Genomic DNA, 228048 nt, shown 5'->3' with positions numbered 1-228048 from the left:
CAAAGAGGCACTGAGTTTGAAGGTATGGCCGTGAAATACATCCACAGGTACACCTCCAATTGACTCAAATTATGTCAATTAGCCTATCATAAGCTTCTAAAGCCATGACATAATTTTCTGGAATTTTCCAAGCTGTTTAAAGGCACAGTCAACTTAGTGTATGTAAACTTCTGACCCACTGGAATTGTGATACAGTGAATTATAAGTGAAATAATCTGTCTGTAAACAATTGTTGGAAAAATGACTTGTGTCATGCACAAAGTAGATGTCCTAACCGACTTGTCAAAACTATAGTTTGTTAACAAGAAATTTGTGGAGTGGTTGAAAAACGAGTTTTAATGACTCCAACCTAAGTGTATGTAAGCTTCTGACTTCAACTGTAAATTCTGTACCTCACAGAGCAGGGGCGACCGGGTGGAAATGACAGAAGTGGAGAATAAAGGCGTAAGAAAGAGGGAATAGTCAAAGGAGAACAGGACTGAGGATGGGAGCCCCGCCTGAGGCATCCTGAGATTTAATCTGTTGTCCCACAGGTTGGTAGACCCATTAATCAACCATAGTTATAAACTGGGTGGTTCGAGCCCTGAATGCTGATTTGCTGACAGCCGTGGTATATCAGACCATATACCACGTATATGACAAAACATGACTTTTTACTGTTCTAACTATGTTGGTGACCACTTTATAATAGCAATAGGGGGGAGGGGGGGGGGGGGGTATATGGCCAATATACCAAGGCTAAGGGCTGTATCCGGGCACTCCGCATTGCGTTGTCCTTAAGAACAGCCCATAGCCGTGATATATTGGCCATGTACCACCACCCCCCACTCGGGCCTTATTGCTTAATTATAAACCATTATGTAAGGCTGCCTCCTTGCGGTCTCTTCTGTCACAATCTCATGGTCGCTCATGCTCAGTCTATCCCCTCATTGGCCTCTTGTTTTTCTACCTCTTATCCTGTCCTGCTGCCTCAAACCCAACAACATACATTTAGATCATCTCAGATCACATCATTAGGTCCTGCTTATGTACTGCACTGGTAAACATGCTCTTAAATGAAATTCCTTTACTCTGCCTTTAGGGATTGTCTTCTTAGTCTGGTACCCCAACCAGCTTAATAATAATAGTCTAACATCCATCCCATTGAGAGTAAGCCCCCCCACCCCCCACACACACACACACACACAAAATACACACTGCATAGGAAAGTATAAATGAAGCCAAGGAGAGGAGCCAATTCAAGCCTCTTTGGATGAGTTGATCTGCTGAGGATAATAAATTAGCCCTGATGTTGACTTTTAGCAGTGGTATTAGTAATCATATTCGATGGAATAGTAATCTCTGCCAAGGCAGAGTCCTCTAGGGGCTGCAGATCACAATACAAATAGCTCAAAGATGATGTGTGAATATAGGGCCAGTTGATGTTTTTCTACAGTAACATTTTGCCATAGATTTGTTTGGATTATTTGGCTTGGCTCTGTATGTGCTCATTGTTAGAGCAGGGCGAGTGGTCACTTTATGGGACTGGTTTCTATCCAAACTCTTAGTGTGGCTTCCCTTGAAATAAAATGAGAAAAAATAAGCTAGGAAGAAAAACATACCAAAGAAATTATACAAAGATAAACTGTGCCAAAACTTGGTAACTACATGCCTTTCAGAATGGTTCAGAATCAGCTACTTCTAAGCCATCAAACAGGTCATGTAAAGTGATTAAATGTTGTTATCTTTGTGTTTGATTACACTTTAGTCATGCACATTGAGTTATTTTGGTTTATCAAAACAGTTTATCAGTTTTAATAAACCACATATTGTAAATCTATCTGATTTGTCTGCTCTGTGCCACCAAACAGACATGATCTTTAAATATAGTGACAAGGATATAGATTCAGTATAGATATCCTGACAGCTGTTTACATAAATATTATTCTGACAGCTGTTGTCATTGGTTTACATAAATATTACCACAAAAAGAACATTGTTTACTTCTGACAAATGATTAATCATATTTCTCTCAGGCTTTGATCAGATGACATGCGTTACATCTCTGGTCTGCGGTCATGAATATGTATCTTTAATGAATTCCATTTGGTTCATGTTTGCATTTTCTCATCTCTCTGTTTTTCTTCCATGATGGTGATGATGATGGGGATGATGATGATGATGATTTATGAATGGGTGGCTCTGGTTTCTGCATCTCCTCAGTGGCTCAGACAGTCAACTCCCGAGGCACCAGAAAGATAAGTATTAGTAAGGAGTTGTTTGTTTGAAGTTTAGTGTCTGTGTCTATTTGTGTTTTGGATCACTGGACCAGAAGGGGAGGAGAGGTGACCTAATCTGGACGTGTGCCCATTCCTTTAACACATCTCGTCATTCACTGACCTACACAGTGGTGCCGTGAGATTCAACTGGGCTGTATGAAACTGGAATCAAACCTCCTGGCCAAAGTGCTCTGTGACATCATTCCAACCAACTAATCCCAGTTTGCGTGAGTATTTCAGAGCGTTTCCAATTGAAAATGTGAGCCTGTGCTGTGTGTGTGAGAAAGTGCGTAATGAAATGCTTGTCTTTATACATTTATACGTGTTTCCACAGTATCTGCAAACATTGGTGCTGTATTTCATTGATTGCCTTTATTGGGCTTCTTGTTGCTGTATACCCACATGAAAAAATACTACAGTTTACTATATAATACGAGAGTACTTACTATAGAATTCTATAGTGAAATGTAGTATACTATACTATACACTGTTGTATCCCTTGATCACGTGTAGTACCTACTATAGCATGTTGTTGTATACTGTAGAATACTACAGTAAATACTACAGTAAATAGTACAGTATTCACTGTAATGTTTGTGCCAAATAAAGTCTGCAAAAACACTACAGTGAATACTATAGTATTTATACCATACTATACTATAGTATTTTTTGATGTGGGTGTGGTTCATTAAGGCATCTAGCAGCACATTGCAGTGCATTACAGTAGGTGGTGAGAGATCATAAGAAGTTCACTGTCAGCTGGTGGTATGATCCGGAGGTCTGCCCATTGCCCAACCCTGCCATTCTACACTAAATTACTGCTCTTATCCCCACTAATGGGCTCTCTTGGTAGGATTCCCAATGGTGATGGGGATTTAAATAGCTGGCCCCTCGCACACCACAGCTCTGCATGGATACAGCTGGGCTGCATGGTCTGCTGTAGGCATTATGATACTATTGATTATGTTGTATCACCGAACTCCAAACTACGATGAGAGTACAGGTGAGCCAAACTCCACCTGTTCGTTTTATATGGGATTCCCATCCAACATACAATGTATGGGGATCGACTTGAGTCCACTGATGAACCCTTATGGATCCACAATGGATTGGTCTGGACCGGATCAGTCCGGTTCCATGAGACCAGCACTGCCAGCAGGTTGTGTGTGATCTGACTTTGCAGTGACTCTGACTGTATTGATTGCATAGGGTTAACACAGAGTGAAGACGTGGGCCGGCCTAACCTTGGCCTAGCTGAATCTGACACCTCAGCACCTCCATCAGAGGGTATCAAATGAGGGAGTGTAGGGAGCCAGAGGGTTAAAGGACAAGGTTAGACGTTACTTAAATCCACCCGCATTCACTAAAGTCCTGTGTTGCATTGTTGGATGTCCTCTGCAGTTTCCTTGTGTTACAGCCAAAGAAAAGGGGGAAAAACACCACTTGGAGAAAAAATAAAGAAAGTGAAAGGGTAGAGGATGGAAAGAGTCCCAAAAGAGAACAGAGTGAGAAAAAGAGAGAGTTGGAGAGGTGAGGATCAGGGGAGGGAAAGTGATAGAGACAGAACAGTGCTGAGAGCATGCTGCATCTCATTGCCGAGTAAAGGGAGACGACACTGTGCAGGATCCCTGAGTGTTTGGTCTCTATTCTTCATCTGTGTGCTATGCTGATTCTCTGTGCCTGGGTCTGGGTTGAAGAAGGATGATTCAGGGACTTGGGTCTCCATGGCTCAGCACGAGGCCCATATGTCTGTCACATGAAGTCTGGGCGACTCATGAATAGAAACAGCAACAACAAAGAATTCAGCCATCCCTCCTTCCAGCACCACAACATAACACTCCCTCTTGCTTGTTGCTTGTCCCATGTACTGTTTACTCCAGAGCTATTTGTTTTTCCGCTTGATGCTCTCTCTCCAACCAGTCTCTTCGTTTACATCCTTCTACTTTGTTTTATTTACGACATCAACAGATGGATTTGATGAAGCATTTTTGTTTGAGTACTTCAATTTGAACTATATTATATTCTGTGAAGCCGTAGCTATTCACCTCCATGTGAACTAGCAGTGAGTGTTCATACCTCTGGTGTCTGTCAGTCTGTCTGAGGGTTCTGTCCAGCTGGGCCTCGGAGACTGGGAAGCCAGCAGTGGCAGCGGGTGCAGGGAATCAGGATCCGGTGGTGCTGAGAGCAGCAGCAAATAAAGGTCACATTGACTCTATTGTTTTGCAGAGCTGTAGAGTCTATTATTTATTGTCAGCAGTTTTATATCGTGTTTTATTTTCTTCCCAGGTCTCAGTTTATGGAGCCTGAGAGAGCGAGGGAGGACTCGGATCCATGACCATTTTGTGTGCTCTCCGAGTGTTTGTTGTGTGTGAGAGGGCATCTGTGAATCCCTGGGGAGTAAAACTCTGAGTTAAACGTTGTCTGAGACATGGTGGAGCTGGTGAACCAACACTATTTAAAGCAGACAGTCACTGTACTTGCTGCCAAGACTCGGGCACATACACTTACATGAAAAAAGTCTGTGGACACCTGCTCGTTGAACATCTCATTCCAAAAGCATTGCCATTAATATGGAGTCGGTCCCCCCTTTGCTGCTTTAACAGCCTCCTCTCTTCTGGGAAGGCTTTCCACCAGATGTTGCAATATTGCTGCGGGGACTTGCTTCCATTCAGCCACAAGAGCATTAGTGAGGTCAGGCACTGATGTTGGGATTAGGCCTGGCTCGCAGTTGGCGTTCCAATTCATCCCAAAGGTGTTCGGTGGAGTTGAGGTCAAGGATTTTTACAGGCCAGTCAAGTTCTTCCACACGGATCTCGACAAACCATTTTTGTATGGACCTCGCTTTGTGCACAGGGGCATTGTAGCCTTCCCCAAACTGTTGCCACAAAGTTGGAAGCACAGAATCGTCTAGAATGTCATTGTATGCTGTAGCGTTAAGATTACCCTTCACTGGAACTAAGGGGCCTAGCCCTAGCTATAAAAGACACTATGCATTGGGACAGGTAGTATACGCTTAGCATCCACCAAATCCAGATTAGTCTGTCGGACTGCCAGATGGTGAAGCGTGATTCATCACTCCAGAGAACGCGTTTCCACTGCTCCAGAGTCCAATGGCGGCGAGCTTTACACCACTCCAGCCAACGCTTGGTAATGCGTATGGTGATCTTAGGTTTATATGCGGCTGCTCAGCCATGGAAACCCATTTCATGAAGCTCCTGACAAACAGTTACTGTGCTGACGTTGATTCCAGAGGCAGTTTGGAACTTAGTAGCGAGTGTTGCAACCGAGGACTGACGTGCTATGCGCTTCAGCACTCGACGGTCCCGTTCAGTGAGCTTGTGTGGCCTACCACATCGCGGCTGAGCCTTTGTTGCTCCTAGACGTTTCCACTTCACAATAACAGCACTTACAGCTGACCGGGGCAGCTCTAGCAGGGCAGACATTTGATGAACTGACTTGTTGGAAAGGTGGCATCCTATGACGGTGCCACTTTGAAAGTCACTGAGCTCTTCAGTAAGGTCATTCTACTGCCAATGTTTGTGTATGGAGATTGCATGGCTGCGTGCTCAATTTTATACACCTGTCAGCAACGGTTGTGGCTGAAATAGCTGAATCCACTAATTTGAAGAAGTGTCCACATACTTTTATATATACAGTGCATTCGGAAAGTATTCAGAGCTCTTGACTTTTTCAACATTTTGTTACGTTACAGCTTTATTCTAAAATGGATTAAATAAAAAAAATCCTCATCAATCTACACACAATATCCCATAATGACAAAGCGAAAACAGGTTTTTAGAAATTGTTGCGAATGTATATATAAAAAATAATAATAATCCGTATTCAGACATTTTGCTATGAGACTCAAAATTTAACTCAGAGGAATCCTGTTTCCATTGATCATCCTTGAGATGTTTCTACAACTTGATTGGAGTTCACCTGTGATAAATTCAATTGATTGAACATGATTTGGAAAGGCACACACCTGTCTATATAAGGTCCCACAGTTGGCAGTGCATGTCAGAGCAAAAACCAAGCCATGAGGTTGAAGCAATTGTCCGTAGAGCTCCGAGACAGGATTGTGTCGAGGCACAGATCTGGGGAAGGATATCAGAACATTTCTGCAGCATTGAAGGTCCCCAAGAACACAGTGGCCTCCATCATTCTTAAATGTAATATGTTTGGAACCACCAAGACTCCCCATAGAGCTGGCCGCCCGGCCAAACTGAGCAATCGGGGGAGAAGGGCCTTGGTCAGGGAAGTGACCAAGAACCCGATGGTCACTGACAGAGCTCCAGAGCTCCTCTGTGGAGATGGGAGAACCCTCTAGAAGGACAACCATCTCTGCAGCACTCCACCTTTATGGTAGAGTGGCCAGACGGAAGCCACTCCTCAGTAAAAGGCACATGACAGCCCGCTTGGAGTTTGCCAAGAGGCATCTAAAGGACTCTGACCATGAGAAACAAGATTCTCAGGTCTGATGAAACCGAGATTGAGCTCTTTGGCCTGAATGTCGTCACGTCTGGAGGAAACCTGCCACCATCCCTACGGTGACGCATGGTGGTGGCAGCATCATGCTGTGGGGATGTTTTTCAGCGGCAGGGACTGGGAGACTAGTCAGGATCGAGGGAAAGATGAACGGAGCAAAGTACAGAGAGATCATTGATGAAAACCTGCTCCAGTGCGCTCAGGGCCTCAGACTAGGGTGAAGGTTCACCTTCCAACAGGACAATGACCCTAAGCACACAGCCAATACAACACAGGAGTGGCTTCGGGACAAGTCTCTGAATGTCCTTGATTGACCCAGCCAGAGCCTGGACTAGAACTTGATCGAACATCTCTGGAGAGACCGGAAAATAGCTGTGCAGCAACGCTCCCCGTCCAACCTGACATTACTTGAGAGAATCTGCAGAGAAGAATGGGAGAAACTCCCCAAATACAAGTGTGCCAAGCTTGTAGCGTCATACCCAAGAAGACTCGAGGCTGTAATCATTGCCAAAGGTACTTCAACAAAGTACTGAGTAAAGGGTCTGAATATGTATGTAAATATGATATTTCAAGTTTTTTTAAGTCAAGTAACTCACTCACACCTCATACCTACATGTGCATAGGAAAATAGCATAGGAAAATAGAAATGATGCACATCTGCATGGAAGCTGGGTTCTCAAGGAAAGTTGAAGAAGTGATTCAGAACTGAATTGATTGTTGTGGGTCACTTATAGGAACTGTTGCATATTATATGGCAGCTGGTTCGGATTTGGCCTCTGGCTGCAGGTTAAGCAGACTGAGTCCTGGAGGAGGTCTGTGGCTGCAGTCTGCAGACCTCTGTCATGCTGCCTGGGACCCTGCAGGCCAATGTGATTCAACGCCTTCTTATACACATGATTTATCCTCTCCATCTGTCCCTAAGGTGCCGGACAGACCCACTCTGTTTCACAAATGCTATTAAAACTCACAAATGCCTCGCTATTAACATTGCGTGAGTGAGAGAGAGAGAGAGCGAGAGCGAGCAATAAAGAGAGAGAGTGTATGCTTAAATTGGCGCGTTTGTTAGTGTGGATAATCCAAGTGAATTCCCATCCAAGTGTCAGTGAGCCCAGATCTCTGTTGAATAAGAGCATATTTGATGTGGAAGAGCCAAGCGAATGGAGGGCTGAATGGAGGTTGAACTTCAACACAGAGACACACAGCTGCAGCCCAGCCCGCCTGTCTTGGTCCTTGGCCTGGCCTTGGGCCTGCAGCTCTGTTCGCCAGTCCCTCTCATAGTAATAATCACAGACGAGTGTTACCTCTCGGATCTTCTGCTCGTCGTCTGTCAAGTGTGTGAATACTTGAATAGCTTCAGGCTCTGTATGGCTCTGAATGTAGCTGTGTGGTGGTCACATCCAGAACACTATCTAACTCCTCTCCCATTATCTTTTCTCTCTCTCATCCGCTCCCTCTCTACTTTCTTCTTCTCCCTCTGTTGGGACTATTTGAAAGGCAGCAGCCTCCGGATGTGAGGGAAATGGGACAGCTGAATTTGGAGAATAAGCTGTCTTTAAATCCATCACATTTAAGTGTATAGAAACCCGAAAGCACAACCCCCCCCCACACACACACACACACACACACACACACACACACACACACACACACACACACACACACACACACACACACACACACACACACACACACACACACACACACACACACACACACACACCCCCCCCCCCACACACACACACACACACACACACACACCAACCCCCCCCACACACACGCACACACACACGCGCGCGCGCACACACACACACACACACACACACACACACACACACACACACACACACACACACACACACACACACACACACACACACACACACACACACACACACACACACACACACACACACACACACACACACACACACACACACACACACACACACACACACACACACACACACACACACACACACACACACACACACACACACACACACACACACACACACACACTGCAATTGTTTCATAGTTACACAGATTGAGACATGTATATGATGTGTTTCTTTTGTTGCTGGTACAGAATCGCTATCACTAACCCCAACAGCCTTTTGATTTTCTAAGCTCCTCCCAAATAGATTCCTGCTGTCGGAGATGAGGCTGATGTTTTTCTACGTTTTCATAAGCACTGTATGTGGTGTTTTTGGTCTTATTATAAACAGACAGGCATTAGCAACGCTTTCGTGATCAGCCCATTCTTGCTGGCGCTGATCCTCTTGGGAGGTCTGTCAGTTGGCTATTGATACCACCAGGTTAGTTTGCAATTAAACAATTGTTGTTGCAGTGTTTTGTCACAGGGATGATGTGTGGCTGATTGAGATATTTGGAACCGTAAATATCCGAGCCACCTCCCATCGGTTGGATTTATAGACCTCAATCCGCGATGGATTAAAATCTGGTCACAACAATAGCTTCAATAAGTTAATGGATCAGAGATAAGGCCTGCTGGAATCCCATTAGGCCTGCTGTTGCCTCATCTCCCTCCAGGGAACAAAAACACAAGTCAAGCCCATGGCGGAGCAGCAGTGAAAGTATTATGCTCCTCTGAAATGAGTTCCATGGCTTTCTCTGCCACACGGTAAGTGGCTTAGATCGGAGGCCTGTTTCTGACACTGGGAGTGAGGGAGTGCTTTGTTTCCATCCGATACGTGGTGTTTAAAGGATTAAGCGTGGGCTTCGGAGAGGCTCGCCTTTCTTTGAGGTCTCTGATTGCTTTAAAGCCCCATCCGTCTACACATCCACTGTTTTAGGGCCCGGGGACCAGAACAGGCTGCCTAGTCCTTCCCAAGTCAAGAGGAAAGAAACTTAATAAAAAAGTCTGCCTGCCAAAACCTCAGTGAATTCCTGATGAGGGAAAGAATGCTGCAGGAAAAGAAGCCACATTCCCATTCTTTCTATTTTTTCCCTCACTCCATCCCTTTTCTGATAAACATGAATACTTCCCTGTGCCATCCCTCCCTCCTCTTCACTCAGCTCCTCATTCACTTGCACAGTTCTGTCAGAGACTAGGAGAACCATGAAATCCCTCAAATCCAGATCTCTGGCAGAGATGTTGAAAAAGAAAGAATTCCACTTGCATTTGAGATCTCAGTAATAGTTAAACACAAGCGTTCATCCACTGATAGTTTGTTCATCCATTGTTGGAAAGTTTAATCTGTCTTACTGACGTCAGAAGAGAAATGTAACAGGGTAAGTAGGATAGGGTGTGTCGAGGGCTTGTGCAGAGTGATTGACTGAAACTGGGCCTGTTATATTTCTTTTTATTCCCCAGCCTAGTGGTTTAGAGTGTTGCAGAGGAAATGTCTTGTTACGGAGCTTCAGAGATGTTACGCTGACTGCTGGTTGTTTTCCCTCGTGTGATTAATGTCAGTTGATTATCTCTGGTTGGGGGCTGCGGAGCAGAGCTGATTAGATCTACAGCTGCAGATAGGACCCAATGGTCTGGCAGCAATCGTCTTATCTCTGTTTGCCAGATTTGGGTTTGGAGTGTCTCCATTGAACACACACACACACAGAGAGAGAGTGTAATATTGTGAGTGTAGTATTTGTGTGAGTGTCACCTTTTATTGTTTATTTCACTTTTGTTTATCCATTTCACTTGCTTTGGCAACATATGTTTTCCATGCCAATAAAGCCCCTTGAGTTGAATTGAAATAGAGGGGGTTTCTGCATGACTTGTATTTCTTCCTAAAGTCTTCCCTCACTGTATTGTGGAACTAATTGGGAGTGAAAGGTGAGTTGAAGTACACACACATATTTCCCCTCTCACCCCACATGAGTTCCAGTGTGTGGTCACTAGATGATCTGCCTGTCATCGAGACTGTTCGGTTACCTGGCAACCTCCATTGTTCAGGTGGGAGTGCCTCCGGAGAGGGGAGAGCGGAGGGGGGGCTGATAACATTCCAGGACATTCCATTGAGGACTCAGGTGCTACCCTCTGCCAGGCTCATAGCTCTGTAGTGTGTATGTGCTGAAAGACAGGTGTGCTGGTACGCTGTGCTCTCCGAGCCTTGAAGGGAAAAACCACACCACATCCATTGAGGCATGTCTGCCTGAACTTCTTACTCATAGGGACATGTGCAGGTTTGAGGATGAAGACAAGGGAGCTAAGCTTCTCAATAACACTCTCTGCAATATACAGTGCCTTCGGAAAGTATTCACACCTCTTGACTTTTTTCACATTTTGTTGTGTCACATCCTGAAATTAAAATGGATTTAATAATGTTCACTGGCTTCCACACAATACCTCATAATGTGAAAGTGGAATTATGTTTTTAGAAATGTTTACAAATTAATTCAAAATGAAACGCTGAGTCAATAAGTATTCAACCACTTTGTTATGGCAAGCCTAAATAAGTTCAGGAGTAAACAAGTCACATATTAAGTTTGCATGGACTCACTCTGTGTTTTTGAATGACTACTTCATCGCTGTACCCCACACATAAAATGACCACAAAGACCAGGGAGGTTTTCCAATGCCTCGCCAAGAAGGGCACCTATTTGTTGATGGGTAAAAATAAAAAAGCAGACATTGAATATCCCTTTGAGCATGGTGAAGTTATTTATTACACTTTGGATGGTGTATCAATACACCCGGTCATTACAAAGATATATGCGTCCTACCTAACTCAGTTGCCGGAGAGGAAGGAAACCGCTCAGGGATTTCAGCATGATGCCAATGGGGACTTTAAAACAGTTATAGAGTGTAATGGCTATAATAGGAGGAAATTGAGGATTGATCAGCAACATTGTAGTTACTCCACAATACTAACCTAAATTACAAAGTGAAAAGAACAAATAAAGAAATTCTCCAAATCATGCCTTTTTATTTGCAATAAGGCACTAAAGTAAAACTGTAAAAAAAATGTGGCAAAGAAATTTACTTGTCTAGCAATGATCAACAACCAACTTGACCTAGCTTGAAGATTTTTTAAAATAATAATGTGCAAATGTTGTACAATCCAGGTGTGCAAAGCTCTTAGAGTCTTACCCAGAAAGACTAACAACTGTAATCACTGCCAAAGGTGATTCTAACATGTATTGATTCAGGTGTGTAAATACTTATGTGAATTAGATATTTCTGTTTGCAAAAAATTCTAAAAACACATTTTCACATTATATTCTTTTCACTTTATATATTTCTAAATAGTTGTATGATGGCTGTATCCATAAATGATTATTTTAATTAGAAAGAGGAAAGGGAAAGCTTTATTTAAAGCCTACTTGTGAGTTCCTAGGTCAAACCATGTGGTAACTAGCATCTTAATTAGCATTGGGAGGAGGGGGGGGGGGGGGGGGGGGCTGTCAAATTGATGTTGGGGTTGCTTGTCACAATCTGTTAACCATCCCCATTGTAACAATATACCCAGTAAGCTAAATGACATCGAAAAGAAGTTTGGATAGCACAGTACAGTCCAGTACAGTTTAATTTAGTAGAGCAAAGCAGAGTACAGTACAGTTGCGTTTAATTCAGTAGAGTAGAGTAGAATACAGTATATTAGAGTGCAGTGCAGTGCAGTGCAGTGCAGTGCAGTGCAGTGCAGCACAGTACCATTGAATTCAGTATAGTACAGTAGAGCAAAGTAGAGAACAGGACAGTAGAGTTTAATTCAGTAGAGTACAGTACAGTTTAGTTTAATTCAGTAGAGTAGAGTACAGTACAGTATAGTACAGTTGAGTTTAATTCAGTAGAGTACAGTAGGATATAATACACTACATTTTTGGTGCATTTCAATATAGGATTCACCCCAGTGTTTTTTCCAAAACAATTTACATAACGATGACTGACTGTAAACCTTAACACCTTCACACAAAGCAATTGTTTTGATTATGCAAAGGTTATTGATTCTGCTCTTCACAAGTCCTCACTGTCTGCCCTAGCTATGGAAACCCTAGTATAACATAAGGGTGTACTGTACACACTAATGTAACATTGGTGTTATAGTTGAAAAGCAGCCTATGTAGGCTTACTCTACCCTACTGTGTTGTATCCTACTGTACTCTACTGTATTCTACTGTACTGAACTCTACTTTACCGTTCTGTACTCTACTGCACTCTACTGTACTGAACTCTACTTTACCGTTCTGTACTCTACTGTACTCTGCTGTGCTCTACTATGCTGTACTCCACTGTGCTGTACTCTACTGTACTCTACTGTACCGTTCTGTACTCTACTGTACTCTACTGTACCGTTCTGTACTCTACTGTACTCTACTGGACCATTCTGTACTCTACTTTACCGTTCTGTACTCTACTGTACTCTGCTGTGCTCTACTATGCTGTACTCCACTGTGCTGTTCTGTACTCTACTGTACTCTACTGTACTGTTCTGTACTCTACTGTACTCTACTGTACCGTTCTGTACTCTACTGTACTCTACTGGACCATTCTGTACTCTACTGTACCGTTCTGTATTGTACTGTACTCTACTGTACCGTTCTGTACTCTACTGTACTCTACTGGACCATTCTGTACTCTACTGTACCGTTCTGTACTCTAATGTACTCTGCTGTCCTCTACTGTACTGTACTGTGTTGTCCAAACTTGTAAAACATTAACATCTATGATTGGTTCTGACCTGCTTGTCAAAACGGTGAATCACGCGACTCAGACTGAGAGTCAACAACATTCACACACACTCACACACACACCTGTTCCTGTTTGGGAAAAGCATTCCTTCTTTTCAACAAAAGAAAAAGTGTTTTTTTCACCCTATCAATACATAAAATGTTCATCCAAATATCAGATGGTTACTGTTGTTGGTTTTTATTAAGCATTGATATGACGATTTGATTTGTTAAATAGCCATCATTAGCCAGCTTCCACCCGGTTACGCATCCCTGCACCTTAGAGGCTGCTGCCCTATTTACATAGACTTGGAATCACTGGCCACTTTAATAATAGAACACTAGTCACTTTAATAATGTTTAAATAATGTTTACATACTGCCTTACTCATCTCATATGTATATACTGTATTCTATTCTGCTGTATTTTAGTCAAAGCCACTCCGACATTGCTCAATCCAATCTGTATATATTTCTTAATTAAATGATTTTACTTTTAAATTTGTGTGTATTGTTGTGAATCCTTTTTAGATACTACTGCAATGTTAGATGCTACTGCACTGTTGGAGTTAGGAACACAAGCATTTCGCTACACCCGCAATAACATCTGCTAAATATGTGTACGTGACCAATACAATTGGATTTGATTTGAGTGGCGGAAGAACTACAATGTCAAATCAAATATTCAACTACGTTAAATGTATTATTTTATTTTTGTATTTATGTTAGATAGAAATGCTTTATTATTATGTTAGATAGCAATATTGTTCAATAAATAAAGGCTTTACTTTTTCTAAAACATTGTAAATTGTTTAAATTGTTGCTGAAAAACAAATTGTGTGACAACCAACCCCAGGATGTGTTTAATAGCTGTGTTTAATGGCTTATAACTCCATGTTGGAATAAGATATGAGGGTAAAAACTATCCCCATTTCAACCCAATATTTCTCCTGATATTGAAAATGTCCATGTACAATATACTGTACTGGTGCTGAGAAATACACTAATTAGTAAGAAGTGTGACAACCAACCCCGGTCTCCTCTACATGTTGTGATTTAATGACAACTTGTTTGATTATTTTCCAATATGCAGCATGACACATTGGGCAGAGGGAAGAGGAGATAGGATAGAAAGGTTAGCACAGGAAATAAAACTGTCTACCTAATCATGATACAGAGGTTTCAAGTGCCTGCAGATGACTAGCATATCTGAAACTACATCTGCATGGCTCAAAAAGCTCTTGAGCTACAGTAGCAGTTCATGTCTAAAAGGCACTTCTGGATTATCCTTGGTATCACTCAGCACTCGCTAAACTCACATTGAAATAGCACTCCACCATGAACAAGCTGGTATATGCTTATTGTCCTCCATGGTGAGAATCTAGACATGCCAACTGTGCTTGAATCTCTGTTTGCTGAATGCTTTGGCAGGATTCCTTGAAGACATACCCCAGAATGATGTCTGTCATTATGAATTCAGATCATTGAAACAAAGGAGGACTTGTACTATTCAAAATCGGATGGCATGGCTTTCTAGGGAGGGACAGTTGCTATACAGAAAGATTCAAAGACCAGTTTTACAGTCTGCAACTGCAGCTCATGCCTAAAGCCTGTTTTTAGGAAGAAAAACTTATGTCACTGAGCAATGCGAGACTGTTGTAGTTAGTTTTTTTTTTATCATGACGCTACTGTGACAGGGAAAATACATATCTGTATGGGGGAAAGTGCTGTGTTATGTACACAGTTGCTAGCACTGTGGAACGAGGTGCATTTTATTGCCAAGCCATGAAAGATGTGGTCATAGTTTGGCTTAGCTTCGTTTAGTTTAATAGATGCAGATTTTAACATAATGGAATAGAAGTTGCATCAAAATAACCGCACTCAAAGTAATTAAGCATCATAGCCCTCCCCTCATCTTTTGAAATGCTGAATGGGAGTCCCATAAACAAAAGATCTTAGTACTTTCCTCCTAATACAAATTCAGGATCTCATCTAGTGACCCTGTGAGGCAAATTGATAACAAACTTCCATCTGGCATTGTAATGAAAACAGTGGAAAACTAGATTGATTCTGTCCATTTAGACGTCCTGCTGGTTATGGTTTGACCTGACCGGGTTGACCCATAGACTTGGGGTTGACCTCACTGGATTAGACCACCAGATCACCCTCTAGTTTCCATGGCTGCAGCCCAAACACAGAGATTAGGCTTGTTAGGGCAAGAGGTTGGTGTGGAGTGATAGGATACAGTTTTAGGACAGTTTCCAAGACTAACAAACTCTCGCCTCCCACACCCTTCACCATGCCTGAGCTGGTTAAGGACTCATCTCCTATCCTTAAAATTGATTCTAGCTTGCATTCTCTATTGCTGTTTTGCTAACTGTGTTTTCCCATTACTTCCTGCTCACTCTGCTTATGCTGCCAAATGGAGGATGACCTCATGCAGAGGGGGAAGTGGGGCTGGAGACGTACCATCTAGGTCCTGCAGGAGGACCGGGGACCAGCGGGAGGAGCTGGTACAGGGACCAGTGGAGGCTGATGAGGGGAGGACGTCTCATAATAATGGATGGAACAGAGCGAATGGAATGGCATAATTCCGCTCCAGCCATTACCACGAGCCTGTCCTCCCCAATTAAGGTGCCACCAACCTCCTGTGAGGGAGAGACAGGGAGAAAGGCACAGAAAGAGAGTGGGGAGAAAGGGAGAAAGGGATCAAGTGATTTATTCGAGGCTGTACATTAAAGCGTCACATGAGAGGTTAATTGTATGATATGGAAAAAACCTTGGCCAACATCACAACGAATGAGAATCCACATAAAAGTTTAGAAAATGTATTTCATTGTGGTCTTCATGATTATGGATGAAACGAAGACCGAGGTAGTGAGGTAGAATTTACAAAGGAAGGGAAACTGAGAAACGAAGAGAGAGTACAACTATATAGACAGATGGGGAGGACTTTGACAAGAAAAGGAGGGAGGGGGAGTAATACATATAACTGAATGATAAAAGACAACTATAAAATACTGGAGTGCTGGAGTGAGGGCAGAAAGGGGACATTGTTTGTGTTCACAGCTCACCACTCTTAAAGAATTACACATTGGAGTCTCTGAATTCCAAGGAGTACATTGAGAATTGTGAGTGACAGCGGGCTCAGGCGGCCATTGTCATGAAAGGTTCATTCTACTGTTGTGAGGCCCAGATCACTGGCTTGAATCTGAACCCAATTATTGGATTAAAGAGTACAGAGAAACCCCTGTGATCCTCTTAATAATCCCTGTTTGCTTGGAGAACTGTCGTGGGGCCGGGCTGAGTGATTACACAAGGTCTGATCCCCTGGGCCTACCACGATGGCACAACATGGGCATAGAGAGTGGGTGTGTGTGTGTGTTTGTCCAGCTGTGCACTGACCATGCCAGAGGTAGCTAATAACCTACCTGTGACAGACATCATGCATAGATTTACAATGCTCTTTGTATGAGAGCTCCACTGTTACTATAAAAGGCTCTTATGATACTGTAATCTCTGTCAAATCCAATAGAACTCACCACTGTTTGCCCATAGGGAAAAGCTTATAAGGTATGAGCAGGGTGTTTATACAGTATGGACGTGCAGGCTTTGTCTTGTGCCTACCACGGCAGACCATTTCCATGGAAATGTGATGTATGCCTACTCACATATACTCAGCGTGAACTCACTCATCTGGAATCTTTACTGTTTCCTCGCGGCTGAATCCGCTTTGCCTCAAACTCTGACTGCCATAAGTAATAAAACATATTAGCGAACCTAAAACACAAAACAGTCAAGCTAGGCAAACATTTACGTATTCGCTTGTCAGCGCTGACTTATAACATAATAGTCAACGCTTTCACAATCTGTGTTTCTAAAATATAATTTACATTTCCCCTCTATCCTGGTTAGAGTTGACAGACTAAACATTCACTCTGAAGAGTGGTCATACGATAAAGACAGCCATGTCCCGCGGGGGAAAGGGGGGGGGCTGCTTTGTTGGTTTAACTGAATCATCTAGAAAAGAGTAACTGGTTCAGGGAGAGAGGGGAAAAGAGAGGAGCCCCAAGGCCACTGACCCCCAGGACCTGTGTGTGGAGACAGGGTTCTTTAAAGGGAGATGTTTTCAACATTTTACAGGACCAAAATGTTTTTACAAAGCGCCCTCCTTTGCGTGAGTCTCTCTCTCCTGGGTGAGGCGTGAATCCCAGGTCAGGGCAGGAACAACCGCTCCACTGTACTTCTGGCGGGAGTCAGTCCTGCAGAAATCCTGACCAGGAGCCTGTTTTTACAACATCTCACTAGGTCCTCCTAATTACACACGCTGAAAGAGAGGTGGAACTGGAGGAAATTTGGAAAATAGACAATGCTGAGAAAAATCCCAAATCTCATTGAAATATGATTAATGGTTCTAATTGGTCTGTTGATGCTCAATGTTGTGTAAATGTATGATTGTAGAGACAATCCCAGAGAGGCATGAGTGTGGGAGAGGGAAAACTGACCTGAGGAACAAAAACAAGGAGCAGAGGGGAACAGAGGAATCTTAGTCGTTTTGATGCCAAACACACACAGAGGAAATCTCTCTCTCTCTCCCTTGCGCTCTCTCCTGCTGTGACACAGTTCATGTTTGCCCAAAGCCAGAGTGATACCATCAGTGGAAACGGCGTGGCTGCAGCCTGACGCACTTACACCTACAGGACTGTTTCTACCAACAAGATATAAGACCCCTTCATCATCCTTCCAAGTTTAATGTGGCTTCTATTACCAGGCAAACTCCTGTAATTGACCATAACTTTGGCCTCAATTCCCTGTTCTCTCAACATATCCCTGGAGCACCTCGGAGAGAAGATGGATGTATCAGAAAACCCATTCATCACCAACACAGACTGCTGGTCGCTTGTTAATGTGAAAAACTCGTGAATCTGTCATCTCACATTCTAGCTCCTGGAGGCGTAAGGCAAGCTGTGACGAGCCATGCCAAAATAGTTCAAGGATGGGTGATAAGAGGCCAAAGTGTAAACCTTTGCTAGGTATGTGTGACATTCACAGTGAGGACGCATACACACCCACTTGGGGACAACAGCAGACACATTGTTTTTGAGAGAGCTTGAGTTCTGTCCTTGCTGGTAGATTCCACAGCTTTCCAGAATGCGCTGTGTCTGTGAGTGGGACTTCTGTTACAGCGTCAGTGGATGGTCACTGGGAGAATGAGCTGGGACGTGCATTAGAAAAATCAAAATGTCCACATAGGGCCTAAGGGTAGTCACCCCCAAACAAACAAAAAATCGGGGTCAGGAGGTAAATCTGACTGGGATGTGGGCAGGGAATGTATGAACACCACCATCACTGCCACAACATGCCCCAACATCTCAGGAATTCCTCAGCCTGCCTGTGGGCTATAATCACACCACTAATAAGGATAAATATGTCTCCGTTCAGGTGAGTTTCATCAAATCCTATATGATGGAAAACAGTCCAGATGGAGAAGTTGGATGTCATCCATTGCAACCCATACCTTAATTACTGTGTTTTTTTGAGACTGGGATAATCCACGTGGACTACTGGAAACTGCTTGCATTAGATATACAATAGCCTACAGTCGTGGCCAAAAGTTTTGAGAATGACACAAATATTAATTTCCACAAAGTTTGCTGCTTCAGTGTCTTCAGATATTTTTATCAGATGTTACTATGGAATACTGAAGTATAATTACAAGCATTTCATAAGAGTCAAAGGCTTTTATTAACAATTCCATGAAGTTGATGCAAAGAGTCAATATTTGCAGTGTTGACCCTTCTTTTTCAAGACCTCTGCAATCCGCCCTGGCATGCTGTCAATTAACTTCTGGGCCACATCCTGACTGATGGCAGCCCATTCTTGCATTATCAATGCTTGGAATTTGTCAGAAATTATGGGGTTTTGTTTGTCCACCTGCCTCTTGAGGATTGACCACAAGTTCTCAATGGGATTAAGGTCTGAGGAGTTTCCTGGCCATGGACCCAAAATATCGATGTTTTGTTCCCCGAGCCACTTAGTTATCACTTTTGCCTTATGGCAAGGTGCTCCAACATGCTGGAAAATGCATTGTTCGTCACCAAACTGTTCCTGGATGGTTGGGAGAAGTTGCTCTCGGAGGATGTGTTGGTACCATTCTTTATTCATGGCTGTGTTCTTAGGCAAAATTGTGAGTGAGCCCACTCCCTTGGCTGAGAAGCAACCCCACACATGGATGGTCTCAGGATGCTTTACTGTTGGCATGACACAGGACTGATGGTAGCGCTCACCTTTTCTTCTCCGGACAAGCTTTTTTCCGGATGCCTCAAACAATCGGAAAGGTGATTCATCAGAGAAAATTACTTTACCCCAGTCCTCAGCAGTCCAATCCCTGTACCCTTTGCAGAATATCAGTCTATCCCTGATGTTTTTCCTGGAGAGAAGTGGCTTCTTTGCTGCCTGCTGCCATTCCTGAGCAAGCTCTCCACGATCCTGCAGCTGAATCAACTTTAAGAGATGGTCCTGGCGCTTGCTGGACTTTCTTGGGCACCCTGAAACCTTCTTCACAACAATTGAACCGCTCTCCTTGAAGTTCTTGATGATCCGATAAATGGTTGATTTAGGTGCAATCTTACTGGCAGCAATATCCTTGCCTGTGAAGCCCTTTTTGTGCAAAGCAATGATGACGGCACATGTTTCCTTGCAGGTAACCATGGTTGACAGAGGAAGAACAATGATTCCAAGCACCACCCTCCTTTTGAAGCTTCCAGTCTGTTATTCAAACTCAATCAGCATGACAGAGTGATCTCCAGCCTTGTCCTCGTCAACGCCTGTGTTAACGAGAGAATCACTGACATGATGTCAGCTGGTCCTTTTGTGGCAGGGCTGAAATGCAGTGGAAATGTTTTTGGGGGATTCAGTTCATTTGCATGGCAAAGAGGGACTTTGCAATTAATTGCAATTCATCTGATCACTCTTCATAACATTCTGGAGTATATGCAAATTGACATCATACAAACTGAGGCAGCAGACTTTGTGAAAATTAATATTTGTGTCATTCTCAAAACTTTTGGCCACGACTGTACATTATAGGCTGCTTAATAAGTCCATGTCTGTATGCTTTTTTTGCAACTGTATTAGGGACTAAGAATTTTAAGAGCCTTTTGCAATTTGCAATTTTCAGCATCTTTTCGGCTCTAAATGACAGATGGCATTTGATATAGCCTCAGTCTATTCACATTTGATTCACTCCCCAACCCCAGTGCCAAGGTCTACTCCTGACAGGAGAAACAAGTTAACAGTTTCACTTGGACTGTTTGCAGCTGGAGGACACAATGATCTTGACTTGAGGGCTTCAGAATGTTTCGTATGTGCTCTGCCAGTACCCATCTTCTCTCACCATCCTAAAAGCACATTTGTCCAGTTGAGACATGTTACGTTTTTTTGTGTACAGCAGGGGCGCTAGGACCGTGAGGGAGAGCGCCTCTAAATGTATTTTCAGTAACATTTTCAGACAGTTATTTGTAAGCGCGTTTGAGCCGGACAGCCGTTGAAGCGACTCGCACTGACGGACAGTCACTTTGAGTAGGAATGAATATAAGCCAATAGTTGACTCTCATCAATAAACTTTGCTTTGACCGAATTGATTAGGACACGTTATCAAAGTGGCGACTCGCTCTCTGCGGGACTGTGAAGAGAAAGACAGATATACCTGTCACACTGAAGCGATGGGAGAAATCTGGAGAATTGATATGTCCGATAGTTTTGAAGGGGGCGAAAACGTGAATTGGATTTAAACACAGACTAACTTTTTAACGAAAAGGTACAGTATGACATTTATTGTCATTCTAAGTAGCCTAATAATTTGATAATCGTTATTTTGAATATAGTTATAGCTGGTTTGTTACCAGGAGGCTACATTGTAACATCACTTTGTTTAGCCTGGGAAATGTGCTGCAAAGTAACTAATATTGTTGCTCCACTACTGTAAGTGAACGTTTCATAGCTAAACATGAACTTTTGCCAAGGTCAACCCCCCCCCCCCGCTTTTTTCAGTGAGTTGAGTATACTGCCTCCCAGCACTATTCCCCTGTATTGGTGCAACTCAATAGTGACAGGGCAAGGTAAACATCATGTGTTGTCTTTGGGGTCTAACAACAACCCAATGAGTGGACATGGCACAGTACCACATTCACTCATGATGAATGAGGTTGGTGAATGACAAAAGACCCAGTGAGGGGGTTTTCAGGACAAAGCTCTGGCCCTGGGAAGCAGGTTGATCTCAGAATTCCAGAGTCTTCACTCAAGGGTCAAAGATGAGATGATGCCGACAACAGCTTTCAGGTGTACATATATCCATTATTCGAATGTTTATGTGCTTAGTAGCTTATATAGGTGCATTGGTGCTTGTTATCCTCTCAGGATCCCTCAGAGGGCTATTTGTATTTATTATGGACCCCCATTAGCTGCTGTCAAGGCAGAGCTACTCTTCCCGTGGTCCAGCAAAACTTTGTGACATCGGCTGATGTAAAATGGGCTTTATAAATACATTTGATTGATTGATTGATTAAGGAAGTTATACAATTTTAAAAATATTACAATACATTCACAAAAGATTTCACAACACATTAAGTGTGTGCCCTCAGACCACTACTCTACTACCACATATCTACAACAAAATCCATGTGTACGTGTGTATAGTGCGTATGTTATCGTGTGTTTGTGCATGTGTTTGTGTCTCTTCACAGTCCCCACTGTTCCGTAAGGTGTATTTTAATCTTGTTTTTTAAATCTAATTTTACTGCTTGTATGAGTTACTTAATGTGGAATAGAGTTCCGTGTAGTAGTGGATTTGTGTAGCACTAGTATAGTACCCTCTGAGAGGGCTATAATCATCAGCTTTGCTTGTCAGAAATGGGATCTATGTGGAAATGGGGAAGATCGTTCCGTTCAAATTGCCAAATGAAATTGACTGGAATTGAAATGTATTTGAAATGACTGATGCAAGGTGCTGACAGAGTTAATGGAGGTCCAGTGCCTTAGAGAGGATTCAAAAAGGCTGTTAGGCTGTTTGGCTCTACAATGTGTTAGAGCCAGAAGATCTTTCTAATGTGGGGATCAGTTTACTGTTGTGTACTTTGGGACTTACAATGGAGGGTCACCCAAACCAAACTCACCCTCCGCAGATTATTGGAAAATGGAATAAAGACTCACCATGATATTTCTTGACGTATATTATCCATTATTTTGGGTCGTCCATCAAATGATTGCTGATTATAGGTTAGTGTGGTTAGATGTGTGATTCTACTTGATATTCTATCCATTTTCCCCAATTAAAGCTAATCTGTCTCAGACCATGGAAACTATAAAGGTTACAGTCTATACAGACTTTAATAGCATTAGAAGTGGATACTCGTGTTAAGTCCTCTCTGACATGTTTGTAAAAATGTCCTCACAAATTGAAAGGAACCCAATAAAAGATGGCTAAATGTAGATGTTTGATGTGTAGGGGATTAGAGACCAGGGGTGTGTGGTGACTGCTGTTTTTGACTGCATAGCAGTGTAGGTCAGTAACACCTAAAATGGAGTCCCTAGGCTGCATCTATTCAAGACATGAGCACCTTTGAGTAACTGTATCTTCTCTGTCGACACTATGATGATACAGTTGTGTGGTGGGAATTGCCTGTTTTCGCCTCCACCTTTCCCCTGCATCTCTTTGTATGCCAATGTCTATTGTTCCACTTTTAAGCTCCACTAATACCTGGCACGAACATGGGAGGGGATCAGAGACCAGGGTGTGGTGACTGCTGTTTTTGACTGCATAGCTGTATAGGTCAGAGTGTGTCCTGATCTTGTCCGTTTACACTTATAAGATCTGATCAAAATCAGTTCGCAATGCGTCTTTTAATCGTTTACGCCTATCTGAAAATGTGGGCATAATACGAATGTGGACATTATCTGGACACAAGATGCATGTTAGCACCAGGTATAAACAGGTCTTGAGACACCTGCTCTCTTCTACGCCACTAGAGCCTGAGGGTCCATAGTTTTCCTACCTATCGAGTTCCCCCTGGACCCTCTGAGCCTGCCTACGACACTCATACATAGAAAGGTAGTTCATGTTTGACGGCAGACACCACCTTGCCCCAGAGCCTTATCATAAATATAAATTGAGACGCCCTTCTCTTTCCGCAGAGCAAGCTGGAATGCACGTCCTCTCCCCTTCGGTCCACCTATCCTCCCACTCATACAAGACACGGTAGCCAAGATTCAAAAAGTTATGATACGAGTTAATTTGCAGACAAATAAGCTGAGCAACCATAAGCAGTGTCCTAACACAACGACCGATATCCAATGTGTGCCCCAACAGCCACTTTCCTTATGTACTCTTATCTTGTGTACATAACCAGATGGCTTGTATAACAAACCTCTCTTTGAGCACTAAGACCACCAGCAGAACTGACATTTTAATGCTTGTCATACCCTTGTAGCGTGGTTTAAAATGACATTTTCTGAATAGCCCACAGTATAGACAGGAACAAGAGCTGCATTGTAACCTATTCAAAGAAATGAAAATTCAGACCTGCATTGCGACATGAGCCTGCATTAGCTGATCCCGCGTGTATGGGCTCTGAGCGAAGGGATTTGGAAGCCATGTGTCAGACTGAGAGTGGACTGGTTTTATGGGGGATTATGGGTTGAGAGTGTTTGTGAATGATGTACTTAAACTGGGGAGACAAGCCAGTAAAGCCGGTGTTCTCCACACCATTGTGTTTCATTAGTGATGATCTGTTTTTAAGCGTCTTTAATCAAACAAGGTTTCTGCAAAGTCCATGACATTCCTAGTTCATCTATACCCTACTGTTCCTCACGGATAAGTATATTCCTTTTTTTTTGTGTCTTTTGTGTATTGTTGTGGAGTGTACATTAAATGTTTTATATGTTTTTCATTTCAGTGTTTTGCTCAATGACCATGTATCCACATCCAAACTCTGGCCTGGCTCATCTCTCCATCTTAGTCCTGCTCCTCTCACTCCTCCTCCCCCTGTCTCTGCCATCTCGAGCCCCCCCCCACCAACACCCCGTCCACCTCCACCTCCCCTCACTGGTACCCCATGCACCCCTGCCCCTCTCCCGCTCTCACTTCAGTTCCCAGACTCAACTGGACTTCACCACTCACTGCAATGCCAGCTGCTACCACAAAGGAGAGCAAGAGAGCAGGCGAGAGCACCTGACTGAGCAGCTGGCCTTCGAGACGCTCTATGCAGACGGTTCTCGTACCCTCACCACTGTGGATGTGACGGATGAGGATGATTATGAGGGCACCATCAGTCCTGCCATTCAACCTCCACCAACAAGAGGACGTAGAGTTACCAGTAGGCACAAGCGTCAGAAAAGACAGATCTACGGGGCTGATGGGCGCTTCAACATACGCGGTGACCACTTCCTGTTGGACTACCCATTCTCCACAGCTGTGAGGATCTCCACCGGCTGCACTGGGGTCCTAGTGTCTCGACGCCATGTCCTGACCGCCGCCCACTGCGTGCATGATGGGAAGGACTACGTCAAGGGAGCCCGTAAACTGAGGGTAGGCTTCCTGACTCCTCCGTACATCAACGGCACCAAGCCCAGCCAGACCCCCACCAAGAAGCCCCTGGTGCGCTGGGTCCGGGTCAAACGCACCCGTGTCCCCAAGGGCTGGATCCAGGGCCCCCAGGAGGTCAGCATGGACTTTGACTACGCCCTCTTGGAGCTGCGCTGGCCCCACCGCCGGCCCTTCATGCGTCTGTCTGTGGCTCCCTCCTCTGACGACCTGGCAGGGAAACGCATCCATTTCTCAGGGTTTGACAGTGACAGGCCTGGGGAGCTGGTCTACCGCTTCTGTCCTGTGGAGGACGAGTCTAACGACCTGATCTACCAGCACTGTGATGCCCGGCCGGGGGCCAGTGGCTCGGGGGTCTACGGCCGCGTGTGGGACACGGCTCTGGAACGCTGGGAGAGGAAAGTCATCGGCATCTTCTCTGGACACCAGTGGCTGGAGATTGATGGGGAGAACCGCGACTACAACGTGGCTGTGAGATTCACCCCGCTGAAGTTTGCCCAGATCTGTTACTGGGTGCATGGGAACCGAGTGGACTGTAGTCAGGACTGAGCGAGAAGGGGAGGGGGGATGGCCTATAAAAAAAAGAGGCTATGAAGTCCATGACAGATAACTATTTAAAGTAAGCACAAAATCCTTTAAAGGAGATGTGGAGAGGAAATTACTCCCCAACTCAGTCTATAAAAGGCTAAGAGTGAAATGGGATTTAATCCTAATAAAAAATCTACAATACTATCGAAGAAAACAGGACTGCTAAACCTTCATGCACCGTAACCGGTTTCCCTTGGAGGTGTTAACCACTGTGACTAGGAGCCTTGCTGTTTTAGAACTATGGTAGCAGCCATTAACTTTATACTTTGGAATAGTATTGAACAGCTTTAGCCAATGGAGCAACTACTGGACTTTTTATTTTTTAGATATCATACTCTCCCATTGTTCTCTGTAATACTGTGGCTGCATGTTTTCAACATTTAGGATCAAATGTGCGGGTGTGGAGTTGATTTTACAAAGAGATGTGGGGAGGGGATGGCTTATTTGTTTAGGTAACGTCGTTTAAGGATGTGAATGATTTTGGAAAGTACAGGGACTTCTCATTCTGGGTTAGAAAGACACCTGTAAAATATATACTCGGCCCCAGAGGCATATCTAGCCACACTGACAAGATACGGCGCCTCAATACACCAAACATGTCAAAAAGGGTCAACGGTATCAATGGTGAAATCAACAAAAGTCAGATTCTGAAAACCTAAGGGAGTTTCTTACTCTGAATGCTGGCAGTATAAACTACTTGCTTTCAAGCGGGTTAGGGGGTGAAAATCTGAATGTTGGTGATATTTTTTGCAAATGCCTATTTTAATAAACTAAAAGATTTATCATTAATGGTTGTGTCAGTTATGGAAACCAACAGGTATACAAAGAATGAGTTGCTACTTGCTACTGTAAAATGGAATCCACTTTTCAGAGGAGTTAGAGTGCCCTCATGTGGTCAGTATTTAAACATATTTAGGATACATGATGCCATTGGTCTTTAAAAACCACTAATTGTTTCAATTTGACAATTTCTGACAAATAACAAAACTCAATCAAGCCGATGTTAAAAGTTATTGCACAGAATACCAAGTTCACCAATTACAAAAAAAAAGCATCACTAACTGCCCAGTGTAAGCAGGTTCCTGGACCAACCAATCGTTTTCAATAGATCAACTAAGTGACAATTTATTCAGATATTACCCAGACACTTGACAGTCATTTACACAGGCAGCCCATTCCGATCTTTTGACCAAGTATTGTCAAAATATTTTCTCTCATTGGCCAAAAGACCAATAATTAGGCAAAAGATCAGAATTGGGCTGCCCGTGTAAAGGCAGCCAATAGGACATCAATATTTTTGCCTAAAACACTCAGACATCCACATCTTCCATTTGGACAGGCTAAATTATCAACCTTATTAGCTTGTCATTCCTCAAATCACAAGCTAGACCAAAAAAAGGCAGAGTACAAAGTTAGTTTAGTGCCTTTATTAGAGATAAGGAGACGATACAAAACATCCACCATTCAATACCAGTCTAAATTCTGAACACTGGCTGTTCAAATACATTGCCCCCATCTTACCTTCACACTTCTAACCCCACCAGATCCTGTTGTATAAGGAATGTGTTCAATTACTACATCAATGCCATGTTTTATTTAACTCAGAACTGGAAATAAAAATAACTGGACTCACTTAAAAAGTGGTGTAATTTGCATGTTCACCCCCCCCCCCAAATAAACCGTGCTCTCCCGGAGAACGTCGATGCGTCACGTGTTATCGATCAAGCATTAATGGTCTTGTACTACACCTAGTCTCAACTACACACACTTAGAAAACTTAACTAGAAGTTTGGCAAAAAAAGGTAGTTGTATAATTAAGAACAGTATCTTGCTGGAGCCAAGTTGGAATTGTAACAGTTGTTGCCCTGTCCCTTTTCTCTGCGATCGTCATTCTAGCGGAATCCAGACAGAACAAAACCCTGTCCTCAAACATTTACATATTTAGTCTTCATAATCATCATCCTTCATCAATTTTATATATTTTTTATTTTATTTATTTTTTTATTGCTTTTTCTTAGTGTACGTTTTGTTCGTGGTCATCATGTCGTGTGAACTGGAATGACAGGCTGCATTTGTGGAATTTGAAAACTGTCACTTTCACCCCCCCAACAGTCCCACAAATGATCCTGGTCCTGCTTTGCCCCTCCTCCCAACCATATTGGAATGAACAGCCAACCCCTTCAGATGTCTGGCTTCAGTTGAAGCCTGGGGCTAAACTTATAGAGGGCTTCCTTCCAGGGTGATTACCGATGAGCCGCCAAGCTTGTCGGCAAGGGTGCGCCGGTCCTTGATGTCTTCCAAACCGTTCACTTGCCACTCATGCTTGATACCTGAAACGGAGGGAAAATTTTGCTTCACATAGGACACAAGGCATATTAACCCCCCCCAAAAAAAATATGTATAATGCAATTACACAGAGTTATAGGGTTGAGCAAGGAGATGCCATTTCATTTGAAGAGAACCCACAGAGCCCAAAAGGTCTATTACTTCTGCAACTGTCAGTGCTTCTCACCTGTGAACTTCTTCTTGATGGCATCCTTTGAGCTGGCGTAGATCATCTTGCTCTTCAGGGGAGCGCCATCTGGGGCCCTATGAGGGAGGGTTAATGGTTTAACCATTGTCCCAATGTAGAAGCCAAGCGATTGAACCGTCAAGTGACACCATAGCAGAAAATGTACAACGCCCCCCTCAGCCTACACCCAAGTCTAGCCGAGCCCCCCTCTCTCATTCCTCACCAGAAGATGAAGACCAGGTCCTCTTTTTTGGTCTCCTTGGTCTCGTAGGTGGCGTCGTAGAGGGCGTAACGGCAGTCATCTGGGGGCAGCATCTTGACGAAGTGCAGGTAGGGGTCCTGGACCGTGACACCCACATCTCCTGTCAGGATCTCTTGGCCCTCCTCCAGGATGATGTGCTTCTTGTCCTCGCTCAGGCAGAACAGCACCGCCTTCTTCCTCTTCTTCTTCTCATCCTCGTTCGCCTGTGCCTTACGCACCTTCATCTCGTTGAAGACTGTGATAACGTCATCTGTCACTGTCACCCCGGAAGCCTGCGCAGAGAGGGATAGAGAGAGGTCAGTGAGAGTAATCATATACATCTGCCTTGGACTTCTCACATTGCAGGAACGCACCCTTCAAGGACTGCCGATAAAGGGAATCAATAGGGAGGTAGAGGCACAATGACTAGCAGTTATGAACAAACGGCCATTAGTCCTATGGGTGGGGGGCACCATAAGCCAGATTTTAATCCTCTGGTTTCTATGACCTCTACCCACATGATCTGTCAAGATAAATGGGGACTGTACAAGTCCCCATCCATGGCATTGACCAGAAAAGCATGATGTACAGCATGGCACGCATGACTCAGCAGGCGTGGCATTCAGAATAAGGCACAGGGTTTAACCCTTTTTTCAAACATGGACACAATCTGGAGAACCCACACCAAAATCTCTGATGAATAAGGGATACCTGTAGCTGTGAGGGGGACAGTTGAATGTTGGTCAGTCTGGTGTACCTCTGTAAATAAAGTAACATGCCAAAGGTGCATTGATAGATTGCCACTGCCTGATAAGGGCCAGTAACATGTGTCTCTGAAAAGGGCAGATAAACCCGGTTACACAAGGAGGGTTTTTCCTCCTACTATAAACGTGCACAGTATGTGCGAGCCAGCCATGCCACGTAAGTAACTGCTTTAAAAATAGCCATGGGAGTGAAGGTGGGGACAGGAATTAAGCCTTAAAATGTGTGGGTCGGTCACAGACAATGGATCCTCTGTGGGGGGGAAATAAATAGGCCACATCCGAGTCACAACAGCCCTATAAACCTTGCTCAGGTATTCTGATTTCCATTAGGGCATTTTACCCAACAGGTATCACATCAACCCATGCAGGAACCGGCCAGAGGATGTTACCAAGTGTCAAAACATCCCTCCGTCTGGCAGGTTTTGGCCAATCCTTTCATCAGCCTTCTGCTAAATCAGGTAGACTAGACACTCTTTTCACCAAGTAAAGCCACATCCATACAACAGAGGCGGCCTTCATTAAAAATGCACTCCTGGCTTGAGTGGCTACATGCCTTCCAGAGCCCTGCCACTGTAGTGACCCACTTTGAAGTAATTTGTGTGTGAAGGGTGTGGGCCTGTTTGCTCTGGGCGTGAGGATGGCCAGGGCCTGTGAGACCACACTAGGCTCAGGACCTAGTCACCTAGTGTTGAGTTTAGATACAAACATCTGGATTAGAGACGTCCTGTTCAGAACGGAAAAGACTTTGCAAGAGTATTAGAAGTGCTGCCGGGGAAAGACTTCCATTTCCAGGGCAACCATTTTTTCTAGGAAGTGCAAGGCACCACTACCAAGGGTGAAGAGGCCAGAGTGTTTGAAGAGCAGCCAACTGCCATGCAGCTCCACTTAATCCTGCTGATCTTCCAAAACAATGAGCACTCCTGTTACTATTCTGAGAGCTCTTCAGACAATGCATGTTTCCTCACACTGCAGCAAGCCAAACCACAGACTAAAGCACTGACTGGGGATAACTGTATGAAAAGACAAATACCCAGAAGCCAGTGGAGATTATACCCTTTTAGTCCCTCCATGCAGAAAGCATATTCTTTTCAGAGCAATAGAGATCCCTTTCTTCCTGCAATAAAATACCACAGAGTGTTGCCAAAAGTTAAGGTTCAACAACAGCACATAAGACAGACAATGTCAGGTTCGTGACTACAAAAGGTAGTTCTCCAGACTGACCGTCAGTTGAGGTGGTGAAAAGGGACAATGCATTTTATTCCAATTCACTTGAAATCAAGTGTAACAAAAACCTAAAATAACCCTTCACCAAGTAGCTGTAATCAAGAAGAAATGATTTAACCCAACAATTTTACTTCGCTTGTCCTGCGTCTGTCCAACTGCACCCATAATAGGGCACTAAAGACTACTGTGGGCTCCTCCGGAATAGCTGGGACAGAACCAGCACTTCCTTCAACCTAGACCTTGGACCCAGCCAGCTCACTACTCGGCAGGAACAGGGGCCAATCGTGTCCAACAGTGACCATTCATTCATTCATTCATCATATACACAATAGAACCAAAGCATTGATGTCATGTTGTAATACATTATTCACATGATCAAGAACGGTACATAAAGGCCTCACAAATGAACAGCAAGTGGGAAAATATAATCTCTAATCGGTCGACTAAATTGAAAGTAATCGAGATCCCCCTCCACAATCAGTCAGATTCACCAAATTAAGAACATAATTTAATATCATGCGGAAAGCATGACAACAGAAACCAGAATTTGCGCTTTTGGACAAACATGTTGATAATTCGACAAGTTTATTCAGCGTTAAGCCTAGGTACGTTGAGTGAGACAGAGGTGCGTGCCACACAAACATTTGACGAATTGTTTATTGCGTATGCTACAGTAGATTGTCGTTCGCAAGCATCCCGGCACTTCGTTCCGACGCACCACTTGCCAAAAGTTGATGCGTAGAAACCAGGAAGAACGTCGTGGGAAACGCTTGCTAACGACAAAAGGACCGCTTGCAAACCCTTTAGCGTTAGCTCGTGGAATAACGGTGACAACCGACAATTTTTCACCTTCGCCTGACTGTTATAACGTTACCCATCACTAAATAAAAGTTACACCGGATAGACATTTAATAGCTAACGTTAGTTGCCTACTGTTCACAATAGAGAAAAGGTTCAAAAATGCTCTTTGCACCAAAAACCAGGGTGGGGCCATGAATGCAGTGATGGCACATGTGCACTATATAAGGCAAAACGATGTCGAGAAAATACCAGACCGCAAACGCGATTATTTTCACACGTTGCAAACAGAAGTCCCATCTATAATTAAAGCTAACGTTAGTCAATTGTCATGGCACCTACGCAAGTTAGTTTGCTAGTTATTAAAAACAAAGGGGCTCGTGCGACTGGCGGAGACAAAGGAGGTGGAAATCAAATTAGCTAGTTAGCTACATGTTAGCAAGCTGTGTAGGCACAGAAATTGCACTCCGTTAGCCATGCTAAACTAGCCTTTAGTACCGGCAAATACAAGGCCAGAGAGTGCTAGATAGCTGGCAAATTCGAGGGGGTGGGTTGTACTGGGCCGTAGGTAGCTAATTAAACTAGATAGCATATTCGGTGATAAGTGACTGCTACTTGCAACTCCGTGCTTACAGTGCTAGACTGGGCATTAGGCCTTAGTGACGGAAGATTGGGTGATGGAGGAAATGGCGCCAGGCAGTTTTTGGGTCGTTTTCTTTCCATACAAAACACGTCCTATGCTAGGCGATTATAACGTCAAGAGACGAGCAAACATCTGCATAAAACATGTGAGTTAGGCACAGTCACCTGAATTATTCAAAAGTATTTTAAAACAAATTTACTACCATCCAAGATTCAATATTCAATTAGGAAACGTTCCAGAACACAGCATAGCAGTCACAGCTGACCCGACAATCTGATGATGCTGTCGGTTTCATCTCAAAATGAACTCGCTGTTCACTAGCTAAAATCAACAAAAAATGCGAAAACACAGTAATGATACTTGTGTATATATATTTTTTTGTTTTCAATGACATATCACATAGCTAGTTGTTAAATGTAAACGTACCATAGCTGTCTGAATTGGTCGGCGTCTGGTTAGAAATTGAATGAGCTGTGATGCAGTGTCGATCTCGCACACACTTGATACAGCACGTGGACGCGCTTAGCTGCGCGTGCTTGATGGCGGGGTGAGAAGCGCGAGCATCTCCAGGAAAGAGTGGTCGTTAGTTTTAACATGGAGCATGGTGGGATTAGAAATTCAACATTTTTGACAAACGTTTAAAATAACATGTTAACAAATAAACAACATTTATATAAAATAGAAGTCTATTTTCATGTTTTATGAAATTAGAATTGCACTGATGCGAGGATGAGTATCCCTTAATTCTCAAAAGATGCTGCATGTTGTTGCTTTTATGCCTGAGGCCGGCCACTGACATTCACTTGAAAAAATATTTGGGGAAACATTCGCCCTGCATCACAGTGATTCTGTGAGTACAATATAAGACTACGGACACGTATGTTATTCAGATACGAGAATAATTATTTATCATGGTATAGGATCCACAATAACTCAGTATTCGGTCTCATTTGCTCTTTCTCGCCTCACCACACCCCCTCTACAAGGATTGTTGAACTCACTTCCAAATATGGAAGCGAATGGTGGCGGCGGCAGTGCACGCGCCTCGGTTCAACAAGGCAGCCCGCGACGCCGATCACCATATAAGGAAACAAGGACATGATTTTCGCTATAGCAAATTTCACTGCGCAGTACATACTGGTGGGAGCAGCATTGTGGAGCATAGAAAGGAGTGACAGCAAGAGGGGGGAAGTAGGAGGGACAAAGACAAAATAAAAAGAGGGAACGGCTCCGCCACTGGAGTATGAATGGATAATAACCCCTTTTCATTCGGTTACAACGAAGCAGTGTACAACACAAAAACCTGTCCGTTGGCACGCCCACCCTATGAATTAATTCAATAACCCTGCTTGATGCCAACTAACAGTAAGAGGTGATTGATTCATCATCATTAAAAGACTGCAATAAGATTGCTATCTTCATAATATCAATAATGTCATCAATCTTCTGTAGGCCTATATCCATTCCATTCTGACCCACTCAGTAAAAGGAACAACAGAATAATTTAATGAAAAACGTTTTTGGCTTGACATAGGTATATATATATATATATATATCCAATTTATAGTGAAATAGGTATATGAACTCGTCAAGAACTCAACCAAACGTACAGGTATTTTGCATTTTATTTGGCTTAAGCAATACTTATTCTAAAAAATGTAAATAAAACATAGTTACCAAGGCCACAAAACAATACTGCAAAAGATGATTAAAAAAAGCAATGAATTTCATGCATCTACTGTAATGTATATTTTTATTTGTTGAATGAGTTAAAACGTAACAGTACAGAGAGGAGGGAGAGTGCAATAGTAAATGCGGAAAACACCTCCAATTGTTTGCCTCAACAATGGAATGGAACATAGACATGGAATGTACAAAAAGAATGTCAGAGACAATACAACTTTTAGAACTATGTATAATTATTTGGATTCTGAGGACAAGTAAGGTCTCTTGCCTTTCATTGTACCCCTATGCTTATGGGTAATTCTTTGGCTGACAGGTGACCAAGGGCCTCATATTACCCATCACTTGTTTACACACAAACCAGTTAACCTCATCCAGATTTTTTTTAAAGTTCTCAAATGATCACAATCTAATTTCAAGTGATCCTCTGTATAGCGAAATCTTACATATAATATGGATAATATATCTTTGGAGCATTCATTCATCAAGTAAGTGCCACTTAACTAACATTTCTCAACCAACCATTCAATGTCAGAAGTAACGCAAGACATTTTTGGTCAAGTTACAAGGGAGAACAGTGGTGCCTCTAAAGTGGGCTTGTAAAAACATAAAATGAGAGATATTACAGTATGATTCCAAGCCTGGAATAAAACACAAAAGCAAAAACAGTACAACATGGAATCCCTGACATGGATAAGGGGAAGCAAATAAGGAGCATGCTGCAAAACTGGGAATGGGATGGAAGGCCACAGAGCGGTACAAAGAGACCAGCATAAAGTCAAGAAGATCTGGCTACATGTATACCCCATTACAGCACAGCATAGCATAGTTCAATTCCATCATGAGGATAAACTGCTCTAGTCTAATTTGACTTAAAAGCCTCCATGCAAGCCTCTTAGTAATAAGCATTGGTCACAAAGGATACATAGATTATGATGCATTGAAATCCATGGCATGTCCAATAACAATGCATTACTTGGGTCTAGGGTGTCTAAGTAAACATCACTGGGTTGTCTTTACAGACAAGGAGGAGTGTGCGAATGGCAGTGTCAGTCAGTGTTAAAAATAGGTCCAGAGGATTAAACAACCCCATGGGTATGAGATAATGCACCTTTGCCCCAGATACTCTGTAAGACTATATGGTCTCATCTTGATGTAGATAGAGTGATGTAGTGTAAAATTGTGCGATTGAAAAAATGCTGGTGTATGTGCATTATGTTGACCTCCCACTGCCATTGTAATCATGTGTTGGTGTTGTAACTGCACCTTGACAGTGCTATATGTCGGTTCCATGTGATAGCATGGTAAGGCTTTAGTGCTGGGATGTGTGCATGTTGTATTGCAATGAGATAAAGAGGCCATCTAGCTGGATTTCTTCATCTTAGCCACCGCTGGCCTCGACTTATTCAACACCACAGTGGCCTGAAAGAAAAGGACATAATTAAATTGCATTGAATGAAACATTTAAATAAGGGTACTTGAATTACTTCTAAGGACATTTTGATTCTTACCAAAAGTTCACAAACAACTATGCCAGCTATTTTTTTTACAGTCCAACTGCATACTCTGTGCACCAACTGTAATGGGCCTTGTCTCATGTCCCACCCACACCTACAATTCAAAATATGTTCTCACCTGCTGCAATATGACACCTGCCGTCTGGTCGATGGCTCCCCCCAGCCCCCGGTATTTTCCCGAATAGCGTATGAAGGCCCAGGTGAGCATGGCGACCATGGCCAGGCCCAAGACACAGTCACATGCAAAAGCAATGGTAGCCAGGCCGATGAAGAGCAATAGCCCTGACAGCACGTACAGGAAGCACACAAGGACAAACAGCACTGCAGGCGTCCGGAATGCAGTGAAGACATTCTTTGACTTTCAAAGAGAAATAAAATTAATTATTAATCAAAATGTTTATCTGTAAACTTAACTTCAATAATTCTACCTTTTATGTATCCACAGTAAATTTAAAATGGAAAATAAAATGTTTACTGACAAAAATGGATCTGGTGCCAAGTGATACCACTGGGTTGTGAGTCAGTCTCTCTTACCTCATTGTGCTTTCTGAAAGACTGCCACAGCTCTACCAACTCGGCCTCAAGCTGGTCTTGGTAGCGGTCACAGAACTCCTGTCCTCCCATCTTCTTGGTGGAGGAGAAGACATGGAGGGACTCCTGGAGGAAGAAGTGGTGCTTCTCCTCCAGAGAGGCAGGAGCCACATAGGGAAGGTCTCCCCCGCAGACCTTTAGGACGATAGATTAATACAGAATGCAAGGCCTTAAGTGTTAAGATTAATTATTCTTTCAGATGAAAAAATGCACATAGCTTTCTTTGCCAAGAACGCAAACCCACCTTCTCCATGTTCTTGTAATACTGGTCTTTGGCTGCCGCCACGGCTGCCAGGTTGTTGGCCTCTGCTGTGGCCTTGTGTGAGAGAGATGCAATGTACATTTACTGGCAGTGGAATAGTGACATTCAACAAAAACTCAAGACTTAAGAACCTCCTCAAATATGAACATGTCTGTTGGAAGAGCAATACAGCATTTACATTACATCTCTCAAAGAGGTGTAATGCTGAAATCTAAGTGATAAATGAGTGTGTACCAGCAGCATGGACTTTGGGTGTGGTAGGTCTTCACCCTGGTAGATCTTGATGTACGCCTGAAATCAAACATTCCACTGTCAAACACAACATAATGATACAAACCTGGCAGTCAGGAACCTCAGAGGGCTAAAAACACAGTCTCACCTTGAAGAACTCCAGCAGGCCCCTGCAGGTGACTTTGTTGCCGTTGATCTCTTTCTCAGCCAGGTTGTCTGGATGCAGCAGTGTGGGGATGAGGTTGCGAAGCCCCTCTTTAAACTCTGGAGCCACATCTGACACACAGGTTTGAAACCGATTAAGTTTCTTCCTCAGACACTCAGGTGGTTATCATTAGATGGATTAACAAGATGGACAAGGAGTAACCATACCACTAAGCTGGCCCTTGAAAGCGGGGCTGGTGGCCACCTTCAACCCAGGATGTGGTAGCAGGAAACAGTTGATGGAGGTGAAGCAGGAATGAATGTGTTCCCTCACTGTCTGTAGTTCCTCATGCTGGGTCTCTTTCACCTGCACAACATCACAAATACTGGTTACTATCACCAATGCACACTTAAACTTGGCAAAATGTACTCTCTCGTCTTACACAGTGCAGCACCAACAATTTCAAATTGTACCATAAAAAGGGTCTAGTACCTGTAGACGTTTATCAAGGAACTCACTGCCTCCCTTCAGACCATATGTATATTCATAGGGAAAGCTCCAATCCCTGATTAGGAACATCAGAGACTGAGAAAATGGGAGAATGGAGCGACCAATATATATTAAAAACAAGGCACATATAATAATGCACTTTTAGTTAGCAAATATTATACCCTAAGCAGCAAGCAAAGTCAAAAGGAACTTAAAGTTGATTGGTCTAGATTCTAAATAACCAATTGCTTTGTATTTATATGACTTTTGGTTCTCATACCTGAAATGGCTTCAGGAAGATTTCATCCATGGCGAGGCGTCCATACTCTGTGAACAGCTGGAAGAAGACAAAACATAAAGGATGTCCTTCATTATGCAGAGGAAATCAAATAATAAATGACAAAAATGTACTTTAGGTACATTCAAATTCTCTAAATTTTGAATGAGCACATTGATATCCAAAACCCGTGACAGATTTTTCAATTCCCTGATATTTCCATGCCCTTGGGGAGCAATGCTCTCAGGCTGTGGAACAGGTAGAACATGTTAGTCTGTCTGACACCAAACCACATGGCACAATGTGAGCTGTGTACACACTGGTCACAGGTCTGAATACCCTGTTTATTTTTTAACCCTCATTGAGTCCAACGTTTACAGTAGTTTTAGAACTCAGATTTGAGCAATCAAGCTGATTGAGTCCTCTTGCTGCTTGGATTTGAAAAACGTATAAGTAGCCACGCAAGGTGGGGGGGCTGGAGGGCTGTGTGTGTGGGTGTTTCAGTGAGAGAGACCCAGAGAACCAACCACTGTAAGAGCACAGCCCCTTTCATTATCGGAACATTACAGTGCCTCCCGAGAATAGAGTCAGCAAGAGTCTGTCGTTTCAGCCAGGCAAACATGTTACTGCTGAGGAAGACGGACCTGCAGCTGCTGCAGATCATCTTCCTGAATGTTCTGTGAGAGGTTGTAGATCTGCAAGAGAGACAAAACAATCACAACCATATTACATAAATGTTTTTAAAAAGTAACACCAATTATAACAAATTACATGAGTGCATAGCAGACCACCTGTATTGAGCTGGTCATGGTACTGAGGGCAAAGATTGTGGCACAATCTTTCACGGTGGACTGGTTGTCAAATGCACCCTGGGTGTCCATCAGTAATACTGCCACCTATAGAGGGCAGAAATCAATCCATCAATCAAATGCATAATACCAACACAAACATAACAATTTGCATACTTTTGTGTTCCAATGCCCATATACATTTTTTGCACAATCATTCCAAGGAGCATAGTTTTGAATGTTGGAGTCAGTACCTCCATCCCATCACTCTTCTCCACCAGGAAGACCTCACTCCACAGCTGGATGCCGGTGGTCTCTGGCTCTGAGCCCCCCCTCCATTTGAACCCAGTCAGGGGCTCATCCTCCTGACCCAGCCACTCCTCACCATGCTTCTGGAGGAATACAGACGTCGCTACACATTACTGACTGGTCAGCAGCCCTGGGATTAAGTCTGATATCAGGAAACAATTCACGTCACAGGGAGAGATGGTATGTGATATAAAACGAATGACATACTGAACTTTGAACCAAGTGTGGCTGTACATGTTCCATTTTCAGAAACACTGACCTTCCTGTACATGTAGCGGAGCATGAAGTCCAGAATGAAGCTCTTGCCTTTCCGGAAGGCCCCGGCCACCGAGAGCACCACCACATGTTTATCCCGAACCTCCGGTGCAAGCAGAACCCGTCCTAAAGCCTCTGTGTCCAAGGCAAAGGAGTGATCCTTCTTGCACACTGTCACAATCTGGACTGGACCTGGCTCACTCCCCATTGCTCCCTGTGGGTGACAGGACAGACATGACATTTTGACTTATATGTAGGTACTTATCTGAGGCGTGAATTGTTTCATGTTAGTGTCGGTTAGATGTAGGCCTGTCTCACATCAAGCTGATATCAACACTGATGATACTGTATAACTACTGGGTGTTACAACTCTGGTAACTTGTTATGCCATTATATTTGGACATGTCATCTCACTCCTTGTAAAAACAATTCAAGCTCAAACTGAGGCCATGAAAGACAGAGTAACATAGAATTTGTATTCTTTTTTTCCCCCATGAGGAAAACCCAATGAGAAATTATTCATACACAGATACTCTTTAAATCATTAGACAATGTTGGTCTATGTGCAGGACTGTGTCTAAGTAATGTGTGATACATCAACCCTGCTGCGAGCTAATGCATGCTCCACATCCACGCGGAGATTCCTTTAGTCCTCTCAATGAGGCTCTTTGTTGCAGTGCTAGTAGCCACCCTTGCTGAAAGGGGGGAAAAGGCAAATAGGGCTATATCGATCAACACAACATTACAATTCCTTACCTGGTTGGAAGCTACATCAATATCCCACCTTACTAGACATTCTTAGATCAGAATAAAATGAATGTGCTCACACACTATTACATTACTCCTGTCATAGACAAGATAGCCAATTAGCAATTATGACCGGTGCTCTGAAGGTGTGGTACCATGACTGTCTGACAGGCAGTGTACAGAGTAACAAAGGCATATGCATGACTGAAACAGGTTTCGCTTATCTGTGTAACTAGCTAACAGTACATAGAAAGGCCCAAACAATTTCACACTCCTTTTATACTACTACCAGAGTCTAGACAACAGTTCATGCCTACTCTAAATCAATAACAATTTGATACATTGAGGGCATTAGTTGGAAAGTGAAATTATTCAACAATCTAGCTAGTTGACACGGCATAGTACAATATTTTAGCTAACGTAACTGACCGCACGCCCCAACTAGCGATGCTTTTTTCCGGCGAGCTAAAAGCAACTAGCTAACAAAAACATTCTCACAATTGTTAACGATAGTTTACTGTTCATGAACAGTCGTGATTTATTAACTGAAACACTGTTTTACCTTTGGTATCCCAAATGAGCGAATTTCACAGGAACAAGCTAGATAGCTATGAGTCAGAAAAATAACAACACTGCAACCATGAAAACTTTCCAACTACGAATTGTCACTTCCGTGTCCGATCGCCTTGTAGTTTTAGTGTTGATCAATGGCGTAATCCCGGGAAGTAGTTAAACTACATTTACCAAGATTCTCCAGGCGATAACAGTTACGCTAATGATGATGGCAAATGTAGTTTTATCGAAGTGCTACGAACGCGGAATATAAAGTGTGGTTATGCCATCAACACCACACCCAAAATCGACTTTCCTACATAGCTATGATTTTTTCAACATGTTAATCTTGCGCTTTGGCTCTTGACATAATACCTAGACGGGCACAAATAAAAATGTGCATTTATTTCGGTTACTTGTTATTTCCAGTCAAATGTCTCCCCACTAATTAGGGTGTCAGTCTGCACATTGAATCCAAGGAATGCAAAGATCTTTAGAAATATAAAATATAGAAATATTTGATTCCTTGATAGATTGCCATAAAGTATTTGAAAAAGATGTACATGATAAAACGTTTGAACACTGCATTCCTGCAGAAAAAATATGAACATTTCCTATAAGATTTTGGTGCTTTATTGTTAATAGAATTATGAAATGAAAAAGAGTTGAATGAATGACACATGTCTAATGTTTCTTTCTAAACATAGACATAGCCTATAAAATAAATTCTGCACAATAGTAAGTGTTCAATAAAAGATGCACCTGGTAAAGAGATTATTATAAAATCAGATTCAGGATTCAGAATTGAACATAACTTCCTTTGTCCCCTGAATCTGAAAGTGGATTAATTGGCAGTAGATTTCTCATGTTATCATTCATCTGTAGTATTCCATCAAAATATAGAGGTATTGATTCTTATCAGTACAGTGTCAGTAGTTTTCCTCAATTTATACCAAAAGCATATGACAATGTCTGGTATATGTCAATGCGTGTGGTGAGTGGCTTAAATGTGTTCACATGCATCAGGTAGGGTGGCTTGGATGTGCAATCATAGTAGCTACAGTATATCACTTTATGACAGCAAATCAAATCTCAGGCAGTGTCAAAATGTCAGCACACAGCAACATATTGCCAATTTATATTACTCAGGTTGCACATAATCTCCTTACATCACAGTGTAGTTCAGTCTATTGGTCAATTTGTTTAGACCACACTTGCTGTCCTTATCTGTAGATTAGTCTAATGTCCACCCCCTGCCAGGTCCAGAAGTGACCCAGCAGCCTCTTGGGCCTCAGCATCCAGCTGCAGGATCTCTACGGTCTCCAGATCCAGTTCAGTGTCCCCGGGCAGGACCAGATACTGGTACTGGTGATACTGGTAGTAGTGTAACTCTATGTAGCCACTGTCTGACAGGGGGTCTTTCTCCATCTCCTCACCAACCTCTTCCTCATATTCCATTGCCTCCATGTTGACCATCTCCTCATGGTCAGGGGTCAGAGGGCAAGGTGGATTTGAGGAGAGAGGTGGGTTGTCTAAGATCAAGGCTGGGGTAGAGGGGGAGGAGAGGAGGAGAGTTTGACAAAGGGAATCTGTGTGAGAGAGACCCAAAATAGTTTTTATACTGTACATTGAAAAATGTGGCACATCAACATCCATGTGGTTGATGTGCAATTGTTTATAATAGTGTCCTATACAGTAGAACAATTGAACAGTTTAAAGAGATTACAGTAGGTCTAGGTATTGCTAGGGACCTCACGATACAATATTATCATGATACTAAGGTAATGATACAATTGCGATTTTCACAATTCTATATGTATTGTGATTCAATCCTGCATTTTATTGCAATTTGATGTTCCAAACATGTTCCTCACAAAACAAAACAGTGCATTCGGATAGTATTCAGACCCCTTGACTTTTTCCACATTAAAGTTACGTTACAGCCTTATTATAAAATGAGATAGCCTTATTCTCCAGAGATGTTCGATCGGGTTCAAGTCAGGGCTCTGGCTCGGCCACTCAAGGACATTCAGAGACTTGTCCCGAAGCCACTCCTGCATTGTTTTGGCTTTGTACTTAGGGTCGTTGTCCGATTGGAAGGTGAAACTTCGCCCCAGTCTGAAGTCCTGAGTGCTCTGGAGCAGGTTTTCATCAAGGATCTCTCTGTACTTTTCTCTGTTCATTGTTCCCTCGATCCTGACTAGTCTCCCAGTCCCTGCCACTGAAAAACATCCCCACAGCATAATGCTGCCACCGCCATGATTCACCGTAGGGATGGTGCCAGGTTTCCTCCAGACGTGACGCTTGGCATTCAGGCCAAGGAGTTCAATCTTGGTTTCATCAGACCAGAGAATCTTATTGCTCATGGTCTAAGAGTCCTTTAGGGGGCTTTTGGCAAAATCCAAGCGTGCTGTCATGTGCCTTTTACTGAGGAGTGGCTTCCGTCTGGCCACTCTACCATAAAGACCTGATTGGTGGAGTGCTGCAGAGATGGTTGTCCTTCTAGAGGGTTCTCCCATCTCCACAGAAGAACTATGGAGCTCTATCCGACTGACCCATGGGTGCTTGTTCACCTCCCTGACCAAGGCCCTTCTCCCCCGATTGCTCAGTTTGGCCGGGCGGCCAGCTCTAGGAAGAGTCTTGGTGGTTCCAAACTTCTTCCATTTAAGAATGGTGGAGGCCACTGTGTTCTTGGGGACCTTCAAATGCTGCAGAAATGTTTGGTTACCCTTCCCCAGATCTGTCTCTTGACACAATCCTGTCTCTGAGCTTTGAGGAGAATTCATTCGACCTCATGGCTTGGTTTTTGCTCTGACATGCACTGCCAACTGTGGGACCTTATATAGAGAGCTGTGTGCCTTTCCAAATCATGTCCAATTAATTGAATTTACCACAAGTGGACTCCAATCAAGTTGTAGAAACATCTCAAGGATGATAAATGGAAACAGGGTGCACCTAAGCTCAATTTCGAGTCTCATAGCAAAGGGTCTGAATACTTATGTAAATAAGATGCTGAGGCCCAAACGGATGCTGGGTCACTTCTGGACCTGGCAGGGGGTGGACATTAGACTGATCTACAGATTTAGAAAGAAACATACCTGTCTATATAAGGTCCCACAGTTGACAGCGTATGTCAGAGCAGAAACTACACCAGGATGTCCAAGGAACTTTCCGTAGATCTCTGAGATAGAATTGTGATGAGGCATCCATCTGGGGAAAGGTATAAAACTATTTCTAGTGTTGAAGGTTTCCAAGAGCTCAGTGGTCTCTATCATTGGGAAATGGAAAACAATATTGAACTACACAGACTCTGCTTAGAGCTGGCCATCCAACCAAGGAACCGGGAAAGAAGAACTACAGAGTTAATTGGCTGAGAAGGGAGAACCCGCAAAAAGGACAACAGTCTCTACAGCTCTTCACCAATCTGGGATTTTTGGGAGAGTTGGCAGACGGAAGCCACTCCTAAGAAAAAGGCACATGACAGCCTGCCTAGAGTTTGCAAAAAGGCAGATGAAAGACTCCCAAGCAAAAACTTATTTGGTCTGATGAGACAAAAATTGAACTCTTTGGCCTGAATGCAAAGCGCTATGTCTGGAGAAAACCAGGCACAGTTCATGACCCATCTAACACCATCCCTACCATGAAGCACGATGGTGGCAGCATCATGCTATGGGAATGCTATTCAGCGGCAGGGACTGTGAGACTGGTAAGGATAGAGGAAACAATGAATAGAGCCTAATACAGGCAAATCCTTGATGAGAACCTGCTTCAGAGTGCAAACGACCTTAGACTGGGGCGAAGATTTAAGTTCCAACAGGACAATGACCCCAAGCATACAGCCAAAGCAATGCTGGAATAGCTTCAGAACAAGAATGTTAAAGTCCTTGAGTGGTCCAGCCAAATCCCAGACTTGAATACTATTGAAAATCTATGGAAAGACGTGAAGATTGCTGTTCACCACCACTCCCCATCTAACTTAAGAGCTTAAGAAACTCTGAAAGGAAGAATGGGATAAAATCCCCAAATCCAGGTGTGCAAAGCTGATACAAACATACCCAAGATGACTCAAAGCTGTAATCGCCTCAAAGTTTGACGCAGGAGTGTGATTACTTATGGAAAAAATATATTTCTGTAATTCATTCTCAATCAATTTGCCCAAATTTTTCACTTTGTCATTATGGGATATTGTGCTTAGATTGGTACTGTATATCTCACCTGTCAAAAGTTTGGACACACCTACTCATTCAAGGGTTTTTCTTTATTTTTTACTATTTTCTACAATGTAGAATAATATTGAAGACACAAAACTATGAAATAACACGTGTAGTAACCAAAAACAAGGTAAAAAAGTAGCCACCCTTTGCCTTGACAGCTTTGCACACTCTTGGCATTCTCTCAACCAGCACCTTGAGGTAGTCACCAGGAATGCTTTTCCAACCGTTTGAAGGAGTTCCCACATATGCTAAGCACTTGTTGGTTGCTTTTCCTTCACTCTGCGGTCCAACTCATCCCAAATCATCTTAATTGGGTTGAGGTTGGGTGATTGTGGAGGCCAGGTCATCTGATGCAGCACTCCATCACTCTCTGACTTGGTCAAATAGCCCTTACACAGCCTGGAGGTGTGTTGGGTCATTGTCCTGTTGGGAAACAAATGATAGTCCTACTAAGCACAAACCAGATGGGATGGCGTAACGCTGCATAATTCTGTGGTAGCCATACTGGTTAAGTGGGACTTAAATTCTAAATAAATCACTGACAGTGTCACCAGCAATGCACCCCCACACCATCACACCTCCTCCTCCTCAATGCTTCACAGCGGGAACCACACATGCGGAGATCATCTGTTCACCTAATCTGCATCTCACATAGACATAGCGGTTGGAAGCAAAAATATCAAATTCGGACTCATCAGACCAAAGGACAGATTTCCACCGGTCTATTGCTCGTGTTTCTTGGCCCAAGCAAGTCTCTTCTTCTTATTGGTGTCCTTTAGTAGTGGTTTCTTTGCAGCAATTCAACCATGAAGGGCTGATTCCTGCAGTCTCCTATGAACAGTTGATGTTGAGATGTGTCTGTTACTTGAAATATGTGAAGCATTTATTTAGGCTGCAATTTCTGAGGCTGGTAACTCTAATGAACTTATCCTCTGCAGCATAGGTAACTCTGGGTTTTCCAATCCTGTGGCGGTCCTCATGAGAGCCAGTTTCATCGTAGCTCTTTATGGTTTTTGTGACTGCACTTGAAGAAACTTTCAAAGTTCTTGAAATTTTCCAGATTGACTGACCTTCATGTCTTAACGTAATGATGGACTGTCGTTTCTCTTTGCTTATTGGAGCTGTTCTTGCCATAATATAAGGTCTTGATCTTTTATCAAATAGAGCTATCTTCTGTATACCACCCCTACCTTGTCACAGCACAACTGATTGGTTCAAATGTTTTTTGTTTTTGTTTTCTTTTTTTCTCTCTAAATTTTCTCCCCTTTTCTCCCCAATTTTCGTGGTATCCAATCGCTAGTAATTACTATCTTGTCTCATCGCTACAACTCCCGTACGGGCTCGGGAGAGACGAAGGTCGAAAGCCATGCGTCCTCCGAAGCACAACCCAACCAAGCCGCACTGCTTCTTAACACAGCGCGCCTCCAACCCGGAAGCCAGCCGCACCAATGTGTCGGAGGAAACACCGTGCACCTTGGCCCCCTTGGTTAGCGCGCACTGCGCCCGGCCCGCCACAGGAGCCGCTGGAGCGCGATGAGACAAGGATATCCCTACCGGCCAAACCCTCCCTAACCCGGACGACGCTAGGCCAATTGTGCGTCGCCCCACGGACCCCCGGTCGCGGCCGGCTGCGACAGAGCCTGGGCGCGAACCCAGAGACTCTGTGGTTCAAATGTTTTAAGGAAAGAAATTCCACAAATTAACAAGGCACACCTGTTAATTGAAATGCATTCCAGGTGAGTACCTCATGAAGCTGGTTGAGAGAATGCCAAGAGTGTGCAAAGCTGTCATCAAGGCAAAGGGTGGCTACTTTGAAGAATCTCAAATATAAAATATATTTTGATTTGTTTAACACTTTTTTGATTACTACATGATTCCATGTGTGTTATTTCATAGTTTTGATGTCTTTACTATTATTCTACAATGTAGACAATTGTAAAAAATAAAGAAAAACCCTGGAATGAGTAGGTGTGTCCAAACTTGACTGGTACTCATATATATATATATATTTTACAAATCAATACTTGGAGTCAAAGTATCGATATAATATCATCCAAAATAACATTGCAATATGTAACTATCAATTTCTTCCACCCATCACTACATTACAGTGTATACCCTGTAGACAATCTAAGTGGAATGTAGGGAATTACTGGCCTTGGCCAAAACCAGTTTTACATAAGCACTGCACTAAAAGAGAGTGACATAAAGAACTGAGCCAGCATGTTGCTATGGCTAAAGGTTGCCAAGGCAATAGAAGGTTGTTGTCAAGACAACAGCACACAAACTCACCAACCATGCAACATGCAGAGAAAGGGTTAGGATTATTTATTTTTTAAATCAGCAGACGAGTTAAGGCGTAATAGATAGATCAATTGTTCCTCAATTGAAAATAAGTATTTAGATTAAACTATGAATGAAAAATTAAGAGGAAACTGACATCTTAAAAAAAACATTTGTAAGAGGCACTACAATACTGTCAGGGGCTGTAGTTTACCCCAAAGTTCAGCATGGTTATCAAGATCTATGAGGCTGACATGCTTAGTGATGGAGGACGGCTAACCTGAGATCTCCACAGTGTCATACACCATAGATACTTCGTAATCAGCTCCCTCCAACCTGCTCCACGGACACACAGGACAGAGAGGGATGACAAATACAGTTAGTTGGACTACTGGTAAGGGTCTGACTGGGTTGTGATAAGTCTACTACTGTAAGACAAATCATTAACTGACATTCATTAACCAACAAGTCTTTGGGCAAATTGGTCATGATATTTAACACTGAACTAAACTGCAAATGTGTTTGTTCATACTCACAACGCAGGGTTGTTTAGTAAGTTACTGTTGGTGCCGTGGTAATAATGCGCTTTCCTGAGCACCTCCAGAAGAGCATGTCGATATTCTGGACACACACACCACAGTGAGCCCTTCCCCACCAACTGAAAAAGAAATCATACACAATCTTCAATATCACTAAACACCATCATTTCAACCCAGAAACTAGACCATGCAAACTGACACATTGAAAACCAGTGAACACATCTCACCTGGCTCTTGTCCCTGTGAATCCGACGGAAGCTCTTACTCAGAGACAGGTTGTGTCGAACAGAGTTTCTCCATCCCCCAGGTGCTGCTCTGTAGTAGGGGAAGCTGTTCACTATCCATTCATAGATGCCCTTTACTGGGAGCCTCTTGTCTGGCGAGTCCTCTATCGCCATGAAGATTAGACTGCTAAAGGAGTAAGGGGGCTTGGATGGGAGGAAGGTTTGGGGTAGGTATGGGATCCTGGGGCTCCAGCTGAGGCAGTGGTGTTGTTTTGGGCAGGGGCTGCAGGGGAAGCAAGTTGCCTCTTTGATGCAGCCAGTTGAGGCAGGTCAAGTCATCTTCTTCAGATGTGGTTAGAGAGTTTAGGCAGTGTAAGTTTTGTCCATCAAGAAACAAAGGTGGGGACAAGGTGTGTAAAAGAGGGGAGAGAGGTTCAGTCTTGAGGTGAATTGAAGCTGGGGCTGTGGGACAAAGTGAAGTAGGGGATGGTGGGATCGATAGAGGAGACAGAGGGAGTGAAACATGAACAGTGGAAGAAGTTTGCAAAAGAGAGGAAGAGAAAGGCAGGCAGTGGTAGAGAGTGGCGGGATAAGGAAGAGATATAGGGAGGAGTGGCAGTGTGTGAGAGTCACTCTCCATCTCTCTACCAGCAGCAGACTTCTTATACACTCATTCAATAGTTGATCTGATGGGCAAAGCAGAGCAGACAAACATTATTTCAATGGCATGGTGAAAAATTCAGCGTAAGTTGATGGCAATGCATTTACACAATTAGAAAAATGTAGACAAACCCAATTTATAATAGCCTTAGCAGATCAGATCAGATGGTAGACCAGATCAGTCTACTGGTTACCCCTGGGGGTACATGTATTGTACCTAGTGGCACAGTGGCACAGTGGTCTAAGGCACAGCATCACAATGCCTTAGACCAGACCAGGGTTCGACCCCAGGCTGTGTCACTGCTGGCCGTGACTGGGAGACCCATGAGGCGGCGCACAATTGGCCCAGCGTCGTCCTGTGGTGGGCCGGGCGCATGCACGCTGTCACGTTCGCCAGGTGTACGGTGTTTCTCCGACACATTGGTGCGGCTGACTTCCAGTTTAAGCGTGTATTGTGTCAAGAAGCTGGGTCGTGTTTCCGAGGAAGCACGGCTCTCCCGAGTCCGTACGGGAGTTGCAGCAATGGGACAAGACCAATTGGATACCACGACATTTTTTTTATGTATTGCGGGCTAGATTGAAGTGCCCGGCGTGGCTTACTTTCCCTCCCCTTGCCATAGGGGGTACTTGGGAAGACTCAAAAGACCATAGGCCTACTGGTAAAATGCACACGAGGAAGTACTTTGTGGGTTCTCCGGACTGAGAAAAATGTGATTCAGTAACCAAAAAAGGTTGGGAATCACCTTTTGAATTAAATTAAATTAAAATAAACAATCGCTCTTCAAAAGCTTCACTGTGCACTCCCTGCACAAATAACCTTCATTTGGTAAGAATAAAAAAATACATTAGCTAACAAGTTAAAGATTATGACATAAGTCTGAACAAAGTCCTTCCCATTTCACTTCTGTAACTGATAAATGATTTAGCTATAACTAAGTTACTCGCATTCAGACAGCTAGCAAATATGCATTAGACAGGTGCATGCATAAAATCCTTTTGATTGGAAAACAACTTATTTTCATAAGGGTAAATGGAACATTCTGCCCATAAAGCCTCATGGTGCTCAACAAAGCTGCTCAATGTGCTCATACTTCGGAAAATGGCGGTAGAATATAAAGTTACATTTAGCACAATCAGTCAAGCAGTCTTTTGTCAAATACCCCTCTGGAGCTGACATAAATACTTGAGAATAAAAAAAGACAATGCATGTCTTACCTCTAAAGCACCGTAAATAGTTGTCAGAGGATATTAGTAAAAGTCTTGAGTCATGATAAATCTCCCATTCGACGGTTTAAAATATTGTCCGAGAACCATACAAAGAATCTAAATCTAATTCCCGACTATCCGCGATCTCTTCGAGGGTTCCCTTGGAAACCAAAAGGACGCTTTGCAGATTGCACGCCGCCTGCGCGTTCTCGCCTTAAAGATATAGTTATTTCTTTATTTTACTAGGCAAGTCAGTTAAGAACAAAATGTTTATTTACAATGGACGGCATACCCCAGCCAAACCCTAACGACGCTGGACCAATTGTGCGCTGCCCTATGGGACTCCCAATCACAGCCGGTTGTGATACAGCCTGGAATCAAACCAGGGTCTGTAGTGACACCTCTAGCACTTTGATTCAGTGCCTTAGACCGCTGCGTCACTCCACTCGTTCAGGATGATCCAACTGAGCGACAGACATGTTTTCCTTTTAAACATTACATTCAGTTAACAAAACGACAGAGGCATGGTTAAAATTCTATTTTATTTTTACAAAAAAAAAAATGTTCATGCTCCACAAAGTTTAGATAAATAATAAAAAGGAGGGACTAACAGAAGGCTAAAATGCAGAAGAGGGCACTGGTAGCACATCCTCCAAGTCCCCCCTCTCCCCTGTAACTATTCCCCAGGTCGTTGCTGTAAATGAGTGTGTTCTCAGTCAACTTACCTGGTAAAATAAAAAAATAAGTATCTCAATCATTTTCCATTTAACCACATTGCAACATTTCTGGTAAGCCCAAACGGACAACATATGCAGGAAACTGTAGAGGAAGAACTGGAGTGTGACATCAAAGGTTTATCATAACCATAACTTCCAATTTCATGAATACAAAGCCCTTCTTTCTTTATAAATAAGGTGGCCAAAAATTACTGTCTGTAAAACACTCAGTGACAAGTGATGTCTTGCATACAAAAGTCTCACCTACAGAAGTAAAAAATAAATGGTCATTTTAAGCTTTAACCCACAAGCTGAGCACAAGACACAGCTCGATATCTATCATCCTGTTTTCCCTGGCAGATGAGCTGGTATGTAGGTAAATGACACTCGCAAGAGCCAAGTTTGTAGAAAGCATCAAAATGTGTTTTTTTTTCAATTCGATACTAATGGCCCTCAGGGTCAGACCCCGTACCAGGTCACCTGACCAGATGCGAGGTGAGCCAGTAGATAATGATTGGCTGAAAGGCTGCGGTGGCCACGGTGATGTACAGGCGGAGTCTTGGTTTGGCTGTCGCCCCAGCCCCCATGGAGTCATGGGAGAGAGACGACAGAATCTTCATTTTGAGAGCGCGGACCTGATGGGGCAATCAAAATGCTGTTTAGTCTTAAACAAAATTTAAAGTAAAATAAACTAATTAAACCATGTCAACTTGCCTACTATCTTGCATTAAGCATGCATTACTAGGTAAGACAATATCTGAAACAGTTCCAGAGTTCTGAAGTACTTACAATGAAAAACATAAGAGCACAAGATGACCAGGTGAGAGCCACGAAGTACCCATCACTGCCAAACAGCAGACCACCCAGCACTGTGAAAATCATCCTAAAACAAAGAATCATCATGCTAAAAAACAGAGGTATCACAGTAATGTGTGAACAAATGTAACAACGTGAGGTTAAAAAATATCTTACAGAATGTAGATCTATTGGAGCCCTTACCCCACATATTTGTATCCACTGTAGGCAAAGAGGTCAAAAATTGACAAGTCAGAGTGAACAGAGAGAATGTAGAGACACAGCAACATGACCAAGACCTCTATGACAACCCACACCAAAGCAGTGCTGGCACACAGACCAAGGACCTCTGGACTGAACCTGCCATTGAAGAAGAGACAATAATAATAATAATGAGGGAAGTGTTTGTTGATTAAATTTACAAATAGAGACAAATACGGTGTTAATGAAATTAATACATTGTATCTGTAACATTACAGAAATCATATATTTGCTTGGCCATGTTTGTACAGTTGTAAAGAAAAAGTAGTTGAAGTAACCTCTTCTGAATGCCAAGGGCCATCCCAGCTAGCAAAATGTAGGTGATGAAAGCCATTGCTGAAAAACAATACAGTAATAATAAACAAAACAATTCAAAGTGTGTATTCCAATTCAAAAGATTCCGTCATGAAGGATGAATGATATTAAACATCTTTCTGATATCATAAAATTAACTTACAAGGTATGTAAAGGTCGGGCGCATTCACATCATGCCTGGGTGTGAGAGGAGTGTCCCTGTGGTAACGAACTTCCCAGTCCTATTGACATTACAATATATTTACACCTCATAGAGAAGCCATATAGTTTTTGCTGAACCTAACATTTAATCAGGTCACAGAATGTCTAACAATTTCTCTAAATCTGAGTATGGAACATGTGTGGAAACTGATCAGGCTTGTTAATATAAAATATTGATGAAACACAAATGCAGCAGTCCTTTTTACATCTGTAATCTTCTGTGTGACATCAACATCAAAACACACAAGTGAGGGCCTCCCGGGTGGCGCAGTGGTCTAGGGCACTGCATCGCAGTGCTAGCTGCGCCACCAGAGTCTCTGGGTTCGCGCCCAGGCTCTGTCGCAGCCGGCCGCGACCGGGAGGTCCGTGGGGCGACGCACAATTGGCATAGCGTCATCCGGGTTAGGGAGGGTTTGGCCGGTAGGGATATCCTTGTCTCATCGCGCTCCAGCGACTCCTGTGGCCGGGCGCAGTGCGCGCTAACCAAGGGGGCCAGGTACACAGTGTTTCCTCCGACACATTGGTGCGGCTGGCTTCCGGGTTGGAGGCGCGCTGTGTTAAAGAAGCAGTGCGGCTTGGTTGGGTTGTGCTTCGGAGGACGCATGGCTTTCGACCTTCGTCTCTCCCGAGCCCGTACGGGAGTTGTAGCGATGAGACAAGATAGTAATTACTAGCGATTGGATACCACGAAAATTGGGGAGAAAATGGGGTAAAAAATAAATAAATAAAAATAAAAATACACACAAGTGCTAGCCGAGTGATTATCTTGTTTGGAGGCCTGACTATTTGCTCGGCGCAAGAGAACATGAGACGAGACGAAGGTGGAACGCCGAGACTATCTCCATGACCTTGATACACCAGTGTCTGCTACAGTGCTGTTGGGAACATCTGTGTTGGGAACATCTGTGGAACATCAAGTGTAAGGACGTGATACTTCATTACCTGATGTGTGTACGGAAACATGAGGAGCAGTAGTTTCTTCATTACATATTTGGAATCGACAGCAAAGAAGTACTTCAGCTTGTTCACAGACACGTACCTGCTGATCTGAAGAGAGAGATTGACAGAGAAATTAATTTGCGCAAAGACGGTTGGCGCAGTCTCATCCAGCATCAAGAGACGGACAGAGACATTTTTCATAATGCTAAGGAACAAACTATGGAAAAGGTCAACAGTGGGATCCATCAGACACAAACTGAGCCAAAGTAACAGATGCAGACCAGCTCTAGAACTCATGTGGCTACCTCATGCACGACTAACCCTAACAATCCTACCTTTATCCATATCTGGCTGAAGCATTTTCATGAAAGGATCCTTCGGAAAGTATTTCAGACCCCTTGACTTATTCCACAATTTGTTAGGTTAAAGCTTTATTCAAATGTTTTTTTTTTTTTTTTTTTAAGTTTCCCCCTCAATCAATCAATCTACACACAATACCCCATAATGACAAAACAAAAACTGGTTTTTAGAAAATTCAGCTAATTTATTAAAAAATAAAAATGGAAATATCACATTTACATAAGTATTCAGACCCTTTACTCAGTACTTTGTCGAAGCACCTTTGGCAGTGATTACAACCTCGAGTCTTCTTGGGTATGACACTACAAGCTTGGCAAACATCTATTTGTGGATTTTCTCTCATTCTTCTTTGCAGATCCTCTCAAGTTCTGTCAGGTTGGATGGGGAGCGTCGGTACACAGCTATTTTCAGGTCTCTCCAGAGATGTTCGATCAGGTTCAAGTCCGGGCTCTGGCTAGGCCACTCAAAGACACTTAGAGACTTGTCCCGAAGCCACTCCTTCGATGTCTTGGCTGTGTGCTTAGGGTCATTGTCCTGTTGGAAGGTGAACCTTAACCTGCTCAGGGCCTCAGACTGGGGTGTTCATCAAGGATCTCTGTACTTTGCTCCGTTCATATTTGCCTCGATCCTGACTAGTCTCCCAGTCCCTGCCACTGAAAAACATTCCCACAGCATGATACTGCCACCACTATGCTTCATCGTATGGATGGTGCCAGGTTTCCTCCCATGTGATGCTTGGCATTCAGGCCAAGGAGTTCAATCTTGGTTTCATCAGACCAGAGAATCTTGTTTCTCATGGCTAGTCCCCTTTAGATGCCTTTTGGCAAACTCCTAGCGGGTGGTCATGTACCTTTTACTTAGGAGTGGCTTCCATCTGGGCCACTCTACCAAAAAGGCCTGATTGGTGGAGTGCATCAGAGATGGTTGTCTTTCTGTAAGGTTCTCCCATCTCCAGAGGAACTCTGGAGCTCTGTCAGAGGGACCATTTGGTTCTTGGTCACCTTCCTGACCAAGGCCCTTCTCCCCCCATTGCTCAGTTTGGACGGGTGGCCAGCTCTAGGAAGAGTCTTGGTGGTTCTAAACTTCCATTTAAAAATGATGGAGGTGAATGTGTTCTTGGGGACCTTCAATGCTGCAGACATTTTTTGCATACTTCCCCAGATCTGTGCCTTGACACAATCCTGTCTCAGAGCTTTAGGGACAATTCCTTCGACCTCAAGGCTTGGTTTTTGCTCTAACATGCACTGTCAACTGTGGGACCTTATATAGACAGATGTATGCCTTTCCAAATCATGTCCAATCAATTGAATTTACCACAGGTGGACACCAATCAAGTTGTAGAAACATCTCAAGGATGATCAATGGAAATAGGATGCACCTGAGCTCAATTTCGAGTCCCATAGAAAGGGTCTGAATACTTACGTAAATAAGGTATATGTTTCGAAAAAATTTGTTTTCACTTTGTCATTATGGGGTGTTATTGTATTGTTTCATTTAATCCATTTTAGAATATGGGTGAAAGGTAACAAAATGTGGAAAAAGTGGTCTGAATACTTTCCGAAGGCACTGTACCTACAGCAACTTTAGTGCATTCAGCTGCTAATTTTTTGGAATGTAGCCATCGTCCTAATGAACATGAGACCAGCCTCTGTGATTCTCTCACCTCCTTGTTAACAATATCCTTTCCCTGGTTGGCCAGGGAAGAGCCATACATCATGGCTGCACTGGCCATTGGGTCAGCAAACAGGTTGTTGACCCCAGCATCCCCTGGTCCTCCAACTGGAGCCCCTCCAATGTTGTATCCAGGAGTGTAATAACTCTGATTGTTCATTGGTGGCGCTGCAGAACTGGTATCTTCAAAGAGGAGAGGGTCCCCTGCACGAGCTCTTGGCTTTGCTACAGAGGGATGAAATGAGATGGAGATTTGTCCCTCTGTAGTATTGTATGACGTCATATTATAAATATTTTGTATTGACAATAAATGTAAAAATGACACTACCTGTCAAAAGTTTGGACACATACTCATTCCAGGGTTTTTCTTTATTTTTAACATGTTCTACATTGTAGAATAATAGTGAAGACATCAAAACTATGAAATAACACATATGGAATCATGTAGTAAGCAAAATAAAAAGAAGTGTTAAACAAATCAAAATACATTTTATATATTTGAGATTCTTCAAAGTAGCCACCCTTTGCCTTGACAGCTTTGCACACTCTTGGCATTCTCTCAACCAGCTTCGTGAGGTAGACACCTGGAATGCATTTCAATTAACAGGTGTGCCTTGTTAATTTGTGGAATTTCTTTCCTTCTTAATGCTTTTGAGCCAATCAGTTGTGTTGTGACAAGGTAGGGGTGGTATACAGAAGATAGCCCTATTTGGTAAAAGATCAAGTCTATATATTATGGCAAGAACAGTTCAAATAAGCAAAGAGAAACGACAGTCCATCATTACTTTAAGACATGAAGGTCAATCCGGAATATTTCAAGAACTTTGAAAGTTTCTTCAAGTGCAGTCACAAAAACAATCAAGCGCTATGATGAAAGTTCATTAGAGTTACCAGGCTCAGAAATTGCAGTCCAAATAAATGTGTCAGAGTTCAAGTACAGACACATCTCAACATCAACTGTTCATAGGAGACTTCGTGAATCAGGCCTTTATGGTAAAATTGCTGCAAATAAACCACTACTACAGGACACCAATAAGAAGAAGAGACTTGCTTTGGCCAGGAAACATGAGCAATGGACATTAGACCAGTGGAAATGTGTCCTTTGGTCTGGAGTCCAAATTGGAGATTTTTGGATCCAACCACCGTGTCTGTGAGACGCGGTGTGGGTGAAGGGATGATCTCTGCATGTGTACTTCCCACCGTAAAGCATGGAGGAGGAGGTGTTATGGTGTGTGGGTGCTTTGCTGGTGACACTGTCTGATTTACTTAGCCATTCTGGTTAAGTGTGCCTTAAATTCTTAAACAGAATTCTGCAGCGATACGCCATACCATCTGGTTTGCGCTCAGTGGGACTATCATTTGTTTTTCAACAGAACAATGACCCAACACACCTCCAGGCTGTGTAAGGGCTATTTGACCAAGGAGAGTGATTGAGTGCTGCATTAGATGACCTGGCCTACACAATCCCCCGACCTCAACCATATTGAGATGGTTTCGGGTGAGTCGGACTGCAGAGTGACGGAAAAGCAGCCAACAAGTGCTCAGCATATGTGGGAACTCCTTTAAGAATGTTGGAAAAGCATTCCTGGTGAAGCTGGTTGAGAGAATGCCAAGAGTGTGCAAAGCTGTCATCAAGGCAAAGGGTGGCTATTTGATTTGTTTAACAATTTTTTGGTTTCTACATGATTCCATGTGTTATTTCATAGTTGATCTATGGTCTTCACTATTATTCCACAATGTATAAACGCTCTCTAATATGGAGGCGGAGTTGAGTTTTGATGACTGGTCTCTGGATCTGTTAGCAACAACATTTTGTCACCATAAATCGATTCTTCTAAAGACCTACATTTTGAAAACGTTTACCTGTACCTATGTTTGTCCTGTACAACTGCGGTCCTTCCGCGAGGTGCTGAAATTCATACTTTTAACTTTTTGCGAATACAACCGACATTTTCCTCGTTGCTCATACTACCTAAACAGAAATTAAATTGTTTCAGTGCAATCTGGGATCATTGGGACGTCAACGGAATTTTTTTAAATCGGTGGTTGTATTCGCTAAAAGTTTTTATTTTAAGTATTAATTTCGGCACCCCGCGTAAGGAACGCACTTGTACGGAACAAAGATACCGTTAAGCGTTTTCAGAATCGACTGATGGTGACTCAATGTTGTTGCTAGCAAATTCCGCGACCAGTCATGAAAACCCAACTCAGCATCCATATAAGAGAATGGATTTGAGCCGGGGTTCCTCAACTATGGTGGAACATGAAAATACTGAGTCCCAAAGCAATTATGAGATTCAAAAAGTGACAATAATGAGTATTCAACCTGTAGCATGATGCAATGACAGCCTTGCTTGCCTAACTAGCTAGCTCCAGAGAACATTTTAGCTGTAACTAACGTTACTTACCACTTGCTCTGTAACCATGATGTGGAAGGTCCATTGTAAACAGCTGTTCAAAAATAGAAACACAATATTCTGGTTTGATAACAGCCTGCAACGCTCCTTCATACGTTGCTGGATCTTCACATCAAGTAACATTAATTAACTAGCTATTTTCAATGCTGTACACTAACGTCACTAGCTAGCCAGCTATAGCTGGTTTCTCTTGCTAGTTCGCTGTGTGCTAGCTAACTGAGAGATGGTTAGTTTTTGCCACCATTTCTGTGAGAACAATTGACAGTTAATTAAAGTAGAATAACATATATCAACGTATATAATCATATAAAAAAATTATAATAACACTATGACTTAGTTACTCATGGAATAAAATATAAACTATTTAAAAAGCCCAAACTTCACCTACCTACGTATGCTGGTGCTTCGTAGAACCCGCCCCTTTTACTTTACCGTAACCTATTATTGGTCTCCTTCTCTGCCTGCGTGGCAGCTTGGATAACCATTTGGCTATCTGGGATCCTTGGGACGTCCCAACTCTGACGTTACCCCTTATTTTTTTCACCTTTATTTAACCAGGTAGGCAAGTTGAGAACAAGTTCTCATTTGCAACTGTGACCTGGCCAAGATAAAGCATAGCAATTCGACACATACAACAACACAGAGTTACACATGGAATAAACAAAACATACAGTCAATAATACAGTAGAAAAATAGGTCTAAATAAAATGTGAGCAAATGAGGTGAGATAAGGGAGGTAAAGGCAAAAAGGGTCATGGTGGCGAGGTAAATACAATATACCAAGTAAAACACTGGAATGGTAGATTTGCAGTGGAAGACTGTGCAAAGTAGAAATAGAAACAATGGGGTGCAAAGGAGCAAAATAAATAAATACAGTAGGGGAAGAGGTAGTTGTTTAGGCTAAATTATAGATGGGCTATGTACAGGTGCAGTCATCTGTGAGCTGCTCTGACAGCTGGTGCTTAAAGCTAGTGAAGGAGATAAGTGTTTCCAGCTTCAGAGATTTTTGCAGTTCGTTCCAGTCATTGGCAGCAGAGAACTGGAAGGAAAGACGACCAAAGGAGGAATTGGCTTTGGGGGTGACCAGTGAGATATACCTGCTGGAGCGCGTGCTACGAGTGGGTGCTGCTATGGTGACCAGTGAGCTGAGATAAGGTGGGGCTTTACCTAGCAGAGACTTGTAGATAACCTGTAGCCAGTGGGTTTGTTGACGTGTATGAAGCGAGGGCTATCCAACGAGAGTGTACAGGTCGCAATGGTGGGTAGTGTATGGGGCTTTGGTGACAAAACGGATGGCACTGTGATAGACTGCATCCAGTTTGTTGAGTAGAGTGTTGGAGGCTATTTTATAGATGACATCACCGAAGTCGAGGATTGGTAGGATGGTCAGTTTTACGAGGGTATGTTTGGCAGCATGAGTGAAGGATGCTTTGTTGCGATATAGGAAGCCGATTCTAGATTTAATTTTGGATTGGAGATGCTTAATGTGAGTCTGGAAAGAGAGTTTACAGTCTAACCAGACACCTAGGTATTTGTAGTTGTCCACGTATTCTAAGTCAGAGCCGTCCAGAGTAGTGATGCTGGACGGGCGAGCAGGTGCGGGCAGTGATCGGTTGAATAGCATGCATTTAGTTTTAATTGCATTTAAGAGCAGTTGGAGGCCACAGAAGGAGAGTTGTATGGCATTGAAGCTCGTCTGGAGGATAGTTAACACAGTGTCTAAAGAGGGGCCAGAAGTATACAGAATGGTGTCGTCTGCGTAGAGGTGTATCAGAGAATCACCAGCAGCAAGAGCAACATCATTGATGTATACAGAGAAGAGAGTCGGCCCGAGGATTGAACCCTGTGGCACCCCCATAGAGACTGCCAGAGGTCCGGACAACAGGCCCTCCGATTTGACACACTGAACTCTATCAGAGAAGTAGTTGGTAGACCAGGCGAGGCAATCATTTGAGAAACCAAGGCTGTCGAGTCTGCCAATAAGAATGTGGTGATTGACAAGAGTCGAAAGCCTTGGCCAGGTCGATGAATACGGCTGCGCAGTAATGTCTCTTATCGATGGCGGTTGTGATGTCATTTAGGACCTTGAGCGTGGCTGAGGTGCACCCATGACCAGCTCTGAAACCAGATTGCATAGCGGAGAAGGTACGGTGGGATTCGAAATGGTCGGTAATCTGTTTGTTAGCTTGGCTTTCGAAGACCTTAGAAAGACAGGGTAGGATAGATATAGGTCTGTAGCAGTTTGGGTCTAGAGTGTCACCCCCTTTGAAGAGGGGGATGACCACTGGAGATTTCCAATCTTTAGGAATCTCAGACGATATGAAAGAGAGATTGAACAGGCTAGTAATAGGGGTTGCAACAATTTTGGCAGATAATTTTAGAAAGAGAGGGTCCAGATTGTCTAGCCCGGCTGATTTGTAGGGGTCCAGATTTTGCAGCTCTTTCAGAACATCAGCTATCTAGATTTGGATGAAGGAGAAATGGTGGGGGCTTTTGCGGGTTGCTGTCGAGGGTGCCGGGCAGTTGACCGGGGTAGGGGTAGCCAGGTGGAAAGCATGGTCAGCCGTAGAGAAATGCTTACTGAAATTCTCAATTATAGTGGATTTATCGGTGGTGACAGTGTTTCCCAGCCTCAGAGCAGTGGGCAGCTGGGAGGAGGTGCTCTTATTCTCCATGGACTTTACAGTGTCCCAGAACTTTTTTGAGTTAGTACTACAGGATGCAAATTTCTGTTTGAAAAAGCTAACCTTAGCTTTCCTAACTGCCTGTGTATATTTGTTCCTAACTTCCCTGAAAAGTTGCATATCACGGGGGCTATTCGATGCTAATGCAGAACGCCACAGGATGTTTTTGTGCTGGTCAAGGGCAGACAGGTCTGGAGTGAACCAAGGACTATATCTATTCCTAGTTCTACATTTTTTGAATGGGGCATGCTTATTTAAGATGGTGAGGAAGGCACTTTTAAAGAATAGCCAGGCATCATCTACTGACGGGATGAGGTCAATGTCATTCCAGGATACCCCGGCCAGGTCGATTAGAAAGGCTTGCTCGCAGAAGTGATTTAGGGAGCGTTTGACAGTGATGAGTTGATTATTGTGATTACAGTGATTATTGAAGTTAACATTTAAAATACTTAAGGTAAAATATAATTATTTATTTCAGAAATTCGGACATTGATAAAGTTTAAGTATATTTAATTAAACTGCTAATAATGACCCTCATGGAGTCTGTTTCTGACCGTTTGAGCAGACACATGCACATTTGTGGCCTGCTGGAGGTCATTTTGCAGGGCTCTGGCAGTGCTCCTCCTTGCATAAAGGCGGAGGTAGCGGTCCTGCTGCTGGGTTGTTGCCCTCCTACGGCCTCCTCCACGTCTCCTGATGTACTGGCCTGTCTCCTGGTAGCGCCTCCATGCTCTGGACACTACGCTGACAGACACAGCAAACCTTCTTGCCACAGCTCGCATTGATGTGCCATCCTGGATGAGCTGCACTACCTGAGCCACTTGTGTGGGTTGTAGACTCCGTCTCACGCTACCACTAGAGTGAAAGCACCGCCAGCATTCAAAAGTGACCAAAACATCAGCCAGGAAGCATAGGAACTGAGAAGTGGTCTGTGGTCACCACCTGCAGAACCACTCCTTTATTGGGGGTGTCTTGCTAATTGCCTATAATTTCCACCTTTTGTCTATTCCATTTGCACAACAGCATGTGAAATTTATTGTCAATCAGTGTTGCTTCCTAAGTGGACAGTTTGATTTCACAGAAGTGTGATTGACTTGGAGTTACATTGTGTTGTTTAAGTGTTCCCTTTATTTTTTTGAGCAGTGTATATACATTATACAGCCATATAGATATTTATAAAACTATGGCCAAGATCAAGCAGAATCAGCTACTTCCTGATTGTCTATGGTACTAGCAGTACCCTATCTCCTTGAAGAGGTGGATTGTAATCTAGAGCTTGGATATAGAAACAATTTATGTTCAAAGAATGCACTCAAACTACACATTTATCAAGAATTGTTGGCAGCTTGTGCCAAAAGTCAAAACTGTTGAACTGAGGAACATTACTTCAGTTTGACACTGCTTGCTTCAATTAGTTGGCTATTTTCTGCTTCTATGCTTATTTGTCACCTAAGAAAAGTAACAAATATATATAACAAAAAGCCATTGTAAACACAGTGTTGCTTTACATAAAACCAAATTACAGTGCACTATTCATCTGGCTAACTTCTGTTTTATAGAAGGTAGGCCATGTTGTCTTCTGAAAGAAACAGTGACTCATGGTGACTAATTAAATACACTTGGTAACTGTGAAGGTTATTACTTGTAATCTGATACATAATTCAAATAAACAACATATCAACAAAACATTATTTATCAAAGGTACAACAAAAAGACAGGGAAATTACTGATCCATATTAGATGTTAGTGTGTATGGTAGGAGATTGCATGTGTGTGTGTTATGGGGGATTGGATGAGTAGGTGTATGTGATGTGGCATACGAAAAAAACATGAAGACTTAGAAAATGCATCTGGGTGTGTAATGTGCATGGTTGTACGATGTGTACCACTGTAGCTACCTCTGCATGTATATGTAGTCTACGTCTGTGATGCATCAATGATGCATGTCTGAGTCAATTGGTGTGAAAAAAAATCCCGGGCCGGCCAGCATGTTGTGGCATGTCATATAGAGACAGAAACGGTGTGTCATCACGGCATTCCAGAGGCCTTAAGTCATCTTCACCTTCCCCTATATTCTCATTCAACATGAGGTGATGAGGTGTCATTCATATAGTATGCCACAGAGAGAGAAGTGCACGTGTCCCCACAAAAATAAATAATACAGGAAAAGTAAACCTGAAAAGAAGGAAGTGAACGTAATATTAGGTCACTGTGATGCATAAGACAAAAATGCGATGCTTTAGAAATCTGTCGTTCTGCCCCTGAACAAGGCAGTTAACCCACTGTTGCTAGGCCGTCATTGTAAATAAGAATTTGTTCTTAACTGACTTGCCTAGGTAAAGGTTAAATAAAAATAAAATAAATCAAATGTTGTGAAAATCTTTCACTTTCACGCATTGTGATGTTGGTGAGTGCCAAAAACAACAGTAAGAGCAAAATGGCTCAAATGATAAAGACGATGATAAAACAGTCATGATTCACTGTATCTTCAATACATATCAATTTATCACAATGCATGCTGCTAAGTTTTAGCCTTATTCTATATCCTAAGAGACAAGCTGGTATAAATTGCAACTGAATCCTACAGTAGGCTATGTATTGGCTTCGATAATACTCGGTAGTTATTCACAAAAGATGAGTCAACCATGGCGGGAACTCAACCACAATAGAGCCATAAGGGAGAGCAGGGACTGCAGCTGTTCAGTGATATCGCCACTACTAGAGAAACGGTGGCAGTCGCTGCACATTTAGGATTTAAGTATTTTTATGGAAGCTTTTGACAGTAGGCTACATAGAAAACCGCCAGCTACTGACACTGCCAAAGACAGTTGAAACAGATGGAGAAATAATTCACATTCTGCGTTCACACAGGCAAACCAAATTCTGATATTTTTGCCATTAATTGGTATTTTGACCAATCACATCACAGCTTTTCCAGAGCTGATCTGATTGGTCAAAAGACCAATTAGTGAAAACGCCTGTCTAAACGCAGCCAAAGTGTCATTCGGCTGACTGACCTCCTTCAGGCACCGTTCCCTAGATTTATGTGGTCAAGAAAAAGAAAGTGGATGCAAAGTATGGGGCAGAAACTTGTAGATTTCAAAGAGGGCGTGGTTTCCGCTTCTGTTATGGGTTAGCTGACAACATCACCAAAACGATACGCACAGTTTCAATTGGGCAGATGTCCGTGAGTTGTTGTGATTCTGGATTGCCAGATAGCTACCAACAATGACAAGAAACTACCATGTGGGGAATCGTACGTGAGGCATTTAAACCGGTTTAAGCTTGTTCTTGATACCACGTTTTGATTTTAGGTGTTTTGACTGATTTAATGTCTGCTAATATGGCTAAAATTCGCACGCTAGCTAACCAACAACTAACAATGTATTTGAGACAAGTGGTCATTGTGCAAACGTCTTTTTATGTTTTCATTAAACATTGGAGACGAAATCTATAGTTTACATGTTGTCACATCTAAGCCAACCCCATCTGTTTTGCTCCATAGTTTTGTAGGTTCAGGAGCTGAAGAAATTCGTATTGGCCCCTAAGACCTTCACAAACTTTTACAGATGCACAATTTAGAGCGTCCTGTCCATAGTAAGGCAACTGCACCGCCCGCAACCGCAGGGCTCTCCAGTGGGTGGCGCGGTCAGCCCAACGCATCACCGGGGGACACATACAGCACCCGATGTCACAGGAAGGCGAAAAATATCATGAAGGACATCAACCAACCGAGTCACGGCCTGTTCACCCCTCTATCATCCAGAAGGCGAGGTCAGTACAGGTGCGTGAAAGCTGGGACCGAGACTGGAAAACAGCTTCTACTGTATTTTAGTCAATGTCACAACGACATTGCTCATCCTAATATTTCTTAATTCCATTATTTTACTTTTAGATTTGTGTGTATTGTTGTGAATTGTTAGATACTACTGCACTCTTGGAGCTAGGAACACAAGCCTTTCGCTACACCCGCAATAACATCTGCTAAATATGTGTATGTGACCAATACAATTTGATTTGATTTAAACAACCAAACTGTCAATGAGGATTCCCGGGAACACTTGCTGGAGGAAACTCACCATATATGGCCAAATACGTCATTAGCACGTGGTCAGTTACACGCCGAAAACCAGACAACACCATTTCCAGTAATTTGGGAGGGGCGTGGAGAAACTATAGTATTGGTTTGGGCTTTTATAATTCTACGATCACTCTATACTTTTCAGTCCAACTGGAATGATCAATGTAAGTAAGGAGTAATTTACATTTATTTGAGCGAATTTAGTCATATACAAGAACAAGCTTTTCATTAGCAGTTTCCTTCTTCCCCTTTTCAGGTTACATATTTTCGGATCCTACCAACTTCCCGCAATAAGGAGGGTTTCCCCAAGGTTTGAATACTGAACGTGACACTACTCGAACGCTTCATTCACTTCACCGCTTGCTCTTCATAAAACTCCTCTGGATTACTTTGCACTCATCGGGATAGCAGTTCACCATCAAAGATGTACCGGAACTTTGGGGACATGGGCCGCGGAGGCAGCTCTACGTACCCCAACAGCGACTCTGGGCCCCCACACACCGCATCGAGCGCTGTATCCCAGGACACCAGCACTTCAACCACTCAACAACATCAGGTAGGGGGCACACATGGGCTATGTTGATAAACTTTAATAAGAGTAATACATTATAAAATGTTTAAAGTTTCCCCCCGATATTTATATTGCTTAATAGTATTAATTGCAGAATATATTAATAATAGAGTAGTAATGGAATAATAATGACATAATGTAGTAGGCTAATAATTGTATTATAGCCATGGTGTAAGTCTGATTACCATTGTCTGATTGTGGGCTTATGTTGAATTGATACACGTGATGGATGTATTTAACCATTAATTCTCAGTCTATCAAAACTGTTGCCTTTATGTCCTGATACATCCATGTCAAATATCTGGTTCAAAATAATAGTTTTGCTTTAAATCCTTCTGCTTGTCAATCTCTTTACGCTAATCTCGCTCTCTTTTGCTCTCATTCTTTTTTTTTGCTCTCGCTCTCTTCAGAAGTTCACTGTGGCAGGAGGCAGTCAGTTTGTTCCCAGTCTCAACGACATCACTTCCAACCAAGACCTCCAGTGGTTGGTCCAGCCCTCCCTCATCGGTCCAGCTGGCCCCTCATGGCCTCCACGTCCTCCTTGCCCACCTGTAGCAGGAATGAGGTCCTTCAACCCCTCAGCTTCCCAACCACACCTTTACAGACCAGGGGTTATAAGGGCTGCGGCAAGTTCCGGAAGCACGACCAGACGCAGGAACGATGAACATGTAAGAATATGTTTTATCTTTAGCCAGCAGAGTGTAAAACTCTTAATTCAAAAGGTAGGTAGGCATTGTGCCAGAATGTCGGTGGATATTTGACCAAAATGCAGATGAATCGTAAGGTCACTTATCACAACATGCATTTCGAAGAGGTGGTTGTCTTTGAAGAGGTATAGTTTAGTAGGCCCAAGTGCTGAGTGATTAGTACTTTTTGAAGTTGGTTCGGATTCAGTTCGATTATAAAACAAAATCTCATGTTTTGTGTGGGCTGAATGCTTTAACACTGAATAAACCAGTTAATAAAAGTCCCATGATGGTTGTGACTGCCCATTACGGCTTATCACTTATTAATCATCATTTATTCACATAACTTTACTTTAATATACTTTAATAAAATATTTGTTTTATTTGAAGACTTGATTATTTCATTCTGAGTCATCTCATCTCTAGAGCTGCTGCCTATGCTGTGACAAAATCACTATTTTAATAGTTCTTCGAAATAAATAAGGCATACTTTGACTGCTGAATACCAACTATCAATCACTTAGATCAAGGTTTCCCAAACTCGGGCCCTGACTTAAATCATGTATTTTCAAGCTCGCAAAGCAACTGCTTTCTAGCCCCCTCGATCGCGCATTCTCTCTTCTGTCTCCATGTCTGCTCCACTCAGACCAGACAAGTTTAAGCAGGAGCACAATGGATTATGGTCATTCTAGTTAATTACAACATTTTCTGAGCTAAACTGTAGAATATTGGCCTGGTGGAAACGACACCTCCCTACATCGGACAGTTAAGGCTTCATCTGATTTATCTCTACAGAAACCGCACATCCAGCTCACAGAAAAAAAACGAACAAAATGGAATTCAAATAATTGAACTGACTTCCGTCAATTAGTTCTTTAAAAAAAATATACTTTTTGGTTAATCGCTCTGCACTAGTAGACCCTTTTCCGTGTAGTTGTCTTATTAATAATGCTACACTGGATACAGAGAGGCTTAGAATTCCAGTGCTTCGTTGGGACTGAGAGGGGCATGGAAAATGGCAACTAGAGACTTCACAGAGGTGTAGAGACGGATGGCTGAGTCGGTGTCAGTAGTGAGTAATATCCTGTAGTGTCTGTGACTGACTTATACTTCTGACATGGCAGTGAGACATTACCACACACCCATTCTGTCTGATAGGATGAAAAATGAAATTACAGAAACAAATATTCCTGAAAATTTGGAAATTCCAGATGATGCCGAGGTTGACCACATCTGTTTTGGTTGACACCTAGGCCTATGTACTTTGGAACAGCTATGTACACTGACCTGCTTTATAATTGTTTGAGAAATGCCGCTCATTTGACGTTAGTGACTTAATAGGCTAAGTGCTAGAAAATATGAGAGTTTTTATCAGCCTGTTTTGATTTTGAGACAAAATATATCTGACGTGCGGGTTCACAAAATGTAAGACGGCAACACATCAAGTAATTATCAAATTGCTTAACTACTACTAGTAGTATGTTTTTGTTTTCCTTGAGGGTATATGCTTTTTATACCCGTTGGCTATCATTTACACTTCCAGAATGTGTGGTTGATTGAGCATGATGGGATGGGAAATGGGCTATCATGTGACTCAGTGGGGCAAGTCATATGACTCATACCTGAGTCACAACGGGGGTCTGAGTGAATCATCATAATACAGGGGCGGGAAAAATTGGATGAACAGAAACAAATAACTGGACAAAATGTTAAATTAAATTGGAGGAAGGGCGTGACAAAAGGCTCAGATGTTACAAAATGCCGTTGTGAAAGTTTGAATGTAGTGACTCAGTTTATACACAAGGTGGTAGTATTTCACAACTAAACACATTTTAGTGATCTGCTATTTAGTGCAGTCCCCTTCAATTGAGTTGAGCTAGATGTCTTTCAAGTTCTAGTACATTTTTGTCAAACTTATTGGTACTTTTTTCATAGTCATCAAATGTCTTTCTCTCACTTTAGTTGTCCCCAGAGGAGTTGGCAAGACGCAGAATAAGGAGGGAGCGTAACAAACAGGCAGCTGCCAAGTGTCGTAACCGCCGACGTGAGCTGACAGACACGCTGCAAAGCGTAAGTTTAATTTGAAGAGGCTTATTAACATATTTCTTAACGTTTTGTAAATCATATCACCCGTTTATAAGACACTCACATTTAATGTTTTAACTACTGGGTTTTTGTGCCAATTGGAAAAATAAATAGATTGACAATACAACCCTAACCTTTTCTCTTTCTTAGGAGACAGACGAGTTGGAAGTTAAAAAGTCCCATCTGCAGAAGGAGATTGCTCAACTACAGAAGGACAAAGAAAAGCTAGAGTTGGTCATAGAGGCCCACCGTCCCATTTGCAAGATCCAGGACTCTGACTCGGATTCTGACCCGAGCTCAGGGCTTCCCTCATTAGGAATTAAAATCGAGCCTGTGGACCTACCACGGTCCTCAGTAAAGAGCCAATCAAAGATTAAGAAGCCCAAACCCCAAATTATTATCCCTGCTCGTCCTGTGACATCCTTTACCGTCCCCATAGAATCTGAGTCCCTTCACACCCCAATTCTTATTTCTACTCCATCTCTTACTCCTTTCATGGCTAGTCTGGTCTTCAGTTATCCCTCTGGCTCTCTAGACTCCAGTTCCACTAGTTCATCCCAGGCTCTACCGCCTCTGCCATCTTCCTCTCAACAGGATGTGGCCCAGCAGTCTCGAAACCCCCAGCCCTGTAGTATTGCCCATCGCCGTAGCAGCAGCAGTGGGGACCAATCAGATCACTCCCTAAACTCCCCTACCATCTTCACACTGTGATTTAACGGGCCTCCATGTTGGGAAAGACTGAGTGACAACACTGACGGTTATGAAGATGACGACGATTATGACAACGACATGGGTGACCTACAAAAGCTAACACACTGACACTCACAAGGCATTATGGTGACGCAAACGACTCATATTTAAAGGATTGTATTGTTACACTATTTTTTTTGTTTTCCCTGATGCATTTAACTTCTGACTAACTACGGTATATGTGTTATGCTCAAAACCCAAGAGGTAGAATTGTGCAAATGTTCAAACAAAAATGCATCAACTTTGTGCACTTTGTCAATAATGGTGATATTTTTGCATTTGAAATGTAGCAACCACATCAATTTACTGAAGCCTTACATGTTCTGTATGAACACTGGCCTTTATTACCTGTAACAACATGCTAATAAACACGTTGGTTTTGTTTTAGGATAATCATACGTGCATGCCAAGTGGTAATCTTTCTCATGTATGCTATCTTTTATGTAAAAAATGTATACATATTGTATCTTTAATACAATCGAATTTATTTCATTTATGCAAAACCGCATTATTCTGGGAACATTTTCAAGACAACTAAGGCAGGACCATGGGAGTAAATATAGAATATATATATATAGACATGTATTTGATCGTGTAGTGTATATTTTTGATAATGTGTCTCTTTTGACTGTGGGTTTAGTGGGCAGTTTGATGTGATCTTACAAAGCTGTACAATAAAAGAGACTATAAAGACAAAGTTATGGATGTTGATTTGGTGGTGATCAAGTATGTTTGATAACATACTGACACAAATATCACATTGTCAAGTCCAAGCAAATTCTATGCTTTAAAATAGTACAAAAGGGTTAAAGAATATTCCTTAATGTTAAACCAATTAGTTAGTTGTTCCATTTTGAATAGGTCCTGTTTCCTGCTTGATGTTGCTGCCTAGCAACCTTACAGAAGGGAGTAATGGATGCTGGGGAGGAAAGGGAGTGGAAAACTGTCCATCCTCTCTGGTTGTCCTTGTAAAAGGCAAAGAACTGTATCACTGGCACATACAAACAGATGAAAAGAACACAAATTAACATTTCAGATGTGCCAAGTATAAAAGATAACGAGCAAGAAGAAAATGAGGTCACAATGACACATCTTGGTTTGATTGAATGGGAAAACATGTTTACAGTAAGAGGGAGTCCAGGAAAGTAGAGGAGTAGATCATAATGAGTCTAGTAAATGGAGATCTGTTTACCATGACCCTGATTCCTGAACACAAGAGTTCTCTTGTTACTGTACTTCTCGCAAATGAAGTGAGTCACTCACTCACATGGGGCCCAGAGAGCATATGATAAATATAGGGGTTAGAAGAGAGAGTGCAGTGCCTATGTGTGTTCCTCACTGTCAAAGGAGCTCTCTGTGTTTCACTAAGTTGATGAAAGTGTTAGTGTCCACTCCAGATCTCCTTGCTGTGCAAACAGGTTCAACAAGAAAACTGATGAATATCCACAATGTCAGGCTGTATGACATGGACAGAAACATCAATCAACTGCAGTCTGGGACAAACAGATCACGAGATCAATCAATCACTCACGTTACACCATGTAAAATTGTCTTCCTGCACACACAAAGGTCACAATACGATTGAGTGTCTCAGCCAGTGTATTTAAAGGTCTTCAATGCAATACGAGCAGCCCACCAATTAAAGCCAAAAAAGCAAATGTTATCCAATCCAGGACCATGTTCTAGATGCACAAAACAGAAATGTGTATTCACTAATGAAGTAATACTAATAGGTCAAGTTAATGAAGACAATGAGAGAGTAGCTCTACAGAATTACCACAAAACATGAGTTATATTGGAATCCTGACTACTGGCAACTTATACAGAAAATGTGAAGCAGTTATAATAATCATAACAATAATAAAGAAATAAAAAGTGTCTTGCCTAGTCGCCAGCATCTATAAATCCATCATCTTGTAAACTCCAGTCTAGACCTACCAGTTTGATACAAAAGTGGCTGGTTGAGAACTGCCTGGGCAGTTCAGTTCTGAGTGAGTTCAGTTCATAGGTGCAGGTGTAAGACTCAAACCAGCGGTGCCATATTTAGTGTATTGTACAGCCTAAATGACTGTAGCACACTATGTCTCTCGTGCAATTTCAGTGTAAAACTGAAGGGCAGCCAAGACAGCGCTGATAATACATAATTTCATTGTTAGTTTGAGATTTCATACACACAGCACTCCAATCCTGACCTGAGGGACTGAATGCATAATCTACATGATTTAAATGTTATTTAAAGGTCTCTCACAAAAAAACTCATCCTTCAAATTTTCAATGGTTTTGGATATCATGTACTAGTATGGCTCAAATCTGTGTTGAGATATGAATCTACAGGGATCCATGCTTTGTCCAGTGCAATACGGTGAAAAGTAGTCCACTGCCAGTGCATGAGATAACATCCTAACTCATCCTCCCTTCCAACAACACCTCTAATGTTAACCATATACAGTCTCAATCACTGAAAAGAGAAAAACCGACAAGATTGGTCGAAAAGTGTCTAATGTCTCTGTAGGGCTGTCAATCTTTCCAGGAAAAAGCATTTTTATTTTCTCTTCAGGATTCTTTTTCAAGTTTTCGTGACGACAGCAGCAGGTGCTGAAGGCACACCTGACCGGCTGCCATTCTGGAGATGTTGCTGTATTTCGTGTAATATGCTATCTTCTTAAAAGAATCCCAACAAAGTGTGTGTTCTAGCAAAGAATGCTGTAAACAATTATATTCCTACAATGTCAACATATTTCCTCGACCCATATTTCGCTGTATCGTGCTTTTTCACTAATCAGTGAACGTATCCAGCTCTGTTCCATCTTCAGTCATCAGGTGAGCAAACCAGGTGGAGCTGGTCCGGACTACCAACGCTCCCAGTGCTTGAACTTCCATCCCCCAGGTCTCGGGACACCATGCACGGCAGGTTGAGCTCAGTGGATCCACCGGGACTGGAGTCACTCCTGCTGACACACTCCTCCTCCAGGACCAGACAGAGCTCTTTCAGGTCCAGATTCTCCTTCACTAATCCGTCTTGCATGCGCTCTAGGTCGGACAGTTTTTTCAAGTAGCCGCCCAGATCCTCACGCATCACTTTGGCTGCGTGGTGACCGAACAGCTGCCATTCCCGGGCCAGTTTATTCACCTTTAGTCGGTCATCGTCAAGAAAACAGCACAAGTCGCGCAGTTCTGTGTTTTCTTCCTGGAGACGCTGGTTGATGGTTTTCAGCTCCCTGATCTCAACCAGGTGGCCTTGTAATTGTTTGTTGACTTCTTTTATCAGCCGACCACGCTGGATAAGAGCAGAGATCTTTTCAGACTCCTCTTTACGCAGTCGCCTCACCAGCTCTTCTTTAGAGCAGGCGAGTAAATCCTCGTCAGACATCTTTGACAACTCTCTGTTGTAAATCTCACTGTCACTCCCCATATTGTTTTAGCTGATTGTAATACAATAACCTGAGGAAAAAATGCCTTTCCTGATTACAGGCAGTTGAGGGTAAAATAACTGTAGCCTTTAATTCCTGGGATGCTCTACAATGGGGCATGTATAGCAAGCTTTTTAGTCTGCCCTGAATTGTGACTATCAACTGTCTCTTTCCCACCGTTGAAGCAAATGTAGGCCAACAGCAATTCTTGGCTTTGCCTATGGATAAAGGGAACAGTGCACATGCTTCACATGATCAAATTGACGTTTTTCTATGAGCTATAAAATGCCCCGAACAAGGTCGCTATTGCTATAAAAAAAAAAAAAAAGCAACAATGGCAATATTTGTTCTATCAAATGTCAATCAATCACTCTCAAATCTCACATGATAATCTGTGATTAGAGGCCTTTATGAAACAAGTATGCATTACTGTCTGTCCCGTTTCCCCTTTCTTTTCCTTGGTTACCGTCGGCAGGGTGAGCTTTTCATGCTGCTTCAATCCGTTATTTCGTTTTTATTGTAGCTGGCTCGTAATCCTATATCGCAAAACCTTGGACAAAGATATGACAATGTTCTTTCACTGAGATCTTCAAGTCTTATCAGAAAAGACTTGCGGAAGAGCATCTGCGTTCGTTGTCCGAGTAAATGTTGTATTCCCTCTGTTCGGAGGATTTGTTAATGGCATAACATTCATTCCTTTTGATTATGAAACTATGAGAGGCAGTCATTTGAAATTCACCATAGAAAAACAAACAAACCATAAGGCTTTGAAGTCACTCAAAAAAATATGAATCCAGACTCATGCTTGTCCTATTGCGCGGTGTGTGGAGGATAACAATGTCCGCCTTCTTCACTGTCACTTATCAAACGGATGTCTCCTCTCTCTCAAACTCGGTTTTTCTCTCCACTCTGTGAATTTCAGAAAATGACGCCCATTTAAAAATAATGTGATTGTCCTTTTTACTCTCCCCTCACATAAAAAGTAATAGAAGTGTCAAATCATCATCCATAGGCGAGGCTTATCAAAACAACATGGATAAACACAATAAAAATGTACGAAATCGATACAGACCACTTCTTTGGAAGAGATGCTCGGCTTAACATTGAAGATAAAAATATACAGTACATTGAAGTAAAAAAACGCTGACTATTATCCTACAGTATGTATATGAGCATTCAAATCTGGTTGTCTGATTGCGGTTGTGAAGGAGGCGCTGTAGGAATGCCCCCTCTTCTGAAGCCGTCTCCCCCTTTCCCTTTCCGTTTGGTTTTCCTTTACGGTAAAAGAATAGCTTACGTATTGTGTCCAGTGGAAAGAAATTACATCACACATGCAATTTGAGTGCATGTGTTTATAGGCATACTCATTTTCTTTAGTCTGTAGCCTATCACATTTCTGTTCAAATCTATGTATAGACCTAATCTATAAAATACACACAAAAAATAGGCTATATATCATTGTATCTTTTTAGTCTATCGTTTTGTTAATATACATTTTTTAAAGACTTCCTGCACTCTGCACCCCCCAAGCTTTGGCCCTCACACACACACACACACACACACACACACACACACACACACACACACACACACACACACACACACACACACACACACACACACACACACACACACACACACACACACACACACCAGCATCACACTTTGACGCATAACAAGAAGTGTAGCACAGTTACAGTGTACACAGTTTCATATACACAGACTGAAAGTGTGACAAATGGCTTTTCTATGGTTTAAGCTGCGGCATTCGGCTATATCCTTCCGCCCTCCACTTCCTACTCTATTGTTTCAGTGAGGCCTTAACAATATAGGGTGTTAGCCAGGACTGGGGATCGCTTGGGACAGAATCAGGGCACTGCGAGGTTAGCTAACAGAAGGGCTGGAACTGAGAGAGGGAGGGGTTTGGCTGGTTTGCAGTGAGTGGTGTAAAACAAAAAGACAGTTGACTATGTAGTTTTTCTCTTTTGTAATTTTGAAAGGACACAGACAGATACAGCAAAAGGAGGATGGGAGGGGTGAGGAGAGGGATTTGGTGAGATTTAGTCAGATTAATCTCTGTGGGGGAAGTGCGTAATGCGCGCACACACACACACACACACCACAATTCCTCATAGTAGCTCTCTACTCTTTACTATTTTATTTGTGTTTATTATTGGAAAATAATCGTTCTGATTTTCCTTTTTAAATAATTTGATTGAGTAATGCGGCATTCCTAACCAATTGGGAAGTGGGAATTTACCTCCATCGAATTAGATGGAAGACTCTAAATGGATAAAACCCATTTTGGCATGGACATTGCCATTGAGGGCTACCCCCATTTTAAAGTAGTCAACTGAGTGTGCCGTTCTGTGGGTGAAGGAAGGATTACATGATTCCATCCGGGTCATCAGGAGGAATCAGTCAATTAATTATTCTTGTGAGCAAACATTCCATAACTGTAGGTGGCAGTAAATCACCAACCGTGGCTTTATACCCATTCAAACAACACACTCTAGATGGTAGTATGCACCCTTTCAGTTTGTTTGCCAACTCATAAAGTAGTAGTAAAAAGAAAAATGTACTACTTCAAAATGGAGATGGCCTCAATGGCACTGCCCGTGCACCCACAGACATCATAATGGGACATATATAAAGATGATATCTCTATGTTTACCACATACAACTGGGAAAAATCTATTTGAACGGCCCTCCAACTGGTAGTTACTAGTGGGAAACTCGTCTGTCATCCTTGAGCTTCTCCCACACATCTCCCACATGGTGACCGCTGACAGAGATAACAGCATAACAACATTTTCAGCAGTTAAATGCAAGTACAAAACATTTTTGTTTAAAAGCAATCTATTAATATGGTTTTTGAACAATATTATTTGTTTAAAAGCCCGATAGCTGGACTTTTAGTTTATGGTTGACACAACTTGTTGGCCATTAGCCAATCGGGCGTTTCTCAACGAGTTCAAAGCATGTGAATACATCCAACTGGTATTTACAACTTCACAATTCCCACCTCCTACTTGGAGCTCAAGGATGATAGATGAGTTTCCCACTAGTACTTACCAGTTGGAGGGCCGTTGGTATGAGGTTCTTACCTTGGAATGCAGTGTTTGGTTTTTGCCAGACATAATGGGAACCATCTCAACCAAAAAGTTGATTGAAGTTTGCCAAAAAACACCTGGAAGCACCTGGATGATCATCAAGACTCTTGGAAGAATGTTCTATGGACAGATGACACTGCATTCCACAGTAGGGACCTCATACCAACGATAAAGCATGGTGGTGGTAGTGTGATGATTTGGGGATGCTTTGCTGCCTCAGGACCATGGACGATTTGCCTTAAAAAAAGGAACCATGAATTCTGCTCTGTATCAGATAATTCTACAGAAGAATGTTAGGCCATCCGTCTGTGAGCTGAAGCTGAAGCACAGCTGGGTCATGCAGCAAGACAATGATCCAAAACACACAATCAAGCCTAAGTGAAAATAGTTAAAAAAGCACATATTTGACATTATGGAATGGCCTTGTCAAAGTCCAGACCTAATCCCAATTGAGATGTTGCGGCAGGACTTGAAATGAGCAGTTCATTCTTGAAAACACACAAATATCGCTGAGATAAAGCAGTTCTGCATGCAAGATTGGGACAAAATTACGACAGGAAGCATTTGGTTGCAGTCATTGCAACTAAAGGTGGCACAACCAGTTATTGAGTGTAAGGGGTGAATTACTTTGGGTGTTGCATAACTTTGTTAATTAAACAAATAAAATAAGTATACATTTTTTTTGTTATTTGTAAACTCAGGTTCTCTTTATCTAATATTAGGTTTTGGTTGAAGATCTGATAATGTTCAGTATCAAAAATATGCACAAATAGAGAAAATCAGAAAGGGGGCAAATACTTTCTCACGGCACTGTATATACATATATATATATATCTCCCTCTCTCTCTCTCTCTATATATATATATATATATATATATATATATATATATATATATATATACACTGCTCAAAAAAATAAAGGGAACACTTAAACAACACAATGTAACTCCAAGTCAATCACACTTCTATGAAATCAAACTGTCCACTTAGGAAGCAACACTGATTGACAATAAATTTCACATGCTGTTGTGCAAATGGAATAGACAAAAGGTGGAAATTATAGGCAATTAGCAAGACACCCCCAAAAAAGAAGTGATTCTGCAGGTGGTGACCACAGACCACTTCTCAGTTCCTATGCTTCCTGGCTGATGTTTTGGTCACTTTTGAATGCTGGCGGTGCTCTCACTCTAGTGGTAGCATGAGACGGAGTCTACAACCGACACAAGTGGCTCAGGTAGTGCAGTTCATCCAGGATGGCTCATCAATGCGAGCTGTGGCAAAAAGGTTTGCTGTGTCTGTCAGCGTAGTGTCCAGAGCATGGAGGCGCTACCAGGAGACAGGCCAGTACATCAGGAGACGTGGAGGAGGCCGTAGGAGGGCAACAACTCAGCAGCAGGACCGCTACCTCCGCCTTTGTGCAAGGAGGTGCACTGCCAGAGCCCTGCAAAATGACCTCCAGCAGGCCACAAATGTGCATGTGTCAGCATATGGTCTCACAAGGGGTCTGAGGATCTCATCTCGGTACCTAATGGCAGTCAGGCTACCTCTGGCGAGCACATGGAGGGCTGTGCGGCCCCACAAAGAAATGCCACCCCACACCATGACTGACCCACCGCAAAACCGGTCATGCTGAAGGATGTTGCAGGCAGCAGAACGTTCTCCACGGCTTCTCCAGACTCTGTCACGTCTGTCACATGTGCTCATGTGCTCAGTGTGAACCTGCTTTCATCTGTGAAGAGCACAGGGCGCCAGTGGCGAATTTGCCAATCTTGGTGTTCTCTGGCAAATGCCAAACGTCCTGCACGGTGCTGGGCTGTAAGCACAACCCCCACCTGTGGACGTCGGGCCCTCATACCACCCTCATGGAGTCTGTTTCTGACCGTTTGAGCAGACACATGCACATTTGTGGCCTGCTGGAGGTCATTTTGCAGGGCTCTGGCAGTGCACCTCCTTGCACAAAGGCGGAGGTAGCGGTCCTGCTGCTGGGTTGTTGCCCTCCTACGGCCTCCTCCACGTCTCCTGGTGTACTGGCCTGTCTCCTGGTAGCGCCTCCATGCTCTGGACACTACGCTGACAGACACAGCAAACCTTTTTGCCACAGCTCGCATTGATGTGCCATCCTGGATGAACTGCACTACCTGAGCCACTTGTGTGGGTTGTAGACTCCGTCTCATGCTACCACTAGAGTGAGAGCACCGCCAGCATTCAAAAGTGACCAAAACATCAGCCAGGAAGCATAGGAACTGAGAAGTTGTCTGTGGTCACCACCTGCAGAATCACTCCTTTTTTGGGGGTGTCTTGCTAATTGCCTATAATTTCCACCTTTTGTCTATTCCATTTGCACAACAGCATGTGAAATTTATTGTCAATCAGTGTTGCTTCCTAAGTGGACAGTTTGATTTCACAGAAGTGTGATTGACTTGGAGTTACATTGTGTTGTTTAAGTGTTCCCTTTATTTTTTTGAGCAGTGTATATAGAGAGAGAGAGAGAGAGAGAGAGAGAGAGAGAGAGAGAGAGAGAGAGAGAGAGAGAGAGAGAGAGAGAGAGAGAGAGAGAGAGAGAGAGAGAGAGAGAGAGAGAGAGAGAGAGAGAGAGAGAGAGAGAGAGAGAGAGAGAGAGAGAGAGAGAGAGAGAGAGAGAGAGAGGGAGAGGGAGAGGGAGAGGGAGAGTACCAGTCAAAAGTTTGGACACACCTATTCATTCAAGGGTTTTTCTTTATTTTTTACTATTTTCTACATTGTAGAATAATAGTGAATACATCAAAACTATGAAATAACACATATGGAATCATGTAGTAACCAAAAAAGGGTTAAACAAATCAAAACATATTATATATATTATTATCAAAATATTAGATTTTAGATTTTTCAAAGTAGCCACCCTTTGCCTTGATGACAGCTTTGCACACTCTTGCCATTCTCTCAACCAGCTTCATGAGGAATACTTTTCCAACAGTCTTGAAGGAGTTCCCACATTGTATGCTCAGCAGTTGTTGGCTGCTTTTCCTTCACTCTGCGGTCCAACTCATCCCAAACCATCTCAATTGGGTTGAAGTCTGCAGTACTCCATCACTCTCCTTCTTGGTCAAATAGCCCTTACACAACCTGGAGGTGGGATTTAGGTCATTGTCCTGTTGAAAAACAAATGATAGTCCCACTAAACGCAAACCAGATGGGATGGCGTATCGCTGCAGAACGCTGTGGCAGCCATGCTGGTTAAGTGTGCCTTGAATTCTAAATAAATCTCTGACAATGTCACCAGCAAAGCAACCCCACACCATCACACCTCCTCCTACATGCTTCACGGTGGGAACCACACATGCGGAGATCATCCGTTCAACTACTCTGCGTTTCACAAAGACAGCGGTTGGAACCAAAAATCTCAAATTTGGACTCATCAGACCAAAGGACAGATTTCCACCGGTCTAATGTCAATTGCTCGTGTTTCTTGGACCAAGCAAGTCTCTTCTTCTTATCGGTGTCCTTTAGTAGTGGTTTCTTTACAGCAATTCGACCATGAAGGCCTGATTCACGCAGTCTCCTCTGAACAGTTGATTCTTGAGATGTGTCTGTTACTTGAACTCCGGGAAGCATTTATTTTGTCTGCAATCTGAGGTGCAGTTAATTGCTGATTTCTGAGGCTGGTAACTCTAATGAACTTATCCTCTGCAGCATAGGTAACTCTGGGTCTTCCTTTCCTGTGGCGGTCCTCATGAGAGCCAGTTTCATCATTGTTCTTGATGATTTTTTTGTAAAAGATGGGCCTTGTTGTGTTTGTGTCTGTGTATATTCCCTCTGAATTTAAAGGATATTAAAGAACAAAAGAACAGTGAGAACAGTCTTCTTCAAACAGTATTTGTAACAGCCAGACGTCTAGAGCTCCACGAGGGCTCGGATATCATCTACGCATGAAGTCTTCCTCTCTCTGGGGAAGCCAAAAGCCTTCTCCACCAGATCCTGCTTCTGACTCTTGATGCTGTTCTCCTCACTGTGCAGTCTGAGCAGGCTAGACATTACAGCCTCCACCTTGGAGCTGCTCCTCCAGTTCTCTGAGAGGTTGCTCTCCTCCTCCTCTTCTTCTTCTTCCTGAGGAAACTCCACCAGCTCATTGGCATTGATCTGGCCTCTGCACAGAGGGCACCGCGTCTGCTCCTGCTCGGTACGTATGACCTCTGCGCTGCAGAGTCTGCAGTAGACCTGTGTGCACAGTGTGTGGTGAAGGGCAAAAGGACAGTCCAGACACACAGCACACTCCTCATCAGAGCCACTGCCCAGCACCAGCCTCAGCATCTCTATCAGATGCCCTCTCAACTCTGCAAGAGTCACAGTTACCACACCTGTGTGTTTAGTGGTCTTGCCCAGTAGGGGTAGCAGCATAACTGTCTCAGCATGACCAGAATAACCAAAACATCCGCGTAGTTCCTGAGGAAGGACCCCTCCACAACGTGCCTGCGGATGGTGGTGCGTCCCTCTGTGCGTGCCATCACCACCTCTTCTATACTGATGCTCCTTTCCGACAGAGAGAACAAAGGCTGCCCACACACATGGCTGGTCTTTGTACGACGCAGCGTGATACACTTCACCAGAGCCTGCAGGTTCTGAAGGCCGGTCTTGTCCCCCTATTGTGACAGGTTTCTATATGACTCTGTTTTACCATTCTCTCACGTCGAATGGTTTCAGACGCAGAGACGCCACCAGCATCCACAGATCCCTCTGAAATGACAAAAACTTAAACACTAAGTGGGGATGCAAATAGCCTGGCTAGTCTATATTAAACAAGGTTGTCATGCGATGACAGGGGATGCCCTAGTCCAATTAATGGTAGGCTTTATGTGGCTAGAAGGCCTATGTGTAGCTATCTGCAATATTATTACCCCCCCTTTTTTTACTCTGCTCCCCTACTGGGAAATCATAATTTTCCGATTAGATTTAAAAAAATATTTTGGCGCAATTACTGTAGCTACATGTGCTTACCTCTATGCGGCACAGACTTCAATCTGTGAGACTCAATGTGTGCTCACAGTCTCGGGGCATGATATGGGAGGGGGCAGACGGGACAACGATACAATTGGCATTCTGGCACTGGGATAAAATAATAAAACTATGCAGCTATCAGCAGCTTTAAAAACTGTGATATGCTGTCAAACACAAGCATAAATTACAAATAGTTTAGTAGATGAGTTGATAACGTTAGCTAACAGTCGCTCACAGCAAACAGGACTCTCAGTGATGATAGCTACTTTAACAGGCTAGGTTAGTTAATGTTAGCTTGGTAGATTATAGCCACGTTAATGTTTGATAGCAATAACAAGCTAGTATACATCTACAAAGAACTTAGGTAGCTACACCAAAGACATAGCTCAAAGTGAAAGGCAAAATGATAGCCTAACTGAAATTCCTTACCATCATTTCTGCCGACCAAGACCACACACATGGAAAGTTTGAAATCACAGCAGCCAAACAAAATCAAATAAAATTGTATTTGTCACATGCGCCGAATACAACAGGCGTAGACTGTGAAATGCTTACTTACCAGCTCTTAACCAACAATGCAGTTTTAAGAAAAATAATAGTTAACAAAACATTTGACTAAATAAACTAAAGTAAAAGAAAGTTACACAATAAAACAACAATAACGAGGCTATATATACAGGGGGTACCGGTACCAAGTCAATGTGCGGAGGTACAGGATACTCAAGGTAATTGAGCTAATATGTTCATGTAGGTATGGGTAAAGTGACTATGCATAGATAATGAACAGCGAGTAGCAGCAGCGTAAAAAAAAAGGGGGGGGGGGGGGGGGTCAATGCAAATAGTCCAGGTAGCCATTTGATCAGCTGTTCAGCAGTCTTATGGCTTCGGGGTAGAAGCTGTTAAGGAGCCTTTTTGACCTAGACTGGCGCCCCGCAACCGCTTGCTGTGCGGTAGCAGAGAGAACAGTCTATGAATAGGGTGGCTGGAGTCTTTGGACATTTTTAAGGCCTTCCTCTGACACAGGAATCAGGAGGATATAATTATGGTCAGATTTGCCAAATGGCGGGCGAGGGAGAGCTTTGTATGCATCTCTGTGTGTGGAAAAAAGGTGGTCCCTCTGGTTGCACATGTGACATGCTGGTAGAAATTAGGTAAAGCGAATTTAAGTTTCCCTGCATTAAAGTCCCTGGCCACTAGCAGCACCGCCTCTGGATGAGCATTTTCATGTTTGCTTATGGCCTTATACAGCTCGTTGACTGCCGTCTTAGTGCCAGCATTGGTTTGTGGTGGTAAATAGACAGCTACGAAAAATCTAGATGAAAACTCTTGGTAAATAGTTTGGTCTAAAGCTTACTCTACCTCAGGCGAGCAAAACCTTAAAACTTCTTTAATATTAGATTTTGCCCACCAGCTGTTATTGACAAATAGACACAGACCACCACCCCTTGTCTTACCGGAGGTAGCTGTTCTGTCTTGCCGATGCAAGGAAAACCCAGCCAACTGTATATTATCTACGTCGTTGTTCAGCCACAGCTCAGTGAAACACAAGATATTACTGTTTTTAATGTCCTGTTGGTAGGATAGTCTCGAACGGAGCTCATCCAGTTTATTGATCAGAAGATCAGAAGTGTCCAGTGCGAGAGAGGCAGGTTGAGGTGGCTAGAGTAGTGCAGAAGATGTCATATGCTGAAACAGTGAAGAAAGTAGAGGAGGGTGGGTCAAGGGTGAGGTATCCTGAGAGGATTCCTGTGAGTAGTAGATCTGTGCTAGCACAGAGGGATAGGCCAACGAGTGATATACAGTATGCTTCAGTAAGGTTGGCTTCTTAGCGTTCATAGCAATGGTTGTCAATTGTACCACAAAAATGGAACGTGAATCACAGAGAATAGATGTTGTGGTGGCAGCTGCAGAGAAGTATTTGGGTATACCAGATTTGACTTCAGAAAAGTTACAGGGTGTGTTGACTGGTGGTGTCCTGTTCTCCCAGGCCTTTGGCATGGTGCAGTGGCAGATAGGGTCAAAGTAGTGAAATGTGTAAGGTAATTAAAAATATATTTTTTATTTTATTTTTCCCGTTTCCCCTTTTGTATCACAAAGTGTAATAGATGCAATGTTCCCTCTAAGCTGTGCGTGTGCATTCAGGACTGCCGTGCAGAGCACAGAAGCCCACAGAGAGAAGCATAAGATTGAACTTCACTCAACTTCCTAGAGTTTTCCCTGTTAGGTAGTTAACACTATCACCGTTTCCCTTTACTGTGGCAATTGTGATCGATTAAATGCAATATTAGCTACTTCAATTCAACATCCCGAAAACAAAACAAACTGTGCAATAGATTTTCTTGTAGGCAGAACGCATCAGAGTAGGATTCTACTGCTCATGACAGCATGTAGTCTAGACAGACCGGTGCTGCATAACCAATCAGAGCTGCAGTAGGCCTATATGCAAATAGACCATTGCCATAAATGAATCTGTGCCATTTACTTAGGACTGGACTGTGTTTACAGCTGTGGTCTTTAGTAATGTGCTTGTTTTGAGATCAAAGCAAGAGCTGCATGTAGCCACCTGTGCACATTTTGTTCATATCCTTTGCTAGTTAGTGACTTACCAGCCCAGTTATAGATAATTTGTAGTCAGCAATAGGGGAGTGATTGCTTCCTACATGAGCACAAAACATGTACATTTCTGTCTTAAAGGGGCAGTGTTGTATTTTGAGACGGGCTTGAATAAGCCAATAGGCAGAGGGTAGAATAATTTGTCTGATTCTCTGTAATAATGGTATGGGAATAATGTATTTTAGTTTGTAAAGTGGTTTCTTGCATCAAACAACACAAACATTTTCAGTCACCTCCTTGTCTGAAGGACAAGTGGATAAAGGTTAATGTCAAGCCCTGCATGTTTTTTCTCTCTCAAAAGTCTCATGGAATGTAGTCCTACATTGAACGACACACATTGGCTGCTACTGTAGGCTGAATGATAGAACAGCTATTTCTATGTTAAAATGTTATGGGATGCATTTTCTCCATTGTTTATTATTTTAGGCCACTCTGTTAGGCCTACATTGTGATCAAATAGCCACAGTAGCCTACTTGGCCACTGTTAAAACTGTAATTTAAAGTGGGTACAGCCGCATGGTTCACAGTAAACGTGCGCTGGAAGTTGCACAGAATTTTCACAACGTTCAAGTTTGCTCTCAGCAGACCTAACATTTGCTCAGTGACGTTTTTTTAGGGAACATTGAAGGATGTAGACTATAGTTCCTTTGGGGGCGGCAATGTACATATTGGATGCCAACCGACGTTAAACTCCACCGAAGAAGAAGAATTTACGACTCCATCTGCGTGACAAAACACGGAAGTGCTCAGCTGCATGGAAGCGAGTCTGTTGTTGACAGGTCTTTTCTGTCGTGTATTTTTTTTTTTAAAGGGCATCACTACAGCATTAGCAACGGATGGAAATGTCTCCTGTAGTAAATATATATTTTATATGAAGTTATTATTCGATATGTTTTTAGATACTAATTCATATTTCACCTGTTTTATCTTGGGTGATAATCGCTGGTCAACTCACTAGCCACCTTAACCAACGTTCATTTACCAATTTTGGACAGCCTATGGATTATTACTCTTAGTTTAATAAAACGTGCAGTATAACAATATAGAATATTGGAACTATAATTTAAAAGGGTAAGTATCTTCTTGTTTAGTCAGATAATGTATGTAACTTTGGTTAATATAATAAGTAGCTAGCTACCTTGACTAGATAACTTAGTATAGTAGTTATGGTTAATGATATTCCACAGGTATTGTGACAAGTTAAATGAAAACTTTGAAGCTTATTAAAACAATTTTTCTTGTTTCTGCATAGATGTCAGTTGAACTTGATGTGTTTGTGGTTAACACCACCATTATGGATGAGGAAGTCTATCAGTTATGGCTGGATGGCTACACAGGTTTGGGCCACAACATTAACCAACTCACACACATAGATATACTAGACACAGTCATCCATCAAAGTTATTTAATCAAATTCTCTATGACGTAAACCGTGAATCCTGTTACTTTTCTGCCCCATCCTCAGTGAATGGTGCAGTGAAGGTTCGTATGGAGGGAGGGGTATGGGAGGGGTGTGAGGCCAGTGCTGAGGTTCTGCACAGTGACACCATGGACCAGTACAGAACCTTCCAGATGTGTGAGCGCCTCCTACACAGCCCTGTCAAGCTGGCCAATCAGTTGTTGTTCCAGATCCCACCTCATCGCCAGGCCATGCTCATAGAGAGGTGCTCTACCAACTCCTGATACACATTTTTATATCGTATCTTCCTCTGCATTAAACGTCACCTAATCTGTCTCTCCTCTGTGTAAAGGTACTATGCGTTCGATAGCGTGTTTGTGCGAGAGGTCCTTGGGAAGAAGCTCTCAAAGGGGACCAAGAAGGACCTTGATGACGTCAGTGCAAAGACTGGTGTCACACTGAAGAGCTGCAGGCGGCAGGTAGCAAAAACCTAAGACGGACTCTCCCAATAACAATGACTATATCTCTGACCTGTAACATTAGTGAAACTGTCCTGCCTGTACAGATTCTATGAGCTACAGAGCTCTAGACACTGCAATTTTAAGGCCAAATGTAACTGTTTTTCTACATGTGGACTTTTCTGAATGATCACCTTTTTCTCCTAGTTTGATAACTTCAAGCGTGTATTCAAAGTTGTGGAGGAACTGAAGGGACCCCTGGTGGAGAACATTCGTCAGCACTTCTTTCTCTCTGACAAGCTGGCCAGGTAAGTGTAGAAAATAGTGGAATTTCAATCTTGTATCTATTTATTTTTATTTTTATAAAACTCCCCTGTGTCTCCTCTTCTCAGGGATTACGCTGCCATCGTTTTCTTTGCCAATAATCGCTTTGAGACAGGGAAGAAGAAGCTGCACTATCTTACATTCCAGGACTTTGCCTTCTGTGCAGGGCAGCTCATCAGCAACTGGACTGTGGGAGCATTGGGTGAGTCCCTGGTCTATCAGATCTGCAGTTGTGCAGTGCAATCAGTCCTGATTCCTTATGAAACCCGCATTATAATTGAAGTTCTGCAAACAATTATACGATCCCAGCACTGTAATATAATATGGCAACATCAGAGGTCTGAAGTAGTTTTGTGTTCTCAGATAACATGGTGGAAGACATGGACGTGGATCTTGAGAAGGAGTTCTTACAAGATCTAAAAGAACTGAAGATTTTAATCACTGACAGGGATCTGCTGGACCAGCACAAGAGGCATGAGAGTGTGGTTGATTTGTTATTGATCGCCTGATGTGTCTTATTGATTGGTTTTCTTTAAGTTCCTGTTAAGAATTCACAAAGATTTTTTATTTCTCTCCATATCATGTGTGTTCTATTATTACGAATGATAATATTTGGTAAGATCCCTCATGCCCTTTCTCCCGTCCCCTCTGCTCCACTCAGTTTGGTGTGCACGGCTCTCCGGGGGAAGACCAAAGCATTTAATGAGATGGAAGCCAACTTCAAGGTGAGTGACAACACATGCTTGTATTTATCCAACATGGCTGCTAGAGCTAAAACAGTCCACCCAGTTTCATAGGTGATGTCCAGCCTACCACAACAATCTGTAAATCAGTCAATAGTAAGTGTGGTAACCATGGTTATATGGGGTCAAATGTGCACGTACATTGTCTAATTCAATCAGTTCACTTGAGTTGAATTATTTCTAAACTGCAGTATAAAAAAGCTTTTAATTATTTGATAAATATTTGAAACAAACTCTTCTCTCTATTTTCGCCAAAGAATCTCTCCAGAGGCCTTGTCAACATTGCTGCCAAACTAACCAACACAAAAGAAGTCAGAGACTTCTTCATTGATCTGGTGGAAAAGGTACATTTATAAATCATTAGTAGTGTAGTAGTACATCTTTCGTCTCTATATTCAACACTGGCTCTGGGTTATGAGGCCAATAAGGTCTACAGACATTTCTGCTACCCATGAGACTGTGATGTCATCTTTCCACCTCCCTCCCTGCCAGTTTATTGAGCCGTGTCGGTCAGACAAATGGACAGCAGGAGACATGAGGCTCTACCTCACTCACTACACTAACTCTGCACACGTACTCGACACATTCAAGTGAGTATAATATAATTGTTATACATATTGTGCTGTCTGGCACTCATCAAGGTCACATAGGCTGTTTTATGTTTTTCTTCATATTCACATCCCAGTTGTCACCAGTGGGTGTCACTGCATCTTCCTCCACGTTTCTTTAAACTATAGTTACCTTGTTTCTCGAGCAGCCACTCTGGAATGTAGTTAACGGTTTACACAACCCTGCACCACGACACACTCAGCAAAGACATATTCATCGGACAACCATATTAAAACATAGGCCTCTCCTTAAAGTGAATTAACAAAGATCGCTCCATATTATGAACCTTGGCCAGTTCTCATAATGAGAATTTGTCTTGAGCCTTCTCTCTTCCTCCTCTCTCTCAGACACCAGGTGGTGTGGGACAGGTACATGGGAGTGATAAAAAGCTGCATCCTCAAAATGTACCATGACTGAGACGTAGACCTCGCTCAACTATCTACTCGGAGCTTTCTGTCCTCTTTTATATCGGAGTCATGTCTTCTTTCCCTCTTTCTGTCTGCAGTCATCATGTAAATCCTCCGCTCTCTCTGTCAGATGTCTTCCTCCTCTAATGCCAGTGCCCACATTTCTCCGTCCTTCGTGCCGTTATGCAGTTTTTTCCCCCCTCTGTCTCTTCGGACGACCTACTTTGCGACGTCATCATGTATATCACCTCATTTTTATTGTAAATAAAGTCAACTCATTTTATACTGACGGTGTCTCTGTGCTGATTGTATTGCAGATCTGTGAAGGAGATAAGGTGTGTATTTGGGCATATGTTGTGAGTGCTTGTTTGTGTTACAATGTCAGATGCAAAGTACTACGATTTAAAAACCGACGGCAGCTGCAGGTGTTGGGACCCTTTTGGTTTAATATAACGCTTAGATCTTTCACAGTTTTAACATGCCAAGAAAGTGGTTAGAATCTCATACACCCCAGTATGGATGAATGAATATTGGTAATGACTATATTGGGAATGCATCTGCATAGTAAAATGAAGCCTAAGTGAATTAGAGTGGATTATGAAATGAGAAGACCGTAGTGAATTGTGTCTGTGTGTGGCCGCTGGGGGTTGGGTAGCAGCAACGGGAGGGGGCGCAATTTGTCAGCTGGGGGAGGGTTGGGGATTTCTGACAGTGATGTCTCCTGCGACGACAGCTCTCACCCCCCACACACAAGCAACCCATGATTAGGTGTGTGTAATGACAATAATGACACTGCTCATTTCCATGTCAACTAGGAATTTGAAATTATAACTAACAATTTAGACACTTAGATAATAATATTGTAAAAAGGATTAACATATTTCTCTGTCTGTATACAGTAGTAGAGCTGTCCTGGAGTACACAGCTTTCATGTAATTGTTAGAAGGGATAATGTGTTGCCAAAGTAGTAGTACTGTAGTTACAACAAAACTGCTTGAAGAAATGGATGATTACTTCAGAGTCACTCTTTCCATGCTTTTACATATAAACATGTCTGTCTCTGTATGTCATCCAGAAAGGACCTCTAGTTTAAATATTTATTGGTAGTTAGAAAAGCTAACCACTTTTCCAAGAGGGCTTGTCTCTTTCCCTCTCTCCTTCGCAATTTTTTTTGTCCACATTCCACCAACTTCTCTCCCAAGCTATAAATATCTGTCTGTGTCAGATTGGACGGGAGTGAAGGAAACTAAGTGGCTGTACAGAAAGAGAGAAAAAGATGGGGGAGGTAAGGATAGATAGGTGGGGGAGTGAGTTGTGGAGCTGTGAAGGGTGATTTGAAATGAAACCAGGTGCGTTGCGTGACCAGTGAGTGGGGGAACAGGGGGGGAGGTGGGAGTATGTGTGTGAATCTATGTAAGTTGTTGTTCCGCCTGTGATTTGGACAGATTTGGAATTTGGGAATTTGGGCCGCAGACCAGGAATTTGCATCCTGGGGGGTCAGGGAGGGGGGTCGGGTGGAGGATGGCAGTGCAGGGGGCCAGAGTGGGGGTAGAAATGGGCTGTCCTCTCCTCTCTCCCACTCTCTTTTTCTCTCTCCCTCCCCTGCATGCATTCAGCTGCTCCAGCTGTCGATCTCCCCACTCACTCTCTCAGGGCCATAGAGGCAGGAGCAGGACAGACAGAAGGACCACTTCAGCTCTCCACGCTCACAACACACCAGGGACTAACACCACCAGCGGACTAGAACAGCACATCGAGCACAGAGCAACAGGGACACAAACTAGGGACCTGAAGATAGCAAGAAGAAGAAGATTTCACACAGGAAAGAAGACTTGTCTGTGAGTTCACCATGTTTGACAATGACAGTGTGTGCAGGTTTGAAAGAGCGAGGGGGGTTGTGTGTGTCTACGAGAGTGTTTGCGAGTGAGTAACCAAGTGTGTGTGTCACAAAGAAAAGGAAAAAAAGTGTGTAATGCCTCTTACCCTCTGTTTGCTCCTGGAGGGGGTGGACACGTCACAGTTATACGATTCTCTCCTCTCAACCTCCACAGCTGCAGTTGAATCCTTACAAGAGCTGAGGTGGCAAGGCCCTGCGCTTGTGTATGTGTGTGTGTTAGAGAGGGAGAGAGGGAGTGGGAGGGAGGGACAGAGAGCATGTGTAAGATAGTAGATGTATTTGTAAATGGAAATGTATTACAAAACTCTCTTACAGATCCAACTACTATTTCACAACTATTTAATGTCACAATCGCAAGTCTATTAATATCCCCTGCGAACCTTTTGCATGACAAATCCTGCCAGACACATGGTCAGTTAAGAGAGAACCTTAAGTTCAGGATTTGTTTGTCGGGAAAGTCTTGCTTTAGTGTGAGGAAGAGCAGCCAGGCCTTCTTTACCATATGGTCACACTAAGACATCCACATCAAACTAGAGAGACAGGTGCACTAAACACACCCTGAATACACCCTCACTCCTATATACACACACCATCACAGTGCAGGACACTGCCTTCCCTTTCCGTTACATACGTACCACTTTTGTGCAGAGCAGGGCCCCATTTTATAGCTGTGTTTATATACTCTTAATAACTAACATTTGACAGAAAGAATAGTCCATTCATAGGCCTGCATAAGGCTGGAATGACTACAGTGATTCAGGGGAAAGCGCAGAAGCATGCCAAGGAGGGTCAGAGAGTTGCACCCCAGAGGACCAAACTCCCCCCTCTGACCCACCCTGTGTCCATTATCTCCTGCCTTCGGCACGCCTCACCTCATCCGTTTACTACAGCAGTGTACTCACCAGCAGAAAGCAGCCCTGTGCTAATGGGACAAAAGGCTAACTCCATGGGGAACTGTTATGTGTTTTTCTGCAGAGCTACTGTCCGGCAATGTGAGAGAAATCTCCCGTCACAGGAGTTCAGTGGTATCACATGTAAGAAGTTCTGGCCTCTGGGTGGCAGGTTCAGTGCAGCGAGGGGAGCAGAGCACAACTTGAGCCCACCGGGCCACCATGTTAGAGAGAGAGCAGATCCATGCGCTACTGAGCAGAACGGAACAAAGCTGGCTACGTACAGTATGCACATCTCAAGACAGGACCATCTCTGGTTGGCTCTCCCACCGGTGTGTGTGTGTGTGTGTGTGTGTGTAGATGTATGTGTGTATAACTGTGTGTGTGGTCTCGCTGTGTGTTTTGCCTAGTCCCCAAGAGGTCATTTCTTTTTGACCCTGCGGATATTTTGCTTAGTCATTCTGCTGATGGTGTGGATTCAGGGAGAGTGATGCCTCCTGTTGCACGTGTTAACATACTACTGATGCCAGTAAGTAAGTAAGCACCTGGGCCAATTAAAGACATCACATTGTCCCCCAAGAGTAGTTGGATTCCTTGTTCAAACCAAGTAAAGACAAGGCCATATACAGTGCCTTCGGAAAGTTTCCAGACCCCTTGACTTTTTCCACACATTTTTTACATTACTGCCTTACTCTAAAATGTATTAAATACAAAAAGATCCTCAGCAAGCTACACACAATAACTCATAATGACAAAGCGAAAACAGGTTTAAACAGAAACATCTTATTTACATAAGAATTCAGACCCTTTGCTATGAGACCTCGAAATTGAGCTCCAGTGCATCCTGTTTCCATTGATCATCATTGAGTTGTTTCTACAACTTGATTGTAGTCCACCTGTGGTAAATTCAATTGATTGGACATGATTTGGAAAGGCACACACCTGTCTATATCAGGTCCCACAGTTGACAGTGCATGTCAGAGCAAAAACCAAGCCTTGAGGTCGAAGGAATTGTTCGTAGAGCTCCGAAACAGGATTGTGTCGAGGCACAGATCTGGTGAAGGGTACCAAGAAATGTCTGCAGTGTTGAAGGTCCCCAAGAACACAGTGGCCTCCGTCATTCTTAAATGGAAGAAGTTTGGAACCACCAAGACTCTTCCTAGAGCTGAACACCCGGCCAAACAGGAATCGGGGGAGAAGGGTCTTGGTCAGGGAGGTGACCAAGAACCCGATGGTCACTCTGACAGAGCTCTAGAGTTCCTCTGTGGAGATGGGATAACCTTCCAGAAGGACAACCATCTTTGCAGCACTGAACTAATTAGGCCTTTATGATAGAGTGGCCAGACGGAAGCAACTCCTAGTAAAAGGCACATGACAGCCCGCTTGGAGTTTGCCAAAAGGCAAATAAAGACTCCCAGACTATGAGAAACAACATTCTCTGGTCTGATGAAACCAAGATTGAACTCTTTGGCCTGAATGCCAAGCGTTACGTCTGGAGGAACCTGGCACCATCCCTACAGTGGAGCATGGTGGTTGAAGAATCATGCTGTGGGGATGTTTTTCAGTGGCAGGCGCAATGGACAGTGGAAGGCGCAAAGTACAGAGAGATCCTTGATGAAAACCTGCTCCAGAGCGCTCAGGACCTCAGACTGGGGCGAAGGTTCACCTACAACAGGACAACGACCCTAAGCACACAGCCAAGACAACGCAGGAGTGGCTTCGGGACAAGTCTCTGAATGTCCTTGAGTGGCCAAGCCAGAGCCCGGAGTTAAACCTGATTGAACATCTCTGGAGAGACCTGAAAATAGCTGTGCAGCAATGCTCCCCATCCAACCTGACAGAGCTTGAGAGGATCTGTAGAGAAGAATGGGAGAAACTCCCCAAATACAGGTGTGCCAAGCTTGTAGCGTCATACCCAAGAAGACTCGAGGCTGTAATTACTGCCAAAGATGCTTCAACAAAGTACTGACTAAAGGGTCCGAATACTTATGTAAATGTAATATTAAAGTTTTTATATTTATAATAAATTAGCCAACATTTCTAAAAACCTGTTTTTGCTTTGTCATTATGGGGTATTTTGTGTAGATTGATGAGGGAAAATAAACCAGTTAATCAATTTTAGAATAAGGCTGTAACCTAACAAAATGTGGAAAAAGTAAAGGAGTCTGAATACTTTCCGAGGGCACTGTATATATATGTACAGTACCAGTCAAAGGTTTGGACACACCTATTCATTCAATGTTTTATTTTTATTTTTATTTTTTTACTATTTTCTACATTGTAGAATAATAGTGAAGACATCAAAACTATGAAATAACACACATGGAATCATGTAGTAACCAAAAAAGTGTTAAGCAAATCAAATATATTTTTTATATTTGAGATTCTTAAAAGTAGCCACCCTTTGCCTTGATGACAGCTTTGCACACTCTTGGCATTTTCTCAACCAGCTTCATGCATTTCAATTAACAGGTGTGCCCTGTGAAAAGTTAAGTTGTGGAATTTCTTTCTTTCCTTTTCGCTTAAAATTACATACCCAAATCTAACTGCCTGTAGCTCAGGACCTGAAGCAAGGATATGCATATTCTTGATACCATTTGAAAGGGAACACTTTGAAGTTTGTGGAAATGTGAAACTAATGTTGGATAATGTAACACATTAGATCTGGTAAAAGATAAAACAAAGAAAAAAACGTGTTTCTTTGTTAATTTTTTGTTCCATTATCTTTGAAATGAAAGAGAAAGGTCACAATGTACTATTTCAGGTTAGGCGCAATGTCGATTTTGGACACTAGATGGGAGCAGTGTATGTGCAACGTTTTAGACTGGTTCGATGAACCATTGCATTTCTGTTCAAAATGTTGTATCAAGTCTGCCCAAATGTGCCTAACTGGTTTATTGATACATTTTGAAGTTCATAACTGTGCACTCTTCTCAAACAATAGCATGGTATAGCTACTGTAATTTGGACAGTGCAGTTAGATTAACAAGAATTTAAGCTTTCTGCCCATATCAGATTTGTCTATGTCCTGGGAAATGTTATTGTTACTTACAACCTCATGCTAATCACATTAGCCTACGTTAGCTCAACCATCCCGCGGGGGGACACCGATCCTGTAGAGGTTAATGCTTCTACACCTGCATTGCTTGCTGTTTGGGGTTTCAGGCTGGGTTTCTGTACAGCACTTTGTGACATCAGCTCATGTAATAAGGGCTTTATAATTTAATTTGATTGATTGATTGATTTGAGCCAATCAGTTGTGTTGTGACAAGTTAGGGGTGGTATACATTTTATGGCTCAAATAAGCAAAGAGAAACGATTTTAAGACATGAAGGTCAGTCAATGCAGAAAATTTCAAGAACTTTGAAAGTTTCTTCAAGTGCAAGTCGCAAAAACCATCAAGCGCTATGATGAAACGGTTTCTCATGAGGACCACCACAGGAAAGGAAGACCCAGTTACTTCTGCTGCAGAGGACAAGTTCATTAGAGTTACCAGTCTCAGAAATTGCAGCCAAAATAAATGCTTCGCAGAGTTCAAGTAACAGACACATCGCAACATCAACTGTTTAGAGGAGACTGCGTGAATCAGGCCTTCATGTTCGAATTGCTGCAAAGAAACCAATACTAAAGGACACCAATAAGAAGAAGAGACTTGCTTGGGCCAAGAAACGTGAGCATTGGACATTAGACCAGTGGAAATCTGTCTTTTGGTTCCAACCGCCGTGTCTTTGTGAGACGCATAGTAGGTGAACGGATGATCTCCGCATGTGTGGTTCCCGCCGTGAAGCATGGAGGATGAGGTGTGATGGTGTTGGGGTGTTTTGCTGGTGACACTGTCTGTGATTTATTTAGAATGCAAGGCACACTTAACCTGCATAGCTACCGCATCATTATGCAGCGATGCGCCATCCCATCTGGTTTGCGCTTAGTGGGACTATCATTTGTTTTTCAACAGGACAATGACCCAACACACCTCCAGGCTGTGTACAGGCTATTTGACCAAGAAGGAGAGTGTTGGAGTGCTGCGTCAGATGACCTGGCCTCCACAATCACCCGATTGGCTAGGCCAATCTGCAAATCCCGCAAAACACCAGTCTCTACTTCAAAAGTGAAGAGGCGACTCCTCCGGGATGCTAGCCTTCTAGGCAGAGTTCCTCTGTCCAGTGTCTGTGTTCTTTGGCCAATAAAAATAAAATATTAAGATGGGCAAGTCTGAGATTTGGCTTTTTCTTTGCTACTCTACCTAGAAGGCCAGCATCCCGGAGTCGCCTCTTCAATGTTGACGTTGAGACTGGTGTTTTGCGTGTACTATTTAATGAAGCTGCCAGTTGAGGTCTTGTGAGGCGTCTGTTTCTCAAATTAAACACTATAATGTACTTGTCCTCTTGCTCAGTTGTGCACCGGGGCCTCCAACTCCTCTTTCTATTCTGGTTCGAGCCAGTTTGCGCTGTTCTGTGAAGGGAATAGTACACAGCGTTGTACGAGATCTTCAGTTTCTTGGCAATTTCTCGCATGGAATAGCCTTCATTTCTCAGAACAAGAATAGACTGATGAGTTTCAGAAGAAAGGTCTTTGTTTCTGGCCATTTTGAGCCTGTAATCAAACCCACAAATGCTGATGCTCCAGATACTCAACTAGTCTAAAGAAGGACCGTTTTATTGCTTCTTTAATCAGAACAGTTTCCAGCTGTGCTAACATAATTACAAAATGGTTTTCTAATGATCAATTAGCCTTTTAAAATGGTAAACTTGGATTAGCTAACACAACGTGCCATTGGAACACAAGAGTGATGGTTGGTGATAATGGGCCTCTGTACGCCTATGTAGATATTTCATAAACAATCTGCCAGTTCCAGCTACAATAGTCATTTACAACATTAACAATGTCGACACTGTATTTTTGATCAATTTGATGTTATTTTAATGGACAAAAAATGTGCTCTTCATTCAATAACAAGGACATTTCTAAGTGACCCCAAACTTTTGAACGGTAATGTATACACAGTACCAGTCAAAAGTTTGGACACACCTACTCATTCAAGGGTTTTTCTTTATTTTTACTATTTTCTACATTGTGGATAATAGTGAAGACATTAAAACTATGAAATAGCACATATGGAATCATGTAGTAACCAAAAAAGTGTTATATTTTTAATATGTTTTATATTTTGATTAATCAAAGTAGCCATCCTTTGCCTTGATGACAGCTTTGCACACTCTTGGCATTTTCTCAACCAGGTTCACTTGGAATGCTTTTCCAACAGTCTTGAAGGAGTTCGCACATATGCTGAGCACTTGTTGGCTGCTTTTTCTTCACTCTGCGGTCCAACTCATCCTTAACCATCTCAATTGGGTTGAGGTCGGATGATTGTGGAGGCCAGGTCATCTGATGCAGCAATCCATCACTCTCCTTCTTGGCCAAATAGCCCTTACACAGCCTGGAGGTGTGTTGGGTCATTGTCCTGTTGAAAAACAAAAGATAGTCCCACTAAGCGCAAACCAGATTGGATGGTGTATTGCTAGCCATGCTGGTTAATTATGCCTTGAATTCTAAATTAATCAATGACAGTGTGACCAGCAAAGCCCATCACACCGCCTCCTCCATGCTTCACGGTGGGAACTACACACGTGGAGATCATCCGTTCACCCAATCTGCTTCTCACAAAAACCCGGCGGTTGGACCCAAAATTCTCAAATTTAGACCCATCAGACCAAAGGACATATTTCCACCGGTCTAATGTCCATTGTTCGTGTTTCTTGGCCCTAAGCAAGTCTCTTCTTAGCATCTATTTGGGCTGCAATTTCTGAGGCTGGTAACTCTAATGAACTTGTCCTCTGCAGCAGAGGTAACTGGGTCTTCCTTTCCTGTGGCGGTCCTCATGAGAGCCAGTTTCATCATAGCGCTTGATGATTTTTGCGACTTGCACTTCGAAGTTCTTTAATTTTTCCGCATTGACTGACCTTCATGTCTTAAAGTAATGATGGACTGTCGTTTCTCTTTGCTTATTTGGACTGTTTTTGCCATAATATGGACTTGGTCTTTTACCAAATAGGTTTATCTTCTGTATTCCACCTCTAACTTGTCACAACACAACTGATTGGCTCAAACGCATTAAAAAGCAAAGAAATTGTATCACATTCCCAGTGGATCAGAAGTTTACAAACACTAAGTTGACTGTGCATATAAACAGCTTGGAAATGTCCAGAAAATTATGTCATGGCTTTAGAAGCTTCTGATAGGCTAATTGACATAATTTGAGTTAATTGTAGGTGTAACAGGGGATGTATTTCAAGGCCTGCCTTCAAACTCAGTGCCTCTTTGCTTGACATCATGGGAAAATCAAAAATAAATCAGCCAAGACCTTAGAAAAAAAATTGTAGACCTCCACAAGTCTGGTTCATCCTTGGCAACAATTTCCAAATGCCTGAAGGTACCACGTTCATCTTTACAAACAATAGTACGCAAGTATAAACACCATGGGACCACGCAACCGTCATACCGCTCAGGAAGGAGACGCGTTCTGTCTCCTAGAGATGAATGTACTGTGGTGCGAAAAGTGCAAATCAATCCCATAACAACAGTAAAGGACCATGTGAAGATGCTGGAGGAAACAGGTACAAAAGTATCTATATCCACAGTAAAACGAGTCCTATATGACAGCAAGGAAGAAGCCACCGCTCCAAAACCGCCATAAAAAAGCCAGACTACGATTTGCAACTGCTCATGGGAACAAAGATTGTACTTTTTGGAGAAATGTACTCTGGTCTGATGAAACAAAAATAGAACTGTTTGGCCATAATGACCATTGTTGTTTGGAGGACGGCGAGTGGAGTTTAGACCAAAAAGCTCTATTTTTGAATCATCAGACCACATGACCTTCTCCCATTCCTCCTCTGGATCATCCAGATGGTCATTGGCAAACTTCAGACGGGCCTGGACATGCGCCTGCTTGAGCAGGGGGACCTTGTGTGCGCTGCAGGATTTTAATCCATGACGGCGTAGTGTGTTACTAATGGTTTTCTTTGAGACTGTGGTCCCAGCTCTCTTCAGGTCATTGACCAGGTCCTGCCGTGTAGTTCTGGGCTTATCCCTCACCTTCCTCATGATCATTGATGCCCCACGAGGTGAGATCTTGCATGGAGCCCCAGACCGAGGGTGATTGACCATCATCTTGAACTTCTTCTATTTTCTTCTATTTTCTAATAATTGCGCCAACAGTTGTTGCCTTCTCACCAAGCTGCTTGCCTATTGTCCTGTAGCCCATCCCAGCCTTGTGCAGGTCTACAATTTTATCCCTGATGTCCTTACACAGCTCTCTGGTCTTGGCCATTGTGGAGAGGTTGGAGTCTGTTTGATTGAGTGTGTGGACAGGTGTTTTTTATACAGGTAGCGAGTTCAAACAGGTGCAGTTAATACAGGTAATGAGTGGAGAACAGGAGGGCTTCTTAAAGAAAAACTAACAGGTCTGTGAGAGCCGGAATTCTTACTGGTTGGTAGGTGATCAAATACTTATGTCATGCAGTAAAATGCAAATTAATTACTTAAAAATCATACAATGTGATTTTCTGGATTTTTGTTTTAGATTCCGTCTCTCACAGTTGAAGTGTACCTATGATAAAAATTACAGACCTCTACATGCTTTGTAAGTAGGAAAACCTGCAAAATCGGCAGTGTATCAAATACTTGTTCTCCCCACTGTATATATATTTCAGTGAAAAATGGTAAACTACGTGGTTCTACACTTCTGTTAATTAAATGGCAAGTTTGTCACGCTACCCATTTTCCTTTAATTCCATTTCAATGACAGTCAAGGAAATCATATATTTCTTCAACAACGCTTGTCTTTACCAGAACCACAAACAATGAACAGACCAGTGGTTGACCTGTGGAGGGCTGTCAGAGTGACGAACCATCCGCCCACTCAGAGACCAGAGGCTGTAGGGTTGGCAGCAGCTGTCCTACATGAACCATGGGGGGCTTTCCCAGAACCTGATACTCTGGGAAACACTGATGGTAGGGTATCCCTACTGGGAACTGCAGCCCACATCCTTGCCACGGGCATTCCAGAGGTCCAAACACCACTTGGTGCTCACTGGTCAGCGGTGGCGGGGCAGTACCTACCCACATCTCCCTGCTGCCCACAGTCCTGGGTGACTGAGTGGACTCTGGCGGACAGTTTTCGTTTTTTGGTGGTTTTACGTCAGATCCCCCCCCGCCCTGGCTGTAAAAGTACCACAGTGTCTACACAAGGATCCTGACGTGTCTTCCTATCAGGGCTGTATATAAGTGTCCTCCTGCTTATGATGCAGACCTATTGAAGATGATATGACGCAAGGCCCACTATAAGACTTTTGTGAGTGTATGAAAGATTGTGAAGTTGTGTGACAAGTGCATTGTGTGTACTGTGTGGGTACTTGTCCTGGGAACTTAGTGGAACATTTGCTGTTGGTTTTGGTGCTTCAGAGCGAAGGTAAGGCTACATGTGGAGTGTGATGTAAGACAGTATTTATGTGTGTCACGCACGTCACTCTGTGGCTTCTTTTTTGTTAATTAGCATAATACCCAACACACTCGGCATGAGGTTTGTATGTGTGTGTGTAGGTGTGTGCATGTACAGTAGATGTAGCTAGGTACTTCTCTGTTTCGGCAGTTATGGTCCGCCTGGCTGTGTGGAGGAGAAGCTCTTTTTGTTCACGTGAGTGACTCTTGAAATGGTTGAGTCCTTTGTGATGTAATGTGATTGGTGGATTCAATAAAGTATTTAAAGTGTGTGTGTGTGCGTGCGTGCATGTGCACGTGTGTGTGTGTGTGTGTGTGTGTGTGTGTGTGTACACGTATAAAGAAAGCAGTGATTATAACTTTCCTCTTCATCTATTCTGTCTGGAGCCTCTGCTGACGGTTTTGCACGAACAACGGTTACTCAGAAATGGGGAGCTGGAATTGAGGATTTATTTGTCTAGGTACATGTTCTACTTAAACAGCTGTGCTTCCTCGTGCCAAGAACATTACACGGAGGATGGTTGGGTTCTCCTGAAATGGGCAGCAAAGCCCTGTCTGTATACTTCTCCACCTCCATATGCAGTACTTCAGTGATTAACACACTAGCCATGATGATGAATGATGCCAGGCTCAGATAAAGACAACAATGGATTATGTGGTACTAGTAACAGTGATGTAGGTGGATGAACAGAGCAGAAACCCTTCTGGGAAAACGGAAAGTAATGTTTTGAAATTGACAGATAATACCCTGAGATGTAGGACCTCTTACAGAGTTACTGTGTTTAGTGACCCACTCTGTTATACTGCAGGTTCAGCCTCCACAAGTTTTCAATGTGAAGTCCCAGCGGGCTTGTGTGTGTGTGGTGTGTGTATGGGTGTGTGGTGTGTGTATGGGTGTGTGTGTGTGTGTGTGTGTGTGTGTGTGTGTGTGTGTGTGTGTGTGTGTGTGTGTGTGTGTGTGTGTGTGTGTGTGTGTGTGTGTGTGTGTGTGTGTGTGTGTGTGTGTGTGTGTGTGTGTGTGTGTGTGTGTGTGTGTGTGTGTGTGTGTGTGTGTATTCCTAGTCCCAGTTACAGTGGGGCTGTCTGGGGAAATAGATGGCTGTGTGTGGAGAGCTATAATGAAAGCATTTCCTTGCTGTTGACTTTTCTTTATTTTTAGCTGATGGATGGAGTACATCCTTATATTTATCTTTCACCAGCAGGGGGAGACGTACTTCCTCTCCATAATACTGGTGGGGATTCAGGGGGAAAGATGTTCGATTAGCAAATAATGTCACATGTCTCTTGTTTGACTTGACTTCTGCTCTGTGTCTGAGCCTGGCTTTAGAAAAGATGTCAACACACAGCTCAGTGTTATGAGAAGTTTACGAGGTGGATGATTTACCACTCAGGTTGTTGAGTCTATCACTCTCTCTCTCTTTCTGAAGTGTTCTCAACCCAGGTTAATGAGTCTCCAGAGTATCTAACTATCCAACTATCCCCCCTCTCTCTCTCTCTCTCTCTCTCTCTCTCGCTCTCTCTCTTTCTCTCTTTCTCTTTCTCCCTTTCTCTCTCTCCCTTTCTCTCTCTCCCTCTTTCTCCCTTTCTCTCTCTCCCTCTTTCTCCCTTTTATGTCTCGCTTTCTCTCCCCTTTCCCTCTCTACAGATACCACTGAGCTGCTCTGAGCACCACAACAAGTCGGAAGCTTCTTTCATCCTGACCTGAGGCGCCGTTACCTGTGTGACCCGCCGGCTGTGCCAGTGTGTGTTGCGTGTTAACGCGTGTGATCCTGTTCTATCTGCCAGTCAGTACGTGAGCATGCGGGGCGTGTGTGTGTCCATCCTGTGTGTGTCTGTGATCCTCCGCAGTGCTATTTCACAGCCACCTACAGAAAGTGACACCTACACGGTAAGGATGGGTATTTCGGCGTGCAAACCAGGACTCTCGTTCTCTCACTCTCTCAACCCCTCTCTCCTACCTTTCTATCTTTTCGTCCCCCTCCCACCATGTACCAGACTGATGATTTGACCCCTTTTTGTACTGCAGCTGCTCTTCTCTTTTCTGTTGACCTCCGCTGACCTGTTCTCTGTGCTCATGACTATGTATCATCATCTCCTCCTCCCTCTCATCCTATTGGTGTGACAGTGGACAGCCATGATTTAAAGTGCATATAATAGCTATACATGAAAGGTTATTTGGATGATACAGTACATGAGACTCTCTTTCCTGCTATCTGTAGGAATGCACAGATGGGTATCAATGGGACTCCCAGACTCAGCACTGCAAAGGTAGAGGATCTCGCTTATCCTCATGTCCCCATGTCCGTGTCCTGAGTGAGAGCATTACAACTTGAAACCACTCCTGTCTTTCAGTCCTTTTCCTTCAGCCTCTCGCTGTCTCTCCCTCTCTCCCGTCAGACATAAATGAGTGTGAGACCATTCCGGAGGCCTGTAAGGGTGAGATGAAGTGCTTCAACCACTACGGGGGCTACCTGTGCCTCCCCCGCTCTGCCTCAGTCATCCCAGCCCAGGACCCCCCCAGCCAGCCTGGGACCAACCTGGAGAGCACTGCCAGAGAGCCCTTCAACCCCTGTCCTCTGGGCTACGAACCCCAGGGAGACAGCTGTGTGGGTGAGTACCGGCTGGAGGGTGAGACAGGGGAGGGATAATGTGCGTGTGTGTGTACGTGGATAGCTGGTACTGGAATGTGGAGATTTCACGAGGACAGCTGCTCTTAGTTTTATGGGACGGAGAGTGGTGAAAGAGCTGCTTTTCCTGTTGTCCTTGGGGTCGGGGTGGTAGGTGTTGTTGTTGATGGGGAATGCATGAGACAGGAATAACGATTCAGCAATGTGGGGAATTCTCAGCTGTTGGTGCATCAAATGTATTAACTTACCATGTTACTTAAAACAGTGTGTTTCATTGCCATATCACACACACACAGACGTGAATGAGTGTGAGAGAGATGAACACGACTGCCAGCCCAGCCAGCAGTGCATCAACACACCTGGAGCCTTTACCTGCCAGTGTCCTGATGGTTACCGCAAGGTTGGCACCGAGTGCATTGGTAAGTCACACTATACTCTTAAAAAGGGTTCTAAAAGGGTTTTTCGGCTGTCCCCGTAGGAACTCTTTTGGGTTCCGTGTAGAACTCTCTGAGGAAATGGTTCTACCTGGAACCAGAAAGGGTTCTTCAAAGGGTTCTCCTATGGGGACAGCCGAATAACCCTTTTAGGTTCTAGATAGCACCATTATTTCTAAGAATGTATAGTACTCTCCATAGGACTCTCTCTAACCAGCCTACCCCCTGGCCTGAGTCACACCCAACTCACTGTTTGTGGTCTCACTGCATTGTTGTGGTTCAGCTTAGTCATTGTAGCATGTTATTTGACCTCTATTTAACCAGGCAAGTCCTTGGATCAAATTCTCCTTTAACATAACAACCTGGTTGGTCAAAGCAATCTCCTCTTTCTCTCTGGAACTGTTTCTGAATGCTCTCCTTCCATCTGTGTTGTTAGATATTGATGAGTGCAGGTACAGGTACTGTCAGCATCGCTGTGTCAACGTCCCCGGCTCCTTCTCCTGTCAGTGTGAACCAGGCTTCCAGCTGGCCGGCAACAACCGCTCCTGTATTGGTAAGGCATGGTCAGACACACACACGCAATACCGCATACTGTATACACACAGTCATGGCAAAACTAATAGCCACAACCAGCCAAAAGTACACACAGGGTCCCACGCTATCCCGACTGATGTTAGAACATATATATACTGATAGACTTCTCCCTTTCCTCCTCCTTCCAGATGTGAATGAGTGTGACATGGGCGCCCCCTGTCAGCAGAGGTGTTATAACACCTACGGTACCTTCCTCTGCCGCTGTGACCAGGGCTACGAGTTGGGGCCTGACGGCTTCGCCTGCAATGGTGAGCGGATCTGTCCGTCTGTCTGTCTCTATAGTGCCATTAAAATCGCAGTGCTACGATCTGAAAATAAAAACCATCTCTTTCTTTCTTGCATTATTTAAAAGCTCTCTGTCTGTTTTCTTGGTTAAAACAGCTGCGCTATGATCTGAAACGCTGTTCCCCTCTCTCTCCCTCCTTGGTTCTGCAGACATAGACGAGTGCAGCTACTCCAGTTACCTGTGTCAGTTCCAATGTGTCAATGAACCCGGGAAGTTCTCCTGTCAGTGCCCAGAAGGCTACCAGCTGCTGGGCACCCGACTATGCCAGGGTAAGCACTCTCTCCACCTGTTCTCCTTTTGCCCGTCTTTCACTTCAACGTCAGCTAATTGTACCTGTGTTCTTTCGTTGTCCTCGTTAGTGGACAACTTGCTTCTATTCTATTCATTTCGATTCTGTCCTATTGTATTCGAATTTTCCCTTTCCCAAACCTTTTCTCTATCCCTCTCCTCCCCAGATATAAATGAGTGTGAGACCGGAGAGCACCAGTGTACTAAAGAACAGACCTGTGTGAATATCCACGGTGCCTATCAGTGTGTGGACACCAACCTCTGTCAGGACCCTTACATCCAAATAACTGACAAGTGAGTGAACATTTATTAAAACACACGCACACACACTCTCACACGCACACACACTCTCTCTCACACACACACACACACACACACACACACACACACACACACACACACACACACACACTCACACTCACACTCACACTCACACACACACACACTCAAACAAACATCTTTTCCCCCATGATCAACCTCTGTCCATATCATCAGCCTCACTCTGTATGGAGCACAGCTCACATTATTTCTAAGATTGCTCCAATTACTTTTTCCATATTTCTGTCCAATTCTGTTCCCTTTTCAGTTGAACGTGTTCCAGTACAATTAGAACGCTGTTAGAAGAGGGAAACAAGTGTTAAATTGATAACAGGTGTGGACAGTGGTTTATTTCCCTCAACTTGTTTTGGCTGTATGAAAAGGTTTCAGAAAATTACTTGGGGAAATGGCCACTGTTCAAATACAGTTGTATGTAATCCGTCTTGGTTTGAGGATAGTTCGCCAGTGCTCCTTCTGTATTGCAATATACCCCTCTATTGGTTGAGTTATGAACTACTCTTTTGAACATTTTATCTAGAGGCATGAGCATTTCAGAGGACATATTCATCACTAAATATACAATATTGATGAACAAATATTCTGTTTTAGTTTAAATGAAACAGAATCAAAAGTGAATCGTTAAGCCATCTAGTTCATGAGGTCAAATTTCAGGAAGTGACTTCCACTACGACACAACTCATATACAGTCTCTCTCCAGAGGACTAAAACCTACTTTTCTCTCCTGTGTGTCTAGTCGTTGTGTTTGTCCTGTGACCAAGCCAGCCTGTCGAGACCTACCCTTCTCTATCGTCCACCGCTACATGAGCATCACGTCGGAACGCTCCGTCCCCTCAGACATCTTTCAGATCCAGGCCACCAGCGTCTACCCCGGGGCCTACAACACCTTCCGTATCCGCTCTGGAGACGACAACGGAGACTTCTACATCAGAGTGAGCACAGCTATAGTGTAACAACCCTTGTATAGCACCAGCCTGAGTCACCCTCCTATCCACTTTGTGAATATATGATGATAGACTAGTGAATTTATGATGACAGTGGAGGTCTAGAAACGTATTGTATATTGCAGTTTTGAGACCTTGCATCGTAACAACACTTAGATAAGTTTCTTGACTTCTTAGACGAGGAGAAATTAGTCAAACAAACCCCCACTTTTTCTGCCTAATGTCGTGTGACTGACTCTGACTAACCTCACTATCATCTCTGTGTCTCCCTCAGCAAATAAACAACATCAGCGCCATGTTGGTTTTAGCCCGGGCCGTGACGGGACCCCTGGAGTACACACTGGACCTGGAGATGGTGTCAGTCAACCCCCTCCTGAGCTACCAGACCAGTTCGGCCCTGCGACTGTCCATCTACGTAGGGCCTTATGCCTTCTAGAGGGAGGAGAGAGAGACAGAGGGGGGGGAGACACACAGTATAGACACGAGAGGAAAAATAGGAAACACAGAACAATCTAGAATTGAAAGGGGTCAGAAACAGAACAGTCAGATAATGTAACATGATGTCAAAGGTGACACACAACTCTGTCAAATCCCAATCATTTGGGAAAGCTAAGATAGTGAGATAAAAATACATTTATAAAAAAGGAATACTGCATCAATAACGTATGACTGATAAATATGAATACCTCGAAGTAGTATTGATATACTGTACATGTTTGCTCCCAGCCTCCTAGAGTATCATTCTCAACTGCTCCGCGTTGCCCATTACCCTAGTAGCCTTTGGTACCAACCAAACACCCTCCAATTGAAGATCTAGAGAGAACCAAAAAACGTATTACGTTATCATTGTATCATAATCATTCTCATCCCGACTCTGTCGTTCCCTTGCTTTGAACAGACTCATTCTCACTCCTATGTTTTCGTGCTATTCCCATTCCTTTATGACAGTTTTCCTTATCATCCATGGACACGACTCAATAACCGCTCAGATCAAACCTCTTCATCCGCCCTGTCGCTCCCGCATCCACCCCTCTCCTGAATCATACCTGGTCCTGGTGCTGAAGCTCTGACTCACTCGCACACCGTTTGTAGTTTTGTAACATTACAGAAAGGTGTATCAGAAAGCTGATACAAAATAAAACGATATACATTTAAATCACGTGTTAACCATAGCTTTTTGTGCATATTATTTCACCATGTCACCCTTCTTAATATAGTCCCATTTCTCTCCTACTTCTTCAACTCCTGTTTCTCCTTTTCCTTCAACTGGTATGTCCTAATTTCAACCACAGTGTGCTATGGTCGTAGCCAGTTGACCTTTCTGAATGTATCCCCCCAGGTCCACTGTGCTCCAGTGCCAGTGGCACTCTGTCTTTCCACAGCTGCAGAACATGCCTGGGCTTCTTGTGTGACAACCACTGAGAGAATGGAAAAGATCTCTTGAACAATGAGAGAAGGCAGAAGGTCTCGCTAGAGAAATCAGCTGTAGTATATGGGTCAATATTCACTTAAGACTCATTAGCCTTAATATGTGGGGCATAACAAGGCGACCTGCTCTGCAGTGGCATACTTATGGAACAGCCACACCCTCTCCCCTGGGTGACTAAAGCCTTATTGCTTGGGTAGTGATTCTTCTCCAGTCCACAAAAAAAAACAGGGGAAAGCCCTAATGCCATCGTCCATCGCCTCCGCTGCTGCTCACTCTGCCCAGCCAGCCTCCACCTTGACACACACACACACACACACACACACACACACACACACACACACACACACACACACACACACACACACACACACACACACACACACACACACACACACACACACACACACACACACACACACACACACACACACACACACACACACACACACACACACACACCCCTACCCCTCCCCTCTATCCTCGCTCAATGGTTATGACTCATACGCCACGCAGTCTTACGCAATCAGGCCCAGAGTGAAGTCTGTAGCCAGTACAGCCACAAGGAGCCGAGGGTGAAGTATGTAGCCAGTACAGCCACAAGGGGGCAGTGTGACACACAGCTCTCTCTCCCAGGCTGAGACAGGAATAGTAACAACCCGAGGTGATGGAATCTGCTGGTTTTGTAACCTGACTACTGAACCTGCCTTCCCTCTCCCTATCAGTGAACTCCTATGCTTGAGAGATTCAGAGGCACTATGGATACACACACTAACATGTACAACAAATAATAACCACGTGTAGTGTACACAAGTATGTGGACACCCCTTCAAATGAGCCGATTCAGATTTTTCAGCCACACCCGTTGCTGACAGGTGTATAAAATCGAGCACACAGCCATGCAATCTCCATAGACAAACATTGGCAGTAGAATTGCCCGTGCTGAAGAGCTCAGTGATGTAGGATGCCACCTTTCCAACAAGTCAGTTTGTCAAATTTCTGCCCTGCTAGAGCTGCCCTGGTCAACTGTAAGTGCTGTTATTGTGAAGTGGAAACGTCTAGGAGCAACAACGGCTCAGCCGCAAAGTGGTATGCCACATAAGCTCACAGAACAGGACTGCCGAGTGCTGAAGCGCGAAGCCCATAAAAATTGTCTGTCCTCGGTTGCAACACTCACTACAGAGTTCCAAACTGCCTCTGGAAGCAACATCAGCACAAGAACTGTTCATCGGGAGCTTCATGAAATGGGTTTCCATGGCCGAGCAGCTGCTCACAAGCCTAAGATCACCATGCGTAATGCCAAGCGTCGGCTGGAGTGGTGTAAAGCTCGCCGCCATTGGACTCTGGACCAGTGGAAACGTGTTCTCTGGAGTGATGAATCATGCTTCACCATCTGGCAGTCCAACAGATGAATCTGGGTTTAGTAGATGCCAGGGGAATGCTACCTACCCCAATGCATAGTGCCAACTGTAAAGTTTGGTGGAGTAGGTATAACGGTCTGGGACTGGGAGCCAGGCCTAATCGCCCAACGTCAGTACCCGACCTCACTAATATTCTTGTGTCTGAATGGAAGCAAGTCCCCGCAGCAATGTTCCATCATCTAGTGGAAAGCCTTCCCAGAAGAGTGGAGGCTGTTATAGCAGCAAAGGGAAGACCAACTCCATATTAATGCCCATGATTTTGGAATGAGATGTTCGACGAGCCGGTGTCCACATACTTTTGTGGACACCGTGTACATTAACACACACCAAACATATGGCATCAGTATGTTAGCCTTAGCTGAGGGCTTAGTGGTTAGATCAGAGTTAACAACGTGATGGTGTTGCGGGATATGGAGGAGGGGGGAGTGGTGTATGTGGGAGGAGTGTGTGGGTTACAGGGGAGGAACAGAGTGGTACAAGTCCCATGGCATTTCCTGTTGGCACTGAGACACAGAAATGACCTGAGTGAAATGGGATCAGACTGTACTGTGCCCGCACAGTGGGCACGGGGAAGGATGGCACTATGTTGTGTGTTGGTGGGCGTGTACGGACATTTGTATGTGTGAGGGTGTTTGTTTGTGTATGAGTAATAAGACTGTGAGTGTGTGTGTGTGAGTGTGTATGCAGACGTGGGGAGGTGTGTTTTGGGTGACAGTAGGGAGCGGAACAGTGGGCCTCTCTTTGCCACTTCCACCCAGGTATGAGCTTATTTCCCTGGGCAAGCCTTCCACCGTGGGCGGGCCGGGTGTGGGGGTGGGAGTCAATGGGACGGTAATGGGTTGTTCCACTGAATGTGTCCCTTTCACGTCCCTTTTAAATTCTAAGTAGAAACTGTGCACCAATATTGGTATTTTGTTGCTTTGACAAAGTCATTTCTGAAGATGTGACTAAAGACACTATGGACACACACAAATATGTACAAAGATTTTATTAAGGTCAACCCTGTTACGTGAACTGAACTCTCATTTTAATAGGATGAAACTATTCCTTTTTAAATAATTTTTCTAAACAAACATTGAACATCTAATAGTCAAATCATAGTGTAAAAGCAGGTGAGCTGGTTCTACTCTTTTAGGCCATTTTCTGGGTGTTTTGTGGTGGAAAACTGAACGTGTCGAGGATAACACGTCAACCGTGTTAACCATAGATAGACAGGCTATACATGTTTTCACTATTTAAATGTTTTTGTGAATCTTGCATTCAACTGCCCCTCTCTGTTGCACACAACAAGCTTCCATCCCCCCTCTCATGAGGGGATTCAATTGTCACCCCTGTTATGGTCAATTCTGTTACTGTTTTTGGCACTATAGTCATTTTCTTTAACCTCTTGAAATAGGTAAACTTGTTTTTTATTAAGTTGAACATGGGCTCTTTATTAAAATTAGGTGAAATAAATGTTCATTTAAAAAAAATTTTTTGTTCATTTTGTGAAATAACCGTTATACAACCACTAGCGCAGAGAAAACATCTAATGGAAGATATAGGGCACTCAATCTAAGGTCATCTCCAACATGACCTGCTTCTCCTAGAACTCACATAACCTGCTCTGTACCCAGGCTAAAGACATAACCTGCTCTGTACCCAGGCTAAAGACATAACCTGCTCTGTACCCAGGCTAAAGACATAACCTGCTCTGTACCCAGGCTAAAGACATAACCTGCTCTGTACCCAGGCTAAAGACATAACCTGCTCTGTACCCAGGCTAAAGACATAACCTGCTCTGTACCCAGGCTAAAGACATAACCTGCTCTGTACCCAGGCTAAAGACATAACCTGCTCTGTACCCAGGCTAAAGACATAACCTGCTCTGTACCCAGGCTAAAGACATAACCTGCTCTGTACCCAGGCTAAAGACATAACCTGCTCTGTACCCAGGCTAAAGACATAACCTGCTCTGTACCCAGGCTAAAGACATAACCTGCTCTGTACCCAGGCTAAAGACATAACCTGCTCTGTACCCAGGCTAAAGACATAACCTGCTCTGTACCCAGGCTAAAGACATAACCTGCTCTGTACCCAGGCTAAAGACATAACCTGCTCTGTACCCAGGCTAAAGACATAACCTGCTCTGTACCCAGGCTAAAGACATAAACTCCAACTAAGCATAATTGATAAGATACCATCTTCTGTGCACAAACCCTCAAAAGCAAAATAGAACAAAGCCTTTCAGTTTAATTGGATAACGCAACTTATTTCACTCTCTTACTCTCTTTAACCACTATGGTTGTGGATATTTTTATCAATAGGCGAGGAAGGGAAGGTAATGTCATTGCCCTCAGCCCCCGCCCTGTCGTCGAAATGAGTCCATTAATAAAAATCAGGAGAGTGCTATGGAATCTGCGAGTGTCATCAATAATAGTTGCTACATATGACAACACAAACAAACAACTCTGAATGAGTAGGGGAGTGGGACAGGAAAGGATCATTCTATTTTGGGGTCTCTATGGCCTTGTATATATAGAGAGAGTACTCCTATATAGAGATACCCAAAATGATAACAATGCACAAATAGCCAACAACAATCACGAACAGTTATCTAAAAATAGTAACCAGGTAAGTAAATGTTACCAAATCAAAAGATGCTTAATGAATTTGAATCTGGATGAATTGAATGGTCATCAACTTCTTAAGTAGACGTGCCTTCATCTTTAGCCAAACCTCATTAAGGCAGGCAGCCATGAATGGATCTTTGAGGTCAAATAGAGAAACCTGCTCTAAGATAGACCGGTCGGTGAGAGGTAATTGCACTATTCGTTCGTAGAGAATTGAATTGACCTCTAGATACCACATAGCCTAGGGCTTACAAATGACATTAACAACAAGTCATCTCCCTAATTTGTAACCCATTAGCTCATCACCTTTATCCAATTAGTGATTTAATTGCTGTATATGTTAATTACACAAGGTCAGTGTAATATCCTGAACACATGTTGAATATCTCAATGAAGTTAATGGACCAATGCATCATGTGCACAGCTGTCCAGTGTAAGGGATTGGAACCAGCTCGATGGAGTAAAATACCATGGAATTACATACAGAATCTCTAAAGTTCTACAGTACACCAGTGAATTTGAGATTCATACAGTTATGTAACTAGGGACCTGTGAGTGGATGTCAGGATTTATTCCTGCACCTTTCTGCATCTCTCATGTTTTCTCGCTGGTTTGAGAAAAGGTTTTCAGAACTTTTCTCCCTTTCCCTCACAAGGTCAGACATTACATGTTGCAAATACTTCCAACCTTCATAGTGGTCTCTGAATAATAACCCATTCCATATCTACCCCACCTTCCATTTCTTTACTCCGTGCGTAAACGTGGTTACTAAGATACGACAACGTGTTGCTATGGACACGTGGGCGTATGGAGGCAAAAGGGCTCGAGCTGAAAGAATATCCCGCTATACAGGAATACATAACAGGAAACAAAAACGGTTATGAAAGCTATGTAATTGAAAGGAAGCTAAAGTGTATTTTGACGGAGTGCAAACGTACAGTTGATACCTTAACAAATCGCTGGCTTGGATATCCATATAGTCCCCCTGGCTATTTCACCATGGATTTGGAGACCCTGTTAAAAATGTCACTTAAAGGAGAATGCAACTTTTTTTTGTCATTTGCACTTTGCCTACACAAATCAGTAGTCTATCAATAGGGATGAGAGGCGCACCTCTCCAGAATGAACGAATGCCAGTCTCCCACGCACCAGCTGGACACCCCTTAGTTCTGCCAAACCATTCTGATACCCTTTGACAGTGTTGTAAATGTCCATATTGGCTGTTGTACAAACACAACACAAACATCCTTACCGTGATCAATGGGCAATTTAGTATCCACCTCTAAAGTGGTTCTTTCTCAGGTTTTATCACTTCCACCATAATATCCGTTTTAAACATAATGGCAATGATAAGCAGGTTATAGAGCGAGAAGGGTGCTGATGGATAGAATGAGTTAAAGGGTAAGTCATCATTATAACATTTACATTTACATTTAAGTCATTTAGCAGACGCTCTTATCCAGAGCGACTTACAAATTGGTGCATTCACCTTATGATATCCAGTGGAACAACCACTTTACAATAGTGCATCTAACTCTTTTAAGGGGGGGGGGGGTTAGAAGGATTACTTTATCCTATCCTAGGTATTCCTTAAAGAGGTGGGGTTTCAGGTGTCTCCGGAAGGTGGTGATTGACTCCGCTGACCTGGCGTCGTGAGGGAGTTTATTCCACCATTGGGGTGCCAGAGCAGCGAACAGTTTTGACTGGGCTGAGCGGGAACTGTACTTCCTCAGAGGTAGGGAGGCGAGCAGGCCAGAGGTGGATGAACGCAGTGCCCTTGTTTGGGTGTAGGGCCTGATCAGAGCCTGAAGGTACGGAGGTGCCGTTCCCCTCACAGCTCCGTAGGCAAGCACCATGGTCTTGTAGCGGATGCGAGCTTCAACTGGAAGCCAGTGGAGAGAGCGGAGGAGCGGGGTGACGTGAGAGAACTTGGGAAAGTTGAACACCAGACGGGCTGCGGCGTTCTGGATGAGTTGTAGGGGTTTAATGGCACAGGCAGGGAGCCCAGCCAACAGCGAGTTGCAGTAATCCAGACGGGAGATGACAAGTGCCTGGATTAGGACCTGCGCCGCTTCCTGCGTGAGGCAGGGTCGTACTCTGCGAATGTTGTAGAGCATGAACCTACAGGAACGGGTCACCGCCTTGATGTTAGTTGAGAACGACAGGGTGTTGTCCAGGATCACGCCAAGGTTCTTAGCACTCTGGGAGGAGGACACAATGGAGTTGTCAACCGTGATGGCGAGATCATGGAACGGGCAGTCCTTCCCCGGGAGGAAGAGCAGCTCCGTCTTGCCGAGGTTCAGCTTGAGGTGGTGATCCGTCATCCACACTGATATGTCTGCCAGACATGCAGAGATGCGATTCACCACCTGGTTATCAGAGGGGGGAAAGGAGAAGATTAATTGTGTGTCGTCTGCATAGCAATGATAGGAGAGACCATGTGAGGATATGACAGAGCCAAGTGACTTGGTGTATAGCGAGAATAGGAGAGGGCCTAGAACAGAGCCCTGGGGGACACCAGTGGTGAGAGCACGTGGTGCGGAGACAGATTCTCGCCACGCCACCTGGTAGGAGCGACCTGTCAGGTAGGACGCAATCCAAGCGTGGGCCGCGCCGGAGATGCCCAGCTCGGAGAGGGTGGAGAGGAGGATCTGATGGTTCACAGTATCAAAGGCAGCCGATAGGTCTAGAAGGATGAGAGCAGAGGAGAGAGAGTTAGCTTTAGCAGTGCGGAGCGCCTCCGTGACACAGAGAAGAGCAGTCTCAGTTGAATGACTAGTCTTGAAACCTGACTGATTTGGATCATGATATAAGATGCCTATATGCAACGTTAAGCTTATAGGAGAGTATGTGGGCACTGTGTTTTTGTCAACAGGGAGGAGAGCGGGGGTGAAGAGGAGGGGGATGACAAGTAATTGACTCAGTCCATTCATGCATCTGGTCAGGGCAACTTCAATGAACCAGGGAGAAAGAGAAAGAGAGAGAGAGAGGGGAATAAGCGTCAACCTGCTAAAAATACAGAATATTATGTGTGAATGAATAAGTGTCTGATTGAACTGGACAAATAGAAAGGTGGTAATCACTGCACCTCAAGTAAAATTATGACAAATTCAAAAAGAATCTGGTCAATGAACCAAAAGGAGGAGATGTGCTTGGAGAGAGGCTCAGTGGAAGAAATCGAACCTAAATAAATAAAGGTATAGATGGGATCTTCATTCTAAAGCCAAAATGAAGGGCACTTTAGTATCTCTCTTCCTTCCTCACTCTCTCTTTTCCCCTGTCTGTACTGTGCCTCTCTGACTACACACTCTCACTCTTCCATTAACAATTCTGCAACATTTCGACAACACCAACACCATTTTCGCTGATTCTCATTGTTGATTATATGTCTTTGCCTGGCTTGTTTATATTTACAGGGAATGGAAGACAAAACATTCAGGAATTGTTCATTGGTTTCCCCTTTTTGTCCCTCTCCTCCCAACTCTCTCACTATTTAGTGAACATCAGATTTCTTGTCAATAAGCAAATACACAATCATCTCTGGTCCACTGCATGTCTGCCCATTCCTAACCTTTTGTCCAAAATAAGTGCAAGATAGAGAGAAAGACTGACAGAGGGTGAATGAAAAAAACAACTGCTGCTAGGAGGTCTCTGATGATGTCACACATCTACATCACATCACCATAGCAACCCAGCATCAGCACCAACTTACTAAAAAAGGAGAGACAGAGAGGATGAGAATGTCTGTGGCATAGAAATATAATTATTTTATTTCTATGGACTTTGGTGGTATGTAACAGTGTGATGGTTTTACATAATATATACATATGCACTTCATATTACATATTATAATACAATGTGGATTGCACAAATTCAATTAAATCACAACGCAGGTGAACATTTTCGCTCATTTATGTCAGTGCTCATCCCAATGCTAACAATCATATTGATGGTCTTTATAGAATATAATAATGTTGACAAATCATTCTGATACCCATTTTTACCATGAAATGTATCCAGAAAGTCTTATTTATAAGACACTTTGTGATGGTGGAAGAAGAAAGAATGGAAAATAACTCTCTATCTTTTCATTCAAACTATATCATCGGAACTATTGACCTCATGATTCCCTGTGGGTTCAGATAGCTTAAAGACCATGAGGGGAGGGTGTAGAGAGAATGAGCTTGACACCCCCAGCACTAGGAGACTGCTCCCGCTCTTCTGAGACCAAACTTCTAAAAATAAACTGAGTACTAGAAAAAAGAAAAAAGTACAAGGCTACAGGCTCTGGAAGCATCATCATCAACAGAGGAAGAGAGGGGGGCTGAGGGAGGATGGGGGATTGGAAGCAGAGAGTGGGTGTGCGTGGGCGTTTGTTCGCTTCATTTCTACTGGTTGGTACTGTTTATGAATCTGGCTGCATTTACACCAGACAAACATGCAGAAGTTGTGTGAAACAACTATACATGCATGCTATACATGTGAAAGCATGCACTGCACTATAAAAGCTTATGGTGTCACACATCCTATTAACCACACCACACACACTCTGGCTACCATGCATGTCTCAGACTGTCCAGCCATCTCGCTGTCTTCTGTCCTATTAGACTACGTCAATATTCCAACTCATCATACCTGATTTTAACTGTTGTAGCACTAAACCTCTCTGTACGTCCCACAGTCTCTTTAATCCACACTCCTTCCTTCCTTCCTTCCTTCCTTCCTCCCTGTCTTCTCTCGCTCGCGCTTCGACGCAGGAGTGGGAGGTGTTGCTAGGCGACAGATTAGCTCCTTTCTTTCAAGAAGCGGAGCGCAGAACTTGATTCTCTGGGTGTAAAAATAAACACCAGTGAAAAGAAAGAGTCTTAAGGAAAAGGACAAGTAGCCTTCACCTCTGCTATTAGAGGCGCACATTGTCTTTCCCCATACAGTTATTTGCTGTGATCCTCTGGAGCTCAGTTGGTAGAGCATGGCTATTGAAATGCCAGAGTAGTGGGTTCGCATCCCGGGACAACTCATACGTAAAATGTGTACACGCATGACTGTAAGTGGCCTTGGATATAAGCGTCTGGTAAATTACTTTCCTCAAAACTCACCTTTCCCAGAGAAGGTGAGACATAATGCACTTACAGTCATGGAATAAAAATAACTCTCTATAGATATCGTTATTTCAGTAACAATAATCTATGCCAGTAAGAGTAATTTGTTATCTAACAGTTCTTACCAAAACACAACATTTCTCATTCATGGTAAGATTTTTTGTTTTTAAATACTTGGTTAAACAATAATTCTGAGAAGACAGGTGAACTACAAATGATTTCCTTAGGTCAGATGACCAGAGAGATTGTAGTACATAAGGTTTGCTTTCTATCCCATAATCAACACATTCTCCCTATTATATTTACACTGTGGAAACTGCAGAGAGACACACCTGTTGCCATGGGTGATGCCGAACCATTTGGCCCTTTATGGACATTAAACATGTCAGTGTATGACTGCAGTTCATGTAACCAACATGTAGGCTACAACTTGTTCTTTATCTACAAGTTATGTGTTTGTTATGCAGCTGTGCATTATGTATGTGTTAGTTTATCAATATGGAGGCATCACTGTCTATCATTGAGCCATGATACGGCTGAATGGAAGTAATCTCAAAGAGACAGGCCAGTCATCCCTGTGACCCTCTTTCCCTCTCACAACCGCCTGGCCACAGCCATGTTCCCATCAAAAATTGTAAAGATATCCCACTCAGGCTGTTTACCAATGAAAAAAATTGTCATAGTTCCGGTCTGCTTAAGGGGTGGCTCTCCCATGGGCACCAATGCGTTAGCAGCTGGGTCTGGTCTGTGTAGTTCATTGACTGTTTGAACCAGAAGAAAGAAGCAAGTGAGGTGTCTCGCTTCCTCTTCCATCTCTGGTTCACGTCTCCCACCCACCAGTGATACCTACACAGGCCCATCTCATAATGGCTTCCATTATCATGACAAGAACAGTAATGGAAATGAAGGCCATTTGTCTGGGCCACTGCTGAGCTAACACAGTGTGTGGGACACTTTAAGTGCTTCTGAGACTGCCTGGCAGAAAAAAACAACTTTGAGTGTAGACCTATGTGTAATTTTACACTGAGAGTACATGCATAGAGATGCCTACTATTTTGGGTGAAATATGGGATAGAAATAGCTATTAAATGTATTTTGAATAATTGTGATTCAAAAATGACTTCCTAAGATCTAACATTGGAGTAAAAATCCATAGAAACCTACCAACAACCAACAGACCAGAGCATAGATTCCTCAAACATTTCTGGATGCGAGACACCTACCAGCCTAGTAACTTACATGGGAGAAAAATACCTTTTCACTCTACCCAGTGCTGAACGTAGTGGTTGTAGTTATCTTCATTCAGAGAACTGTCTGTGATTTTATCCACAATACAACATCACAGGTCAACAGTCTGATAGGGGAAAGCAAGGTATGAATAGAGAGGAAGGTATGAATAAAGAGGACCAATAATGTAATGCAGATCCATTGGATCGTACATATGCCTTGCAGAAAGCAACATCTGATGAACTTCATCGCTCTATCTGAACATTGCTGTTTAGGAATACATAAATGATCGTGTTTTTTATGTTTAGGCACAATAAACGCTCATAGAGAGCGGTGAATCTCTACGGAGGGCTGAAAAAGCTATGTCGCTGTCCATGGTGCTGAAATCTATTGCGGTCGCTCTAAAGTATTTGCAGGGAGAGGTAAGGATGTAATGGCATATTTTAGCCACAGACAAACGTATATATGTCAATCCAATTGTGGGAAGCTGTTTATACTATTTTGTCACAACATGTTATGCATTGTTACTGCACCTTTCCAAATGGACCACATTAATGGTCCGTGAAATCGTGAAAGTTTGTGGACATGCAACATGTTAGACGCGTGACACCTATGACTCGTAAATATATGTCTATTTTGAGCCTCAAACAAAAACATCTGTCTAAAAATAGGGAGAAATGTTATAAAAATAGGGACGATTGGAGATGTAAGCGGGGGTGCGCCACTGGGTGCATATGTCAGTCACCGGTGAGAGCTATTTATAGAAACGACGAGATTCATCTCTGCACTCAAGCACTGTTTGCAACAGGTGTGCTTGTGTATGTGTGTGTGTGCGTGTCTACTCTTCGAGCATCCTATAAAATATATTTAAGACTACAAAACAGATTGTATGCTTCAAGTGTTACATAGACTATTTGCTCAACTTTAACACGTGGTAAGAACACCATGGCAAAAAAATGTACAACATACCTTCATACAGTTCCTTTCAAATAATTTCAGAAAACATCACATTTCATCTCAAATTGAGCTTTCACAATTTACTGGATCTGACTGTCGTCTGTCACAGATTTTTACACGTAGATAAGAATACCTGCTGCACATCCCCAAGCCTTCCAAGACTATGATTTAGGCGACGTTTTGCATGATAGTTTCATTGCAGAGGATGTATTTTGGGCAATATCAAACTCTGGTCTTATCTGTTCAAACTAAAAGGCCCATAGAGAACGGGTTAGATTCTGATCACCTTGTTGCGATATGCATCTTATCAAAGCCAATAAACTCTGCAAAATACAAACATGGTACTTATAAATAAGATAAAACTGTAACCTGTGAAAATGTTTATTTCACAAATAAATCCCCGTTTGGATGCAATTCACCCATAGCCTAAGGTTTTCAACAGGAAGACCCACAACCAGACATGTTTCGATGCATAGACTAGACATAGCTCAGCATCACCCTTAGCTACACATTCCGCTCAAATTGCCTTATAAGGAAGGATGTTGCAGTTTATGTAAGATATAGACTATACAGCGCGATTCGCCTATGTCTCTCCTACAGTATGCTCTTTAGGATTACCGCCCCTCCTCTGTCTTTGCGCGTTAGCCCTGGAGGCACTGCGCTGCCTGACAACTGAATTACAGTCAGAATGGTGGATTCCATTCATAAAAAGCGATTGAATTTGGTGCTGTAACTCTGCCCCGCATTTCTCCCTCAAGCAGACTTCCACCCATGCCAGACTATCTTTTCGCTGGAGCATATTTAATGGATAACGTTGGCATGCATCTGTGTTACCCTAGAGATCGACGGTGGAAGGTTTTACGAAATGCATCGCATCTTTCATAATCTCATAATTACATAAACATATTATGAGCAAGTTTGGCTAGGCACAGATGCATTTGCATCATGTAGGCTACTGATAACCAAACCTACACTATATTAGGAATTATTAATTTTCAGAGAGGATAAATTGTTCCTCGGGTGCCAGACATAGAAACACACAGTCTCTTTCGTATGCATCTCGGTTTCACCCCCCTCCCCCTCCAGTACACGGTGGTCCGGTGACTCCGTCTACGATTTACGCTTGTCTCCGCCCATCCCTCGGTTTTGTCCAAATCGGGCTTTTTGCGTCGCCGGAGCTCCCGAAATCAAACCAACGTCATCACTTGGTAGAGGGAAGGGCTGACGTCAGAAAATAGTTACCAAAAGGAGAGGGCATGAGCGGGAGGGGGAGCGGCAGAAGTAGAGAATTTCACCATTGCTAACATTGAATCCCCCTCGTCCACCCTTCCCTCTAGCCCCCCTTCTCCCTACTACGTCGGTGTTGGCGCGTTGGGAGCCCCCCTTCATCACCGGAATCCCGGCCTATATAACTTACTCGAGAGCAGAGTCCCTCCACCAGATTTACGGGATCCGGACATCTGGGCGAGAGACGGCTACTACAGCCGCCGAATCACTCACACTCTGAACGGGGGGAGATACATTCAACGGCTAGCCAGCAACCTTGCTGGACGCTGTGGCGGAACCGAAGAGGAAAAAATAACTGATAGGAGAAGGTCTGAAGCCTTACTCTGGAACGAGCTGAGATGAAAGTCCAATAGTACTACGACAAGTTTATTACTACTAGCCTATCTCTGACACCTCATCTTGAGGGAAAGATACCCAGACCTCATCTGACGCCACGGTCAATACTATTCCGTTGAATTACAATTTCAATTGCAGGGAACTTAGACAATCACTATAACAGGCTACAATGTATCGATCAACGAAAGGAGCGTCAAAGGCTCGGAGGGACCAAATCAACGCGGAGATTCGGAACCTGAAGGACTTGCTTCCTATCTCCGATGCGGACAAGGCACGACTCTCATACCTACATATCATGTCCCTTGCCAGCATGTACACCAGGAAATCGGTCTTCTTCTCTCAAGGTAAGCCCCGATTTAGTTTATAATCGACAAGTTCAAACTCAGTGTATAATCCATAGCCTACCTATACATAGCAACAAACATTTGTGAATGAAACATCTACTGACAGACTGTTGCTTCAATCTGTCTGAGCTAGTGGCATGCTACCGTGAGCTTTATGTGTTGAATCAACAGGTGCCATATGTCTTGTCGAAAGAAACAGTTGATGAACTTTATGTCTACATGTGAATTATGTTATTTAGGAATACATATAATGGAACATTATTGTGTTTGGTTTGAAGTTCTGGGGTGAAAAACGCTTTTGGAGTCGTGTGTCTCTATCCAGTTCTGAAACGCTTCTATCGCTATCCATGGTACTGAAATCTAATGCGGTTGTTCTATAGCTATTGCAGGGAGCAGAACCGTTGCACTGGTGCTATGATGACACCCATTAGCTAGACAGAAACATTAATACATTTTTTTTTTTTTATAATCTTTTGTTTTTAGAATCGGGATCTGCTGGCAGTCTCGAGGAAAGCGCGAGGTTCATGTCTTTCGACGAGCTGTCAGAGCTGGTGCAGGAGCTACCTGGGTTTCTGCTCCTGTTGACCGGGGAAGGCAAGCTGCTCTACCTGTCAGACAGCGTCTCCGAGCACCTCGGCCACTCCATGGTGGGTCCACGGGAGACCATATCATGTCTAAATATTAAGCTCATAAGTTAATAAAAATGTAATGACAATATGCTTAATATGAACTCATTTTCCAGGTGGATTTGGTTGCCCAGGGTGACAGTGTGTATGATATCATTGACCCTACTGACCACTTCATCATGAGGACCAACCTGGCCCCTCCTACGTCACCTGACACAGGTAAGACACGCCTCCATATTTCCAGTGGTGCAGAACAGCGTTACCAATGGCTTGCATTTATTTCCCTCAGATCATTGTCGATATTCACAATCCCTCCTTGCCTCTTCTTTCCCTCAGATCGTCTATTCCGTTGTCGTTTCAACACTTCCAAGTCAGTGCGCAGGCAGAGTGCTGGGAACAAGCTGGTTCTGATCCGGGCGCGCTGCCTGTCCCCTCCATCCTCCTCTACCACCCCTAGCTCCTACTGGACATCCAACACCGTCTGGATGTGCTTCTGTTCCCCTCTGGAGGCCGTCCCCACCCGCTCTGGCCCTGGGGGGGACCAAGTTCCTGCTCTTATCCCTCCTGCTGTTGAGAACAACTTCTTCCTAGCCTCGTTCGTGTCTCAACACAGCCGAGACATGAGGCTCCAGAATGCACAGGACAGGTGAGGTCACACCCACTAACAAGGCAGTGCCAACTGTTCCATTAGATATTCTGAGTAATAATATAGTTCTGAAATAGCATCAACTTACCATGTCTTCTCTCCATCTTCCCTGCAGTGTCAGTGTTTACCTAGGCCTTGATGTGTCAGCCCTGAGGTCTCGCTCCTGGTACAGCCTCCTCCACCCACAGGACCTGTCACATGCCTCTGCTCAGCACTGCAGCCTGTGTAAGTACCAATTCAGTGATACCACACAACCACCACACAATTACACTGTATCCACTTACACCCGATGTCTGATGTTGTTGTTCCCTCTTTGTTCCCCCACAGTGAGAGAAGGAGGAGAAGGTAGATCTGAGATGGTGGTACGGGTGGAGTCTGCAGACCAGTCCTGGGTCTGGCTTTACATGGTACTGCAGCTGGAGGCAGGAGACAGCCCCATCAGCAGCAACAACTACATACTTAGGTACTAGCTCTACCCTATGACAGATCATCATAACACATCGCCAACAGATATAAAGGAGATGACTGATTGCAATAAGCAGAAGGGAATCTTACTAACCATTTCCGTCTCTCACTTTCTGTTTCTCTCTCAGTGAGGCGGAGGCGTGGTCAGTGAGACAGCAGCTGAGCACAGAGCAGACCCAGCTGACCCTGGTACTGAGTACCAGTACCTCCCGCCAGGACAGCTTGAGCCTGTCCAGCCCAGACCAAGTCTTCACCCCCAGCAGCAGTGGCCTCTCAGCCCAGTCCTTTGACTTCAGCATGACTGTGTCGAGTGTGGGCTCCTCCGATGAGACAGGGGGCGCCACCACTGAACCCATGCAAGTGGAGGGCGACCCTCGCTCCAGTATTTCCTCTATTGAGGAGGAGAGCTTCTTCCAGCAGCAGCAGATGCCTGCCCCTGTCCAAAGCCCATCCGCTGCCTCCTCCCCCACCCCGGTTACCGTTGCCACGGTAGCAGACCTGGACTTCCTCACTCAGAACATTCTCCTGCCCCCCTCCTTCCAGCTCGAACCTCCGCTGCCTGCCCTTCCCCTGCCCCTCCCCCCAACGCCCACCTCCCAGGAGCAGCAGACCAAAGAGTTTGTGTGCACGCCCCCCTACACACCCCAGCTGGGTGGTGGCAGCTTCCTGTTCGGCGAGCCCCTCTTTAGCTTCGACCCCACTGGCACCACCACACCCCCTCCCTCCACCACCACAGCTACAGCCACCACCTCCATTGCCACCTCCCTCTCCCCCTCTGCCCCACCCGCCCCACCCACCACAGCCTCCAGTCCTGCTCCCCCCTCCTCCCTGTGCCTCACTGGCCCCTCCACCAACCTGTTTTTCCCTGCTGATCCCTGCAGTGGCTCTCTCTATGAGAAGCTACCCCCCACCCCTGACAGCCCTGGGGATGGGGACTGCACAGTGATGACCTTGCCTGAGGTTCGGGGACCCCTGTATGTAGATGTCCCTTTAGGGCCCCTTCACTACCCCCTTGAGGGCCTCCTCACCCCAGAGGCATCCCCCGGTAAACAGCCCTGTCTCTCTTTCTTCTCCCTGGAGAGAGAGAGGGAGAAGGAGAGAGCAGAGATCTCCCTCTTAGCTCAGCATATCAGCTCCTTAGCAGAGGGTTTCTACCTGGATCCTCTCTTATCCAAGCTATCCCCTCCTTCCATGTCCCCCTCCTCCTCCCCTCCCTCCCCCTCCCTCTCCCCATCCCTAGACACCGCTGGTGTTGACTCTAGCCACATGCTGGGAGAGTTTTACCCTGTTAAAGCGTGGAGAGGCCTGGACTTCCCCATATTCCATGATGATGAATCTCTGTTTGAAGAGAGCATCTTAGAAGCCCTTCTCCAGGACTTCTCCACCCCTCCCCCACTCTCCCCCTCCCTTCCCCCGCCCTCTCCCCCCAACCCAGTGTGCTGGCACTCACCCTCCCACTTTGAGGGGGTCAGCCACTTCTGTAGCGTCCAATCGGCGCACTGTAACCCCACGGCCGGGTCCGGGGCGACGTTGGCCGGCGAGTCCGGGGCGATGGCAGAAGTGGAGGGGCTGGCGGAGGAGCCTATGGAGATTGAGGTGGCGTCATCACCTCTGTCCTCCTGCTCCTCCATCCCAGCATCCCCTCCCCTGCGACTCACTGCCTCCCCCACCTCCTTCACGCCCGTCGACCCCTCTACACCCGCCGTGCCTTGCGCTCAGTCCCTCCTGGAGGAGCTGGCCGCCCTGGAACCCATGTTTGGGGCAGGTGCCTCGATCGCCCCCGGCTTGGGTCAACAACCTGAGTTGTATCAACTCCAGTGTCACCAGCCGCCACAGTGCTTCCACAAAGGTGAGAATCATCCAGTTCACTTGTTCTACCGTCTTTCTCTGTTTGAGAAATGAATTAAGATGTTTTAAACCTGAACATACCAGACTAATGTCCCCTTCCTCTTTGTCTCTTGTGTTTTTCAGATGGGAGTGGAAGTGTTCCCCCGTTCTAAATAAGTCTGTGACTTACTTCATTAAGTATGGCATATTGTCATATTTCGTGGAGCTATTTTACTGAAAAGTAAAAATTATTTAAGTGTATAAATATATACATAATGTATACTACTAAAGGACTTGAACTCCTACATGTCTACTGAGAACAAAGATTGACTTCATATTTTTGTTCATTTATTCATTCCTGTATTTCTATTTCAACAAATGGTGCAACATTTACATAATGGTGCAACATTTACATAATGGTGCAATACATACATAATGGTGCAACATTTACCAACCGAATGGACCCACAACTGACTGAGTTTTGGGTCCATTTGGTGCCTCTCAGCTTTTCTGTAACATGAGCTTCAGATTTGATCAGACAGAGACGTAAACAAAACCGCTGACCTTGTAAAGCGCCGTTTAACTTCCAGACGCGCATTTGTATTCACTCGTAGTGAAAAACCTGTTGTGAACAAAAAAAAGAACACATTCCTTGACATTTCAATAGGGAAATGACTTAACAGCATTATTGCTTGTAATGCAGCAACGCAAACCCAAATCACAAATGTGGTGAAAGTCTGTTTACAAAATCTCTACTGACCTGGTATAACCGCTGACAGTAGCTGACAAAAGGGGATCCGATTTCCTCTCTCACATCTTCAATATTTCGTTTCCACAGAGAGACACATAGTTCTACTCTGACCTTCTGGTACTCCTCTCTTGTCATAGCCTCGAAGGCCATGTCAAAATGTACAAATACCGTAGTCAAACTAAGCTAATACTTCTGGCACTTTGAGCTTTGAGTTTGCGGCTGCACATTTTAAAACATTTGACTTCATGTTATTTCTCCATTACAAACTTGTGTATCAATGTGATGTGCAAAGAAAATACAATACAAAACATATGAAGATCTTGGAATGTCCACAAGCAGGAACGCATGACGAAGGTTTCCGGTATTTACTAGGTGTTGCCAAATGGAAATCGTCTGGAAGTTACTAAACAACTGTGTGTGGTTCTGTTGTGTACAGGACCAGCACATTATACAATAGACTCTGAATGTGGGTTCTTTAGGTCACCGTTCTCTTGGGCTTGAAGGGTAGCTATGCTGGATTTCCTTGCGGCATTAATATGTGCAATGCTGGCAGTTTATAGCGGCTCCTGTGTGCCTGGCACGGCCATGGCCTGCTGAACTCTGAACTCTTAACGGAACTCCTTCTTCATGTCCATTAACCAATGGACAGTCACATCATAGCTCGAATGGAGTTACGGTGTAGTGAGACACAACACGACTACGTGAATGACAATGTGATTCTTCTTTTTTGAGAGGGGTTGGAAGAAAAAAAAATGGAAGTTTTGTTTTAAAAAATGACCTGAAAATAGTGTGATGGGGTGCTTTTTCTATTCAGTTCCGCCCAAGCGACACGGGTTGAGAATGGTACTATTCCCATGGTGTCGACATGCTAACGTAGAGTTGTCTACGGTCAAGTAAAGGATTGATTCCTACGTTCTAGCTATTAAATGCTAAGTTGAACATATGTGTAGGTATATTATTGTGTGTGTTATATTGAAAACAATTACTGATGTTCAATGCATAAAGCATTATGTCTGTGGATATATGCACATGCCGTTTTTTTGAAGGGTTGTACACATTTGTACATTTGTATGAATACATCAGTCTGTACATAGACATTTCTATTGTTTAAGAGGTTCTATATACACATGATGATATATTGAAGAATGGACATTGTGGATCAGTGTTCTTTTGTGTTGCTGATAAGTGTATTTGGTTGTCAAACAAATGCATTTATATTAAAGTGCACTTAAAGCGGTTGGATCTCTGTCGTCACTGTCAGTCCTCCTCATCCTCCTACCTACAATCATCATCCCTCCTTCCTCTCTCCTCGTTTCTTCCCCTGGAGCGAGCTCCGCTCAGCAACAGCACTGACGCACACACACGAGACAGTGTCTCATACCATCTGACTCAGACTGACGCACACGCTCCACACCGAGGCTCTCACTCACACATGGCCTCCCACTTAAGCAGGCGTGCTTGCGCTGACGTTGAGACACCCACACAATAGGACCTCCCCCCCTTTACAAATAGCAGCTGCCCACACTCACTCAATGTACCTGCTACACTGACAGCGCGCTGTGATGGTTTCAGACTCCATATATAGGCATTCCTGTCAGAGCTCTGAGTCAAGCAGCCCCCCCTTTCCTCAGCCTCCAATTCAGATGGGAGCGAGCGAGCGAGCGTGATGGACAGTTATGCAGAAATAATGCTTCAGAACCTAATTATACAGCAGGTGGATAAATCATGTACTATCAATCACTGACTAGCACCCAGTGCAAGTTCTGTGCTCTTCACATCATAGAGGGTACATTTGGGTAAAACTCATTAGATGACTGATGGGCTTTGCAATGTTACAGTGTAAATGAATCCTGCCACCTCTCTCGTCTCCTTTGACATTTATTACAGTCACCCCCCCAGGTCCCTGAAACCTAATCTCAGCAGCAGCGCTGCAGGAACAGGGTACAAATATGAGACCCTTCAACACCTTAAAAACTAAACCTGGAGACACAAAGCCTTGCCATACCATGCTGGTTCCTGCAACCGAACATTTTGTTCCAGCACCATACCAGTCACTGCAGTGAGCCTCCTGGATGTGAGCGCTGCAGAGACAATGGAGCAGTTCAGCTATCGCCTGTCATCTTGTGGCCAAGAAAATTAGTACACTTTTAAATACCTTGCAGCATTTGGTGAAGCCACATCAATAAGGGATCCTAGCTTTCACCTGGATTCACCTGGTCAGTCAGTCAGTCAGTCATGGAAAGAGCAGGTGTTCTTAATGTTTGGTCAAGTACAGTAGTTCCCAGATCCATCCGTGTTCAAGGTGTCCTCTTCCTTCCTTGATACCCTCATCAAACGTGTTATGAGTACAACGCTGTGGTGGGAATGCAAATACATGGTTCCAGAAGCACAGCCAGAATGCCATTAGCCACACACACTCAGTTTTGACAGATGGCAAGCAAAAGAAGACGCAGCAATTTGTATAACAAATTCCTTTAATAAAACGGGTTGGGCTTGGTTTAATCAAGAGAGGAGATGCATTCCTTAAATCAAATATTTTAACTCTGGAGGCAAAACATGAATCTTGCTGAGAAAACTGGCATAAATACACTCATACACTTAAAATCATTCATAATAACAAATGTTTATTTCGCTTAGCAATACAGAGCAAAATGACAGTTATGACAGAATGTGTGTGTATGTGAGTGGTATGTGTAGGTTACAGGGTCAGTATAAATACATCGGTAGGATAGAGGGCGGCTCTCATTTCTTCTTCACTGACACTGCCTCGTCTGCAGCTGCTGCCTCCGCTCTCAACCTCTCCTCCTTCTCCTCCAGGAAAGTATTGTACTCCTCGGCCGATAAACTGAAGGTGGGATGAGAGGGAGGGAAGGAGAGAGGGATCAAAAGAGGGGAGGAAAAATAAAGTAGTCCTAACTGAATAACGGTGCGTCACAACAGAACCATAACAATGCCAATGATGACAATGACACTTATTTCCAGTCTATCAATGCATATGAGAGTACAATAGAGTACCAAAGTGTGAGTCATAATACCCATAAAACCTAGCGGTCAAACAAGGAAATGGTTCCACATTTTCCCCCCCCACCATTCATTTCTCTCATAGGGATTTTAGAAACATTTAAAAGTAAGGGTTGTGTTTCATGTAGGCTTACCCTGGCGTGATGTTTTGATAACCTGTAAAGCTCTTGGACAAGGCAACCTTTACCAATATATTCGCCTGTATTTACCCCCCAAAAATGAAACACAAATTAGCTGCTAATGTGGCCATCATAAAGAACTACAAATGCCATGATTTGAATGAGACTGCAGAATCGAGGCAAAGGTAAGAATCTCTGGATGAACTAATGTTATCTACATTAGGAATTCATAAATTGGCTACATTTCTTTAAATGGACAAATCTGAAAAACGGTCTTGTGCAAGTCTTAAATTGACACAATACCTGTTAGCTAAGATGTCAGCTAGAGATGACGTGCAGGAGCTTGCAGGGATTTGTCTTGCATGATGTCTACTTTGATGCTAATTAGCATTTTCAAAACAGAGTAAATAGAACCTTTATATTGTGATAAAAGTCACCTTGTCCGACAGAGATTTACACAGTTATCAACACGTCATGCTAAGGTAAGTCTACACGAAACACAGCCCTTATTTGAAGTGTTTCTAAAATTCCCTATGGGGAAAATTAATGGTGGAAAAACGATTGGAACCATTTCCCTGTTTGACCACAAGGTTTTATGGGTATTATGACAACTTCACTGTGGGGCTCTATAGAGTATGACCCTATAGTTTATCATTACTATGTATTGTACCAATATTATTAATGTGTGTGCGTCACAGTGCTTTAGTGCTGAATCCCATTTATGACATTAATGACACTGGACACTTTGAGAGAGGAGGGTCTTACTCGTTGACGATCTCAATGCCCAACGAGCGAGCCGAGCCGATGATGCTCTTGACAACAGTCTCTATGGAAGCGTTCTGCATCTTGAAGGCCTCGTCCTGGGCCTTGACCTGAGCAATCTCATACACCGCCCTTACAGACACCTTCCCTGCTATCTCATGGCCTAGAGATGGAGAAAGAGATGGAGTCCAGAATGGGAATAAGATGAAGAAACTGAGGGGAAACGATAGACAAGAAACCAAGTGGAGCAGAGGGTGGAAGAAAGAAAAGTTGGGGACCAAAGGAGAGCCGAGTGTGGGAGGAAACGAAGGAGCGATCGGAGAGAGGGAGTAGCCGGTGCAGACGGGGGAAATCCATAATTCTCTTTCTTCAGCCCACCACCTCTCCCACTACCTTCCTGCCTGTAATTGCCTGGCTTAAAGTTCCCCCGTCGATCATAAATATATCATCAATCAAAGACATTCAATCTCAGCCCTAACGCCCTGTGGGAGACGTCATCTGTCTGTCCGTCCCTCCGGTACAGGGCTAGTCTGGCCTCAGACAGACAGACATTTACAGCAATAGAGTAAATGGAAGAACAGTGGCACCAGTCAACAAGGTCCAAACCTTACCTGTTTTGCTGGCTCCTTTCTCGATGCCAGCCGCCTGCTTGAGGAAGTAGGACACTGTGGGTTGGCCAATCGTCAGGTCATACGTCCTGTCAGGCTGCAGGGAGGGGGAGCGGTGGTGAGGGACAGAGTTTTAGATGCCTTTTAATCCATCAATCAAGGTGTGCTCAAATAGGAATGGACGCTTTATGAAGTGGAAAGTTGCTCTCACAACCTCGGTTCTGCATTACCTTGTCAATGGAATGATCTATCATTAGTGACTTCACATTGAAATGACACCATTTGTCCCCATCTATGAAATAGCCATTAGTTGGGACGGCCCAATGATCCAGGCATGGATCTGGTAGACATCCAAGAATTACTCTCGATTTAGGGATGGTGACTTTGTAAAATAAGATTTGCTACTTCTTTCTTTTTGTTGAACAGGATGAGTCAGACGGGGAGAGAGAAATGAACACAAGACAGATCAAGGCTGCAAAGGATCCAACCGCACTGTGGCACGCCAGGGAGAGACACATCCACTACACTAGCTAAACCAGGTCTGTCTGGGAGATCGCATTAGAGGGTGAAGCTCATCAATACATATATACACATATATATATATATATACATACATACACACACACACTACATATCCAAAAGTATGTGGACACGTGCTCGTAGAACAAGAACATCTCATTCCAAAATCATGGGCATTAATATGGAGTTGGTCCCCCCTTTACTGCTATAACAGCCTCCACTCTTCTGGGAAGGCTTTCCACTAGATGTTGGAACAGTGCTGCTGGGACTTGCTTCCATTCAGCCACAAGAACATTAGTGAGGTTCGGGCACTGATGTTGGGCTATTAGGCCAGGCTTGCAGTCGGCGTTCCAATTCATCCCAAAGGTGTTCGATGGGGTTGAAGTCAGGGCTTTGTGCAGGCCAGTCAAGTTCTTCCACACCAATCTCGACAAACCACTTCTGTATGGACCTCGCTTTGTGCACGGTGGCATTGTCATGCTGAAACAGGAAAGGGCCTTCCCCAAACTGTTGCCACAAATGTATATGCTCTGCTGTAACGTAAAGATTTCCCTTCACTGGAACTAAGGGGCCTAGCCCGAACCATGAAAAACAGCCCCAGACCATTATTCCTCCTCCACCAAACTTTACAGTTGGCACTATGCATTGTGGGGCAGGTAGCGTTCTCCTGGCAACTGCCAAACCCAGATTTGTCAGTCGGACCGCCAGATGGTGAAGCGTGATTCATCCCTCCAGAGAACACGTTTCCACTGCTCCAAAGTCGCTTGGCATTGCGCATGGTGATCTTAGGCTTGTGTGCTGCTCGCCATGGAAACCCATTTCATGAAGCTCCCGATGAGCAGTTCTTGTGCTGACGTTGCTTCCAGAGGCAGTTTGGAACTTGGTAGTGAGTGTTGCAACCGAGGACAGACGGCCCCGTTCTGTGAGCTTGTGTGGCTACCACTTCGCGGCTGAGCTGTTGTTGCTTCTAGATGTTTTCACAATAACAGCACTTACAGTTGACCGGGGCAGCACTAGCAGGGCAGAAATTTGACTGACTGACTTGTTTGAAAGGTGGCATCCTATGACGGTGCCACGTTGAAAGTCACTGAGCTCTTCAGTAAGGCCATTCTACTGCCAATGTTTGTCTATGGCGTTTGCATGGCTGTGTGCTTGATTTTATACACCTGTCAACAACGGGTGTGGCTGAAATAGCCAAATCCATTATTTTGAAGGGGTGTCCACATGCTTTTGTATATATATTGTATCATATGAAGCCAAACAAAGTGCATGAATGATAAATACTCTGTGGAGATCGACATGGCAAGGGAAATTCTACTGTACACAAAAGAACATTTGTGTATTGAGATGCTCGTAGTGACCAGCAGATGGAGCCCATGAGTAACAAAAATGATTCTATCCTTTTATATGCTCTAAATTCTGTGCAACTTTTACATCCCCCTGGATACTGCTTAATGAATGCAAATGGAAAAGCATTCTTCAGTGTAACAGTATGAATAATGGAGGTTCTTGGGTAATGTATGCAGCCAGTGAAATCAGGCAGGATCTCTGAAAGGGCCAGCTGTAGGGGGCAGGGGCGGGTACACTGAGTAGGTTGCATGCCCTAAGTCTGGTTTAAAAAAAAAACTTTAAAAAAAAAACACACCTTAACGTGGATCTTGATGGGCAGAGGGATTCCTTCCTTGAGCTCTTTGGTCTTGTCGTTGAAGTCTTTGCAGAACTGGCCGATGGGGATGCCCTTCTGATGGAGACAGCAGGAGAGAATACAGTGAAGACAGACCGAGACGGGCAAACATTTTTTTTTAAATGGATGAGGTGTCTGGAGCTGCAAACATCCATCAGAGTGTCACTTACGGTAGATGCAGTGCGCTGCTGGAATACCAATGACTAGCCTGGGTCTGTCAATCAATCACAGGGCTTCTCAGAGCGGGCTGATTGTATGAGAACGCATGGCCACCCCGGGGAGTGAGAGCATCTGCAAGTGTGGTTGAGTCATTGTTTCTGTAGTTTTTGTGGGGGTGGTTGTTTTTGTGTTGGTTGTGTACTCAACTGTGTGTGTGTGTATGTCAGGGTATGACAGAATGCATGTGCTTGGCCGGTGCCTGGGAGACCATGTGATAAATGAGCCTCCTGTTTCCAGTGCCTGCCAGGCAAACAGAGAAAGCGAAATGGATGGGTGACATTAAGTCGACGTGCACCCCCACTCCCTCTCCTAAGCCTACCTCCACACTCTCCTAAGCCTACCTCCACACTCTCCTAAGCCTACCTCCACACTCTCCTAAGCCTACCTCCACACTCTCCTAAGCCTACCTCCACACTCTCCTAAGCCTACCTCCACACTCTCCTAAGCCTACCTCCACACTCTCCTAGCCTACCTCCACACACAAACACAGCACAATAAGCCATTCCTCAGAGTTGCATTGGGAGGGAATGACTATAAAGCAATCTAATTACCGCTGCTGAAATGTAAACTGACCACCGCCATCCTTGTCCTAGGGCAACACACAAGCTCTGATTGAAATGTTCATTTCAGAGTATGCGAGGAACGAGAAAAACAGATTTTTACAGTTGAATGGAGCTTATGTGCTGCCGTGATGGACCGTGTTGAACACTGCCTGCAGATCTTAATAAATGTCTCGAATGAAAAGCCATTCATCCCAGCAGACATTCGTCAATGACAGGAGGAGTATGACCTTTATTTGGGACTAAAGGAGCGGAAAAACTATTTTTAGCTTCACTCCGTATCTTTTGATATTTTTTTTAACATTCATTCAAAAACTCCTAATGAGTGTAAATCGATCGGTCAATCCATCCACTCAATCTTACTGCCTCTATGCATCTTCTCTCAGCCTTTAAAAAACCCCAACCTGAATGAAGTTTCAACTTTGTCACAGCTGATATTGTTATAGAGCAGATGAGGCCCATTTGAATTATAATATCTCACTCATGAAATGAAACCATAAAGTCCCTGGAGCCTCTCCCTCTGATTTGATTAACAGGAATCCCATGTCAACCTCACTGCCGTCTATTGCCTTGCCTTGCCTTCCCTCCCCTCCTGCTTCCCTCCCGCTTCCGCCTCCCCTCCTCCTATAAAAAACAGAGCTAAACAAACAAATGGGGAGGAAGGATGGAGAGAAAATGTCTAATTAAATATGGATTACTATAAAAGGTTAGGATGTTGGGGAGCAAGTCGAAGCAAGGCGCTGCCTCACACAGATCCGGGCTCCCCTTTCTTCTGTTCCCGGCAGATAATGATCCGTCAGAGACTCTACGGCCAAGGAACAATGACATGAAAATCCACACAGACTAGCAGAGAGGAGATGGGTCTAATGTGGTTATAAAGTGCTTAAGCACAGACAGAGGGACATGGACCGAGTCAGACAGACAGATAAGCATTTCTGCTTAAGATCGACACAGAGGATGACATGAAAGGGTCACAGACCGGCAGAGATGCTGTCCCATGGTGTTAGAAACATATTAAGGGGAGAGAGAGAGAGAGTGATATAGAGAGACAGAAAACCTGAGTCTTTGCCTTCACTATGGTGAATCACTAAAACAATACAGAAATACACCACAGAAAAAGAAAGAACAGCACGTCAGAAATCAGCTCAATGTAATTGAAGAATCCATAGACTAACCACTTTTGGGGAAATTAGAAAACACTAAAACAACAAAGAGTTATCTATACAAAACGGAGATGTATGGGTAAACCACTTCTCCAATCTTTTTGGCCCTATAACAAAGAGCAAAAACATATGACTAAATACAAATCTTAGAATCAACTATTAAATACTACCAGAACCCACCTGATTCTCCAACTACATTTAATGAACTACAGGACAAAATACAAACCCTCCAACCCAAAAAGGCCTGTGGTGTTGATGGTATCCTCAATGAAATGATAGACAACAAATTCCAATTGGCTATACTTAAACTCTTTAACATCATCCTTAGCTCTGGCATCTTCCCCAATATTTGGAACCAAGGACTGATCAGCCCAATCCACAAAAGTGGAGATAAATTTGACCCCAATAACTAACGTGGGATATGCGTCAACTGCAACCTTGGGAAAATCCTGTGCATTATCAACTAACAGCAGACTCGTACATTTCCTCAGTGAAAACAATGTACTGAGCAAATGTCAAATGGGCTTTTAACCAAATTACTATACGACAGACTACGTATTCACCCTGCACACCCTAATTGACAAACAATCAAACCAAAACAACGGCAAAATCTTCTCATGCTTTGTTGATTCCAAAAAAGCCTTTGACTCAATTTGGCATGAGGGTCTGCTATACAAATTGATGGAAAGTGGCGTTGGAGGAAAAACATACTACATTATAAAATCCATGTACACAAACAAGTGTGCGCTTAAAATTGGCAAAAAACACATTACTTTCCACAGGTTCGTGGGGTGAGACAGGGTTGCAGCTTAAGCCCCACCCACTTCAACATATATATCAACGAACGAGAACAGTCTGCAGCACCCGGCCTCACCCTACTAGAATCTGAAGTCAACTGTCTACTGCTTGATCTGGTGCTTCTGTCCCCAACCAAGGAGGGTCTAAAGCAGCACCTAGATCTTCTGCACAGATTCTGTCAGACCTGGGCCCTAACAGTAAATCTCAGCAAGACAAAAATAATGGTGTCCCAAAAAAAGGTCCAGTTGCCAGGACCAAATAAACTCAGCAAAAAAAGAAACATCCTCTCACTGTCAACGACGTTTATTTTCAGTATACTTAACATGTGTAAATATGTGTATGAACATAACAAGATTCAACAACTGAGACATAAACTGAACAAGTTCCACAGACATGTGACTAACAGAAATGGAATAATGTGTCCCTGAACAAGGGGGGGGGGGGTCAAAATCAAAAGTAACAGTCAGTATCTGGTGTGGCCACCAGCTGCATTAAGTACTGCAGTGCATCTCCTCCTCATGGACTGCACCAGATTTGCCAGTTATTGCTGTGAGATGTTACCCCACTCTTCCACCAATGCACCTGCAAGTTCCCAGACATTTCTGTGGGAATGGCCCTAGCCCTCACCCTCCGATCCAACAGGTCCCAGACGTGCTCAATGGGATTGAGATCTGGGCTTTTCGCTGGCCATGGCAGAACACTGACATTCCTGTCTTGCAGGAAATCACGCACAGATCAAGCAGTATGGCTAGTGGCATTGTCATGCTGAAGAGTCATGTCAGGATGAGCCTGCAGGAAGGGTACCACATGAGGGAGGAGGATGTCTTCCCTGTAAACACAGCGTTGAGATTGCCTGCAATGACAACAAGCTCAGCCCGATGATGCTGTGACACACCGCCCCAGACCATGATGGACCCTCCACCTCCAAATCGATCCCGCTCCAGAGTACATGCCTCGGTGTAACGCTCATTTCTTCGACGATACACGCGAATCTGACCATCCCCCCTGGTGAGACAAAACCGTGACTCGTCAGTGAAGAGCACTTTTTGCCAGTCCTGTCTGGTCCATCGACGGTGGGTTTGTGCCCATAGGCGACGTTGTTGCCGGTGATGTCTGGTGAGGACCTGCCTTACAACAGGCCTACATGCCCTCAGTCCAGCCTCTCTCAGCCTATTGTGGACAGTCTGAGCACAGATGGAGGGATTGTGCGTTCCTGGTGTAACTCGGGCAGTTGTTGCCATCCTGTACCTGTCCCGCAGGTGTGATGTTCGGATGTACCGATCCTGTACAGGTGTTGTTACACGTGGTCTTGCCACTGCGAGGACGATCAGCTGTCCGTCCTGTCTTGCTGTAGTGCTGTCTTAGGCGTCAACATAGTACGGACATTGCAATTTATTGCCCTGGCCACATCTGTAGTACCTCATGCCTCATTGCAGCATGCCTAAGGCACGTTCACACAGATGAGCAGGGACCCTGGGCATCTTTCTTTTGGTGTTTTTCCAGAGTCAGCAGAAAGGCCTCTTTAGTGTCCTAAGTTTTCATAACTGTTACCTTAATTGCCTACCATCTAAGATGTTAGTGTCTTAACGACATGTTAATTGTTTATGGTTCATTGAACAAGCATGAGAAACAGTGTTTAAACCCTTTACAATGAAGATCTGTTAAGTTATTTGGATTTTTACAAATTATCTGTGAAAGACAGGGTCATGAAAAAGGGACATTTATTTTTTTGCTGAGTTTACAAATTCCATCCAGACACCGTTGCCCTAGAGCACACAAAAAAACGACACATACCTTTGCCTTAACATCAACGCCACAGATAACTTCCACAAAGCTGTGAATGATCTGAGAGACAAGGCAAGAAGGGCATTCTATGCCATCAAAAGGAACATCAAATTCAACATTCCACATTCCATGGCTAAAAATACTTGAATCAGTTATATAACTCATATTGTTGTGCCCTTTATTGTTGTGAGGTCTGGGGTCCGCTCACCAACCAAGAATTCCCAAAATGGGTTAAACACCAAATTATATCTATGTACAATGTAAAACACCAAATAATGCATGCAGAGCAGATTTAGGCCGATACCCGCTAATTATCAAAATCCAGAAAAGGGACGTTAAATTCTACAATCACCGAAAAGGAAGCGATTCCCAAATCTTCTCTTACAAAGCCATCACCTACAGAGATGAACCTGAAGAAGAGTCCCCTAAGCAAGCTGGCTCTGGTGCTCTGTTCACAAACTCGAACAGACCCCACAGAGCCCCAAGGACAGCAACACAATTAGACCCAACCAAATCATGAGAAAACAAAAAGATAATTACTTGACACACTGGAAAGAATAAACAAAACTGAGCAAACTAGAATGCTATTTGGCCCTAAACAAAGAGTACAAAGCGGCAGAATAACTGACCACTGTGACTGACCCAAACCTAAGGAAAGCTTTGACTATGTACCAACTCAGAGAGCATAGCCTTGCTATTGAGAAAGGTTTTTGTAGGCAGACCTGGCTCTCAAGAGAAGACAGGCTATGTGCACAATGCCCACAAAATGAGGTGGAACCTGAGCTGCACTTCCTAACCTCCTGCCAAATGTATGACCATTTTAGAGACATATTTCGCTCAGATTATACAGATCCACAAAGAATTTGAAAAGAAACCCAATTTTGATTAACTTCCATATCTTCTGGGTGAAATACCACAGTGTGCCATCACAGCTGCAAGATTTGTGACCTGTTGCCACAAGAAAAGGGCAACCAGGGAAGAACAAACACCATTGTAAATACAATCCACATGTTTATTTTCCCTTTTGTACTTGTAACAATCTGCAAATAGTTCAACGCTGTAGATCGACAGAATGACATTTGAAATGTCTATTCTTTTGGAACGTCTGGGGGTGTAATGTTTACTGTTCATTTTTATTGTTTATTTCACTTTTATTTATTAACTACACTTGCTTTGGCATTGTTAACATACGTTTCCCATGCCAATAAAGCCCTTAAATTGAAATGCAGAGAGAAAGATACAGTTGTCGGAAGTTTACATACACCTTAGCCAAATACATTTAAACTCAGTTTCACAACTCCTGACATTTAATCCTAGTAAAAATTCCATCTTAGGTCAGTTAGGATCACCACTTTATTTTAACAATTTGAAATGTCAGAATAATAGTAGAGAGAATGGTTTATTTCAGCTTTTATTTCTTTCATCACATTCCCTGTGGGTCAGAAGTTTACATATACTCAATTAGTATTTGGCAGCATTGCCTTTAAATTGTTTAACTTGGGTCAAACGTTTCAGGTAGCCTTCCACAAGCTTCCCACAATAAGTTGGGTGAATTTTGGCCCATTCCTCCTGACAGAGCTGGTGTAACCAAGTCAGGTTTGTAGACCTCCTTGCTCGCACACACTTTTTCAGTTCTGCCCACAAATTTTCTATAGGATTGAGGTCAGGGCGTTGTGATGGCTATTCCAATACCTTGACTTTGTTGTCTTTAAAGCCATTTTGCCACAACTTTGGAAGTATGCTTGGGGTCATTGTCCATTTGGAAGACCCATTTGCGACCAAGCTTTAACTTCCTGACTGATGTCTTGAGATGTTGCTTCAATATAGCCACAACATTTTCCTCCCTCATGATTCCATCTATTTTGTGAAGGGCACCAGTCCCATCTTCAACAAAGCACCCCAACAACATGATGCTGCCACCCCCATGCTTCACGGTGGGGATGGTGTTCTTCGGCTTGCAAGCCTCCCCCTTTTTGCCCCAAACATAACGATGGTTATTAAGGCCAAAAGGTTATATTTTTGTTTCATCAGACCAGAGGACATTTCTCCAAAAAGTATGATCTTTGTCCCCATGTGCAGTTGCAACCGTAGTCTGGATTTTTTATGGCGGTTTTGGAGCAGTGGCTTCTTCCTTGCTGAGTGGCCTTTCAGGTTATGTCGATATAGAACTTGTTTTACTGTGGATATAGATACTTTTGTACCTGTTTCACCAGCATCTTCACAAGGTCCTTGCTGTTGTTATGGGATTGATTTGTACTTTTCGCACCAAAGTACGTTCATCTCTAGGAGACAGAACACGTCTCCTTCCTGAGCGGTATGACGGCTGCGTGGTCCCATGGTGCTTATACTTGCGTACTATTGTTTGTACAGATGAACGTGTTCCATTCAGGCGTTTGGAAATTGCTCCCAAGGATGAACCAGACTTGTGGAGGTCTACAATTTTTTTTCTGAGGTCTTGGCTGATTTCTTTTGATTTTCCCATGATGTCAAGCAGACGCCCCAAGTTTGAAGGTAGGCCTTGAAATACATCCACAGGTACAACTCAAATTATGTCGAATAGCCTATCAGAAGCTTCTAAAGCCATGACATCATTTAATGGAATTTTCCGAGCTGTTTAAATGCACAGTCAACTTAGTGTATGTAAACTTCTGATCCACTAGAATTGTGATACAGTGATTTATAAGTGAAATAATCTGTCTGTAAACAATTGTTGGAAGAATTACTTGTGTCATGTACAAAGTAGATGTCCTAACCGACTTGTCAAAACTATAGTTTGCTAACAAGAAATGTGTGGAGTGGTTGAAAAATTTGTTTTAATGACTCCAACCGAAGTGTATGTAAACTTCCGACTTCAACGGTATATATAGAAAGAGAGAGGGAGCATATGCAGAGCATGTGAGCAGAGTTAAGCGGTTGGAAATACCGCTCATGGAGTGGTGCTTGCACGGCGCTCCATGTGCTTTCCTATGCTCCGCTAAAAACCACTCCGCACTCACAAAAAAAACTGGCACTCCAAATTCGCTCCATTCATTAAAAATCACAATTTAACCAACACCCATCTATTTTTGTGACTACCTGGACCTACCAATTGGTATTTAAGTATCGAAACCAAACCATATGGATTTGAATGTAAAGTATTTGAATTAACATGAGAAGGCTACAATAGGCTACATGTCATATTAAACAGCATGTAAACACTCCAAATAGGTCAGGAGCCAGACAGGGAGCCTAGAAGGAATGAAAATGAATTATTTAGGCTATATTATTTCAAGGCTATAGCCTACAAAAAAATACACTGAAGGATTTGGTTTGGCTATTTGTTTCAAGTGTATGTGGCGGTTCTAGCTTGTAAGGCGTCCTGGGTGAACCCCCCCTTTAGTGTCCGCGCCCGCCTGCACCAGGGGGCGCCTCGTGCCCGTACCTAAATCTGCTACTGAATTTTGTACTAGTCTTTTAATACATCTCTGTCAAAATTCGTCACCTCTCCCATGTCTTATTCGACTAGTAGTTTTGAAAGTGTAAGGATACTAATTCAGCCATAGTTGTTCTGAAATGTTTATTGCTTGCCAACATTTTACTCCCTCCTCTGCTTAATATAACACACACACATACATTAATTATTAATTCCGGTTGCCTATCCTGACGAAGTTTGCTCTCTAGAAAGTATTTGACTCTGATGTGTGCCACAGAGAGTAATTGACTCTACACAAAATTAAGACAATTAGGGGGGGGGGGGGGGACTTCTGGCAGGGGGGAGATTTTCGTCACAACAGGTGAGCAGTGGAGAATATCCTCTCCACACTTGCAGAGCCACTGGGGATGCTAAACACCCTTTTGTCCACACTTACCAGGCTGGGCAGGGATGTGGAGTTGTTTTAAAATGTTTCTATAGGTAGGCCTAAAGGCAAAATAACCCAATCAAAACGGAAAGCTCCTTGAACGTGGGAATATGCCAGGCCTATTGGGCCAAAATCAATTATGGCCTATTGTATAGATAATAGAACAAAAATGAATGAAACATTTGGTTTAAACTAAAAATAAAGATGTTTAGTTTATAAATACTTTGCTACGATGACACACTTATCTACCCACCTTATTCCTTTCTTTTAGCATGTGCATGTAGTAAGTACACCATCATGCTTTTGGGATGTCTTTTCAGACAATGATTCTTTAGTTGTGGACACTACATCACCCTAGTCCCTCTCTTGCTTCTCATCTTGATTTAGCACCTGTGCGTTTTATCAGTTTCTTTATGAAAATATTTAGCGACCTCCATGGCAGTAGCTAAAGCAAGCAGCACACAAGCAGACTACAAATGCATGCTGGCCGGGCGTGCCCTGAGCTCCTAAAGTGAGCGCTACTGGAGTGGGCAAGAGGGTCGATGCTCCAGCCTATGGGAATCTCGCTCCAAATTGGACAAGTTCTAACCACTAGGCAGGTAGCCTAGTGTTTAGAGCGTTGTGCCAGTAACCGAAAGGTTGCTAGATCGAATCCCCGAGCTGACATGGTAAAAATCTGTCGTTCTGCCCCTGAACAAATCTGTTGTTCTGTTCCTAGGCCGTCAGTGTAAATAAGAATTTGTTCTTAAATGACTTGCCTAGTTAAATAAAAATATATATAATACTCTGGAGCAGACAGATTTCTGGAAAGTTAAAGGCAAATTGACTGACCAGACAATGAAATGGCAGACAGTGAAAGTGGGCACAAGGTAAACTATATCAGGTAATCATTTTAATTAATACATTACATGAGGGGCCAGTCAGTGGGGCGTTTGACGATGACAGGGTGAGCTAGTATCCTTCTCGCCCCCGCACTTTCTAATAGCCTAATTGAAGTCATTATTGGGATTGAGCCGTGTTGGTAATTGTAATGAGGCTCTTTAAACTGGCAGTGGAGTCTGGCATGCCATGAAAGCAAGGTTCACTTGGCTCCCTGACTTCCCATGACATTTATAGCAGAGAGAGGGAGAGCGACTGACGGCCGCGGAAGAGACACTGAGCATTTGCACCCTGGTCAAATAGCCAACCCTGGCCCTGCTCCACTCCATCTGAACATCTAATCATCCCACAGTAAGAGACGAGCAGCCGGCTAAATCCTCTCCTCCTGCACCATGACTGATTAGGCTCCAGAGTGCAAAATGGCAGCAGCCCATCACCCAAGGCGGGCCGACACATTATCTAGTGGAAGGAGTATTTAACTCCCGCACCTTCAAAGAGTTTCTCTGAGATCCTGTCTGTGCATCAGGATTAACTGCTAATCTACGGCGGTATTTCAGCCGTCTAACTCCACAGCGACAGCAGTGAGTAATTGCTCCAATTTATTTCCAGATCAGAGGGTTATGATAAACAATTAAGAGAGCAATTAGGCATATGCGATTAAAATCTGATTTGATTTGACACCCTATTCTCCACTCTTTCTGTCACACCTCATGTTAAAATGTGATTGGCCTTTCAGCTTCATTAACAAGATATAGCGAGCACCGACATGAGCGAGCCAGGGTGGATGTGAGTGTATATGGACAGAATGAAAAGAGAGAAAGCAGAGGAAGAGATGGCTGGGAGGTAGGTTTGAGTGTTCGGTGTGAACAGTGTTCATCGTCAATATTTGAACAATGAAAAAGGTTCATTTGACCAAGGGGAGAAGACAGACGTGCCACAGGAGATACTCATATATATGGGTGTGTCTCCTCTACCCTCATTTGAGCCTGACAAGATTATCAGAGGGAGAGCGAATGTCCTAATACGTCATATTAATGTGTATCTTTCAGAAACAAATCGTTGATGGGTAAATCCATTTGAATTCAAATCACTTGACAGCATCCCTTTTGCAACAAAAATGTATCCTAAAAAACAAATTCCATACGTGTTTGCCAATGGTAGAAGTGGCAAGAAAGTTACTTTTTAGACCTGAACGGCAAAACATTTAGATAGAGGTGCTCAAAGTTGACCCATTTTGCAGATCGCACCCTACTAAGAGACATCCATGTCTTCAACATTGGAAAAGATAAACGGTTGAGTTTGATATTACTTAAAAGCGTTGTTAAAAATAATAAAAAAAAAAAAAATAAAAAAGTTAATGTTCATTTTTATATTCACATGTTGTAGCTTAGACCATTTCACATCTCAGGTTTTTATGTTGTGCCTGCCCTCGGTTGAGACACGTTCTTGAATGTCATTTCAATCATAGAAACAGAATTTTTAGAATGGCCCAATCCCTTCAGAGTCAGACCACTGCAATTTAGCTGGTAAAACCGTTGAAATTTAAAATGTTTACTTTAATTACTAACAAATATTTCCATTCAAGTCAACATTCTCTGATGTGTGGACCATCAACCATCTTTGTGGTACAACTTTAAAGTTAACATTTTAACTCTATTACATCCATCAAACAACCTTGTTTTTAAACAACCCTGTTTGTAAGCTTTTAAATGATATCAAACTCAACAGTTTATCTTTTCCAGTGATGAAGACATGGATGTCTCATGGTACGCAAAATAGGACAACAATAGCATGTCAGCACAGGTCCTCTGAGTCACAGCTAACTCTTGACACAATATCGTACTGAACTAGAAATGGCTACTTCAAGCACATTTTCCAAATGACAAGGAAGATGACAACGGACAGTGCTGGCCAAACTCCCAAAGAGCTCATCTCCATAACAAATGAAATGGGTCAGCATCATCCAGCAACACCGCTCTGCTCTAAGGGTGTATATATTGGCCTGGTCTAGGACAGTTTATACACTACAGAGAACCTGCTGAATCAGATGCGCAGCAGGGCAGGGGGGAAAAAAAGGTGATTACATCATAGCAAAGAAAACATGGTATTTCTCAACTCCATTAAGTTCTCCTCACACGCGAGGCAGTGTTGTGCCTCATGATTAATCATGTGTAGCGGCAGCAGCAGGCTGAATGGTCTACTGGAGGCATCAACAAGACGCATCAGGAACTCTGGAGGAGCGAGTGGGAGAGCCAGGAACTGTATTACAGGGCTATTGACTTGATAGTGTTTCATTGGAGTGTAGTGGCAGTAATAGCAGCAGCAGCAGTACAGTAGAAGGAGTTTAAATCTTTGTTTCCATTGAACATGCCATACAAATAAAGGCATTTGTATTAATTATATTTAGAATGCCTTGGTCATTTTTTATTTTTGACAACATGTGAAGTGTTGGTCCCGTGTTTCATGATCTGAAATAAAAGATTCCAAAAATGTTCCGTACACACAAAAAGCTTCTCTCTCAAATGATGTGCACAAATTTGTTTACATCCCTGTTAGTGAGCATTTCTTCTTTGCCAAGATAATCCACCCAGCTGACAGGTGTGGCATATCAAGAAGCTGATATAACAGCATGATCATTACACAGGTGCACCTTGTCCTGGGGACAATAAAAGGCCACTCTAAAATGTGCAGTTTTGTCACAACACAATGCCACAGATGGCAAGTTTTGTGGGAGCGTGCAATTGGCATGCTGACTGCAGGAATGTCCACCAGATCTAGTGCCAGAGAATTGAATGTTAATTTCTCTACCATAAGTCGCCTCCAAGATAATTGTAGAGAATTTAGCAGTACGTCCAACTGGCCTCACAACCGCAGACCACATGTAACCAGGCCAGCCCAGTACCTCCACATCCGGCTTATTCACCTGCGGGATCGTCGGAGACCAGCCACCTGTACAGCTGATGAAACTGAGGAGTATTTCTGTCTGTAATAAAGTCCTTTTGTGGGGAAAAACTCTTTCTGATTGGCTGGGCATGGCTCCCAAGTGGGTGGGCCTATGCCCTCCCAGGCCCACCCATGGCTGCGCCCCTGCCCAGTCATGTGAAATCCATAGATTAGGGCCTAATGAATTTATTTCAAATAACTGATTTAGAAAGCACTCCAATTGCCACATTAAACTCAATTATGCAGTAGTTAGAGCAGTGGCGGAAAGGAAATGTGAAAGCAGAGAGAGAGAGAGAGAGAGAGAGAGAGACACAGCATTCTATTCTGGCCCGGTGGTGGTTGGCCTCTGCCACTGGTGGACATCAGCTTGGTACCAATCAGTCCTTAGGATTCTTGGACAGTCTCTTACCCCACATCCTTCCCCACTCATGTCTAGGGGAAGTGATGACTGCGCAGTGCTGTGGACAGGCTGCCTTCCCTCTCCCTCTCTCTGTCTGTCCCCACCTCCCACCCTGCTCAGCCTCTCCACGCTGAAAGAGCCAATGCCGAGTGACCTTCAACCACACCCACAGGGAACCAAAGGAAAAAGGGAGAGAGTGAGGGAGGAGTGATAGAGAGGAGAGGTAGAGTGAATGGAACTGGAGGGCATAAGGAGAGAGAACGGGAGAGTAGAAGGATAGAGAAAAACCTCAAATTGAACCCAGGCAATGGAAAATCTCTGTGGAAGCCAGTGGAGCGCGTAGCTGATTGTGACAAGAAATATGACTCTCCTTCCCCTTTCTCACTGGTCTGATTAAAGCTCTCACTTGGAGATGACCCACACACACGGAGAACAGAGAGAATAAAAGGTAGAGGGGAAAAATGAGAGTCTTTGAATTTAGATGTGACGCTGAGAAGGTGGAGATTGATTTGCCTATGCACTTAACGGAACACAATGACAAGGTGACGCAAACGTACTCTCCTTGACCATCAAAACAATCTCTCCAACACTAAAACCCTTCCATTCGGAAACCCTTAGGCTATACTGCAGCCGAGTGGGACCGGTTTAACATTTACAGTACAACAAAAAGACAGGATGGTTTTGAAATGTGTCCACAGGCATCTCTTGCTCTACTTGCTTCCATATATCTGAGTGACATTTCAGTAAGGGTCCATTCTGTATATCTGATATTTTACTGGCAGGGCAAATCAAAGCCATAATCTACTTCCATGTAATACAAAGCCATTATGCTAGTTATAATTTCAGCAAAGTGGCATCATGATAATTACCATAACCGATTGACATAACCGTGGGCTCCTAAATATTCATGCATTCCACTCTGGATCTTAAAGTTATACAGCTGAGCTGATGGTAAAAAGGAGGAGGTGGCAGAGGAGAGCTGAGCAGGGAGAACGAGCGAGGAAGAGAGGGGGAGCTGAGAGCACGTAACCTGCCTACAAATGAACACCACTATCAAAGTCTAGTGGCTCGGTGAGTTTATTCATGGCTCTCGTGTCCTCAAGGTTTGCTTTACAGCCGATACTTCTTATGTGGATGTTTTGGGGGGGGGGGGTCGTGTATTCCTGATAATGATTCCGCGTCAAGCAGTATTCCACTTCTGAGCGACTTCGACAGCTCAGAGCACGGCCAATAAGCCCGCACAGCTCCTTCGTGACTCACTGGATCTTCGGCTGCCAGACCCGAGGTGTCAAATTCAAGACGGACATACCGAGAGATGGAGAATCCTGCAGCCGCGGTGACCGTGGAATAATTCAGCAAAATGACAAGCTTATTTGACCGACTCAGAAGAAAGAAAAGAGTCTTGACTGTTTAAATGTGAACTTAATTTGGACAAACTCGAAGATCGACAGAGGGCAATTACTTTTCCCTATTTAACAGGATCAGACCATCATAGCAGAGAGGGAGCCTATACAAACATTTTTGGACATAGCACAAACAAAGCAAATCGATGTAAGGAATCCGTTTGGACCTTCATGTTCATCCAGGGACCATTCCACTTCTACTAATAGGCGAAGTGGATCTCAATCAAGCCAGGTGGAGCGGCAAAGCAAGAACGCATGCTTTGGGTAACTATCCCCCACTTTCAAAGAGTTGAATTATGTACGCATCGACTAATAAAAAAGGTCATTATGTAACAGGTGGTGCATCACATTTTTGCATAAGACTAGATGACTAGGTTAAATTTTGGGGGGCTGCATCAACATAATGGAAGACAAAGTCCCCCATAGAGGGGGTTTAAAACAGATCTGTTGAAATGATCATGGAAAATAAATATTACATTTGGAGGACATGCACCAATACATATTCATCCCCTACACATGTAAAATCCTATAATAGCCGTTCCCACAGGTTTACAAACGCTTCATGAGACATCAGATGTTACTGCTCAAGGGCAACTCAGTCACCAGAATTAGACAGGATTTCCCATTACTATTCCATTAGACTTATACAGATTTCACCCCCATTCATTCATCCAGTTTAATTGCAGACACCTAATCACCTCTTTCTCTCTAACAAGCAGTCCTCTCAGTCTCACTCACATATCCCTTGCTTGTACAAGTAAGCATTTGATTTAGTTTGTAGTAAGACAAACATTCCAGGCAGAATGTTTTTATAGATGAATTACAGGTCTAGAGCAATTCATGTTCCTTTTACCTTCAGCCCAGCACACCTGGCAGACCTCCAATATAAAGAGAAAAACAGAAGTGACAAACAAGGAGGCGAGCCTGATTTCAAAATGCTACCCGGCTGTTTGTGTGTGTGTGTGTGTGTGTGTGTGTGTGTGTGTGTGTGTGTAAGGGAGGCAATTCAAAAGCCATAACAGATTACCCTGGGTAATTGGTGAAAACACTCCTTTCTCCACCACACAATACACACAACAAAGTCGTCTTTATTTTTGCCCTATTACACACCTTGGGCTGAGAAATCCCAAGCAAATCATTTACCTGTCCACCTTTACAGGCCCTTTCCTTATAGTTGCAGTGGAAAAGCCTGAATCAGCCTGTCAGCTACAGTATCCATTTCTAATCATAGTGATGATGAATTTGGCCATTATTGATGAGCAGAGTGGGGACACACAGCCGTCATCGGGGACGCTCACTCAGAACAGAATCAATTGTGTGTGTTGACAAGCCGTAACAACACAAACACAGGCTGACAGAGGAACGCCGGGGTTCCAGGGTACTATTTTAGACGCATATGGAATCGCCAAGTGGCGTGTTGGGAATGAGAAAGGCAAAAAGAAAAACACCATCTGGGGTGGCAGATTACCTTTCTCCCGCCACTGACGGCAGTTGGGGGGGGGGGGGGGTTGTTCAGCTAAAGCACCATTTTCAATTCCAATATTCTCGAAGTCAGCGAATTGATACACTAGAATCCATTCACTTCCAGCTATGATAAATCAGGTTGTGGGTTGCAGTGAAACACAAAAACCCGTCGTCTGATAATCATATATTAGTGATTCTGACGTCTGGGCTCCTCCTCTTCCTCACCATGTCCCTCGGAGGATCAGTCAGTCTAGGTCGTTTCCTCAGTCATTCATTTTTCACTCATCTGTTCCACAAGAAGTAGTAATGCATTTAATTTCTTCTGATCTCAGCGTTAGCATAAGAAACCATGTATTTTTCCCCACCAAATTCTGTCTGCAGCTTCGTCTTCCTCACTTTACCTTCCATCCTGCGCTCATCTCCCCTCCTTGTCAGGCTGAGTTAATTTATGAACTGTTACCTTGTAGTAATACTTTATTAGGAATGTAGACAGCCAAGAGCATCAATCTCTTACTTTCAATTCCCTCTCTCCCACAAGTCTCTCCTGCAGACACTGACAGTCTCTCTCGCGCCGTGGATGACAGGGCTCAGATGAGTGCTGAAAAGATTGATGCCTGTCGTCAATCAGAAGCACACGTTAGCACACGTTATTAAGAGGTAGATCTGTTCATCTGTTCCTCGCTGGCCGCAGAGCCCGCAATCGTTTCGCTCGATCAGACTCAAGTGTTGCCATTATGGCAGATCTGGAGGTGGTAAGGATTTCATATTAAAATGCCATCGATCCCGTGAAGTGGTTGACACCCTTGGTGGTGCTGTAGGCAGATGGCTAACACTTCTCCTCAGTGCTCCTGGCTGGGTCTGCTCTGAGAACCATACGCTACAGTCTCTTAGCCTCAATACGTCAAGGAGGGGCATTTCACCGTACAAAATCGGTGATCATTTCTCACTCCCAAATCAATACTGGGGTTTTATACAGTCCACTTAAAATATGGCTTGGCGCAAAAAATGTACACATTGGTATTCCAGAAATGGGCAAATTAGCCCATTAGAATGGCTTGCACGCAGGGACACACGCACAGTGACAAACACGTGTTCATGAACACACAAGCAAGCAATTACCGGCAAAAAACACCCTCAGAACAAATCTTAAAAGAGAAGCGTTATTAATATTCCGCCCAAATGAGAAGGCAATTTTCCGCTGACTTAAGATTGCAGCACGCAGCAACAATGAGGCCGACTAAACAGCAAGGAAAACAAGTAGACAAGCTGCCTGCCTGGCTGCACTTCAACACAATTCATTAATAATGAATAAGGTAAGGGCACACAAGCAAAACGCCACAGCAGAAAACCTGGGTAATTCTGAGTTTTAGACAAGGTGCCGATCAGGGTTAAAACTTACATAGCTGAAGAGCCCCATTGAAATAACATATCTACAGAGGAGTGAGGAAATGTACACAGTTCCTCAGCATGCATGGTCAGGGAAGAACAGCCTCTGACCGAAAGATGGAAAAGGCTCACCGCTGAATTGGCATCAAAATATTTATCCATTGCAACAAGCAAAAAAGTATGACTGGCATCACTGTTAGGTAAGCAAGCATCTTGAAGAACGATTGTCTATCATGCACGTGAAATTCTCATTGGTGAATGAGGACAAAGTCTAAAACCGTTCTTCTGAATATAGTACATTTTTTCTTGACTTGTCATCTTTCTGTTTCCTCTCCCAGGCATGGTGCCTACGCCCCAGGTGTGCGTATCAACCCTGGTCACAGTGAGCACAATGGCAGTGGTCGACCTCTACCTGCTGGAGCAGAGCATGCTGGGAGCCCGGGGCAAGGCAGGGCCCGGCGTGTGGCCGTGCGCCGCCGTGCTGCTAGGTGACCTGGGCTTCCTGCTGGCTCTGAGGTTCGTGTCGGCGGGCGTGGTGTCGGAGGCGCTCTCCCCCCGCCGCGGCTTCGCCAACGCCCTCTGGTTCCTCTTCCTGTCCCTGCTCCAGCTCAAACTCTTCTTTGTCTGCCAGAACTACCGGACGGAACGTCGGCCACCCGACCCCCTGGCCAGGAAGACACTCACCCTGCTGCTGTCTATCTGCCTTCCCTCCCTGTTCCTCATCCTGACTGGGGCTGACAACATGACGCCAATGCGGAGGAAGCAGGAGGTGCGGGGGAGGCTGCTCTGGGTGGTGGTGGACCTGCTGGATGTTCTGGACCTGCAGGCCGGGCTGTGGGAAGCCCACGCAGGGGCCACTGATCTGAGGGTGCCCCTGTGGGCCGAAGGCCTGGTGTTCTTCTACTGCTACGCCCTGCTACTGCTGCTGCCCTGCGTGGCCCTCACAGAGCTGGGAGCCGCCGCCATGCCGGGACAGAGGGGGGCCCGTAAGGAGCCCCTGTACCCCTGGCTCAGCCTGGTCACCATCAACGTGTTCACACTGGCCCTCAGGGGAACGGGCATGCTATGGTACAGGGACCCCCGGGTCTCGACAGTGTTCCTGGGGAAGAACCTGCTGGCCCTGGCTGTGAAGCTGAGCTCAGCCTGGGAGAGGCACAAGCAGGGTGGGGACAGAGGGATGGGGGCTGGGGACGGAGCAGAGGCAGGGGGGGAATCCACCCTGGCAACGCAGAGCTCAGAGCAGACGGAGGACCAAGCCACAGGCAAAACCACCCCTGGGCCGCCCTCCCGCTACCACACACCGTCCCGCTCCCACAGCCACGGCTACTCCCTGTCCCATGTCAGTCTGGATCCCACAGAAACCTCCATGGGCCCCTCCATCTCCCATGAACTCTAGAAACTGTCCAGAGAGAAAGACAGCACGGCATCAGCCGTCAAGCTCATCAGAGCTCCCAGGTCAGGGAAGCATTTAGCACTGAAGAGAAGACGGTTGGCCTCACACTGAGAAAGAAACTAAAAACCACAGGAAACAAACCCAGGCAATCACAGCAGTAACTCATCCAATTAGCTAACTTTGGTTAAAGGGATGATTTTTCCATCCCCTGGGTCCCGTTCACCTGTAGTATTTGAGAGAGGGCTGGGGCGGCGTGAGAAATGTAAAGCGAAGAACTGCATTGTTTTCCAAGGAGCTACAATCAGTACTGGTTCCATAGACATCGGTGTAATATGGGACATAATCACGTGGTGTTTGTCAGTGTGTTTCCTGTGAAAGCTCTTCCACAGCTGTTGTCGGCGACACCTCCAGGACAGCTTACAAACTGAAATAAAGTTTTTCATTCTCCCAGGCTCCGACACTTTATTGGCCATGTGTGGGAGGGTATTGGCAGCCTGTCGCCACAAATGGAGAAAACAGGATCAGAGGTCGATCATTCACAGCTAGGGGACATACTAGCTGTCCAACTCTCCACACATCCGGGGCAGGCAGTGCAGCGTGATGTGCTATGTGGACAGAGTGACAGAGAGGAAAAGCTATCATATAATCACAATTTAACCAGCAGCACCAGCCCTGGTAGGCACGCAGTGATCCTTCAGCCAGCCATTTGTCTGCAGGTCTGGCTTGAATGTTTCAACAGGGGAGCCTGCAGATGTGCTAGGGTGTGTGTGAGAGGAAGTGCTGTTTTGAGGATAGGCAAGGGTCTATTCAATCTCCATCAGCGGTTCCTAATGCACTCCGCACCCAGTCTGCCTCCGCTCTAACCATTAATGCTACTATTAATTGAAATTGGGACCCATTTGTCTAAATGCTAATAGCTTAGATAGCTTTATACTTGGTTTACAGGGCATATTTACAGAACTGAATTGAGAATGCCTCAAATTCCAATAAAATTCTTGAATTAGAGTTAAAGTAGTTAGCAGGATACAGATTTGCAATTTGAATGAAAGAAAATAGAATTGAACAAACTCAAAGTGAATCAATAAGGAAAACAAAACATGTTAATATTCTAAAGGCATGTTTAAATTTTGTTCAATATGGGGGGGGGGGGGGGGGGGGAGTATGACATTTCCCAGAATGCATTAGCTTAACCCTCAAGTTCACCAGAGGCCTTCAAAAAGAAGCCAAACAAATTAAATTGGTTGGTGGAAACATAAATTGGCTAATCTAAGCACTAAAGTAAACAACAACAAAAAAAAATACATGAACATTGTTTTCAGAGAAAAGTGATATTCTTTACTATCTGAAAGTGTGACCCGTCAGATTCAATTAAACTCATGTTCTATGACTGAGATTCATTTCTTTGAATTGCACTGAATTTAATTTTACTTCATGTCACTCAAACTGAAATGTTGCATCCTGCGGGGTCGCCAATTCTAATTAGAATTTTAACTTGAGTTGAATGGGAGTGTTACGAAACCGATTAGACAGGCAACTGTGAACACGGTGCTCGCTAAGTCTAAGGGGTTCTAGGCTTGCCTAACGGTTCTGTAATCTGACTCGACGTGTCCATTAATGTGACAAGTAAGCGTACGCGACCAGGTGTTGAATGCATGTACCCAGGAGACACCAGCTCGTCTCTCTTGACCTCTTGGTCGGCCAGTCCAAGCAGATTATTATTTGTTCAGATGGTGGATCAAACTGTTACAAAAAGGAACAAATATCAAAGGCATGCCCAAACTAAAAGACCAAAAAACAAACGATAGGCCTCGTGGCCACCAAAGAAAACCATCAACCTCACAGATTTCCCAGCTGGGACATTGACAGTCAATCACCTTAATTGGCAGCACCTAACGTGCTCATCAAGGCTTCCTAGCAGAGCACAGCCCTTGACCCGGTTGGTTGCTGCTGCCCCCTGGGGATGAGGTGTGGAAGTGTAGGATGTTGTTTTTGTAGTACGCTGCGTCTACTTATACTCCTAAAACCTATACTACCTAACCTATTCCATAACAGAAGTCAATTCCAAAATTCTGAATTGAGCCCAACCCTGACACACACACACAGCAAGGACATTCCTCCAGGGAGTTTCTCTGAAGTTCTGAGAGAATCGGCAGGGATGTGAACTAGAGTAGGCTGGGAGTCCGCTTCTCCGTCTCGCGCGCTTTCATCCCTCACTCACTCTCCATTTCAAACACTACACATTGTGGATGCACTCCCCGTTGGGCAACTTGTCTCATATTTCAAATACAACGGCAGTAACTACATCAGCAGCCGCTTCAGCAAATGACTACTTCCTTGGATTTGTTACACCTGTTAAGCCCCATGTACAACCCTCAGCATTTTCCTGAGGTCCCGAAGATATAGTGGCGCCGCTCTTCTTTCCTCCTCCTCTCCCTCTTTACTCGCCTCCATTGGGGTGTGCTAATTTCACTCTGGACTGTAATTACTTCTCCCCCACCAAAGCAGTCAGGTCCTCCCTTTTGTCTCCCGTTCACCCTTTTATTGCTCTCGTTTGTTTAAATATGCCCTGCGGCCGACAGGCAACCTATCTCTTTGCGCTCCCTCTGTCAGGGGTGGTTAGTCAGAGGAGAGGAAGGGGAAAAAAACAAGGAGAGAGGGAAGATTAGGGCCAAAGGCCGGTGCCTAAAGCAGAGCGGCTGCCGACTGGCATTTATTTACAATTTAGCCTACCACATACACACTCAGCGCTTGATGGAGCAAGGCAGCAAAGAAACACGCACTCGCACGGTGCGCCGCAACAATGGCATACGAAACCACTCTAAAAAGAGGGTCGCTTCTGACAAACCTACAGCTCGGCTTTGCCTGGACGCAACCCGTCTCACCTCATTACTACGCTCTTTATCTTTTCCTCAGCTCTTCAACCCACTGTGTGGGAGAGGGAGACACTTAACAGAAGGGATTCTAAATCATTCAACATGGCTCAGCTCTCAAAAGGCACCAACACCACTTATTTTTGTCTGGAACTTCCAAGTATATTTTAAGCGCAACTGCCAACCGATGACGCACAAGAGCCTGACACTCGAAGACATTCAAGAGGAGACGTGTAAAGAACTTGACACTATGTTTCTCTTTTCGTTTTGAAGAAAATAGAATAGGAGAGACAGGAAGGGAAGTCTGAACAGTGAGTTTACCTGTCCCAGGACAGGACCAAGAGGTGGTCCGGGGGCAGCCTGCCCTGACCTCACGATGGCCCGGATCACACCCCCCATGTCCACCTTCTTCACGGCCTTAGCGGCCTTGGAGATCTTGGACATCGTGGTCTGTCTCGAACGCTCTCTATCCGCCCGTCTGTAAGGAGAAACAGAGACTACGGAGTTAGAAACCTGAGCAGAAAAGGCTATCAACTTCACCCACCAAAGACACTTTTAAACAACTCATTTACAAACATGCTGGGTTCATTAAAATATCCCACACAGTCTAAATCGATAGGATATACCCCTGGGCTAAACCCTGGTTTTCTATTTCGTAGCAGTCGAGTAATTAAACAAATCTTTGCATTCGATCTCCCTGTGAGAGTCACCTGGTCTCCTGAAGGGCGTTTGTGATGTGGATCAGTAAGTGTCTGAATGAAAATATAGGCCTTGGGATGAGGACTGTCTCCACTGCATCTAATCTGATACCACTACCAGAGCAGTGTATAGTATAGAACCATAGTAGCCTGTATGACTTATAGCCACCATGTCTTTCTATACTGATTTCTGCATAGCCCCCACCAGCAGAGGTCAGGGGTCATTTGGAACCCAGCCAAGAAACGGTCAGGCGGATAAGTGACAGAATTAATAAAAAGGAGTTGGAGACATCATCACTCCACAGTGAGGGGTCTTTTTCATTCCACCTTCAAATGCATTTACCAAATTACCAGTCGTTAGTGGAGTGAGGAGAGTGGGCTGAACTCTTGGCCCTGCTCCACGGAAGGAGGCAGAACACATAAATAGCAAGCCTGTAGACTGTAATCCCCACTTGGAAAAGACCACAGCTGTAAAACCCAGAGATCAATGGGAGTAGACAAGAGACAAGTAGGGAATTTTAAGGTTTAGCCAGGTGATATTGGGTGAGACCCGCATTCAATAGAAGTTACAGCTTCAAAGGAGTGGAGAGGAGACCTAAAAACAATTCAGTTTGGGCAACAGAGGGTAACCAATTAGATTAAGAAGAGATGAAGAGCAGAAACAATCGAAAAGATACAGCTGAGCGCTTTGGTGTTTCAAAGTAGCAGAAACTTTTCCAATAAGAAGTTGTGGTTCTATGTATTGTAGCTGCAGTTGTTTAAGTGAAAAGTAATTGTGGGGTTTTGTAAAAATGTTAAATGGCATTAAGCTGGTTGGCTAACTTTGGGGCAACAAATACCCTTTTGGTTTTAAGAATGAAACTCTACCCCTTGCCTTTAAAATGTCACTCACGTCCGCCACCACATTTCAGCAGTCAATTTTGTGCTACTCATCTAACTTGCAACTCCACTGTTGAAGAATCATGTAGCAGTTTAAATCGATTTGTGAACAAGTCAGAAATCGAGAGGATTCCAGCATGCATCAACGAGCAGGGTAATCTCCCCAATTTCAGGTTGGGAAAAAAGCAATGTGCAAAGACCAAAGAAATAGCACGAGTGCTGAAACTGACAAACTGCCTTAGAATGGTATTCAACCTGAGATACACAAACGCCAACACACATTGACCAGCCGGTGAAATGCAAGGCAAGATGTGGAATTATGTTACCACATACTAGTAAATAAATTAGGAATGCCAGTGAATGTGAGGTTAGAACTCTAATTTGGGAATTATACTTAACAAAAATAATAAAAAGCAACATGCAACAATTTCAACGATATGACTGAGTTACAGTTCATAAGGAAATCAATCAATTTAAATAAATGAAATTGGGTCAAAATCTATGGATTTCACATGACTGGGCAGGGGGCCAGGCCCAGGCCCAGCCAATCAGAATGAGTTTTTCCCCACAAAAGGGCTTTATTACAGACAGAAATAGTCCTCAGTTTCATCAGCTGTCCAGGTGGCTGGTCTCCGACGATCCCGCAGGTGAATAAGCTGGATGTGAAGGTCCTGGGCTGGCCTGGTTAAATGTGGTCAGCGGTTTGAAGGTCAGTTTGACGTACTGCCATTTTCTCTAAAACGACATTGGAGGAGATTTATGGTAGAGAAATGAACATTCAATTCAATGTCAACAGCTCTGGTGGACATTCCTGCAGTCAGCATGCCAATTGCATGCTCTCTCAACTTGAGACATCTGTGGCATTGTGTTTGACAAAACGGCACATTTTAGAGTGGCCTTTTATTGTCCCCAGCACAATGTGCACCTGTATAATGATCATGCTGTTTAATCAGCTTCTTGATATGCCAGACCTGTCAGGTGGATGGATTATCTTGGCAAAGAAGAAATTATCACTAACAGGGATGTAAACACATGTGCACAAAATTTGATCGACATAAGCTTTTTGTGCATATGGTAAGTGTCTAGAATCTTTTATTTCAGCTCATGAAACATGGGACCAACACTTTACATGTTGCGTTTTTATTTTAGTTCAGTGTACATTTGTAGTATGCGGACATTAGGTGTCATGCTTTAACGCAGTGGTTCACAACCTTTTTCGGTTACTGTACCACCAACTGAATTTAAATTGCTCTGCTCGGAGTACCCCTGAAGTATCCCCTCATGTGCATTTGACCAGTAAGCCTATGGTCTCATGGAGTCTTCTCAAGTACCCCTGTGGATACACCACAACTCCAGAGTATGAATAATGAAAACTGCAGTTCCCTCTCAAAATGAAATTGTTTATCAGAAGGCCAAGCGCAGAGGGCTCTTGAAGCACTGACCTAGATAACAGCAACAACTGACAACACATTTCACAGAACTGCATTGTGCATTCCGAAATCATACCTCTGACTCAATATTCTCTATTTTAGAGCTAGGCAGCTGAAACACTATTTGAAGGTGATACGTATTGCCATTTCTGCAACTACTACTAGTCAACCTACCATTGATGAGCATGCTAAAATACTTGAGGCTGGATAATCCTTACCAAATTAGGAATTAAATGTGTTTTCTCTGGCCAAACACTGATTAAAGAGGGGAGCAATAACCTCTTTGGAACAGCCAAATTGGCACATCCTTTGAAGATACAGTGCCTTCAGAAAGTATTCAGACCCCTGGACTTTTTCCACATTTTGTTAAATTATAGCCTTAACCTAAAATCGATTCAAAAAAATCCTCAGCCATCTACACACAATACACCATAATGACAAAGCGAAGGAAGTTCATCGAAGTTTTTACAAATGAATTAAAAATAAAAACAGAAATTGCTTATATATGTATTCACACCCTGCTATGAGACTAGAAATTGAGCTCAGGTGCATCCTGTGTTTCCATTGATCATCATTGAGATGTTTAAATTCAATTTAAAATAGACATGATTTGGAAAGGCATACACCTGTCTATATAAAAGGTCACACAGTTAACAGCGCATGTCAGAGCAAGAACCAAGCAATGTGGTCGAAGGAATTGTCCGTAGAGCTCTGAGACAGGATTGTGTCGAGGCACAGATCTGGGGAAGGGAACCAAAACATTTCTGCAGCATTGAAGATCCAAGAACACAGTGGCCTCCATCATTCTTAAATGGAAGAAGTTTGGAACCACCAAGACTCTTCTTAGAGCCGCCCGCCTGGCCAAACTGAGCAATCAGGGGAGAAGGGCCATGGTCAGGGAGGTTACCAAGAACCCAATGGTCACTCTGACAGAGATCTGGAGTTCCTCTGTGGAGATGGGAGAACCTTCCAGAAGGACAACCATCTCTGCAGCCTTTATGGTAGAGTGGCCAGACAGAAGCCACTTCTCAATAAAAGGCACAACAGCCCGCTTGGAGTTTGCCAAAACGCAAATAAAGACTCTCAGACCATGAGAAACAAGATGCTCTGGGCTGATGAAACCAAGATGAAACTCTTTGGCCTGAATGCCAAGCGCCACATCTGGAGGAAACCTGGCACCATCCCTACGGTGAAGCATGGTGGTGGCAGCATCATGCTGTGGGGATGATTTTCAGCGGAAGGGACTGGGAGACAAATCAGGATCGAGGCAAAGATGAACAGAGCAAAGTACAGAGAGATCCTTGATGAAAACCTGCTCCAGAGCGCTCAGGACTTCAGACGGGGGTGAAGGCTCACCTTCCAACAAGACAACAACCCTAAGCACAGAGCCAAGACAACGCAGGATTGGCTTCAGGACACGTCTCAATGTCCTTGAGTGGCCCGGTCAGGGCCCGGACTTGAACCCGATCTAACATCTCTGGAGAGACCTGAAAATAGCTGTGCTGCAATGCTCCCCATCCAACCTGACAGAGTTTGAGAGGATCTGCAGAGAAGAATGAGAGAAACTCCCGAAATACAGGTGTGCAAAGCTTGTAGCGTCATACCCAAGAAGACTCGAGGCTGTAATCGCTGCCAAAGGTGCTTCAATAAAGGACTGATTAAAAGGGTCTGAATTAGAGGTCGACCGATTAATCGGCATGGCTGATTCATAACAATCGGTAATTGGCATTTTTGGAAGCCGGTTATGGCCGATTACATTGCATTCCACGAGGAAACTGCGTGGCAGGCTGACCACCTGTTACGCGAGTGCAACAAGGAGCCAAGGAAAGTTGCTAGCTAGCATTAAAAAACAATCTTCACATAATCACTAGTTAACTACACATGGTTGATGATATTACTAGTTTAACTAGCTTGTCCTGCGTTGCATGTAATCAATGTGGTCCCTGTTAATTTATCATCGAATCACAGCCTACTTCGCCAAACAGGGGATGATTTAACAAAAGTGCATTAGCGAAAAAAGCACAATCGTTGCACGAATGTACCTAACCATAAACATCAAAGCCTTTCTTAAAATCAATACACAGAAGTATATTTTTTTTAAACCTGCATATTTAGTTAAAATAAATTAATGTTAGCAAGCTATATTAACTAGGGAAATTGTGTCACTTGCGTTCATTGCACACAGAGTCAGGGTATATGCAACAGTTTGGGCCGGCTGGCTAGTTGCGAACTAATTTCCCCGAATTTTACATAATTATGACAAAACATTGAAGGTTGTGCAATGTAACAGGAATATTTAGACTTATGGATGCCACCCGTTCAATAAAATACGGAAAGGTTCCGTATTTCACTGAAAAAATAAACGTTTTCTAAATGATAGTTTCCGGATTTGACCATATTAATGACCAAAGGCTAGTATTTCTGTGTTAATTATATTAAAATTAAGCCTATGATTTGATATTTGATAGAGCAGTTTGACTGAGCGGTGGTAGGTGGCAGCAGACTCGTAAGCACTCATTCAAACTTTACTGAGTTTGCCAGCAGCTCTTAGCAATGCCAACAGCTCTGTTTATGACTTCAAGTCTATCAACTCCTGAGATTAGGCTGGCAATACTAAAGTGCCTATTAGAACATCCAATAGTCAAAGATATGTGAAATACAAATGGTATAGAGAAATAGTCCACACGTCATAATTCATATATGACAACCTAAAACTTCTTAACTGGGAATATTGAACCACCAGCTTTCATATGTTCTGAGCAAGGAACTTAAACGTTAGCTTTTTACATGGCACATATTGCACTTTTACTTTCTTCTCCAACACTGTGTTTTTGCATTATTTAAACCTAATTGAGCATGTTTCATTATTTATTTGAGACTAAATAGATTTTATTTAAGCATTATATTAATTTAAAAAGAAAAGTGTTCATTGTTCACTCAGTATTGTTGTAATTGTCATTATTACATACAAGTCGGAAGTTTACATACACTAAGCTGACTGTGCATTTAAACAGCTTGGAAAATTCCAGAAAATGACATGGCTCTAGAAGCTTCTGATAGGCTAATTGACATCATTTGAGTCAATTGGAGGTGTACCTTCAAACTCCGTGCCTCTTTGCTTGACATCATGGGAAAATCAAAATAAATCAGCCAAGACCTCAGAAAAAAAATTGTAGATCTCCACAAGTCTGGTTCATTCTTGGGAGAAATTTCCAAACGCCTGAAGGTACCACGTTCATCTGTACAAACAATAGTACGCAAGTATAAACACCATGACACCACGCAGCCGTAATATCGCTCAGGAAGGAGACGTGTTCTGTCTCCTAGAGATGAACGTACTTTGGTGCGAAAAGTGCAAATCAATCCCATAACAACAGCAAAGGACCTTGTGAAGATGCTGGAGGAAACAGGTACAAAAGTATCTATATACACAGTAAAACGAGTCCTATAGCGACATAACCTGAAAGGCCGCTCAGCAAGGAAGAAGCCACTGCTCCAAAACCGCCATAAAAAAGCCAGACTACGATTTGCAACTGCACATGGGGACAAAGATCATACTCTTTGGAGAAATGCCTCTGGTCTGATGAAACAAAAATATAACTGTTTGGCCATAATGACCATCATTATGTTCAGCGGAAAAAGGGCGAGGCTTGCAAGCCGAAGAACATCATCCCCACCGTGAAGAACGGGGTGGCAGCATCATGTTGTGGGGGTGCTTAACTGCAAGAGGGACTGGTGCATTTCACAAAATAGATGGCACCAAAATGCAAATTAATTACTTAAAAATCATACAATGTGATTTTCTGGATTTTTGTTTTAGATTCCGTCTCTCACAGTTGAAGTGTACCTATGATAAAAATTACAGACCTCTACATGCTTTGTAAGTAGGAAAACCTGCAAAATCGGCAGTGTATCAAATACTTGTTCTCCCCACTGTATATATATATACAACAAACTGGCCATATATATATATATATATATATATATTATATATATATATATTATATATATATATATATATATAAATATAAATAAATAAAAACGCAGCTAAATTGGTATTTTTGGTCCTCCAATAATCGGTATTGTCGTTGAAAAATCATAGTCGGTCGACCTCTAGTCTGAAAATGTATGTAAATGTGATCAGCTTAAAAAATATATAAATTAGCAAACATTAATAAAAAACTGTTTTTGCTCTGTCATTATGGTGTATTGTGTGTAGATTGTTGAGGGGGAAAAAACGATTTATTCAATTCTAGAGTAAAAATGTGGAAAAATTCAAGGGGTCTGAATATTCTAATTTCTGTATATAACACATAAAAGGAATGTGAACTTGGCCTGTACCCTCTTAGCCTAGTAATCAGTCAAAGGCAGAGAGACGGACACCAGTTTCATATGTCCTCAGAGCAAAAAAGCTTTGCAAGTCAAACACTGTGATGTTATGCAGAGCCGTGAAAGTCAATAGAACCCCAATGAGTCACACAATAGGTCTAGATGAGAATAAGATTGGACTAAACAAAGGCAAAAGGAGATCTTGTGATAAATACAGATACGAACATATACAAAATGCAGAAGAGAATAATCATGATTAAAAGCTGATAATAGCGCACAGAAGAAAAATAGCGACAAACCACCAATTACAAAGTAATCCCGCTGGTAAATTCCCCTTGAACGCTGTAGTTTGTAGATTGCAGGCTAGGCTAGATTTCCACAAACGAGCACATCAAATGCAAGGGCACCAACCCCCAGCTGCTTACAAGTTTGTTCCAAGTGCAACCCATTTTTCAGGCAATAGCCTATTTGAAGGCAGAAATAGCATAAGCAGCACATTTCAAACCGAAATCCATCAAAGCCGGATTTAGCCGAGTACTTTTTAGGGGTAAGGTGAAAACAGAGATAAGCGACAACAATATTGTGAAGAGATTAGTCTTTTACATGGTCTCTCCCACCTCAACATGCCTGAAACTTATTTTGACAGCCTGCCATTTTAGTCTCTGAATTTGGCAGACTACCAGGATGAGAACTTCAGGAAACTGAGGCAACTAGTCTAGGTGTCAGTGGCAATATCTGTTTTGTTAAAGCCATATTGCAACTGATTTGGAAGTGGGAGCTGACAAACAAGTTGGGACATCATTGAGTACATTACAATTCACTGCAGTCCATGCCATGTTATCCCCAGACATACGGCTTGCATCGAAGTTTAAACAGTGATGACCAGAGCGGTCACGATCTACACACTTAAACTCAAAATCAGTGGTTTTCAAAGTCAACTAAGAAATCTGGATTTTGACACAGATGGCATGGTCTATCTAAACAACAAACTGGCCATTTCAAAACACATGAGAACACACCTAGCATATGCTGTACCTATTTGATATTGTGATACTATCCTGATATGACTGTGTTAAGATGTCAAGTTAAAAGATAACTATTCGGTTTGCCTTGTCACACATTAGCATTCAGAACAAGTTCAAACGCTCCAGCACCAAAGATGAATATCGATTGCAGTTAAGTCAAAGTGTCAGGCAGTCTGGATGCAAGACAAAGCACCCCAGAAGTAAAGTTTTGAAGAAATCCTCCAAAATGTTAACTGACAAGGCTATAGATCACTCTACCAAGCCCAAGCTTAAAATGTTGACTTCGTTTTTGTAATCTAGCATACACTCTTAATCAGAGCGACAAATCTTAAAATAACTAGGTGAAACAACCTCATGGGGCGGGGGTGGGATGTCTCCTCCAGGGGCTGCTCCAGCAGTTTAAATTTCCATCTGCAATGCGGTGCATGTTTCTATTACCTGAACAAGCCCAAAGGGTCCTGATCAGATATTATAACTACGGGTGGACATCAGGCTTCCTCCTAGTCTCCTTTCCCTCATCTACACGGATGAGAATGAGCTGAGAAGCAGGAAAAAGCTCTTTCCAATAGGCAGCCACCATATTGCTTTCTGTGTTATCATTGACGCTATCGCATTTTAAAGTAGTCATCCCCACCCAGTTGGCTACTTTAAAAATGTTGGAAGCCGTCAATGGCAATGCTAAAAAGGGTTATATCCATGATGAGTCCATCTACATGACAACAGGCACAACTCCGAATATTTTTTGAAAGTAGTCGAAATGCCATGTGCGCTGAGTCACTGGCTTGGTAGTGCTCTCCCATGCCATCCCTAGGGGGGTGCATCATGACTTGCCAGGCTTTTTTCTCTATACTCTACTTGAGTGGGTTGTGTCACTGATATTATCTTCCTGTCCGGTCTTGCGCCGCCTCAGGTTCGTGTGGTGGTGGAGATCTCATCTGGTGCATTTCCCTTGTCTTATCTGGTGTCCTGTGTGATCTTAAGTATGCTCCTTCTAATGCTCCCATCTCTCTCTCGCTCCCCTCCTGGAGGACCTGAGCCCTAGGACCATGCTTCAGGACTACCTGGCCTGACGACTCCTGGGTGTCTTGTTCCCAGTCCACCTGGTCGAGCTGCTGATCGAGTTTCTGCTGTTTTGCCTACGACTATGGAATCCTGACCTGTTCAGCGGACCTGCTACCTTATCCTGGTCCTGTTTTCAACCATCTCTCCTGCACCTGCTGTACCGACCTCAATGTTCGGCTATGAAAAGCCAAATTACATTTACTCCTGAAGTGCTGACCTGTTAACCACTGTGATTATTATTTGACTCTGCTGGTCATCTATGAACGTCTGAACATCTTGATGAAGGATCTCAATTTAATGGACATGTACTCTTATAATCTCCACCGGCACAGCCAGAAGAGGACTGGACACCCCTCAGAGCCTGGTCCTTCTAGGTTTCTTCCTAGGTTCCCGCCTTTCTAGGGAGTTTTTCTTAGCCACCGTACTTCTACATCTGCATTGCTTACTCGTTGGGCTGGGTTTCTGTATAAGCACTTTGTGACATTGGCTAATGTAAAAAAGGCTTTATAAAACACACGGATCAAAAATATAAAACGCAACATGTAAAGTGCTGGTCCCATGTTTGAGCTGAAAAAGATCCCAGAAATGTTCCATACTGACAAAAAGCGTTTTGTGAACAAATTTGTTTACATCCCTGTTAGTGAGCATTTTATCCTTTGCCAAAATAATCCATCCACCTGACAGGTGTGGCATATGAAGAAGCTGAGTAAACCACATGATCATTACACAAATGCACCTTGTGCTGGGGACAATAAAAGGCTACTCTAAAATGTGACGTTTTGTCACACAATGCCAGAGATCTCAAGTTGAGGGAGCGTGCAATTGGCATGCTGACTGCAGGAATGTCGACCAGCGCTGTTGCCATATAATTTAATGTTCATTTCTCTACCATAAGCCGCCTGCAACGTCATTTTGGAGAATTTAGCAGTACGTCCAACCGGCCTCACAACATGTAACCACGCCAGCCTAGGACCTCCACATCCGGCTTCTTCACCTGCAGGCTCCCCAGTGGGTGGGCCTATGCCCTCACAGGCCCACCCTTGGCTGCGCCATCTACTGTATATCCGGGTTGCATACGGTTTATAAGGACCAACATCACATGCACACTAGCACTTAGTGCGCACAGAGAGCAGTGTGAGCAGTGATGACGTCATCCCAAAATATGGCAGACATTGTATTCATGTAAAATGTTAGTATCTTCGGCTGTGAGTGATGTCTGCCTCTGCGACAATTTGACTAATTCAAAGGACGTTTTGTGCACAAGGGTTATGACTATTGTTTTATAGGAATTTTTAAATATGACTTCCCTATGTGGCCGGCTATGGAAATTGTCTTTCGAGGCCGGGCGTCAGTTAAACTGCAGTACCGAAGCGGAACAGTAGGAGCAATCGAAAACGTGCTTCTAGACCGGAACCCTGGCCCCTTGGGTGGGATCTCGTATTATGCAAAACTGTTTGAAAAACCACGTGATCAAAACGAAGCTTCGGACGTCATTGATAACGTTACTTTGAAACGAGCATCCGTACATTGTGTTGGATCAGTAGTGCTTTGAAAACTGCATCGTAGCTCCAGCAATCGTTCCAACACTAGTATGTAATAATTTAATCTTTTAATTATTTTTCTCGCTGATACGAAAGATAAGTTCCTTATGTTTCCAACACATACTGCAAGCGATGCATGTCAACTTAAGTCCCCCAGTAAATAGATACTTTCATCAGTAGGCGCCAACATGCTGACCAAACCGGCACTGCGCATGCGTCTACGGATGTTAATTGTCTATCCCACGAGACGAGTTCATGACACGCAGGTTAAAATACCAAAACTAACTGTGAACTAACTATAATACACTGAACAAAAATATGAACGCAGCATGTAGTGTTGGTCCCATGTTTCATGAGCTGAAATAAAAAGACCCTAGAAATGTTCCATACGCACAAAAAGCTTATTTCTCAAACATGTTCTGCAGAAATGTGTTTACATCCTCGTTAGCAGTGGTGGAAAAAGTACCCAATTGTCATACTTGAGAACAAGTAAAGATACCTTAATAGAAAATGACTCAAGTAGAAGTAAAAGTCACCCAGTAAAATACTACTTGAGTAAAAGTCTAAAAGTATTTGGTTTTAAATGTACTTAAGTATCAAAAGTAAATGGAACTGCTCAAATGTACTTAAGTATCAAAAGTACAAGTATAAATCATTTCGAATTCATTATACTAAGCAGACAGCCACATTTTCTGTTTCTATTTATTTACAGATAGCCAGGGGCAGGCACGCTCCAACTCTGACATAATTAAAAAATTAAGCAAGTGCTTAGTGAATTCGCCAGATCAGAGGCAGTAGTGATGACCAGGGATGTTCTCTTGATAAGTGTGAATTAAACCATTTTCCTGTCCTGCTAAGCATTCAAAATGTAACGAGTACTTTTGGGTGTCAGGGAAAATGTATGGAGTAAAAAGTACATCATTTTCTTTAGGAATGTAGTAAAAGTTGTCAAAAATATGAATAGTAAAGTAAAGTACAGATACCCCAAAAAACAACTTAAGTAGTACTTTAAAGTATTTTTACTGCTTGTTAGTGAGCATTTCTCCTAGCCAAGATAATCCATCCACCTGACAAGTGTGGCATAACAAGAAGTTGATCAAACAGCACGATCCTTACATAGGTGTACGTTGAGTGGTTTGAATCTACTGATGTGAGTGATAATGACCAGCTTCTGGTGTATGTTAGATTTTACCACACAGAGGAGGAATTCTGTGAAGACCTGTTAGGCGTAACACCACTCGAGACACATACAAGAGGAAAGACATAGACATGGTCATAAAGGAGATGCTGAGAAAGAGGGGGGATAGATCTAAAACAAGTGATCTCTACCATGACAGGAAGAGAAACTGTGGCACGGCTGAAAGAGGACAACACTGATCTCACAGCTTACCACTGCATCATTCATCAGTCTGTATGCTGAGATGAGTATGCTGAAGTGATGAATACAATGATGAAACTCATCAACTTCCTCAGAGCATCCTCATCTCATCAACATCGCCTGCTGAGAGAATTCCTGAAAGAAGTTGAGGCAAATGAAGTACTGCTGCACAACAATGTAAGATGGCTCAGTAAAGGCAGGGTGTTGGAACGCTTGTGGTTCATTCGAAAAGAAATAACAGCTTTCCTAGTACAGCTCAAGAGTCAGAAGACAACACAGTTTCAACTTTTTTTTCAAGGCGAGAGCAAAATTGATGTTGCTTTTTTGGTAGACACCTTAATGAGCTCAACGTGAAACTACAGTGCAAGAACAATTCAGTTTGTGATTTGATGACATCCGTCAGCTCCTTCCAGAGAAAACAAGGAGACTGTGCACACTTCCCAAAAGTGCAGGAACAGATTCAGGGTGAGAGAGATGTTTCTCCTCATGTTGACTTCATAGATAAGCTGATTGGAAACTTCAGAAAATTGCTTTGACAGCTTCAGACAACAGCTCCTTCTTCTATTTGAGAATCCATTCCTCATCACAGATGTCAGGGGATTTTCAAAAGGAGGTGACACAGACCTTCAAGTGGGCACATGCTGGATCTCTACAGATAGAACTAATTGATCTGCAAGCAAATGTTGCACAGAGAGCACTTTCAACTAACTGATCATGACCCTTTCTGGCTGCAGGCTGTGTCAGACTGGTTAGACCAGGGAAAACAAAGTAGCACTGCGAACCTTGACCATGTTTGGCTCCACATACACGGCATAGGCAAGATGCAGTAGATGGTATAGAGTACAGTATATACATATGAGATGAGTAATGTAGGGTATGTAAACATATAAAAGTGGCATTGTTTAAAGTGGCTAGTGATACATGTATTACATAAAGATGGCAAGATGCAGTAGATGGTATAGAGTACAGTATATACATATGAGATGCGTAATGTAGGGTATGTAAACATTATACACTGCTCAAAAAAATAAAGGGAACACTTAAACAACACAATGTAACTCCAAGTCAATCACACTTCTGTGAAATCAAACTGTCCACTTAGGAAGCAACACTGATTGACAATAAATTTCACATGCTGTTGTGCAAATGGAATAGACAACAGGTGGAAATTATAGGCAATTAGCAAAACACCCCCAATAAAGGAGTGGTTCTGCAGGTGGTGACCACAGACCACTTCTCAGTTCCTATGCTTCCTGGCTGATGTTTTGGTCACTTTTGAATGCTGGCGGTGCTTTCACTCTAGTGGTAGCATGAGACGGAGTCTACAACCCACACAAGTGGCTCAGGTAGTGCAGCTCATCCAAGATGGCACATCAATGCGAGCTGTGGCAAGAAGGTTTGCTGTGTCTGTCAGCGTAGTGTCCAGAGCATGGAGGCGCTACCAAGAGACAAGCCAGTACATCAGGAGACGTGGAGGAGGCCGTAGGAGGGCAACAACCCAGCAGCAGGACCGCTACCTCCGCCTTTGTGCAAGGAGGAGCAGGAGGAGCACTGCCAGAGCTCTGCAAAATGACCTCCAGCAGGCCACAAATGTGTATGTCTGCTCAAACGGTCAGAAACAGACTCCATGAGGGTGGTATGAGGGCCCGGCGTCCACAGGTGGGGGTTGTGCTTACAGCCCAACACCGCTCAGGACGTTTGGCATTTGCCAGAGAACACCAAGATTGGCAAATTCGCCACTGGCGCCCTGTGCTCTTCACAGATGAAAGCAGGTTCACACTGAGCACATGTGACAGAGTCTGGAGACGCCGTGGAGAACGTTCTGCTGCCTGCAACATCCTCCAGCATGACCGGTTTGGCGGTGGGTCAGTCATGGTGTGGGGTGGCATTTCTTTGGGGGGCCGCACAGCCCTCCATGTGCTCGCCAGAGGTAGCCTGACTGCCATTAGGTACCGAGATGAGATCCTCAGACCCCTTGTGAGACCATATGCTGGTGCGGTTGGCCCTGGGTTCCTCCTAATGCAAGACAATGCTAGACCTCATGTGGCTGGAGTGTGTCAGCAGTTCCTGCAAGAGGAAGGCATTGATGCTATGGACTGGCCCGCCCGTTCCCCAGACCTGAATCCAATTGAGCACATCTGGGACATCATGTCTCGCTCCATCCACCAACGCCACGTTGCACCACAGACTGTCCAGGAGTTGGCGGATGCTTTAGTCCAGGTCTGGGAGGAGATCCCTCAGGAGACCATCCGCCACCTCATCAGGAGCATGCCCAGGCGTTGTAGGGAGGTCATACAGGCACGTGGATGCCACACACACCACTGAGCCTCATTTTGACTTGTTTTAAGGACATTACATCAAAGTTGGATCAGCCTGTAGTGTGGTTTTCCACTTTAATTTTGAGTGTGACTCCAAATCCAGACCTCCATGGGTTGATAAATTTGATTTCCATTGATAATTTGTGTGATTTTGTTGTCAGCACATTCAACTATGTAAAGAAAAAAGTATTTAATAAGAATATTTCATTCATTCAGATCTAGGATGTGTTATTTTAGTGTTCCCTTTATTTTTTTGAGCAGTGTATTAAGTGGCATTGTTTAAAGTGGCTAGTGATACATTTTTACATGTATGGCAGCAGCCACTCAATGTTAGTGGTGGCTGTTTAACAGTCTGATGGCCTTGAGATAGAAGCTGTTTTTCAGTCTCTCGGCCCCTGCTTTGATGCACCTGTACTGACCTCGCCTTCTGGATGATAGCGGGGTTAACAGGCAGTGGCTCTGGTGGTTGTTGTCCTTGATGATCTTTATGGCCTTCCTGTGACATCGGGTGATGTAGGTGCCCTGGAGGGCAGGTAGTTTGCCCCCGGCGATGCGTTGTGCAGACCTCACTACCCTCTGGAGAGCCTTGCGGTTGTGGGCGGAGCAGTTGCCGTACCAGGCGGTGATACAGCCCGACAGGATGCTCTCGATTGTGCATCTGTAAAATTTTGTGAGTGCTTTTGGTGACAAGCCGAATTTCTTCAGCCTCCTGAAGTTGAAGAGGCACTGCTGCGTCTTCTTCACCACGCTGTCTGTGTGGGTGGACCAATTCAGTTTGTCCGTGATGTGTACGCCGAGGAACTTAACTTACTACCCTCTCCACTACTGTCCCGTCGATGTGGATAGGGGGGTGCTCCCTCTGCTGTTTCCTGAAGTCCACGATCATCTCCTTTGTTTTGTTGACGTTGAGTGTGAGGTATTTTCCTGACACTACACTCCGAGGGCCCTCACCTCCTCCCTGTAGGCCGTCTCGTCGTTGTTGGTAATCAAGCCTACCACTGTAGTGTCGTCTGCAAACTTGATGATTGAGTTGGAGGCGTGCATGGCCACGCAGTCGTGGGTGAACAGGGAGTACAGGAGAGGGCTCAGAACGAACCCTTGTGGGGCCCCAGTGTTGAGGATCAGCGGGGTGGAGATGTTGTTACCTACCCTCACCACCTGGGGGCGGTCCGTCAGGAAGTCCAGTACCCAGTAGCACAGGGCGGGGTCGAGACCCAGGGTCTCAAGCTTGATGACGAGTTTGGAGGGTACCATGGTGTTAAATGCTGAGCTGTAGTCGATGAACAGCATTCTCACATAGGTATTCCTCTTGTCCAGATGGGTTAGGGCAGTGTGCAGTGTGGTTGCGATTGCGTCGTCTGTGGACCTATTGGGGCGGTAAGCAAATTGGAGTGGGTGTCAGGTAGGGTGGAGGTGATATGGTCCTTGACTAGTCTCTCAAAGCACTTCAAGAAGAAGCCACTGCTCCAAAACCGCCATAAAAAAGCCAGACTACGGTTTGCAACTGCACATGGGGACATAGATGGTACTTTTTGGAGAAATGTCCTCTGGTCTGATGAAACAAAAATAGAACTGTTTGGCCATCGTAATGTTTAGAGGAAAGAGGGGGAGGCTTGCAAGCCAAAGAACACCATCCCAACAGTGAACCACGGGGGTGGCAGCATCATGTTGTGGGGGTGCTTTGCTGCAGGAGGGACTGGTGCACTTCACAAAATAGATGGCATCATGAGGGAGGAAAATGTTGTGGATATATTGAAGCAACATCTCAAATTGTGGGCAGAACTGAAAAAGCATGTGCCAGCAAGGAGGCCTACAAACCTGACTCAGTTACACCAGCTCTCAGGAGGAATGGGACAAAATTCACCCAACTTATTGTGGGAAGCTTGTGTAAGGCTACCCAAAACGTTTGACACAAGTTAAACAATTTAAAGGCAATGCTACCAAATACTAATTGAGTGTATGTAAACTTCTGACCCACTGGGAATGCGATGAAAGAAATTAAAAATATATATTTTTTAATTCTCTCTACAACTATTCTGACATTTCACATTCTTAAAACAATGTGGTGATCCTGACTGACCTAAGACAGGGAATTTTTACTAGGATTAAATGTCAGGAATTGTGAAAAACTGAGTGTAAATGTATTTGGCTAAGGTGTATGTAAACGTCCGACTTTTCTCCAAAACGTATGCCCCCAAATCATAGCGCACGTTAGACATTTTAATGATTTGAACCTTTGGTCGGGGGAAAATGTTAGTCACCGGACCTCTTTGAATTGTAATTGTGCACCCCTGTCCTAGGAGATAAATGTCGGGTTGTTATTTTACCTGAAATGCATGTTCCTTTTTTTTTGCTGGATTTTTACACATTTTGAGTCACAAAATCGTTTGTTCTCTACTCCGACAACTAATCCACCGATAAAAAGGGAAAACCTCGATAGTTTTTAGTTAGTTCATTGATTAATTTATCCTCGTTAATCTCTCTTTTTCTTCTGTGGATTTTATATGGCAGTTGGCTACCAACTTTGATATGCATTACCGCCACCAACTGAACTGGAGGAGCAATTAACCTAAACACCAGAAACGGCAAGGTCCCTTGAGCGGGCAAGAGCGAGATCTATGTTTGGAGAAGTGCAATATTATCATAAGGAGATGTATACATGGAATACAGAGGAGGAATAGAGAGACGGAGAAGGTCGAAGAGAGTGATGGAGGGTGAGCGTAAAATCAGTTGAAGATGGCGAAAGAAAAGGGAGATGGTTTGTTGAAGAAGAACGGTAGAAAGTGTAAGCAGTGAGCCGCATGCCGGATCGAGGTCTGGAGGTGAAATGGAAATGAATGAGGGTGAACTAACAGCGGTGGTAGGTGTGGTGAAGTTCTCGTAGTCTGTGACGGTAGGATTGACATTTTTCGAGAAAACGGACCCCTGCCTTTGCTGATCCATAATGGTGTTTCGGGGTGGGTGAAAACAGAGTTGGGTGCTGTGGAATCAGTGGAGGTAACCGAAAGTGGTCTTGTGATAATTGTGTTTCTGCCGGTCAAAGGGAGCAGGCGCTCCGCACCAAACGAATGGGGACTAGAGCTGTAACAGGTTTTGCTCTCAAAAGGGTGCCATTGAAAAGGTGTGATAACTGGGGTAGCAGTAAATGTGAAAGTAGACCAACAGAAACTAAAGATTCCCAGTGTTTGTGATGCTTGTCTTTTGGTGCGACGCAGAAAGGGTGGCGTGAGTTGTGAAACAGAAGAGCCATTGTCTGTTCTTTTGAGTTTTGATGTTGAGTCTTTGCCCGACAAAGTGATGTTAGGATATTTCAGTTATCCCGTACAAGCTTTTGTCCCAAAACCATTACATTGTTACAGGTGTCAAGCTTATGGCATGTGGCTGCAGAGTGTAGGAGGGAGGTTCCTAGGTGTGAGAAGTGTGCAGAAGGGCATGAGACAAAGGAATGTGTAGTATTGGGGGAAAGAAGCAGTATGTGTGGCTAGGGATCAGAAATGTCCGGTGCGAGAGGTTTAACAGGGTCAGTAGTGCAGAGGGTGTCGTATACTGAGGCAATGAAGAAAGTATAGGAAGTTGGGTCAAGGGGAGGGATCCTGAGAGGATTCGTGTGAGTAATAGATCTGTGCCAGTACAGAGGGATATGGCAATGAGTGAGTGATATATGCTTGCGTGAGATTGGCTTTTAGCGTTCACAGCAACGGTTCTCAACTTTACCGCAGGGATGGAACATAAGTCGCAGAAAATAGTGGTTGTGGTGGCAGCTGCATAGAAGTATTTGGGTGTACAAGATTTGACACCAGAAGAGTTACAGGGTGTGTTGAGTGGTGGTGTCCCGTCCTTCCAGGCCGTTGGCCTGAGGTAAGATTAAATAGATTTAAATAGTGGAGTAGTGTGGAATAGGGTGGTGGGTATTTGTTTAATTTTCCCCCTCCCTTTTTCCATGCAAAGTGTAAGATATTTATACCTCTGTCTAGTTGAAGGTAATGCAACATTTATTGGACACCAACTGACATTAATCCTCATTGAAGAAGAACTGGATTGAGTTTGGACCTCGTTCATCTTTCAATCGCGTCAAGCGATTGGAGCGTGGCTAAGCAGACGCCCGTTGACGCACAAGCAGTTTGGATGAAATGACAGAACAACAAGTGTACATTTATTTTGCAACGCTCGCCCACGCAACCCTGGCAGCCTGGTCAGCATGTTAGGTAGTTAGCGTCTATGAATGGGATAGCTAGCTACTCACCAATGCATTTGTGGACCACTGTCAACTGAAACACTGTGGTCCTGCAATTCCATGGACTGCACACGACACCAACCATAGTGTTACGTTCCCCAGTAAGAAAAACAAATAATGTCGCTCAAACAGAAGGGGGGTACTAATCAAGAGTCACTGACAACAACCAAAATGAAATAGGTAGGGTTTAGGAGAGGATCTGAAAAGACACTCACGGGGGTGTCCACTGAAAGTTTACTAGCAAGAACAACAACAAAATGGAACCTAAAAGACACCCACCATGAGTGCCCACTACATTTCCCCAAGAACAGGCAAACAAAATTAAAACCCACACCAAACTTAAAGACAGGAAGCAAACCAAAATGTGTAGCAAAACCCCCAAAAAGGGAAGATCAGACAAAGGAATGTTTTTCTAGAAAATCAAATAGGGAGCGCCAACTAAAGGTGTTGATCTTCCACATCTCTCAAGACCACTGGAGCACGGGGCCAGCCACTCTTAATAGCACCTGGGTCAGCACAGGTGAAACACCTTCCCACTAACGAGATGGCAACCAGCACACACTGACCAAAGAGGTGACATGAATCGGTGCGCAGTATGTGCTCAAGTTCAACCTCAAAACATAAATGGAAAACCCAAAGCCTGTAACACACAAGTTCTCACCACCAACAGAAAACAACTTCCATTGCACAACATAACCAACTTAAATGCGTCGCTACTTAAACACGTTGCCTTCTCCAATTTAATATCCGCAGTAACTTTGGATATTCCTCAGTAGAATAGCTTCAGGGAAATGAGTGATACCGCACATGATAGTCCAAAGCAACTGGTAACCACTCCTTGCTTTGGGCAAAGGACCAACACAAGGCAACAGAAACCTGCTGAAAGGTTCGTCAAAAGCAGGAATAGGCTGCAAAGGTGCAACCAGTACAGCTTGGTTCGCAAACAAAATTTACAGTAAGCCACAACATCCTATTTCAGACCAGAAGAAGTTATGCAAGATCCGGTCATACATCTTGTTGACCCCAAGATGGCCTGCCATACTACCATCATGACCCAACCTCAGTATCTCTTGTCGAAGCGTAACTATAACAACAATTTGAGATGCACTGGGCCAATCGTCTTGCCCAGAAGTGGCAAGAGAACATAATTTCCTCATTAGAACACCATCTCTGTCAAAGTAACCCACATGAACTTCATCAAACTCCTCCTCTGGACGTATGTCAGCAAAGAGGGGAGAGGGAAACATCTTTGTTCTGCATTCAGCTGCTTCCTAGACATCTAAGTATCAACTGTAAGGACCCTCTTCCTTCAGCGGTCCTACAAACTCGCTCACATTTGGGTTTTTCAAAGGAGAGGTTAACTCAGGAGGTTTAGCAAAATCAGGATCACCTATAAACGCCTCGGACAGATCGACCATGGTGGGATCGCTAACATCCTCAAAACTAGACTTGCTCTCGGGGACTTTCTTAGCATATTTTTTAGTGACGTACCGATATAACATTTTTGGCCGATACCGATATTTTCCTTGCCAAAAAACCCCCGATACCGATAAACAATAAAAAAAAAAATTGCGGCCTTTTAAGCATTCTAGTACAGTTACTAGGCGTCACTACAGTCCCTGGTTCGAATCCAGGCAAAATCACATCCAGGAGTCCCATAGGGCGGCGCACAATTGGCCCAGAGTTTTTGGAATATTCAGGTTGTTCGACTGCAACTGCTGGTGTAGCTAGCTTTCCATTATCCTGGCTTTAATGGATTTTGCCTTTGAGTTGTCTCGCTGAAATGTTTTTTACTCTTTCAAATGACTGCTCGATCCACACAGCAGACATTGTGGGATAAGTTTGGAATGCTGTGTTGCATGTGTAGTGCAAAATTTTACGTGGTGTCATTACGTCATGTACCTACGTTATATAGGTATGCACGTCAGCTTTCACTCGGTTTTACACATCGGCTTTAAACTGGACATCAGCCGATAGCGATGTTGGCATTTTTAGCTAATATCATCCGATTTCGATATGTTCACTGATATATCGTGCATGATCCACCTCTACGCAGACGACACCATTCTGTATACTTCTGGCCCTTCCTTGGACACTGTGCTATCTAACCTCCAAACGAGCTTCAATGCCATACAACACTCCTTCCGTGGCCTCCAACTGCTCCTAAACGCTAGTAAAACCAAATGCTTGCTTTTCAACCGTTCGCTGCCTGCACCCGCACGCCCGACTAGCATCACCACCCTGGACGGTTCCGACCTAGAATATGTGGACATCTATAAGTACCTAGGTGTCTGGCTAGACTGCAAACTCTCCTTCCAGACTCATATCAAACATCTCCAATCCAAAATAAAATCTAGAGTCGGCTTTCTATTTCGCAACAAAGCCTCCTTCACTCACGCCGCCAAACTTACCCTAGTAAAACTGACTATCCTACCGATCCTCGACTTCGGCGATGTCATCTACAAAATAGCTTCCAATACTCTACTCAGCAAACTGGATGCAGTTTATCACAGTGCCATCCGTTTTGTTACTAAAGCACCTTATACGACCCACCACTGCGACCTGTATGCCCTAGTCGGCTGGCCCTCGCTACATGTTCGTCGTCAGACCCACTGGCTCCAGGTCATCTACAAGGCTATGCTAGGTAAAGTGCCGCCTTATCTCAGTTCACTGGTCACGATGGCTACACCCACCCGTAGCACGCGCTCCAGCAGGTGTATCGCACTGATCATCCCTAAAGCCAAAACCTCATTTGGACGCCTTTCCTTCCAGTTCTCTGCTGCCTGCGACTGGAACGAATTGCAAAAATCTCTGAAGTTGGAGACTTTTATCTCCCTCAACAACTTTAAACATCTGCTATCCGAGCAGCTAACCGATCGCTGCAGCTGTACATAGTCCATCGGTATATAGCCCACCCAATTTACCTACCTCACCCCCCCATACTGCTTTTATTTATTTACTTTTCTGCTCTTTTGCACACCAGTATCTCTACTTGCACATGATCATCTGATGATTTATCACTCCAGTGTTAATCTGCTAAATTGTAATTATTCGATTTATTGCCTACCTCCTCATGCCTTTTGCAGACATTGTATATAGATTCTCTTTTTTTCTACCATGTTATTGACTTGTTTATTGTTTACTCCATGTGTAACTCTGTGTTGTTGTTTGTGTCACACTGCTATGCTTTATCTTGGCCAGGTCGCAGTTGCAAATGAGAACTTGTTCTCAACTAGCCTACCTGGTTAAATAAAGGTGAAAAAAAATATATATATGTTTTTAAATAATCCCTAATAATTTTCTAATAACCCATCAGGTACCTCTAATCTGGCTTCCTTACAAAACGACAGGATTTGACACGACCTTCCCTCCAGCCAAATCTTTTCCCAAAATGAATGAGACCCCCTTCACCGGTAGTCTAGTCACTCCAACGACAACAGAACCGGAAATAAAATCAGTCTTCAACATTATACAAAGGAACTTCCATGCAACCCATCTCCACACCTTGTACTTACACACTGTAACCAGTTGCTGCAGTGTCAGACTAAGGCAAAACACCCTCCAAAATGAAGGACTGGGCTGCCCCAGTGTCTCTCAGTATCTTCACTGGCTGCTTAACAGCATCATCACTCTACAAACACACAAAACCATCTGAAACAAAGGGTTCATTACACATCTTTATTTAACTAGGCAAATCAGTTAAGAACAAATACTTATTTACAATGACGGCATACAAAAAGGCCTCCTGCGGGGACGGGGGCCTGGGATTAAAATAAATAAATACAATATAAATATAGGACAAAACACACATCACAACAAGAGAGACAACACTAAATAACATTGATCCAAAATATTGTTTAGGAGACATCCCAACCAGAGACTTAATAATGGGCTGGAGTGCTCCCCAAAAAATAAACAGCTTTTTCCCCTTCTAATTTTTCTGTTTCAACTTAGGACACAGAGACAGTGTGCTCTTTCTCACGGCAGTAATGACAAAGAAGTTCTGCCGATCTTTATCTTTGGGCACTGTAGAAATGGACTGAATCTCTGGATTGCTTTTTGTGTAGGGATAACTACTGGGTGCTATGTTTGTGGTAGTTGTATGTGTCAACACAAACTCATCTGCAAGAACTGCAGCTTTCTCAAGAGATCCTTGTGCTCAAAAATGTAGGTCGCAACCCTTTAACGAAGGCAATTCGTGAACTGCTTGAGAAGTATGAGTGCCTTTATATCCTCAAGGCCCTTGATCTCTTGAGAACCACATTGCCGATCAAAAGCACATTCTTGTTCCCTTGCGAACTCAACATGGCATTGTGATTCTGTCTTTCGTAATTTACGGAACTGTTTTCTGTATGCCTCTGGGACCAACTCGTAAGCCCGAAGGACAGCAGCTTTAACAGTGTCATACTCTGGTCAAGCGATAAAGCGGCGTACACTGAGCTTTTCCCACAAGAACACTGGAGGAGCAGTGACCAAATATCTTGTGGCCATTTTAGGGATGTGTCAAGCCAGCTGTTCCGACCAAGATCAAACTCGATTGAGGGTGCAAGATGGCCTAACTGGATTCGGAGCGCTTCCAGATCCATCCCTCTTATTCGAATGGCATGCACACGTTCTTCTTGTTCTAGTCTGCACGCTCATCTTGTCCTCCCCTGTAATCCAAATCTAATTTCTGTTCCTCCAATCTCTCCTCACGTTCTCTTTCCTTTTGCTCAAGCTCTAATTCCAGTTCTTCCCATCTTGCCTTTAGTTCTACCTCTCGCAGTTGCATGTCTACGGGGTGTGCTCTACCACCTGTAGGACCCTTTTCATCATCCTCCCTCTCTGGAAGGATTTCCTCCTCCACCAAAGCAGTACCGATCAACTCGGACTACTGCTTTTAGATCGCCAGATGCCACCTTAATGTCATAATGCTTTGAAATTATGAGCAGATTCACCTTTGTACATTTCTAGCATCTCCCATGTTGGGTTTTCCACAAATGCTTCTAAATTAAGTCCATGGTTATTATTTTAGAAACCTGTGTGTTTCTGCAACTTTCCAAATTATTCCACCAATCTTATAACCCCTCAAGTTGGATGTCAGTGACAGGAATTCTAACACAAAAGTGTCGTAGAATACTCAAATATCTGGAGCTTCAGAATAGGCGATTAGAGCGACTACCATACTCATAGGAATCAACATCCCAGACGAACACTCATTCTGTTATGTTCCACAGCAAGAAAACAGATGTCGCTCAAATAGAAGGAGGAACTAACAAAGAGTCCCTGACAACCACCAAAACGAAACAGATGGTGTTAAAGGAGTGATTCTGAAAGACACACATGGGGGTGTCCACTGAAAGTTGACTAGCAACAACAACACTGAGGTAAAGACAATTTCAAGTTAGATATTCGCGCTTTCAAACCACTTGAGCCACAGACTCCAAATAAGTGTTATTATGTTGGAAAGATTGCGCACAACTTTGCAGAGGTATTATTTTCACGATTTGGACATTAACTCGCTTTCCAAAGCTAATAAACATGTGGAAATGTGAGCAGCATTTTGTATTCCTAGTTGAATTAGTTAGGGAGCATAAACAAAGTACAAACTTTTTTTACATTCGAATTTCAATAGCTCATTGGTCACGTGACCTACTTGACTCAAACAAGGTCCAAAATGTCCACTGACTTCTATATTGCACACCCTTTAGTTAGTCCATTTTCATCTCACATGTTTTTACATACATTTTTCCAAATGTAAAATTTCAATAGCTGTTTGGTCATGTGACCTAGTGACTTCCATCAAGGTTCAGAATGTCCACTGACGACCCTTCTATATTGCACACCTTTTAGTTTGTCCATTTTCATCTCACATGATTTTACATTAATAAAAATAAAAAATCAATAGCTCCTTGGTCATGTGACCTACTGACCTCAAACAAGGCTCAGAATGTCCACTGACTATACCTTTATATTGCTCACTCTGATGTTTGTCTACTTTCATATCATGCTATTAGACTTAAATCTGTACACTTTGCAGGCCTTCATTTCACATGGGTGTTCAACTTTTTTTTGGAAGTTAACAAATGTTCCAGCCTCGCAATAACTATCTTTTACATGGACACTGAAAAGATCCGCAAATGTCTGTATGTGGAATGGATCAAGGACAGGAGAGGTGTTCAAACAGAGGTGCTTAAAGGAAGGCAGGTAGGCCTCATGAAAAACACTGTTTCATATGCTCTTTTTAATCACAGTAATAGGCAGTGATTTGTCAGTCACAGTGAGCTTGACAACGTGAAAGAATCCTTTTCATAGCATCACTTTCATATACTGTACATTAAGACAAATCCTTCTACGTTGAGTATTAGAACGCAGTTTACATAACCTGATAATGACTTGATATTTGAGTGGATTCACAACAAGCCACCTGCAGACAACTTACAAAATGCAATAGTGCATTTGAGGGTTCGTTTTTCTGATAAATAATTATTTGATGCATGGCCTACTATTTCTAACTGGAAAAATAAATTCCTACATCTTTTGTGAGTAAAATCCTTTTTCCAAAATTGATTTAGGTACATTTTTAGTAAAATCATTTAAGGGATCAATACATTTCTATATTGCTTCCCCAGTATCTGCATGAACAATCAGGCCCAGTGTTTTTGGTTGACCCTGCTGGACAGAAAGAGAAGGAGGAATCGGAACACGCTGCATTCAAATTCAGGTCTTAGTTATTCCATTGTACTGGATCTAATACATATTAGCATTTTACATACATTCATAAGTGTAATATTTTTTATGACATTCTGTGAAAAACTCTTGGCTGCTGGCTCTGTCACTTTCAGACATGTGCAGAGCAGACTGAAAGGGGAAGGGTAGCTCTTGACTTGAACCACAGGGGCTCTCTGTAAAGAGAGAGTAATCCAAAAGGCACAGACACACCCCATGACTTTCAATTGGAACCGTTGACCTGTATGTATTCTCTCCTGATTGGCTCTGTGGTGCACAGTCTGGTAGTCTGACTAAAGTACCAGAGGTATGAGGAGAGACATCCTCCTTTGTATTTATGGGAACAAATATTTCCTAACACTTTGGATCCTATTCTTGGACAGTTAGAAGACACAATGCATCAACAACAAAAAAATACTTACTGTCCATGAGTAACCTCAACCTTGTGGGTCTGTGGGTGTTTTGGCCAATAAAATGCCAACTCAATTCTACCACTGACTAGTCTCTCATGCCCCTATGAACGGGGACACAGGCCAATAGTTTTTAATCTAAACCAGCCCTTTTTTACTGGAGTACACTAACCCCTAATTGGGGCTCTTGACACATAGTAGCAGTTTACCAGATAAGAAGTCAAGAAGATCAAAAAGTAGATTGTTGTAAGGGTGTATTACGTCCTGTGCTGGCAACATTGTCATATCCATTCTGGATTCTTAGTGGTAAAATCATAGCTGAAAAATGCCTCTATGTATGTGTATACATTTTCCCCCAAGACAGAACTGCTAAAGGGGGTGGACTTGCAATCTAATGCAGAGACAGCCTGCAGAGATCTGTCATGCTATCCAGGTCTGGGCCCAAACAGTTCGAGCTTCTACTTTTAAAAATCCACCTTTCCAGAAATAAGTCTCTCACTGTTGCCGCTTGTTACAGACCCCCCTCAGCCCCCAGCTGTGCCCTGGACACCATCTGTGAATTAATTGCCCCCCATTTATCTTCAGAGTTTGTACTGTTAGGTGACCTAAACTGGGATATGCTTAACATCCCGGCCATCCTACAATCTAAGCTAGATGCCCTCAATCTCACACAAATTACCATGGAACCTACCAAGTACAACCCCAAATCTGTAAACTCAGGCACCCTCATAGATATCATCCTGACCAACCTGTTCTCTAAATACACCTCTGCTGTATCCAAACCAGGATCTCAGCGATCACTGCCTCAATTCCTGCGTACGTAATGGGTCCGCGGTCAAACGACCATCCCTCATCATAGTCAAACGCTCCCTAAAACACTTCAGCGAGCAGGCCTTTCTAATCGACCTGGCCCGGGTATCCTGGAAGGATATTGACCTCATTCCGTCAGTAGAGGATGCCTGGTTATTCTTTAAAAGTGCTTTCCTCACCATCTTAAATAAGCATGCCCCGTTCAAAAAAATAAAAAAACAGGAACAGATATAGCCCTTGGTTCACTCCAGCCCTGACGGCCCTTGACCAGCACAAAAACATCCTGTGGCGTACTGCATTAGCATCGAATATCCCCCGTGATAGGCAACTTTTCAGGGAAGTTAGGAACTTATTGGCAGACTCAACAGCCTTGGTTTCTCAAATGACTGCCTCGCCTGGTTCACCAACTACTTCTCAGATAGAGTTCAGTGTGTCAAATCGGAGGGCCTGTTGTCCGGACCTCTGGCAGTCTATGGGGGTGCCACAGGGTTCAATTCTTGGGTTGACCCTTTTCTCCGTATACATCAATGATGTCGCTCTTGCGGCTGGTGATTCTCTGATCCACTTCTACGCAGACGACACCATTCTGTATACTTCTGGCCCTTCTTTGGACACTGTGTTAACTAACCTCCAGATGAGCTTCAATGCCATACAACTCTCCTTCCATGGCCTCCAACTGCTCTTAAATGCAAGTCAAACTAAATGCATGCTCTTCAACAGATCGTTGCCCGCCCGCCTAGCATCACTACTCTGGAAGGTTCTGACTTAGAATATGTGGACAACTACAAATACTTAGGTGTCTGGCTAGACTGTAAACTCTCCTTCCAGACTCATTAAGCATCCAAAATTAAATCTAGAATTGGCTTCCTATTTCGCAACAAAGCATCCTTCACTCATGCTGCCAAACATACCCTCGTAAAACTGACTATCCTACCGATCCTTGACTTCGACGATGTCATTTACAAAATAGCCTCCAACACTCTACTCAGCAAGTTGGATGCAGTCTATCACAGTGCCATCCGTTTTGTCACCAAAGCCCCATATACTACCGATCACTGCGACCTGTATGCTCTCGTTGGTTGGCCCTCACTTCATATTCGTCGCCAAACCCACTGGCTCCAGGTCATCAATAAGTCCTTGCTAGGTAAAGCCCCGCCTTATCTCAGCTCACTGGTCACCATAGCAGCACCCACCCGTAGCAAGCGCTCCAGCAGGTATATTTCACTGGTCACCCCCAAAGCCAATTCCTACGTTAGCAGCCTTTCCTTCCAGTTCTCTGCTGCCAATGACTGGAACGAATTGCAAAAATCACTGAAGCTGGAGACTCATATCTCCCTCACTATCTTTAAGCATCAGCTATCAGAGCAGCTGACAGATCATTGCACCTGTACATAGCTCATCTGTAAATAGCCCATCCAACTACCTCATCCCCATATTGTTATTTATATATTTTTTTAGCTCCTTTGCACCCCAGTATCTCCACTTGCACATTCATCTTCTGCACATCTATCACTCCAGTGTTTATTTGCGAAATTGCAATTATTTCGCCACTACGGCCTATTTATTGCCTTACCTCCCTAATCTTACTTCATTTGCACACACTGTATATAGACGTTTCTATTGTGTTATTGACTGTACTACGTTTGTTAATTCCATGTGTAACTCTGTGTTGTTGTTTGTGTCACACTGCTTTGCTTTATCTTGGCCAGGTCACAGTTGTAAATGAGAACTTGTTCTCAACTGGCTTACCTGGATGAATAAAGGTGAAATAAAAAATACTCTATGTGGGAATGTCTTATGTCCGTCCTACATTTAGTGTTGGTACATGGAATATTCCTCAACTGCATATATCATACATGTCTATTGCAAATAGAAGTATTATGTTCAACAACTGACATTTTCAGATATTTTTACAATTCATTCTCTATTGTCATAGATTTGGTGGGCACTGTCATCTGTGATCTTTGTGATAGGACTTTCTTTAAGCACGTACTGATGAAACTGTCACTTAATATTTTTTTCTTAAAGTCTACAAACGCTCTACATTTATTCACTCTGTGATAGGGTTGGATCCTATATACTACTTTTATTATTGTCCTGTAAATGGTTCAGTGCCTATAATTTAGGCTGTGTGTGTGTGTAAAACAGGGCATAAAGGAAATGACCTCTACTACTAAATTACTACTAGATTATAGTGATAAGGAAAACAGCATACAAATTTGGCTTGTGTATTCATTTGCCTATAACTAAATCAGAATTCCATTATGTTTACATAAAAAAGAGAATACTTCAAATGAGAAGATCCTGCCATGGAAAAGACAACTGGGTGGACATAAAGTGGAAAGGAGGGGAAATAACTCACACCATGCAGCAGGACACCTTCAGCTGCGGGGTCTTTGTAATGCAGGTTTGATAGTTACATTTTCAATAATGAATGGTTAGCTGTTATGTGACAATTAGGTCAAAACTCTATTTTATTTTTTGGTGTAGATGGCCAAGGAAGTTGCACAGAACTTCCCCAACCAAATTGATTTGGAACCTTCAAAAACACATGGAGCAACTGCGAAAAGAAATGGCTGAAGATATACAAAAAAATGTCTGGTATGTAATGACATTTAATTCAAATGTAAATTATTTATTTTTATGTAGTTGTGTCAGACAGCCATATGTTCAGTTCATGCCTATGATTTCAGAGTTCAACAAAGCCAACAACTGCTTCATGTGTGCCACTGATAAAGAACCTGGATGTGGCCCAAAGACTGACTGGGTTAGTAACTTTATTTAACATGTTTATAATATTTTGACGGCATGTAAGACAATTTATGATATAACACAATGGATGGCTAATTCGTCATTCTACATTGATATTTATAACGTGTTACGCTTTGTTTTGTTTTAGATTGAATGTTTTGCATGCCAACGGTGGTTCCATGTGCTGTAACTAGGAATTAAGACAAAAGAGTTCAACAGAGTAAAGAACACAAACTGGAAGGGCAGTCTTTGTTGTTGAAAATGTATGCTCTACCCCATCCACACTGAAGAGGCTCTGAAATGTACATCAACCAGGGATAAAGAGAACGTTAACACTGAAATGTTTCATACTTATTTGAAGTTAAGTGTCTGGTGACATGTTGGAAAAGATTAAAGGTCTACAATCTGTTTAAATTTGTCAATATTCCATTTTTATTCATTGATTTACTGGCCACCATTACTGTGGTTACATGTTCAGTATATGTATTGACCAGCAAACCCACTGCAGCCTACCTCACTCTCCATCCCTGCTTTGGACAATTAATAGCATGACTCTCGTACTTTGCCCTTTATGGTTGATATTAACGACGAAGGGAGATATTATCTGTCTCTCTCCTATTGTGTACCGCTGTTAAATACCGTGGAAAAATAATAAACAGGGAAAATAAGTACTTAGAACTACCAATTATTATAGATAAATATTAAAGAAAAGGGTAAACAACACTGGACTGAACCCCCTAATTGTCAAACTAATATTAATGTACAACATAGAAGAGACATGACTAGAGGTAATGCATTATGGGTGTATATCCACTGAACGCTTCTTAGGTGTGTAATTGACATGGCCAAGGAGCTATTGAAATTTTACATTTGGAAAGATTCATGTAAAAATGTGTGAGATGAAAATTGCCTAACTAAAGGATGTGCAATGTGTTGGCCCACAGTTGACATTCTGAACCTTGTTTGAAGTCTTTAGGTCACATGACCAAGGAGCTATTGAAATTTTACATTTAAAAAAATTAATGTAAAAACGTGAGATGAAAATGGACAAACTAAAGGGTGTGCAATATTGAAGGGTAGTCAGTGGACATTCTGAACTTTGTTTGATTCCAGTAGGTCATATGACCAACGAGCTATTGAAATTAAAAAATGTAAATACATTTAAAATAGTGCGAGATGCAAATCGACAAAAAATAAATGTGTGCAATTTGTGTCTATTCCATCGGGTTAGCTAGAACCAGTTGTGAAAGTTTTAGGAGTATTGGTTAAGTAACTATTGAAATTTGAAAAATGTGATTTGTCACAGTGTTGACGGTCCCTAGCTGATGTTGGTGGACGTAAGGAAAACTACAGGCGAATATTCAACCTGAAACTTTTTACCTCGGTAACAACAACGGGAACATAATAAGATACCCGCCATGAGCGCCCACTAAATGTGCCTACTAACAGACAAACAAAATTAAAGCCCACACCAAACTTAAAGACAGGAAGCAAACCAAAAAGTGGAGCAAAACGAAAAACAGGGAAGACAAATTCATGTTTTTCTAGAAATCAAATAGGGAGAGAAAGACCTTCCCACTAACGAGATGGCAACGAGGTGACACGGATCAGTGGGCCCTATGTGCTAAAGTTCAACATCAAAACATAAATGGAAAAACCAAAGCCTGCAACAATAGGAAGATGCATAACGTGGGAAATACTAATTTGAGCATTATTGCAGACACTCATACAACATTTAGTTAATAACGTTACCCTTCGCAAGTTAGTGTCAGCTCGTGCTAGCTACTTTGCAGAATAGGGAATGACGTTAGCTAGCAATCGCACGATTGAAACAAACTAGCTAAATAAATATACACATTAGAGATGACGAAATAGGAAAAGCGTAGCTAGCAGACACTTCAATGTAAGTAACAAATTTTAATTTGTACCATACCTATCCGTTATTCAATGTCCAAAGCAGAAGCACCTTCACGTTGTAACTAATTCTCAGGGCGCAGCCATCTTGGATTAACCAGACACGCTGTTGAGCACGCCACCTACTGTGTTGGAGGGAAACAGGAATCGCGTTCATCTTCTTCTTCGATGAGGTTTAAGGGCGGTTGGCATCCATATGCATTACCACCACCTACTAGACTGAAGTACAAGCCCCTTATACTTTGCTTGAAAAAAAATCAATAAAAACAAATACCCTACCATCTAACACTACACTCACAAAAATAAAATAAAAAATGTAAATCACACCACCCTACTCCACTACTTAAATCTATTTAGTCCTACCTCAGGCCAACAACCTGAAGGGATGGAACACCACCACTTAACACACCCTGTAACTCTTCTGATGTCAAGTCTCACACACCCAAATAACTCTCTGCAGCTGCCACCACAACCTACATTTTCTGTGACTTATGTTCCATCCCTGCAGTACAGTTGATAACCATTAATTAATGCTAAAAATCCAATCTTACTGACACATATCACTTATTGGCCTATCCCTCTGTACTGATACAGATCTACTACTCACACCACTCCTCTCAGGATCCCTTCCCTTTACCCATCTTCCTCTACTTTCTTCACTGCCTCAGCATATGAAAACGTATGCACTACTCTAACCCTGGAAACCTCAACCTGCCTCTCTCCCACAGGACATTTCTGATCCCCAGCCCCATGGGCACCCCTACAATTAAACACATACCACTACTTTCCCTAATGTTACACATTCCTTTGTCTCATGCCCTTCTGCACATTCAGCAGAGTAAAGGAGCACTAAACACAACGATACTCTAAGGCCTACAGTACATGCTTTCAAATAAAGAAGCTGTTTAAGACAGAAGTATTTTTACTATTTTCAGATACTTTCTTCTCATTCAAAAAAAGAGATTCAAAACAACACTGACTGGCTTGAATAGAGTAGCTAGATCAATATTACTGTTTTGATGATACCCAAATATTACTTTGGTATCATCATTAGGCATAGCATTAAAGGTGCAGTGCAGTTAACAATGTGATTTCCCTTTTTAAAAATTAAATTTCCACACTATGAGGTCAAAATAACACTCTGGAATCTTTAACATGTGTAAGAGCTTTTTGAGGATTTTTTTTTATAATTCACCCGGTTCAGGTGAGATGGAGTTTTTGGTCCACAGCATGACATCACAATATGATCTGATAATTCAGACCAATCATCTTTTATTTGCATATGCATCCTCCTTCTTTGATGCGGTAAGCAGGGTAGGTTTTATAGCAGTGGTTCCCAACCTGGGGTACTTGTGCTATCCACAGGAAGTACTCGGGAAAACTCATGAGTGACCATAGGCCTACTGGTAACATGCACATGAGGGGGTACTTTGTGGGTTCTCCAGACAGATAAAATGTAATGTAATTTGGGGTACAGTAACCAAAAAAGGTTGGGAATCACTTCTCTAGAGCAGGGTTTCCCAAACTTGGTCCTGTGGCCCCTCCTGGGTGCACATTTTGGTTTTTGCCCTAGCACTACACAGCTGATTCAAATAATTAAAGCTTGATGAGTTGGTTATTTGAATCAGCTGTGTAGTGCTAGGGCAAAAAACAAAACTTGCACTCAGGTGGGGGACCAGAACAGAGTTTGGAAAACCCTGGGGCCTGTTGCACAAAAGTAGAATTAAGACATCCGGGATAAATGACTCAGCTGAGCTCAATGAAGCCAAAACATGTGCGTCCAGGCTTAATTGGTTGCACAAAGACCAAGCCAGGATGAGCAGACACGGATTCATTAAGCCAGGTGAAACCAATCCTGGATAGGTGCGCGCTCACGGCTCACTCAAATAGACCCCGCCACAGATCACAGATTAACTGATTTACCATGGCAACTAGAGCCGCGTACTTTTCCCCGTCGGAAGCACAAATCCTCATGGAGGCATACGAGGAGGTAAAAGATATAATTAAGAAGAAAGGCAACACCGCCACAGTGATAAAGCAAAGAGAAAAAGCGTGGCAAAGTATTGCAGACCGCCTGAATGCGTAAGTAGTGCACAATTACACACTCACCGCTCCGCTGAAACATCACAATTACAATTCAAATATTTAATTCACATCTCCAAAAATGCAGTTGTACTGTAATTATGAAACGGTTAAATTTTTAATTGAAATGCACTGCAGATATGAGTGAAATTGTGTAAAGTAACTCCATCACACTGTATAAAGCTATGATAAATGTTTTGATATTTTTACTGAAAACAAGACAAAAATACCAAGTAATTTTTTGCAGTGTGACTCCATTAAATGTGTGTGTGTGTGTGTAGATTAAACATGAACGGGCCAAAACGGACATGGCAGCAGGTCAAAATCAAATACAAGAACATTCTGCAGAATGGTATGGTCCCTGACTAATATTTAACAAAGCACAAGCATATATTGTACCCAGAAGGTGCCTGCTCACACATTGTCTGTACTGTTTTAGCAGTGAAAAAGAATACCCACAGACAAGGCACGGGTGGTGGGTCACCAAAGGCTGACCTTACCCCAGCAGAGGACATGGCCTTGGAGCTAAATAAAGGCAGGCCCGTCTTAGAGGGGATCCCTGGGGGGAAAGAGACGAGCATAGGTTCCTCCCAAGATGCCACCCGCTTCATTCAAGGTATGTCCTTCCATCTCTACATGGGATACAACCACATTCATATTGAATCAATTTGGACTGTCTGACTTTGGTTTACCTATTGCCTTGCAGTGTCTGGCAGCACTGTGTTCCTGTTAGAGCCACCAGCACAAGCACCAGACGATGCTGATCCAGTGAGTACTCCATCAAAGGCATACTGTAGGCCTGGCATGTCTTGTCTACTAGCTTCAATATTAATCCGATTAAATGTGATAGGGTGAAGGCCCCAGTGCAGCAGCAACAGCACATGATGGAGACGATGATGAGGAGGAGACCATCTCTCTGGATTCCAGAAGGCATGAGGTATCATGTTAAGACTGTGAAAGTACTATTTACTCTACAATGGTGAGGAGTCCTCATCAAAATCAAAAAATCTAATTTCTTTTACAGGACCCAGATGCTATACAGTGGGAAAACCAGCCTGGCAACATAGTGCGTATTAATAAAAGGACACCACATCCTGCCAAATTCCAGCTGCGCTAATTGTATTGTGTTCACAGAGCTCACAAGCTATCAGAAAGTTGTATGGCAACCACCTCCGGCGCCAAATAGAACTGGCAGACATAGACATTCAGTACAAGAAGAAAAAGATGGAAAATCTTGCACTGGAGTCCGAAATAAAAAAGAGGACAATTAGGAAACTGGACCTTGAAATAAAAAAACTTGAGAGGGAGGTGAGATATGCCTTCAATGTACACTGTATGCTAACTGTAACACAAATGTATTAATCATTATTTTTCTTTCCTCCCCCAGCTCCAAGAAGATGACACAGCTCAAAATAAAAATTAGGTATATTCTCGTAAAGTCAAGTGAGCCATGACATATGAGCTCTTATTGTGAGCACACAGGACGGTGGCATCTTTCTAAGGTTTTTTTTTATTTTCCCAGCAATCAGTACAACCAAGTCATCGTTATAAGGCATCGCCCTCTTTTGCCCACCCCCCCAGCACCAGGTGTGGCCACTAGCCTATATGAAGGCCCAAAATTGTGTGTTCCTTTCTGCTCTGACAATGGCATGCCCATTCGTGCGAGATGTGGTGGATGAAGAAGCACTTGTGCTGAGGAGAGCCTTCAGGCGAGAAAGGGTCTTCAGGGACCGGTTGGACCCACTGGCCTTCCCTGATGACCATCTATATGAAAGATACAGGTTTTCTGCAGATGGCATCAGGTATCTATGCAGACTACTGGGTCCCAGGATTAAGCACCGCACTGCACGGAGCCATGCACTGAGTGTGGAGCAAATGGTTTGTGTGGCCTTGCGCTTTTTTGCTAGTGGAGCCTTCCTGTACTCAGTGGGGGATGCAGAACAGCTGAACAAGGCCACAATTTGCCGCACAATAAGGAGTGTGTGTCCGGCTATCAAAGCATTAGCAGATGTCTTCATCTCCTTCCCTGGCCACAGAAGACTCTGTGACATCAAAGAGGAGTTCTATAGGATTGCAGGTAAGAGGATCTACAAATTACAGGACAACTGTTAACACATAGTAGGATACTCATTACTTTGTGTGACAGGTTTCCCCAATGTCATTGGTGCAGTGGACTGCACACACATAAGGATAAAAGCCCCCTCAGGTGCCCATGAGGCCGATTTTGTGAATAGGAAATCCTTTCACAGCATTAATGTTCAGGTGAACATAACTTTTTGATATTGTCCATTGACGAACACTCTGCATTGCCAGTGATGTGCATTGATTGGTGTAATATTCCTCATCTTATGATTTCAGATGGTCTGCAATGCTGACTGTGTGATCAGCAATGTTGTGGCAAAATGGCCTGGCTCAGTCCATGACTCCAGAATCTTTCGGGCCTCTGAAATCTATCAGTGCCTATCACAAGGTAAGCCACACAACCCCTATTTATAACCATCATGGCTGTGTCAAGAATATCACTGTGTTTATGAGGTAGTAATGATGAGATTTTGTGTTGACAGGTGAATTCTCTGGTGTGTTGCTGGGAGACAGGGGGTATGGCTGCCAGCCTTTTCTCCTGACACCTTTCACAGACCCCCAGGAAGCACAGCAGGCCTACAACCATGCCCATGCCAGGACCAGGGCCAGAGTTGAAATGACCTTTGGCCTCCTGAAGGCACGCTTTCACTGCCTTCACAAATTAAGGGTCAGCCCTGTTAGGGCATGTGATATTACTGTGGCTTGTGCTGTCCTCCACAATGTGGCCTGCCTGAGGAAGGAGAGGGCCCCCAGAGTGCCACCAGCCATGGACTGGGACAATCCGGCAATCTTCCCTGATGACGACAGTGGTCGGCTGCTGAGGGACCAATATGTGTTGAATTATTTTAGTTAGTATGTGTGCTTTCAATTTTGGTTAAATATGTCCTGCGGTGGCAGAGGAATTTGGGTTTTTTTGGGTTCGTTTTTTGACGAATTTGGCCTCTTATGATGTTTGTGCGGTATACTGTGTGTAATACAAGGCTGCAGGGAGGCTACTGCATCCATTCATTTGTCTGTTCAGTTGATGTGTATGGATTTGTCCTGCATTTATTTTAGTGTGCAGACATGCAGGGTGTGTTATATACAGACCTTTGAATGTGTATGTATCATTTTGTATAATATGCTTGGATTCTGTGCTTTCCATCTTGTAGAGTCACTGTGACTTCAGTTTCGAAAGGAGCTGATGGTTTACCTGCTTTGTTTTGTCCTTATTCAATAAAGGAACATAATGTTACACATTGTGTTTTTATATTCATATGGAATGTGTATTTGTTTATATGACAGAGTACTAGGGCCACACTGAAGAAAAAGGATAAAGTCATACATTTATGAGGCTGGTTCTTTCTGCAGAAAAGCTACATATTGTTTTTACAGTTTTGATACTTATGACAATGTGATACTTAATATTCTGGCACATCAGCATGTCTTTGTTTATGAAACCATACTGAAGTACAATTTCACGAAATGCCCCACATCTGTCATTTTAACAACTGTCCTCCTTTAAAACAACTGGTTACAATATTATGACTTGTGTTTTTTTCCCCTCTGTGGCCCTAATATTCTATCATTTTATATATAGCCTTATAGTCTATGGGAAACTGTAAATTATCTAATGATAGCAACATCTAAAAATCATTTTTTATCCAAAATCATTGAAATTAATGATCACAAACGTTTAAATAATAACAGTGGGTCTAGTTATATGTGATAACAATGTATAGTGAGCAGTGAAATAACTATTGGTTTCCATTTGTGGTGACTGCTGACTGACATTAGGGATGAGATTAAATAGATCCTGGAATTTAGCCTGGTCTGGAGCAGGCTAGCTCCACAGAATAAATCTCCATGGTAATTTATACCATAACATATCCTCCTGCCCCCTATCCATCTTTAGTGCAACCGGATTACGGATCAATTGAGCCAGGATCACCAAGATATCCTGGCTTAATCCCTTATCCTAGTTTTGTGCAACAGGCCCCTGGTCTAGACAATTATATCCGCCAATCAGGGCTGTGTATGTAAATATATTTAAAGTTAATAAGAAAGTTATTTTCATGGACATACAGTGATGATTTAAAAATACTTTAAAAAAGACTGCATGTGGGCTTTAAAGAAACTGTCCAGTGAAATCTGACTTTTATAAGTTTATATTCTGTTTACTCATACCCAAATAAAGTTGTTGACTTATCCTATACTCATGTGGCCAAAGCACTTGGAACCCACATCTCAGACAGTTTAAAAAATGCTGGCCATTTACTCATAGAGGATGATGTCATCCCCCTGAGGAGGATGAACTGGCCAATCAGCCGTCTACATGGGTTAATATTTCTATCAACCGGTATACGCCCACACTATTCTGTTGTTGGGGTACGCACACAGTATTCCAAGAAAGAAAATCTGCCTTTTAATATTCTTAAATTTTTGGGAAGGAAAACAGTTTCACTCATATTCTAAGGTTCTATTTCATAGACATCTGGAAAATCTAAACAGTTACTTTAATTATAATTTTTTTTTGTGACCATAAAAATGCTCAACATAGAGAAACTCATTAAAACTCATTAATCCCATATGGCAAGACTGGAAGAATCAACAGTCAGAATATACCTACCACACAATCTAATGCATACCAGGCATATGTCTGAGGCTGTGTTAACACAGGCAGCCCAATTCTGATTTTTTCTCTCCATGATTTGGTCTTACGACCAATCATATCACATCAGCTTTTTTTCAGAGCTGATCTGATTGGTCAAAAGGAAAATTGGACAACAAAAAATTACAGAATTGGGCTGCCTGTGTAAACGCAGCCAAAGCAAGTAAAATCTAATATATAACACAAAGCTTTATTAACAAGGCACTTCATTTTTAAATTGTGTCTTTGCAAGCTTTCTTTTAGAAGGCATGTGCATGTGTAATTACTGGAAATTCTCAAAACCCAATAACAAAATATGAACAACTTTCCTCAAATGCTTCTTATTTAACACATCTCCCCATCAACTATGAAAGTGCTCAAAGTGCTCAAAGTGCTCAAAAACCTTTAGGTCAAAACTTCAACATTTTATTCAAAGTGCTCCATGTGTCCCTACCAGTGAAATCAAAGTACATTTATGCCCCCTCTGAGATTGACAATGGAGTACATCGTTAACATCTTGATAGCAAATGTTTCTATTTTCTACACTGGTAGAGGATATTTTAACTTGAATAACCTCACATTAGTGTGCTGATATTGCCAAATACATAACACGTCAACTTATTTCATAGTCAACATATGATACATTTAAAATAATAGGCATGATTCACAGCATGTTTAATGTATGAGGTAAAATATACTTTTCTGGAAATGTATCATAAGATTTCTTTATTATAATACTCCAACCAAGTGTAGACTTTAAATGGGACTGTTAAGGCATGACAACCAATCAAATAAATTGTTTAATTTTCTAAAACAAAACTACAGTTCACTGAACTAAAGTTAATTTAAAAGCATGACCTGTGAACATCTTAAAATGAGTTAGTTGGCGTTCACTTTCTGCAGGGTTATGGCACTCACATTAAGGGCATCCTCACCCGGCAGAAGCTCTCTCAAAAGGAATGAAAGCAGCATCTATTGAAAATAAAGAGAAGCAAAAGTTGAGTCAATGTTTCTACCAAACTGTACAAGAAAGTCTAGACATATTTTTATGACATTTGACAAACATCAAATATAGAGAGCGAGCGCTGCAACATTAATGAGGACATTGACATCTCTTCCAGTGCTCGCCACAGAAACTCAAGAGGCTAAACACTCACATAGACCAGCTTCTTGTTTTCTTCACAGTCCTGGAAGAGCTTAAACACTGTCTCCATATCGGTCTTCTTCAAGATCAAATAGTTTGAATCTATAATGGAGAACATGATGTTAGTGAACTGGGACAATTCCCACATCTCCGTCTTAGAATGAAAATCATAACTCTAGCAGCTGTGTTGATGAGAGTGAAAAACAGTGTGTATATCCTGTACATCTGGCATTGATGAGGTGCTGAGCTCGGTCTTTGGTCTCGTTCTTCTCCTCACTGTTGCGGTGGGGTTTAGGGCTGGTCATCTCTGGCGAGCCCTCAGGCCACTGTTTCTCACATAGGTTGTCGATATAGGAGGCCATCTGGGCATCCGTTGGGTTCATCTTATTTAAGAAGCTGTTCACTTTCCTAGAGGAGATTATAAAAAGTAATGCTGGAATTCTCAAAAGGCCAAATGTAGATCATCTTATTACTCTGTCACTATGACGAACCAGGACTGCAGTGGAAAATGGGAGAATATTTCACCTCTTACTTTTTCAATATCGGCATGACGGGTTTCAGAATCGCATCAAATATGTTCAGGAGGATGGAATTACCTGGAGGGAAAAGTAGGGCGCTTATTATTACACACTACTACAGGTGACTGATTCAAATATAAAAACATTCAAAATTACAATTTCAAACAAATTAGGAAGTGAAAACTAACCAGATATTGCTTTCAACAAATCAAAAATGGCTTTGGTTGCTTCCATTTGCTCCCAGCTGGATTGGTTCTTTTTCAAACACTGCGAGTCTTCTAATTTTGACTGACTCCCCATGTCCTTTCCTTTACTCCTGTGGATCCCTCCTGACATTTTGAAAGTGAGTTTCTCCTTTTTATTTGACTTTCCAACTAAATAACACCATGACGGACTGTCAGCGAGGTCATATTGCGAGCCTCCATTTTGACTGAAATGTCGCGGCCTACAGACAGAGTTGGTCTGGTCTTCAGGGTTGTCTGATTTTGTTTGGGCCAGACACTCCTCTGATCTGGATAGCTCTTTGTTGATCATCTTTAGGTGAGAAGTTACAGGGTTCTCCGATTCCTCTATTTTGTCCTCTGTTTTACCTGCATTAACCAAACAGTCTGATTTCTCTACTGGTACCATTGCTTTACCTCTGCAGCACTCAATGGAATTTGGTTCTGAAGGAGAACCATCCCTTGTATCGCCAATGTTTTCATCCAGCTTCTCAGTTGCAGTTGGGTCTGCATTCTCAGTTGTGTTGGAATCATCTGATTTGGTCCCTCTTTGAAGAGTGTTGTGCTTGTCCTGAAAAATGCAATGTGCATTGCAATACCTTTACAAATACGGACTGACTGCTTAAGATTCACAGATGCTGTGATTTCTTAATGCACCAGCAGAGGGCATTATTTGCCATTTGTGGTGACCCATTGTGATACAAGATGATCTTGAAGGCCATGCTCAACATGTAATTAAAATGCCTACCTCATCTTCCTCTTGCCCTGGGGTCAGGAAGTAGGCCAGGCCACTGAGGAGACCCCACACTCCTCCCACATGCTCCTCTTCACTCAGCAGCTTGTCCAGAGGACACAGAAACTGAAACACTGGCTGAGTGTGGCCCATCAGAGCATCAGACACCAGCTCCTGGAGAGGGCATGGAGATTAAGACATGCATTTTTTATTATGCCATGTGCATTTCTGCTCGTGTCTGAAGTCGGCCAGTGTACCTGTAAGAAGAGCTTGAGGGACGTTCTGGCTTCTCTAAAATCCTCGCTGTTACCCTCAGTGCTTGCCTCTAACACGGATAGGGAGGGTAAATTAGCAGAGTCCTACAAAACAAAAAACACACAAACCATGAAAGATATTTAAGAATGATGATGTGTGACATAATTATATGATATGGCTCCATAGAGGATGCAAAGGAGACTACTGTCAAAAGAGGGTGCACTCAGACTATTAGAACCTGCAATGCAATCTAATTGTACAACATCCATAAGATGTCAGAGATTAAATTAAACAGTGCAGTATCTGATGCATTCCAAACTCCTACAGCAGTCTGTTCTGACAACAGCACTGTGTTTTTCTGTAGGGGGGGTTACACTTCTATAAATATGTAACTGGATGCATTGGTCCCATTTCTCAAAAACCTTTTACACTGATTCAATACCAAACTGCATAGTGGCTTTACCTCATTTCAATGGCCATGAGGTTACATAGTAAAATGGTACCTAGTGGAACACATTTGCAACAATACAATCTCCCTCTTCATCCATCTCTAACCTGCCATAGGTTGCAGAAATGGATGATGTCCGTCTGGGTCTTCCTTACGTCCCAGTGAAGGTTCTCAGGGTTGTCCCTCTCCTCTAGGTGAACTGTAAAACACAGCCCCTCGTTTTCCCTCTCCATCTGCAGACAGTAACATCTTACTTTACACACCATTCTGGCGCAAACGTTAATAGATAACAGAACGACCAAGGACATGTATTCACAAAACTCACTTTCATATTGAGCAGTAGTTGCATTCCACAGTGACTTGTGTGTGATTTGTGACTCACATGAGGGACGCTGACAGCCCAGTGGCCAACCCGCCACATCTCATATGACAGCTTGAATTCCATCATTTCTTCTTGCACGCTGGTCAAGTAGCTCTCCAGATCACCATCCTCCTGGTGAACCAAACCAATTACAAAATCTAACGTCAGCCGTGTTACGTTTCAACCTCAGAGGGCATCCAGAAATAAGGCTTTCATGTTTATCTTCTATTGGATAGATGGCAAAACATGTACTGTCTGTAATATATCAAATAAAATTGATAAAAATCTATAACATTTCCTATGAAAAAGATTAGAGCAGAGTGAATAGTGCAGTGCTGACTGCAGACCTGCTCTATCTGGTGCAGTGTCCTTACGCTGTCGGGGTCCTGCTGGCTCTGGATGGAGCACTCCCGGCTACTACCTTCACTTTCCTTTGATGGACAATCCTGGATAGACTTGGCTCTGACCACCAGCACCTGCTCCTTTTTCTTCATCTTCTTCCTTTTATCTTTCTTCGATTTCATCTTGTCAAGGATTTTAGACCAGCCTTCCTTCAATTTGTTGGCTGGAAAAACAACACGTATCCAATTAGCTAAGTTTGCACATTTCCGTGGCCTTTACTGTGTCACAAGTTGACTGCAAACTGCAATAACCTTAAGGCACAGGGGAAACAAAACAAACATAAAAAAAATCTAAATAAAACATCATGGCACAAACAGAAACAACTGGACACAAACTAAATTAACTTTATTTTGGTCCATTGAATGCTGTTTGTGCCAAACAAAGTGTTTCAATTTAGTTATTGTTCCAAATAAACACACCCACACCTTTCTTTTTGGACTTGCCGTCACCGGTTTGAGCATTCTCGGTTTCTTCCAGTGTTCTAAAATGGCAACCAAACAAAATCAAAGCACAATTTATTTATTGGTGTTCTCGACACATCACCCTAACAACACTGAAGCGTGTCTACCAAAGACAAAAAAAGAGAAGCAGCCTGGTAAGAAAAGGGTCACTCACGCTTCACTAGCCTGGCTCTCCAGGGCAGCTGGAGAGGCCCTGTCAGAGTTAGACTCACACAGATCTTCCACAGAGCTCTTGGGGGTCACTCCAACCAGCTGACTCACCACCAGCTGGTTGAGGTTGTCAGGGTCTGATAGCCACCGCACCAGCAGGTCCAGCACTGAGGGCATGGATGACAAAGTCAATGTGAAGGGCTATACAGAATAAGGTCTTATGGTAGGACAAAGCCATGTTCAATATACATAGGAAAAACACACACACAGTCTCAGAAATACTGTGACACTTTCCACTGGTTTCACTTTTATACTAATGGACACCTCCAGTATCCCCCACTGTCCATGTCTCCCGGGCAAAAAAAAAATGGTGATACATTTCAAGGCTCATTTAATCCAATAAAAGTTACAGATGCAGAATATAGAAGTTAATATTTTATCTACAACAGTAAAATCCCTTACCATTACTAAGCCACAAATGTAATTGTTCAACTCATTTCACCGACTCCCGTGATCAGAGCCACTGAAGGCCACTAACAATTATCAGTAGGTTTCGATGATAACACACTGTTTTAGCTTCCCTCTAAGGAGAACCCTTATTTTAGTTGTAGCACAGTATGTGCAGTATCTCTATCCATGATGGAATGATCATGTTTGATGCTAATTTATTCTCCTTTTCAAAAGTTGAGCAATGAGAGAGAACTGAGGCACTGATAGGCTTATGTTGTGGGGTTTACCTTTTAAGGCAACAATCTCATTTAAGGCACAGTGGCTGACTGCCAGTCCCCATAGAGACTGAGGGAAAAGGTTTCGAACCAGTGCTTCAGAGAACACTCTTAGAACTTCAACCTCCTCTCCCCTAGAGCTGAACAATGGTTCTCTGAGACAGAGAGAGCCAAACAGACAGAGACAAAGTCAATTTAAAAAAGCCTTTTTGGACTAATGACAAACAGAGTATTACTATGTAGATAAATTACATTAGGACAGAGCATTACAAACGTATTAGCGATAAATTCTATCACCTCAATACAGGTCATTCTTCCAACATGTGAAAACATACATAGATTGTGACCTAGCTAGGGAACTATCAAAAACATGCATTACACCCAATAAAAAAGTTTGAATTTCAGAACTTTGATTGATAATGATTTATCCTAAACATTAAAATATACATGAACCAATTCAACAGTATAGGCAAGTGATATAGCTGGAGAACGGCAACTTAATACCTATTCTACAAGTGACTTCAGGAGAGCCGCATTACCTATCAGACTGTTTGGCACTATGGAGGTGCTGGGTCAGGATGCGAATGCAGCCCACACTTGCTGCGCAGACATCAAAGTCTTTGCCTCTGCTGATGACTTGATCAATGACTTGGTCAAACTCCCTCCACAGCACCTCGTGCAGGAGCTGACTGTCACAGGGCTCAGGGACGCAGTACCAGGGGAGGACTAGCTGGGCGTAGGCACACTCAAACACTGAGAACACACATTCAAAATCAACCCAAAAGCAAAACAGCTGCCACGGACAAAAAAAACATAAATTTAAAAGAGCCCTGAGTATTGTAAGCAATAAGCTAGGCTACATATTGTACTTACATATTGTGCAGTTTGAAGTGAACTGTGTTCATTTTAGCAGGATTGTCAAAACAACTTCCTGACAGAAAACAGTCCAAACCTGTCTGAGTATGCCGTATACAAAATATCCAAACAAAGTTGTTCCATTTCCTCTTTCATACACAACCACAACTTGGTAAAACCTCCACTTTCCATATTCCAAAGCATAGCACATTGAAAAGGGTGTGGAATGTCTATTCCCCCAACATCTTTGATACCCAAGCCCCTCCCAGATCATGTAGCATCAGATATGTATGCAGCCACATTTGCTGTCCTATTCAATTGTCGCAGAATAGAGACCTACATTTGGCTGACCATATATCACTAAAACAAAAGGCAGAATCTCGTCACAAAATGTTTCCGTTATTTGTCCTTGTCACTAACTGATCTTAAGAACAGACACTTCTTTACAAATCTTTCCTCCTGGAAGAAAGCCTGACAGGATGATTTACAAAAACGTTCTACGTTAGAATGGCAAATTCTGTAAGGCCCTCAGCTCATGCTGAGCACAACTACACACCTTGCTGAAGAGACCTCCTCACATGGGGAAACTGTGTCTCCTGTGATGTTTTAGCTTTAGTGCTTCTTGTATCAGTCACACCACAACCTAAATGTTCATCCTTTAGCGTTTCCTGAAAAACAAATCAGAAAGGATTATAGTGTTTGTACATCATTCATTCCTTACCATGTAGTTTAAACCAAGTAGAAAGATGGCACAAGTCCAGTCCCTATAGCATGTGTACACAGCAAGAAACCAGCTAAACTACAAAGAGTAATGTGCATGTTAGGTAGAGCTTCACCTTTGTGTATGGCTACACCATGAGGGACACCATTATTTCTCGGTTGTTGTCATAGCACCCCTTTCATTGCCAGTGTGTATATTCAACTCTCACCTTATTTCCCGTCCACTAGCAAAAATACGGACAATTTTCCACCAGCTTTATAGGGCATGAGGGGGTCCGTGTCAAGAACATGTCATTAAAATTGTCATAAGTTTAGTGTCACTTGACACCACAACTAAGTTACCAGACAACAGTAATCGTTCATGGTCTAACGATATGTAATAGATCACAGACTGACAATCCGTTAAAATATTAAAATGTTTGCTGGTATTAATGACATGATCCATAAGCTTGTTTCATTGTGTCATTTTATCAACAGAAGTAACGTGCATGGCTCACGCCATGTTACATTGTTGCGATGATGATTTCTAAGACAGACGAAAAAATAACAACTGCAATTGATTAGTCAATCGTATTAAATGTATATAACGATTTAAATTACCTGAAATGAGTTGTCTTCAGCCACATCGTATGTTTGAGTGCCGCTTTCCCGTCCGGACTTTATGAAGAAATTAGGGGTTGATGGCCAAAATAGTAAACACAAAACTATTTGAGCCACAACCTGTCCGCAGTCCGAGAAATACCAAACAAGCCCAAGAATCATGGCGATAGAGAAGCGCCAAATGTACATTTTCTATCTTTACAAGACACCAGTAACATTCCTTCCACTACGAAGTTTCCATTCGTGTAGCTTTTCAGACTTAAAATATAGATCTTTATCAACAAAAACATTAATTCATGGAGATATGGCAAAAGCCATTTTCAACTTGCTTGTCCTTTGTCTTAAAAAAAAACAAAAAATTAAGAAGAAAAAAAAAACTGTGCACCCAGAGGAGGGCACTGATTGGTCAGAGTGATGCTTTTTACTCTTTGGGTATCTGCAACTGATTATGGCATGGCATGCTATTTATTGGCCATAGTTGGATCAACTGAGCTTGCCAAGATTTGTTAAAATTCTAAAATCATTTAAAACGACTGACAAAGGTAAGTCTGATGTAGCATGCGCCACCTTTTTTCAGAGGCGAATGGAAAACAACAAAACTAAAACATTTAAGATCACATTTTTCCCGGCTCAATTTCTTTCACTTCTTTTTAACCACGAGTTTTTTTTTGCCTACCACAAATTTGAAGCAGATGGACTGGGGCTTAATCCAGTGATCCCCTGGGTGAGTGCTAAAATTCTGGACCTCTAGGTCAGAGACCTAGGTAAAATGTGTTTTATATTGGATATTCCGGTTTCTCTCGTCAATAGCTATTGAACCAAGCATGCCATGACTATGAAGATGGTATATTCTATATGACGTGTGGACCTTTTTGGTTTGTGTAAAAAAAAATATCTATCTCTCTCTATCATATATATATATATATATATATATATATATATATATATATATATATATATATATATCTCAGGGGAGGATGGACAAATATCCACATTTTTATATATAGAATATATTTTTTGTTATGTTACATTAAATCGTTTTTTCCCCGCATCAATCCAATGACCAAAAATTTACATTTTTGCAAATTTATGAAAAATAAACACAACAACCTGAAATGTCTCATTTACATAAGTATTCAGACCCTTTACCCAGTACTTTTGTTGAAGCACTTTTGGTACTGATTACAACCTCAAGTCTTCTTGGGTATGATGCTACAAGCTGTATTTGGGGACTTGCTCCCATTCTTGTAAGGGGAGTGTCGCTGCACAGCTATTTTCAGATCTCTCCAGAGATGTTTGATCGAGTTCAAGTCCGGGCACTGGCTGGGCCACTCAAGGACATTCAAAGACTTGTCCCAAAGCCACTCCTGCATTGTCTTGGCCGTGTACTTATGGTTGTTGTCCTGTTGGAAGGTGAACCTTCTCCCCAGTCTGAGGTTGAGTGCTCTGTAGCAGGTTTTCATTAAGGATCTCTCTGTACTTTGCTCCGTTCATCTTTCCCTCGATCCTGACTAGTCTCCCAGTCCCTGCCACTGAAAAACATCCCCACAGCATGATGTTTCCTCCAGACGCTTGGCATTCAGGCCAAATAGTTCAATCTTGGTTTCATCAGACCAGAGAATCTTGTTTCTCATGGTCTGAGAGTCCTTTAGGTTCCTTTTGGCAAACTCCAAGCGGGCTGTCATGTGCCTTTAATGAGTGGCTTCCGTCTGGCCACTACCATAAAGGCCTGATTGGTGGTTCTGCAGAGATGGTTGTCCTTCTGGAATATTCTCCCATCTCCACAGAAGAACTCTGGAGCTCTGTCAGAGTGACCATTGGGTTCTTGATCACCTCCATGACCAATGTCCTTCTCCCCCGATTGCTCAGTTTGGCCGAGCGGCCAGCTCTAGGAAGAGTCTTGGTGGTTCCAAACTTCTTCCATTTTAAGAATGATGGAGGTCACTGTGTTCTTGGGGACCTTCAATGCTGCAGAAATGTTTTGGTACCCTTCCCCAGATCTGTGGGGAATTTCTATTAAATTTGCAAACAATTCCAAAAACCTGTTGTCACTTTGTCATTATGGAGTATTGTGTGTAGATTGATAAGGAAAAAAACGATGTAATAATTTTTAGAATAAGGCTGTAACGTAACAATGTGGAAAAGTAAAGGGGTCTGAATACTTTCCGAATTTGCTGTATTTACACTACATGACCAAAAGTATGTGGACACCTGCTTATCGAACTTCTCATTCCAAAATCATGGTAATTAATATGGAGTTGATTCTCCCTTTGCTGCTATAACAGCCTCCACTCTTCTGGTAAGGCTTTCCACTAGATGTTGGAACATTTCTGCAGGGACTTGCTTCCATTCAGCTACAAGATCATTAGTGAGGTCGGGCACTGATGTTGGGTGATTAGGCCCGGCTCAAATCAAATCAAATGTTAGTCACATGCGCCGAATACAACAGGTGTAGACCATACAGTGAAATGCTTACTTACGAGCCCCTAACCAACAAAGCAGTTTAAAAAAATACAGATAAGAATAAGAAATAAAAGTAACAGTCTATGACTAGAGTGGCTGGAGTCTTTGACAATTTTTAGGGCCTTCCTCTGACACCGCCTGGTATAGAGGTCCTGGATAGCAGGAAGCTTGGCCCCAGTGATGTACTGGGCCGTTCGCACTACCCTCTGTAGTGCCTTGTGGTCGGAGGCCGAGCAGTTGCCATACCAGGCAGTGATGCAACCAGTCAGGATGCTCTCGATGGTGCAGCTGTAGAACCTTTTGAGGATCTGAGGACCCAAGCCAAGTCTTTCAGTCTCCTGAGGGGGAATAGGTCTTGTCATGCCCTATTCACTACTGTCTTGGTGTGCTTGGACCATGTTAGTTTGCTGGTGATGTGGACACCAAGGAACTTGAAGCTCTCAACCTGCTCCACTGCAGCCCCGTCGATGAGAATGGGGGTGTGCTCTGTCATCTTTTTCCTGTAGCTCACAATCAACTCCTTTGTCTTGATCACATTGAGGGAGAGGTTGTTGTCCTGGCACCACACGGCCAGGTCTCTGACCTCCTCCTTAAAGGCTGTCTCGTCGTTGTCGGTGATCAGGCCTACCACTGTTGTGTCATCGGCAAACTTAATGATGGTGTTGGAGTCATACCTGGCCGTGCAGTCATGAGTGAACAGGGAGTACATGAGGGGACTGAGCACGCACCCCTGAGGGGCCCCTGTGTTGAGGATCAGCATGGGGGATGTGTTGTTACCTACCCTTACCACCTGGGGGCGGCCTGTCAGGAAGTCCAGGATCCAGTTGCAGAGGGAGGTGTTTAGACCCATGGTCCTTAGCTTATTGATGAGATTTGAGCGGTGTTCAATGCTAAGCTGTAGTCAATGAATATCATTCTCACGGAGGTGTTCCTTTTGTCCAGGTTGGAAAGGGAAGTGTGGAGTGCAATAGAGATTGCATCATCTCTGGATCTGTTGGGGCAGTATGCAAATTGGTGTGGGTCTAGGATTTCTGGGATAATGGTGTTGATGGGGTTGAGGTCAGGGGCTATGTGCAGGCCAGTAAAGTTCTTCTACACCAATCTCAACAAACCACTTCTGTATGGACCTCGCTTTGTGCATGGGGTCATTGTCATGAAACAGGAAAGGGATTTCCCAAAACTGTTGCCACAAAGTTGGAAGAACAGAATCTTCTAAAATGTACTTGTATGCTGTAGGGTTAAGCTCTCCCGTCACTGGAACTAAGGGGCCTAGCCCGAACCATGAAAAACACCCCCAGACCATTAGTCCTCCTCCACCAAAATTACAGTTGGCACTATGCATTGGGGCAGGTAGTGTTCTCCTGGTATCCACCAAAACCAGATTCATCCATCGGACTGCCAGATGGTGAAGCGTGATTCATTACTTGAGAGAACGCGTTTCCACTGCTCCAGAGTCCAATGGCGGCGATATTTACACCACTCCAGCCGCGCATGGTGATCTTAGGCTTGTGTGTGGCTGGTCGGCCAGGGAACCCCATTATATGAAGCTCTCAGTTATTGTGCTGACGTTCATGCCAAAGGCAGTTTGGAACTCGGTAGTGAGTGTGGCAACCGAGGACAGACGATTTATACTCGCTACGCACTTCAGCACTCGGTGACCCTGTTCTGTGAGCTTGTGTGGCCTACCACTTTGTGGCTGAGCCGTTGTTGCTCCTACACTTTCCACTTCAAAATAACAGCACTTACAGTTGACCGGGGGCAGCAGTAGCAGGGCAGATTTGACTAACTGACTTGTTGGAAAGGTGGCATGCTATGACAGTGCTACGTTGAAAGTCACTGAGCTCTTCAGTAAGGCCATTCTACTGCCAATGTTTGTCTATTGAGATTGCATGGCTGTGTGCTCGATTTTATACACCTGTCAGCAATGAATCCACTAATTTTAAGAGGTGTCTACATACTTTTGTATATTATTTTTTATTTAGGGAGGGGGTCACAAAGAATGCCATGACTTTGAAAAGGATATTCTCAGTCAGTGTGGAATGGAAAACATTTTTTTTTAAATCTTCCCCTGATTCAGAATATATTTTTATAGTAATGGCACGCTTTGTGTAAGAGGTGTTGAAGATTAAATATTTTATTTCAAAGTGGATTGTTCTCCATCCACCCGATTCAGAATATACCATCTTCATAGTCATGGCATGCTTGGTTCAATAGCTATTGAGAGAACCAAATAAATCTGATTTGACCTCAGTTAGGCTGTAATACCATGTAAGTCCATGTCTAGTAGTACATTCACATACAGGGAGGATAACATCTCTTTGTTTCCCCCCCCCCAAAAATCCTTATGTTTTCCCATCAATGTTTTAAAGTTAATTGGATATTACGACCATAATGACACTTTTTCCCCCCTTGGTGGATCCAAGCCTGTGCTGTATTTTTGTTTAATTAACCACAAATTGCAAGTGTAGTGCCAAACAGAGATCTGAGACTGTTCAGGATGTGCGGCCTGAACTGGGCACTGATCTGACCTATGGACAGGCTGACCTATGAAAACAATTACGTGTTATGGCTACATGAACAGTTGTACAAGTGCAGCTTCGAAACATGAAGGAGGCCACTGATCACCAGGCCAACCAAAGTTGCTATGGTTTTTAAAATTTGGTATGCTTAATGGCCGCAATATATTTTTGTGAGCAAGTTAAAATCCTGGGAATCTGTTACACACTAACTATACCTTTCTCAATAAGATACCTCATTAGCACAACTCTTACTTTATCATAACCCAAAAACTAAGGACCATTGTTTTGTTGTCATGAGACTTTGTAAACAAATTATATACATTTGTAAACAAAAAAATTGCTCAAGGAATTTCATTTGAGCACTATAGATTTATCATATAAATAAAATGCAAAATGTCAAGGAATGCTTTTGCTCCACTTACGATTTTGTTGTTGGTGACCCACTCTACCAACAGTGTGTAGAAGGGAATAGATCAAATGCAAATAACAGATTCACCACATGATGTCACTCTCTGCATTTCTATGAGCTGGCAGGTAACCATGAACCATACTGGCGATGGTAAAACGGTGCATAAAAAGACGTTCAGATCCTACATGTTTACTTAACTCTAAGGTGCTGTAGTGAAGCAGCTAATTGGCTATATATATATTTGTATTTATTTATTTAAGTCACCGATCTGATTTGAAACCAATGCTGCGGTTCCATAATCACATTCCTTTCATTTCAGTGACGAGCAGAGACGTGTAAATGACGTCATTCAGCAGGACAGGATTATGAAACCGCAGCAGAGCATATGCCCCCAGTGGTGATGAGTAATCTGCTAAAACCATGTGATCCATCAGCAGGATCTGTTCTTTGACATTAGGTTGACACCCGTTAAGGGCATATCAAACCAGTTTCACCTGTAAATAACCTTACTGCAACAATCTGCCTCTTACATAACAGCCCATACTGTGAGTAATTGTAATATTGGTTTTAGTGTGGTTCTCTTTCAATCTGCAATAGACCATAAGACACTAAAGTTTAGAAGTCCAAAGGTGTGGTACTACTGAAAGCATGCTTATCTGAGCTCTCACCAATGACCTCAAATGGGTGTTACCTAAACTCACATATGCCTCCTATTTCAGCTGTAATGATGCAGAAGTGGAAAGGGCATGCTGAAACATTTGAAGTTACTTACCAACGATTTGGGTAAATCACCAGTCAGGACCATATTTGGTGTGTCACTAAAGCAATGCTGATGCCAAGGATGACTTCCTAACTCCCAGCAGCCCAAGGAAAATTAGATACTCCATACCCTGCTGGGTAAATCATGTGTAATCTGAGAGGCATTGAGAGCTAAATTAAGAGTGTCCTCCATTGAAGACAATACCATGTCTACAAAGAGCATGACATTGGCCTGCCTACTCCGGTAGTTTACATTAGCTGGTGAAAGTAACCCAAGGACAGGATTACAACCGGATATTGCAGCCAGCACTGATGTCCCGAAGTCTTAACGGTGTAGTTGTGAAAAGTTAAGGCGCTTTCTGACTTCTTGATGACATGAGTTTGGATAGGCTCCCATTTAACAGCTGCCGCTATCTGGAGGAATTTCTCAGCAATGTCCCTAGTGCAGGATCGAGTCTCAGACTTAACATGTCAGCACCCACTATTTCCTAGTACTTTATTCCAAAGTTCACCCAACATTTTCCAGCTAATTTCTCTAAAAAGGGAGGGTTGAGTTTGCTACTCTGCAGTCTACTTGCTGGAGCAGTGTAGATTGGCACCCAGTCAAACTCACGTTCAACATCAATCTTTGAGCAGGATTGTCATTTTATAAACAGTTGGCTCCACATACAGGTAACGGTCCAGCTTGAGAGAACGAAGAGTATATTTCGAAGCCTGAAGTAATCCACTTCGCAACAGATAATCCTAGCATTCCTCTCAGAAGTGGATGTCAGTTACTTCGTTTGAGTAAATTCTGCTCAAATATGCTTTTTGAGCCAGGTAAAAACAAGCCACAGACTTCATGCCACAAGACTCTGTAGCAGTTTCTCACCATCCATGTTTAGAACCTTATCACCAGTTTATAGATTACACCCACCCAGTCCAAGCGCCAGTCAGCTGACTTTGGCTGGAGCCCAACCATAACTGTCAAGGACAACCCAGCTCTTCAGATTACACCTCAACGAATAAGACACCAGCTGGCTCTCAAGAGAAACCACACCAGGGAGAAGCCAGGAGTAACACTACATGCCATTCAGTGATGCTACTGCCAAAGAAACACAAACTAAGTGGAAAGCTCATTGTAGGTTCATTCAGTAGGTTGCCTTTATTTTTACAGTATTGACTAGAAACAGGCCATCTGGACAAAACGGGATGACATTTGAAGACCTGGCATAGTAACCTTTTTTTTTTTTAATGGGAATGACATTCTGGAGGGGAAAACAGAAATAAACATTGGGCAAATTAAAAGCGCAAAACCGATTTCTCCAGTACAACTAGCACAAACATACTAGTTGGTCCCTATAAATAAGGTGGAATTTGACAGTCCTTCCAAATGTACAAGTTATGTTACAGTTTAAACATTTATGGGGAGACATCTAAAAACAGTTTAGAGGACCTTCTTCAACTCATCGTACAAGACCAGCACGAAGGCACCACCCATGCCTCGGAGAACATTGGACCAGGCTCCTTTGAAGAAGGCCTTGCCGCCCTCATCCTTCGCAATCTTCTTCCAACAGTCAATGGTCCCAGTGTACATAATGTCACCTGCAAAACAAAAGCAACACAGGTCATACCTCTGCCTTGGCTGAATGTTACTCAAGCAGTTGCCCACCGTTGGTGGATAGCATGACAGTGAATACATAACTTGAAACTAAAATACAGACAAGTGTTCAAAAGTTGATAATTACCTCCTTTACGTCCAGACTGCATCATCATACGACGACGGACAGTATCGAAGGGGTAGGATGTAAGACCAGCGACTGCAGTCACAGACTGAGCAATGGCCCAGCTGACCAAGATGCTTGCGTTCTTGGGATCTGGCAGCATGCCTACAGAGAAACCAAGCAGATTAAAACAGACTTTAGATTTGTGAAACAAACACACACTTGCAGTTCTTCTCAGACATGAGGATTGAGGCCTGTGCTCAGAGCAGTCCATGGACTCACCCTTGGCTGTGTCATAGACGCCGAAGTAAGATGCTCTGTAGATGATGATGCCCTGGACCGACACGGAGAATCCCTGGTACAGGCCCTTCAGACCGTCAGCCTTGTAGATCTTCTTCAAGCAGTCGCCCAGGCCGTTGAACTCACGCCCAGCACCGGCCTTGCCGACATCAGCAGCCAGTCGGGTTCTGGCAAAGTCGAGGGGGTACACAAAACACAGGGAGGTAGCGCCAGCAGCACCGCCAGAGGCCAGGTTACCAGCGAAGTACCTCCAGAACTGTTTCTTGTCCACGCCATCCAGGAAGATTTGCTTGTATTTGTCCTTGAATGCAAAGTTGAGGGCCTGGGTGGGGAAGTATCTGATGACGTTGGCCAAGTTGCCTCTCCAGAACGACAGGAAGCCCTGCTCCTTGGGGATACGGACGACGCAATCCATGATACCCTTGTACTGCTTGTCAACGGTGATCTGTTTGCTAGCATGTTGCACCTGTATTCACAAACACATCAAAAGCCAACGCTCAGTCTTCATACAATATTTTTGAAGAGAAAAGGCAACAGCGGTTTAATGACAAAGATACAGAGGACAAGGCCTACCTTTATCAATAAAAGTGTAACAGGTATGCTTCAAGCATTCAATGTCCTTAGCCAACTAGGTCAACTAAGCCAACACCCCTAACAATACCAGTCATAGTAATTAAATGTTGGCAACATTGTGGATACACGGCTAATAGTAGCTAAAATCATATAGACAAGAAGCAAGCTAGGTAATGTTGTCCATCAGCACCAAGCACTTTGCCTTTCCACATTCCATCCACCATAAGGACGCGCCTCCTCAGCACTAGATTGGTTCTCGCTAGGCCTCAGCTAAACACAGGATGAAGCCTCCCCTTGCTACGACCTTGGCAACTTCTCGGGCCTAGTAACTGCTAGTTACGTAATTTGATGACGGAGGACACAACGACGTTCAATGTCCAAACTAGCTCGTGAACAAATAACTAGTAAGTAGGAATGCCAATGAGCATAACACATATACGGAGTCTTTAAAAACTCAACGTTACGTGGTTGCATAATAACGTTTGTCATTTGCTGCAAGCAAAGTAGTTAACGTTAGCCAAATATCCAGACAAGACACAGACACCGGTTTGCTGCTGAACTGACAGTCCCAAGATAAACCAAAATGGACGAGTCACTCGCATCTTTTCAACCTTGCAAGGCACCAATGACATTACGTTAGCTAAGTTACAGAAGCTAGTTAGCTAGGTAACCCTAGTAATTAAAAAAAATATAAACTAAATGGCAAGTACGAGAGTTACGTTAGTAACTTAGCCAGCTAGTACCAAACGAATCCCTTTCATAGCTAAAGTTCATTTCTGAAAATCCAGTCAAACTTACCTGAAGCAGAAGCTTGATTCTTTCAATAGGAGCTACAGCTGTTTTGGAGATGGCAGCGGAAATACCACCAGCCAGGAAGTCCTTACCGAACGAGACGACGGTCTCATTCATTTTTTTGTTGTTATCGGGGACGTTGATACACGGAAACCTTCCCGCTCAACCAAAGACTGCTGAGATATGCCGGCTCAGTCGAAATGGCCGATACGTTTAGTTGAGAGCGGATTTAATACCACTGTGTTCGCGAGACAAAGCGGGAGCTGAAAGGCGGCATGCCATTGGTGCGCTGGTGGATTTACTGGGCGGAGACGATGTTTTTATGAACGTCCCCTGGCCTGAGAAATTTGTCCTGCCTTCATGAATTCAGCTGTGTTGTTGGCCTGTGTCCAAGAGTATTTCTTTCTTTCAAAATAAACATTTAATGAATATCATACATGAAATACTGGCCTATAATATTAAATGTGATAACATTAAAGTTATCCAAGGTTTAAAATGGCTAATTTTGAGTTGATGTCATTCAATAGGTTGCTGGCTAAGTAGGCCTACATGGTTGTGAATGACACTTGACACACCTTGATTATGCCTTACCAACCAAGCTTTTGGTTGGTGAGTTCTGGACCCAAGGTCATGTGAAAAGCATGGAAGCTTGGAGTAGCTGAAACAGACAGAGGAAGGCTGCGTTTACACAGGCAGCCCAATTCTGATATTTTTTCCCACTAATTGGTCATTTGAACAATCAGATCAGCTCTGATTGGTTAAAAGTCAAATTAGTGGAAAAAATATCAGAATTGGGCTGCGTGTATAAACGCAGCCTGAGTATACTAGACCCAGCTGCAATGGCATTGGTGCCTATGGGAGAGCCACCCCCCTTAAGTAAACATAAATATATATTTTTTCTCAATGGTATAGGCCTGAGAGATCCATCATCTTTGGCTGAAACTCCTGTGTACTCTGAGTTAATGATCAGATGTGAGAGGGTGCTTATATAGGGGGAAAAAGGTCATCCCATTCACTACCAGTTTAAAATGTCCTTGACTCTGCATTTCCTCACTATCTATTTATATATTTCTTAATTCCATTCTTTTACTTTTAGATATGTGAATTGTTAGATAATACTGCACTGTTGGAGCTAGGAACACAAGCATTTCGCTACACCCACAATAGCATCTGCTAAATATGTGTATGTGACCAATAAAATTTGATTTGAGATAGATTATATACCACGGTCAAGCAATCTAATGATATTATAATTGATATAATTGGCATAATGATGTTATATTATTATGACATTGACAACTCATCTTAGTCTTACAATTTATTTTTTTATTTTTTTTTATTTCACCTTTATTTAACCAGGTAGGCTAGTTGAGAACAAGTTCTCATTTGCAACTGCGACCTGGCCAAGATAAAGCATAGCAGTGTGAACAGACAACACAGAGTTACACATGGAGTAAACAATAAACAAGTCAATAACATGGTAGAAAAAAAGAGAATCTATATACAATGTGTGCAAAAGGCATGAGGTAGGCAATAAATCGAATAATTACAATTTAGCAGATTAACACTGGAGTGATAAATCATCAGATAATCATGTGCAAGAAGAGATATTGGTACTGGTGTGCAAAAGAGCAGAAAAGTAAATAAATAAAAGCAGTATGGGGGGTGAGGTAGGTAAATTGGGTGGGTAGTTTACAGATGGACTATGTACAGCTGCAGCGATCGGTTAGCTGCTCGGATAGCAGATTTTTAAAGTTGTTGAGGGAGATAAAAGTCTCCAACTTCAGAGATTTTTGCAATTCGTTCCAGTCGCAGGCAGCAGAGAACTGGAAGGAAAGGCGTCCAAATGAGGTTTTAGCTTTAGGGATGATCAGTGAGATACACCTGCTGGAGCGCGTGCTGCGGGTGGGTGTAGCCATCGTGACCAGTGAACTGAGATAAGGCGGCACTTTACCTAGCATAGCCTTGTAGATGACCTGGAGCCAGTGGGTCTGACGACGAACATGTAGCGAGGGCCAGCCGACTAGGGCATACAGGTCGCAGTGGTGGGTCGTATAAGGTGCTTTAGTAACAAAACGAATGGCACTGTGATAAACTGCATCCAGTTTGCTGAGTAGAGTGTTGGGAGCTATTTTGTAGATGACATCGCCGAAGTCGAGGATCGGCAGGATAGTCAGTTTTACTAGGGTAAGTTTGGCGGCGTGAGTGAAGGAGGCTTTGTTGCGGAATTAAGTGACAATAACGATAATGATAGTCAGTCCTGTGATCAAACTTCCTTAGGGCAAAAAAAAGAATGCATCTGCTCCTCAAATTTCCATTCAACAACCTACATCTTTTGGGAAAATAAAATGTTGCTGTCTTTCTTGTATGACATTGGCCTACTGTAGTAAGGTGGTAGTGGTGAGGTCAGCTGGGACTAGGGGAACTAGCAGATCAGGTTACAGTCACCAGACTAGGGGTTTCTCAGGGTGTGCCGCTCAGAGCCTTTGAGATAGAACTCATGAAAGAACTACATGTGAACAATAAATCTGTTACCTGTATTCAACATTTCCATCAGAGACATTCTTCTGAATGTCCTGCCAAATATGATGAGGGAGCAATTGCTCCATTCATATCCTTTGTATAAGTACGAACAGTTGTGTTGTCATTCATACATACATAGTCAACTCATATTCAGGAAAGCCACACCTTGTTTAGCAAAGTAATTTAATTAAAATACAATTTTATTTGTCACATTCTTCGTAAACAACAGGCGTAGACTTACAAACGTATTTAACCATGGCAAGGCGACTGGGAATATGGCAGAATACAAACAGAGTAATCATTCCCTCCGCAAGGCAATCAAACAAGCAAAATGTTAATATAGAAACAAAGTGGAGTTGCAATTCAACGGCTCAGACACAAGAAGTATGTAGCAGGGCCTAAAGACAATCACGGACTACAAAAGGAAAACCAGCCACGTCGCGGACACCGACGTCTTGCTTCTAGACAAACTAAACACCTTCTTTGCCCGCTTTGAGGATAATACAGTGCCACCGACACGGCCTTCTACCAAGGACTGAGGGCTCTCCTATTCCGTGGCCGACGTGAGTAAGACATTTAAACGTGTTAACCCTCGCAAGGCTGCCCGCCCAGAAGGCATCCCTATCCGCATCCTCAGAGCATGCGCAGACCAATGACTATCACCCCGTAGCACTCACTTCTGTCATCATGAAGTGCTTTGAGAGACTAGTCAAGGATCATGTCACCTCCACCTTACCTGTCACCCTAGACCCACTTCAATTTGCTTACCGCCCCAATAGGTCCAATCACCATCACACTGCCCTATCCCATCTGGACAAGAGTAATACCTATGTAAGAATGCTGTTCATTGACTATAGCTCAGCATTCAACACCATAGTACCCTCCAAGCTCATCATTAAGCTTGAGGCCCTGGGTCTCAACCCCACCCTGTGCAATTGGGTACTGGACTTCCTGATGGGCCACCCCCAGGTGGTGAATGTTGGAAACATCTCCACTTCGCTGATCCTCAACACTGGGGCCCCACAAGGGTACGTGCTCAGCCCTCTCCTGTACTCCCTGTTCACCCATGACTGCGTGGCCATGCAAGCCTCCAACTTAATCATTAAGTTTGCAGACGACAACAACAGTAGTAGGCTTGATTACCAACAACGATGAGACAGCCTACAGGGTGAAGGTGAGGGCTCTCGGAGTGTGGTGTCAGGAAAATAACCTCTCACTCAACGTCAACAAAACAAAGGAAATGATCGTGGACTTCAGGAAACAGCAGAGGGAGCACCCCCCTATCCACATCGAAGGGACAGCAGTGGAGAAGGTAGAACGTTTTAAGTTCCTCGGAGTACACATCAGACAAACAAATGGTCCAGACAGTGTGGTGAAGAAGGCGCAACAGCCTCAGGATGCTGAAGAAATTTGGCTTGTCACCTAAAACCCAGACAAACTTTTACAGATGCACAACTGAGATCCTCCTGTCGGCTGCATCACCGTCTGGTACGGCAACTGCACCACCCACAACCGCAGGGCTCTCCAGAGGGTGGTGCGGTCTGCACAACGCATCACCGGGGGCAAACTACCTGCCCTCCAGCACCCGATGTCACAGGAAGGCCAAAAAGATCATCAAGGACAACAACCACCCGAGCCACTGCCTGTTCACCCTGCTACCATCCAGAAGGTGAGGTCAGTACAGGTGCATCAAAGCTGGGACCGAGAAACTGAAAAACAGCTTCTATCTCAAGGCCATCAGACTGTTAAACAGCCATCACTAGCACAGTGAGGCTGCTGTCTACATACAGACTTGTAATCACTGGCCACTTTAATAAATGGAACACTAGTTACTTTAATAATGTCACTAATAATTTTACGTATTTTCGCTACACTCGCAATAACATCTGCTAACAATATGTATGTGACCAATAAAATTTGAACAGTGAAATACATCCTTACCGGCTCTTCCCAACAATGCAGAGAAATAAGAGATAATAGAAAAGTAATAACACAATAATAAAAGTAATAATAAATACACAATGAGTAACGATAACTTGGCTATATACACAGGGTACCAATACCGAGTTGATGTGCAGGGGTACGAGGTAATTGAGGTAGATATGTACATATCTAGGAATGAAGTGACTAAGCAACAGGATAGTTAATAAAACAGTAACAGCAGCATATGCATTTATAAAAATTAAAAAAAAGTTAGTCCAAAAAGGGTCAACGCAGATAGATAAAGCTGCACTATGCAGAAATCGCTCCGCAATTACCTGGTTGCTAATATTCTAGAAGTTTGCCTAATTTCAGTTTGTGACAAAACAAGCATTCATTGTGTTGAGAATCATTTTACCATTTTTTAACTAGGCAAGTCAGTTAAGAACAAATTCTTATTTACAATGACAGCCTAGGAACAGTGGGTTAACTGCCTTGTTCAGGGGCAGAATGACAGATTTTCACCTCGTAAGCTCAGAGATTCAATCTAGAAACCTTTCGGTTACTGGCACGATGCTCTAGGCTACTAGGCTACCTGCCGCCCCATCTGAAATATCTTTTCCATAACCAAAAAGATTGTATTTTCAGATTATTGAAACTGGTGTACAAAACCAAAAGATACAAAAACAAAACTTAACGGGAAGCATAGAAATATCTCACATAGAACAGGTCTACTGCTTCTTAGACTTGCTTTCAATGAGTATGACAGATCTATAACTCACATTTCTATGTGAATTTTGTGGGGTTTCCCAAAAAGTTTTATATTGTAGCTTTAACCAAATACCTACCCGAACTGACTATTTAGCAGTCATATGGCTAGGGGGTAGAAGCTGTTCAGGGTACTGTTGGTTCCAGACTTGGTGCATTGGTACAGCTTGCCGTGCAGTAGCAGAGACAACAGTCTATGACTTGGGTGGCTTTGACAATTTTTAGGGCCTTCCTCTGACACCACCTGGTATAGAGGTCCTGGATGGCAGGGAGCTCGGCCCCAGTGAACGCACTACCCTCTGCAGCGACTTGCGGTCCGACGCCAAGCATTTACCATACCAAGCGGTGATGCAGCCAGTCAAGATGCTCTCAATGGTGCAACTGTAGAACGTTTTGAGGATCTGAGGGCCCATGCCAAATCGTTTCCACCTCCTGAGGGGGGAAGAGGTGTTGTCAAGTGTGTGTGTGTGGACCATGATAGATCCTTAGTGATGTGGACACTGAGGAACTTGAAGCTCTCCTTTGTCTTGCTGATGTTGAAGGAGAGATGTTGTCCTGGCACCACACTGCCAGTTCTCTGAACTCTTCCCTATAGGTTGTCTCATTGTGGTCGGTGATCAGGTCTATCACCGTCGTGTCATCAGCAAACTTAATGATGGTGTTGGATTTGTGCGCAGCCAAGCAGTCATTGGGTGAACAGGGAGTACAAGAGGGGACTAAGCACGCACTCCTGAGGGGCCCCCGTGTTGAGGGTCAGCATGGTGGATGTGTTGTTGCCTACCCTCACCACCTGGGGGTGGCCCGTCAGGAAGTCCAGGATCCAGTTTCAGATGGAGGTGTTCAGTCCCAGGGTCCTTAGCTTAGTGATGAGCTATTGTGATTAACGCTGAGCTATAGTCAATTAACAGCATTCTCACATAGGTGTTCCTCTTGTCGAGGTGGGAGGGCAGTGTGGGGTGCAATATAGATTGCGTCATCGGTGGATCTGTTGGAAGTATGCGAATTGTAGTGGGTCCAGGGTGTCTGGGTTGAGAGTGTTGATGTGAGTCATGACCAGCCTTTAAAAGCATTTAATGTCTACAGATGTGAGTGCTATGTGGCAATAGTCATTTAGACAGGTTTCCTTGGCGCTCTTTGGCACAGGGACTATGGTGGTCTACTTGAAACATGTAGGTATTACAGACTGGGCCAAGGAGAAGTTGAAACTTTCAGTGAAGACACTTGCCACCTGGTCAGTGCATGCTCTGAGTATGTGTCCTGGTAAGCTGTCTGGCCCTGTGGCCTTGTGAATGTTAACCTGTTTAAAAGTCTTACATCAACTACGGAGAATGTGATCACACAGTCATCCGAAACAGCTGGTGCGCTCATGCACGGTTCAGTGTTGTTTGCGAGCATAGAAGGCATTTAGCTCGTCTGGTAAACTCACCTCACTGGGCAGCTCGTGGCTGGGTTTCCCTTTGTAATCTGTGATACTTTGTAGTGTATGTGGACACCTGCTAGTCAAACATCTCATTCCAAAATCATGGGCACTAATATGGAGTTGGTACCCCCTTTGCTACTATAACAGCCTCTACTCTTCTGCGAAGGCTTTCCACTAGATGTTGGAACATTGATACATGGTCTTGCTTCCATTCAGCCACAAGAGCTGAATGGCCTAGCTCGCAGTCGGCATTACAATTCATCCCAAAGGTGTTCGATAGGGTTAAGGTCAGGGCTCTGTGCAGGCCAGTCAAGTTCTTCCACACAGATCTCGACAAATCACTTCTGTATGGAGCTTGCTTTGTGCACAGGGGCATTGTCATGCTGAAACAGGAAAGGGCCTTCCCCAAACTGTAGCCACAAAGTTAGAAGCACAGAATCGACTATAATGTCATTGTATGCAGTAGAGTTAAAATTTCCCTTCACTGGAGCGTTCTCCTGGCATCTGCCAAACCCAAATTCGTCTGTCTGAGTGCCAGATGGTGAAGCGTGATTCATCACTCCAGAGAACACGTTTCCACTGTTCCAGAGTGCAACGGCGGCGAGCTTTACACCACTCCAGCTGACGCTTGGCATTGTGCATGGTGATCTTAGGCTTGTGTGTTGCTGCTCGGCCATGGAAACCAATTTCATGAATCTCCCAACGAACTGGTTGCTTCCAGAGGCAGTTTGGAACTCGGTAGTGAGTGTTGCAACTGAGGACAGACATTTTTTTTTTTTTACACGCTTCAGCACTCGGCGGTCCCATTCTGTGGCTTACCACTTCACAGCTAAGCCGTTGTTGCTCCTAGTCATTTCCACTTCACAATAACAGCAGGGCAGACAGTTGACCAGGGCAGAAATTTGATGAACTGACTTGTTGGAAAGGTGGCATCCTATGACAGTGCCACGTTAAAAGTCACTGAGCTCTTCAGTAAGGCCATTCTACTGCCAATGTTTGTCTATGGAGATTGTATGGATGTGTGCTCAATTTTATACCTCTGTCAGGTGTGGCTGAAACAGCCGAATCCACTAATTTGAAGGAGTGTTCACATACTTTTGTATATATAGTGTAGTTTTGTCAGGATGCCCACACATCAGCCTCTCTTGCGCCACCTCTTTCACTTCTCTAATTGTGCGTTGATGTACAGTACAAATATCAGCCGTTACAATGACTGTTCAAGTACATTTCACTTCAATGATTCTGAATCATCTCAATCTAAAACAGAGATTTTCATTGTTTCATCAATCCAATGTATTACATACCATATACAGTACACGTAAACTTAATTCTCAGTGACATTGGTGTGCTTCAGTTACAATCTTATTGCTAGATTCACAACACAATGATACATACAGTACGTGCTATGAAAGTTAGTGACTGATTAGTGGCTAGGACACAATCAGATCCTTTGGGTGAATAACTACCACGCATAATTAAAACAGTCAGTGAAATAAGCCTTATAATAAATAAGGAAACTAAGGCATATAAATATGATATACCCAAGTCTGTTAAAATAGTCATGACAACCTAATGTACATAATGAAAAGTGTTGATTGGCATTAGTAAGCTAATTCCATCTTATAAACAGGTTTGTGCTTTGTGTTCCTCTTCATGACCTTTACGTAAGGCCGACCATATTACACAGGAGGTTGGTGGCACCTTAATTGGGGAAGACGAGCTCCTGGTAATGGCTGGAGTGGAATGAGTGGAATAGTATCAAATACTGTCAAACTGTATGACAACGATAGAAAATACCATAACCTTGCTCTGAACAAAACAGTAAAAAACAAAATCCATGTGTCAAGTATAAAAGTGCAATTCCTATGATTGCATTGCAACTTTAAAAAAACAATACAGCATAATTTGTCTATCAATGGATCTACCTCTGATTCTGAAATGGTTGCTAATTCACAAACAAAAAGCAGTAAAAGACCTGACATCAACCAAATTGTCATCTTCAATGTATTGCATTCCAACAAATATTCCTGACTCTTTTTGATAGTTCAGACACGTTCCTATACCAATGGTCATCATCCCCTTCTGCAGGATTTGTTACACCAGTTTCACCAGCGACTTCCTTGCTGTGACTGAAACTTCCTATTCTTCAGGTACCGTTTCACTTCTTCCACCTCAGTAGGGCCCATGCTCTGGTCCACGCCCGGTGCCAACTTATAGCTCAATGGAGACACAATGTACCCGTTGCGGTACAGACAGACCTGCTTGCACATCTCAAAGCAGCTGAAGAGAAGGCCAAAGTAGGGGACAATCTGAGGAGGACAAACAGATCAATTGCTTTTGAAGGGTCTCTATAAACTGTGAAGAGCTAGGTTAAAATCTGCCCTAGTAGTAGGACCTGGTTATGATCTTCTTGTCCACAAAGTACACAATTTAAGTAAATTGTAGACTGATCATGAGGGGAGATTTTAGATCAGTAAAAAAACAACTCCACTGCCATCGTGAAAAGCCATTTGGGGATGAAAGATGAGCACTGTATGCGGTTCTATGATCCACATCTGCCAGCTTGTTATAAATTACCCACAAAGCACATCTCTCTCAAGGTCCATCTCCCAAGTTCTGGGCCATTCTACTGTTTCACTCTGATATAAAAATGGCATTGTTTGATAAATGTGCATTGGCTGTATATTCCTATATCTATTACTGCACTATATCTACAGCAGACAAGCCTGAGGAGGACTGGTAGAGGGTTGGGGGTAGAGCACAATAAATCATTACAATAATAGGCTAATGTATTAAAAAAATGGGAACATGACTTATGTGGTCCTACCTTGACCATGTTGGCTGTGATGCCACTCCACAGTGTCAGGATGCCCTTGTTTCTGATCACCTGCCTGAAGCAGTCTAACATTCCAGTGAAGTGGATATCAGCGCCACCATAATGGGGAAGCCGAGGGTTCTGGGCCTGGCGAGAGAAAGAGAGGAGGACAAAGATTCCTGATTAGATGAGTTATGACACTCCATTATGTAATGAGAGATTTCCAGTTACTAGGAAAGTGACCCTAGAGAGCATAAAATATAAAATACATGCATTTAGGATAAATGAATGACAGATATTTGGGACAAACTCATAAGCGTGTGATCAAAGTAGTGACCCACATGAAAAAAATACTATGGTCTAAATGCTGTAGTATTACTATATTTTTATACTATATTATTTACTGTAGTGTTTTTGCCGACATGACTGTAGTATACTGTATTATTTACTGTAGTGTTTTTGCGGACATGACTGCAGTACAACGAATGGCGCTGAGATGTATAGCTAAGACTGCACTCAACAAACTACAGTTGAAGTCAGAAGTTTACATAAACTAAGTTGACCGTGCCTTAGAGGCTTCTGATAGGCTAATTAACATCATTTGGATCAATTGGAGGTGTACCTGTGGATGTATTTCAAGGCCTACCTTCAAACTCAGTGCCTCTTTGCTTGACAACATGGGACAATTTGGTCCCAAATTTCCAAATGCATGAAGGTGCCACGTTCTACTGTACAAACAATAGTATGCAAGTATAAACACCATGGGACCACGCAGCTGTCATACCACTCAGGAAGGAGACACGTTCTGTCTCCTAGAGATGAACGTACTGTGGTGCGAAAAGTGCAAATCAATCCCAGAACAACAGCAAAGGACCTTGTGAAGATGCTGGAGGGAACAGGTACAAAGGTATCTATATCCACAGTAAAACGAGTCCTATATCGACATAACCTGAAAGGCCGCTCAGCAAGGAAGAAGCCACTGCTCCAAAACCGCCATAAAAAAGCCAGATTACGGTTTGCAACTGCACATGGGAACAAAGATTGTACTTTATGGAGAAATGTCCTCTAGTCTGATGAAATAAAAATAGAACTGTTTGGCCATAATGACCATCGTTATGTTTGGAGGAAAAAGGGAAGCTTGTGGAAGGCTACCCGAAACATTTGACCCAAGTTAAACAATTTAAAGGCAATGCTACCAAATACTAATTGCGTGTATGTAAACTTCTGACCCACTGGGAATGTGATGAAAGAAATTAAAGCTGAAATAAATCATTCGCTCTACTATTATTCTGACTTCACATTCTTAAAATAAAGTGGTGATCCTAACTGGCCTAAAACATGGAATTTTTACTAGGATTATATGTCAGGAATTGTGAAAAACTGAGTTTAAATGTATTTGGCTAAGGTGTATGTAAACTTCTGACTTCAACTGTATACAGGGCTGTAAATCAACAAGAAAAAGCTCATCCAAAGGCAGCACTCCTAGTGGCCTGTGATTTTAATGCAGGAAAACTCAAATCCGTTTTGATCTAATTTCTGCATCGACAAAGCTATCTAGCAGTCCAATCGATCTAAAAATTCTAAAGAAAGCACTAAATGATGAGGGATACAAGTGTGTAGTATACTGGTGCAGCGGTCTAAGGCACTGCATCTCAGTGCAAGAGGCGTCACTACAGTCCCTGGTTCGATTCCAGGTTGTATCACACCCGACCGTGATTGGGAGTCCCATAGGGTGCCGTACAATTGGCCCAGCGTCGTCCGGGTTTGGCCGTCATTGTAAATAAGAATGTTCTTAACTGACTAGCCTAGTTAAATAAAATTTAAAAAAATACTATAGAATTCCATAGTAAGTAATATAGTGTTCTATAGTAAACTGTAGTATTTTTTATGTGGGGAGAGAGACTATGGAATGAATGGAATGATTTTTATGAATGGAAATTCCTGACATTTACAATAATTGCTCAAACCAGGGATCTGTGCTATGGGACATTTGTAACTTGGATGTCACATGACTAGCTATATCCTAACTGCAGCACTGAAGTAATTCATTACAATGACTCTTCACTCAAAAATGTTATATATGTGAAACCAAATTAACTGAGCAAATGTGGGTGTGGTCTCAGTACTCTCACAGACAGGACATTGGTATCTTACAAGTTCCAAAACAAACTGTAATTTCCTTTTGTCAAGCATGAACCACTCCACCTTGGAGGGCACTTTAATCCATGACAATAACCATCTCCCAAAGACAACACACTTCCAGTCACGACAGGCTGAGTTTGTTAAGGAAATGGTATGTTACTGGCTGGCTGAAGAAACAAGAACTGCACCCATGCTTTAAGCTTCCTTAAAAATATTTGCTTGTGGGTTGTGTCATCCGTTTCTAATTGAACTTCTTGTTTTGGCCCAAATAAAATCTGATATACTTCTATACAAAACATGAACAAAATATATGTATTAATTCTGTGTGTCTGAAACTAGACAGAGGGAATTAAAGAGAGGTGCAGTTTGTCTTATGGGCTTCTCAATTGGAGTGACTGTGCTTGTCCACTGTGTGATAGCTGTCAGCTATATTTAGAGAACTTCTCTATAGCGCAGGCAGACCCTGAACAGCATTCACATTCTCAGCTGCTGCAGCACCTTGTGGTCACTAATAATAAATTGATAAAAACGGATGTAGTATTCTGTCCTTCATAGAAGTCCTATTGAACCCTGTGTGTCCTCTCATACATACAGAGAAGGACATGTGAGGGGAGACATGAACTCATACATCAGCCCAATGTATGGTATGTGCCAATAACTATGGTCAGTTATTGTAGTTAAAGTCTATGAAGATGTATTATTAGTCTTAGTTTAAAACTTTCAAAGCGTGACTATCTTTTTTGGCTATTTTTTGTATGTTTGTATGTTGCATTTTGTTTAGAAAGTAGAAAAAAAATGCATCCACTCGTAGGCTACTTTATCAAGGGCAAGTGTTTTGCTGTGTAAGGACAAGTTTTTTACTACCGGTATGTACTTGTCAGAGGTACCGGTAAAAATGTGTACAAATGCACCACCATATGGACGGATGTTGTATTACCAAACTGGTTGTGCCTCATAAAATGGCCCAATGAGTTGGGCGCACTTACCTGCATTTTCCTTTTCACAGTTTCAAAGGGGTAGGAGAGGGTTTGGGCCACTCCTGCGGCTATGCAGCCATTGATGAAGTTCTGTAGGGCAGTGAACCGGAATTGGGGCTCCCGCCACATCTTGTCCAAGTTTATGTAGACTGCATAGCAACCAATAGAGAAGGGAAATGCACCTGTAGCAGAATAGATCCACAGTTACTAGCTATGTCAACACTGCCCCATAGAAAAACTTATCATCATGATATAAATATTCTCTGTTTGGCTGTTCCAAATTTCAAACAATGAAAGCTCTATAAGCTGTAAGAAATGTGTTTCACAAGTAAGCAGACTAGACAAACTTTATGTAGAGTGATACAATAAGGTATAACTAAACCATTGTGTGGCTTTTCTTAGGAATGTCTTTCTCCACATTTCTGTAGTATACAGACATAAGTGCGTACCTAGGATTGTGAGAGAGAAGCCCCTGTAGAGTGCTTGAAGGCCTTCGGTCTGGTATATCTTGGAAAGCGTGTGGACCACCCCCCTGTAGGTAGGCTCTCTGCAGTTCTGAGCTATGAGGCGAGTCTCTGCCACCTCCAGAGGGTACGTGGCCAGCGCTGCACTTATACCAGCTAGCCCACCAGCAAAAATGGCCCTCCACTGAGAGACGTAGCCCAATTCATCCATATGGAGGTGGACGATCCTGGAAAGTCAAGAACAGAGGTCAATGTTTTGGTTCTTAATTATCTTTATAAAGGAGCCTATCTGAAAATATACACTGCTCAAAAAAATAAAGGGAACACTAAAATAACACATCCTAGATCTGAATGAATGAAATATTATTATTAAATACTTTTTTCTTTACATAGTTGAATGTGCTGACAACAAAATCACACAAAAATGATCAATGGAAATCAAATTTATCAACCCATGGAGGTCTGGATTTGGAGTCACACAAAATTAAAGTGGAAAACCACACTACAGGCTGATCCAACTTTGATGTAATGTCCTTAAAACAAGTCAAAATGAGGCTCAGTAGTATGTGTGGCCTCCACGTGCCTGTATGACCTCCCTACAACGCCTGGGCATGCTCCAGATGAGGTGGCGGATGGTCTCCTGAGGGATCTCCTCCCAGACCTGGACTAAAGCATCCGCCAACTCCTGGACAGTCTGTGGTGCAACGTGGCGTTGGTGGATGGAGCGAGACATGATGTCCCAGATGTGCTCAATTGGATTCAGGTCTGGGGAACGGGCGGGCCAGTCCATAGCATCAATGCCTTCCTCTTGCAGGAACTGCTGACACACTCCAGCCACATGAGGTCTAGCATTGTCTTGCATTAGGAGGAACCCAGGGCCAACCGCACCAGCATATGGTCTCACAAGAGGTCTGAGGATCTCATCTCGGTACCTAATGGCAGTCAGGCTACCTCTGGCGAGCACATGGAGGGCTGTGCGGCCCCCCAAAGAAATGCCACCCCACACCATGACTGACCCACCGCCAACCCGGTCATGCTGGAGGATGTTGCAGGCAGCAGAACGTTCTCCACGGCGTCTCCAGACTCTGTCACGTGTGCTCAGTGTGAACCTGCTTTCATCTGTGAAGAGCACAGGGCGCCAGTGGCGAATTTGCCAATCTTGGTGTTCTCTGGCAAATGCCAAATGTCCTGCACGGTGTTGGGCTGTAAGCACAACCCCCACCTGTGGACGTCGGGCCCTCATACCACCCTCATGGAGTCTGTTTCTGACCGTTTGAGCAGACACATGCACATTTGTGGCCTGCTGGAGGTCATTTTGCAGGGCTCTGGCAGTGCTCCTCCTTGATGTGCCATCCTGGATGAGCTGCATTACCTGAGCCACTTGTGTGGGTTATAGACTCCGTCTCATGCTACCACTAGTGAAAGCACCGCCAGCATTCAAAAGTGACCAAAACATCAGCCAGGAAGCATAGGAACTGAGAAGTGGTCTGTGGTCACCACCTGCAGAACCACTCCTTTATTGGGGGAGTCTTGCTAATTGCCTATAATTTCCACCTGTTGTCTATTCCATTTGCACAACAGCATGTGACATTTTTGTCAATCAGTGTTACTTCCTAAGTGGACAGTTTGATTTCACAGAAGTGTGATTGACTTGGAGTTACATTGTGTTGTTTAAGTGTTCCCTTTATTTTTTTGAGCAGTGTATTTACTTTCATCTTTCCATACATTATTCATGAGGCAGGTACAGCCAGTGAATATATGTATTATTATGGCTTCAGGTTTTTCAAGATACTGCCAGAAATTCTAGTAGTAAGTAACTGTATGTTACATAACTTAACAGACTGAGCATCTAATTCAAGAACAGTTCAAATGCACGTTTCATAGAGTAAACATACCGAGGAAAGTAAACATGATGTTCTCCATTGAGAATCCACTACCATACGTCCGAAAATTAAGATGGGTGTCGAAGTAGATCTGCAGTTAATCTCATCTGATATTTAATAAACAGCCATAAAGTCTGGTAAACTTGACTAAATAAATATGCACTTTGAAGAAAGGAGAGGAGCTTCCCTCTTCTTGGAACCCCTGCGTGGAACACGATGTACATAACATTTCCCTGGCGCGCGGGGCAGAGTTCGAGTTTACATGTGCCCTTGCACTGACGCGTGAGGTCTTACTGTCAGCGTTAGAATTAGAAAACACCATGTACCATATCTTCTCAGTTACCATGGCATGGTCGAATGGGAGTACAACAACCATAAACGTCGAGAAGTTAGACATGACTACTTCTGAGTTTGTTTGGATATGAAGTGACACCATACTCGGATGAGATTTAAGAGCAGTCTGATTGGACAATGATAGAAGGCGTGTCTCACAATAATCTTAAAAACAACGGAAGTGAATTGGATGGAAATGTGTGGGACTAACGTTAGCTATACCAGTTCTGCAGACGACGTCTAAGTAATCATAATATGTATTTGCAAATATGTCAACCCAGTATAAAGACGTAGGGCATGTTTGGGACAAAAGGCAGTATCAGCCTGGTTGAATATAGCTAACTAGCATGGTAATTAAATTAACTATACGGCTAGCTAGCTGTAACGTTATAGTTAGTTATAGCTAGTAGCAACCTAGCTACTTGTCTAAGATTAACGTTTTCATAACTCAGAAACAACACACCAAATTGCTTATTCACTCACTGTTTGTATGTTGCCAAATGGACGGCGCTGTAAGGAAACAGGCGGAGACAGGAGACGAGGTTCCCCTTCCAAAATCCTCGTATGCCTTCTTTCTGGTAGACAACAAGAAAGCTGTGGAGAAAGCCTTTTTTACAGTGAAATGTGCCCACTTGACTCTTGATTTTCACCACCTCCAGGGGCGACGTGACAGTTTTACTGAAAACTCCCGCAAAACCAACGCACATGAAGCCCTGAGAACTTGTCAGTCTGTCATCTTTTTTAACTGTTGCCATTATTACTCTGAATATGTAAACAATTTTCCTAAGCCGATGCTGCTACCTCATCGGTACGTGTATATTGTCTGTAGGACCAGCAGCACATATTGTTTATCATCCGGTGTCCTGATTCCTGTCACGTTGCTCTGAGGGGAGGAGGTACTGAGTGCACTGGGCATGGGGACGTCTAAGGTTCTCTTTCCAGGAAAATGTTTGGCACCTGGTGGCTATTAATGTATATATGTAGGCTAACGTTACTAGTGGTGCGCGGGTCAGCTGTTTGTTCACCCACAATTGCTAACCAATCCGCAACCGCCTGACTGATAAAGTGAAAATTTGAGGCCCTCACCCGACCCTAACCCTATAATTTATTAAATGCTCTGTAGGTTACAGTCAGAGACGGCGGAACAATTTGACAGTGGTGCGTTTTTATTTTGTTGCCTGATTTACTGTAGATATGTTTACGCATATAATCTCCGAGATTGTTGTACCCTATTTGTTAGTCAACTTGTCTATATCCTAGTTACATGCAGCGTATCTTCTGTCATTATATCTTGCCCTATAATACTACATAAACCCTTGCTCACCAGAATAATGTCATAAATCGATAGAATGACCAACCACACAATATTTAATGACCCTAAACCCGCCAGCCCCGCGGCTATGCGCGTTATGAGTCAACCCGCATCAGTAACATGTCGCCTACTGTAGGCTACTTTACTATCTTGTAAGATTTAAAAAATTATGAAAACATGAGCACGTGGTAGTAGGTCAAAGTTAGCTGCCTGTAGTATGGCCATAAGATCTGGCAAGCCAAGAGTTTCATATATTTAATTTCTTAATAATAATTTAAGGATGATTTAACCCTAAAAGCACATAATTTCAAAACCGTTTTTTTATCCTTCTGAAGTTTTAGGACTTTGTCAAGCAACTAGTTACCAACCCCAAAAACATGTATCATGATTTCAGTGTTAATATGGAGGAATTAAATATAATATCTAGTTGTGTGTGCTAGTATGAAAATTTGCTAAAAATGTAGAGTCAATAGTCAACTTTGTGATAAAAGCACCAACTTTGACACAGAGATAGATGTATGTATCCTGGAAAGGTATACAGTGAGCTACAAAAGTATTGGGACAGGGTCACATTTTTTGTTGTTTTGGCTCTGCACTGCAGCACTTTGGAAATGACACAATGACTATGAGGTTAAAGTGCAGACTGTTAGCTTTAATTTTAGGGTATTTAATTCCATATCGGATGAACCGTTTAGAAACCACAGCACTTTTTGTAAATAGATAGTCCCCCCAATTTAGGAGACCTAAAGTATTGAGACAAATTTAAAAATTGTTGGATGCTTTGCTGTTTGTTTTGGTTGTGTTTCAGATTATTTTGTTCCCAATAGAAATGAATGGTAATTATGTATTGTGTCATTTTTGGAGTCACTTTTACTGTAAATAAGAATAGAATATGTTTCAAAACACTTCTGTATTAATGTGGATGCTATCATGATTACAGAAAGTCCTGATTGAATTGTGAATAATGATGAGTGAGAAAGTTAGAGGCATGAATATCATACCCCCCAACCTCCCCTATTGTTGTAATGGTGAGAGGTTAGCATGTCTTGGGGGTATGATATTTGTGCGTCTGTAACTTTTACACCAAGTTGAGAGTCTAATCTTTTATACTTAACAAAAATATAAACGTAACATGCAACAATTTCAAATATTTTACTGAGTTACAGTTGATATAAGGAAATCAGTCAATTAAAAAATCATTAGGCCCTAATCTATGGATTTCACATGACTGGGCAGGGGCCTTGGAGGGCATAGGCCCACCCACATGGCAGCCAGGCCCAGCCCATTAGAATGAGTTTTTTCACACAAAAGGGCTTTATTATAGACAGAAATACCCCCACCCCGCTCAGACGATCCCACAGGTAAAGAAGCCGGATGTGAGCGTCCTGGGCTGGCGTGGTTACACATGGTCTGCGGTTGTAAGACTGGTTGGGAGTACTCCAAAATCTCTAAAACGACGTTGGAGGCAGTTTGTGGTAGAGAAATTAACATTAAATTCTCTGGCAACCACTCTGGTGGACATTCCTGCTGTCAGCATGTCAATTGCACACTCCCTCAAAACTTGGCATTGTGTTGTGTGACAAAACTGCACGTTTTAAAGTGGCCTTTTATTGTCCCCAGCACAAGGTGCACCTGTGTAATGATCATGCTGTTTAATCAGCTTCTTGATATGCCACACCTGTCAGGTGGGTGGATTATCTTGGCTAAGGAGAAACGCTCACTAACAGGGATGTTAACACATTTGTGCATGAAATTTGAGAGAAATAAGCTTTTTTGTGCGTAGTGAACATTTCTGGGATTTTTTTTTTCAGATGAGACATGGGACCAACACTTTACATATTTTTGTTTAGTGTAGATGCAACTGGAACTGAGTTGATAGCCCATAGCATTCCATAGTTAGAGCATAAAGTCTGATGTCACCGGCATCCATATGGCTTAAATTGACCATATCGTGGGCCATTTTAGGTCGTACCTGGATTAGCTCAATAGCCAATTTCACAGCCTCTGAGTGTCAAGACAACACAACACTTTGAAGGAATGACAGACACATTTTCATTACAAAGGGAAAGTGGGATACCTAGTCAGTTGTACAACTGAATGCCTTCAACTGAAATGTAAGTGGTGATGGATATAATTGATCAAACTACAGTATCTGTTAAAAACATGAAAAACATACAAAAAAGTATATTTTGAAACATACATTTTTATATAAATCTGTGAAGATTTGAAAATATATGCATATTTTGGGTAATTGAAACCATTTACTAGTGTTACAAAAGGTTAATTAATAAAATAACATCTGTTACTGTTTGACAGAAAGTGTATTTTTTCCATCATTTCCAACTTGGGGTCAGAAATGTCCCCTGTTGTTGCTTTTAGGGGTCGAAATATGTGCTTTTAGGGTTAAATGATCCACAAACTCTATTGTTCACAGGATACACATACGATTCATGAAGGGGTTCAGTTTGCCAGTGACTAGTTATTACAGCCACAAAGTCATAAACCCCTCCTATTTCTACAATGTATCTTCTTAATATGTGATTTTAAACCTAACCCTAACCTTTACCACACTGCTAATCGTATTCCTAACCATAACCTTAAATTAAGACCAAAAAGCACATTTTTGTTTTCAATCATTTTTAAGATATAGCCCATTTCTGTGGCTGTGGTAACTAGTGGAAAGAGTTCAGCTTCCACTTATGATCAATTGATATACTTATTTAAAAGACCACTAGGGGGTGGTCTAAACCCAGTAACCTTATGCAGTGGAACTCTATGCAGTTGGTCACTTGCATCAGATTACAGGTTGCATGGTTCTATCCCCTGTCCCAAAAGCACAGTACCCTGTTCTTTGTTTTTGTCACAAGATGGCGCACTCAGAGCACACAATCCTATATAATAAGTGCTTTTTCTGGTGCCAGGAGGCCATTCCCAAAACTCCAGAAAATCCATGAGGTTATTAACAGTCTACTCTCATATATTCTGAGTATGGTATGCATTAATACAATCTAGTACAGTATAGTTGACTGGTAACAATTTTGCTGTGGTGGTAGTTTTATGAATAATCCTTCCCTTGTGTATTGATCAAATCAAATCAAATTTTATTAGTCACATACACATGGTTAGCAGATGTTAATGCGAGTGTAGCGAAATGCTTGTGCTTCTAGTTCCGACAATGCAGTAATAACCAACAAGTAATCTAACCTAACAATTCCACAACTACTACCTTATACACACACACAAGTGTAAAGGGATAAAGAATATGTACATAAAGATATATGAATGAGTGGTGGTACAGAACGGCATGGCAAGATGCAGTAGATGGTATAGAGTACGGTATATACATATGAGATGAGTACTGTAGGGTATGTAAACATAAAGTGGCATAGTTTAAAGTGGCTAGTGGTACATGTATTACATAAAGATGGCAAGATGCAGTAGATGATATAGAGTACAGTATATACATATGAGATGGGTAATGTAGGGTATGTAAACATTATATTAAGTGGCATTGTTTAAAGTGGCTAGTGGTACATTTTTACATAATTTCCATCAATTCCCATTTTTAAAGTGGCTGGAGTTGAGTCAGTATGTTGGCAGCGGCCGCTAAATGTTAGTGGTGGCTGTTTAACAGTCTGATGGCCTTGAGATAGAAGCTGTTTTTCAGTCTCTCGGTCCCTGCTTTGATGCACCTGTACTGACCTCGCCTTCTGGATGATAGCGGGGTGAACAGGCAGTGGCTTGGGTGGTTGTTGTCCTTGATGATCTTTATGGCCTTCCTGTGACATCGGGTGGTGTAGGTGTCCTGGAGGGCAGGTAGTTTGCCCCCGGTGGTGCGTTCTGCAGACCTCACTACCCTCTGGAGAGCCTTACGGTTGTGGGCGGAGCAGTTGCCGTACCAGGCGGTGATACAGCCCGACAGGATGCTCTCGATTGTGCATCTGTAGAAGTTTGTGAGTGCTTTTGGTGACAAGCCGAATTTCTTCAGCCTCCTGAGGTTGAAGAGGCGCTGCTGCGCCTTCTTCACAACGCTGTCTGTGTGGGTGGACCAATTCAGTTTGTCCGTGATGTGTACACCGAGGAACTTAAAACTTTCCACCTTCTCCACTACTGACCCGTCGATGTGGATAGGGGGGTGCTCCCTCTGCTGTTTCCTGAAGTCCACAATCATCTCCTTTGTTTTGTTGACGTTGAGTGTGAGGTTATTTTCCTGACACCACACTCCGAGGGCCCTCACCTCCTCCCTGTAGGCCGTCTCGTCGTTGTTGGTAATCAAGCCTACCACTGTAGTGTCATCCGCAAACTTGATGATTGAGTTGGAGGCGTGCATGGCCACGCAGTCGTGGGTGAACAGGGAGTACAGGAGAGGGCTCAGAACGCACCCTTGTGGGGCCCCAGTGTTGAGGATCAGCGGGGTGGAGATGTTGTTACCTACCCTCACCACCTGGGGGCGGCCCGTCAGGAAGTCCAGGACCCAGTTGCACAGGGCGGGGTCGAGACCCAGGGTCTCGAGCTTGATGACGAGTTTGGAGGGTACTATGGTGTTAAATGCTGAGCTGTAATCGATGAACAGCATTCTCACATGGGTATTCCTCTTGTCCAGATGGGTTAGGGCAGTGTGCAGTGTGGTTGCGATTGCGTCGTCTGTGGACCTATTGGGTCGGTAAGCAAATTGGAGTGGGTCTAGGGTGTCCGGTAGGGTGGAGGTGATATGGTCCTTGACTAGTCTCTCAAAGCACTTCATGATGACGGAAGTGAGTGCTACGGGGCGGTAGTCGTTTAGCTCAGTTACCTTAGCTTTCTTGGGAACAGGAACAATGGTGGCCCTCTTGAAGCATGTGGGAACAGCAGACTGGGATAAGGATTGATTGAATATGTCCGTAAACACACCAGCCAGCTGGTCTGCGCATGCTCTGAGGACGCGGCTGGGAATGCCGTCTGGGCCTGCAGCCTTGCGAGGGTTAACACGTTTAAATGTTTTACTCACCTCGGCTGCAGTGAAGGAGAGCCCGCAGGTTTTGGTAGGGGGCCGTGTCAGTGGCACTGTATTGTCCTCAAAGCGGGCAAAAAAGTTGTTTAGCCTGTCTGGGAGCAAGACATCCTGGTCCGCGACGGGGCTGGTTTTCTTTTTGTAATCCGTGATTGACTGTAGACCCTGCCACATACCTCTTGTGTCTGAGCTGTTGAATTGCGACTCGATTTTGTCTCTGTACTGGGACTTAGCCTGTTTGATTGCCTTGCGGAGAGAATAGCTACACTGTTTGTATTCGGTCATGCTTCCGGTCACCTTGCCCTGGTTAAAAGCAGTGGTTCGCGCTTTCAGTTTCACGCGAATGCTGCCGTCAATCCACGGTTTCTGGTTTGGGAATGTTTTAATCGTTGCTGTGGGTACGACATCGTCAATGCACTTCCTAATGAACTCGCTCACCGAATCAGCATATTCGTCAATATTGTTGTTGGACGCAATGCGGAACATATTCCAATCCGCGTGATCGAAGCAGTCTTGAAGCGTGGATTCAGATTGGTCGGACCAGCGTTGAACAGACCTGAGCGCGGGAGCTTGTTGTTTTAGTTTCTGTTTGTAGGCTGGAATCAACAAAATGGAGTCGTGGTCAGCTTTTCCGAAAGGGGGGCGGGGGAGGGCCTTATATGCGTCGCGGAAATTAGTATAACAATGATCTAGGGTTTTTCCAGCCCTGGTAGCACAATCGATATGCTGATAGAATTTAGGGAGTTTTGTTTTTAGATTAGCCTTGTTAAAATCCCCAGCTACGATGAATGCAGCCTCAGGGTGTGTGGTTTCCAGTTTACAAAGAGTCAGATAAAGTTTGTTCAGGGCCATCGATGTGTCTGCTTGGGGGGGAATATATACGGCTGTGATTATGATTGAAGAGAATTCCCTTGGTAGATAATGCGGTCGACATTTGATTGTGAGGAGTTCTAGATCAGGTGAACAGAATGACTTGAGTTCCTGTGTGTTGTTATGATGATCACACCACGTCTCGTTAATCATAAGGCATACCCCCCCGCCCCTCTTCTTACCAGAAAGATGTTTGTTTCTGTCGGCGCGATGCATGAAGAAACCAGCTGGCTGCACCGACTCCGTTAGCGTCTCTTGAGTTAGCCATGTTTCCGTGAAGCAGAGCACGTTGCAATCCCTGATGTCTCTCTGGAATGCTACCCGTGCTCGGATTTCATCAACCTTATTGTCAAGAGACTGGACATTGGCGAGTAGTATGCTAGGGAGTGGAGCGCGATGTGCCCGTCTCCGAAGCCTGACCACGAGACCGCCTCGTTTGCCCCTTTTACGGCGTCGCACAGGGTCGCCGGCTGGGATCAGATCCATTGTATTGGGTGGAAGGCAAAACACTGGATCCGTTTCGGGAAAGTCATATTCCTGGTAGGAACGATGATGAGTTGACGTTAATCGTATATTCAGTAGTTCCTCCCGACTGTATGTAATGAAACCTAAGATTACCTGGGGTACCGATGTAAGAAATAACACATAAAAAAACAAAATGCTGCATATTTTCCAAGGAACGCGAAGCGAGGCGGCCATCTCTTTTCGGCGCCGGAAGTTCATGCATGTCATAGAAATATCATATGATTACTTTCTACATTAATTATTATTTGGGTTTAGGTATGAAAGCTTTGAATTAAAGGTGAAAAGTTCATGATTGTCCAAGACATTCCCATTTTCATATTTAGTTGGAACCCTCTATACATTGGCCATACATATACCTCCACTCTCCCTCATCTCTCTCTCTCCTATTTACCAACAGGGTCTTGTAGTTCCTTTCCTGTTAAGGCCCATGTTTGTTTTCTGCCTGTGTCTGCCTGTGTCCCCTGCTGGGCTGACAACCTCAGCTGCCTGTGAAGAGCCCACCTCCTGTCGGTGGCTGGGCCACTTGGCTCATTCACAAAGGCTACTGGAATAACAGAACCCTCCAGAGGAAATGACAGCCTGTTCAAAAGAGGTTTCTCCCCCTCTTGCTCCTCCTCGCTCTGGGTCTTCACTGGGGGTGGGGCAGGGTGTGGTTGGGTGGGTGAGGGGGAATACTGTTTACCACTAAATGCTTAGCTACTGTTGTTGATGAAAATGGGGGCAAAGAGGATAAACCTAGATTATGGATGATCAATTAAAGTAAAATGGTTCACTCGTTCATAT

The 228048-nt window shown here is 43.4% G+C and overlaps 16 protein-coding genes across 28 annotated transcripts; 7 read left to right on the top strand and 9 right to left on the bottom strand.

The window, feature by feature from the left end:
- Positions 1-20901: 20901 nt before the first annotated feature.
- prss23 (serine protease 23) lies at positions 20902-26351 on the top strand. Of its 2 annotated transcripts, none has more exons than XM_071398693.1 (2): positions 20902-21194; positions 24328-26351. In XM_071398693.1, the coding sequence occupies exon 2, from the start codon at positions 24339-24341 to the stop codon at positions 25521-25523; it is 1185 nt and encodes a 394-aa protein (XP_071254794.1). In that variant the 5' UTR covers positions 20902-21194; positions 24328-24338; the 3' UTR covers positions 25524-26351. The 2 variants fall into 2 exon arrangements, with proteins under 2 accessions (XP_071254794.1, XP_071254795.1); XM_071398694.1 differs by lacking the exon at positions 20902-21194 and adding an exon at positions 21598-21715.
- A 623-nt stretch (positions 26352-26974) lies between these two features.
- On the bottom strand, positions 26975-32501 carry LOC139574275 (cofilin-2-like). Its single transcript, XM_071398695.1, has 4 exons — positions 32171-32501; positions 28298-28608; positions 28075-28151; positions 26975-27892 (listed from the first exon to the last, which is right to left on the bottom strand). The coding sequence occupies exons 1-4, from the start codon at positions 32171-32173 to the stop codon at positions 27780-27782; spliced, it is 504 nt and encodes a 167-aa protein (XP_071254796.1). The 5' UTR covers positions 32174-32501; the 3' UTR covers positions 26975-27779.
- An 850-nt stretch (positions 32502-33351) lies between these two features.
- On the bottom strand, positions 33352-39729 carry LOC139574270 (atlastin-3-like). 2 transcript variants are annotated; one of them, XM_071398687.1, is made up of 14 exons: positions 39601-39729; positions 38296-38505; positions 37982-38119; positions 37731-37835; positions 37584-37634; positions 36943-36999; positions 36666-36758; positions 36401-36539; positions 36177-36304; positions 36032-36088; positions 35780-35851; positions 35479-35670; positions 35063-35302; positions 33352-34849 (listed from the first exon to the last, which is right to left on the bottom strand). In XM_071398687.1, exons 2-14 carry the CDS (start codon positions 38497-38499, stop codon positions 34790-34792), a joined length of 1536 nt encoding a protein of 511 aa, XP_071254788.1. In that variant the 5' UTR covers positions 38500-38505; positions 39601-39729; the 3' UTR covers positions 33352-34789. The 2 variants fall into 2 exon arrangements, with proteins under 2 accessions (XP_071254788.1, XP_071254789.1); XM_071398688.1 differs by having other exon boundaries at positions 37982-38116.
- Positions 39730-40692: 963 nt separating this feature from the next.
- On the bottom strand, positions 40693-48864 carry LOC139574273 (forkhead box protein N2-like). The gene is made up of 5 exons (XM_071398691.1): positions 48726-48864; positions 46854-47536; positions 46624-46745; positions 46368-46423; positions 40693-41134 (listed from the first exon to the last, which is right to left on the bottom strand). The coding sequence occupies exons 2-5, from the start codon at positions 47022-47024 to the stop codon at positions 40830-40832; spliced, it is 654 nt and encodes a 217-aa protein (XP_071254792.1). The 5' UTR covers positions 47025-47536; positions 48726-48864; the 3' UTR covers positions 40693-40829.
- A 375-nt stretch (positions 48865-49239) lies between these two features.
- LOC139574272 (protein YIF1A-like) lies at positions 49240-56897 on the bottom strand. Of its 2 annotated transcripts, none has more exons than XM_071398690.1 (9): positions 56784-56897; positions 56383-56425; positions 53967-54199; positions 51947-52051; positions 50946-51024; positions 50767-50824; positions 50432-50587; positions 50222-50315; positions 49240-50067 (listed from the first exon to the last, which is right to left on the bottom strand). In XM_071398690.1, exons 2-9 carry the CDS (start codon positions 56414-56416, stop codon positions 49909-49911), a joined length of 918 nt encoding a protein of 305 aa, XP_071254791.1. In that variant the 5' UTR covers positions 56417-56425; positions 56784-56897; the 3' UTR covers positions 49240-49908. The 2 variants fall into 2 exon arrangements, with proteins under 2 accessions (XP_071254791.1, XP_071254790.1); XM_071398689.1 differs by having other exon boundaries at positions 56780-56878.
- A 5244-nt stretch (positions 56898-62141) lies between these two features.
- On the top strand, positions 62142-67945 carry LOC139574268 (fos-related antigen 1-like). Of its 3 annotated transcripts, none has more exons than XM_071398683.1 (6): positions 62142-62331; positions 62581-62859; positions 63413-63712; positions 64138-64395; positions 66376-66483; positions 66649-67945. In XM_071398683.1, the coding sequence occupies exons 3-6, from the start codon at positions 63581-63583 to the stop codon at positions 67207-67209; spliced, it is 1059 nt and encodes a 352-aa protein (XP_071254784.1). In that variant the 5' UTR covers positions 62142-62331; positions 62581-62859; positions 63413-63580; the 3' UTR covers positions 67210-67945. The 3 variants fall into 3 exon arrangements, with proteins under 3 accessions (XP_071254784.1, XP_071254785.1, XP_071254786.1); XM_071398684.1 differs by having other exon boundaries at positions 62202-62331; positions 62581-62849; XM_071398685.1 differs by lacking the exons at positions 62142-62331; positions 62581-62859 and adding an exon at positions 63208-63320.
- Positions 67946-68829: 884 nt separating this feature from the next.
- Positions 68830-71887, bottom strand: LOC139574269 (coiled-coil domain-containing protein 85B). The gene has a single exon (XM_071398686.1). It carries the CDS (start codon positions 70658-70660, stop codon positions 70058-70060), a length of 603 nt encoding a protein of 200 aa, XP_071254787.1. The 5' UTR covers positions 70661-71887; the 3' UTR covers positions 68830-70057.
- Positions 71888-82052: 10165 nt separating this feature from the next.
- Positions 82053-85587, top strand: LOC139574267 (acidic fibroblast growth factor intracellular-binding protein B-like). The gene is made up of 11 exons (XM_071398682.1): positions 82053-82429; positions 82611-82695; positions 82824-83022; positions 83110-83236; positions 83423-83523; positions 83608-83741; positions 83903-84011; positions 84201-84264; positions 84540-84626; positions 84775-84872; positions 85239-85587. The coding sequence occupies exons 2-11, from the start codon at positions 82611-82613 to the stop codon at positions 85306-85308; spliced, it is 1074 nt and encodes a 357-aa protein (XP_071254783.1). The 5' UTR covers positions 82053-82429; the 3' UTR covers positions 85309-85587.
- A 1347-nt stretch (positions 85588-86934) lies between these two features.
- LOC139574266 (EGF-containing fibulin-like extracellular matrix protein 2) lies at positions 86935-103249 on the top strand. 2 transcript variants are annotated; one of them, XM_071398680.1, is made up of 11 exons: positions 86935-87136; positions 98230-98472; positions 98804-98852; positions 98982-99194; positions 99508-99630; positions 100082-100198; positions 100368-100487; positions 100675-100794; positions 100981-101107; positions 101886-102081; positions 102368-103249. In XM_071398680.1, the coding sequence occupies exons 2-11, from the start codon at positions 98383-98385 to the stop codon at positions 102527-102529; spliced, it is 1317 nt and encodes a 438-aa protein (XP_071254781.1). In that variant the 5' UTR covers positions 86935-87136; positions 98230-98382; the 3' UTR covers positions 102530-103249. The 2 variants fall into 2 exon arrangements, with proteins under 2 accessions (XP_071254781.1, XP_071254782.1); XM_071398681.1 differs by lacking the exon at positions 86935-87136 and having other exon boundaries at positions 98246-98372.
- A 12899-nt stretch (positions 103250-116148) lies between these two features.
- Positions 116149-122354, top strand: LOC139574265 (neuronal PAS domain-containing protein 4A-like). The gene is made up of 8 exons (XM_071398678.1): positions 116149-116802; positions 117286-117449; positions 117545-117647; positions 117765-118074; positions 118190-118299; positions 118402-118537; positions 118668-120388; positions 120511-122354. Exons 1-8 carry the CDS (start codon positions 116628-116630, stop codon positions 120537-120539), a joined length of 2748 nt encoding a protein of 915 aa, XP_071254779.1. The 5' UTR covers positions 116149-116627; the 3' UTR covers positions 120540-122354.
- Positions 122355-123721: 1367 nt separating this feature from the next.
- On the bottom strand, positions 123722-180580 carry mrpl11 (mitochondrial ribosomal protein L11). Of its 3 annotated transcripts, none has more exons than XM_071398674.1 (6): positions 180439-180580; positions 149254-149410; positions 127792-127887; positions 125631-125724; positions 125023-125182; positions 123722-123962 (listed from the first exon to the last, which is right to left on the bottom strand). In XM_071398674.1, the coding sequence occupies exons 2-6, from the start codon at positions 149374-149376 to the stop codon at positions 123860-123862; spliced, it is 576 nt and encodes a 191-aa protein (XP_071254775.1). In that variant the 5' UTR covers positions 149377-149410; positions 180439-180580; the 3' UTR covers positions 123722-123859. The 3 variants fall into 3 exon arrangements, with proteins under 3 accessions (XP_071254775.1, XP_071254776.1, XP_071254777.1); XM_071398675.1 differs by lacking the exon at positions 180439-180580 and adding an exon at positions 168478-168502 and having other exon boundaries at positions 149254-149445; XM_071398676.1 differs by lacking the exon at positions 127792-127887 and having other exon boundaries at positions 180439-180570.
- On the top strand, positions 141973-146513 carry LOC139574264 (transmembrane protein 121-like). The gene is made up of 2 exons (XM_071398677.1): positions 141973-142083; positions 145008-146513. Exon 2 carries the CDS (start codon positions 145010-145012, stop codon positions 146063-146065), a length of 1056 nt encoding a protein of 351 aa, XP_071254778.1. The 5' UTR covers positions 141973-142083; positions 145008-145009; the 3' UTR covers positions 146066-146513.
- Positions 180581-182116: 1536 nt separating the features above from the next.
- Positions 182117-185838, top strand: LOC139574261 (uncharacterized). Of its 2 annotated transcripts, XM_071398673.1 has the most exons (9): positions 182117-182853; positions 182941-183117; positions 183208-183269; positions 183352-183438; positions 183526-183567; positions 183636-183809; positions 183889-184578; positions 184860-184971; positions 185066-185838. In XM_071398673.1, exons 1-7 carry the CDS (start codon positions 182763-182765, stop codon positions 183922-183924), a joined length of 669 nt encoding a protein of 222 aa, XP_071254774.1. In that variant the 5' UTR covers positions 182117-182762; the 3' UTR covers positions 183925-184578; positions 184860-184971; positions 185066-185838. The 2 variants fall into 2 exon arrangements, 1 of the variants encoding a protein (XP_071254774.1); XR_011674747.1 differs by having other exon boundaries at positions 183526-184763.
- A 1778-nt stretch (positions 185839-187616) lies between these two features.
- On the bottom strand, positions 187617-195546 carry LOC139574260 (uncharacterized). 4 transcript variants are annotated; one of them, XM_071398669.1, is made up of 16 exons: positions 194806-195546; positions 194042-194153; positions 193170-193383; positions 192643-192785; positions 191910-192072; positions 191720-191775; positions 191240-191457; positions 190914-191024; positions 190639-190764; positions 190086-190187; positions 189844-190002; positions 189063-189666; positions 188889-188952; positions 188580-188764; positions 188370-188458; positions 187617-188184 (listed from the first exon to the last, which is right to left on the bottom strand). In XM_071398669.1, exons 1-16 carry the CDS (start codon positions 194992-194994, stop codon positions 188092-188094), a joined length of 2628 nt encoding a protein of 875 aa, XP_071254770.1. In that variant the 5' UTR covers positions 194995-195546; the 3' UTR covers positions 187617-188091. The 4 variants fall into 4 exon arrangements, with proteins under 4 accessions (XP_071254770.1, XP_071254771.1, XP_071254772.1 ...); XM_071398670.1 differs by having other exon boundaries at positions 191267-191457; positions 194806-195543; XM_071398671.1 differs by lacking the exons at positions 192643-192785; positions 193170-193383 and having other exon boundaries at positions 194806-195542.
- A 6527-nt stretch (positions 195547-202073) lies between these two features.
- slc25a5 (solute carrier family 25 member 5) lies at positions 202074-204618 on the bottom strand. The gene is made up of 4 exons (XM_071398697.1): positions 204330-204618; positions 202941-203424; positions 202683-202823; positions 202074-202539 (listed from the first exon to the last, which is right to left on the bottom strand). Exons 1-4 carry the CDS (start codon positions 204438-204440, stop codon positions 202382-202384), a joined length of 894 nt encoding a protein of 297 aa, XP_071254798.1. The 5' UTR covers positions 204441-204618; the 3' UTR covers positions 202074-202381.
- Positions 204619-212223: 7605 nt separating this feature from the next.
- On the bottom strand, positions 212224-220520 carry slc25a43 (solute carrier family 25 member 43). Its single transcript, XM_071398696.1, has 5 exons — positions 220052-220520; positions 217338-217579; positions 216898-217070; positions 213782-213916; positions 212224-213263 (listed from the first exon to the last, which is right to left on the bottom strand). Exons 1-5 carry the CDS (start codon positions 220321-220323, stop codon positions 213060-213062), a joined length of 1026 nt encoding a protein of 341 aa, XP_071254797.1. The 5' UTR covers positions 220324-220520; the 3' UTR covers positions 212224-213059.
- Positions 220521-228048: the final 7528 nt, after the last annotated feature.

This window comes from Salvelinus alpinus, chromosome 4 (assembly GCF_045679555.1).
Source record: "Salvelinus alpinus chromosome 4, SLU_Salpinus.1, whole genome shotgun sequence".
Taxonomy (NCBI): Eukaryota; Metazoa; Chordata; class Actinopteri; order Salmoniformes; family Salmonidae; genus Salvelinus; species Salvelinus alpinus.
The sequence above is the reverse complement of the archived record's forward strand: the minus strand, read 5'-3'. Positions and strand labels throughout refer to the sequence as shown.

What these genes read in the sequence shown, in the direction of transcription:
- prss23 (XM_071398693.1), top strand. Translation starts at nt 24,339, where the DNA reads ATGACCATGTATCCACATCCAAACTCTGGCCTGGCTCATCTCTCCATC.
- LOC139574275 (XM_071398695.1), bottom strand. An exon ending in GACCTGGTCTTCATCTTCTG is followed by an intron (nt 28,152 to 28,297) that starts GTGAGGAATGAG and finishes CCTCCCTCATAG; the next exon opens with GGCCCCAGATGGCGCTCCCC. An exon ending in CATCAAGAAGAAGTTCACAG is followed by an intron (nt 27,893 to 28,074) that starts GTGAGAAGCACT and finishes CCTCCGTTTCAG; the next exon opens with GTATCAAGCATGAGTGGCAA.
- LOC139574270 (XM_071398687.1), bottom strand. Translation starts at nt 38,499, where the DNA reads ATGGGGAGTGAGCCAGGTCCAGTCCAGATTGTGACAGTGTGCAAGAAG. An exon ending in AGAAGAGTGATGGGATGGAG is followed by an intron (nt 37,836 to 37,981) that starts GTACTGACTCCA and finishes TGCCCTCTATAG; the next exon opens with GTGGCAGTATTACTGATGGA. An exon ending in GCCTGCTGGAGTTCTTCAAG is followed by an intron (nt 36,089 to 36,176) that starts GTGAGACTGTGT and finishes GTTTGATTTCAG; the next exon opens with GCGTACATCAAGATCTACCA.
- LOC139574273 (XM_071398691.1), bottom strand. Translation starts at nt 47,024, where the DNA reads ATGGCGATAGAGGACTCGCCAGACAAGAGGCTCCCAGTAAAGGGCATC. An exon ending in TTCACAGGGACAAGAGCCAG is followed by an intron (nt 46,746 to 46,853) that starts GTGAGATGTGTT and finishes TTTCTTTTTCAG; the next exon opens with TTGGTGGGGAAGGGCTCACT. An exon ending in TGACACTGTGGAGATCTCAG is followed by an intron (nt 41,135 to 46,367) that starts GTTAGCCGTCCT and finishes CCTCTACCCCAG; the next exon opens with CCTTGATCTTAGACAACCCA.
- LOC139574272 (XM_071398690.1), bottom strand. Translation starts at nt 56,416, where the DNA reads ATGGACCTTCCACATCATGGTTACAGAGCAAGTG. An exon ending in TGTTTCCGTACACACATCAG is followed by an intron (nt 51,025 to 51,946) that starts GTAATGAAGTAT and finishes TAATGTCAATAG; the next exon opens with GACTGGGAAGTTCGTTACCA. An exon ending in AGTGGATACAAATATGTGGG is followed by an intron (nt 50,316 to 50,431) that starts GTAAGGGCTCCA and finishes TCTTTGTTTTAG; the next exon opens with GATGATTTTCACAGTGCTGG.
- LOC139574268 (XM_071398683.1), top strand. Translation starts at nt 63,581, where the DNA reads ATGTACCGGAACTTTGGGGACATGGGCCGCGGAGGCAGCTCTACGTAC. An exon ending in GACGCAGGAACGATGAACAT is followed by an intron (nt 64,396 to 66,375) that starts GTAAGAATATGT and finishes CTCTCACTTTAG; the next exon opens with TTGTCCCCAGAGGAGTTGGC. An exon ending in TGACAGACACGCTGCAAAGC is followed by an intron (nt 66,484 to 66,648) that starts GTAAGTTTAATT and finishes TCTCTTTCTTAG; the next exon opens with GAGACAGACGAGTTGGAAGT.
- LOC139574269 (XM_071398686.1), bottom strand. Translation starts at nt 70,660, where the DNA reads ATGGGGAGTGACAGTGAGATTTACAACAGAGAGTTGTCAAAGATGTCT.
- LOC139574267 (XM_071398682.1), top strand. Translation starts at nt 82,611, where the DNA reads ATGTCAGTTGAACTTGATGTGTTTGTGGTTAACACCACCATTATGGAT. An exon ending in CAGGCCATGCTCATAGAGAG is followed by an intron (nt 83,023 to 83,109) that starts GTGCTCTACCAA and finishes CTCTGTGTAAAG; the next exon opens with GTACTATGCGTTCGATAGCG. An exon ending in CTGGACTGTGGGAGCATTGG is followed by an intron (nt 83,742 to 83,902) that starts GTGAGTCCCTGG and finishes TTGTGTTCTCAG; the next exon opens with ATAACATGGTGGAAGACATG.
- LOC139574266 (XM_071398680.1), top strand. Translation starts at nt 98,383, where the DNA reads ATGCGGGGCGTGTGTGTGTCCATCCTGTGTGTGTCTGTGATCCTCCGC. An exon ending in TGACGGCTTCGCCTGCAATG is followed by an intron (nt 100,488 to 100,674) that starts GTGAGCGGATCT and finishes TTGGTTCTGCAG; the next exon opens with ACATAGACGAGTGCAGCTAC. An exon ending in TACATCCAAATAACTGACAA is followed by an intron (nt 101,108 to 101,885) that starts GTGAGTGAACAT and finishes CTGTGTGTCTAG; the next exon opens with TCGTTGTGTTTGTCCTGTGA.
- LOC139574265 (XM_071398678.1), top strand. Translation starts at nt 116,628, where the DNA reads ATGTATCGATCAACGAAAGGAGCGTCAAAGGCTCGGAGGGACCAAATC. An exon ending in ATCGGTCTTCTTCTCTCAAG is followed by an intron (nt 116,803 to 117,285) that starts GTAAGCCCCGAT and finishes TTTTGTTTTTAG; the next exon opens with AATCGGGATCTGCTGGCAGT. An exon ending in CTCCAGAATGCACAGGACAG is followed by an intron (nt 118,075 to 118,189) that starts GTGAGGTCACAC and finishes TCTTCCCTGCAG; the next exon opens with TGTCAGTGTTTACCTAGGCC.
- LOC139574264 (XM_071398677.1), top strand. Translation starts at nt 145,010, where the DNA reads ATGGTGCCTACGCCCCAGGTGTGCGTATCAACCCTGGTCACAGTGAGC.
- mrpl11 (XM_071398674.1), bottom strand. Translation starts at nt 149,376, where the DNA reads ATGTCCAAGATCTCCAAGGCCGCTAAGGCCGTGAAGAAGGTGGACATG. An exon ending in TTGGTCCTGTCCTGGGACAG is followed by an intron (nt 127,888 to 149,253) that starts GTAAACTCACTG and finishes TGTCTCCATCAG; the next exon opens with AAGGGCATCCCCATCGGCCA. An exon ending in GGCATTGAGATCGTCAACGA is followed by an intron (nt 123,963 to 125,022) that starts GTAAGACCCTCC and finishes TCCCACCTTCAG; the next exon opens with TTTATCGGCCGAGGAGTACA.
- LOC139574261 (XM_071398673.1), top strand. Translation starts at nt 182,763, where the DNA reads ATGTGTGTGTGTGTGTGTAGATTAAACATGAACGGGCCAAAACGGACA. An exon ending in CAAGAACATTCTGCAGAATG is followed by an intron (nt 182,854 to 182,940) that starts GTATGGTCCCTG and finishes GTACTGTTTTAG; the next exon opens with CAGTGAAAAAGAATACCCAC. An exon ending in TGCCACCCGCTTCATTCAAG is followed by an intron (nt 183,118 to 183,207) that starts GTATGTCCTTCC and finishes ATTGCCTTGCAG; the next exon opens with TGTCTGGCAGCACTGTGTTC.
- LOC139574260 (XM_071398669.1), bottom strand. Translation starts at nt 194,994, where the DNA reads ATGTACATTTGGCGCTTCTCTATCGCCATGATTCTTGGGCTTGTTTGG. An exon ending in CTGAAGACAACTCATTTCAG is followed by an intron (nt 194,154 to 194,805) that starts GTAATTTAAATC and finishes TTTGTTTTTCAG; the next exon opens with GAAACGCTAAAGGATGAACA. An exon ending in TGAGATTGTTGCCTTAAAAG is followed by an intron (nt 192,073 to 192,642) that starts GTAAACCCCACA and finishes CCATGCCCTCAG; the next exon opens with TGCTGGACCTGCTGGTGCGG.
- slc25a5 (XM_071398697.1), bottom strand. Translation starts at nt 204,440, where the DNA reads ATGAATGAGACCGTCGTCTCGTTCGGTAAGGACTTCCTGGCTGGTGGT. An exon ending in GAATCAAGCTTCTGCTTCAG is followed by an intron (nt 203,425 to 204,329) that starts GTAAGTTTGACT and finishes TTGTGAATACAG; the next exon opens with GTGCAACATGCTAGCAAACA. An exon ending in GCAGTCTGGACGTAAAGGAG is followed by an intron (nt 202,540 to 202,682) that starts GTAATTATCAAC and finishes TTTGTTTTGCAG; the next exon opens with GTGACATTATGTACACTGGG.
- slc25a43 (XM_071398696.1), bottom strand. Translation starts at nt 220,323, where the DNA reads ATGGCAACAGTTAAAAAAGATGACAGACTGACAAGTTCTCAGGGCTTC. An exon ending in CTTCTCTCTCACAATCCTAG is followed by an intron (nt 217,071 to 217,337) that starts GTACGCACTTAT and finishes ATTCTGCTACAG; the next exon opens with GTGCATTTCCCTTCTCTATT. An exon ending in TCACAGCCAACATGGTCAAG is followed by an intron (nt 213,264 to 213,781) that starts GTAGGACCACAT and finishes TGTCCTCCTCAG; the next exon opens with ATTGTCCCCTACTTTGGCCT.